At 40.6% G+C, this 288,358-nt stretch overlaps 5 protein-coding genes, 1 long non-coding RNA gene and 1 pseudogene across 20 annotated transcripts; 6 read left to right on the plus strand and 1 right to left on the minus strand.

Annotated features, from left to right (window-relative positions):
* Positions 1-22,259: 22,259 nt before the first annotated feature.
* LOC109579056 (Fc receptor-like protein 2) lies at positions 22,260-41,058 on the minus strand. 7 transcript variants are annotated; one of them, XR_011565251.1, is made up of 9 exons: positions 40,923-41,058; positions 39,445-39,465; positions 34,910-35,170; positions 34,403-34,684; positions 32,314-32,601; positions 31,597-31,875; positions 26,975-27,295; positions 25,293-25,436; positions 22,260-24,709 (listed from the first exon to the last, which is right to left on the minus strand). XR_011565251.1 is itself a non-coding variant. In XM_070784065.1 (8 exons), the coding sequence occupies exons 1-8, from the start codon at positions 40,951-40,953 to the stop codon at positions 24,699-24,701; spliced, it is 1,494 nt and encodes a 497-aa protein (XP_070640166.1). In that variant the 5' UTR covers positions 40,954-41,058; the 3' UTR covers positions 22,261-24,698. The 7 variants fall into 7 exon arrangements, 5 of the variants coding, with proteins under 5 accessions (XP_070640166.1, XP_070640158.1, XP_070640163.1 ...); XR_011565249.1 differs by lacking the exon at positions 22,260-24,709 and adding an exon at positions 25,799-26,010 and having other exon boundaries at positions 25,170-25,718; XM_070784065.1 differs by lacking the exon at positions 25,293-25,436 and having other exon boundaries at positions 22,261-24,709.
* On the plus strand, positions 31,738-59,906 carry LOC139181180 (uncharacterized). The gene is made up of 3 exons (XR_011565256.1): positions 31,738-31,850; positions 56,488-56,621; positions 59,360-59,906. It is a non-coding gene; the product is annotated as an uncharacterized lncRNA (long non-coding RNA).
* Positions 59,907-81,810: 21,904 nt separating this feature from the next.
* Positions 81,811-82,719, plus strand: LOC109579086 (small ribosomal subunit protein uS8-like; annotated as a pseudogene).
* Positions 82,720-98,713: 15,994 nt separating this feature from the next.
* Positions 98,714-116,734, plus strand: LOC109556720 (CD5 antigen-like). 2 transcript variants are annotated; one of them, XM_070784111.1, is made up of 7 exons: positions 98,715-98,904; positions 103,184-103,210; positions 105,272-105,595; positions 111,013-111,336; positions 112,585-112,896; positions 114,030-114,350; positions 115,731-116,734. In XM_070784111.1, the coding sequence occupies exons 1-7, from the start codon at positions 98,877-98,879 to the stop codon at positions 115,748-115,750; spliced, it is 1,356 nt and encodes a 451-aa protein (XP_070640212.1). In that variant the 5' UTR covers positions 98,715-98,876; the 3' UTR covers positions 115,751-116,734. The 2 variants fall into 2 exon arrangements, with proteins under 2 accessions (XP_070640219.1, XP_070640212.1); XM_070784118.1 differs by lacking the exon at positions 103,184-103,210 and having other exon boundaries at positions 98,714-98,904.
* Positions 116,735-121,191: 4,457 nt separating this feature from the next.
* LOC109579077 (CD5 antigen-like) lies at positions 121,192-163,671 on the plus strand. Of its 4 annotated transcripts, XM_070784092.1 has the most exons (8): positions 121,192-121,348; positions 128,398-128,424; positions 133,283-133,606; positions 139,117-139,440; positions 143,769-144,092; positions 148,449-148,772; positions 156,541-156,864; positions 162,691-163,671. In XM_070784092.1, the coding sequence occupies exons 1-8, from the start codon at positions 121,321-121,323 to the stop codon at positions 162,708-162,710; spliced, it is 1,695 nt and encodes a 564-aa protein (XP_070640193.1). In that variant the 5' UTR covers positions 121,192-121,320; the 3' UTR covers positions 162,711-163,671. The 4 variants fall into 4 exon arrangements, with proteins under 4 accessions (XP_070640193.1, XP_070640203.1, XP_070640205.1 ...); XM_070784102.1 differs by lacking the exon at positions 139,117-139,440; XM_070784104.1 differs by lacking the exon at positions 133,283-133,606.
* An 8,362-nt stretch (positions 163,672-172,033) lies between these two features.
* FCRL1 (Fc receptor like 1) lies at positions 172,034-206,084 on the plus strand. 3 transcript variants are annotated; one of them, XR_011565266.1, is made up of 11 exons: positions 172,034-172,222; positions 192,879-192,899; positions 195,547-195,816; positions 197,967-198,254; positions 198,396-198,674; positions 199,014-199,130; positions 200,624-200,651; positions 201,923-202,005; positions 202,340-202,463; positions 203,046-203,077; positions 204,033-206,084. XR_011565266.1 is itself a non-coding variant. In XM_019988565.2 (11 exons), the coding sequence occupies exons 1-11, from the start codon at positions 172,192-172,194 to the stop codon at positions 204,102-204,104; spliced, it is 1,293 nt and encodes a 430-aa protein (XP_019844124.2). In that variant the 5' UTR covers positions 172,045-172,191; the 3' UTR covers positions 204,105-206,084. The 3 variants fall into 3 exon arrangements, 2 of the variants coding, with proteins under 2 accessions (XP_019844132.2, XP_019844124.2); XM_019988565.2 differs by lacking the exon at positions 202,340-202,463 and adding an exon at positions 202,216-202,287 and having other exon boundaries at positions 172,045-172,222; XM_019988573.2 differs by lacking the exons at positions 192,879-192,899; positions 202,340-202,463 and adding an exon at positions 202,216-202,287 and having other exon boundaries at positions 172,043-172,222.
* Positions 206,085-230,138: 24,054 nt separating this feature from the next.
* LOC109579097 (Fc receptor-like protein 3) lies at positions 230,139-274,298 on the plus strand. Of its 3 annotated transcripts, XM_070784082.1 has the most exons (15): positions 230,139-230,164; positions 231,537-231,670; positions 241,518-241,538; positions 242,617-242,859; positions 243,336-243,575; positions 243,814-244,098; positions 244,926-245,213; positions 245,738-246,013; positions 256,367-256,645; positions 257,016-257,135; positions 266,491-266,518; positions 269,058-269,155; positions 269,368-269,436; positions 273,633-273,664; positions 273,755-274,298. In XM_070784082.1, the coding sequence occupies exons 2-15, from the start codon at positions 231,574-231,576 to the stop codon at positions 273,896-273,898; spliced, it is 2,220 nt and encodes a 739-aa protein (XP_070640183.1). In that variant the 5' UTR covers positions 230,139-230,164; positions 231,537-231,573; the 3' UTR covers positions 273,899-274,298. The 3 variants fall into 3 exon arrangements, 2 of the variants coding, with proteins under 2 accessions (XP_070640183.1, XP_070640188.1); XR_011565257.1 differs by lacking the exon at positions 269,058-269,155 and having other exon boundaries at positions 273,755-273,855; XM_070784087.1 differs by lacking the exon at positions 245,738-246,013.
* The last annotated feature ends 14,060 nt before the right edge of the window (positions 274,299-288,358 follow it).

Raw genomic sequence — 288,358 nt, forward strand, 5'->3', positions numbered from 1 at the left:
GGTTACTACACTCACATTTTAGATGATTAATTCTTTAAATTATAGAGGTAATACAAAGTTGTTATGAAGCATCTGAATAGCATGGGACAAGTACAACTGAAAAGTCAAGGCCTCACTCCATTTATCTGTTCTGTTTGCAGAGGTATCCACTTTCATTTTCTTTTGTGTTTCTCTAGAATTCTTTTGTGGTTGTAGAAGAAAAGCTATATATAGAGTTTTATTGAATGGGCTGAACTTGAAACAAGAAACAGCTTCATTTTTCTCTTAGCTCTGCTGCTGCTATCCATCACATTATATAGAAGCTCTCTGACTTGCCCCTGGAGCTGACACAATAGCTTTCTGACCACTTTCAGGCATGAAAAAATAGTCTAGTTTAGCTCAATTTAAAACTTAAGTGTCACATCCAGTTCAAAGCTTCTCCTTTCCCCAATCATTGACTTGACCTGTGGCTTGGAAACCTGCAGTGAAAAAGAGGGCATTCATTCTCCTTCCGTCTCCTCCTCCTCCTAGGGCCAGAGGAAGAGCGATAAAGTTCTTTTCACCCAGTGACTACTCTTTGTAGTCCTTTCTTGGCTGTTACGGTTGCTCTACCTTCTCCACTATGGCAGAAAGTTGCTGGGAGGCCTGTCCCAGGGGCCTCCTCACTGTCCAGTCTCCTGCTGGCTGACTCCTTGTGAGCCTCACTTAGGTCATGCTCCTACAGGTATAAAGCAGAGCCTCTTACTGGTGGACTCCCTTCACCCCAGTGGGCAATCTTCTTGGATGGAATCGCATCAAAGTGGTTCTACTATGGTTACTGTTCACAGCTTCCACTAGGCTCATTGGAAATTCATCAAAACCAGCCTTGACTCATTGAATGGCGGAAGTGCAGCTTGCCAAACCACTGACCCCCTCTCCTCTTCCTTCTGTCATGTCCAGCTCCAGCCAGTGGTTCTTAGGCAGCAGTCATTTGCCCAGAACTCTCACACGACCTAGGTAACTCTCTTACCTTGGTCCTGCTGTGGTGCACCTAGGTAAGCATATGAGAAGCTGCAATTCAGTAGGTTTTCAGTGAGGCAGTGAGCAACCAGCCTCCCTTTCCTGTAGGCACTTCTGATCTTGTGAATTATTCTTCCAGGGTTTCACCTATTGGCTTGTTTGAGAGGAAAAGAAAAGCACCATAAAACTGTACTCATATGAGCAACCTAAACTTCCCTTTACGTTTCTAGTCCTTTCTCTGGCTGGGGTGGGGAGGTGGGGGAGAAGGGGAAGGCGGGTGGTCAGCAGCTGGGTGAAGGTTGAAGGACAAGTTTTGCCATGCTTCCACAAGTTCAGCAAGTTGGGTTTGGCACTTCCCTTTAGAATGTAGTCTTCAGCTTTGGGACTTGAGATGAAATTTGAAAACAGTCCATATAATCTAATTAATCAGAGGGGATTATTCTACGTATATTATTCTACTGTTTGCTTTTCCTGCTAAGCAGTATACAGTATCCTGAGCATATTTTCAGTCATTACATGTAGATCTACTTCTTTTTTCTTTTCATTGCACTTTATTTTTCCTCACACATTTCTCTTCTTTTCTTCTGTCATGTGTGCAACCATTTCATAAACCAGTATTTTTAGAACTGCCTAGTGTAGCAAGCAATATTTCTTCATTTTTAATAAAGGTTTTGCATTTTTCAACTGTCGTGGAGGGGCTTAAGAAAAGTTGGAGAATTTGAATATGCCTGTATTCCTTAGGGATATTTGATTTTATCCAAAGTAGCACAGATCTTTAGAAACAGTTTAATATGTCATTGTCATGATGTACAATGATATATTTAATCGGTTCTCTGCTGGTGCACATTTAACTGTTTCTAGTTCTTCCCTAATGTAGACAATGTTAAACTGAACTTGTCTGTCTTACAGTCTCATGCACTAACTCATTGGCTTTAAGTAAGACATCATAATCCTTTTCCACAAAACACTTTTTAAGAAGCTACTTTGTAGCTAGAAGGCAGAGAGAAAGGGTAGAATCAGGACATATGGATTCCTGGAAAATGACCCTTAAATGATGTTAATCCTGTTAACTTTCCTTTTCAGCAAGAATTCTGCAAGAATGGGCTCTGTATCCAGGCCAAGGACCACTCACTGATCTGAAGTCCAAATGAGAAAGTGCCATTGAGCACTCAGTGCCTGGCATTCAGCAGGAGCTCACTAAATGTCTGTTTACCCTGGAGCATATGAATTGTGCATGCATGCTAAGTTGCTTTAGTCATGTCTGACTGTTTGCAACCCCATGGACTGTAGCCTACCAGGCTCCTCTGTCCATGGGATTCTCCAGGCAAGAATACTGGAGTGGGTTGCCATTTCCTTCTCCAGGGGATCTTCCTGACCCAGGGATCGAACCTGAGTCCCCTGCAGCTCCTGAATTGCAGGTGGATTCTTTGCCACTGACCCATTGGGGAATCCAGCATATGAACCGTCCCTGTATAATGACAGGCAGCTCAGAAACAGCTGTGCACATAAACACAATTCAGACAGATTGACTTAATTGTACCTTGTAAATCAGGCTTAGTTTCAGCATCATACTGGTCCCTTAGTCAGGTCTTCACAGCTCAGCACCTCTGGATCATGGGTCAGGGTCATGCTGGTCTGGGTCAGCACCACAGCTCAGCATGAGGGTCATGGGACCTCATGAAGAACCATTGGCCCAGAGTGTAAATCCTTAGGGCACAAGGGAGGAGGTGCCCACACAAAATGTGACCAGACTATTACTTTTGGGGGCAAGCCCTAGACTAAGTCACATTTAAAGAAATAGCATTTGGTAGAAAAATGCAATTGAAAGTATCTCAAATGTTTCATCAGAAGACACATGTTCATACAACGTGGTCTTCTTTACACATTCCTCTTAGCTTCAGCACCTCTCCTTCACCAGGCAGTGGGTCTAGAATCAACTCTTTCCTCTCTTTTCCACTCTCCGTATCCCAGAGTTCCCCGAGCACTTCTCTGCCCTTCTAGGCATCTCCCTATTACGGAGTTCTCCCTTCCTGACCACACACACACACACACACCCCTCCAGACTTGCAGACATTTTTACTACACCCTATTCCCTGGGAAATATAACTCACTCTGCCTGTACAGACAATTGCGGCTTTTCTCCCAGCCATCAGCACCTTTGGGGATCCCAGGGAGTACAATTTTCCACTGCTTTACACGATGAAGTGTGCATAGTAAAGGTGCTCCCCCTGGCTGTCTGGACCCTCACATCCTCACCTCATCTTCCTCTGTCTATGTGGCAGACACTCTCGTTCGACCTTTCCTCCAAATCCTGTTGAGAAAGAAGCAGAGACACATCCAGGGAAATATTTCTGAGCATGTTGAAATCAGAGCACAAGTGCTCTGATTTGTGGAGGCTTGGGAACATGCATTAGTGTCTCTGTCTCAGGATCAACAGCACCCCTGCAGTGCTCATGGCTGGAGCCACCTGGGGAGAGTGTAGCACTGGTTCAAAAGTGGTTCAGTTCAGTTCATTTGCTCAGTCGTGTCCGACTCTTTGCGACCCCATGAATTGCAGCACGCCAGGCCTCCCTGTCTATCACCAACTCCCAGAGTTCACCCAGATTCACGTCCATTCAGTCCGTGATGCCATCCAGCCATCTCATGCTCTGTCATCCCCTTCTCCTCCTGCCCCCAATCCTTCCCAGCATCAGGGTCTTTTCCAATGAGTCAACTCTTCGCATGAGGTGACCAAAGCATTGGAGATTCAGCTTTAGCATCAGTCCTTCCAATGAACACCCAGGACTGATCTCCTTTAGGATGGACTGGTTGGACCTCCTTGCAGTCCAAGGGACTCTCAAGAGTCTTCTCCAACACCACAGTTCAAAAGCATCAATTCTTCGGCACTCAGACTTCTTCACAGTCCAACTCTCACATCCATACATGACCACTGGAAAAACCATAGCCTTGACTAGACGGACCTTTGTTGGCAAAGTAATGTCTCTGCTTTTGAATATGCTACCTAGGTTGGTCATGGGTAGTGGATCCTAAAGGTGTACACTTTGGGGCAGGCTCTCTCTTAAAGGGAGATCTAAGCAGTGTATCTTTGAGGCTGTCACAGGGCTCCTGTCAATATTTTCCAGGAAGGCCAGGAATACTGCCCATCCTAGGAGTGCACGATGTACAAAAGAGCATAGCTCCTGAGGCTGGCAGCAGACTGAGCAGGTCCATTCACAGGAGATCCCGGAAGCTTTTCTTTGGCAGAACTGAGTGGGCAAGCATGAGCAGGTCCTCTCCAGGGACAGTGATATCCAACTTCAGGTGATCTGACGTGTGTGCTTGGGTGGGCTCTCATGGTAGCCCAGAGAAGAGGCAACTTATTATAATTATTATTTTTTTCTAAAATTATGTATTTAGAGCTGGCTGGGGTCTTTGTTGCTGCACGTGGACTTTCTCTATTGCAGCGAGCAGGGGCCACTCTTCCTTGTGGTGCTCAGGCTGCCTCTTGCGGGGGCTTCTCTTGTCGCAAAGCATGGGCTCCAGGGCGTGGGGGCTCAGTAGTTGCGGCACATGCACTTGGTTGCCGTGCAGCATGTGGAGTCTCCCCGTGTCCCCTGCACTGGCAGGTGGATTCCTGACCAGTTCTGACCATGCATATTGGAGGACTGTGGGAAAGTAATTCAGTAACTTCATGACACATAAGAGTTGAGTGGATGATATCTAATGTTTTCCATAAATCTCTCAGTTGATTTCATTTCCTTCTACTGAATCCCTATCCAGGATAGAGTAAAAAAAAAAAACCCAGATGCTGGAAATCCAAGGGGCAACTTATCTTTTGAGCAAATGTTTCATCTCTTCCATCATTAGTTACTGAATAGCAATGAAGCAACCTTTATGTTAGTTACAGGTAATGGAGCAGAGAATAATTTGCCTACAGTTTAACGAGGCAAAAATAACTAATTAATTATTTTTTACTTGGCGTATTAACTACAGTTAAAGATCTTGATAAGCACAACCAGGATTTGTGAACAGTATATGGATCAGATACTACAGGGAAGTGGAAAGAAGAGAGATGTTTTCTCATATGGGCTTCATTTGCTCCCTCCTTGGAAATGAAGTCAAGAAAGTGGAAGTTGTAGAGTCTTGGAGGGCTCCAGAGGAGAGACTTCCAGGACACAACCTCTGGTCTGGCCCACTGATGCCCATAAGTGTGGGATTTGGGAAGGCAGCATTGTGATGGGCAGATGGAGTTGGGGTGCCAGAGACATTTGGCTCTTTTTTTACTCTATGCTGGATAGGGATTCAGTAGAAGGAAATGAAATCACCTGAGAGATTTATGGAAAACATTAGATATCATCCACCCATCTCTTCTGTGTCATGAAATCACTGAACTACTTTCCCACAGTTCTCCAATATGGATGCTCAGAACTGGATCACTCAAAGGCCATGCATCCAATGCTTTTTCAGGGAGTCTACCCCTCTGGTATCCAAAAGTCTCCTTCACCTGCTCTTATCCTGTATGGCCAATGCTGTATCCAGACCATGGCTGTTGGGTAGATGCTTATCTATGTTTGTCAATTTCTCTCCCGTTGTCCCTTGGATTCCTTTTTTATATGATTTAAAAAAAATTGACAAAGGAAAAATATAAAATGAATGACAACAATATCACTTGTCATTCTTCTTGTCCTTAGGACCTCAGCAGGGGCTGGAGTGGCTAGGAGATCCCTCCAATCCTCACCCAGTGGTGACACTTCACCACATCTCTCCTCCCCGTTAGGTTCAGTTCTGGAATTTAGGCCCAGAGGAGATCATCCTCATTGCCACACGCTGGATGTAGCCCCACTGGAGCAGGGGGCTTGAAATAGGCAAGGCTCCCCAGGGAGCCATTCCAGGCTGGATGCGGGTCTCTGTGGCAGCAAGGAAAGCACAGGATTCACTGAGACCGTATGTGAAAACAGGAGAGGAGCTGGTAAGAAAATAGGGCTCAGAGAGAGAATCTCAGAAAACCAACCGTTAGGAAAATCAGAGGCCCTACGTTAATAACAAAGTGATGCAATCTGTGTGGGATTTTTCAACGAGGACTCCATAGTCGGGGAGGAGCAGGAAGGGACAGAAGATGGCCAAGGGGAGCCTCAGCAGGAGGAGCGGACAGGCAACCAGATGCAGGGCTAAAGAACGCTCATTATTCAGTAACCTCAATTCTCCATCTGGCTTAGTTTTAAGATTAATCTGAATGTAGCAGCAGGGGGTGATGTGTCGGGGGCTAGGTCTGGAACCGGCTGAATCTTTATCACAGCTCACAGCAACACCGAAGGGACAGACGCAGCAAGAGCTCGTCCGTGTCAGCAGAGGGCGCTCTTTCCTAACAGACGGGCCTGACTCTGGAAGATCGCCCTGAAGGAGGAAGGCTCAGCCAGAGGAAGAAGCCAATTAGCCATTTCTCTCAGCCAGAGGGGGATCCCGGGTCCCTTATTCAGAGCTGGGACAGTGGCCACCTATGTGGTGCAACCGGCGGGACTACCCGATGCGGGAGTAGTCATAGACTTGGGCTTTTGTCTGTTGCTGAAGCATTTATTTTATAAATAGGTATTGAGTGTCATCCATGTGTTAGCTGTGAATACAGAATAGATGGATGAAGAGGTGATATTTTATGGTGAATAAAAGAGTGGGGTCTGAAATACGGTGCCTGGGTTAGAGACACAGGTCTGCCACTTCCTGTGTGATCCTGGGTAACGTACTTAATCTCTCTGGGCTGAGTTGTCTTCTCTAAAATGGCAAAGCCGAGAAGAGTGCTGACTCAGGGCTATTCTGGGGGTTAAATAAACTAACACAGATAAATTCTTTGAACACTGCCTGGCACACATAAGCTCCTGTTAAATGCTGGCTATTAGTCTTGTTCTCGTGAGGCTCACACTCTAGTGAGTCTGTCAAAAAATATTTATAGAGCACTCTACCGTATTTCAGGGACTCTGTCAGGTGCTGGGGATGGTGTGGAGAAGACAAATTTGATAGTACCTATACAGAACTTATAATCTAAATGGTTAAAAAAAAAAGACCTCTTATACATAAAACGTTTGAAATAGTTGGAAGGCTTCTAAATGCTAGAAAGAAGTATGGGGTGTTACAGAGCTGCTGCCACCCGTGAGCTTGGGCAGGTCACCTCCTCTCTCTAGCCCTCAGTTTTCTTCATCTAGAAAGGGAAGGGATCAGCTGGATCAAAGGGCCTGGCTGGTGGCAGACTGGCTGCCATCATGGTGATACTGTCCTCAAGTCCACCTGGCAGCTCAAAGCATCCATCGTGGGGAGGCTCCACTGCCTCCTTGCACATACCAGCAGCCGCTGTGGTCTCCCATGATGCTTTTAGGGTGAGCATTGTCCTTCCACCCACATAGATGAGAATCCATGATCAAGCTGATCTCTAAGATTTGTTCTTTTCTTTAAAAAAATAATTTATTATTGGAGTATAGTTGCTTTACAGTATTGTGGGTGGCTACTGTACAGGAAAGGGAATCAGCTATATGTACACACGTGTATCCTCTCTTATCTGAATTTCCTTCCCATTTTAGCACAACACAGAACACTGAGTGGGCCCTGTTCTGTACGTACAGTAGGGTCTCATTAGTTCTCTCTTTTATACATAGCACCGATCGTGTGTATATGTCAATCCCAATCTCCCAATTCACCCCCCACCACCCCGCCCCCTTGGTATCCATGTTTGTTCCCTAGCTCTGTGTCTCTATTTCTGCTTTGTATGGAAAGATTCTTTCTAACTTCAATATTCAGATTCTATGAAAACGTCTTCCCTTTTGACTTTGCTAGCAGGTCTGGAATCCCTTTGTTCTTTCTCTGTCAAAATGCAGTTGTTACTCATGCAGGGTGTTATCTTTTGCTGTGATTTCAGTTGTGATGTCAGTTGCCTGTAGCCACAGGTTTTGTGGACATATGCACCATGAGTAGTGATGTCCTGGAGGACATCATAATAGAGGGCCTCTGGGTCCTGGCTCTTGGAGCTCAGCTGAAAGTGATGCTGGCTGTCTGCTTCTGAGTGACAGCTGAACGATCAGCTGGGGTAGAAAGCCTTGAATGGACAAGGGCAGCTCTGGTTGTGATTTTCAGAGTTTCTGGTTGATCTGTCCCTTGTCTTGAAAATCACAGTGTTGTCTGTATTGTCTGAACCGTCCTCATGAAGCAGCACAAAGCTCTGCAATGACGTTTGTGTGAATAGAAGTTGGGCAGGATGATGGCCTTTTTGGAGTGCTGGCAGTTACAGAGGACATCTAGTATCCCCCTTTCACTCACGCAGGTTATGTATGAGCTTCTTGGAGGGGCCAGTTCTCTCCAAGATGTCTCATACATCTGATAGATTAATTGTTTTGATCAAGTACAGGATACACGGGTAAAATCTGCTGGGGTTGCTGGTTGTTGTCAGTTATGAAAAGGAGACCATGGTGCCCACTTTTTGTTGACCCATCCCAAAGCAGCCTTGATGTTCAGATTAGATGCCCAACTGCCTAGCAAATCAGCAAATCTTCTGTTTTTTAAAAATTGAAGTATAGTTGCTTTACAGTGTTGTGCCAGCGTAAATCAATGAACCTTCTGAGAGTGCACTGTGCTGGTGCCTTCTGCCCATGGTGGAAGGTGGGTTAAGGTATAACGACAGCGATCAGGGCCGATGGACTCTACGGTTCTGGCCTGAGCTTGGGAAAAGTGTGTCTTCCATGTTCTCAGGAGCCTCATCAGCCTATCTGCTCTTTGGACTCTCCATATACCTACCAATGGGGTAATGGTAAAATAGGACTCACAGGGCTTCTTCCTTTTTTAAAAGATACTTTAGTTTTCATTTTTAATTAATTTTTATTGGAGTGTAATTGCTTTACAATGGTGTGTTAGTTTCTACTGTACAGCAAAATGAATCAGCTATATATATATATATATATATATATATATCTCCCCTCCCTTGTGGACTTCTGTAATAATGCAGGGAATTCTGCTTAATGAACTGTGGTAACCTGAATGGGAACAAACAGTGTTTTCTATCCTCTTACCAAACTTCAGAGGTTTCACCAACAAACAGTCCCTTACTGGAGCATTCGTTGCCTTTTATAAAGTCAAATTCAAACTTGCCTGTCCAACGTCTCTGTGTCATTTTGCTGACTGACCTCTGTGTTTGTCAGCTCAGGATGTCATGTAGAATACCACAGACTGGGTAGCTTAAACAATAGAAATTAATTTTGTCACAGTTCTGGAGGCTGGAAGTCCAGCAGGGTTGGTTTCTTCTGAGGTCTTTCTTCCTGACTTGCAGGTGTCACCTTCTCACGCATCCTCACAAGGCCTTTCGTCTGTGCAAACACACTCCTGGGGCCTATTCTAAGGACACCAGTCATATTGGACTCAGGTCTCACACTTATGACCTCATTTAACTTCAGTTACCTCTTTAAAAGAGACCCAATCTCCAAATACAATCACACTGGGATTAGGGCTTCAATATATGAATGGGGAGGGACACACAATTCCGTCCATAACAACCATAAGCTCTCTGGGACTTTTTATATTTCCTTTTTTTTTTTCCTCTTGCTAATCCAAAGTGGTACTATCCTTTTCCTCATTTCCCATCTATTGAACTTTTACTTGCCCAATTTATTTTTAGAGATAAAACATTTTTAATTTTTATTCTTTATTTATTTTATTTTTTGACTATACCACATAGCATTCGAGATCTTAGTTCCCTGACCAGAAATCGAACCCACACCCGCTGCCATGACACACTGAGTCTTAACCACTGGGCCACCAGGGAAGTCCCTTATTGACTCAGTTTAAAGCTCCTCTACCAGCTGGGGAGACAGATCTTAGTGTGAACCCTAGCCCACCATCTCTAACTAAAAGATTTTGAACAGTATATCTATGTCTTGCTTTATAAAATAGAAAGAACATAATCTTCTTTACAGGGCTGTTCTGATGGTTAAAAGTGATAATGCTAGTAAAGTTACTCAACTCAGCAGGAGCATTCAATAGGCCTCTAAGAGAACTAGTCTTAGTAATTTTATACAACTTTAATAAAATTCACCATCTGTAATGAAAGATTCTACTTATGTCAGAATACTGGCATTAAGGAGGCATCTTTACATGTATGTGTCTGATGGTAGATTGTGAAATTCCCTCAGATTGAAGAACTGTGTCTGACTCATCTTTCTCTCTCTATACCTTGCTGCTGCTGCTAAGTCACTTCAGTCATGTCCGACTCTGTGCGACCCCACAGACGGCAGCCCACCAGGCCCTGCCATCCCTGGGATTGTCCAGGCAAGAACACTGGAGTGGGTTGCCATTTCCTCCTCCAATGCATGAAAGTGAAAAGTGAAAGTGAAGTCGCTCAGTCGTGTCCGACCCTTCGCGACCCCATGGACTGCAGCCTACCAGGCTCCTCCATCCATGGGATTTTCCAGGCAAGAGTACTGGAGTGGGGTGCCATTGCCTTCTCCGCTCTAGGCCATGCATATCATAGTATTAATACTATGATAGAAATTTCATAACAACAGCTCCAAAGAGTTTGCAGTTGGTAAGTCAGTTCTGAACACTACAGTAGAAGTTTAGCACTGAAAACCTTGCTTTCCCTTTGAGTGTCTATTCAGCTCAATTTGCTTGCAAAGTCACAAGGAACAGGAATCTGTTGAAGAATGTCTTTCGCATTCTCTCCTTTTGATAGGGAGAAGGTAGGTCTGTTCAGGGCAGCTCCAGCATCTGAGAACAGAAGCCACTGGTAGTTATGGCCAGCCTGACACACACACGGGCAGCTTAAGTTAATATGACCTCTGCAAAAACTGAGAAACAAGGTGCCTTTGCAGGAGAAGTTTCCTCTACTCAGCCTCTGGTTGCTTATTTTGTCATCCATGCTAGGAAAAAGAAAGAGAGAGAGGTGTTTTGAGATTGATTTTTCTAGGCTTGCTCACTGAAACCAACTCTGTGAGAGAGTAGAAGTTCTCGGGGAGATTGAGGGGTGTGGGTTAGATATCTGATCATTTGGAAGGCAGAGTTTCAATCAGCTTCCACCTCAACACACCAAAGTGTCCTTTTGTGCAGAGTGGAAGTGTCGGTGATCAGTTATGTGAGTCAAGGGTGGAAGTCCATGTCCCCCATAGGGACTGTGTTCTGTGGGTTGGAGGGGTTCAATAGCCCACTCTGCAGTTTCCCTGGGGCTTGGAGCTCACAGGTCTGAGCTAGTAGGGACTACACACAGACTCCCTGATCTAAGAGGGAACCTCAGACTCTGTGCTGGTGGGAACACTTTTCTAGGAGTGACAATGATACAGGAAATAGGGGATAACTGTGATGAAGAGAAACTGACAAGAGTCTAGTCTCAAAGATAATGACAAATGCTGTCCTTATTGATTGGAGGTAAGGAACAGGGAAGGAAAGGAATGCAGAGAAGGCCACCAGAGGAAGTGAGAGAATGTTGAAATCTATGACAGAAATAGGACATGAGGAAGGGAACTAATTCTGCAGAAGAGACTTTTGATTCTAGATGTCTTAAGTTGGTGGTGCTAAGTGGTAAAGAGGGCTTCCCTGGTGGCTCAGACGGTAAACAATCTGCCCACAGTGAGGGAGACCTGGGTTCGATCCCTGGGTTGGGAAGATCCCCTGGAGGAGGGCATGGCAACCCACTCTAGTATTCTTGCCTAGAGAATCTCCATGGACAGAAGAGCCTGGTGGGCTACAGTCCATGGGGTCACAGAGTCAGACATGACTGAGTGAGTAAGCACAGCACAGCACAGCATAGTGGTAAAGAACCCTCCTGCCAATGCAGGAGACTTAAGAGATGTGGGTTCTATCCCTGGGTTGGGAAGATCTCCTGGAGTGGGGCAACCCACTCCAGTATTCATGCCTGGAGAATACCATGGACAGAAGAGTCTGGTGGGCTACAGTCCATAGAGTAGCACAGAGTTGGACATGATTGAGAAGGAAATGGCAACCCACTACAGTGTTCTTGCCTGGAGAATCCCAGGCACGGTGGGCTGCCGTCTATGGGGTCACACAGAGTTGGACACAACTGAAGCGACTTAGCAGCAGCAGCAGCAGCAGAAGTGACTTAACATGCCTTAGGTTGAGATGACTGAAATGCCTGAACAAAATTTCTGGTGGTGGAACAGTCCTGTAAACATGGAGCTCAGCAGAGAAGTTAAGGGATATAGATAAATTCTTTGCATAGAAGCTGTAGTTAAAGCTCTGATAGTGATGGGATTCTTGAGAGCAGAAAGGCTAGAGGGAAGAAGCAGCCCCTAAGAAACAACCTGTTAAAAGGACAAAGAAATCCACAAAAGAGACAGAAAACTCGAGGCTGGGGTAAGACTAAGCCCTGAGAGACTTTAAGGGAGTTGGGGAGAGATTTGCTAGAAAGATGAGGTCACAAACTAAGTCAGTCACTGCAGAGAAGGAAAGAAAGGGGAGTACTTTCAGCCTATTGTGGGCTTTCCTGGTATCTCAGCTGGTAAAGAATCTGCCTGCAATGCAGGAGACTCTGGTTTGATTCCAGGGTTGGGAAGATCCCCTGGAGAAGGGATAGGCTACCCACTCCAGTATTCTTGGGCTTCCCTGGTGGTTCTGATGGCAAAGAATCTGCCTGCAAAGCGGGAGACCTGGGTTCAGTCCCTGGGTTGGGAAGATCCCTTGGAGGAGGGCATGGCAGTCCACTCCAGTATTCTTGCCTGGAGAATCCCCATGGACCAGAGGAGTCTGGCAGGCACGTCCATGGGGTTGCATGGGGTCGCAAAGAGTCAGACATGACTGAAAGACTAACACAGCACAGCACATCAGCCTACTGTGGTTAGATATGAGGTGGTTATGGGTAAGCTTTAAATTGAATGAATAGGAAATTAAGTTGAGAGGAGACTTTTCATAGGTTGAGTCTTACACTCCAGAAATTCATGTGTTGAAGGCCTAGCCCCTATATCTCAGAATGTGACTGTATTTAGAGATAGGACCTTTACAGAGGCAATTAAGTTAAAATGAGATTAGTAGGGTGGGCTGCAATCCCAGTGTGACTGGTGTCATTAGCGGACACTTGGACACAGACACAAACAGAGAGAAGACCAGATGAAGACACCTGAGGACCATGGCCATCTGCAAACTGAGGAAAGGAGCCGCAGAAGAAATCAACCCTGCCAACACTTTGATCTTGGACTTCCAGCCTCCAGAATTGTGAGAAAGTACTTTCCTATTGTTTAAGCCACCCGATCTGTGGTACTTTGTTATGGCAGTTGTAGTAAATGAGTACAAGACCAAATATCATTTACCCATCACTGTCTTTTCTGGATCCAAAGAAAATCAGAATATCAGCAGCATGGAAGTTGACCACAGTGAATGCAGGCACAGTCCCTCTCGGGGCCAGCAATTAATGTGGGGACCTATAAGATCTCAAAGGAGTAGTTTTCAGTTTGTCTGAATATTAGAATCACCTGGAGAATAAAGTGAATTAAAAAAATCTTAATTCCCAGACATCATGTCAGACTCTTAAAGAATTTGGATGGGGGATCCAGGCATCCATTCCTTTTAAAGCTCCTTAGAGACTCCAATGTGCAGTCAAGATGGCACCAATGATCTTGTGAGATATGCATCCACCACAGGTCAGGGAAACAGACAGCGTCTGAAACTCCCTCAGGCAGAGGAGGCCCAGCCATGCTGGGAAGTCCACAGGGCCCGGGAACTCTGTGAGACACAGAAGACTCTTGGGTTGGCCTGAGGACTGTACTTGGAAGACCCAAGGTGTGAGTAACACTTTTAGGTGATACAGGACACACTCCTTCTTTGTTCCCCAGAATGTAGTGAACTGTTTTTTTTTTTTTTTTCAAAGAAATATTTATTTATTTGGTTGCACCAGGTCTTAGTTGCAGCATCCGAGATCTATTTTTTTCGGGACTTGGGATTGCTGATTTTTGTTGTGGCATGCAAGACTTTTAGTTGCAGCCTGATGTGGGATCTAGTTCCCTGACCAGAGATCGAACCAAGGCCCCCTACCTTGGGAGCTCAGAGTCTTGGCCACTGGACCACCACTGAAGTCCCAGTGAAGCCTTGAGAAGTTATCAGGAGGAAAAGCTGACAGGTGTGGATTGAGCAACAAATATATTATTTAATCTTTCCTCCAGCCTCTAGGAGAATCAATAATTGGTGGAAAAGGAGAACCAGTGCTTAGTTAGGTCAGTTTGCATCTTCACATTCATGTTCAACTCATTTAACAAAATAGGAATTGACATGCCTATGTTACAGAAGAGGAAGTTGAAAGGCTCAGCAGATAATTTTCCTAAAACACACATAACTGGTAGAGTTGGATTTTGACTCCAAGTCTATCTGACTAAAAAATTTTATGATATTGCCATCATATTATGCTTCCTCCCCAGTTAGGAGGAGTGGGCTAGGATGGGAAGTGTGGTATAGACTTGTATTGTGTTCTTAAGCAGGAATTACATTTCCCAGAATTGCCCTCCCCGTGGGGACCATATGAGATATTTTGCAAGGTTTGCAAGGTGGAAAGAAAACAGTAGCTCTATTTTTTTTTCTTTAAAAAGTTTTTAAAATAAATAAAATTTTAAAATTAACTTTATTGGAGTATAGCTACTTTGCAATTTCATGTTAGTGGTAGCTGTATTCTTTGTTCACTTGGCAGGACATAGCAGCATATGAGGCTCTACTGTGGTTCTCTCTTTAGTAGCTCACTTTGCTGGTGTGGGGTAGCTGCCTGCAGCACAGCTCCTACCAGATCTTCTCCTTCTGTCCTCTGACTCCTGGGCCTAGTTCATGTTTAGCTTAGCAATGAAGGGTACGGACTTCTCCTGAAGGGTCCCCTCATCATCAAAGTGAGTGGCTTGCGATTCTGAGAGACTAATGCACGTCCCAGCTCATCCTCATAGGTTTCACTCACTGTGCAGGTTCAAGATTGTCCTTACTCCTCCTAAAATGCCTGCTCTGTGGACTTCAGGCTACCACACCAGACACAGAAGGCTGTTTAACCAAACCATAGTTTCACCAGATCCCCAAATTTGTGTAATCCCAAGTCCCTACAATAAAATTCTTTTTTAAAATTAAACTTTTCATTGTGAAAAATTTAAAACATACAGGATATACAGTTAACACTTATATTTTCATCACTTTGATTTAATTAATTAAATTTTTTTATTCTGTGTAGTGTCTAGTGGTTCTGTTTCTTTACTGAGGCCAAATGATGCAGGAACCATGCTGCCTAAAGCTTTTTGAGAGCTCAAAGTAGAATCACTATACTTAGAAATCTTGTCCTGGGATACCCCTTGCCTGGGCAACCTGTCAGAGGTACTGCCACACGCTCTCAAATCAGACAGTAGCTTTGGGCCACAAGGGTAGAAATTATATGTCGGATCAGTGGCCTGTGGCTCATGGCCCAGGAACAGCCAACCAGTGGCAAAGAGTGTCTCTGCCTCACTGCACTGGGTCCTTCGGGCCTTTGTCAGCCCCACAGCTATATTCCCTGATGCTGTGGGTCAGAGAGAGGTTGAAGGACAGTCCTTCTCCAAAATGGGCTGAGATGTTCCCCAGGGTGACATCGTCATGATAAAACTGATACAAGATTGTGGGAGAACCTCTTCCCTTAGGCCTGGCAGTGAAGCTCCAGTGTGTCTCCTGTGTTATCCTGAATCCCAGGAGCTCTGATGGTTATGGCAGAGTGAGACTCTGGAGATGACAGAGACAAAGGAGAGAAAAGAGAAAAGGCCTCGCTGTTTCCACAAATACCTGCTCCAATCTCTCTGTCTACTTGAGGGGGTTAGAGTAGGTAAACAGTTCATTCTTCTTTTTTTTTTTTTCCCCTTCAATATTTATTTGTCTTGGCTGTACCCAGTCTTAGTTGCAGCATGTGGGCATGTGGGATCTAGTTCTCTGACCAGAGATCGAACCATGGCCCCCTGCTTTGGGAATGAGGAGTCTTAGCCACTGGACCACCAGGGAAGTCATAACAATTCATTCTTAATATTCCACAACCCCAGAGTCCTGATCTTACATTCAGAGGAATCACCCCTAGAGCTCTTATCGGACAGCATTCTTCTGTGCAACCATTCTAATGTCGCATTTCTTTGAATTCCACATGGTGATCTTCCCAGCGCCCTTCAATACTTTATCACCATCACCACAAGTAACATCAGTAGCACCTAGGAGCTAGCTAGATATCTCATAGGCTCTGCCATGTAAACTAGCTACATGTGTCTCTGGTTCCTCCTTGAAATGTTCTCATGACCCCTCTAGTTACAATAACTTTAGTTTGGAAAGCATCGGTTGACATGAATTAATGGAAATGTACTTCTCATACTGACATTTACCCACCCCTTAAAAACATGGTCATGACCATTCCCAGCTGCACAGAATCACTGTCTCTCACAACAATTCACTCCCTGGAAATACAGAGTGCTCCTTCTCAGACCATCTCTCTGCCTGCTGGACACCAGGAGAATTCAGTGTTCTCTTACACTGAGAAGATATGAACAAGCATCTCTCAAGCTCTTACGCCTGCTCTGGGTAGAGGATGGAATGGGACTCAGTGATCACTCTAGACTTGGGGCTCAGTAGGTGAACACAAGGTATCACAGATTGATTTTCCGGGGAAGCAGACCCAGATATGGAAATTAACATATAGGAAATTTATAAGGAAGTGATCTCAGGATCAAAAATTGCCAGAGGGAGCAAGCTTGTATAAAGGGAGAAGCTGAAGCTGGCTCCCCTTTAAAAAAATCGGGGATATAGTTGCTTTACAATATTGTGTTAGTTTCTGCTGTACAACGAAGTGAATCAGCTATTTATATACACTTATCTCCTCCCTCTCCACCTCCCATTCCACTGATTTAGGTTATCACCTGAGCTCTCTGTGCTAAACCACAGCTTTCCACTAGCTATCTATTTTTTTAAAAAATATATTTTTAATTGAAGGATAATTGCTTTACAACGTTGTGTTGGTTTCTGCCGTATAACAACACAAATAAGTCATAACTATATATATCACCTCCCTTTTGAACCTCCCCACATCCCACCCCTATGAGTCATCAGAGTGCCAGGCTGGGCTCCCTGTGTTATATAGCAGCTTCCCACTAGCTATCTATTTTCCACATGGTAGTGTATATATGTCAATCCCAATCTCTCAGTTCATCTCACCCCTTCCTTTTAAAGCAATCTCCATAGAGGTCTCTGCCAACTCCCTTAAATAGCTTGGACTAGTACATCATGAGAAACACTGGGCTGGAAGAAGCACAAGCTGGAATCAAGATTGCTGGGAGAAATATCAATAACCTCAGATATGCAGATGACACACCACCTTTATGGCAGAAAGTGAAGAGGAACTAAAAAGCCTCTTGATGAAAGTGAAAGAGGAGAGTGAAAAAGTTGGCTTAAAGTTCAATATTCAGAAACTAAGATCATAGCATCTGGTCCCATCATTTCATGGGAAATAGATGGGGAAACAGTGGAAACAGTGTCAGACTTTATTTTTGGGGGCTCCAAAATCACTGCAGATGGTGATTGCAGCCATGAAATTAAAAGACGCTTACTCCTTGGAAGGAAAGTTATGACCAATCTAGATGGCATATTCAAAAGCAGAGACATTACTTTGCCAACAAAGGTCCGTCTAGTCAAGGCTATGGTTTTTCCCGTGGTCATGTATGGATGTGAGAGTTGGACTGTGAAGAAGGCTGAGCGCCGAAAAATGGATGCTTTTGAACTGTGGTGTTGAAGAAGACTCTTGAGAGTCCCTTGGACTGCAAGGAGATCCAACCAGTCCATTCTGAAGGAGATCAGCCCTGGGATTTCTTTGGAGGGAATGGTGCTGAAGCTGAAACTCCAGTACTCTGGCCACCTCATGCGACGAGTTGACTCATTGGAAAAGACTCTGATGCTGGGAGGGATTGGGGGCAGGAGGAGAAGGGGAGGACAGAGGATGAGATGGCTGGATGGCATCACCAACTCGACGGACGTGAGTTTGAGTGAACTCTGGGAGTTGGTGATGGACAGGGAGGCCTGGCGTGCTGGGATTCATGGGGTCGCAGAGTCGGACACGACTGAGCGACTGAACTGAGGGTGTTCTCTCAAAGTGGCCTTAAGCTGGAGTGAAGGGGCCTTGCTTCTACACCCCAGTGTTGATTGGCCATTGGATACATTACTATGGCAAAGAAAAGTGATCTTGAATACAGCGGCCGAGGCACTTTCCCAAGAGGGCTGATGACTGCAGGCTATCTTCCAGTGGCATTCTCAGCAACTGAGGGAGTGAGTCTTCTATTCCTGACAGAGGATCTAGGTAGCGCATCACAGCATCGGTCACACAAAATCAGAGTCGATTTTAAACATGTGTCTATTACCTCCTTGCTTAGGAACACGTGATCTCCTGATACAAGAATTCATTTCAGGAACTCTGATTTCCCTAGGAGGTCAGAGTGGGCAGTGACAGTGACATTGCTGGGTATGTGTCTGGGGGCTTATTGGGTAGACCTGAGGGGGGAGGGTACTGAAGGACATTGATCTTCATTTGAAGGACTTTCCCAAAGATCATAAAACCCTCTTTCTTCTCACATTTCCACACTTATCTCAAGCCCAAGTGTCTCATGATCTCACTTTCCCTCTGCTCCAGTCTACACTCTCTCTTCTGTAATGTTCCAGTTTTGTGAGTGATAGCTCTCAGTTGTTTTCCAGCTTAGTGCTGAAAGGGCTCACTCCTTGTTACCCCCACAGCCTTTGTGGCCAGCTGATGGGTACCGCAACCTCATAATTACAGTAAACACGTGGTGCTTTGATTGGAAGGAGCAAGTATACAGGGATACAGAGGAATTATAAACTTTGAGATTATTGGAATATCATGATAACTTTCCCAACTTTATGCACCAATGGGAAACAGAGGACACCAAGATGGCTGACAGGAGCTATCTGCTTTCTGTTTTTAAATTTTTATTTATTTATTTTTGGCTGTGCTGGCTTTGGTTGCTGCACATGATTTTCTCTAGTTGTCATGAGTAGGGGCTACTCGTCATTGCCATGCATGGGCTTCTAGGGGATATATACATATCCTCTCCCTTTTGAGCCTCCCTCCCACCCATCCCTCCCACCCTTCTGGGTCATCACAGAGTGCCAGGTTGGCACTTTCATCAAGAGGCTCTTTAGTTCCTCTTTGCTTTCTGCCATAAGGGCGGTATCATCTGCATATCTGGTTATTGATATTTCTCCTGGAAATCTTGATTATAGCTTGTACTTCATCCAGCCCAGCATTTCTCATGATGTAATCTGCATATAAGTTAAATAAGCAGAGTGACAATATACAGCCTTGACATATTCCTTTCCCAATTTGGAACCAGTCCATTGCTCCATGTCCGGTTCTAACTGTTGCTTCTTGACCTGCATACAGATTTCTCAGGAGGCAAATCAGGTGGTCTAGTATCCCCATCTCTTAAAGAATTTTCCACAGTTTGTTGTGATCCACACAGTCAAAGGCTTTGGTGTAGTCAATGAAGTAGATGTTTTTCTGGAATTCTCTTGTTTTTTCTATGATTCAGGGGATGTTGGCAATTTGATCTCTGGTTATTCTGGCTTTTCTAAACCTAGCTTGAACATCTGAAAGTTCTCAGTTCATGTACTGCTGAAGCCTTGCTTAGAGAATTTTGAGCATTACTTTGCTAGTGTGTGAGATGAGTGCAATTGTGCAGTAGTTTGAGCATTCTTTGGCATTGCCTTTATTTGGGATTGGAATGAAAACTGACCTTTTCCAGTCCTGTGGCCACTGCTGAGTTTCCAAATTTGCTGGGATATTGGGTGCAGCACTTTAACAGCATCTTTTAGGACTTGAAGTAGCTCAACTGGAATTTCATCACTCCCACTAGCTTTGCTCGTAGTGATGCTTCCTAAGGCTCACTTGACTTAGGACTCCAGGATGTCTGGCTCTAGGTGAGTGATCACACTATTGTGGTTATCTGGGTCATGAAGATCTTTTTTTGTATAGTTCTTCTGTGTATTCTTGCCACCTCTTCATATATATATATACATATATATATGTATATATATATATATATATGTGTGTGTGTCAGTCCTCACATATGTGTCTGTGTATTCTTGCCACCTCTTCATATATATATATATATATATATATATATATATATATATATGTATATATATATGTGTGTCAGTCCTCATCTCCCAGTTTATCTCACCTCCTCCTTTAGAAGCAATCTCCACAGAGGTCTCAGCCAACTCCCCTAGATAACTTGGACTGGGGTGTTCTCTCAAAGTGGTCCTGAGGTGGAGTGAAGGGGCCCTGCTTCTATACCCCAGTGGTGATCAGCCACTGGATACACTACTATGGGAAAGGAAAGCGATCTTGAATACAATGGAGCACGGGCTCTAGAGTCGGCAGATGGGCTCTAGGGTGCATGGGCTTCAGTAGTTGCAGCACTCAGGCTCTAGAGCATAGGCTCAAGTTGCTCTGTGGCATGTGGGATCTTCCTGGATCAGGGGCGTCTCCTGCACTGTCAGGCAAATTCTTTACCACTGAGCCGCCAGGGAAGCCCAGGACCTATCTGCTTTCAAGCAGAATCCTATTTCCAAGATTAAAACAGAAAAAGAATATACAGATATATTAACCCCCCTCTTCTCAGCTCCAGTCTGGCAGACTGGTCCCTCTGACACTGATTACATGAGTCTGGAATTATTGGTGTTCTTCCTATAGCCTGTGACATTCTCATTCTCTCTCTGACATCACTACACCAGAGTCTTTTTTTCCCTCTATCCCCAGAATGTGAAGCTCCTGGGTCTTGCTTCAGCCTTTTACCCGAGCTCTGCCATTTTTTCAGAAGCTGGAGTGAAGTTGGGTTTCTTACAGCTAGAAGAATCTGGTGCTTTAACTACTCCATAGACTGTGTGTGTATGTGTGTGGTGCACATGTGCACGCTCAGTTGTATCCAACTCTTTGGGACCCCATGGACTGTAGTCTGTCAGGCTCCTTTGTCCATGGAATTTTCCGGGCAAGAATACTGGAGTGAGTTGCCATTTCCTTCTCCAAGGGATCTTCCTGACCCAGGGATCAAACACACGTCTCTTGTGTCTCCTGCATTGGCAGGCAGTTTCTTTACCACTGAGCCACCCGGGAAGCCGATAGATAACTAGTATCTGAATATATATCTATACCTATATAACTGCACCACTTTGCTGTACACCTGAAACTAACACATCATAAATCTACTATACTTCAATTAAAAAATGGGCAAGCAGTTATTTCTTAGAAGAAGCCTAAAAGGCTAACAAGAGCATGATAATTAGAAAAATGGAAACAAAAGTGCCAGTAAGATCTCTCTTTATGCCCACTTAGTTGGCAAAATTTAAAGGGTTAATTAATTGGCTAATTAATTAACTCATGCCAAAGACTGCTTAGTTTCAGGGTGGCTCAGTTAATAAAGCAACTGCCTGCAATGCAGGAGACCCAGTTTCAATCCCTGGGTCATGAAAATACCCTGGAAAAGGGAATGGCAACCCACTCTAGTATTCTTGCCTGGAGAATTCCAAGGACAGAGAAGCCTGGCAGGATACAGTCCATGGGGTTGCAAGGAGTTGGACATGACTGAGCAACTAACACTTTCACTTTTCAAAGGTTGCTTGGGATGTTAGATTAGGGGATGGTCTTGCACTTCTGGGGGCAGTAGCAATTTGGGGGACCACCTGGCATTACTTGTTGCATTAATCTCACTCTCAGATATATATTCAGAGAAATTCTCACACATGTCCTTGGTGGAACATGACAAAGGAAGTTAGTCAGTGTCTGCAGTTAGTGACAAGATGGGGATAATCTAGGTGTCTGTCACTGGGGGATTAGATACGGACAGTGTTGTGGAATAATGTGCAGAAGTTAGGAGCAATGAACTAGATGTACACACAGTAACATGCATAAATTAAAAAAAATAGCGCCAAGAGAAAAATGGAGAAACAGCATAGGCAAACAAAAAAATTAGGCTCACCACAAATAATGCACGTAAGTGAAGGTAACACATCAAAAGCATTAGAATGGTTGGAGACCAAGAAATGAGAAGAGCACCTAAAGATACAGGCCTATGAGTAAAGAAAGCTAGAGAAAATAGGTATGGTCCCACTATGGGAGTGAGCCATGAGCTGAGGAGTGTGATCAACTCAGCATCCGAGGTTGCAAAACAAAGAGGAAGGAAAGCAAAAGGAAACAAAAAAATGAAGAAAGTAATAAGAGAAAATGTAGAGTGAAAAGGCAAACAGTTAATAAAATAAATTTTGTATCCAGTACAAAACCAAAACTCAACTATATGTTACATTAACACAACATTATAAATCAACTGTACTTGAATAAGATTAAGTTAAAGCAAAAAACAAACAAACAAAAACCAAACAAAAAGCCCTATATGTTATATATAAGGGATATATCTAAAGGAAAGTCACTCAGAAAGTTAGAAGTGCAAGATTGGACAAAGACATATCAAGGCAGACAACATTGAAAGAAAGTGGAAAAGGCTAAGATATATGAGAAAGCTCTAAGCCTCATAAATCTTTGGAAGTAAATATCATGTCATCAAAATATCAATACTTGACACATGGACTGCAGGAAATGGAAGGAGAAATAAATTTAATGACAATGACAACAACAAATGACAACTGTAGACCCACAGTAGATCAAGCAGGTTAAAAAGTAAGGGTGCATATGAATCAAATAATATGATTAATAAGGAATTCATAATAAATATACATTGACTCCAGTAACAGGGAATTCACTTTCTTTTAAGTACTCACAGATGATCTACCAAAATTGACCGTATTTTAGGTCACAAAGAAAACCTTAAAAAATTATAAATGCAATCAATTATTTTTAAAAATCACAAAATTAAGGGAAAATCCTTTCACCAGGCAAGTAAAAAATTTCCTATTTTAAAACATTTTTGAGGTCAAGGAGAAAATAAAACTGATATTACAGACTTGATAACAATTATGACCAAAACACTACCTATCAAAACTTAAGAGACATGATTAAAACAGGTCTTTAAACAATTGGAAAAAGTACCAACAAGGAAAAATAAAAATAAATTAACTAGGCATAAATTAACTAAGGACTTAGAAAAATATCACCCAAACCAATGAAGATAAAAGCAGACATTAATGAATAAATCAAACAGAAAACCCAAGCAGAATATATGAATACACTCAAAAGCTTTTCTATTAAAAAACAGATAAACCACTGAATAGGCTAATCAAGAAAGAAGGGACAATGAATTAAACATACATCTTTTGAAAACCTATATTAAATGGATGACTTTCTAGGAAAATATAAATTACCATTTTTTTTTCAAGAAGAGAAGGTTAAATAAACAGAAAAATAATAGTGAAAAAAATTGAGAACATTATTGGAGAGCCACATCTCCAAACATATCAAGCCAGATGGTTTCACTCACTAATATCTTTTAGTCTTCAAGAAGATAGATTTAGTAGTATTTACATTTTTTTTTAGCAATCACAGAGAAAGAAATATTTCAAAATAATAAACCAACACAGCATTCATCCAAGCTTTTCAAAGTGTAAAAAACTACATACATATCCTCATTATGAATACCTATGCAAAAATCTTACATAAGATAAAATAATCTTACAAAAATCTTACATTTGATAAGATATCAAATGTAATTCAGCAGGATATTAATATACATCACAACCAGGTAAGGCTGTGATAATTATTCATTATAAGGAGAACTGTTGACAAATAAATATATCTTTTCAGTTTTCTTCTTCCCATATCCACTCAGATTCAAAATTTAGTTATTAATTTCTAAAAGAAATCACTCAAATATTTTTTGAGATCTAGGCAACCAACTCTAGTATTCTTGCCTGGAGAATCCCATGGATAGAGGAGCCTGCCAGGCTACAGTCCATGCAGTCGCAGAGAGTCAGACATGACTGAGTGACTAACACTTTCACTTTCAGGCATTACTGAATTTTGGGGGACTCATAGGATGGGTTACATCATGGAGCATGTGGCTTTTTCCTTTTCTTCAGTTTTCACACCCAAATCTTTTTTTTTTTTTTAATTTTAAATTTTATTTTATTTTTAAACTTTACAAATTGTATGTTTTGCCAAATATCAAAATGAATCTGCCACAGGTATACATGTGTTCCCCATCCTGAACTCTCCTCCCTCCTCCCTCCCCATACCATCCCTCTGGGTCGTCCCAGTGCACTAGCCCCAAGCATCCAGTATCGTGCATCAAACCTGGACTGGCAACTCGTTTCATACATGATATTATACATGTTTCAATGCCATTCTCCCAAATCTTCCCACCTTCTCCCTCTCCAACAGAGTCCATAAGACTGTTCTATACATCAGTGTCTCTTTTGCTGTCTCGTACACAGGGTTATTGTTACCATCTTTCTAAATTCCATATATATGCGTTAGTATACTGTATTGATGTTTTTCCTTCTGGCTTACTTCACTCTGTATAATAGGCTCCAGTTTCATCCACCTCATTAGAACTGATTCAAATGTATTCTTTTTAATGGCTGAGTAATACTCCATTGTGTATATATACCACAGCTTTCTTATCCATTCATCTGCTGATGGACATCTAGGTTGCTTCCATGTCCTGGCTATTATAAATAGTGCTGCGATGAACATTGGGGTACACGTGTCTCTTTCCCTTCTGGTTTCCTCAGTGTTCACACCCAAATCTAATCAAGATACTCAGCAGAACAAAAGACCTCACGAATCAAGATTTTCCTGAGGACAGATCAAGATGGCGGAAATAGTCAAACATGAAGCTCACCTTTTCCCACATTACATCAAAAATGTATCTACTTGTGGAATGATTCTCACAGAATATATACTGAATGCTGGCAGAAAACCTCAGACTTTCAAAAGGTCAAGAACATCTCTAAGTAACCCGGTAGGACAATATTCTCCTGAGAGATTAGCTTTTGTGAACACACACACACACACACACACACACACACACACATATGTATAGTTGTTGTGAAAACACACACACAGGAAATTAGTGTTAATGGAATGTTACTATTGCATTTTTAAATTTAATGAATAGTATAAAATAATATGTAGCTTGCAGTAAAATAAACTAAAATATACATATTCATTCATATATATTTATAAAACATTTTAGAATTATCAGAATATTAGAATATTAACAGGAGTTACTTCTGAGTGTTAAAATGTTGGCTGATTTTTCTTTTTTGTATACTATTCTTTTTATAATGTTTTTTTTTTTTTTAATTAAAAAATATTTAAAAAATAAATTAGAGCTACTTTCTTCCCAAGTCACTTGGAAACAAAATCAAATACCCACATTTTCTTTTGTCTGTTTTACATGCACATATTTTGTAGCAGATGTAGGGCCCACTTCAATCAGTTCCTTGCTTGTTTCATCCCAGGAGCTGCTATATCTGCTTAAGGAGACAGTATTGGGATCCCCAGGCAGTTCTGGAAGAGACTGGAAAAGCCAGGACCAGGCCAAGGTGTCAGTATAGAGGGAGACATTCTCTGAGCTTGACTTCTTGGGAGCTGGGTTTTGCCCCAGATGTAGGCACAGTTGATGCTTTGGCTCAGAAGAACAATTTAGAATCCTGCTGAGGGGTCAAGCAAGCCACAGGTAAAGCATTAAGGTCTGTCCAGAGCCACTGGGTCACCCAGGGCTGGGAGGTCAAAAAAGTAGAGATTTTGAGGTCTGCGGGCCTCCAGTCTCCATATCTTCAAAAAGAACTAGGCTTGAATGCTGTAGAGAAAAGGGAATAGGTGGTAAGGAGAGGAAGAGCCAAAAAGGGCTCTGGACAAAAAGGCCCCGGACAAACTCACGGGGTCTTCCTGGAGAGGTGAGGTCCAGGATATGGAGGAGGGCCAACTCAGTTCCAGACCTCTCCTTTCATGGAGACCATCCAAAATCAGCAAGTGGTAGAAGGCCCTGGAGACTTCTTCCCAGATTTTGCTCTTCACCACAGATCTTTATGAATGCTGAGTGTTTGATCTCTTCCCAGCTCTGTAACTGGACCAGGTATTATTCCATTTTCCTGACAGAGACCATGAGCTTCAGAGAAGTTTGATGCTTATAGGGCTGATAAGTGGGGGAGGCAGGACTCAAGCTCTGTATTAGTTGACACCAAATCCTGGATCCTTTCCAGTTTCCAAAGCTGATTCCATTTCCCTGAATGAGCCACAGGCCTTTAGATATTCCTAAAACTGGACATTGGCTCAATAGTTCTAAAAGCTTCTCACCACCTCTGGAAGGATGCCCCAGAAGTTGGGGTGCTCCACCAGAGACATGATCTGGGGCTGGGCCTGAGGTAGCAGTCCCACTGGCTTCTGCTCTAGTCACAGGCTCGACAGAATCTTTGGGAAATGCAGTGGACTTTATTTTACTTCTACCATCAATTTGTGGCCTGATTTCCTTGAAGACCCAGAGTCTTTCTGACATGCCTCGCATTCCCCACTCCCTGTCTCATTAGAATCCAGGGAAGGAAAAAGCACTTGCATCTTCCCTACCAAGCACTCCTCTTATTTGGGGATTTGTTTTGATGAGTAGAGGCATTTCAGGGAGAGAGTACAGTAGAGCTGATGGGATTAGATTAGAACACAGAACAATCTAATCCCATCAGCTCTAATCAATCTATATTGCTTAGAACAATATAAGCAGTGTGACCTCGATTAAAATCACTCAAACTGTAATTTTATGGTTTCATAATTATTCTCCTGGCATTACAGCCAAACTCATGGCCATGAAAATGCCAATATCTTGTCTTTCAAAGTGGCAGATACAGGCTACTAACAGAATGTATAGGAGAGTCCTTTATAATTCTTGACTGCCTAATATGAACTAATGGTGTTCTCCTGACCACATGCTAATGTAGAATGACTGAGTGGTTCTGAAGGCAGCAGGAGCAACAGTGACTAGCAAGATGAGCTGGAGGCAGCATAGAGAAGAGCCTTGAAGTAGAGTAAGACGGTTCCCATTCACCAGGCCCCGCCATCACCTACCTTCACACACTGCGCCTGCATCTTCATCGTGCCCACAGTCAAAGGTCTCAACCTGCTCACATTCAGCCAGTGTTTCTTCTGTCCCATTGCACAGGGCTACCTGAATAAATACAGGCTGGTCCTCTTCTGCCACTGGCAGATACAACATGCCTGCAGGTGTGTGCTTTGCTGCTCCACAGCCCAGCTCCCGGCACACCACGGCCACATCCTTCATGTCCCAGCCGTCATCACACACAGTGCCCCAGCGACCTTCCTTTTCCACCTCCACTCGCCCTTCACAATGGTGGGGACCATTCATTAAGCGTATTTTAGGTGGAAATTCTGCGAACAGAAGGGGTCAGAGCACACTCAGAAATGTCCTCTTAGGGCAGCTTCCAGTGTTAAGAGAGGTTGTTTGATAGTGGTGGTGGTATGTGGTATGAGGCAGAGGACTTGGTAAATCAGGAATCACCAAGCTTTGCTCTATCCCATGCCATTACCATCTCCTAAAACATCCCACCCCACCTAAGGCCCCCACTCAAAGTCATCTGGGAAAAGGCCTTTCTTTCTGAAAACAAGGGAATACAGGCAGATAGAAACTTATGGCTTGATTTTTATGAGCTCAAAAAGATCTTAGAAAAAGTGGAGTCCAGAATCAGGTCTTTCCTAAAAATGGACATTGAGACTTGGAATAAAGAAAGGCCTAGAATAGGTCAATTGAGTTACTCAGTTTTCTTTTGCTCCACTCTGTTGCTGACTTCACCAGTCACAGGCCATATTCTCTGTAGAGGAAAAGGATGAAGACATCACATGCACTGGTTAATCTCTATTTATTTGTTTTTTTTGTTGTTGTTGTTGTTTTATTTTTTGCTTCTTAAACTGGAGTAATTGTTTTTAATTTATTTATTTAAATTGAAGGATAATTACAATATTGTGTTGGTTTCTGCTATACATCAATATGGATCAACTGTAGGTATACAAATGTCCCCTCCCTCTTAAGTCTGCCTCCTACCTCTCACCCTGTCCCACCCCTCTAGGTTGTCACAGAACCCCAGTTTGTGTTCCCTGAGTCATATAGCAAATTCCCATCAGCTATTTATTTCACATACATTAGTGTATATGTTTCCATGCTACTCTCTCCATTCGTCCCACCTTCTCCTTCTTACCTGCCCCTGCCCCGTGTCTAGTCTGTGTCTAAACTGGAGTAATGTTTAAAGAGACTCTTTTCTCAGGTACATGAACACCAATGTTCACTGCAGCATTATTTACAAAAGCCAAGACATGGAAGCAACCTAAATGTCCATTGACAGATGAATGGATAAAGAAGATGTGGTTACATACATACAATGGAATATCACTCAGCCATAACAAAGGTTGGAATAATGTCATTTGTAGCAACATGGATGGACTTAGAGATTATCATACTAAGAAAGACAGATATCATATAGTGTCACTTATACATGGAATTTCAAAAAAAAAAAGCTACAAATGAACTTATCTACAAAACAGAAATAGAATCACAGACATAGTAAACAAACTTTTGGTTACCAAATGGGAAAGTGGTGGAGGCATGAATTAGGGGGTGGGAATTAACATATTCACACTGCTATACATGAAATAGATAACCAACAAGGGCCTACAGTAAAGCACAGAGAACTCTACTCAATATTTTGTAATAACGTGTAAGGGAAAAGAATCTTAAAAGGAATATAAACAGAATCACTGTGTTGTATGCCTGAAACTAAAATGACCTTGTAAATCAACTATACTTCAATTAAAAAAAATTTAGGGACTTCCCTTACAGTACAGTGGTTAAGACTCTGTGCTTCCACTGCCGGGGATGTGGGTTCAATCTCTGGTCAGGTAACTAAGATCCTGCACATCACGTGACTCAGCCAAATTTCTTTTTTTAATTAAAAATTTTTTAAAATAATTAAAAAGAAACTCTTTTATTTGGGATATGTAGCAGAAAGGAGGGATATAAGACTGAAGATGTCAGTGGTCAGCTCTGCCTGTCTGAGAAGTTAGTGGAGAAATGCAGAGGAAAGAGGGGAGGCAGAGACAGAACCCTTTGCTAGACACACATTAAGCCATGTCCATTCCTGACCCCTTCCACCAACTTTACTATTTTTTTCTGGCCCAAGCCTGTTTGTATGGGATTCCTGTCATTTGAAACAAAAATGCCCCATTTTACACAGTCAATTACCAAGTTCATGACAAAGCCCCTATAAAAAGCTAAGTTTCTAAGAATTATAAGTAATAATGTGAATATGATTCTCAAAAATTAATGGCTTGAAAAGAGCAAACATATGTAAGACTCTATAGAAACTGAATACATCAAACAACTTGCTTAATTTAATAGAAAAATAAAAACTGAACTTTGCATATCCTAAATAGAAAATTCACATTCTTTTCAAATTCCATTTATAGCATTTAGAAAAAATGTTAACTGCATGTTATTTCAAAAGACATTATTAGTAAATCCCCAAGTGATACAGGCCATATTCTTTGATAAAATTTAATACAGAGATAAAAAAAAGTTTTCAGAAAAGAAATTTATAAGAATCTTAAAAAGTGTATAAATGAACTTATCTACAAAACAGAAAGAGAGTTACAGATGTAGAAAATAAGTTTATGGTTACCATGGGGTAAGTGAGGGAGGGATAAATTGGAAGATTGGGATTGACATATACACACTATTATATATAAAATAGATAACTAATAAGATCTACTGTTTAGCACAAGGAATTTGACTCAATACTTTGTAATAACCTATATGTGAAAATAATCTAAAAAACAGTGGATACATGTACATGTATAACTGGTTGGGGCTTCCCAGGTGGCAAAGTGGTAAAGAACCTGCCTGCCAATGCAGGAGATGCAAGGGACGCAGGTTTGATCCCTCAGTCAGGAAGATGCCCTGGAGGAGGTAATAGGAACCCATTCTGGTATTCTTGCCTGGAGAATCCCCATGGACAGAGGAGCCTGGTGAGCTACAGTCCATAGGGTGGCAAAGAGTAGGACACAACTGAAATGACTTAGCACGCATGCATGCACAAGTGGTTCACTTTGCCTTATACCTGAAACTAACATGACATTGCATATCAACTATACTCCAATAAAAATTAAAAAAAGAAACTAATAAAAGAGGATAAAAATATATTCATAAGAAATTATTAAGTTTCAGGCTATAAAATTAAGTGAAACACAAATTTTCCATACTTTGGAAATTAAATGAAAATATTATACATCAAAATCTGTAGGATGAGATGAAAGTGGTACTTACAAGAAACTATATAGTTTTAAATTCACTTATTAGGAAACAAAGATGAAAAATGAATAAGCATTTGCTTAAGAAATTAAAGAACCACATAAAATAAACGGAAAAGAAAGAAAGATATACTGAAGATAAAGGAGAAACAAATGAATCAGAAAACCAAAACTCAAATATATTTGAATAAAAAAACTAAGCCTGGTTCTTTAAAAAGAGCAATAACATCGACAAGCATATGGCAAATATGATTAAGAAAAAGAGATCACACAAACTGGAAATGAGAAGAGAGCATAAATGAATATATAAAGGCTGTTTCAAAATTAGATGAGAATACTATAGACAACATTCTGTGATAAATTTAGGTATAATCGTCCAGATTATTTTAACAAGGAATAGAAAATTTGAAGACTAATAAAAAGGATTTAAGAAGCTCAGAATGTTGTTTGGGCTAGTTCCAAAGACTTTGCAAATAGATAATTCCAATACTGTTTCAAACTGCTGCAGAGCATAGAAAATATGGAAAACATCTGAAAACATTCTTATGTGGCAAACCTATCCCTGAAACCAAAATTAGTGCAAAAAAGAAAACTCATAAATAAAGATGCAACATTTGAAATAAATATAATGACTGAGAAGGGTTTATAGCAGGAATTCAATGATTATTTCATATTAAGAAACTTATTAAGGCACTTCTCCACAATAATAAATTAAAGGGAAAAATATTATATATACAGCCATCATTTTTAAATAGTGGCAAGGAGCAGTTTTTCAATTCTGTAATTCTTGCCTAAAGTTTCATCTTTGCACCTACTCGCTGTGTGACGGTGGGTAAGTTACTTATTCCAAATATCATTTCCTCATTTGTAAAATGAGAGTTGTCAATGGACATTAAATGAGATAATCCTAGTAAAGTTTTGAATCCTGCTGCTGCTGCTGCTAAGTCGCTTCAGTCGTGTCCGACTCTGTGCGACCCCATAGACGGCAGCCCAGTAGAATCTGGTTTGTTCATGGGGATTTCACTGTTTCCTTGACAAGGTTTGGTTGTAGCTCCTTGCTCGCCGAGAGCTCTGAATATGCAATCATCTTTGTCTCCTCTCTCCATGCTTCACTTACCCCACTCCCAGGGCTGACTTGATCCTAGTGCAGCATCTATTTCATACCTATCTGATGATGTAAGTGAAAGGGAAACCGGAAGGCCAGCGATGCTGCTGTTCAGACCAGCGAGAAGGAGAGACAGGGAAAGCTGACAGCTTCTTTTGTCGAACTCCGATTCCTCGAGGGAGAGGAAAACCCATGGAAAGGACACACAAGCCACCGTTTGGCATAACGGCAATCAGTGTTCTGGAAGGAGGCTTTGGACTTGTCCTACCTGCCACGTGGAGTACCGCCACGTTACTGCGCTGGGCCCCCAGGCCGTTGTTGGCCTCACAAGCATAGGTCCCAGAATGCCTTGCGGTCACAGCTAGGTTGAAGGAAGCTCCGCCTCCAAAAGGCGCCGAGGTGTGCCCCAGGGGAACATTTTCATGATAAAACCTGTACAGAATGGGGGGAGATGCTCTCTTGTCCTCACAGCGAAGCTCCACCACATCCCCAGTCAAGGCCTGGGCCCCAGGAACACTGAAGGTGAGGACAGGACGTGACACTGGAACTGATAAAGGGCGGTTCATCAGAGAAGGTCTCTTGTGCGGGCCCAGACTTATAACCCACTCTCTCTATTCTCACGGTATCCACACAGTACCTCTCAAGCCCTGGGGTTTCTTCCCACTATGGCACCTTCTGATCTAACGCTGCAGAGACGGTTCCCTATGGCGCTTTGACAATTTCCGGGGAGGAATTCTGGAGACCATACGTCTGACCGAGCCTCATAGCCTTCTTCCTGTCTCCCCTTGCCATAGTCCTTCGGCTCTTCTGCCCCTGTTGTCACTGCTACCGCTGCCACCATCGTTGCAATAACAATCCTAGCATGTTAATGGTTTCCTAACCTCTTCACGGCCCTGATTCTTATCCTTGGAACATCCTCACTGTCACAGAAGGAAACCAATTGCAGTTGGGACTCTCCGGCTAATTAGGAGAACTAGCTACTTACTTCTCACAGTGACGTTCACTGCCTCGCTCTGGATGAGGCCGTAGCCGTTGTCAGCTGTGCAGTAGTAGCGCCCGGCATGGCTCTCCCGGATAACGGGGATCTCCAGCTCTGCTCTCTGGGAGCGCTGACTTTTCTGCCCCAGACTCTCTCTTGTGCCTTCTCTGTGCCAAGAGAACCTGGTTTTCCCGGTGCCTTTGGCCACAGAGCAGACAAGGACGAGCGTCTCCCCTTTAACCACCTGGTCCCTCTGGGGCTGTGTCTCCAGAAGCACTCCAGACACCGGGATTCCTGTGTGAACACAGGACGACAGGTGAGGGCATGATGGGAGGAGGATGGGGCTGGGATGTTGGACAGGGGCACTTTTTATGGGACTTGAAGATACACTCCTCTGCAGGTGCAGAAGGGTGAGGGCCTGGAGGGGAGGCTGGTACCACCTGCTGAGCATTATGGCGGGCGGAGCTGGTGGGATGTTTAGGTAGAGAAGTATTTTTTTTTATCAGGGAGGGTACATGCTGAAGGCCCTCAGGTAGGATCACCCTGCTCCTGAATGCTGTGAAAATTCCAACTTGCACTTCCTCTACACTCATTAGCCTTTGCTAATGACCACAGCCCTTAGTGATCTTCCTCCTTCCTCATTTCCAGATAAACTCAGGACAGCAGGAGTGATGGGAAGGGGACTGACAGGGGAGTCCCCACCCACTTCCACCACTTATTCATTGCATGATCTTCATAGATTAGTTAATCTCTCTGATCCTCAGTTTTCTCAAAAGTAAAGTGTGGATAATCATACTAACTTCATAGTGTTCTCATGAAGATGAAACAGCATGCATGTACAAAGAACCTGTTACACTGAAGATGTCCCACAAATGGTGGCTCTTACTGGTACTACTCTCCACTGATGTGGTTGAGATACCAGGGTGCCTGGGTTCAGATTCCAGCTGTGCCGCTTATTTGCTGGGTTCCCTTGGGGCAGGCCACCAAACAGCTCTGTGCTTTCAGTTCCTCATGTGTAAAGTGAGGATGACATAATATCCACTTTATAATTTTCACCTACTTCACAGGGTTACTCTGAGGACTAAATATAAAACTGCTCTGATCAGTGCCTTCCTAGTACTTGATAAACTTTCTACAAGTCTTTCCCTCTGCAAATATTTCTGAGCATCAGAGGGGTTCTGAATTGGATATAACAGCTTGGTTTCAGGTTAATATTTATTAAACTTTTAATAAATGCTGAGGATTCTTATTGATATTTCTCACATCATCATTATCATCATCATCACTTTGTTCCTTCATTGCTCTAGCTGGCTTAAATGTGCCTCCTAGTTGGGGGTCATTCTCTGCAGACAGAGACCATGATTTATCTCTTGGTTCACTGAGCATTCCTCAGTGCTAAGCATACATAAATGCTCCAGAGAGATTATTATTGTTTTTTAAACTACTTCTTTACTTTTTAAAAAAAATTATTTTTTAAACTATTTAAAAATACATATGTAAATTATACATATGTATTTTAAATTTATTTATTTGGCTGAACTGGATCTTATTGCAGCTTGTGAGATCTTTTAGTTGTGGGGTGGCTCAGATAATAAAGCATCTACCTTCAATGCAGAAGACCCGAGTTTGATCCCTGAGTCAGGAAGATCCCCTGGAGAAGGCACTGGCAACCCACTCCAGTATTCTTGCCTGGAGAATTCCGTGGACAGAGGAGCCAAGTGGGATACAATTTATCAATTTGCAAAGAGTTGGACACGACTAATCGACTAACACTTCCACTTTCTATGGGATCTAGTTCTCTGACCAGGGATTGAACCTGGACCTCTTGCATTGGGATCATGGAGTCTTAACTGCTGGACCACCAGAGAAATCATATATATATATATATATATATATGTTTTTTCTGGTAGGGAGAGCAGAACTGTTGGGAGATGATGCCATGGTAGCAGTTAATAAAGCAGAGCCTGATTGAGTCATTGTAGTCCCCCAACCACAGGCATAGAGGCAGCACAGTTGAAATGAAGAACACAGATCTGAATGGGAACTACAGTTCTTCTCTGCCCACCCAACCTAGCAGCCCAGTACCAATGCTCACTTTGCACTTGTATATAGGACTGCTGACTCTGCTTTGAGACACTGTGAGATACTGTCCTTGCCTCACACCAGTAATATCCTGAGTCTTCTTTCCATATTTCTGAGATCCAAAACTCTGGTGAGTCCCAGTCTGACCTCAGGGTGTAGCCACCCCTGTAGAAGGAGTAGCGAAGTTGGGTCTCTGATCTGTCAGCAGGGAGCTGGGTACCACAGGACAGGGTTACTGAGGCTCCCTCAGTGGGTTGCAAGGGTCTGGTTGTCAGTTGAGGTGCTGGAAACAGCTCTGGAGGGAAGAATTAAACAGAGGCCACCAGTCAGTGAGGTATAGAGTTCCTGTGGAGAAGTGCCTTTTCAGCCCCAGTGAGCAGGAAACAGGCCCAGACTCCAGGACATACCGCCACCCACCATTTCTCCCTTCCTGGGTGGTCTTCTCTGCTCTGCACCTTGCTCCTTCCACACAGGCCCTACTCCTTCCCAGTCTCGTCCACTTAAACAGTGAGACCCTCACCTCGGACAGTGAGCCACGCAGATCTTGTTTGTTCTGTGTCATCTATAAATAAGAACACTTTCCTTTTTGCCTTACAGTAATAGGAGCCGCTGTCACTGGGTCTTGCATTTGAAATGATATAGGTGTTATAATAAGCGGGTAGCCAAGCTCCATCTTTGTAGAACGTCAGTCTCTTTATTTTATTATTGTCTCTGCCAGAGCACCTCACCACCACCTGGTCTCCTTCATAGGCATAGTATGGCATATCGATACTCAGCCAGTCTGCAAAAGATGCAAAAATTTCTATGATTCCAAGGCTCCCCACTCCCATCCCAGCCCTCTAACTTCTGTTCATAAGGTGGAGGGATAGTGCAAACTCATGTACAAGAAGCTGGGCAGCCATAGGTCCCTTGGGACCTACTGGGTCTCTTGGCTTCTGTGCTCAGCAAAGGTGAGCTCTGTTTCACTTAGTGACATATTTTGTCTTCCAAACATCCTAATAGCTTTATGTCTATTAAAAATATTTTGATCCCTTTTTTTTTCCCCTGGGTGCCAATACTTTTCTGGAATAAATATGGATTTAAAACAGTTCCACTTAACATCCCCTAATATCCATTCAAGGTGACCTCATATCCCTGTGGCAGCCATAATTAACCTTTGCTTTTGTCATTCCTTAGAGGCTCAGCCCAGGAGTACAATTCAAAAAGCTTCCCTTTGTCATTCTCCTTGGATGAAACAATCTGGGCCACTGAGATATCAGCACTGGGATCTACAGCTTCAATATTCATAATTCCCCACTTGGATGCTTTTTTCAGAGGCATCTGGATGATCCCTAAGAGAAGAGAAGTGGGCTCCTCTACTTGTTCAGATCATTGCCTCCCCACGAAAGAGAGTGGTCACTAGAGAGCGCACGAACAGCCTGGTGTTTTGGATCTGCCCCAGGAGGGAAAGCAAACCATACAGTGGAGAGGAGCAAGAAACTATTGCCTGAAAGTTTGTGCAGAAAGAAGGGGGAGTCAACCACCACAGTGCTCTGCGATTCAACCCTGCAGCCTTAGGCTTCTTTGGGGGAAAATTTTTTGGTTGACAGTGGAACTAGAAATTCAGGTTTAAAAATCAATTTGGGATTGTAGTTCATTTCAGTTGCTCAGTCGTATCCAACTCTTTGAGCCCTTGGATTGCAGCACTCCAGGCCTCCCTGTCCATCACCACCTGGAGTTTATTCAAACTCATGTCCATTGAGTTGGTGATGCCATCCAACCATCTCATCCTCTGTCATCCCTTTCTCCTCCTGCCTTCAATCTTTCCCAGCATCAGGGTCTTTTCAAATGAGTCAGTTCTTCACATCAGGTGGCCAAAGTATTGGAGTTTCAGCTTCAACATCAGCCCTTCTAATGAATATTCAGGACTGATTTCCTTTAGGATGGACTGGTTGGATCTCCTCTCAGTCCAAGGGATTCTCAAAAGTCTTCTCCAACACCACAGTTCAAAAGCATCAATTCTTTGGCATAGTACATTGGGATATTGTAGTACATTGGGATAAATTGCAGGGAAAATATTTGTTGTTCTGATGTAAAGTCTAATGCCCGGTCTGAACTTTGGATCATTCCCCTTCAGTGTAAAGACAGGCAGTGCCATACATGAAGGAACAGAGTGGGAAAAGAGACTGCCCTTGAGAGGGTTTTCTTAGGCTGTCTGCCCAGCTCACCCCTTCAGCCATGAGTTGATGGTAGAGGGAAGGAGTGCTAGGTCTCAGTGTCTTGTCTCGTGATGTCAAGATCGACACTTGATCGTGATGTCAAAGTGGGATTAATGAAAACTCCAATTCAAAAAGATCCTTGCACCCCAATTGTTCACAGTAGCACTGTTTGCAATGGAAGCAGCCTAAATGTTCATTGACAGATGAATGGATAAAGAACATGTATATGCATATTAATATGGATGTACACGCACAATGAACACTGTAGCTGTTGTTGTTCAGTCGCTATGTTGCGTCTGACTCTTTGGAACCCCATGGAATGTAGCACACCAGACTTCCCTGTCCTCCACTATAAGTGGAATACTACTCAGTCATAAAAGAGTGAAATAATGCCACTTGCAGCAATGTGGATGGACCCAGAGATCATCATACTAAGTGAAATAAGTCAGACAGAGAAAGGCAAATACTATAGAGCACCTATATGTGGAATCTAAAATATGATACAAATGGACTTATTTATAAAACAGAAACAGACACAGACATAGAAAGCAAATTTATGGTTATCAAAGGCGAAAGGGGGAAAAGGATAAATTAGGAGTTTGGGATTAGTAGATACAAACCATTATATATAAAATAAACAACATGTGTTTACTGTATAGCACAGGGAAACATATTCAATATCTTGTAATAACTTATAATGAAAAAGAATGTATATGTATAACTGAATCACTCTTCTGAAAACCAGAATCTAACAAATTTGTAAGCCAACTATACTTCAATTAAAAAAAAATGCGAAGTGGGATTCATAAGGAGGTGGAGAGAAAGCTTTCATATTATGATAAACATTTTCTCATCTTTTAAATTTTCTGTTTTTGTTGTATTTTACAACATTCACAGTCAGTATAGGGATCTCTATTTATATAATTGGAGAAGTAAAAGGTGACCTATCCCAGTGTTCTTGCCTGGGAAATCCCTTGGACAGAGGAGCCTGGTGGACTAGTCCACAGGGTTGCAAGAGTAGGACACAACTTAGGGACTAAACCACCACCACCACCATATATATAATACATTAAAGGTACATGCTTAAAATTTTTTCTTGATAGAACAAAATGATCAAATAAGTTCAGAGATGATTACTCCATATTTTTTTAGCTACTTCAAAAGCCCCACCATTAGGCTAGGAGGTTGGAGTGGATGGTGGGAGTCATAAGTATTGATAAAGAGAAAGAAGTCTTAATGCCTTCTGGAGACCAAAAGTTTTCTTCCTCAACATTGGGCAAGGTTTTGCTTCTCTGATAGCTCAGTTGCTAAAGAATCCACCTGCAACACAGGAGACTTCGGTTTGATTCCTGGGTCAGGAAGATCCATTGGAGAAGGGATAGGCTACCCACTCCAGTATTCTTGGGCTTTTCTTGTGGCTCAGCTGGTAAAGAATCCACCTGCAATGCAGGAGACTTCGGTTCGATCCCTGGGTTGGAAAGATCCCCTGGAGAAGGGAAAGGTTACCCACTCCAGTATTCTGGCCTGGAGAATTCCATGGACTGTATAGTCAATGGGGTTGCAAAGAGTCGGACATGACTGAGTGACTTTCACTTTCACTTCACTTTCAGTGAAGATTACAGAAATTAAAACTTAATTAAAGAAATATTTGAAAAATAAGATTTATGTGACCAACTTGGTAATATTGACAACAGCTGGAGTTAGATAAGAAATGTGACTACAGGTTACACAGAGTCTGGGACAAAGATTGGACCCTTTTCCCTGTTTACTTACAGACCCATTCCTTTGAGGCCTTCCCAGATGGCGCTAGTGGTAAAGAACCTGCCTGCCAGTGCAAGAGACATAAGCAACTTGGGTTCAATCCCTGGGTCAGGAAGATTCCCTGGAGGAGGGCATGGCAACCCTCTCCAATATTCTTGCCTGGAGAATCCCATGGACAAAGGAGCTTGGTGGGCTACAGTCCATAGGGTCACACAGAGTCAGACACAACTGCAGTGACTTAGCATGCATGCATGCCATTCCTTTGAGGAAGGTACAATTGTACATATGTGCACATTATACTATAATTTCACGGAGTTCCGTGGATCCTATGAAGCTGATTCAGAGTCCCTCTAATGTGTTAAGAACACTTTTGCTTAAAATAACAAAATATAATGTATATCATCAGATATAAAAGTACTAGATTTATAAGTATCACTTTCCATCCCTATAGCAGGATAAATACTCTCTCAAAGGAATCATTAAAGAAGGAAGTGTAACTTTCCAGGTTAATATAAAGGCAAACTTTCTTTTTCATTACATTAGAATTTTAATTTAAAAAAAGAAAGAAAAACAAGTTAGACATGGGTAGTTTGCAATCCAAATATAAGATTGAGGGAAGTTCTTGTTTTTTTTTTTTGCACAGCATCTTCCTAGCCCACTGGTTTTCTATTATAAATATTTTCCATCACTGTCTCTAGTGCTTCTGGTGGAGGCGACTGAACTCCTGTGGATGAAACCAGGAGAACATTTTCCCAATACTACATTGCATGATTTGCTTTCTCTTCATAAATTAAATTCTTTCCTGTCCCAGGGCTTAATAGTAAAGGGAGAGGAATTCATTGCCTTGGAGTGTCAGGGTAGGGTCTTTTGCCCATCAAGCAGGCAGGTAGCAAAGATGAATGTGACATCGGAGCATTCCTGCCCCCGCTGGGACCAGGGTGAGACACTGGCCTTGTGTTCTCTTCACCCCAGTCCAAGCCCTGATCTCCAAAACCCTCACCTAAGAGGCTGGGGGAAGTGGTATCTTCCTTGCATAGCAGAGTAACTATGGTTCCTAGAGATCTAAAAGAACAACACCACCAAAAGAGTAACTCACCTGACTGCACGCTGATAGGAGCTGTGGGGGAATAGAGTCAGAGAGGTTACTATAAGACCAGAATAACCATCTTTTTAAAAAAAGGTTATAACTCTCTAAAAATATTTCCAACAATTCTCTTTTCCCCTTTCCTCTATCCCTTCTTCCCTCTACCCCTACTCTCCCTTCCCTTCCATCCTCCTTCCCTCAGTTCCTCTATTTTCCCTTCTATCTCCCCTTCCTACCTTCACAACATTCCTATAGAACTAACTACATTCCTAACAAACCGAATGTTTGTTTTGTAACACAAAACACTCTGTAAACACAAACCATCTCCTTTACCAGAAGTTGGTTATTTTGCAAGTAAATTCTCAGTTTCATGACTTACTATCTCCTCTCCCACCTTCTCTTTTTAAGACTGATTTTTGTTTGTTTTGTTTTATTTTGAGATACATTGCCTGCCTGGTGGCAACACACAAACCAGGAAGGGTCGGGAAGGAAATGGAGGTGTCCTCTTGACACTGTTTCCCTTTTCCCCTATTTAGATCTAGTACTGTATTTGCATCCATATACAAGAGTCATGGCTTCAGTGGCTCAGAGGTAAAGAGTGCCTGCAATGCAAGAGACACAGGAAATGGTGGTTTAGTTCCTGGATGGGGAAGATTCCCTGGAGGAGGGCATGGCAATCCACTCCCAGTATTCTTTCCTGGAGAATCCCATGGACAGAGGAGCCCGTGGGCTACAGTCCATGGGTTCTCAAAGAGTCGGACATGAATCGACTGAGCATGCATGCATACACACGAGTCATATTAATCAGCAAAAAACACAATTTCATCTCTGGGTAGCAAGTATTGAAGCCTCTCCAAAACCTAAGTCTAGGAAAGTTGGAGTTTAACCAAAAATGTGGTAATTTGAAGTGGAAGTGGGGTTGGCGGCAGAGGAGGATTGAAATGGGCTAGAAATAAAATTTATCCTAACAGAAAATTCCTTTGATGTCCTTTTAAGAAGCTTTCCAATTTTGTTAGAGATCAAAGTAGAAATGGTTATTAAACAAAAGGAGAAGGCATTAGTATTTGGAAAAGAAACTCACAGTCCTTTGTTTTTCCTGGGAACCCTGCTCATCAGTACTCATTTGCATATTACCTATTATTGGTCCTGAGTTAGAAACTAAAGCCCATTGCTACTAATCCTAGCAGCAGCAGAAGAGTTTCTGGGTGCCCAGGTACAGGTGATTCTGCCGTGTGTATGTGTTAGTCACTCAGTGGGGTCCAACTCTTTGCTACCCCATGAACTGTAGCCCATAGACTCCTCTGTCCATGGGATTCTCTAGGCAAGAATACTGGAGTGGGTAGCCATTCCCTTCTCCAGGGAATCTTCCTGACCCAGGGATCGAACCCAGGTCTCCTGCATTGGCAGGCAGATTCTTTACCCTCTGAGCCATGAGGGAAGCCCGGTTCTTCCCCGGCTGTCCCCAAATCCTGCTGCAGCATCCTACCCACCAAGGACCAGAAGCAAAGGCCACAGGAACATGAGGCTGGAGGTGAGAAGTTCTCCCAGTGACTGGTGCAGCTCAGGTCCCAGAGCAGAATCCACAGTCTATCCCCATGGACTGGGAAGCCAGGATTGGGCACTGTGGTTCAGGTTTTATTTTATAGAAATAAAAAAAAACGGAAGTAGGAAATCTCTCTGTTTGACAATCAGCATTGTCCTCACCCCTGACCACACATATGCTGAGAAAGTAAATGTTGTTCTTCTGTTTTTTTTTTTTTTTTTTTTTTTTGAGAGGAGTGGAGGCTGTGCTGGGTCTTGGTTGTGGTGTGTGGGCTCTAGAACACTCGGACTCAGTAGTTTCTGTGTGCGGCCTGAGTCACCCTGCAGTATTCGGGATCGTAGTTCCCTGACCAGGTATCAAACCCATGTCTCCTGCATTGAAAGGCAGATTCTTAACCACTGGACTACCAGGGAAGTTTCTAAATATTCTTCTTTACAGACTTGCTCAGATATGTGTGTTTTGATTAGAAATGCTCCTTAAAATGTAAGATGCCTTCACCATGTAGCTAAGGTCCCTCTAGAGAAGCTGTCTAACTTGTTTTGACTCTGCAGTGACTGTTGATTTAATTCTGGGACTGCTAAAATTCATATTACCTGCATGGTCTTTTTGAAAGCGAAATCCCTTTTACCACTCAGAATGCATGGTCTGTTATTCAATTTCTAATACTGTGACACCATGCTAACACCACATGGATGCTGCTCTTTGGAGATCTGCTTTACCACATGAAGAAATAATAAGCATTTGTTAAAAATGATGGTGGATTAGAATGGTATTAAATGGTATTATATAGTCCAGGAACTCAGGAAGATACAAATTCTGCCCAACCCAAGTCATCTCTGCCCATGAGATGTTCCAGACAGATACAAGCAGAATTGAAAAAGTAATACACTCTGTGGCATTAACCTTGAGGTGTTAGCCCCAAATTACTTTACAGTAATTTGGGCTTTAACACCCACAGGACAGGTCACATCTGTCTCCTCACATTCCAAAGGTCAAGTATCAATTTTGGAAGAGAGCTCTTGTATCAGGCTGGAAATAGACTCAAACTAGTCTTAAAAGAAGAGGCTTTAATGAAAGGACTGACTTATAGAGATGTGGACAGGGTTGAAATAACAAACTAAAGATGATGAGTCACCCCAAGGCCAATCACAGTGGGACACTGTTACAGCCCTTGTACTGAAGATGCAAGGGGAGGAAGGAGCCCAATGAGAACTGGAATCACCAAGGAGGGGCCACCAGGCAGAGGTGTGACTGTGGAGGATGCAGCTACTGCTGGAGATGAGGCACTGAGGCTGAGGGGAGAGGGGATGCCCTGACCTCTCCCTGCTGCCCTGTCTTCACTTAGCATTCTCTCTTCTATTGATAGAGTCCAACTGTAAGTCAGTGGGGCTGACTGATGTAGTGTGCAGGGGTCAGCAAGCCAGGGTGCAGAGCAGCCAAGAAGGGCTGACAATGAATCCAGGGTGGGATGAAAGTGGTTCAAGTGGAGAATAATTTGTAGAGACCTAAATGGAAGTGGGGGGGGGGGGGGATTATACCAGCATTAGAAGCTCCTTCCCAGCAAAAACCTTTCTTTTTCCATGTTCCCCACTTGATGCTATCAGTGTATTGTTGAGTGTATTGTTGAGATGAGACCGAAAAGACATTTAGGTGGGGGCAAAACCTAAATATTATTATCTTGTAAGCCATACCAGGAAGGAATATTGACAATGGAATAAACAAGGCAAATGAACACTTCTTCACTAGGACTTTGTTGGTTCCTCCAAATGGCCCTCACACACAGAAGGCAAGGATAGATGAAGAAAGAGGCAGACCACTCCAGATTGGTAGGTGGCAGGTTTAATAAGCAAGGGAACTTACGAGGTTTGTTTTGAGTGGCCACAAGTGAGTGATTTTTGCACTCACCTATGACCTGCCTCTTGAGAAACCTGAAGGTCAGGAAGCAACAGTTAGAACTGGACATGAAACAACAGACTGGTTCCAAATAGGAAAAGGAGTACATCAAGGCTGTATACCATCAGCCTGCTTATTTAACTTATATGCAGAGTACATCATGAGAAACGCTGACTGGAAGAAGCACAAGCTGGAATCCAGATTGCCAGGAGAAATATCAATAACCTTAGATATGCAGATGACACCACTCTTATGGCATAAAGTAAAGAGGAACTAAAAAGCCTCTTGATGAAAGTGAAAGAGGAGAGTGAAAAAGTTGGCTTAAAGCTCAACATTCAGAAAATGAAGATCATTCCATCTGGTCCCATCACTTCATGGCAAATAGATGGGGAAACAGTGGAAACAGTGTCAGGCTTTATTTTGGGGGGCTCCAAAATCACTGCAGATGGTGATTGCAGCCATGAAATTAAAGGACACTTACTCCTTGGAAAGAAAGTTATCTACCCACCTAGATAGCATATTAAAAAGCAGAGATATTACTTTGCCAACAAAGGTCCGTCTAGTCAAGGCTATGGTTTTTCCAGTAGTCACGTATGGATGTGAGAGTTAGACTGTGAAGAAAGCTAAGTGCCGAAGAACTGATGCTTTGGAACTGTGGTGTTGGAGAAGACTCTTGAGAGTCCCTTGGACTGCATGGAGATCCAACCAGTCCGTCCTAAAGGAGACCAGTCCTGGGTGTTCATTGGAAGGACTGATGCTGAAACTCCAGTACTTTGGCCACCTCATGCGAAGAGTTGACTCATTGGTAAAGACCCTGATGCTGGGAGGGATTGGGGGCAGGAAGAAAAGGGGACGACAGAAGATGAGATGGCTGGATGGCATCACCGACTCGATGCACATGAGTTTGGGTGAACTCTGGGAACTGGTGATGGACAGGGAGGCCTGGTGTGCTGCGATTCATGGGTTGCAAAGAGTCGAACACGACTGAGCGACTGAACTGAACTGAACCACATTTTAAGAGTTTATTTAGAGGCTTTAGCTGGGTTCAGACATGTACGCTGTCCATATGATCTCAGTAATGCACTGCTATCTCAAGGCTGTGTCCTTGAAAATGGCTCCCACTGTGGGAACACAGAGAAGAGTGATGAGCCTACAATTGTCTGAGTCCAGTTCTTGGGTCATTGACAGTCGTGTGCTCTGATTACTTCCATTAACATTTTACCTTTGGAGATTGACTCTTACAATCTCATACAGCCTTTCTTGCACAGTGTGCCCTGAGTAGTCAGCAAGGGGTATCACCAGCTTGGAGGTGGCGTGTTTGGCCATTATCTGGCTGCACCAGAGTCAGATACCATGGCAGTAATAGAGAAAACACAAATCAAGATAATGATTACTAACACAAGTAACAGTTTTTTCCACTAACAGGCCTATGATCGAAGTCGTGAATTTACTAATTCCCCCAGGGTAGGGTCAGATCACTCAGAGTGTTTACTTGTGTTTTTATATGGTTTAAAGATGATGACATTAGCATATCAGCTATGAACATACAACACTGTGGATCATGGCACAAATTTCGCCTTGCGAGGCAATAATAATGTCCAAGACCATTTTATTTTGGAGGGCAGCTTTTCTCTTCTATTGAGAGCATTTCAGGGTTCAGTAAGGACAGGCTTTGCTGGCTGTCATTTAAGACTTGTTGGGTGAAGTTTGTAAGGACTTATATATATGCTATAATGTCCTCCAGACCAATGGAGGGAACAGACAGTGGCCACATGATTACAAAATGGAAAACAGAACCTGGCCATCTGACCTTGAGGAGAATGAAATTGGTATCTAGGAACTTGACTTGGTTGTGCGCTGGGGGAGGTGGTAGTCAGGCCTGAGGAGATGGTCTGAGGGCAAAATACATGGGAACAGAACTCTTGCCTTCTCTCCTTTCTCAATAGGGTATATCCCATTCCAGGTATAATGTGTTTCAACAAGTCCTATCTGTAGTGGGACAATAGGCTCCCAGTGGAGACTGAGTAGTTCCCCAAGGCTGTGAAGTAACTCATTCATCCTGGTGGGACTGAGACAGAAAGACAGGAGTACAGCCATTTTTCAAAAAGACCAGGGAATGCCTTGACCCAAACAGACCTAGAAACTAAAGAACAAAGGCTCTGGGGACTCAAGTCCTAGAGACAAAAAGCTAGGTTCGCAGGAATAAAAAAATTAGCTTTATTTCTGTTGTACTAATAAGTATACTTAGCTGCCATAAAACAGGAAGTTCAACTATAGATTTTAACCTTATCTGTTCCTGTACTTTCTTGCAGTAAAGTCTCATGTATTTCTTTCCTCTCATAGAAGTGTTGCTCCCTATTCCTGAAAGCCACCCTGGCATCACCTGCTTCAGATCAAAGAAATCTGATGATTTCTGGAAAACGCCAGTGTTCATGAGACAGATTCTCCCTTTTGTTATAAAAGGAGCTTGCCCTTTTTACTGGGGGAGCTGGTTCTTTTATCTTTCTTCTGCCTTCTCTATTCTGCATAAGTTATCTCTTTTAAGAAAAAGCTTTGCATGCCTAGGAATCTTATGGAGACCATATTTATTTCTATGATATTGCTGTCCAAGATTTTGGAAAGGGCCCAGTAACAGATGTTCCATGGAAAATTCCAGTAGACAATTCCTTGCCCAGGTGTCATGGGGCTTGGTGTTCTCAGCAGCATAGCTCATTGATCCGGTGTCTGTTTCCCATGATTTCCATACCTTCAGAGTATTTGGTGCCTCAGCAGGGCTCCTCAGTCTAGTGTATGGGGCAGCAGGCCCTGCTGGTTGAGCATTCAAATGTATTAAAGCCTGGGACATGACTTTAGTCTTCCTGGCCGAGGTGGTTTTACCTGTTAGTAATTTAATCTGCTGTTTTAATATTCTCTCTCTCTCTTTTTAAATTAACCTGCAACTTGCAGGTGATAGGGGAGATGGAACCTCCATTAAATGTCAGGTTCTTTTTCTCAATCTTCCATATCATGACTTTTGAAATGTACCCTAAATGTCTGTTTGATAAGTGTACCTGTATATGGTGCTGTTTCTTCAGTCTTCTAATGGTAGTAGCCTGGTTTGCTTGGCAATAGAAAAGAGCTTGAGTTAAGCCAGACACAGTTTACCAAACAAACAAGGCATATTTAGAATCTTTGCTCAGAGGGAGGGGGGCAATATGACCAATTTGTCAGTCCCTCACCAGTTGGGAATTCTGGGGGATGGCTCAAGACTACTTTGGCAGTTGTCTTGGATATTTTTTAGAGCACACAAAACATGCTGTTACTGTATTAGCCAAGTTGCTGTATTTTAAAGGCAACCTGGCATCTTTGGCATTATGCCACCCTACCCAGACATTGTGGTGGGCACCCTTTTTTATGCACTCAATCTGCTGTATCTACAGAAGGGGCAGTTGCTAGGGCTTGTACCTAAGCTAGGGCATCAGCTTCCTAATCATCAGGGGGTGTCAGCCTCTTATGAGTTGGGATGTGGAAGACAGTGAGGATGGCCTAGGCTCTTGTGAACCCAAACGTCTTTCCCTTTCCACATCCCCTGACCAACAAGGGCATATTCATGATCATCCATCCCTGGGCTCTCCGTTGTTCAAACCAAGGGTTAATCCCTATAGAAAAGCCTGCTGCTGCTGCTGCTGCTGCTGCTAAGTCGCTTCAGTCGTGTCTGACTCGGGGCAACCCCATAGACGGCAGCCCATCAGGCTCCACCATCCCTGGGATTCTCCAGGCAAGAACACTGGAGTGGGTTGCCATTTCCTTCTCCAATGCATGAAAGTGAAAAGTGAAAGTGAAGTCGCTCAGTCGTGTCTGACTCTTAGCGACCCTATGGACTGCAGCCTACCAGGCTCCTCCATCCATGGGATTTTCCAGGCAAGATTACTGGAGTGGGATGCCATTGCCTTCTCCAATAGAAAAGCCTAATGTCAGTAATAGGGGTTAATGGCCCGGGTTCATGAGTAATCACCAGCCAAACTGCTCAAGCCTAGCCCATTGGCTGCTGTGGTTTGTGTCTGTTTCCAGGCAGTTGAGTAACAGGCATGTTGGGATTTTTTTCATTCTCTCTTTATAGGCTGCAGGGGCTACCACAGACATAGACAGTGTGGTATTTGGAGAATCTATAGTGACTAGTTTTCCTTTCAGTCCCAAAGAAGGGCAATGCCAAAGAACATTCAAACTACCACACAACTGTACTCATCTCACACGTGCAAAGTAATGTTCAAAATTCTCCAAGCCAGACTTCAACAGTATGTGAACTGTGAACTTCCAGATGTTCAAGCTGGGTTTAGAAAAGCTAGAGGAACCAGAGATCAAATTGCCAACATCCATTGGATCCTAGAAAAAGCAGGAGAATTCCAGAAAAGCATCTGCTTCTGCTTCATTGACTACACCAAAGCCTTTGACCATGTGAATCACAAAACTGGAAAATTCTTCAAGAGATGGGAATACCAGACCATCTCACCTGCCTTCTGAGAAATCTGTATACAGGTCAGGAAGCAACAGTTGGAACTGGACATGGAACAACAGATGGGTTTCTAATTGGGAAAGGAGTACATCAAGGATGTATATTGTCACCCTGCTTATTTAACTTCTATGCAGAGTACATTATGAGAAACGCTGGGCTGGAAGAAGCACAAGCTGGAATCAAGATTACTGGGAGAAATATCAATAACCTCAGATATGCAGGTGACACCACCCTTATGGCAGAAAGAAAAGAGGAACTAAAAATTCTCTTGATGAAGGTGAAAGAAGAGAGTGAAAAAGCTAATTTAAAACTCAACATTCAAAGAACAAAGATCATGGCATCTGGTCCCATCATTTTATGGTAAATAGATGGCGAAACAATGGAAATAATGACAGATTTTATTTTCTTGGGTTCCCAAATCACTGCAGATGGTGACTGCAGTCATAAAATTAAAAGATGCTTGCTCCTTGGAAGAAAAGTTATGACAGACCTAGACCGCATATTAAAAAGCAGAGACATTACTTTGCCAACAAAAGTCCATCTAGTCAAGGCTATGGTTTTTCTAGTAGTCATGTATGGATGTGAGAGTTGGACCATAAAGAAAGCTGAGTGTCAAAGAATTGATGCTTTTGAACTGTGGTGTTGGAGAAGACTCTTGAGAGTCCCTTGGACTGCAAGGAGATCCAACCAGTCAATCTTAAAGGAAATCAGTCCTGAATATTCATTGGAAGGACTGATATTGAAGATGAAACTCCAATACTTTGGCCACCTAATGTGAAGAACTGACTCATTTGTAAAGACCCTGATGCTGGGAAAGATTGAGGGCAGGAGGAGAAGGGGATGACAGAGGATGAGATGGTTGGATGGCATCACTGACTCAATGGACATGAGTTTGGGTAGACTCTGGAAGTTGGTGATGGACAGGGAGGGCTGGCGTGCTGCAGTTCATGGGGTCGCAAAGAGTCAGACACGACTGAGAGACTGAAATGAACTGAACTGAATATCCACCACAAGGCCTGGTATCACCTGCATTTTTAGAGACAGTGGACTGGCAGGTAGGGTGCTCCTTGGCTGAAAATAAGCTCCGCATGTGTGTGTGCAAGCGCTTAGTTGTGTCCGACTCTGTGCTACCTCACCAGAGCTCTGTAGCCCACCAGGTTCCTCTGTCCATGGAATTTTCCAAGCAAGAGTACTGAAGAGTGTTGTTGTTTACTACTCCAGAGGATCTTCCTGAACCAGGGATTGAACTCATGTCTCTTGCGTGTCCTGCATTGGCAGGTGGATTCTTTACCATTGCACCACCCAGAAAATAGGCTGCTGCTTAGCTGAAGTGCAGGTTTGAGTCATGGCAGAGGTGGGTTGATGAAACATATTTTTAATCCACCCCTTGATAGGAAGGGAAGTTCTTACTGTGTTCCTTTGTGAGCTGCTGTACCTTGAAGATTGCTATGTACACTGCTAGGAGCTGTTGCTCTGAGGGAGTCAGTCTGGTTCTTGCCCCTTCCAGAGTCCTAGGGTCACTCTCTCCTGTTGTCTCTGCCACAGCTTCCAGAGTCAGAGATACATCTAACTGTTTCAGTAGCCTTGTTTGGGAGATGGCCAGAGCTTTAATTTGTTTCAATTAGTATTTTTGCCCGGAGAAGGCAATGGCACCCCACTCCAGTACTCTTGCCTGGAAAATCCCATGGGTGGAAGAGCCTGGTAGGCTGCAGTCCATGGGGTCGTGAAGAGTAGGACACGACTGAGCGACTTGACTTTCACTTTTCACTTTCATGCATTGGAGAAGGAAATGGCAACCCACTCCAGTGTTCTTGCCTGGAGAATCCCAGGGACGGGGGAGCCTGGTTGGCTGCCGTCTAGGGGTCGCACAGAGTGAGACACGACTGAAGTGACTTAGCAGCAGCAACAGCAGCAGCAGCAACAGCAGCAGCAGCAGCAGCAGTATTTTTGCCTTCTCAAAGATGGCTTGCTGGGACTTCCATGGTGGTCCAGTGGCTAGGACTCCAAGCTCCCAAAGCAGGGGGTCTGGGTTGGATCCCTGGTCAGAGAACTAGATCCCACATGCTGCAACTAAAGATCCCTTATGCCACAACTAAGACCCAGTGGAGCCAAACAAATAACTGAAAACTCTTTTTAGAAAGGTAGCTTTCTGTTCTGACCTCCAGCTCCCCATGTGCTTTCTCTTTACTCTGCAGTATAAGTGACAGAGACACTGGCCAGAGGGGAGTAAAAACTTTCCCAAAACCCCAAATCTCTGCAAAAATTTGCATTTCTTTTACATTCTTAGAGGTTTGATAGGGTTGCATCTTATCAATAATAGCTCCTGGACAGTATGCTTGTTAACAGAGCAAACAACTCCTCAGAACATTGTGATAGTGCCTGGGCATTGAATTTTTTGCAGCTTTACTGCTAGCCTCTGTCTTGAAGATGTTTCAGCAAAATTTTCAGGGTGTCCTGCAGCATATGTATGTCTTCACATGTGTTAACATTACATCATTAATATAATGGGCCCATTTTATTGACATGAGGAAGAAAAGGAGGGATGGATCTAGGGTTATCAGTCCATGACATGATGTGGGGAAGTGCAGGTAACCTTGGGGAAGTACTTGAAAAGTCCGTTGTTGTCCCTTCCACGTGAAGGCAATTTGGTTGCATTGTACATGACATGTGGGGTTTAGCTCCCCTACCAGGGATCAATCCGGCACCCCCTGCCAGAGTGGAGTCACTGGAAGCGCAGAATCTTAACCACTGGACCACCAGGGAAATCCTGTATAAAATAATTTTGGCATTATTCTTCAGAGATAGAAAAATATCACATATACGTAACATATAGTCATAGATAAATGTAACCATACACAGAAATTTAAACATAGACCCCACATTTTTTATTCAGAAACTTTAGCCATGAATCAGGTGCCCACTTATATGACAAATGCTTTTTATTAGTACTTTGGGGAAAGACTTTTAAGATTGATGAATAATCTCATGGAGGCTGTGAATTATATTTTGGGCAAGGGAGCTTCTATAGCAGTCTGTATTTCAAAAATTCTGTCCACCTCTTTTTTTTGTCTTTGGATTGTGTTGGGCAGTGTTTTAGTTATCTCCTGAGGTATTTACATTAATGTTCAAAAGATAAGATAATATTTACAACTTCAAGTGGATAGAGAAAGAATGAAAGTTTTCCTCCTATATATTTTGGACTATATTTGTTTATTATCAGAAGTCTAGGATACTTGTTATTTAAAATTTTCCTTTGTATGAGGGCTCAGATGGCAAGAGGAGCTCCATCCATTTTATTGTCAATCATCATAATATCCTCCCCTTTGTTCTGATCACTTTCACAGAGATTTTTACCTCTTAGCATCCTAATCAGGCTTTGTCATGAGCACTCGGACCTTACTGTGGCAACGTGTGCCCTCCTAGCTTTGTAAAGCAGCATGCTAAGGTCTCTAGCTGATTATTCTCTTCTTCTGCCCTGTCTGCCAGCCCCAGGTTAGCAGGGCAGTGGGCAGTAGCACAACTTTTCCTAACTTCAGCTCGCATCCCAGCTTCCTAACTCAGGCTTTCTAACTCTAGTTGGGCATTGGTGGGCACAGAACTGCCCAAGTAGCGGCCATTCTACTGCAGCAGCCATTCATTTCTCTTCTTTGCCACAGTGTACTCACTATGTGTAGTTTCTCAAATGTGTTAAAGCAGCTGGCATTTTCTGGGGACCCCTCTACTCAGTTGGCAGTCCACACAACACCTAACACAGGAGCCACCCTTCCACACATAGAGGTCGTTGGCCAACTCAGGATTTCCCCCATGGATGTCTGTTTCCCAAGGCCACTTTGATGTCCTGGCTGGCTCATCAATTGCTGGTACACAAACTGGCCCCCATGCACAGAGGGCAAGGAGAGACAGAAGAAAGAGGCAGACCACTCCAGATTGCTAGGCAGCAGGTTTAACAAGCAAGAGAACTTACTCATATGGCTTATCTTGGGTGGCTACAAGATGAGTAAACTTCTGCACCTTCCCCCAAATCTTTTTTTTTTTTTTTTAAATAAACACACCATAAATGGGTTCAGTCTGTATACTGTCCAGATGCTATCAACAGCACATTGTTCTGTCAAGGCTACGTCCTTGAAAAAACAGCTCTCATTCTAACGACAGTGGGAAGGAAGGAACTTCAAAGACAGAGGAGGGCGTGAAGAGCTTCTGATTGCCCAGGGCCAGGTCTTGGCTCAACTGCTGGTCACTTTCTTTTGATACTTCCTTCAATACAATTTCGGATCCAGATTCCCAAATGTAGCTCTTTTTAGCCTGAAGTCTTTGCGAATTTACAGCTCCTTTTCCATAAGTCAGTCAATCTTTAGAACACAGATGTGTGCATAAGAGTTGAAGCAAGCCAGAGCTTCTCTAAGCTACCGGGTACAGGCCTTTCTTTGCTAAATTTGTTTATGTTTGCAGCCTGTAGGTATAAGGAGGCTGGAGCAGGCAGCATCTGAAGGCACAGACTCCAGGCCTGCTTTGTTGAATATAGGGGAGAAGAGAGGTTAACAAAGAAATTCTGTCCATATAGATACATACACGTTCTACTTTATGATGTCTTTGACATTTCAGCCTCCAGGAGGCTGGCAAATAATTGTTCTGGGTAAGCTTTCATTCAGAAGTAGGTATATGAAGGTGGGTTAAGTCAAAGCAATGTTTGAGAAAGAACAAGATTATGTGACAAAGATAGGAATGAATGACAGAATTAGAGGCAGAGAAGAAACATGCCACCGGAATATTCCAACCATGAATCAAGGATTTAATAGTAAGACATGACAGTTAAGCAGCAGATGAACTACAAACTTGATGGATGTTCATTATTACATATACTTCTTTGAGATCTTGCTATAATATACATACAACTTATCCTCTCAAATGTACAAAGACACAAAGGTACAAGCCTTTTCAGACAATTTGGGAGCCTCAAAACTTTCATAAAAGATCCAGGAACATCAGATTAAGAGCCACTAGCCTACTGCTATGCAGCACAAAGGCTTGGCAAAAGAAAGATGGACTGTTATACAAAGGACTAGTTCCTGAAAAATACAGTTTTCTCAGTGGGTGGTAAAAGCTGCTCTTCTCTTTGTGAATTAGAATTTTGAGACATGAAAGGAAACCTGGTTTGCTTTTGCCAGGTTTGCTTTATCCAAATAAGAGAACATAGGACTTCTAAGGTTTCAGAGTTGCCATGGTTCCTGTTCTCCAGAGCATCCTTCATCCTTCCTGTTGAGGACGCCCAGATGGGAAAAAGAGATTTTGAAGCATCTCTTAGCTGCATATCCTCCAGCTCTACATGCATCCTTTTCTCTATAGATGTCTTGATCCTCCCAGGTTGGATGAAGAAAGCCTCACTTAAAACCAAGAGAATAGGCAAATGTCAGAGGCAGTGACTAGTATGTTCTCACAACAGTCATAATTAGAGAACAGGAAAGCTCATGTCTGTAACCTTTGGCAAAAGGTTCTGGACAGTCAATGGCCACGGAAAGAGGCATCTGATAGCTCTCTGTCTTATGGTACCACAGTACCCAGAGGTTTATAAGAACTAAGAGGAGGGGGAACTCATGAAAATGTATGAACCCTGGGAGTTGAAGCTTGTGCAATTGGTATGCAAGTGTTAGTATTTCAGTCATGTCTGACTCTGAGATCCCATGGACTGTAGCCCACCAGGCCCCTCTGTCTATGGGATTCTCAAGGCACGAAAACTGGAGTGGGTTGCCCTTTCCTTCTCCAGAGGATCGTCCCAATCCAGGGATCAAACCTAGGTCTCCTGCATTGTAGGCTGATTTGTTACCGCCTGAGCCACCAGGGCAATTAGTACAGGCAGAACTTTTCAAAAGTTAAATCTTGCAACACTCTGAGAAATTTTGTAAATGTTTACTTGTCTTGCCTCTATGTCTCTAGTATGGAGGAGATTGCCAGGAAAATGAAGAGTCATGAAGGCAGTAAGTCAATTCTCTTGACACTGAACCTTGTTCGGCCGGTCTGTCATACCTACTATAGCAGAGGGACTGTGGATCTTCAAGGAAAATATCCAATTAAATGTGAAGTAATCTGCTTTCATGTTCTAGGGAACTTTGAGAGGGAAGTAATCTTTCCCAGAATCTTTAGGAATACTGTAGGCAACAAACTTTATGTCTGATATGTGCAGTCTCTAATGGTGCATTCCCTACAATGGTCTCTTGTCTTCCACCTAACCCATATTCCTGATGCTAATATAGAAATATTTTCAAAGTCTTTCTTTTTCCTTTGGAGTGCTGTCTCAAGGTCTAGTCCAGCCTGTAAAGGGTCAGCCTGGAATCTGTGGTACATTTGACCAGTAGTTGAGTGCCATGATGTATTCTAGGTTATAGTCTAGATTTGACCATTAGCCTGAAATAAACATGGAGAGAGACATGTGCACTCAGTGACTATGACAGGGTCATATTTATAGTAATATTCAATTTCCTCAACATTCTGATGTTCTTGCACTAATAGAAATTGCTGTCTTTCTCCAGGACTGAGGATGATCAGGAGAGGGTACAGGGACACAGACAAATGCTCTGAGTCTGGTTCCAGAAGCAGATGTCATATTCATATTGTCCAAGATCATGCTGAACTACGGGGTATCAAAGCCCCAGTTCTAAGAGTAGAGATACCAAAATCAAATTTAAACTGATGTTCAGGCCCCAACTAGAAATCCAAAAATTATGAAAGAAAAAAATCTCATTGGTTAAGGCAAAAGATATAGTAAAAATAGTAAATTAATCACATATAAAGCTAGTAGGAAGATGAAAAAAGTCATAAAATCATCTATATCCATAATGAGTGGTTAAGAGATACACAAAATAAAAAGATGTAGAATATGATGTCAAAAACAGTAAATGTGTGTGTGGCAGGAAGTAAAAATGCAGGGTTGTTAAAATTCATTTGAACTTAAGAGATCAGCAACTTAAAGTAATTATATTGCTATATATAAACTTCATGGTAACCACAAACCAAAGATCTATTATGATACTCAAATAAACAAGAGAAAGGAAGCCAAACATAACACTAAAGACAGTCATTAAACCACAAACAAACAAAAACCCACAAAAACAATCCCAAAACATTAACGGAGTAGCAATAGGTACATAGCATGTGTTTTAAATTTTTATTTCTACCTGTTTGCTGTCAGTATATAGAAATGCAGTTGGCTTTTCACATTGACCTTGTATCCATTGTACAGAACTCATTTATTAAATGTAGGAGGTTTTTTTGTTTGCTTGTTTTTGCTTTTTTTGTTTTGGTATATTCTTGGGGTTTTCCTTCCCAGATGGCTTCCCAGGCAGCTCAGTGGTAAAGAATCTTCCTGCCAAGTAGGAGACCTGGGTTTGATCCCTGGTTTTGGAAGATCCCCTGGAGAAAGGAAAGGCTGTGCACTCCAGTATTCTGGCCTGGAGAATTCCATGGACTATATAGCCCATGGGTGGCAAAGAATCGGACATGACTGAGCAACTTTCACTTGGGGATTTTCTATAGACAATCATGACATTCACAAATAGAGACAGTTTTTGTTTTGTTTTTTTCCCTTTCCAGTTTGCATGTTTTCCCACCTTGTCTTATTGCAGTGGTTAGGGCTTCCAGTATTCTTGAATGAGAGTGATGTTTTTGTTCCCAGTCTTGGGAGAGAAATACTGTCTTTTACTGGAGGGATTTGTAGATGCTCTTTATGATGCCAAGTCAAGTATGTTGTTTAATTTCAATTTGTTTATAAATATTTTGTTCTTTCTTTTCTGTTATTGATTTCTAGTTTTATTCTATTATGGTTGGAAAACCTATCATGTGTGATTTAGTCATTTCTGATTTGTTATGGTTTAATAACCTAGGAAATAGGCTATATGGTGAATGTTACATGAGTGTTTGGGAAATCTGTGCATTCTGTTGTTGGATGGAGAATTCTATAAATGCTACTGAGATCCTGTTTATTGGTGGTGTCAACTAGTTCTTCTTTATCTTTGTTTTCTGTCTAATAGTTCCATCAGTTGCTAAGAGTGGATCGTTCAATTCTTCAAGTTATTGTGGATTAATTCTTATTTAAAAAAAAAACAAATTTATTTACTTTTCACTGTGTTGGGTCTGTGTTGTTGTGCACAGGCTTTCTCTAGTTGCAGTGAGAAGAAGGTTTCTCATTGTGGTGGCTTCTCTTATCGCAGAGCACAGGCTCTAGGCTCAGTAATTGCTGTGCTTGGGCTTAGCTGCCCCACAGCATGTGGGATCTTCCCAGACCATGGATCAAACCTGTGTCCCCTGCATTGGCAGATGGATTCTTAACTGGACAACCAAGGAAGTCTCTCATGGTTTTAATATTTATTGATATTTATTTATTCATTTATTCATCTCGATGCTCTTAAAATGCTCTTTCACATGTCATAGGCTTATACCTTTTACTGCTCTTTTAAAATTTCTCTGACCATCCTTATAGGTTTATGTCTTCATATGAACTTTAGAATGAGATTGTCTAGTACAAAAGACAAAATAATGTTTTCATTTTTATTGGAATTACATTAAACTTACATATAAATTATAAATGAGTAACTGCATAAATAATATATGAAAAGTATAAATAATTAAAATACATAAATAATTAAAATTACTATATTGAGACCCTGAGAATAGGGTTTGCATTATTATTTACATCTTATGTTACCTTACTCATTAGATTTGAAGATTTCTTTACATGTGTTCTGCTATTTTTTTGCTTGGCTTATTCCTAGGTATATTATTGTTACTTTTTCTATTTTTTTTAAAAGATTAAATTGAGGCTTTATTATATTTGCTTAGTTAATTGAATTAAAATTATGAAATATATATTTTGATTAGCAAAAGAGTATTACATTTTTGTATATTTTAATTTCTTATATTTCATTTGTTTTGAATTTTGTATTTTATGTCTGTTTAATATTTGATATCTAAGTTTTGAGCTCTTTTTTTTCAACATTATGCAATAAACTCTATCAATTTTATACTCCTGTTTCCATTTTGGTCCATCATGCCTTTAAAATTTAATGTCAATTGAAACACATTTGAACATGAATTTTGACGTACACTTCCTCTTTCTGATTAATCATCAATTCTTTAGTGATTCAATAACAGCATCAACTCAGTCATCAAATGTGTACTGAGAACCTGCTCACATCTGGAGTCAACTTACAGAGCATGAAAAGATGTCCTCAACCTCCTCACAACGACTTTGGAGGGATACCATTTCTCTATGTAAGATTCTTTTTTTTTTTTAAATTTATTTATTTTAATTAGAGGCTAATTACTTTACAATATTGTATTGGTTTTGCCATTCATCAACATGAATCCACCACGGGTGTACATGTGTTCCTAATCCTGAATTCCCCTCCCACCTCCCTCCCCATACTATCCCTCTGGGTCATCCCAGTGCACCAGCCCCAAGCATCCTGTATCCTGCATCAAACCTGGACTGGCGATTCGTTTCTTATATGGTATTATACATGTTTCAATGTCATTCTCCCAAATCATCTCCCCCCTCCCTCTCCCACAGAGTCCAAAAGACTGTTCTATACATCTGTGTCTCTTTTGCTGTCTCACATACAGGGTTATCATTACTATCTTTCTAAATTCCATATATATGCATTAGTATACTGTATTGGTATTTTTCTTTCTGGCTTACTTCACTCTGTATAATCGGCTCCAGTTTCAACCACCTTATGAGAACTGAGTCAAATGTATTCTTTTTAATGGCTGAGTAATACTCCATTGTGTATATGTACCACAGCTCTCTTATCCATTCGTCTGCTGATGGACATCTAGGTTTCTTCCATGTCCTGGCTATTATAAACAGTGTTCATCGTAGCACTGTTTATAATAGCCAGGACATGGAAGAAACCTAGATGTACTTTTTCTATTTGTGAATGGGATCTTTCATTCCATTAAAAAAAAAATCTGGCTTCCCTGAGTCTTTGTTGTGGCACACGGCTCTTCATTGTTGTGTGCAGTCTTTCTCTACTCATGGCACAGGGACTTCTCTTGTTGCAGAACATGGGCTCTAGAGCATAGGCTCTCTAGTTGTGGCACATGGGCTTAGTTGCCCTGTGGCATCTTAGTTCCCCAAATAGGGATTGAACCCACATCCCTTGCAGTGAAAGGTGAATAACCAATGGAACATCAGGGAAGTAATTCTATTTTTTCATGAATGGTAGGCCTGAACCATTTTAAGGCTCTTGAATCATAGTGTCAAATTACTTAATAGAACAAATATTTGTTTAATTACATGTTCATTATCAAACAACTGAACTTGGATTGAGAATAATTACATTAGTTTTCTTTTAAAATACTCTCAGTGATTTTTCATCTCAAATCAAAGAGTACAAAGGCTTTCGCAGTGTTCTTAGCCCCTACCAACATGATCTAGTGATCCAGATATACTTTTCTGACCTCATCTCCTAATGCTTTTCCCTCATGCTCTCAACTTTAGCCACAGGAGACTTCTTGTTATTCTGTGAAACTACTCAACACACTGTTGTCTCACGGTCTTTGCACTGGCTATTCCCTCTTCTTAGAACATTACCCCGTAGATAACCCATCCCTTAATTTTCTCACTTCTCTGCTTATAGGGCACCTTATCAGTGAGGCCTTGACTGATGAACTCACAAGGAATTGCAACTCTCTCCTCCATCTTGGTCTTTTAAAAATAAAATGTATCAATATATGAAATACTATATGTTATATTTGTTTACGTTTTCTTTTCTGACTAGAATGTAAGCTCAACAAGGGCAAAGACTGTCTTTTGTTTCCTGTTGTATCAGTCAGTTCAGTCCCTCAGTCATGTCCAACTTGTTGTGACCCCATGGACTGCAGTACACCAGGTTTCCCTGTCCATCACCAACTTCCAGAGCTTGCTCAAACTCATGTCCACTGAGTCGGTGATGCCATCCAACCATCTTATTCTCTGTCATCCCCTTCTCCTCCTGCCTTGTATCATACATGCTTAATAGTACTTCTTAAGTATAAATATTCAGCATCTGTGGAGAGAATGAATAATATCAATGTATGAAAGGGGCAGACTTTATTTTTTGGGGGCTCCAAAATCACTGCAGATGGTGACTACAGCCATGAAATTAAAAGACGCTTACTCCTTGGACAGCAAGTTATGATCAAGCTAGACAGCATGTTAAAAAGCAGAGGCATTACTTTGCCAACAAAGGTCTGTCTAGTCAATGCTATGGTTTTCCCAGTAGTCATGTATGGATGTGACAGTTGGACTGTGAAGAAAGCTGAGCGCCGAAGAATTGAAGCTTTTGAACTGTGGTGTTGGAGAAGACTCCCGAGAGTCCCTTGGACTGCAAGCAAGCAGATCCAACCAGTCAATCCTAAAGGAAATCAGTGCTGAATATTCATTGGAAGGCCTGATGTTGAAGCTGAAACTCCAATACTTTGGCCACCTGATGTTTGAAGAACTGACTCATTTGAAAAGACCTTGATGCTGGGAAAGACTGAAGGCAGGAGGAGAAGGGGACGACAGAGGATGAGATGGTTGGATGGCATCGCTGACTCAATGGACATGGGTTTGGGTGGACTCCAGGAGTTGGTGATGGACAGGGAGGCCTGGTGGGCTACGGTTCATGGGGTTGCAAAGAGTCAGACACCACTGAGTGACTGAACGGAACTGATGCTGGGAAAGATTGAAGGCAGGAGGAGAAGGGGACGACAGAGGATGAGATGGTCGGATGGCATCACTGACTCAATGGACATGAGTTTGGGTAGACTCTGGAAGTTGGTGATGAACAAGGAGGGCTGGCGTGCTGCAGTTCATGGGGTCGCAAAGAGTCGGACACGACTGAGCGACTTAACTGAGTGAAAGTTTAGTTTTATTGCACTCTCAGTTTACTGACTTGGAAAGGAATTATACTTCAGCTTATCTCAAACTCCATATGTTACTTCAGATGGCCTATACAGGGTGTCTGCTTTTTTCTTTTTACCAGGATGGTGTTCTGTGCCTAGAAAGGAGAAGAAAGTACAGTGCATATGAACTGCTGGCAGAGAACAGAGTAGCAAGGGCGGAGTAAATTGGACTGGAGCCACAGATGTCAGGAGGCACTGCTGAAATAACTTCCTTTTCTCTACCCCCCAGGAAGCAAATATCTCGATACAGAATGAGTGCACGACTTCTGTGTTTCTGAATAAAGCTGCTATAGCTTCCCAGAAGGAAGAAGGGCATTTCTCATTTGAGAGAGGGCCGTGTGAAGGGGGAAGCTCAGGGACCCTGCAACCCCTCCACTTGTTCCCTCTGTGAACTGGAACAGAAAGTAGTCATGGTGATGTTGGAGCCAGGGTTGTTGTTGGGTCAGGACTGATAAATTACCAAAGCTGTCATCTAGAGACAGAAACTGTGGTTGTATCTTAGGATATACTTTTCATCAGGCAATTATCACTGCTTTCCCTTCATGGAAAAATATGGATTAAAAATTTGATGTTGAATACAGTGTCTTTATGTTTGCAAATTTTTAACTTAAAACATCTAAACTACTGCACTCAATCCAAATTAAAATATCCAAAATATATCAAGCTTAGATGGTTGCAAAACAATGTTCATCGTTGAGGTATTAATTAAAATAAAAATAATGAAGCTAATTTTAGAGAATTGGTTAGTTTAATTATTTTACATTCAGAAAAATGAAATGTGTTGCTGTGTGTGAAGTAAAAGTATTTTTTTGATGTAAAGATACCTGTTTTTTTTGTAACTAAACAAACAAAACAAAAGTAGGTTATAAAGCAGCATTATAGTCTGATCCTATTACATGTCTTTGAAGAAATTATTGTTTAATTTCAACTATGTTAGTTAGTTTAGAGATTACAAACAAAATTTTTCTTAGGAAGAAAACAGCTCTTTTATTAGAGAAAAATCCTTTAGTGTGTTCCTTGATTATGTTAAGAAATGCATTGCATTAAAACATATACATTACCATATGTAAAATAGATAACCAGTGGGAATTTGCTGTGTGATGCAGGGAGCTCAAATCTGGTGCTCTGTGACAACCTAGAGAGGTGGAAGGGGTGGGAGATAGGAGGGAGGTTCAAGAGGGAGGGGACATATGTATACCCACGACTAATTCATGTTGGTGTATGGCAGAAACCAACACAATATTGTAAAGCAATTAGCCTCTAATTAAAAATAGATTAAAAGAAGCCCCAAACAACAAAAACAACAAAAAAGAAATGTATCACCTCCCCCACTCCCACCCTTAGCACCTCATCCAGATGGTAGTAGGAAAGACAATGAATAGTTGAAATTCTTCTGAACGTTATAATACAGAGTTAAGCAGTATGGAAAACAATTTTCAATTTTCAAAAATATCCAGCTGTTTATTTCATTGTTGGGTTAGAGAGTCAGAGATTATTCTTTCAGACTGGAACTTCCTTATATAGTGGCCGTCCTCTGTAGTCATATGACAAACACAGTATATACCCAATATTTCACAGGCATTCACATCATTTGAAATTTTGGGTCCTCAAAACTGCCTATAAGATGGGCAGAAGAAAACACTATTACCATTTGGTAAATGAAAAGATCAGATTCAAGAGTTTCAATGACATACCCCAAACCTCAGAGCTGGTAACTATTACAGAATGTTTGTGCATGTTTTAGATTTAGTAACTCAAATTTATTAGTATCAGAGCTGAGCACATATAGCTTAATTATTTCTCATTGGCTAATCTCACAGAAGACACATTTACAAATCCCCAAATCAATTTTTAAAAGTTTTGAGTATTGAATATATCATTTTGGATTTATAACACTTGGTTGAATTATTATAGCTTAGTCCCAAGATAACAGAAAGATAGAATTCATTCATTTATTAATTTATTCATTCAAAAATCTGAATATTTAATGACTACCTACTTTATGCTGAATTTTGTGATGGATGCTGACTCTGTGGTTCAGATGGGAAGAAGAGCCACAAACTCAAGACCATTTGAATGTTAATATACAAAAATCAGTCAGTTCAGTTCGGTTGCTCAGTCATGTCTGACTCTTTGCAACCCCACGAATCGCAGCACGCCAGGCCTCCCTGTCCATCACCAAATCCCGGAGTTCACCCAAACTCATGTCCATCGAGTTGGTGATGCCATCCAGCCATCTCATCCTCTGCCGTCCCCTTCTCCTCCTGCCCCCAATCCCTCCCAGCATCAGAGTCTTTTCCAATGAGTCAACTCTGTATGAGGTGGCCAAAGTATTGGGGTTTCAGCTTTAGCATCAGTCCTTCAAATGAAAACCCAGGACTGATCTCCTTCAGAATGGACTGGTTGGATCTCCTTGCAGTCCAAGGGACTCTCAAGAGTCTTCTCCAATACCACAGTTCAAAAGCATCAATTCTTTGGTGCTCAGCTTTCTTCACAGTCCAACCCTCATATCCATACATGACCACAGGAAAAACCATAGCCTTGACTAGATGGACTTTTGTTGGCAAATAATGTCTATGCTTTTCAATATGCTATCTAGGTTGGTCATGACTTTCCTTCCAGAGTAAGCATTGGAGCCCCCCCAAATAAAGTCTGACACTGTTTCCCCATCTATTTCCCATGAAGTGATGGGACCAGATGCCATGATCTTAGTTTTCTGAATGTTGAGCTTTGAGCCAACTTTTTCACTCTCCTCTTTCACTTTCATCAAGAAACTTTTTAATTCCTCTTCACTTTCTGCCATAAGGGTGGTGTCATCTGCATATCTGAGGTTATTGATATTTCTCCTGGCAATCTTGATTCCAGCTTGTGCTTCTTCCAGCCCAGCATTTCTCATGATGTACTCTGCATATAAGTTAAATAAGCAGGGTGACAATGTACAGCCTTGACGTACTCCTTTTCCTATTGGGAGCCAGTCTGTTGTTCCATGTCCAGTTCTAACTGTTGCTTCCTGATCTGCATATAGGTTTCTCAAGAGGCAGGTCAGGTGGTCTGGTATTCTCATCTCTTTCAGAATTTTCCACAGTTTCTTGTGATCCACACAGTCAAAGGCTTTGGCATAGTCAATAAAGCAGAAATAGATGTTTTTCTGGAACTCTCTTGCTTTTTCCATGATCCAGCGGATGTTGGCAATTTGATCTCTGGTTCCTCTGCCTTTTCTAAAACCAGCTTGAACATCTGGAATTTCACAGTTCACGTATTGCTGAAGCCTGGCTTGGAGAATTTTGAGCATTACTTTACTAGTGTATGAGATGAGTGCAACTGTGCAGTAGTTTGAGCATTCTTTGGCATTTCCTTTCTTTGGGATTGGAATGAAAACTGACCTTTTCCAGTCCTGTGGCCACTGCTGAGTTTTCCAAATTTGCTGGCATATTGAGTGCAGCACTTTCACAGCATCATCTTTCAGGATTTGAACTAGCTCAAGTGAAATTCCATCACCTCCACTAGCTTTGTTCATAGTGATGCTTTCTAAGGCCCACTTGACTTCACATTCCAGGATGTCTGGCTCTAGGTGAATGATCACACCATCATGATTATCTTGGTCATGAAGATCTTTTTTGTATAGTTCTTCTGTGTATTCTTGCCACCTCTTTTTAATATCTTCTGCTTCTGTAGGTCCATACCATCTCTGTCCTTTATTGAACCCATCTTTGCATGAAATGTTCCCCTGGTATCTCTAATTTTCTTGAAGAGATCTCTTGTCTTTCCCATTCTGTTGTTTTCCTCTATTTCTTTGCATTGATCGCTGAGGAAGGCATTCTTATCTCTCCTTGCTATTCTTTGGAACTCTGCATTCAGATGCTTATATCTTTTCTTTTCTCCTTTGATTTTCGCTCTCTTCTTTTCACAGCTATTTGTAAGGTCCCCCCCCCCAGACAGCCATTTTGCTTTTTTGCATTTGTTTTCCATGGGGGTGGTCTTGATTCCTGTCTCCTGTACAATGTCATGAACTTCCGTCCATAGTTCATCAGGCACTCTATCTATCAGATCTAGTCCCTTAAATCTATTTCTCACTTCCACTGTATAATCATAAGGGATTTGATTTAGGCAGAAAGTGAATAGGAACTAAAAAGCCTCTTGATGAAAGTGAAAGTGGAGAGTGAAAAAGTTGGCTTAAAGCTCAACATTCAGAAAATGACAATCATGGCATCCGGTCCTATCACTTCATGGGAAATAGATGGGGAAACAGTGGAAACAGTGTCAGACTTTATTTTTTTGGGGCTCCAAAATCACTGCAGATGGTGACTGCAGCCATGAAATTAAAAGATGCTTACTCCTTGGAAGGAAAGTTATGACCAACGTAGATAGCATATTCAAAAGCAGAGACATTACTTTGCCAACAAAGATTCGTCTAGTCAAGGCTATGTTTTTTCAGTGGTCATGTATGGATGTGAGAGTTGGATTGTGAAGAAGGCTGAGTGCCGAAGAATTGATGCCTTTGAACTGTGGTGTTGGAGAAGACTCTTGAGAGTCCCTTGGACTGCAAGGAGATCCAACCAGTCCATTTTGAAGGAGATCAGCCCTGGGATTTCTTTGGAAGGAATGATGCTAAAGCTGAAACTCCAGTACTTTGGCCACCTCATGTGAAGAGTTGACTCACTGGAAAAGACTCTGATGCTGGGAGGGATTGGGGGCAGGAGGAGAAGGGGACGACAGAGGATGAGATGGCTGGATGGCATCACTGACTCGATGGACATGAGTCTCAGTGAACTCTGGGATTTGGTGATGGACAGGGAGGCCTGGCGTGCTGCGACTCATGGGGTCACAAAGAGTCGGACATGACTGAGTGACTGAACTGAACTGAACTGAATGGTCTAGTGGTTTTCCCTACTTTCTTCAATTTAAGTCTGAATTTAGCAATAAGGAGTTCATGATCTGAGCCGTAGTCAGCTTCCGGTCTTGTTGTTGCTGACTGTACAGAGCTTCTCCATCTTTGGCTGCAAAGAATATAACAATCTGATTTCAGTGTTGACCATCTGGTGATGTCTATGTGTAGAGTCTTCTCTTATGTTGTTGGAAGAGGGCATTTGCTATGACCAGTGTTCTCTTGGCAAAGCTCTTTTAGCCTTTGCCCTACTTCATTCCGTATTCCAAGGCCAAATTTGCCTGTTACCCCAGGTGTTTCTTGACTTCCTACCTTTGCATTCCAGTCCCCTATAATTAAAAGGGCATCTTTTTTGGGTGTTAGTTCTAAAAGGTCTTGTAGGTCTTCATAGAACCGTTCAACTTCAACTTCTTCAGCATTACTGGTTGGGGCATAGGCTTGGATTACTGTGATATTGAATGGTTTGCCTTGGAAACGAACAGAGATCATTCTGTAGTTTTTGAGATTGCATCCAAGTACTGCATATAGGACTCTTTTGTTGACTATGATGGCCACTCCGTTTCTTCTAAGGGATTCCTGCCCACAGTAGTAGGTGTAATGGTCATCGGAGTATACAAAAATTTATGACCTTATTCCTATGATGCTTAGAGTGTAAGGCAGGAAGACAGATATTGAAAATTGTGATAAAGTGATTAAAGAAACATTATAGGGTGTTAGGAACAAATCTGATAGTGTAAACATTTGTGCTGGGCTTACAGTTTTCAGGGTTCTTGATTGCAAGTGACAAAAATCCAACTCAAGTTGGCTAAGATAAAAAGAGAGAAAACGTAAGAAAGGGTGTAATGGCTGTTTTAGCTTGAGTTTTCTAGAAAAATGGAACTGGAGGAAAGGATTAAATTGTTGACACTATCTGGGCAGTGAGAACTGAAGTGGACAAGGGCTCGGAAGAAGGGCATGAGAGCAGTGGAGATCTGAGACCTGGCAGTGGTCTAGTTCTAGTGAGATTCTGTGTCTGATTGGAGCAAATGATATCCCCTAAATGTATTAAGGAGGTTCATCCACCTCTCTACAACTGACTAAGATTCATTCCTTTTTATGGCTGAGTGGTATTCCATTGTATGTATGTACTACATCTTCTTTATCCATTCATCTGTCAATGGACATTTAGGCTGCTTCCGTGTCTTGGCTATTGTAAATAGTGCTACAGTGAACACTCGGGGTACATGTGTCTTTTTGAATTGTAGTTTTCTCAGGGTATATATACCCAATAGTGGAATTGCTGGGTCATATGGTAGTTCTGAGGTTTAAGAGAGAGGGGATATATGTATGTAATTATGACTGATTCACATTGTTGTATGGCAGAAACCAACACAACATTGTAAAGCAATTATCCTCAAATTTAAAAAAAAATGGTTGAGAAGTATTGCTAGTTGATCCTGATATTTTACTTAATATTCGATATTGTGGTTTCCAATATTATAGCTCACTGACCGCCACCTTGTTATTCTTTAGGCTGCTTTTTGGGAACTGGAAACTGTCAAGTCTTATCAAAACAAATCTATAAATGATTCTTCTGGACTCCTGTTGAGAAGAACAAGGCCATGGCATATTCCTTCTATTATATGTTGAATCTTGTTTGCTTACATCTCACAGCATGGGAGCACTTTATTTTTATTCAAATTCTGGGCCTGGATCCTGTATAGGCAGCTCCTATTATTATTTCGATTGTGAATCAGGTAGAGTGTTTATGACACCCTCTGTTACCTCCCTTCACAGTGCATGGCTTCAAACATCTTTATACATTTTGATGTTTGCTTTCCTCTTGGGGGCATATTTCTGAAATGGAATTACTGAATCAGAAAGAATTTGAATGGATCTTTTCACATATTGTAAAATGACTTTCCTGAAAAACTACAATTTTCCAATGCCACTCATAATATACTCATTTCCAAACAATCTACTATCACTGCAAAGTATCTTTATGTTGATTTCTGTTCATTTAACTGTATTGTGCCTGGAAAGATATTGAAATATAAATATCATGCCCTTCCTCTGGTTCCTATTTCTATGGAGAATTCATTGCTTACTTTGCTCAGTGTCCAGGCCTGATCAAGGTAACAGGAACTGGGAGAAGCTGAGAAGGGAGTGATGGATTTCCAGAGAAAGAAAACAGTAGAAAAAAAAAAATTCTGAGCAAAAGAGAGCAGAAGGCTAAAGATAGGAGAAGAGGAGATGAAAGAGGAGAGCTAGGGAAAACAGAGTGTTGAAAGAGATTTTTGAAAAGTTTTGGAAGGAATAGCTGTTACGCTGAGTGCAATTTTGAGGAAGAAAGATACAGAAAAAAAATATGGAAGAAAAGTTCGCTTTGTGTTGTGCAGTGAAATTTCTTTTTAACTGCAGTTGGAAAAGAGATAACCTTCACCATGACACCCACACTCTTTGGCTTATGGCACAGATAAGTAGAAATATATCCCCATCAAGTTATAATGGTCTCCAGAATACACCCTCAAATCTAAAAGGATACTGTAGAGAAAATTGTAGTACCTTGATAATACTTATTGAGGAAGTAAAGCAGTCTAGATCTGGGTATATTAGAAGGCTCACCAGAATCTCAGTGTTCAGTGAGTTCTTTCATATGAAGTCTTTATGACCCATGGACTATTGCCTGCTAGGCTCCTTTGTCCATGGAGTTCTCCAGGCAAGAACACTGGAGTGGTAACTATTCCCTTCTCCAGGGGATCTTCCTGACCCAGGGATCAAACTGGGCTCTCCTTCTGTATAGATGGCAGATTCTTTACCATCTGAGCTACCAGGGAAGCCCTCATATGAAGTCTAAGCAACTTACATTACAGGTCAGACTTTTTTTTTAACCCAACTTTCTTCTAAACACAATTTTCTAATAAATTAGGGTCTTTCCTAGAAGGAGAAGGGTTTTGGTAGCCCTTTGCCCTTCTCCGCCATGTAAGACAAAGCCTTCTGGGGACTGAATGGCTGTTGTGGGCACCATTAAGCAAATATTCAGTTCAGTTCAGTTGCTCAGTCATGTCCGACTAATTGTGACCCCATGAATCACAGCACGCCAGGCCTCCCTGTCCATCACCAACTCCCAGAGCTTGCTCAGACTCACGTCCATCGAGTCAGTGATGCCATCCAGCCATCTCATCTTCTGTCGTCCCCTTCTCCTCCTGCCCCCAGTCCCTCCCAGCATCAGAGTAGAAACACGATTAAAGGATGTGTGCTACCATAAACAAGAGAAACTCATGGTGGAGGAATACATTATGTAGTGGTAAAAGCAAGACCCTGAAGTTTACAGGCTGACCAGTCTGCAATCTGCAATACTGCACACTGAGTGAGATTTCTGCAAGGCCCAACAGATGCTTGAAATGCCTCCCATGAGTGGCACAAACTTGGCAACAAATCCAGGGTGGCCCAGGATTTGGGAAGCTAAAGGTACCTTGTTGTTGTTATTTGGTTGCTAAGTTGTGTCCCACTCTTTGCGACCCCATGGACTGAGGCACCAGGCTTCCCTGCCCTTCACTATCTCCTGGAGTTTGCTCAGACTCATGTCTGTTGAGTCAGTGATGCTATCCAAACATCTTATTCTCTGTTACTCCCTTCTCTTGCCCTCAATCTTTCCCAGCATCAGGATCTTTCCAAAAGACACTGATGCTTTTCCATTTCCTACTTACTGTTCGTGGGGTCCTGGGCAAGCATACTGGAGCGGTTTGCCATTCCCTCCTCCCGTGGACCACGTTTTGTCAGAACTCTCCACTGTGACCTGTCTGTCTCGGGTGGCCCTGCACTACATGACTTATAGCTTCATTGAGTTACTCTAAGCCCCTTCGCCACTGTAGGCTGTGATCCATGAAGAGGAAAGGTGCTTACCGGAGCACTGATCTAAGTTTTGGAGAACAGTGACACCTGGTGGCACTCATGAAGAAAAACAAGCAGAACATTTCCTCACCAAGAGGCACAATGCTGTCGGACATTCCCGGTAACGTATTTTCTTCAAGACTGTTACAAATCTCCAAAATATAAAATTTTCTAAGATGGATTTTGACAGACAAATCTGGGCTGAGCCAGACAGAACCACCCCTAAAGACGGTTAGAGAAGAAGGAGAAGCCATGAGAGCACAGTAAGAGCAGCATAATATTAAAGATAAGGATGAACTGTGAAATTGAAAGGACTGTTAAGAGACTCAGTGAGATTTTTAAAACCTCTTTAAAAAGATCACATTAATTTTCCAGAGTAGAAAATTTGTGGGGGCAAAAACTAAAATGTTGAGTTTTCAGCATTTCCCTCATCCTTGCCTTTTGTGAAAAATTCCTTGTTTGCACTGCTCTGTTGAGCTGGTCAATATAATCCAAGGAGGACTTACCTGCTAGTATAGTGGACAGGAATCTGCCTGCCAATGCAGGGAACATGGGTTCGATTCCTGGTCCAGGAAGATTCCGCATGCCACAGAGCAACTAATCCGTGTGCCACAACTGCTGGGGCCTGAGCGCCGCAACTACGGAGCCCGTGTGCTGCAACCACTGAAGCCCATGTGCCCAGAGCCCTTCTGCAGCAAGAGAAGCTGCTGGCTGAGAAGCCCATGCACCACGATGAAAAGTAGCCCCTGCATAGCAACAAAGACTCAGCGCAGCCAAAAAAATAAATAAATAATTTAAGAGAATAATCCAAGGACAGTGTTAATGTGAATTTTGGAATTTATTGAAAGTGGTTTGAGGACTCATAAAATACTTTGTATATATTTACAATTAGATATTTTTAATGCATTGAGTAACAGCAACAATAAAAGCCCGTACAACAGAAGAAAAATAACAGAAAGAAAAAAGTTACTTTATAATGTAACTTTATATTAATGAAAATTTAGCAAGTATTTTTAAGGGGATTTTTTATAGCTTAGTTAATTAAATTTCCTAGAAATTTTCAACCACATTTATAAATTTAATGTACTATTTTCTATTCTTTCCTAGTAAGTTGTCAGTCTAACAAAGCTTCTCATATATGTAAGTAATCACAAATCAAATAAATGGCTCTTAAAAGTACGGTGATTATAATGTTCTCCTCAATGATGTTTACAAACAGTAAAATTCTCTTATAACTTTCAACTTAAAGCATCAATTCTATGAGACAAATTTTCCCTTAATCATCTAGTGGCTTGGCTTATTTAATTGGTCTTCCAGAAGGTCTGACCAAGGAATTAGATGGTTGTGCTATGGTTTCTCTTAATCCAGAGCATTATCAAGCTGGGCTGGTCGGATCCCATGCTGCCACTTACCATGCTTGCCCTATGTTTACCTGAAGAAACTTTCTATTAGAGGTTTGGTGCTCTGACACACTTAGTTATGATACTTGTTTCTCTAACAGTTCCCTGGTTCCCCTGCATCGAGTCCATCTGGCAAGTTGGTTGCTGGATGTATTCCACTAGGTATTCTTATAAATTCAGACCTAAGGTTTATGTTCTTGCTGAATTTGGCTGTTCTATGGATTCTGTTCTTTATGATATAAAACAGAAAAATGACAGCTTATATAGATTATTAAATGAAGAGAAAAATTAGGACCACAATGAAAAAACACACGAGTCATCACTTTCAGATTATCAGATTAAACCCATAGAATATTAGAAAAAAGGTGCTGTCTTCAAGAAAATATGCCAGTTATTTGTAGTATTTGAAGCTGTTTCCTAAGATTATAATGAAAATATTTTCTTAAGTAGAAAATGTTTAGAGAATTAGGTGCTAAACACATATTAAAACTCAAATAAATACTGATTTTTTTTTCTCATTACCCCCAATTCAAAATCATTTACTTATTACACATTAAAAAAATTGAAACCTCATAGCTAAGTTATTAGGCATTCAATATCCATATTATCTTTTCACATATTATAAATATTTAAAACACAAAATATTTAAAGATCATTTTTCAACATAGTAGAGAAATATTAATAATATGTTTTTGAACTTTACCACGTCAATTCTTAGTTCTTTTTTTACTGGAATAAAGCCCTTTAAAGAAACAATTTAACATTTTGATATAATTTACAGTGACTAAATATTAGGGATTTGATTAATTGCTATCACAGAAACCTAAGTGATGATGGTTTAAAAATGTTAGAAATTTGTTTTTCTTTCATCTAAAAGCAAAAATTGAGTCTTTTCAAAGAGGTTCACAAAATTTAATTGAATCATGCAGAGTCCCTACCACTTCAAGTTCTACGCTTCACTCATGATATTATCTTCCTCCTGTTGAATTTGACATTAAATTTTTTCCAATGTTTTGGGTTCCTTGTGGCTTTCTTTTCTGTTATGCTTAGCACATAGATTCCACCCTAACAGTTGTCTCAAGGTTGTAGCAACAATGTTCCCATTTGAAGTGGGCAGAAAGAACAGAAAGCCTTCCCTGTTGAGTCAGCCTCATCCTCTCTGAGTTTTCCCAGAAGCACCACCCAACAACTTCTGCCTGCATACCATTGCCCAAAATGCAGTCATATGACTACCTTTATCTGCAAAGGGAGTGGATGCAGAATCTGGATGATCGCATGGTCACATTATTGCCTCCTGTTGTTACTCAATAAGGAGAGAGTGACTGGTGAGCATCCTGCAGTCTCTGCCACACCCTGTCAATCACCTTGGCTTTATGGTGCAGGTGAACTGATATTGCATATGGAACAAAGATTTTGTTTGAGGTGTGGGGTCTTGAGCTGCAGACCTCTAGGTTAAGTTTTCTCAAAACCATGAAAAATAAGTCAAACCTTGTTTTGCACATTCCATGCCAATAAATATTTCAAATCTATGCCTATAAATGGGATAGTGTTGTAGCTCACTGTCCTTGAATTTATCCCGACAAAATTTCAAGTCTAATTTGAGCTTATGCTCACCCCTCAGCCTCTGGTTCCCCATCAGATCTCTTTGCCATTAGATTTGATTCATCTAATTTCATTCCAAGTTCTCTTCATAGTTTTAACTGGCAGGAATATAATTTTAATTGATATTTTCATAGCACAGGATTATAATCAGCATATTTTACATGTCAGCTTCTGAACCTAAAGCCATAGTTACTAGGGTCTTTCTAAGGAAAAGAGGAGACTTGAAAACACACAAAGGTAAGATATAGAAAAAAGCTCAAGAAGGTAGGATGAGGGGCAAGAGAAGTAAGGAGATTGGAAAAGGCGGTTGGGAAAGAGATCAGGAAACTGGAGATCTAGGAAAAATAAAAAAATTTTGGGGTAGTCAGATGATGTGATTAATGCACTTGGTGGAGAGACATCTCTAAAGGGGAACTTTGGAAAGTTTTACTGTGTGTTGTTATGTCGCAATATCCATCATGCCTTATCACTCCCCATTCTTGCCACCTCCTTAAGAGACTGTCTATAAAGGTCTGTATTATTGTTTAATATTTTGGAGAGTTAAATTTCTGTATTTTTTGAAAGTGCCTAATTGCCAAAATGGATTTTGAGAGATATTAGGGACCCAGTTTATTGGGGTTCACTAGTGTCCTGACTTTTAGTACCCAACATCTGTTCTAGGAGTTTAGTGAGGACACAATTGTGGGGTAGATTCCATAAATCTCCAGATAAGTTGTGGGAAATCTAATACTCATGGCTGATTCATGGCCAGAGATATAGGCATTAGTAATATGATAGAAATTCTCTATTTTACCAAAACATGGAAGTAGGTTAAGGATGACTGGGTGGACATCAAGAAACAAAAAGTCCCTGTCAACAAACATTTATTGAACATGTATTTTATTTGAGATGTTATTCTATACACAGAACAAGAATGAACAAGATAGAGAGAGTTTCTTCTCCTAAAGAGCCTGAGGCAGAACACCAAGTCTCCTGCCAGGGCTGTACTTAAGACAAGGAAGTAAGGACATGGGACGTTTCTCTCAGACTTAGAGAAGTATGGATGCCTTAAGAGATGCCAACAAGGAGAGGGATGATCTTGCCTGTAGGCCAGATGCATGACCAGATGTCTGCTCGGATAGAAAGGAACTTCTGAGGACCAGATATCCAACATACGCCTTTCTGCAGTGTGTCCCCCACACAGCTGATCCTGAAATTACTCTCAGAGATAAGTGGAAAGGGGAAATATTGGATTGAGTGAGAAAATTCTGATACATCTGAAATTAATCTGAGTTGGCAAAATGAAGACTATTTATTTGGCTGGTAATAGGCAGAATGGAGATTAGGGATAGAAATGAAATTATTAAAAAATATGAGAAAACTACCATTGTTGTACATTTTAGTTTGGGGCTTATTCTAATTTTATTCCATACATCCAGTTACAATCTAACTGAACAGATTAGAAATCACTTTGGTGTTAGTATGTTTTAAGGTAATTAAGATTAGCATTTGGATTGTCATCAAAATATATTCTAAAAGATATTAATGACCAGGATCATTAGAAAGTTTTCCACATGATTTTGAATTAAGTAAGTCTAGTATTAAAATAAATTCACTTTTATGTTGCTGACAATTTAAGGATTACTGAAGTAAGAATGGAGTTTCAGTTATTCAGTGAGATTTGCGTAAGCTCTAGTAATACAGTGAGGATTACATTTGGGGGAGTTTTAGAGATAGAGTTATAACCAAGTGTAGTGTGCTGCTGCTAAGTCGCTTCAGTCGTGTCCAACTCTGTGCGACCCCACAGATGGCAGCCCACCAGGCTTCCCTGTCCCTGGGATTCTTCAGGCAAGAATACTGGAGTGGGTTGCCATTTCCTTCTCCAATGCATGAAAGTGAAAAGTGAAAGTGAAGTCGCTCAGTCATGTCCGACTCTAGCGACCCCATGGTCTGCAGTCTACCAGGCTCCTCCATCCATGGGATTTTCCAGGCAAGAGTACTGGAGTGGGGTGCCATTGCCTTCTCCGAGAGTTATAACCAAGTGTAGTGTAGGAAGTGTCAATTATATCCTTGCTTTAGGACTGATATCTTGAGATTTGAGTATATATGAGATGGTTGGATAGCATCACTGACTCGATGAACGTGAGTTTGAGTAAGCTCCAGGAGTTGGTGATGGACAGGGAAGCCTGGTGTGCTGCAGTCCATGGGGTTGCAAAGAGTCGTACACAACTGAGCGACTGAACTGAACTGAATATATATGAAACACTTGCCTCCAATTTAAGGGTAGGAATGATGAGTGAGTGCCAGGTTTGAGCTCCATCAGGGTTTGAATCAAGAGAAAAAGAGTCTAAGACTTTCCTGGTAGCACAGTGGATAAGAATTCGCCTGCCAATGCAGGTGATAAGAGTTCAGTTCCTGGCCCAGGAAGATTCCACATTCCTTGGAGCAGCTAAATCCATGTGCCAAACTACTCAGGCCTGCACACTCTAGGGCCTGTAAGCCACAACTAATGAGCCGCTATGCCAGAACTACTGAAGTCCACAGACCTAGAGCCTGTGCTCTGCAATAAGAGAAGCCACCACAGTGAGAAGCCTATGCACTGTAACTAGAGAGTAGCCCCTGCTTGCTGCAACTAGAGAAAGACTGCATGCAGCAACAAAGACCCAGCACAGCCAAAAATAAGAAAATAAAATAAATACAAAATAAATATAGCAGTGTGTATATGAAAAAAAGTAAAAAAGTGCAGATGCAGATGTTTACTTTGTTGTCTTCTTGAGGATGTTAAAAGGCAGGATGTCACATAATTAAATACCCAATAAGTTGGAATCAAGTCAAGAGAGCAACTCAAGTTGCCTACTATGGGTTCAGGCTTAGAAGATCAGGAAATGGACTGATAAAAAATGGAAAAAGAAACAAGACATGGGATAAAGGACCTCAATAAGAAAGAGTTGGAGGAGAGGAAAGAGTTTCAGGAACTGGAAACTGTGTCAGAGGTTTGGGTGGTGGCATTTAATATTTTAGAGAAGAAGTAGTTCTGAGGAATGACAAGGTTCAAGGCATAAGACTGGAAGAGAGAAAAGGGGGAATTTCAGAAGATGAGTTTAGGGAACTGAGATGAGGTTATCAGTAAGACGCTTGTCCAGATGGGGAGAGGATGAGATTCAGGGGGTGGGGAAGCCAAAGCTGGGCAGAGATAGACAGTTGTCTGGAGAATATTGATATCTGACACATATCAGAGGCTGTAAGGTACTCTTTGGAGGAACTCCAATGAGGCATGAGCTTCAGTGTTTGTTTGGCATCAAAGTGAAGCTTCCTGCACTTGCCTCAGCCTCTTTGAGTAGACCCCAAAGTTCCAGTCTACAAGGGCTCTCCCTGGCCCACACTTGGGATGAGATGATATTATTTTTCCCTATTAACTATTTTTACTTACGTTATTTTATTGCTCTTCTGCCAGTAACCTAAAGGGGATGGGAGTCTTACAGTCTCCACAGAACCCTTCCTTTCACCAGAATTTCTATGGACTGTTACTATGCTGTGGGCTTCATAAAAGTAGAGAACCATCTGGATTGCTCACCATTACATTCTCAGTGTTTGGTGTGCAACTGGTTATTGTATCAGTAGTTAAATGAATATTTAAACATAAAGTATACAAACGATTGTATTGGCTGCCAAAACCCATCACTGAGCCTTTAGACTCACCAAAATTCCATCTTTTGACTCTACTCCTTGTTCACATTGTCTTGTGTGGGCTGAGGGATAGTGGCTGTAGGATTTCCAAGAAGGGTAACTAGCAGGAAATACATGCTCTGTCAATCTGGGCTTTGCATACATAGTCAAAGGGAGATCTAAAGAGCTAATAGGATAGCAGACCATTCAGGAGAATCATAGGCATAGTTATGGAATACAGGGATACCTCATTTCATAGTGCTTCCCTTTACTGCACTTTGTAGATACCACACTTATTACAAACTGCAGGTCTGTGGAAACCCTGAGTGGAGCAAGACTATCCATGCCATTTTTCCAACAGCATTTGCTCACTTCATGTCTCTGTGTCACATTTTGGTAATTCTCATAATATTTCAAGATTTTCAACTGTTAGTATATTTATTATGATCTGTGATCACTGATTTTTGATGTTACTGTTAAAGTTGTTTTAGGGTTCCCATATAAGACTGTGAACATTCAATGAATGTTGTGTGTGTTCTGACTGCTCCATCGAATAATGTTGCCCCCTATCTCTTTTCCTCTTTTTGGGCCTCCTTATTCCTTGAGACGCACAACATTGAAATTAGGTCAATTAATAATCTTACAATGCTGTCAAGTGAAAGGAAGAGTCTTATATCTCTCAGTTTAATCTTAATCTTTAGTTTTATAGCTCTCAGAAATGAGGAAGGTATGTCTAAAGCCAAGGAAAGCATGTCTAAAATGAAGAAAGGCTGAAAACTAGGCCTTTTTGCAGAAGTTAGCAGGGTTGTGAATGCAGAAGAAAGCTTCTTAAGGAAAACAGTGTTACTCCAGTGAACACACAAATGATAAGAAAGTGAAACATATTCTCCACATTACTGCTGATACGGAGAGAGTTTCAGTGGTCTGGCAGAACGTTGAACCAGCTACAATATTCCCTTAAGCCAAAGCCTAATCCAGAGCAAGGCCCTAACTGTATTCAATTCTCTAAGGCTAAGAGAGGTGAGAAAGCCGCAGACACAGTCTGAAAGCTGGCAGAAGTTGGTTCATTAGGTTTAAGGAAAGAAGCCATCTCAATAACATAATGTATAAGGTGAAGTAGCAAATGCTATTATAGCAACTGCAGCAAGTTATCCAGAAGATCTAGCTAAAATAATTAATGAAGGTAGCTACATCAAATAACAGATTATTTTTTAATGTTAAAAGAATGACCATATTTTAAAAATTGAAGTTTAATTGATTTACAGTGTTGCAGGGAAAAAAGTTTTTGTTGTTTACCTGTTTCATGTATAGTAGTGTGTATCTGTTAATCCCCAAATCTTAATTTATCCCTTCCCCTGCCCCACTATTCCCTTTGGTAACCATAGTTTGTTTTCTGTGAGCCTATGTCTGTTTTGTAAATAAGTTTATTTGTATCATTTTTTTAGGTTCCAAACATCATAATATATGATATCAATCATATATTTGTCTTTTTCTGTCCGACTTACTTCACTTGGTATGATAATCTCTAGATCCATCCATGTTGCTGCAAATAGCATTATTTCATTCTTTTTTTTGGTTGAGAAATATTCCATTATATATATATATATATATATACACACACACACACACACACACATACACACACACACACACACACAGAAAGACAGAGATAGAGAGAGAAAAGACATATATACCATACCTTGTTTATCTTTTCATCTGCTGGTGGACATTTAGGTTGCTTCCATGTTTTAGCCTTTGTAAATAGTGCTGCTATGAACTTTGGGGTGCAGGTTTCTTTTTGAATTAGTTTTATCCAGATACATGCCCAGAGTGGGATTGCTGGATCATATAGTCTTGAGGTTAGTTGCGTCCGACTCTTTGTGACTCCCTGGACTTACCCGGTAGGCTTCTCTGTTTATGGGATTTCCCAGGTAAGAATAGTGGGGTGAGTTGCCATTTCCTTCTCCAGGGGATATTCCTGCCTCAGGGATCGAACCCAAATCTCCTGCTTGGTAGGCAGAAGATTCTTTACCACTGAGCCACCAGGGAAGCTCCTTCTCCCTCCTTTTTAAGCACAGTTAGTGGATCATATGGTAACTTTATTTTTAGTCAAACAACCGATTTTTGATGTAGATGAAACAGCCTTATATTAAAAGAAGATGCCATCAAGGAATTTCATAACTAGAGAGGAGAAGTCAGTGCCTGGCTTCAGAATGTCAAAGAACAGGCTGACTCTCTTGTTAGAGGCTAATGTAACAGGAGATTTTAAGTTGAAACCAATGCTCATTTACCATTCCAAAATCCTAGGGCCTTTAAGAGAATTGTGATGAATCTATTCTTCCTATGTTCAGTAAATAAAACAACAAAACCTGAATGACAGCATATCTGTTTACAACATGGTTTACTGACTGTTTTAAGTCCACTGTTGAGACTTACTGTTCAGAAAAAAAAGAGTTATTTCCAAACATTATTGCATATTGGCAATACACCTGGTCAATCAAGAGCTCTCATGGAAATGTACATTAAGATTAACATTGTTTTCATGCCTGCTAATACAACATCCATTCTGCATCCCATGGATTTAGGAGTAGTTTTTACTTTCAAGTCTTATTCTTTAAGAAATACATTTTGGAAGGCTATAACTGCCGTAGATAGTTATTTCTTTTATGGATCTTGGCAAAGTAAATTGAAAACATTCTGGAAAGAATTCATTCTAGATACTATTAAACATTCATGATTCAAAGGAGGAGGTCACAGTATCAACACTAGTAGGAGTCTGGAGGAAGCTGATTCCAACTTTCATGGATGACTTAGAGGAATACAAGACTTCTGCAGAGGAAGTAATGGTAGATATGAAAGAGCAAGGGAACTAGAATTGGAAGTGGAGCCTGAAGATATGACTGAACTGCCATAATCTCATGATAAAAGTTGAGGTGGCTGCTTATTGGTGAACAAAGAAAGTGTTGTCTTCAGATGATATCTACTCCTGATTCTGTGAAGATTATTGGAATGACAACACAGGATTTAGAATATTACACAAACTTAACTGATAAAGCAGTAATAGTATCTCCAATTTTGAAAGAAGTGCTATTGTGAGTAAAATGCTATCGAACAGCATTGTGTGCTACAGAGAAGCCCTTTGTGAAGTCAGTCAATTGGGAGAACTTCACTGTTGTCTTATTTTAAGAAATTTGCACAACCACTGCAACCTTCAGCTATCACCATCCTGATCAGTCGGCACCATCATCGAAGGAAGATCCTCCACCAGCAAAAAGATTATGACTTGCTGAAGTCACAAATTAGGTATTTTAAATTAAAGTCTGTACATTTGAAAGACATAATGCTGTTGTGCACTTAATAGAATAAATTGTAGTGTAAATATAACTTATATACACTAGAAAGCTAAAAATTCCTGTGACTTTGCTTTATTGCAATGTCCGTTTACAGCAGTGTCTAGAGCCAAACCAACAGTATCTCCGAGGTATGCCTGTAGATCATTCAGCCAGGAAGACTCCTTCCAGTCACTTTTTGCTGAGACAAGGATTTTCAATGTGCACCTGTGTTATACAGGATTGGCTTTAGAGCTGGGAGGTAATGAAGCCACAAGATAAGTCACTGGGGTGTGCTTCCTGGACGAGAGAAGGTGAAGACTGATATTCTGAGATGATTGTCAGAATGACTGGGGCTCTGTCAGGCTGCCTTTCTATAGTAATTGATCTACAAATTAGGATCCTGGTGGGATTGGCTGTGTATGTCTGTGCTGCTGTGCTATGCTTAGTCGCTCAGTTGTGTCCTATCCTTTGTGACCCCAGGCTCCCCTGTCCATGGGATTCTCCAGGCAAGAATACTGGAGTGGGTTGCCATGCCTTCCTGCAGGGTATCTTCCCAACCTGTAGGGTCGAACCCACGTCTCCTGCATTGCAGGCAGATTCTTTACCATTTGAGCCACCAAGGAAACCCAAGAATACTGGAGTGGGTAGCATATCCCTTCTCCCTTCTTCCTGATCCAGGAATTGAACTGGAGTCTCCTGCATTGTAGGCAGACTCTTTGCCAGCTGAGCTATCAGGGAAGCCCATATACATCTGTAAACACCTGTAAATATAATAACATGATTGATTCCTTCTGTTGCTCTCGTTTGTTTACCTGCCTCCCTTCGCCATAGTGACCAGGATGAAGAGGAGCTCAGAATAAGAAATAGATTCAGGACTTGGGATTCAGGGAACTTTAGCACAGTCTTCAGGTATTTAAAAAACTATTTTGTGGTACTCCTGAGGGGATAACAAGACTTATGTATGGACACTTCCTGAAAGCATTTATTTTTAACTCATCATGAGAAAAATCTGAAGACAAAGTAAGTTGTTTCAGAGGACTTATAACTGCAGGTGTTTTTTCATGTGGTATCTTAATCAATTCCATTACTTATGGTTAGATGATTATTATTAATTATTTTCTTGTCACCAAATCTCAAAATTGCAAAAACATTCTAAAAATGGTCAGAAAAAAGATCCTAAGGCTTTCTTAAAATATCAGCGTTGCCTCTGTCAGGCTGAGGGCCCTTGTGCATGCTAAGGGACAGGCAGGACACCTGGGCTGTGGCCTCCCTCAGGACATGACAAAGTCTTAATGGCCTCTCACTCCCCAGGTACCTGAAGTGAGAAATCCAAGAGAGAGGAGAATGGGTGATGGCAGCCAAAAGAGTAGAGTGCACAGGGAGGAAACCCAGTAAACTTGACTCTCCTGTTGCATCCTTCCTGGCTGTCCATGTCCTGCTGGTAAAGACTGGCCCTGGCTGTCCTTATGGCCTTGGTGTGCTGTCTGCCCAGGGTACTTAAACCTGCTTTTCTGGGCTTTCCTGGAATTGTACTTACAAAAGGGAATCACAGTGCAGAGGCCAAGAAGGTGTGCTCTGGAGGCCAGTGGACTTTGTTACAATTCCAACTCAATGACTTACTTAAAAGCCATATGATCTTGATTAAGATATTTTTGCCTTTTGGAAATAGTTGTTTTTCCTTCTTTCACTCAAGTATAGTTGCTGTACCATATAAGTTACAGGTGTACAATACAGTGCTTCACAGTTTTTAAAGGTTATACTCCATTTATAGTTATTAGACAACATTTACTATATTCCCCATGCTGTACAATATATTCTTGTAGCTTATTTTATACCTAAGGGTTTGTACCTCTTAATCCCCAGCTCCTATATTGTTCCTCTGCCCTCCCCTGTCCCCACTGGTAATCAATAATTTGTTCTATGTAATTGAGTCTGCTTCTTTTTTTGTTATGTTCACTAGTTTGTTGTACTTTTGGATTCCACATATAAGTGATATTATACAGTGTTTGTCTTTCTCTGTCTGACTAGTTTCACTTAGCACAGTGCCCTCCAAATCTATTCATGTTGCTGCAAATGGCCACATGTTGTTCCTTTTCATGACTGAGTGATGTTCCATTGTACAGATATACCACATCTTTTTCAGCCATTCATTTGTTGATGGACACAGTTGTTTCCATGTCTTGGTAATTGTAAATAATGCTGTTATGAATATTGGGGTGTGTGTATTTTTTCGAATTAGTGTTTTTGATTTTTTTTGTTTTTGGTATATACCCAGGAGTGGAATTGCTGAATCATATGATAATTCTATTTTTAGTTTTTTGAGGAAACTCCCTACTGTTTTCCACCGTGGTTGCACCAGTTTGCATTCTCACCAACAGTGTTTGAGGGTTCTCTTTTCTTCATATCCTTGCTAACATTTGTTATTTGTGTTCTTTTTGATGATAGTCGTTCTGATAGGTGTGAGGTGATATTTCATTGTGTTTTTGATTTATACTTCCCTCATGATTAGTGATATTGATTGTCTTTTAATATACTTGTTGGTTTTTTGCATGTCTTTGAAGAAATGTCTATTCAAGTCTTTAGCCTATATTTTGATTGGGTTATTAGGCTTTGTTTTTTACTACTAAATTGTAGGACATTCTTATATATTTTGGAGATAACCCCTTATCAAATATATGGTTTGCAAATTTTCTCTGTCATTCCAGAGGTTGCTTTTAAATTTGGTTGATTGTTTTCTTTGCTGTACTGAAGTTTTCCAGTTCGAGGTAGTTCCATTTGTTTATTTTTTGATTTTGTTGCTTGTGCTTTTGGTGTCATACCCATGAAATCATTACCAAGACAAATGTCATGAAGATTTTCCCCTGTGTTTTCCTTTAGGGGTTTTACAGTTTTGGGTGTTTAAATCTTTTAACTCATTTTGAATTTATAAGCATCCAATTCATCTCTCTCTTTTTCTTGCTTTCTTTTTTTTTTAATGTAGATATTCAATTTTCCCAAAATCATTTATTGAAAGGACTCTCCTTTCCCTATTGTGTATTCTTGGCATCCTCATTGAAATCAGTTGACTGTATATGTGAGAACTTACTTCTGGACTCTCTATGCTGTTCCATTGATCTACATGTCTGTCTTCATGGAAATACTATGCTGTTATACTTACTATAGCTTTGTAATATATTTTTCAATTAGGATGTGTGATGCCTCCAGTTTTATTCTTCTTTCTCAAAATTGCTTTGGCTATTTGTGTTTTTTTTTTGTGTTCCCACATGAAATTCAGAATTGTTTTTTTTCTAATTCTATTTCTGAAAAATGCCATTGGAATTTTGCTAGTAATTGCATTGAATCTGTAGATCACCTTGAGTAGTAAGGACATTTTAACTCTATCGTCTTTCAGTTCATGAACATGATGAGTTATCTTTCCATTTGTTTACATCTTGTTTCACCAATACTTTTTGGCTTTCTGTAGACAAGTTTTTCATCTTTTAAAAGTTTAATTCCATGTTTTTTATTTCTTTTGTTGCTATTTTAAGTTGGATTGTTTTCCTAATTGCATTTTCAGATAGTTTATTCTTAGAGTACAGAAATGCAACTGATTTTTGTATGTTGACTTTGTATACTACAACTGTGCTGAATTGGTGTATTAGTTTTAACATGCATATTGATCACTGATATATCTTCAGTGTCCACAGCAGTACTTGTGGGCATTTAGTAGATAATAAATAAACATTTGTGGAATTAATTTATTATTTCAGATATAAATTATAAGTCTATCTGTAAAATGAATTTTCCTAAAAGAAATTGTTGGGGTAAATATATATCTTAAAATGAATATTAGCTCTTTCTGCCATCTTTCCATGACACCAGAATGGTGTGCATGAATGTCCTGGCTAATGCTCTCAAGAGTATCAGCAATGCCAAAAAGAGAGGCAAACACCAGGTCCTTTATTAGGCCATGCTCCAAAGTCATCAATCAGCTTTCTAACTGTGATGATGAAGCATGGTTACATTGGCAAATTTGAAATCATTGATGATCACAGGGCTGGGAAAACTGTTGTGAACCTCACAAGCAGGCTAAATAAGTGTGGAGTGATCAGTTCCAGATATGATGTGCAACTCAAAGATCTAGAAAAATGGCAGAATAACCTGCTTGCATCCTGTCAGTTTGGTTTCATTGTACTGACAACCTTAGCTGGCATGATGGACTGTGAAGAAGCAAGACAAAAACACACAGGAGGGAAAATCCTTGGATTCTTTTTCTAGGGATGTAATACATGCAAATAAAATGCCTCAGAGGGCAAAATAAAAGGAATACTAGAATCATCAATGGAGCTGTTTCAATGTATGGAAATACGCTTTCCTCCCACAGCCTTAGCAAAAGATTATTATCTTTGCAAATCTGATAGTATTTCAGTGTATTTTAATTCACATTTTCCCTAATATGAATAAAGCTGAGTGCCATAGATGTTTTTATTTTTTAAATTGTCTCTCAATATTTGTTGCTCCCCCTACCCTGTTTAGACCCGATTTTATTCTTTCCAGGTCTCCACAAAATTTTCCAATCTGATTAATTGAGCAATCCTTCTTTCCCCCATTAATATTACCTTGTTACCATGTACTAAATTCTCATGTATTTGATTATTTATCTTGTAATTAGTGACGTTTATAAATCAACACAGTTCAGTTTTAGTGATGAGCACCTACAAAAACTTCTTTAGATTGAAGTCTTATTAGAAAAGAATAAGATGAACACATTTTGAATGTTTAGTTTGATGTATTATGACAACTGTATTTACTTAATTATTATCTCCCCTCCAACATAGAACATATCCATCACCCCAAGAAGCCCCCATAAATCACTTTCTGATCAGTGTGCAATGCCTACCTTAAACCAATCTCTTTCTGATTTACCACTTCTAATTACTTTTGCCTGATACTGGATATCATACAAACAGAATCATACATTATCTCCTCTTTTGTTCTTTTTTTTTTTTAATTGACACAATATTTTTGAGAATAAATGAATAAATTTTGCCTATATTACTACATTGTGTGTTTTAATTGCTTAGTATTTTACCACTATATGAACATATCATAATTTACTTCTTCATCCTATTGACAAACATTTGGGTTGTTTCTAGTTTTTGGCTATTATGAATAGGTCATTAAAAACATTCTTGTACAAGTCTTTTTGAGGACATATATTTTTATGGAATATAGGAGAAATATCTAGGAATGTAAATTCTGGATCACCAGGTAGATGTGTTTTTAAATTTAGAAACTGCTGAACAGTCCTTTGAAGTAATTACACCAGTTTATACTATCACTAGCAATGTGTGCGAGTCTCAGTTGCTTCACATTCTTACCACCATTTAATGTTATCAGTTTTTAAAAACTATGAGCATTCTGATAAGCATTTCATTATGCACTTTACTGCGGTCTGAGTTTACTAGATGATTAACGAATAGTCTTAAGCATATTTTCATGTCTATATTGATCATTTGTATATTTTCTTTTGTCAAAGCATGCTTAAAGATTTTGCTCAGTTTTAATTGGATTGCTCATTTTAATTTTTTTGTAAAAATTCTTCATAAGTTTAGGTACATTTTCCCCCTATTCTGCCCTCTCTAGTTTTTCTTAATTGTGTCTTTTTGCAAGCAAAAAATTAACTCTGACAAGGTCTTATTTATAAGATTTTTAAATAAGCAGAGCATTTTGTGTCCTAAGAAGTCTCTTAGCAGATCTTAGATCATGAAGATATTTTCCTGAGTTTTCTTTCAGAAGTTGGACAGACTGTATTTTCTGTTTAGAAGCGTGGCATATCTCATTTTTATTTCTTTATAGAGAATAGACATCTTAACAGTGTTAAGCCTACACTTCTACTTTCTAATTCTATTTCTTAGTCTTTAATTTCTCTTAGCAATACTCTGTAGCTTTCGGTATACAGGTATTGTATGTATGATGTATGTATTTCATTAGATCATTTACTAGGTACTTAATGTATTTTGATGTTATTGTAAACGGTGTTGTTAAAAAAATTTTCTTTTTCCTTTTTGTTGTGCTGAGCCACTTGTGGAATCTTAGTTCCATGACCAGGCATTGAACCTGGACCCACAGTGGTGAAAGTGCTGAGTTCTAACCACTGGACCTAACCACTCTGTGAAATTTTATTTTCTGTTTTTTGGTTCTCAGTATATTGAAGAGCAGCTGACTTTGTATTTTGACCTTGAATCCCCAGTATTGCTAAATTGTTAGTTCTAATAGGTTATATAGGTTTATTATGGACACAATCATATTGTTAAAAAGTAACAAGAGTTTTACTGATTTATTCTTTAAAATGTGCATGCCTTTTATCATTTTTGTCATATTGCACAAAGGCTAGGACAATGGTACAATGTAGAATATAAGTGGTGAGGGTAGACTGTTAGAACAGCCTTCTTTACTTCTTCAAAGTTATTGTTTATTGGCTTAAGGAACTTTTCTTTCATTTCTAGTTTACTGAGATTTTTGTATGATTTGAATCAGGTATTCAGATTAAATGGAGCTATTGAGAGGGTTCCACTCTCTTGGTCTTAGTCTCTTAGAATCTGTGGGAATAAAGAGTACTTGAATTATGTTCCCTGAACCCCATATGGGTCATTCATGTGAGAGATTTGACTGGAGGAGAGAAGTGAACAGATCTTGGCAGAGAGAAGCTTCAAAAGCTTTGCTGTTTGTATTAGTTATCTTTTTTTTTTTTTTTTAATGAGAAAACTAAGGTCCAAAGAGATCCTCTAACTTGTTCAAGATCATACATGTTAGCATAATAGCTGTTAATACTTGATATGGCTTTAGAAGAAGCAGTGTAAAGGCAAGATTTTAATGCACAGAGAAAAGTCAAAAGTGGGCATTTGTGGTCGCTACCTGACAAATCTACACAAAAGTGCACCCTGACCCAGAACTTTCCCTCCATGTTAGGATCATTACTTTGGGCCAGTTCCTGCAAATCTGGGGAAGACCCACCTCAGTTATGTGCTGTAACAGGGTCTGTGGAACAGGTACCACAATGTGCTAGAAGAAATCAGGATCCAGTGTTATACTGGCAGCTCTGCCATTGCTGCACTGTGTGACCCCTGCCACTGGTATTTCACGTCTATGGCTTTCAGTTTCCATTTGAATAGAAGGGGCTTGAATTAAACCAGGAAGGAGACCTTAATGGATGGTTTATTTACAGGCTCAAAGCCACCATATGGCCCCCCTCAAAGAAGTAAAACAATAATGTATAAGCCATGGGAAGAGCTCTCTGACTCAAAAATCTCTTCTATTCTTCCCTTCTTTCTTTGCCTACTTCAAAAATATCAACAGTGCTTTCTTACCTACAAGGCTAAACTTGGTCATTTTTGTACAGAAGGATAAAACCCCCGGACCTCTTGGTTTCTAAGTTTCCTTCCAGCTCCAATATTCAGATGATCTTCTCTTTGGTCCTTAGGTTTGAAATTCTTTCATCTAATTAAGGTCTGTTAGTCACTACACCAAGTTTGCTTATCAATGGGTAATAAAATGACCTATATGAGTTAATTCATATAGAACTCCTAGAAAAGTGTCTGGCATTTGTTAAGGGCTCTGCAACTGTTGCAGGAAGGGGGACCCCTTCCAGGACCCAAGAGTGGGCTCTTGTCTAACACTTGGAAATGAGATGTCCAATGAGACACATGAGCTGACAAAGCAAAAGACTTTGCTGGGAAGGGATGTCCAATGGGATCATATGATTAACTGCATAATAGAGGGTATAAAAAAGCAACTGCTGGGCCTTGAAGTCCAATGAATGATTTGCTCCAATTGGTGTATTTGGTTTTCAATAATAGGGATATGGCCCAAAAGGCTGAATGCAGAGAAATATGCAAAAGACCCAAATGATTGCAATGCCTTTGTCCCTCAAAGACCACCAATTAGGAGGCTGCCCTCTGGTCCTGGCAGACCACAAGGCCCATGGGTACCCGTACAAGGCCAGTGTATCTTGTATGGACAAAAGGGGCACTGGAGGAAGGATTGTGATTGATGTGTCCTTTGCAAACAGCCAGGGCATTGGCAGAGGGAATGCCCCAGATGCCAGGGAGCAATAGGGGCCCCTCAGCCATCGATAGTTTTGCAATCAAAAGAAGACTAATGGTGCCTGAGGCTTAAAGTGGCTCTGCCTAGAAATATTATCTACAAAACTAATGTCTAGCTTCAAGCCATCATTGATGTGGCTGGCCATTTGATAGAACTTCTTATAGACACTGGTGCAGCCTTCTCAGTCTTAACCCAAAGGATTGGAAACCTTAGCAATCATAAGGAATATGTAATAGGGTTGTCAGAAAGAAACGGGCAGTTTTCTGGAGCCCATTTTGTGCAATTCTAATGGTCAGTTTTTACATTTGCTTCTGTTTGTGCCTCATTGTCCCATCCCTTTAATGGGAAGAGATTTATTAACTAAGTTAGAGGCCACTGTTTCTCGAGGGGCAAAGGAACCACCCTCCTTTCCAAATAGTTCTTACAGAAAGCAGAAAGGGACAGATTGAATTTGAAGTTGAGATATACCTTAGTATACCCTGGAATATGTAATATCAAGGTTCCAGGCCTGGTCAAAGGTATCCAGCCAACGGTTACTAAACAAGATTCTTTAAAAAAAAAAAAAAAAAAAAGCTGTAGTTCACCATGGGGAACATCAGTCTCAGATTCCCAGGTCTAAATTGAAAAAAATTGCTGAGCTGACCAAGAAGCAATGAAAGCAGCTCAAATACCAACAGATAAAATACAGGCAGTTTTAATAGCCCCAGACTTGATAGAGGAAATGCCACAGCCTTGCTATACCAAGGAGATTGGGGTAAAAATAGGAGGTTAATAAGTCAAGAGAGAAGCCATAGGATTATTTGGTATGCTATGTTAAACATAATCATTTGTAATTCTGATTATTGTAACCAATCTTTATTGATTACATTAGCCATGTCTTTTAAGTCTTTTGTCATTTATAGATATTTTTGTACCCTGGTGCTAGTTCAAATAGTGCTTTATCATCAAGAAGATTCATAAGAAGGCTAAGGAAACAGTTACAACAGTTTCACATCAAGATGATGGCTCTGTGGGGATTCCAGCCCATATGGATTAAAACAAGGAGCTGCCCTGCCCTTGGGACCCCTGGATCAGGTATTAGAGATTTTTACCCCTTGACAGGCAGGGTTAATGCCCCTACTCAGCCTTGAAGCAATTTCAGAAAATGAACCATCCTCCTTCGGCTTCTCATAAGAATGTGGGAGTAAAATCTCTCAGGTGGGGATTGAAACAGGAGGTAAGGGGGCAGGGTACAACTTTTCAAAGAATGACATAGCCCAGGGATACAACATAAAAGGATTAGAATCAAATGGGTCCAAGATGGCAGACAAATCAATTTAGACTAGACCTTGATCCTCAATCAGCAAGCTAAATGACACATGCAGAGGTGCCATGACAGTTCCAAGGCACAATCAAAAGACAAAAAGTGGGCAGTGCCCCAACTTCTGGAGATCTCCACCCCTTCCTCAAAATAGTTGGAATAATTCTCCCACTCATTAGCCTATGAAATTACCCAGCCCATAAAAGCTAACCACACCACATTTTGGGGCTGCCAGAGTTGCCTCTGAGATGGCCTAAATTCTGTCTTTGGAGTGTGTTTCTCTCTAAAAAATCCACTTAGTAGCTATCACTTTGTCTCTCACTGAATTCTTCCTGCAATGAGACATTAAGAACCTGAACTTCATTCGGTCCTCAAACTGGGTACTGTGGATTTTGGCTGGGTTTGAGTCCCAACCATATGGATTAGAGTCCCAAGCAGGGTTTTAGCTAGTTTTGAGTCCCAGACACATGGGTTAGAGTCCCAAACTGGGTTTTGGCTGGGTTTGAATTCCAGCCATGTGGGTTCAAGTCCCAGTTGAAGGTAAACAGTTTCACAGCTGTAGGTTATTTCCATTAATATTTCTTTCACAGTGGCAGAAATTTATGGAGAGTTGTCCAAGTGTTGCACAAATTTATAGAATTGCTCAAGTGTTGCACAACATCTGGGGAAAAGATCCAAGGGAAAGAAGTCTTGTGGTGTGGGTGGGGACATGGTCAGTTCTTAGAAACAGTCTTCTCGGGGTTCACAGTTGGATCCTGCCCTGGGTGTGGTTCTTATTAATACATTGATATTTTTCACTTTGAGTGAGACTTGAACCTTAAATGGACTTTGGTAGTTCCAGTTGTTAATATCAGAGCCTCCGAGATTGGATAAAACTTTTCAGATCTGAACCCCCATTGTTTGCTGAATAACCCTAAGGCAGGCAGCAGGGAGGCTTTGTACAGTTTTCCATACAAATGAGGCAAAAACAACTACCCTTTGTTACCAGCTGCAAGCTGCAACAAAAACATCTCCATTATCTCCCTTGGATCTACAAGTCACATCATGCCCTAATGGGGTGAAAATGTATTGAATTTCTTTGGGTAGAAATTTCTCCCAAGATTTCCCTATTAGCCAGTTGCTTTGCTTAATTGCAGAAACATGTAAATCTTGTTGCTAATTTCTGTTATCCAATAGAGAAGACAGTGTTCACTGTAGGCTTATTCTCACCAAACCACACTGACTTTCAGATCAAGCACAATTTTTTTCTTATGAATCAGCAAGGGTCAGAACTCAAAATTAAGATGTGATTGGTTATGAAGATAAAAAAGAAAGTTTAAATTCTTTCACATCTGAGTTGTGGCATGAAAGCTTAATCCATCCTTCACATATGTCTGATATTGAAATGTAAAGTACCCAATATCAGACCATTCGTGTTTTCAAAACAAACATTCATTGGCATAAACCAGAGTTTTCGTTGTGAATGGGAGTCACATTATGACCAGCATGCCCTTTGTACCCTGTCCTTTTCTCCCCTGTGACCCGGATAGTGTTTTGGTCACCAGTATTTTGGTCACCTGATGCAAATAGCCAACTCATTGGAAAAGCCCCCAATGCTGGGTAGGATTGAGGGCAGAAGGAGAAGAGGGCATCAGAGGATGAGATGGCTGGATGGCATCACCAATGCAATGGACATGAACTTGGGCAAGCTCCAGGAGATGGTGAGGGACAGCGAGGCCTGGCATGCTGCAGTCCATGGAGTTGCAAAGAGTTGGACATAACTGAGTGACTGAACAGCAACAACCTGGACAGTAGTCATCTCTGCCACAAACTTTTTTCTCCTAATGCCCAATTTTACAGTACTCATCTCTTCTTATTTCCAAAGTGAACCTCTCTTCACAAAGCATTATTGAGTTGTTAAAGTTCAGTTTATTAGGTTTCTTCTTTTTCAGAAATTAATTTTATTATTTTTAGTAACTTACCCTTTATTGAATCTTTTTGCTTTTCACCATTAAAAGAAATCTGTAGGACGTCGTCTAAAATTTCCAATCATTTTTAGGTATCAATAAGTAGTCATCAACTCAAATAAAGAAAAGAAGAAATGAAAGAAAATGATGGGGAATTCCCTGGAAGTCCAGGGAATACAGAGTCTTAGCCATTGTACCACCAGCGAAGTCCCTGTGTCATTTTGTTTCCGAGTTGTATCACATTTATTGATTTGTGTAATGCTGTGCTATCTTGCACCCCAAGAATAACTGCCACTTGATTGTGGTTTATGATCCTCTAATATGCTGTTGAATTCTGTTTGCTAGTATATATTGTTGAGGATTTTTGCATCTATGTTTTTCTGGGTTAAGTGTGTACTTGTGTACTCAGTCATGTCTGGGATATTGGCTGGTAATTTTCTTTACTTTTAGTTTCCTTGTCTGTCTTTAGTCCAAGGGTAAAGTGAAGTCACTCAGTTGTGTCAGACTCTTTGTGACCCCATGGACTGTAGCCTACCCGGCTCCTCTGTCCATGGGATTTTCCAGCAAGAGTACTGGAGTGAGTTACCTTTTCCTTCTCTAGGGGATCTTCCATGCTGGTATTATAAAATGAATTTGAAAGGGTTCCTTCCTCTTTGATCTTTTGGAAGAGTTTGGGGAGGATTGGTATTAATTCATCCTTAAATGTTTGGAAGCATTTTCCTATAAATCCATCTGGTCCTCAATTTTTCTACTTGTGGAGTTTTGATTACTGAGTCAATCTTTTCCACTGTTGAATTTTTAAAGTTTTCTGTTTCTTCACGATTCAGTCTTTATACCTTGTGTGTTTCAGGAATTTATCCATTTCTTCTGGGTTTCCTAAACCATGCATGCATACTAAGTCTCTTCAGTCGTGTCCAACTCTGTGCAATCCTATGGACTGCAGCCTGCCAGGCTCCTCTGTCCATGGGATTCGCCAGGCAAGAATCCTGGCGTGGGTTCCCAGGCCTTACTCTGGGGGATCTTCCTAACCCAGGGACCGAACCCACTTCTCTCACGTCTACCTGCACTGGCCGGCAGGTTCTTTACCACTAGCTCCAATCCATTGTCATGCTATTGTTCATAGTAGTTTCTTATGATCCTTAGTATTTCTGTGATATTAATTGTAATGTCTTCTCTTTCATTTGTGTTTTTATTTATTTGAATCCTCTCTTTTCCTAGTCTAGCTAAAGTTTTGTCAGGTTTTGTTAACCTTTTTATAAAGCTAGCTCTTAGTTTCATTGATCTTTTCTATTACCTCGCTAATCTCTATTTCATTGATTTTTTTTTTTTTCGTGATCTTTGTTATTCACTTCCTTCTACTAACTTTGGGCTTAATTTGTTCTTTTTCCAGTTTTTTAAGTCCTAATATATGTTCTATCCTGGAGAACAATCTATATGCACTTGAGAAGAAAATATTTTTTTTTTCCTCTTTTAGGTTTGGTTTATTTGGTCTAATGTGTAGCTTCATTCAATATTTCCATATTGTTTTTCTTTATTGATGATTATCTGCGGTTGAAAGTGGGGTATTGAAGTTTATTATTATTATTAATTATCATTGGCTGTGCTGTGCTGCATAGGGGATCTTAGTTCAGACCTGTGCCCCCTGCAGTGGAAGTGCAGAATGCTAACCACTGGACTCCTGGGGAATTCCTATTATTGTTTTGCTGTCTAATCCTCCCTTTGTATCTGTTGATATTTACACTATGTATTTAGGTGCTCTGATGTTGGCTGCATAGATATTTACAATTTCTATATACTTAAAAAATTTATTGTTTTATTGAAGCATCGTAATGAGGCAGCATAGTGCAGTGACATCCAGTAACCCCTGGGAAACTTCCCAATCTGGAGCTGGTTCATCAGACAGCTCCTCTTGCTCTCTTCTCATGGGTCACATCAGTTCAGTTCAGTTCAGTTGCTCAGTCGTGTCCGACTCTTTGCAACCCCATGAATCACAGCACATCAGGCCTCCCTGTCCATCACCAACTCCAGAAGTTCACTCAAACTCACATCCATCGAGTCTGTGATGCCATCCAGCCATCTCATCCTCTGTCGTCCCCTTCTCCTCCTGCCCCCAATCCCTCCCAGCATCAGGGTCTTTTCCAATGAGTCACATACTGACCTTTTATTCCTACATTACCAGAATAGGGGCTTTTTAAACATGGGAATATCTTTCAGAAGGACTAGGTTTAGGATCAGGGATGTCCAGCCAACTTTGGAGCACAGAAAAACTAATGAAGGCACTAAGAAATGAGCTGGCTTATCTGAGGAATCACTGTATAAGCTACTTGCTTTGCTGTCATTTTTGATTTCCCATTTTAAAAAGGAACATGAAAGTGGATTAAGCAAGATTAAACTAGTTAAATATTTATTCAATAAAAGGCAGAAATGAAAATTGATCATTCTAGCAAAAACAGTATAAATACTCTTTAACAGAACTACCCAAAAGGGTCAAAGTAACTTGTTTAAGGTCATATGGCTATTAAGTGACTGAGTTGGAATTGTAACAAGGTTAGCTTCCCTCCAAAGCACAAGCATTTAGCCTTCACAATGTAATGCCTGTTTGTAAGTAGAGCTGTAGGAAAGTCCAGAAAAGCAGGTTTAAGTACCCTGGGCAGACAGCACACCAAGGCCATAAGGACAGCCAGGGCCAGTCTTCTACCAGCAGGACATGGACAGCCAGGAAGGATGCACACAGGAAAGTCAAGTTTACTGGGTTTCCTCCCTGTGCACTCTACTCTTTTGGCTGCCATCACCCATTCTCCTCTCTCTTGGATTTCTCACTTCAGGTACCTGGGGAGTTAGAGGCCATTAAGACTTTGTCATGTCCTGAGGGAGGCCACAGCTCAGGTGCCCTGCCTGTCCCTTAGCATGCACAAGGGCTCTCAGCCTGACAGAGGCAATGCTGATATTTTAAGAAAGACTTAGGATCTTTTTTCTGACCGTTTTTAGAATGTTTTTGCAATTTTGAGACTTGGTGACAAGATAATAATAATCATCTATGCTATGTTAAGTCACTTCAGTCGTGTCTGACTCTGTGCGACCCCATAGACAGCAGCCCACCAGGCTCCCCCATCCCTGGGATTCTCCAGGCAAGAACACTGGAGTGGGCTGCCATTTCCTTCTCCAATGCATGAAAGTGAAAAATGAAAGTGAAGTCGCTCAGTCATGTCTGACTCTTAGCGACCCCATGGATCGCAGCCTAACAGGCTCCTCCGTCCATGGGATTTTCCAAGCAAGAGTACTGGAGTGGGGTGCCATTGCCTTCTCCTAATAATCATCTAACCATAAGTAATGGAATCTATTAAGATACCACATGAAAAAACACCTGCAATTATACGTCCTCTGAAACAACTTACTTTGTCTTCAGATTTTCTCATGATGAGTTGAAAATAAATGCTTTTAGGAAGTGTCCATATGTAAGTCTTTTTATCTCTTCAGGATACGTAAAATAATTTTCTTCTAAATACCTGAAGACTGTGCTAAAGTTCCCTGAATCCCAAGTCCTGGATCTTCCTTATTCTGAGCTCCTCTTCATCCTGGTCACTATGGGGAAGGGAGGCAGGTAAACAAATGAGAGCAACAGAAGGAATCAATGGTGTCATTATATTTGCAGGTGTTTACAGATTTACATATATTTACAGGAAAGAGCAGCCAATCCTACCAGGATCCTGTTTTCTAGATCCCCGCCCCCCCCCCCCCAAAAAAATATATGACCTGCCTTACTATAGAAAGGGAGCTTGAAAGAGCCCCAGTCATTCCGACAATCATCTCAGAATGTCAGTCTTCACCTTTTCTCACCCAGGAAGCAGACCACAGTGGCTCTCACTTGTGGGTTCAGTCCCACCCAGCTCTAAAGGTAATTCTGTGTAAGATCAGATCAGATCAGATCAGTTGCTCAGTCGTGTCCGACTCTTTGAGACCCCATGAATCGCAGCACGCCAGGCCTCCCTGTCCATCACCAACTCCTGGAGTTCACTCAGACTCATGTCCATAGAGTCAGTGATGCCATCCAGCCATCTCATCCTCTGTCGTCCCCTTCTCCTCTTGCCCCCAATCCCTCCCAGCATCAGAGTCTTTTTCAATGAGTCAACTCTTTGCATGAGGTGGCCAAAGTACTGGAGTTTCAGCTTTAGCATCATTCCTTCCAAAGAAATCCCAGGGCTGATCTGATCTCCTTTAGAATGGACTGGTTGGATCTCCTTGCAGTCCAAGGGACTCTCAAGAGTCTTCTCCAACACCACAGTTCAAAAGCATCAGTTCTTTGGCACTCAGCCTTCTTCACAGTCCAACTCTCACATCCATACATGATAGGTGCATGTTAAAAACCTTGTCCCAGCAAAAGTGACGGGAATGAGTCTTTCTGGAAAAATAGCCTATCCCATTATTATGGTTGTGGGTGCCTGGTTGACTTAGTAGCCTATTAGCTGTTCAGATTGTCTTTTCATAATACAAACCCCAGATAGACAGAATACTTATTTCCTGCCAGGCTTTTCTCTTAGAGACCCTAAAGCCCCTGTCTCCCAGCCCATGTAAGACAGCGTGGACATGATGGACAAGAGATGATGTTTCTTATGATTCTAAAGGCTCACTGGTCTTCTTTGGTTGCCACTATAATCATTTATTCATTCAGAGTCAACAAGCATTTATTGCATGTCAAACATTGGGAATTCCTGGGCAACAGCTCAGGTGATTTCCTGTTCTCATAGAGACCACTAATAATTGACAGACTCAGTTATATTTCAGAGGGATTTCACCTTGATGCTGCTGCTGCTAAGTCGCTTCAGTAGTGTCCGACTCAGCCCACCAGGCTCCCCCGTCCCTGGGATTCTCCAGGCAAGAACACTGGAGTGGGTTGCCATTTCCTTCTCCAGTGCATAAAAGTGAAAAGTGAAAGTGAAGTCACTCAGTCGTGTCTGACTCTTAGCGACCCCATGGACTGCGGCCCACCAGGGTCCTCGGTCCATGGGATTTTCCAGGCAAGAGTACTGGAGTGGGGTGCCATTGCCTTCTCCACACCTTGATGCTAAACCAGCTGAACTTGGAGCTTATCCTTCACTAGAGTACTCAGAGAGAGTCTTCTGTACTCTTATGTTGTTATATACTGATGTTCTCCAGATAATTATCTACTTCCACACAGGCTTACCACTCCCTGCATCCCACTCCATCTCCCTCACCTGGGTAGACCTCACATTGATAATCCATTCTCAATTCGCTAAACTCCTCAGCTTCTGAAACTTCTACTTTCACTCTCTTTCAGTCTCCTGACTTGAAACTTGTCATTGTCCGGAACTATTTCTCCTCTAAAACCATAAATACCACTCTCCAAATCTCTGAAAACTTTCCATGCCTTGAACTTTCTAACATTTTCCTTTCCCCAGCCCTCCTTAGTGAGATCCTCTCTCCTACCACTTATTTTTGTTTTCACTTTTTATCAGCCCATTTCCTGATATCTAAGTCCTGCGGGCCACTTGAGTTGCTTCCTCATTTCAAACTCCCTGACTGTGTCAGACTCCCAACATACTTTTCTTATACAACTCCAACTCTGAATCAGGCAGGCTGATAATCTCTCACGGACCCTCTGATGGCTGCTTGAAAGGACCTTGCAGCAGGGCATATTGATGCTGCTTAACAAATGCAAGCTTTCAGTCCAATACTTGTCTTTACCAGGGCCCCCTTTCCTCTCAGGTGATTACATTAGACCCTTACCAACTTTCAGAAGCTTCCTGTCCAACCAACCTCTCTGGCTCCTGCTAAGCAACTCATCCTCCATTTCACCCCCAAAACACTAGCAGATGTAGTGTCTAGATTCTACCTACTATTGCTGATATTTATCTTTATTTTCACCTCTGTCACATTTTTTCCTTTCAGAAGTCTGAAAATCATCTTAAATGATCATTTACTCCTCAAAGAGCAAAGTCTTCTTGTAGATTTTATAATTAACTCTCTCTCATATCCATCCCCTCCCCTGGACTCCCCTTACCATCCTGTTGGTTTAGACTCTCTTCTGTACTTTCTGGACTGGTGCAGTGGTTTCTTCATGAATCTTCCTGGCTCCAGACATTCCCCATCCCAATTCCTCCTCCACATTGCAGTCAGAATGAATGTTCCAAAATGCATGCTGCTGTGTTGTGCTAAGTCACTTCAGGAGTGTCCAGCTCTTTGGGACTCAATGGACTGTAGCCTGCCAGGTTCCTTTGCCCATGGGGTTTTCCAGGTAAGAGTACTGGAGTGGGTTGCCACTCCCTCCTTCAAGGGATCTTCCTAACCCAGGGACTGAACCTACATCTCTTATGTCTCTTGCATTGGCAGGTGAGTTCTTTACCACTAGCACAACCTGGGAAGCCCTCTAAAATGCATATGGTCCTTCATTTTCTGTGTGTGTGTGTCAGCATAGTGCTCTTTCTGGCCAAGGCCAAAAAAGCTTCCTTTTTCTTTCCTCATGTTCTTGACTCTGTTAATAAAATGCTAGAGTCTGGAGAAAACTTTCATCTTTATTTTTCTCTCCTTTTCTTTCACTTAATTTTCTGTGTGAGTTGGGGAGAAATATATCTCGGTCTTGAAGCTTGAGCTCTCGGGTGGATTTGTCTGCCCTCAGGATATATGAAGTCTTTTCTCCTTCATGTGTGATCAGTAGGGCAGGTGTGACTCCTGAAGGATAAAGATAAATGCATAGGGTCTTGGATCCCAGTTGCAACCTAATGTAGATTCCTCAACAGTAAAGCTAATATTCTGAGCCTTTTCTGAATTCTATGTCTGTTACTGCATCATTTCAGAATCTGCAGAAGGTAGAATGTAAGTAATAAGCATTTACAAAGCTATTTATAACTTTTCATCATCCGGATCCCACTAATACTTTTATATCATCTAGTGTTTTTAAAATTGAACATCAGTGTCTCCTGACATCTGACCACCACACAGTCTGTGATTCAGTCATTCCATAGTAGTTCTTATTGCTTAAACAGGTAATGCTGTTTCATTTGTACAAAAAAGTCTTTTCTCATTCTGATTCTCCATTCTATTTATTCTTTAATTCCTGTTCAACTGTCATCATTTCTGTGAAGTCTATTATTAGCCCCAAGGAAAGGTGATCATTTCTTTAATTGTGTTCCCAAAGTTTCTTATACTTTCCTTTCTTATAGCTGTGTTTACATGCTATTACAATTAGTTCAGTTCAGTTCAGTTCAGTTGCTCAGTTGTGTCTGACCCTCTGGGCCCCGTGGATTGCAGTGCACCAGGTTTCCCTGTCCAACTCCCAGAGCTTGCTCAAACTCATGTCCATCGAGTCAGTGAAGACATCCAACCATCTCATCCTCTGTCATCCTCTTCTCCTGCCTTCAGTCTTTCCCAGCATCAGGGTCTTTCCAATAAGTCAGTTCTTCACATCAGGTGGCCAAAGTATTGGAGTTTCAGCTTCAGCATCAGTCCTTCCAATGAATATTCAGGACTGATTTCCTTTAGGATGCACTGGTTTGATCTTCTTGAAGTCCAAGGACTCTCTAGAGTCTTCTCTAGCACCACAGTTTTAAAGCATGAATTCTTTGGGACTCAGCCTTCTTTATGGTCCAACTCTCACATCTGTACATGTCTACTGGAAAAGCCATAGCTTTGACTATAAGAACCTTTGTTGGCAAAGTGATGTCTCTGTTCTTCAATATGCAGTCTACGTTTGTCACAGCTTTTCTTCCAAGGAGCAGTTCAGTTCAGTTCACCCGCTAAGTCATGTCTGACTCTTTGCAACCCCATGAGCTGCAGCATACCAGGCCTCCCTGTACATCACCAACTCCCGGAGCCCACCCAAACTCATGTCCATTGAGTCGGTGGTGTCATCCAACCATCTCATCCTGTTCTCCTCCTGCCCTCAATCTTTCCCAGCATCAAGGTCTTTTCAAATGAGCCAGTTCTTCGCATCAGGTGGCCAAAATATTGGAGTTTCAGCTTCAACATCAGACCTTCAAATGAACACCCAGGACTGATCTCCTTTAGGATGGACTGGTTGGATCTCCTAACAGTCCAAGGGACTCTCAAGAGTCTTCTCCAACACCACAGTTCAAAAGCAATAATTCTTCAGTGCTCAGCTTTCTTTATAGTCCAACTCTCACATCCATACATGACTACTGGAAAAACCATAGCCTTGACCAGACAGACCTTTGTCGGCAAAGTAATGTCTCTGCTTTTAAATATGCTGTCTAGGTTGATCATAACCTTCCTTCCAAGGAGCATGCATCTTAATTTCATGGCTTCAGTTACCACCCACAGTGGGTGCCCAAGAAAATAAAGTCTGTCACTGTTTCCCCATCTATTTGTCATGAAGTGATGGGGCCAGATGCTATGATATTAGTTTTTTTAAAGTTGAATTTCAAGCCAGCTTTTTCACTCTCCTTGTTCACCCTCATCAAGAGGCTGTTTAGTTTTTTCTTTTCACTATTATTATTATTGAAGTATAGTTGATTTACAATGTTGTGTTAGTTTCAACTGTATAGCAAAGTGATTCAGTTATAAACACACGTATATTTTCAGATTCTTTTCCCTTATAGGGTACTACAAATATTGAATATACCTCCCTGTCCTATACTAACTGTTCCTCCTTGACCTGCATACAAGATTCTCAGGAGACAGGTAAGGTGGTCTGGGTCTCGCACTTCAGAATTTTCCAGTTTGTTGTGATCCACGCAAAGGTTTTAGTGTAGTCAATGAAGCAGAAGTAAATGTTTTTCTGGAACTCCCTGTCCATCATATCTTAGACTTAAGAACAACCTGATTTCGTTATGACAAGAACCTGCTTCCATTCAGTTTCCAAAGATGGGCATAATTCAGGACAAGCACAGAAGAGCAGATCCATGTACTAGGCCCTCTACTTAGCACTGGAGAAGCTGGTTTGAGAGAAATAAATCAAGCCATATTTGCAAAGATTGGCATCTTGACTCTGGATTGCCATCGTGACTCTGGATTACGGTGGCTTCAAGGGCAACTTTGGAATTGTTCTATGATCTTTGGCCTCTAGATTTTCCAGTCACCTCCATCTGGAAGGAAAGAATTGAAATTGGCTTATTAACCCCCACAAACCATACATGAGAATCAAGCATTGCTTGATCTTCTAATGTGAAATGGCCCTTATTCTTGGTACTTGCCTTTCCTTATGGGAGTTGTTTTCCTTGTTTACATAATGAGGGGACTAAAGCAGAGCTCCATGGAGCTGGGATTACAGCAGAACCAAAGCATAGCAGCTTTGGATTTTTGTTTGTTTTCTTCATCTTTCTGCCAATTCCGGCCACCTCCCTTCCTCTGGGGCATGCTGAATTCAGCAAGTCCAGCTCTATCAGTCCTGACCTCTGAGCCCATTGGTTTCTAGTCATCTGATAAAGCCTCTGCTGCAGACAAGACTTGCCTCCTTCCCTCCTCACTGCACACTTGCAACCAAAGCTGCATATTCCTGTTGTGGGGCCTCCTTCCAGCCTTCTATTTCAGTTCACTATCTTCAGCCATCTGGGACATGGCTCTGTTTTTCTTCTTGATCTTTGGTGAGTATTTCTGCTCCTTTGGGTCCAGGCTTCAGAGTACTATGGAACTGCCCATCTGGTACAGATCTAGGTATCTTTCAGGGAAAGGCTCTTCCCTACACTCCTCCTTTCTCTATATCTGGTAATTATTCTAAATCCCCAAAGCCACTTAATCTATGCTGCTGCTACTGCTAAGTCGCTTCAGTCGTGTCCGACTCTGTGCAACCCCAGAGACGGCAGCCCACCAGGCTCCCCCGTCCCTGGGATTCTCCAGGCAAGAACACTGGAGTGGGTTGCCATTGCCTTCTCCAATGCATGAAAGTGAAAAGTAAAAGTGAAGTCTCTCAGTCGTGTCTGACTCCTAGCGACCCCATGGACTGCAGCCCACCAGGCTCCTCCGTCCATGGGATTTGCCAGGCAAGAGTACTGGAGTGGGTTGCCATTGCCTTCTTGGAATCTATACTCAATTTATAATCCATCTTGATTACTAGAAAACTTTATATTTCCCTATATTCACACTATTTATTCAGTAATAGTTTATACTATTGCTTTTTCACACAAATTTTCCTAAATGCACTATTTATAAAAAGACAAATAAATGGACCATGGGTAATAGCAAGAAAAGGAAGTAGAACTGCAGAACAAACACCTTTCATTGATCATATTGATTCCTCTCAAATGTATTTCATGTGTTTCCCTAGTTTTTCCCAGTTTCTTGTTGCTCAGATTAATTTAGAGTATTTTGGGATTTTGGAATCAAAGAGATCTGGATTTCAGTTTTTGCTCTTTGATTTCTTAGCTGTCTGAATTTTAAAGTTATCATAGCCCTCAGAAATCTCATTTTCATCTATGAAGTAATGTTATGTTCCTCAGAGGTTTGTTAGGAGCCTTTCCACAAGATAAAAGAGCCTGCTAGGTCCCTTCCCTAATCAGTCACATCCATTTTAATTTTCCTGATGATCCAGTATACCATTGAAACCTACCGGCCTCTCAGTTGGGCATTTGTGTGTTCTATGCACAGTGCTGGTCACAGTCCTAAACGCCCATACACCCCTTATGTTACCTAGCAGATAGTCCCCCACCTCCTGTTGTGAAGTTACTATTGAATCTCTTAGGCTTATCTTCAGTTGCACCTCCTTCATGAAGTCTTTCTGATCTGTGATACTCATGGTGATCAACCCCACTACAGAGTTCTCAAGTCACCTCTGGGCTTGGTCACTTTCACACCTATCAGGCTCCTCACATTCAGTTTCCTTTGCATATATACATGCTTTCTGTTCTTTTTTAGACTTGTAGAGTGCTATGCATGATATAACCTTGACTTTTAGGCAATTGCAGACAAAGTCTTTTTGAATCATGTTGTTATCAACCAATTATTTTTTTTTCTTTTTTTTTGTTTTAATTTTATTTTATTTTTAAACTTTACAATATTGTATTAGTTTTGCCAAATATCGAAATGAATCCGCCACAGGTATACCCGCATTCCCCATCCTGAACCCTCCACCCTCCTCCCTCCCCTCCCCTCCCTCTGGGTCGTCCCAGTGCACCAGCCCCAAGCATCCAGTACTGTGCATCGAACCTGGACTGGCGACTCGTTTCATACATGATATTATACATGTTTCAATGCTATTCTCCCAAATCTCCCCACCCTCTCCCTCTCCCACAGAGTCCATAAGACTGATCTATACATCGGTGCCTCTTTTGCTGTCTCGTACACAGGGTTATTGTTACCATCTTTCTAAATTCCATATATATGTGTTAGTATACTGTATTGGTGTTTTTCTTTCTGGCTTACTTCACTCTGTATAATAGGTTCCAGTTTCATCCATCTCATTAGAACTGATTCAAATGTATTCTTTTTAATGGCTGAGTAATACTCCATTGTGTATATGTACCATAGCTTTCTTATCCATTCATCTGCTGATGGGCATCTAGGTTGCTTCCATGTCCTGGCTGTTATAAACAGTGCTGCGATGAACATTGGGGTACATGTGTCTCTTTCCCTTCTGGTTTCCTCAGTGTGTATGCCCAGCAGTGGATCATAAGGCAAAGCAAATATTTGGAAGAAAATATTCCAGGACAAGTCAATGAAATAGATGGATTTGCCTAAAAAGCTCTAGGCTGGAAGTCCAATGATACTAACTTCTTCAGAAAGATCCTATAAGATGGGGTGGTGTTGGGGGATGATGAGTTTTGAAGTTCAAAATACTGGGTTTCAGAGACCACTGATAGTCACAGCACTCTCTGTATAGCATTTGCTATTGTTCAGTAGCTAAGTCGTGTCTGTCTCTTTGCAACCCCCTGGACTGCAGCATGTCAGACTTCCCTGTCCTTCACCATCTCTCAAAGTTTGCATTGGGATGGAGCCTAATGAGTAGATGAGTCTGATTACAAAGAGATCTTGTAGGAAGAAACTCTGATCATTCAAAGATGTGCTGATACTTAAACCTGGAAGTTTGGGAATTAGCATAGAACTGCTTTCTGCATTCTTAACCAGGTTCAGCAAACTACAGCCTGCAAACTAAGAATGGATATTACATTTTTAAACTGTGGGAAAAGTCAAAAGAATAATATTTTGTGACACATGAGAATGACACAAAATCTAAATTTAATTGTTCATAAATAAAGGTTTATTGGAACACAGCCAGGCTTATTCATTTACATGTATATGGTTGCACTGACAGAGCTGATTGGTTATAACAGAGACTGTGTAGCCCATGAAGCCTAAAATATTTGCTATTTGGCCTTTCACACAAAAGTTTGCTGACCATTGTCTAAATGCAGTGTCAGTGAACACAGAAAAATACTGCCATTTTCCTTTATGTGAAAGGTTGCTGCTATGAACTGTGAATGATGCTGGGATTCTTGGCCTCTGGAGGAGAGGCATTCAACCTGGGGCCAGTGATGAGGCTGGGTTGCCAGAGCTTTTTGTGTAATCAAGTTTTATTAAAGTATAAAATAGATAGAGAAAGCTTCTGACATAGACATCTGAAGGGGAACACTTCCATGAATAAAATATACTGATGTTTTGAGCCATTATGGGTTCTGAGTCTTTGGTGAACAGACTTGAAGAAACATAAATAAGGTAAATACATTAACATAGCTTAAGAAAAACATTTCCATAAGAAAAATGCATTGGTTAGCTCAAGGTTTGAGAAAAGTTAAGTTCAGGTGGAACCAGGTGTTGTCATGGCAACACAGAATTTTAAAAGAACCCTCCTTTTAATTTTGTATAGAGAAGGAAAACAAACAAACAAACATTTGACATTTGTAGTTTATTTCTTCCACTTGGGGACCCCTAGCCTTCCTGCTTGTTACCCTCTCATATGCCTTTCAAGACATCTTTATCCTCCCCAACCGTGCATCTGTTGTGGAATCCGGAGTTGCAAAGCATACCTCAGAGGACACTCAAGAGAGTGGAGTACAGTTTATTATGCCAGCGGGTCCAAGGGGAATAGTTCCCAACAAGGACCCTGATGTTTCTGAGAGGCCCAGTTTTATACACCCCCCCCACCTGACCCCTGCCACCGCTATGTGACTGGTTACATGTTAGCAACCTCTTTGTTGTATATGATTGAGTTTTACAACAAATAGGTGCTAGGAGAACAAACAATTAAGGTTAAGGGGGGTGGGGGGGCAATGATTATACATCAAGGTGGATATCTCCATGGTTAATCTAACCGGGGCAGTCTGACCTCAACTACAATCTCCGTTTGTCATCCGTAGGGAGGGAAGTCTCCAGCAGACCTGGTTTTCACTAGCAAAGGTTTTCTCACTCTTGGGCAGGGTTCAGTCCCAGTTCACATCCAGTCTTTAAGATGGATGACAGGCTTCCAGATGGAGTCTCTCTTGCTTCTCTCACAGTGGCCCCAACACATCTTCCCAGAAACCTCCAACATGTTTTCCTGTTGGACTCAGATACTACATCACCACACTTCTAGTTTAGGTGGTCATCACCGATCAATCTAATAGATTAAAATCGAAAATCAAATCTATCCATGCCTGGGGTAGAGCCAACATCAGATGGAAAGGGAACATGATAAGTCTAATAAGCCATGGTAGAATGGATCTTTTTGGCTCTTAGTTTCCATGTGTTTTTTTAGCCTGGTCATTCTAGGAGAAGAAGAAGGATAAGGAGAAGGTCTCAACAAGGTCTAACCTTGGAGGCTGTGTATTTACCTCTGTCTCACAAAGTTCAACAAAACTTTCTAGAGAGTTGTGTTTTTGAACAAAGCTTTGGCAATTGACTACTTGATCTCATTCACTTCTTTCTCTCTTTCTTTCTTTTTTATTTGCTCAGCCTTTAGCACTGGACCTGGACTTCTAGGTAAGAATTTTGGGGTCCTAAGAGGGTGGACTTTCAGCTCTGGAGAGTGGAAATTTTGATTTCCTGTGGCCAGGGAGAGTGGCTGTGGTTCAAAAGAGCCCCAGTAGATTTTCTTTCTGGTTTCCCAACCCACCAGTCTTATATGGGTAGATTTCCACTTCCAAAACTTAGAGAAAATTTGAATGGTTTATACTGCAAAGGGATTCCTTTCCATTTGGCCTGTGTGACCCAAGATGTTAGCCCAGCTCTAGCTCCATTATGTAACAAAGCAGATGGTTTTCTTTCAGGCTCAGAAGACACCTCACCTCCTGGGAAATAAACTTTCTTCTGCCCTTCTATATTCTACTACTTCCTGGTCTCTCTGCCAACTTTAATGTTATCATTGAACTAGAAATGCACCAGCCTCTGTGCACCTCATGGTTTCATCAGCAGAGTGCAGGCTGGATTTCAGTGGCCACTGCCCACCTTTTCAAGGAGACTTTCAGCAGAGCACAAACAGTTCAACTGAGGAGAGAATGGGGAAGCACAAAGAGAATTAGTCTGTGGAAGAGGAAGCCTCTGGTGGTCCAAAAATCAAGGGGACTGGTTAAGGATTACGAGTTTCTTTGACATTGTCTCTTCAACCTATTCTTTCTCTTGATAGTAGAGGCTTTATGAAAGAGGGGCAGCTGCAAACTCTGCTATGAATGTGGAGGATCTTACACCCTGCTTGATCAATTTGCTTCCTTAAAGAAATGCTGCTTCTGGGTCCCAGTCCAATACTCCAGATGACCTGGTTTTTCTTCTCTGGCCTCCAGAGTTATGCCTTGCTGCAAGTGCCAGGAGACAGCTGCTCTCTTTATATCCAGGGAGGGAGGACCCACCCTGGGTCCTTGTCTCTCAAGCCCTCAGCTAATAAAGTAGGCTAAAACACTGTCTAGGACACAACTGCCCTGATGAGCTCCTTTGTTCTTCTCTCTAACTTTTAAATCTTCTCAGCCCTTCTTTTCCCTTTAGCTGCACTTCTTTGATGTATATTCTCTTTCTCTCTCTTAAACACATTTCTTCTCTCCTACAATGTGATCTAGTCCTCTACTCCGTGGAAAAGGAAAACTTATTTAAAACCAAAATTTGAGGGCTTCCCTGGTGGTCCAGCAGTTAAGATGCCATGCTTCCAATGCAGGGTGTTGGATTTGATCCCTGGTTGAGGAAGTAAGATCCCACATGCCATGTGGCATGGCCAAATAAAAAATAAACCCAGAATTTTATAACTCAGAATAAAATAAAATAGCCTGTGCATGATCCTGATATCGAATATTTGCTAGAGCAAACAGTAATGCCTATCCTAACTCTAATCATACTTACAATGATCCAGAAGTTATTTCTAGATGACTTTTCTTGAATTATATACACATGCCTTAAACTTCAGAGTGCAACAATGGTAACTTTTCTTAGTTTTTTATAGTTCAATTTTAATTTTTGTCTCTAACCTCCATTCCTCATGTAATTTCCCTCAAGAAATTATAGAAAAGAGGAGAGAAACAAGAACAAATTAATAAATCAAATAGAAATTTCTCAATGCAGCTTAAAATCAACCAGGTCAGATGTCTTTCACCCAACTACTTCTTCTGGGGTTGATGCCATGTTCTAGGGAGTTTGTGCAGAGTTGAGACAAAGTAGTAGAAATTTGGGTCCTAAGAAATTGTATTACATTCACAGAGGTGTCTGAGTTGTTCCACGTAGCCCATGTTGTCATATACTGCTCATAGTCTGATAGACCACAGGCCACAAATACAGAGTCAAAGGTAGGGATATTAAACCTGTTTTTCCAAGTTTCACCAAGGGCCAAAAAAAAAAAAAAAAGTTTAAATAATAATAATAATAAAAGAGTGTAGTAGAACCAGAACTCAGAGATGGTGTCCTGGAGCTCCTGTTCCTTGTCTTCCCTTTTGACCACTACTTTCTCACCCTTCAATTCTCCACATCCTGAAAATGGTAGTAGAATTCCAAGAAGACTGCATACATACCTGAGTACTCCCTGGGCCACTCCTAATCTCCAGCCAATATCTCATTTCTTTGCAGAGTCTCCTCCCAAAGTGCGACTGGTGAGAGGTCCCCATCGCTGTGAAGGGCGGGTGGAAGTGGAACGGAATGGCGAGTGGGGCACTGTGTGTGATGATGGCTGGAACTTGAAAGATGTGGAAGTGGTGTGCCGGGAGCTGGGCTGTGGAGCAGCCAAGGGGACACCAAGTGGTAATTTGTATAAGCCACTGGCAAATGAAAAACAAAAAATCTTCATCCAAGACGTCAACTGCAATGGGACGGAGGATGAATTGATTGAATGTGACCTGGTGGAAGACGTTTTTGATTGCTCCCACAGCGAGGATGCAGGGGCAATATGTGAGAGTGAGTATGGCAGGACTCAAAGACTATATGCCAACTGCCCATACCCCGCATGACCAGTCTTTGTCCTCTTTATCTTTATTCTCCACCATGAACTAATGGTTAACTGATTCCTGTCCTTCACTTCCCACTCTTTCTCAACTGTGGACCCTGGAGACAAACATATCCTCATCTAGAACTGTTACTCCTCCTTGGTTGAGCAGTGGCACTAGTGATAAAGAACCCACCTGCCAATGCAGAGACTTAGAGACGTGGGTTCAGTCCCTGGGTGGGGAAGATCCCCTGGAGGAGGGCACAGCAACCCATTCCACTATTCTTGCCTGGAGAATCCAATGGACAGAGAAGTCTGGTGGGCTACAGTCCATAGGGTCACACAGTGTTGGACACGACTGAAGTGACTTAGCATGCACACTTGGTTGACCTAATGATTTTGTCTTAGTTTCAATCTTAGTTTTTCTTTGTTTCAAGAAAACAAAGAACCTGAACCTGATTCCAAGAACCTGATATCCAAGAACCTGATTCTCTTTTTCACACACACAAACATGCACAGATCTAATAACCACTAAACATTTGTATCTAAAGCTCAGTTGGAATTATGGGGAAGAAATGAGCTCCCAAAATATAATGTAAGTTTTTCAGTTCTCAAGGAGACTATCATCTAGTTAGGTAGACAGGAGATGCTCATAGGAAACCAACACACAACAACTGTGTATATATATATGTATGAATGAGTGCATGCTCAGTCGCTTCAGTTGTGTCTGACTCTTTGTGACTCTATGGACTGTAGTCTGCCAGTCTCCTCTGTCCATGGGATGCTCCAGGCAAGAATACTGAAGTGGGTTGCCATGCCCTCCTCCAGGAGATATTTTCCACCCAGGGATTGAACCCAGGTGGATTCTGAACTCACTGAGCCACCTGGGAATCCTATATATATATATATATATACACATATTCATATACAACAATTATATATATAGTATATATTATATTAATATATATGTATATAATAGACTAGTCCCTTAGCCAAATCACAGTCTAATTGAAAAGGACATAGACACACAGAAAGTTATTAATGCATAGAAAGCAAATATATGAAAGGAATAAAGGAATACAACAACAATTACATATATATATATATATATAGGCATTAGAAATTTGGGCCCTGAGCAATTGTAGTTCATTCTTATAGGTATCTGAGTCATTCATTGTAGCCCATATTTTCATATACTGTTCATAGTCTGATAAACCACAAGCCACAAGTCCAAATGTTGTCCCTCCAGGTACAACAGTCCTCTCCCTGAAGGCTTGGCAAACTTAGATCTTCTTTATCACTATATCTCTCTGGGCTGAGAGGACTTGATGGGATTGCTTCAAGCCTATTAAATAGAATCCTCTTGAGGACAGCAATGCTAACTATCTTGATAATCACTGTTCTCTGTGTTCATAAAACAGTACTTGGAATGTAGTATCCAAAAGTTTGTTTCCTGATAGGCTTGTCCCTTGTCTCCCTACACAGTCCTCTGTACTTCATGTCTAAGTTTTGATTTCCTCAGAATTTACCTGGACCTGGAGAAGGAAGTGGCAACCCACTCCAGTATTCTTGCCTGGAGAATCCCATGGACAAGAGGGCCTGGCAGACTACAGTCCACGGGGTTGCAATAGTCAGACACGACTTAGCGACTAAACCACCACCCCCACCACATGCAGGTGACATCACCCTTATGGCAGAAAGCAAAAAGAAACTGGGGAAACTCTTGATGAAAGTGAAAGAGGAGAGTGAAAAAGCTGGCTTAAAACTCAACATTCAGAAAACTAAGACCATGGCATCTGGTCCTATCACTTTATGGCAAATAGACAGGGAAACAATGGAAAGAGTGACAGACTTTATTTTCTTGGGCTCCAAAATCACTACAAATGGTGACTGCAGCCATGAAATTATAAGATGTTTGCTCCTTGGAAGAAAAGCCATGACCAACCTAAACAACATATTAAAAAGCACAGACATTACTTTGCCAACAAAGGTCCAACTAGTCATAGCTATGGTTTTTCCAGTAGTCATGTATGGATGTGAGGGCTGGACCATAAAGAAGGCTGAGCGCCAAAGAATTGATGCTTTTGAACTGTGGTGTTGGAGAAGACTCTTGAGAGTCCCTTGACTGCAAGGAGATCAAACCAGTCAATCTTACAGGAAATCAGTCCTGAAAATTCATTGGAAGGACTAATGCTGAAGCTGAAGCTCCAATACTTTGGCTATCTGATGCAAAGAACTGACTCCTTGGAAAAGACCCTGATGCTGGGAAAAACTGAAAGCAGGAAGAGAAGGGGATGTCAGAGGATGAGATAATTGGATGGCATCACTGACTCGAAGGACATGAGTTTGAACAAGCTCTGGGAATTGGTGATGGACAGGGAAGCCTGGCATCCTGCAGTCCATGGGGTCACAAAGAATCAGACATGACTAAGCTACTGAAGTTAACTGAACTGAACTGGGAGGTACTCTGGGTAATATAGAGACTTGAATAATATCTGCTTCTTGACATTCAAAGATTCTTAATTTAGCAGGTAACACACACATATGTAAATGACTTAAATACAGCACAAATTGCTGTTTAAAAAATAAACTAAATGCATAAGGAAGTTAAAAAAAAAAAAAAAAAGAATTTACCTGGAGACTCTGTGAAGCCCATCTCCCACTCCAAACACGTACAGTCTTCTAGACCCAGTTTTAGGGCTCTGAGACTTCGAGGCTCTGACTCTTCCCTTACTCAGCACTCTCTGTATTTCTTCTGAGCTAGGTTCTTGGACATGGGAAAATGTCATGGGAAGTAGCAAGGATGGTTGGGAGTGGATCACTGATACTGAGAGAGAGAGTCAGGTTGTTTAGCCCAAATTTTATCTAGACATCTCCATACTTTCAGTGCAGGGGAAATAGGTTCAATCTGTAGTCAAAAAACCACAATCCCACAGTGGCTAGAATGAAAAGCACATTACAGAAAGTTAATCAGGATGAAAAATCACAGGGTTATGTCCCAGATTAAGGGACAAGATAAAGCCCCAGAAAAACAACTAAAGGAAGTAGAGATAGGCAACCTTCCAGTAAAAGAATTCAGAATAATCATGGTGAAGATAATGATAGTAAAGATCATAGGATCTCAGAAATAGAATGGAGAAGATGGAAAAAATGTTTGCCAAAGACCTGTAAGAACTAAAAAACCAACAGAGATGAACCATACACTAGAAGGAATCAGTAGCAGAATAACTGAGGCAGAAGAACAGATAAGTGACCTGGAGGACTTCATGGTGAAAATCGCTGCCACAGAACAGAATATAGAAAAAAGAATGAAAACAATGAATACCAGACTGAGAGGCCTCTGAGACAACAGTAAACACTCCAGCATTTGCATTATAGGGGTCCCAGAAGGAGAAGAGAGAAAGGACCGAAGAAAATATTTGAAAAGTAGATGAAAATTTCCCTAACATGGAAAAGAAATAGTTAAACAAGTCCAGGAAGTGCAGAGTCCCAGGCAGGATAAATTCAAGGAGGAACACACTGAGACACACACATAGTAATCAAACTGACAAACGTTAAAGACAAAGATAAAATATTAAAAGCAACAAGGGGAAAATGACAAATAACATATAAGGGAACTCCCATGAGGTTGTAAGCTGATTTCTCAACAGAAACTCTACAAGCCAGAAGAGAATGGTATGATATATTTAAGTGAAGAAAGAAAAACCTGCAACTAAGAATACATTACCCAGCAAGACTCTTATTCAGATTTGATGGAGAAATCAAAAGCTTTCCAAACAAGCAAAAGTTAAGTGAATTCAGCACCACCAAACCAGCTTTACAACAAATGCTAAAGAAACTTCTCTAGGCAGGAAACACAAGAGAAGGAAAAGACATACACAAAATAAACCTAAAACAATTAAGAAAATGGTAACAGGATCATACATATGGAAAATTAACTTAAATGTAAATGAATTAAATACACCAACCACAGGACTTAGACTGACTGGGTGGATGAGAACATGTGCATGTATGCACTTACACTTATCATAGCACTCTACTTAACTCCCCAAATTATATGTAATTTTTTTATATTGCTAGGTTAATCATGTTTCTATAATGCCTTGCAATTGTAGTTATCTTTTATTTTTTGTCTGGCTATTGATTGTGAAACTAAAACATCTTTTGTTATTGTCATTATGTAATTAGTGGCTTTTTAATACCATTGGCCATTTTTCTGGTCAACAGAAAAATAAAAGAATTCCATATCACTAAAACTACCTTTTAATAGAAAAACCTGTAGTCACTTTTCAAAATCCAGATGCATATTAGAATTATCTTGGAAATTTTTGAAAAATGCAAATTCTGAGGGACTGCTTTTTATTTCCAAAGCTCCAGTTGCATTTCTAATGAGCCACCATGTTTAAAAACAACTGGATATATGATGACCTTTTACTTTTATCTGGTCTGTTTCAATTTTTCTATTTCATGTTCAGTGCTTCATGTTTTAGTTTCATTTAGTTTATGTTTTCCAGTTTCTCCATCATTTTTTTTTTTGATGTTCTCTCTCAAGCCTTTATCAAGCACAGTAGAAAAGCCTTGGTATACATATATATATAGTTTGTATAATATATATATTTTAGAAAATATATAATTTTTTGCTTAGCTAAAACACTTATGACTTTTTGCCTTCACTTGTTTGACCTAGTATGAATAGAATGCTAGATTTCTAATTTATATTCACTCAAAACTTTGATATAGTTCCACATATTTTGGCCTCTAGGATCACTGCTGGTAATCTAGAAAGTTTATTATCTTAGATTTAAAAAAAAAAATGAATGAGGCTTGAAAGTTCTAATCCAATTCTGAGAATATAAAGGAATACTATGTTGTTAAAACAAACAAACAGGGAGCTAACTTGTGATACAGTATTATTAGCTGAAATACAGATTTTGTTCAAATTTCACACAAAATGCATATATATATATGCTATACTTTATTTGGCAGAAAGGTAATTATAAGACAAACTAAAATTTTATGCAACGTATTTATGATCATTATAGCATGGTGCATCTTAATTCCTGTTAGAAAATATACTTTTGAAATAATCATATGAAGCCCTTATTTGTACCAAATCCAAAGGTAGGGATATTAAGCCTGTTTTTCCAAGTTTTGCAAAGGGCCAAATGAAAATACAGTTTAAATAATAATAATAATAATACAAGAGTGTAGCAGAACCAGAACTCAGAGATGGAGTCCTGGAGCTCCTCTTCCTTGTCTTCCCTTTTGACCCCCACTTTCTCACCCTTCAGTTTTCCACATCCTGAAAGTGGTAGAAGAATTTCAAAACACTGCATACATACTCTCTGGGCCACTCCTAATCTCCAACCAATATCTCATTTCTTTGCAGAGTCTCCTCCCAAAGTGCGACTGGTGAGAGGTCCCCATCGCTGTGAAGGGCGGGTGGAAGTGGAACGGAATGGCGAGTGGGGCACTGTGTGTGACAATGGCTGGAACATGAAAGACGTGGAAGTGGTGTGCCGGGAGCTGGGCTGTGGAGCAGCCAAGGGGACACCAAGTCGTAATTTGTATAAGCCACTGGCAGATGAAAAACAAAAAATCTTCATCCAAGACGTCAACTGCAATGGGACGGAGGATGAATTGATTGAATGTGACCGGGTGGAAGACGTTTTTGATTGCTCCCACAGCGAGGATGCAGGGGCAATATGTGAGAGTGAGTATGGCAGGACTCAAAGACTATATGCCAACTGCCCATACCCCGCATGACCACTCTTTGTCCTCTTTATCTTTATTCTCCACCATGAACTAATGGTTAACTGATTCCTGTCCTTTACTTCTCACCGTTTCTCAACTGTGGACCCTGGAGACAAACATATCCTCATCTAGAACTGTTACTCCTCCTTGGTTGAGCAGTGGCACTAGTGATAAAGAACCCACCTGCCAATGCAGAGACTTAAGAGATGTGGGTTCAGTCCCTGGGTGGGGAAGATCCCCTGGAGGAGGGCACAGCAACCCACTCCAGTATTCTTGCCTGGAGCATCCAAGGGACAAAGGAGTTCGGTGGGCTACAGTCCATAGGGTCACACAGAGTTGGACATGACTGAAGTGACTTAGCACGCATTTGATTGACCTAATGATTTTGTCTTAGTTTCAATCTTAGTTTTTCTTAGTTTCAATCTATCCAAGAACCTGATTCTCTTCTTCACACACACAAATATGCACAGATCTAATAACCACTAAACATATGTATCTAAAGCTCAGATGGAGTTATGGGGAAGAAATGAGCTCCCAAAATATAATGTAAGTTTATCAGTTCTCAAGGAGTCTATCATCTAGTTAGGTAGACAGGATATGCTCATAGGAAACCAACACACAAGAATTGTGTATATATACATATGCATGAGTGCATGCTCAGTCACTTCAGTTGTGTCTGAGTCTTTGTAACCCTATGGCCTGTAGCCCGCCAGACTCCTCTGTCCATTGGATGCTCCAGGCAAGAATACTGGAGTGGGTTGCCGTGCCCTCCTCCAGGACATCTTTTCCACTCAGGAATTGAACCCAGACAGGTTTCCTGAGTCTCCTGCATTGCAGGTGGATTCTGTACCCACCGAGCCACCTGGGAAGCCAATACATACACACACACACACATATACAACAATTGTATACATATAATTGCTATATTTCTTTATTCCATTCATATATTTGCTGTCTATGCATTAATAATTTTCTGCGTGTCTATCTACTTTTCCATTAGACTGTGATTTGCCTAAGGGACTAGTCTATGTTTCTCTTTGTTATCCCACAGTTTGTTATTAGACAAACAGTCACCAAATGTTTGTGCCCGATGCTGACGTCTCATTCTTATTTCTGAGAAAGATTCAGAGTTAGGAGCCCCCTTATGTGGGAAGGCTATGTTCTTGCAGGGAGCAGAAACTTAATCTTTCTTTTCCCACAATTCCAGGGACTGTGAGGCTGGTTGATGGCCCTGGGCGCTGCAAGGGGCGCTTGGAGGTGAAGCACCAAAAGCAATGGGGCACCGTGTGCAAAGCAGGCTGGAATCTCTCAGCTGCGAAGGTGGTGTGCCGGCAACTGGGGTGTGGGAAGGCCACACTGATCAAAAGATGTTGTAACAAGGATACCCAGGGCCAAGGACTCATCTGGCTGAGCAATGTATCATGCTCAGGACAGGAAGAAGACCTTCAACACTGCCTTTCTGGGCTTGAGGGGTATAATAACTGCACCCATGATGAGGATACATGGGTTGAATGTGAAGGTAATACCTATAAGTCCAGTGACTAGGTTTATTCATGAATTTGATTAAATAGAGTTCTATTTAATCAGTGTTTATAAAGAACTACTCTGGTAGCTCAGCTGGTAAAGAATCTGACTACAATACAGGGGACCCTGGTTTGATTCCTGGGTCTGGAAGATCCCCTGGAGATGGATAGGTTACCTACTTTAGAATTCTTGGGCTTCCCTGGTGTGTCAGATGGTAAAGAATCTGCCCACAATGTGGAAGACCTGGGTTCAATCCCTGGGTTGGGAAGATCCCCTGGAGGAGGTCAGGGCAACCAAGTCCATTATTCTTGCCTGGAGAATCCTCATGGACAGAGGAGCAGAGTCAAACAGGACTGAGTGACTAAGCTTAGCACTCATGGAGCAAATAACCATGGCAAAGCTATTTAATTGTGCTGCTCATCAATTCTCTAGTTTTTAAAATGTAGCTAATGATACTTGCCTTTGTACATGAAAATGCTTTAAACAGTATTAAGTGCTGCTCCTGCTGCTGCTGCTGCTGCGTCGCTTCAGTCGTGTCTGACTCTGTGCGACCCCATAGACAGCAGCCAACCAGGCTTCCCCTCTCTGGGATTCTCCAGGCAAGAACACTGGAGTGGGTTGCCATTTCCTTCTCCAATGCATGAAAGTGAAAAGTGAAAGTGAAGTCACTCAGTCATGTCCAACTCTAGCGACCCCATGAACTGCAGCCCACCAGGCTCCTCTGTCCATGGGATTTTCTAAGCAAAAGTACTGGAGTGGGGTGCCATTGCCTTCTCCAGTATTAAGTGCTAGATTAATATAAAATATAATTATATTGAATTGTATATAATAGGGATAGGACACACAATTCCATGTACTTGTTGAACTCTTCAATTAAAAAAAAAACTACTAGAAAGTCATTCATAAGTATTAGACTTTTATAAACTAGATGGGAAAGTAAAAGGTCTTATTTAAGAAATAGACCTGGGGCACATGGATTGGAAACTAGAACAAGGGCTATTATCACAGAAATGCAGGCAGGTAGAGAGCTTCAGAAGTGCTGATGGGATTTGAATGAGGATGTAGATGATGTTTTTTTTTTTTTTTTTTTCTTCTTTCCATGCCCCACTCCATCCCCTGACCCTGCAGATCCCTTTAAATTGAGGCTGGTAAATGGAGACACCAGCTGCTCTGGAAGACTGGAGGTGCTGCATAAGGGCATATGGGGCTCTGTCTGTGATGACGGCTGGGCGAAAAAGGAGGAGCAGGTGGTGTGCCAGCAACTGGGCTGTGGAAAGCCAATCTTTGTACCTGCCAAAGCACGGAAAAAGTTTGTCCCTGGAAATGGGCGCATCTGGCTAGATGATGTCCATTGCAAAGGGGAAGAGCAGTCCCTGGAGCAGTGTCAGCATAGGTCCTGGGGGTATCATGACTGCAACCACAAGGAAGATGTGGTTGTATTCTGCTTGGGTAAGCTCCGTAGATTGAACCCTTGGGGACTGGCATGGAGGGAGGTGAAGAAGCGGGTGGTGGGGTGTGAACTCTGAGGATAAGTGTTATTCTACTACTGCTGCGCAGCTGCCCATAATAGTTAGCTACTTTGTGTTACTTCAAGGGATTACTTGAGACTCCTAGTCATGGATAGAATGATAATAATAGTTTAAAAATCCCATACCATACAGTTATTGCATGTGAGAACAAAAGAGGTTTTGAAAATTATTGAATTGACACCTTTATATTAAATCTGAAGAGAGTAAGAGTCAGAGAAAAGAAGCAACTTTCCAAAATCATAAAAATTGTTTTCAAATGATGGAGCAGAACTAAAATGACCAGTCTCGGCTCAGCCCAGGATTAGTTGACTTAGAGGACCCCAGGTCTCAAACTGTAAGTTAGAACTGTAGGAGATGGTCCCACTTCCTTCTACCTATTGTCACTACCCAGATTTTAAATTGATCTGTGGGAATGGGGCTGGGGGAGGGGGCTCTTTGTGAATATCCATGAGAGTGTCTTTTCAGAGAAGCCAGGGTTCCAGCTGTAAATTGTAGACCTCCCTCTACTGTTGGGCTTCCCTTGTGGCTCAGCTAGTAAAGAATCTGCCTGCAATGTGGGAGACCTGGGTTTGATCCCGGGATGGCAAGATCCCTTGGAGAAGGGAAAGGCTACCCACTCCAGTATTCTGGCCTATGGAATTCCATGGACAGTATAGTCCATGGGGTCTCAAAGTGTTGGACATGACTGAGCAACTTTAACTTTCACTTCACAGGAGAGTAAAGGCAGAAAACTTGTCCCCATATGAGTCAGGAAATGCAAAGCATAGCCCTTGGGTGGCTGACTCAAGAGAGTCACAACTCTGAAGCCCAGCTTTGTAATAGTGTGGGATGTGGCATGCAGGGCTGCCTGGTTACCTACTCAGGGAATTGTGTAAGAGCTGAGAGATGATCAAAAATATGAAGAGCAGCTAGTGCCCAGAAAAGGAGGGCTTTAGTGATGGAAGTCTAGTGTTTGAGTCTTGAGCCTGCCATTCTGAGGCTAGTTAATCTTAGCTAGTCAAAAGGAGATACTTGTTCCATTTCTCTGGAAAAGCTTTGTGATTGTGGAGGGTGAGAAGTGCTAATATAAGTGAATATGGTTTGTGACTCACATGGGAGCTGGTTGAATATGTCTAGGGCACTGAACTAGATTCTGACGTGGTTCACATCAGTGTGAGATAGGTATGTGATTAGGATCTGGGAGGGCCTCCCTTTCCTATTCTGGGAACCAGTCTTCTTTCTTGACCTCTTTGAGTTTGAATGAAATAATCCCTTCTTGACATGTCCTCATCCTTACTGTACATTCTTCTTCTCTTTACAGAAGGGCAGCCTGACATTTGATGTTTGGCCTGACTCCTGCAGGGCCTGAGTGTCCTTTGCTTTCTCCTGGCCTCAAATGGCTTAGTGCAAGTGCTGGGCCTGCAGGCTCAGCTCCCACTCCCTCAGCCCCTCAGCAAGAATCTGAACACTCTGCTCTCAGAGCCAAGTACCCCCATCACCTCCTGGAGATATGAGTTGTTGAATTCTCTCTTGCCAAGGAAGATGACCTCCCAGTCACCTGCTCTTCACTGCTGACCCTCTGGCATTGATTCTGGCCCCTCCTGCTTCTTTTTAACTAGCCTGGGATCCCCAGGTCTGTTCATTTGACCACTACAGGACATTTCTAAGACCAAACCTACATGTCTGTAAAGAACATGAAAGGAAGGAGACAACAAAAGGAACATTTGAAGGGGAATATGGGTAAATAATGAGATGAAACTTGAGGGAAAGCTCTTTGAATGCTTTTTCTCAAGCCTTCAACACTTTTTCTTAACCTTCAACAATTAACATCTCACTATTCTCCTGTGGTCTGATAGAAACAGACACATTCTTTCAAGAGCAGAGCAGTATCCTGTAATCCTAGACCTTTCATGACACTTGGAAAAGAAGTATCACACCCTCTGAATGCCCATAATAAAATACCTTTGTTGACTATCCATATACAACTTGCCAACATGGTGTGCATTTAACAAGAAGAATCCCACAAATGTATTTTAATTTCCCCAGGAAAAATGTATGGACCTGTGACTAGAAGGGAAAGGAAGAGATGCAGAAAGAATTTGGGGGAATCCATCGTTGTGCCTCATGCCAATTGGATGATATCATTTTAATTTTGTCAACTCAGATTTTAGGGTCTGTAAGTCTGATGCAAGACAGAATGATACTAAGGAGAGAATCATGGCTTGGTTCTACAAACTGACAACTTCAGGCTCTGAGACTGAGTTGAGTACCTGTTATGTGTCTGCATTTATGCTTGCTAATAAAGTAGATGTTAAACAGGCTCAAGAGTTGCCTCTCTGTGTGGTATGCTCTTTCTACCCAAGGGGAAAGCAGGTGCGTCAGTTTACAGGGGTGGCCTTACAGGTAGGATTAGCTAGAAGAGAACCTGCTGGCAGATGCAGTCATGTGTGTAATACAGCTCTCTCCTCTGGATGGAGAACTTTCTATTTCCTATCATGGGAAAAATAGAGAAACTTAGCTTCATAAAAGAGAAGATGACCTAACAGACACTTTGGTATCGATCGTGTCTACTCAAAGAGATTTTGCCTCTGTTTGATCAGTTATCTCAGGTCTTCCTGATTTTCCTCACAGATTAGTATCATGTTCCCTAAACCATGTAATATCAATTGGGTTGGCCAAAAGTTCATTTGGGTTTTCCCATAACATCTTATGGACAAATCTGAATGAACTTTTTGACCAACCCAGCAGAATCTAGAGACCTGCTGAACTGCCTTGATTGAGTCATTGAAAAGCTCTTTTATCCTAAGTAGAGTAGAACAAGGTTGGAATTTCACAAAAGAAACTTTGATTTCCTTTTAATTTTACATTAAAAGTTCTTTAGTAAAATTCTAGCCAGTAAGACACCTGAGAACCAGTCAGATAAAAGCAACAGCTGTTGGAGGAGGCCAACTGATCCAAAAAAGCAAGAAGGCAAGACATGACAAGCCTAAAAGGTAGACTTAGAGGTCTAATAAGAATGTGTCATTAAAGAGGAAATTGAGAAGCTGAAGGACAAGGTTGACACTAGCCTGCTAGCACAGTCCAGGAGAAAAGTGTCTCCTGACCCGAGAATATGGCTGTTTATCTTGATTTCCAAAGTGGACATGTATAAAAATAGTGTATCAGAGCCTGAAGAAATTAGCATAGTGACAACGACTGAGTGCTCGTGAACAGTCATGTGTGTTTCTTCTTCCTGGACATGCCGCGAGTCCATCCCAGGTTTGTCTTACTAGAAGGTACCCCAGCCAGATTTCTACCCCTGCCCTGGCAAGGCAATGGAGTAAAGTGAACCCTTGCATTCAATGAAAATGTTACCCCTTGAGTATTTTAGGAGTTTCCAGTTGGCATATGCATTATTCCCGAAGAATCTGTCCTGTAACTGGCATCTCCTGACCCTTGCCCCATTCCAGATTCTAGCAACTCCCAAACTGCTCCACATGCACATGCTCACTACACATTCCTACAGGAGTCCTGGGCAGCAGTGGGCCTCCAGGCCTGTGGAGCTGGAGCCACACACCAAGCATCTATTTAATCTCCAGTAGGGAGGGAGACACTTTTCTCCTGGACTGGAAATTTACCCTGAGGCTGCAGCTGCAAATTGGCCACACTCAGTCCCCATTTGGACTTGTTTACTGGTGGTCCCAGGCTCCTCCAGCCACCAGGGCTGCCAGGGGTCCTTTTATCTAGGTGGGACCATTCTCACAGCGGAAATGATGCCACTTCACATCAAGGCAGCTAACAACAGTCTGCCTTCTCCATGCTGTTTCTGTTCCTAACTGACTTGTTAGAGAAGACCCCAAGGTTCTCAGTTCAGTTTAGTGGCTCTCACTTGTGGGTTCAGTCCCACCCAGCTCTAAAGGCAATTCTATATAAGATAGGTGCACATTAAAATCCTTGTCCCAGCACAAGTGCCAGGACTGAGTCTTTCTGGAAAAATAGCCTATCCCATTATTATGGTTGTGGGTGGCTGATTGACTTAGTATCCTATTAGCTGTTCAGATTGTCTTTTCATAATGCAAACCCCAGATAGACAGAATACTTACTTCCTGCCAGGTTTTTCTCTTAGAGACCCTAAAGCCCCACTCTGAGTACTCTAGTGAAGACTCAGAGAGGGTCCCTCCTTCAAGGGATCTTTGCTACCCAGGGATTGAATGTACATCTCTTATGTTTCCGGCATTGACAGGTGAGTTCTTTACCACTAGCACAACCTGGAAAGCCTTCTAAACTGCATATGCTCCTTCATTTTGTGTGTCTGTGTGTGTGTCCTTAGCATAATGCTCTTTCTGGCCAAAACAGCTTCCTTTCTCTTTCTTCATGTTCTTGACTCTGTTAATAAAATACTATAGTCTGGAAAAAACTTTCATCTTTATTTTTCTCTCCTTTTCTTTCACTTAATTTTCCATATGAGTTGGGGAGAAATATGTCTCAGTCTTGAAGCTTGAGCTCTCTGGTCGATTTGTCTGCCCACAGGATATATGAAGTCTTTTCTCCTTCATGTGTGATCAGTAGGGCACGTGTGACTCCTGAAGGATAAAGATAAATGTATAGGTTCTTGGATCCCAGTTGCAACCTAATGTAGATTCCAGTAAAGCTAATATTCTGAGCCTTTTCTGAATTCTGTGTCTGTTACTGCATCATTTCAGAATCTGCAGAAGGTAGAATGTGAGTAATAAGCATTTACAAAGCTATTTATAACTTTTCACCATCCGGATCCTACTAATACTTTTATATCATCTAGTGTTTTTTAAAATTCAACATCAGTGTCTCCTGACATCTGACCACCACACAGTCTGTGATTCAGTCATTCCATAATAGTTCTTATTGTGTAAACAGGTAATGCTGTTTCATTTGTCTACATATGGACAACAAAGTCTTTTCTCATTCTGATTCTCCATTCTATTTATTCTTTAATTCCTGTTCAACTGTCATCATCTCTCTGAAGTCTATTATTAGCTCCAAATAAAGGTGATCATTTCTTCAATTGTGTTCCCAAAGTTTCTTATACTTTCCTTTCTTATAGCTGTGTTTACATGCTATTACAATTAGTTCAGTTCAGTTCAGTCGCTCAGTTGTGTCTGACCCTCTGCAACCCCATGGATTGCAGCACGTCAGTTTTCAGTGTCCATCACCAACTTCCAGAGCTTGCTCAAACTCATGTCCATCGAGTCAGTGATGACATCCAACCATCTCATCCTCTGTCATCCTCTTCTCCTCCTGCCTTCAATCTTTCCCAGCACCAGGGTCTTTTCCAATGAGTCAGCTCTTTGCATCAGGTGGCCAAAGTATTGGAGTTCTAGCTTCAGCATCAGTCCTTCCAATGAATATTCAGGACTGATTTCCTTCAGGATGTACTGGTTTGAACTTCTTGCAGTCCAAGGGACTCTCAAGAGTCTTCTCTAGCACCACAGTTTTAAAGCATGAATTCTTTGGGACTTCTTTATGGTCCAACTCTCACATCTGTACATGACTGTTGGAAAAACCATAGCTTTAACTATAAGAACCTTTGTTGGCAAAGTGATGTCTCTGCTCTTCAATATGTTGTCTAGGTTTGTCACAGTTTTTCTTCCAAGGAGCAAGCATCTTTTAATTTCATGGCTTCAGTCACCACCCAAAGTGGTTTTGGAGCCCAAGAAAATAAAGTCTTTCACTGTTTCCACTGTTTCCCCATCTATTTGTCATGAAGTGATGGGACCAGATGCTATGATATTGGATTTTTTTTAAAGCTGTATTTCAAGCCAGCTTTTTCACTCTCCTTGTTCACCCTCATCAAGAGGCTGTTTAGTTTTTTCTTTCCACCATTATTATTATTGAAGTATAGTTGATTTACAATGTTGTGTTAGTTTCAACTGTATAGCAAAGTGATTCAGTTATAAACACATGTATATTTTCAGATTCTTTTCCCTTATAGGGTACTACAAATATTGAATATACCTCCCTGTCCTATACTAACTGTTCCTTCTTGACCTGCATACAAGATTCTCAGGAGACAGGTAAGGTGGTCTGGGTCTCGCACTTCAGAATTTTCCAGTTTGTTGTGATCCACACATAGGTTTTAGTGTAGTCAGTGAAGCAGAAGTAAATGTTTTTCTGGAACTCCCTGTCCATCATATCTTAGACTTAAGAACAACCTGATTTCATTACGACAAGAACCTGCTTCCATTCAGTTTCCAAAGATGGGCATAATCCAGGACAAGCACAGAAGAGCAGATCCGTGTACTAGGCCCTCTACTTAGCACTGGAGAAGCTGGTTTGAGAGAAATAAATTAAACCATATTTGCAAAGATTGGCACCTTGACTCTGGATTGCCATCCTGACTCTGAATTATGGTGACTTCAAGGGCAACTTTGGAATTGTTCTATGATCTTTGGCCTCTATATTTTCCAGTCACTTCCATCTGGAAGGAAAGAATTGAAATTGGCTTATTAACCCCCACAAACCATACATGAGGATCAAGCATTGCTTGATCTTCTAATGTGAAATGGCCCTTATTCTTGGTACTTGCCTTTCCTTATGGGAGTTGTGTTCCTTGTTTACATAGTGAAGGGACTAAAGCAGAGCTCGATGGAGCTGGGATTACAGCAGACCCAAAGGTAGCAGCTTTGGCTGTTTTGTTTGTTTGTTTTCTTTTGTTTTCATCACCTTTCTGCCAATTCCAGCCACCTCCCTTCCTTTGGGACATGCTGAATTCAGCAAATCCAGCTCTGTCAGTCCTGACCTTTGAGCCCATTGATTTTTGGTTGACTGATAAAGGCTCTGGTACAGACAGGACCTTTCCCTCCTCACAGCACACTTGCAACCAAAGCTGCATATTCCTGTTGTGGGGCCTCCTTCCAGCCTTACATTTCAGTTCACTATCTTCAGCCATCTGGGACATGGCTCTGTTTTTCTTCTTGATCTTTGGTGAGTATTTCTGCTCCTTAAGGTCCAGGCTTCAGAATACTCTGGAACTTTGATTGGGGGAAGCCTTTCCTTGCCCATCTGGTACAGATCTAGGTATCTTTCAAGGAAAGTCTCTACTCTCCTTTCTCTATATCTGGTAATTATTCCAAAGCCTTTTGATCTATACTCAATTCATAATCCACCTTGATTACCAGAAAACTTTCTATTTCCCTATATTCACATGATCAATTCAATGATAATTTATACTATAGCTTTTTCACACAAATTTTCCTAAATGCACTATTTATAAAAAAACAAATAAATGGACCATGGGTAATAGCAAGAAAAGGAAGTAGAACTGCAGGACAAACACCTTTCTTTGATCATATTGATTCCTCTCAAATCATGTGTTTCCCTAGTTTTTTCCCAGTTTCTTATTGCTCAGATTAATTTAAAGTCAGTTGAGATTTTGGAATCAAAGCGATCTGGATTTCAATCTTTGCTCTTTGATTTCTTAGCTGTCTGAATTTTAAGGTTACCACATCCTTCCAAAATTTCATTCTCATATCTATGAGGTAATGTTATGTTCCTCAGAGGTTTGTTAGGAGCCTTTCCACAAGATAAAAGAGCCTGCTAGGTCCCTTCCCTAATCAGTTACATCCATTTTAATTTTCCTGATGATCCAGTATACCACTGAAACCTACTGGCCTCTCAGTTGGGCATTTGTGTGTTCTATGCACAGTGCTGGTCACAGTCCTAAATGCCCATACACCCCTTATGTTACCTAGCAGATAGTCCCCCACCTCCTGTTGTGAAGTTACTATTGAATCTCTTAGGCTTATCTTTAGTTGCACCTCCTTCATGAAGTCTTTCTGATCTGTGATACTCATGGTGATCAACCCCACTACAGAGTTCTCAAGTCACCTCTGGGCTCTGTCACTTTCACACCTATCAGGCTCCTCACATTCAGTTTCCTTTGCATATATACATGCTTTCTGTTCTTTATTAGACTTGTAGAGTGCTATGCATGATATAACCTTGAGTTTTAGGCAATTGCAGACAAAGTCTTTTTGAATCATGTTGTTATCAACCGATTATTTGCAAAGCAAATATTTGGAAGAAAATATTCCAGGATAAGTAAATGAAATACATGGATTTGCCTAAAAAGCTCTAGGCTGGAAGTCCAATGAAACTAACTCCTTCAGTAAGATCCTATAAGATGGGGTGGTGTTGGGGGATGATGAGTTTTGAAGTTCAAAATACTGGGTTTCAGAGACCACTGACAGTCATAGGACTCTCTCTATAGCATTTGCTGTTGTTCAGTAGCTAAGTCGTGTCTGTTTCTTTGCGACCCCCTGGACTGCAGCATGTCAGACTTCCCTGTCCTTCACCATCTCTCAAAGTTTGCATTGGGATGGAGCCTAATGAGTAGATGAGTCTGATTACAAAGAGACCTTGTAAGAAGAAACTCTGATCATTCAAAGATGTGCTGATACTTAAACCTGGAAGTTTGGGAATTAACATAGAACTGCTTTCTGGACTCTTAACCAGGTTCAGCAAACTACAGCCTGCAAACTAAGAATGGATATTACATTTTTAAACTGTGGGAAAAGTCAAAAGAATAATATTTTGTGACACATGAGAATGACATGAAATCTAAATTTAATCATTCATAAATAAAGGTTTATTGGAACACAGCCAGGCTTATTCATTTACATGTATATGGTTGCATTGACAGAGCTGATTGGTTATAACAGAGACTGTGTAGCCCATGAAGCCTAAAATATTTGCTATTTGGCCTTTCACACAAAAGTTTGCTCACCATTGTCTAAATGCAGTGTCAGTGAACACAGAAAAATACTGCCATTTTCCTCTATGTGAAAGGTTGCTGCTATGAACTGTGAATGATGCTGGGATTCTTGGCCTCTGGAGGAGAAGCATTCAACCTGGGGCCAGTGATGAGGCTGGGTTGCCAGAGCTTTTTGTGTAATCAAGTTTTATTAAAGTATAAAATAGATAGAGAAAGCTTCTGACATATACATCAGAAGGGGGCAGAAAGAATATCCCCTTGATAGTTTTGAGCAAGGAGTTATATACCTATTATCAAGCTGCTAATTAGAGAGAGAGAGAGAAAAAAAAAAAAGAAGCCTCAAAGCTGAGAGTGACACCAGGCCCTTCACCCACAACATGCATTTTGAGATAGCATTGACACAAGGTGAGTCATCCCGGGCCATAGAACAATTGACATTAATCTTGAAGAAAGGCAGATTTCCAAGCAAATACATAGTTTCATTAACATAGCTTAAGAGAACATTTCCATGAGTAAAACACAGATGTGTTGAGCCACTATGTGTTCTGAGGAGAATTGACTTGAAGAAAGGTAAATATATTAACATAGCTTAAGAAAAACATTTCCATAAGAAAAATGCACTGGTTAGCTCAAAATTTGAGAAAAGTTAAGTTCAAGTGGAACCAGGTGTTGCCATGGCAACACAGAATTTTTTAAAAAGCCCTCCTTTTAATTTTGTATCAGTTCAGTTCAATTGCTCAGTCGTGTCTGACTCTTTGCCACCCCACGAATCGCAGCACACCTGCGATGACCTGTGGACCTGCCTCCCTGTCCATCACCAACTCCCGGAGTTCACTGAAACTCACGTCCATCGAGTCGGTGATGACATCCAGCCATCTCATCCTCTGTCGTCCCCTTTTCCTCCTACCCCCAATTCTCCCAGAATCAGAGTCTTTTCCAGTAAGTCAACTCTTCGCATGAGGTGGCCAAAGTACTGGAGTTTCAGCTTCAGCATCATTCCTTCCAAAGAAATCCCAGGGCTCATCTCCTTCAGAATGGACTGGTTGGATCTCCTTGCAGTCGAAGGGACTCTCAAGAGTCTTCTCCAACACCACAGTTCAAAAGCATCAGTTCTTCAGCTCTCAGCTTTCTCCACAGTTCAGCTCTCACATCCATACATGACCACTGGAAAAAACATAGTCCTGACTAGATGGACCTTTGTTGGCAAATAATGTCTCTGCTTTTGAATATGCTATCTAGGTTGGTAATAACTTCCCTTTCAAGGAGTAAGCGTCATTTAATTTAATGGCTGCAGTCACCATCTGCAATGATTTTGGAGCCCCCAAAAATAAAGTCTGACACTGTTTCCACTGTTTCCCCATCTATTTCCCTAGAAGTGATGGGACCAGATGCCATGATCTTCGTGTTCTGAATGTTGAGCTTTAAGCCAACTTTTTCACTCTCCTCTTTCACTTTCATCAAGAGGCTTTTTAGTTCCTCTTCACTTTCTGCCATAAGGGTGGTGTCATCTGCATATCTGAGGTTATTGAGATTTCTCCTGGCCATTTTGATTCCAGCTTGTGCTTCTTCCAGCCCAGCATTTCTCATGATACTCTGCATAGAAGTTAAATAAGCAGGGTGACAGTATACAGCCTTGATGTACTCCTTTTCCTATTTGGAACCAGTCTGTTGTTCCATGTCCAGTTCTAACTGTTGCTTCCTGACCTACATATAGGTTTCTCAAGAGGCAGGTCAGGTGGTCTGGTATTCCCATCTCTTTCAGAATTTTCCACAGTTTCTTGTGATCCACACAGTCTAATGCTTTGGCATAGACAATAAAGCAGAAATAGATGTTTTTCTGGAACTCTCTTGCTTTTTCCGTGATCCAGCGGATGTTGGCAATTTGATCTCTGGTTCCTCTGCCTTTTCTAAAACCAGATTGAACATCTGGAAGTTCATGGTTCACGTATTGCTGAAGCCTGGCTTGGAGAATTTTGAGCATTACTTTACTAGCGTGTGAGATGAGTGCAATTGTGCGGCAGTTTGAACATTCTTTGGCATTTCCTTTCTTTGGGATTGGAATGAAAACTGACCTTTTCCAGTCCTGTGGCCACTGCTGAGTTTTCCAAATTTGCTGGCATATTGAGTGCAGCACTTTCACAGCATCATCTTTCAGGATTTGAAATAGCTCAACTGAAATTCCATCACCTCCACTAGCTTTGTAGTGATGCTTTCTAAGGCCCTCTTGACTTCACATTCCAGGATGTCTGGCTGTAGGTGAATGATGATACCATCGTGATTATCTTGGTCATGAAGATCTTTTTTGTACAGTTCTTCTGTGTGTTCTTGCCACCTCTTCTTAATATCTTCTACTTCTATTAGGTTCATACTATTTCTGTCCTTTATTGAGCCCATCTTGAAATGTTTCCTTGGTATCTCTAATTTTCTTGAAGAGATCTCTAGCCTTTCCCATTCTGTTGTTTTCCTCTATTTCCTTGCACTGATCACTGAGGAAGGCTTTCTTATCTCTTTTTGCTATTCTTTGGTACTCTGCATTCAAATGCTTATATCTTTCCTTTTTTCCTTTGCTTTTCACTTCTCTTCTTTTCACAGCTATTTTTAAGGGCTCCTCAGACAGCCATTTGCTTTTTTGCATTTCTTTCCCATGGGGATGGTCTCGATCCCTGTGTCCTGTACAATGTCACAAACCTCCGTCTATAGTTCATCAGGCACTCTTTCAGATCTAGTCCCTTAAGTCTATTTCTCACTTCCACTGTATAATCATAAGGGATTTGATTTAGGTCATACCTGAATAGTCTAGTGCTTTTCCCTACCTTCTTGAATTTAAGTCTGAATTTGGCAATAAGGAGCTCATGATCTGAGCCACAGTCAGCTTCTGGTCTTATTTTTGCTGACTATATAGAGCTTCTCCATCTTTGGCTGCAAAGAATATAATCAATCTGATTTCGGTGTTGACCATCTGGTGATGTCCATGTGTAGAGTCTTCTCTTGTGTTGTTGGAAGAGTGTGTTTGCTATGACCAGTGCGTTCTCTTGGCAAAACTCTATTACCTTTTGCCCTGCTTCATTCCGTATTCCAAGGCCAAATTTACCTGTTACCCCAGGTGTTTCTTGACTTCCTACTTTTGCATTCCAGTCCTCTATAATGAAAAGGACTTTTTTTTTTTTTTTTTTTTGGGTGTTAGTTCTAAAAAGGTCTTGTAGGTCTTCATAGAACCATTCAATTTCAGCTTCTTCAGCATTACTGGTTGGGGCATAGACTTGGATTACTGTGATATTGAATGGTTTGCCTTGGAAACGAACAGAGATCATTCTGTTGTTTTTGAGATTGCATACAAGTATTGCATTTTGGACTCTTTTGTTGACCATGGTGGCTACAAGATTTGTTCTAAGTTATTCCTGCCCACAGTAGTAGATATAATGGTCATCTGAGTTAACTTCACCTATTCCAGTCCATTTCAGTTTGCTGATTCCTATAATGTTGACGTTCACTTTTGCCATCTCCTGTTTGACCACTTCCAATTTGCCTTGATTCATGGACCTACATTCCAGGTTCCTATGCAATATTGCTCTTTACAGCAGTGGACCTTGCTTCTATCACTAGTCACATCCACAACTGGGTATTGTTTTTGCTTTGGCTCCATCCCTTCATTCTTTCTGGAGTGATTTCCCCACTGATCTCTTGTAGCATATTGGGCACCTACTGACCTGGGGAGTTCCTCTTTCAGTATCCTATCATTTTGCCTTTTCATACTGTTCATGGGGTTTTCAAGGCAAGAATACTGAAGTGGTTTGCCATTCCCTTCTCCAGTGGACCACATTCTGTCAGACCTCTCCACCATGACCCACCTGTCTTGGGTGGCCTCACTGGGCATGGCTTAGTTTCATTGAGTTAGACAAGGCTGTGGTCCTAGTGTGATTAGATTGACTAGTTTTCTGTGATTATGGTTTCAGTATGTCTGCTCTCTGATGCCCTCTTGCAACACCTACCATCTTACTTGGGTTTCTCTTACCTTGGACGTGGAGTATCTCTTCACGTTTGCTCCAGCAAAGTGCAGCCTCTGCTCCTTAACTTGGATGAAGGATATCTCCTCACTGCCACCCTTCCTGACCTTGAATGTGGAGTAGCTCCTCTAGGCCCTCCTGCGCCTGCGCAGCCACCACTCTTTGGAAGTGGGGACTGCTCCTCTCGGCCGCCGCCCCTGACCTTGGGCGTGGAGTAGAGAAGGAAAAAAAAAAACAAAAACATTTGACACCTGTAGTTTGTTTCTTCCACTTGGAGACCCCTAGCCTTCCTGTCTGTTACCCTCTCATATGCTTTTTAAGACATCTTTATCCTCCTCAACCGTGCATCTCTTGTGGAATCCGGAGTCGCAAAACATACCTCGGAGGAAACTCAAGACAGTGGAGTACAGTTTATTATGCCAGCGGGTCCAAGGGGAATAGTTCCCAACAAGGACCCTGATGTTTCTGAGAGGCCCAGTTTTATACCCCCGCCCCCACCCCGCTATGTGACTGGTTACATGTTAGCAACCTCTTTGTTGTATATGACTGAGTTTTACAACAAATGGGTCTTAGGAGAACAAACCATTAAGGTTAAGGGTGGGGGGGGGGCAATGATTATACATCAAGGGGGATATCTCCATGGTTAATCTAACCGGGGCAGTCTGACCTCAACTACAATCTCCATTTGTCATCTGTAGGGAGGAAAGTCTCCAGCAGACCTGGTTTGCACTAGCAACGGTTTTCTCACTCTTGGGCAGGGTTCAGTCCTAGTTCACATCCAGTCTTTAAGATGGATGACAGGCTTCCAGATGGAGTCTCTCTTGCTTCTCTCACAGTGGCCCCAACACATCTTCCCAGAAATCTCCAACATGTTTTCCTATTGGACTCAGATACTACATCACCACACTTCTAGTTTACGATCAATCTAATAGATTAAAACCGAAAATCAAATCTATCCATGCCTGGGGTAGAGCCAACATCAGATGGAAAGGGAACATGATAGATCTAGTTAGCCATGCAGAGTGGGTCTTTTTGGCCCTTAGTCAGCGTCCTTGTGCTTTTTTAGGCTAGTCATTCTAGGAGGAGAAGGAGGAGGTCTTAACAAGGTCTAACCTTGGAGGCTGTGTAATTACCTCTCTGTCTCACAAAGTTCAACAAAACTTTCCAGAGAGTTGTGTTTTTGAACAAAGCTTTGGCAGTTGACTACTTGATCTCATTCACTTCTCTCTGTCTTTCTCTCTTTTTTATTTTCTCAGGCTTTTGCACTGGACCTGGACTTCTGGGTAAGATTTTTTGGGGTCCTAAGAGGGTGGGCTTTCAGCTCCGGAGAGTGGAAATTTTGAATTCCTGGGGCCAGGGAGAGAGGCTGTGGTTCAAAAGAGCACTAGTAGATTTTCTTTCTGGTTTCCCAACCCACCTACTCAGTCTTGTATGGGTAGTTTTGCACTTCCAAAACTTAGAGAAAATTTGAGTGGTTTATACTGCAAAGGGATTCCTCTCCATTTGGCCTGTGTGACCCAAGATGTTAGCCCAGCTCTAGCTCCATTATGTAACAAAGCAGATGGCTTTCTTTCAGGCTCAGAAGACACCTCACCTCCTGGGAAATAAACTTTCTTCTGCCCTTCTGTATTCTACTACTTCCTGGTCTCTCTGCCAACTTTAATGGTCTCACTGAACTAGAAATGCACCAGCCTCTGTGCACCTCATGGTTTCATCAGCAGAGTGCAGGCTGGATTTCACTGCCCACCTCTTCAAGGGGTCTTTCAGCAGAGCACAAACGGTTCGACTGAGGAGAGAATGGGGAAGCACAAAGAGAATTAGTCTGTGGAAGAGGAAGCCTCTGATGGTCCAAAAATCAAGGGGACTGGTTGAGGATTATGAGTTCCTTTGACACTATCTCTTCAGCTATTCTTTCTCTTGATAGTAGAGGCTTTATGAAAGAGGGGCAGCTGCAAACTCTGCTATGAATGTGGAGGATCTTACACCCTGCTGGATCAGTTTGCTTCCTTAAAGAAATGCTGCTTCTGGGTCCCAGTCCAATACACAGATGATCTGGTTTTTCTTCTCTGGCCTCCAGAGTTATGCCTTGCTGCAAGTGCCAGGAGATGGCTGCTCTCTTTATACCCAGGGAGGGAGGACCCACCCTGGGTCCTTGTCTCTCAAGCCCTCAGCTAATAAAGTAGGCTAAAACACTGTCTAGGACACAACTGCCCTGATGGGCTCCTTTGTTCTTCTCTCTAACTTTTAAATCTTCTCAGCCCTTCTTTTCCCTTTAGCTCATTTCTTTGATACATATTCTCTTTCTCTCTCTTAAACATATTTCTTTTCTCCTACAATGTGATCTAGTCCTCCACCTCATGGAAAAGGAAAATTTATTTAAAACCAGAATTTGAGGGCTTCCCTGGTGGTCCAGCAGTTAAGATGCCACGCTTCTAATGCAGGGTGTTGGATTTGATCCCTGGTTGAGGAAGTAAGATCCCACATGCCACGTGGCATGGCCAAATAAAAAGTAAATCCCAAATTTTATAACTCAAAGTAAAATAAAATAGCCTGCATATGATCCTGATATCTAATATTTGCTAGAGCATACAATAATGCCTATCTAAACTCTAATCTTAGTTATAATGATCCATGAATTATTCCAGATGGCTTTTCTTGAATTATATATATATATATGCCTTAAACTTCAGAGTGCAACAATAGGAACTTTTCTTAGTTTTTTATAGTTCCATTTTAATTTTTGTCTCTCACCTCCAGTCCTCATGTTATTTCCTTCAAGAAAGTATTGACGAAGAGGAGAGAAACAAAACGAAATGAATAAACCAAATATAAACTTCACAATGCAGTTTAAAATCAACCAGATCAGACATCTTTCACCCAACTACATCTGGGGTTGATGCCAAGTTCTAGGGGGTTTGTGCAGAGTTGAGACAAAGTAGGCAGTAGAAATTTGGGTCCTGAGAAATTGTATTTCATTTATACAGGTGTCTGAGTTGTTCCATGTAGCCCATGTTGTCATATACTGTTCATTGTCTGATAGACCACTGACAGGCAACAAATATAGATGTTGTCCCTCCAGGTACAACAGAGCTCTCCCTGGAGACTTGGCAAACTTAGATCTTCTTTATCACTATATCTTTCTGGAGCTGAGAGGACTTGATGGGATTGTTTCAAGCCTATTAAATAGAATTTTCTTGAGGATAGCAGTGCTAGCTATCTTAATCATCACTGTTCTGTGTGTTCATAAAACAGTACTTGGAATGTAGTATCCAGAAATTTGTTTCCTGATAAGCTCTTCCCTTGTCTCCCTACACAGTCCTCTATACTCCATGTCTAAGACTTGGTTTCCTCAGAACTTATCTGGAGACTCTGTGAAGCCCATCTCCCACTCCCAACACATACAGTCTTCTAGACCTAGTTTTAGGGCTCTGAGACTTTGAGGCTCTGACACTTCCCTTATTCAGCACTCTCTGTATTTCTTCTGAGCTAGGTTCTTGGACATGGAAAATGTCATGAGAAGGAGCAAGGGTGGTTGGGAGTGGATCATTGATACTGAGAGAGAGAGTCAGGTTGTTTAGCCCAAATTATATCTAGACATCTCCATACTTTCAGTGCAGGGGAAATAGGTTCAATCTCTGGTCAAAGAGCCACAATCCCACAGTGGCTAGAATGAAAACCACATTACAGAAAGTTAATCAGGATGAAAAATCACAGGGTTATGTCCCAGATTAAGGGACAAGATAAAGCCCCAGAAAAACAACTAAATGAAGCAGAGATAGGCAACCTTCCAGTAATAGAATTCAGAATAATGATAGTAAAGATAATGATAGTAAAGATCATAGGATCTCAGAAATAGAATGGAGAAAATGGAGGAGATGTTTACCAAAGACCTGTAAGAACTAAAAAACCAACAGAAATGAACCATACACTAGAAGGAATCATTAGAAGAATAACTGAGGCAGAAGAACAGATAAGTGACCTGGAGGACTGCATGGTGAAAATCACTGCCACAGAACAGAATATAGAAAAAAGAATGAAAACAATGAAGACCAGACTAAGAGGCCTCTGGGACAACAGTAAACACACCGGCATTTGCATTATAGGGGCCCCAGAAGGAGAAGAGAGAGAGAAAGGACCCAAGAAAATATTCGAATAATAGATGAAAATTTCCCTAACATGGAAAAGAAATAGTTAAACAAGTCCAGGAAGTGCAGAGTCCCAGGCAGGATAAATTCAAGGAGGAACACAATGAGACACACACATAGTAATCAAACTGACAAACGTTAAAGACAAAGATAAAATATTAAAAGCAACAAGGGGAAAATGACAAATAACATATAAGGGAACTCCCATGAGGTTGTAAGCTGATTTCTCAACAGTAACTCTACAAGCCAGAAGAGAATGGTATGATATATTTAAAGTGAAGAAAGAAAAACCTGCAACCAAGAATACATTACCCGGCAAGACTCTCATTCAGATTTGATGGAGAAATCAAAAGCTTTCCAAACAAGCAAAAGTTAAGAGAGCTCAGCAACACCAAACCAGCTTTACACAAATGCTAAGGAAACTTCTCTAGGCAGGAAACACAAGAGAAGGAAAAGACATACACAAAATAAACCTAAAACAATTAAGAAAATGGTAACAGGATCATACATATAGAAAATTAACTTAAATGTAAATGAATTAAATACACCAACAGGACTTAGACTGACTGGGTGGATGAGAACATGTGCATGTATGCACTTACACTTAACACAGCACTTTAAGTAACTCCCCAAATTCTATGTAATTATTTTATATTGCTAGGTTAATCATGTTTCTGTAATGTCTTGCAATTGTAGTTATCTTTTATTTTTCTCTGGTTATTGATTGTGAAACTAATAAACATCTTTTACTATTGAGATCATGTAACTAGTAGCCGCTTAATACCATTGGCCATTTTTTCTGGTCAACAGAGAAATAAAAGAATTCCGTATCACTAAATCTACCATTTAATAGAAAAACCTGTAGTCACTTTTCAAAATCCAGATGCTTATTAGAATTATCCTGGAAATTTTTGAAAAATGCAAATGCTGAGGGACTGCTTTTTATCTACAAAGATCCGGATGTATTTCTAATGAGCCACCATGTTTAAAAACAACTGGATATATGATGACCTTTTACTTTTATCTAGTCTGTTTCAATTTTTCTATTTCATGTTCAGTGTTTCATGTTTTAGTTTCATTTTGTTTATGTTTTCCAGTTTCTTAGTCTTTTTTTTTTTTTATGTTCTCTCTCAAGCCTTTATCAAGCATAGTAGAAAACCTTTTGTATACATATAAATATATATATAGTTTGTATAATATATATATTTTAGAAAATATATGATTTTTTTGCCTAGCTAAAACACTTATAACATTTTGCCTTCACTTGTTTGACCTAGTATGAATAGAATGCTATATTTCTAATTTATATTCATTCAAAACCTTGACTTAGTTCCACATATTTTGGCCTCTAGGATCACTGCTGGTAATCTAGAAAGTTTCTTATCTCAGATTTAAAAAAAACTGAATATGGCTTGAAAGTTCTAATCCAATTCTGAGAATATAAAGGAATACTATGATGTTCCAAACAAACAGGGAGCTAACTTGTGATACAGTATTATAAACTGAAATACAGAGTTTGTTCAAATTTCAGACATAAATGCATGTATACACATATATATGCTATACTTTGTTTGGCTGGAAGGGAATTACAAGACAAACTAAAATTTTATGCAACGTATTTATTGATATGATCATTATAGCATGGTGCATCTTAATTCCTGTTAGAAAATATACTTTTGAAATAATCATATGAAGCACTTATTTGTACCAAATCCAAAGGTAGGGATATTAAGCCTGTTTTTCCAAGTTTCACCAAGGGCCAAGTAAAATTACAGATTAAATTGTAATAATAATAATACAAGAGTGTAGCAGAACCAGAACTCAGAGATGGAGTCCTGGAGCTCCTGTTCCTTGTCTTCCCTTTTGACCCCCATTTTCTCACCCTTGAGTTCTCCACATCCTGACAGTGGTAGAAGAATTCCAAGAAGACTGCATACATGCCTGAGTGCTCTCTGGGCCACTCCTAATCTCCAGCCAATACCTCATTTCTTTACAGAGTCTTCACCTAAAGTGCGACTGGTGAGAGGTCCCCATCGCTGTGAAGGGCGGGTGGAAGTGGAACGGAATGGCGAGTGGGGCACTGTGTGTGACGACGGCTGGAATATGAAAGATGCGGAAGTGGTGTGCCGGGAGCTGGGCTGTGGAGCAGCCAAAGGGACACCAAGTGGTAATTTGTATAAGCCACTGGCAGATGAAAAACAAAAAATCTTCATCCAAGACGTCAACTGCAATGGGACGGAGGATGAATTGATTGAATGTGACCGGGTGGAAGACGTTTTTGATTGCTCCCACAGCGAGGATGCAGGGGCAATGTGTGAGAGTGAGTATGGCAGGACTCAAAGACTATATGCCAACTGCCCATACCCTACATGACCACTCTTTGTCCTCTTTATCTTTATTCTCCCCCATGAACTAATGATTAACTGATTCCTTGTCCTTCACTTCTCACCGTTTCTCAGTTGTGGACCCTGGAGACAAACATATCCTCATCTAGAACTGTTACTCCTCCTTGGTTGAGCAGTGGCACTAGTGATAAAGAACCCACCTGCCAATGCAGAGACTTAAGACATGTGCGTTCAATCCCTGGGTGGGGAAGATACCTTGGAGGAGGGCACAACAACCCACTCCAGTATTCTTTCTGGAGAATCCAGTGGATAGAGAAGTCTGGTGGGCTACAGTCCATAGGTTCACACAGAGTCGGACATTACTGAAGCAACTTAGCACTCACACTTGGTTGACCTAATGATTTTCTCTTAGTTTCAATCTATCCAAGAACCTGATTCTCTTCTTCACGCACACAAATATGCACAGATCTAATAACCACTAAACATTTGTATCTAAAGGTCAGATATAGTTATGGGGAAGAAATGAGCTCCGAAAATATAATGTAATTTTATCAGTTCTCAAGGAGTCTCTCATCTAGTTAGGTAGACAGGAGATGCTCACAGGAAACCAACACACAACAACTGTGTATATATATGTATTCATGAGTGCATGCTCATCGCTTCAGTTGTATCTGACTCTTTGTGACCCTATTTACTGTAGTCTGCCCATCTCCTGTGTCCATGGGATGCTCTGTGAAAGAATATTGGAGTAGGTTGCCGTGCCCTTCTCCAGGGGATCTTTTCCACCCAGGGATTGAACCCAAGTGGATTCTGTACCCACTGCACCACCTGGGAAGCCTATATCTATACACATATTCTTATAAAAATTATATATAGATTATATATATACACACACACGTATGTCCCTTAGCCAAATCACAGTCTAATGAAAAGGAGATAAACACACAGAAAATTATTAATGCATGCAGCTACTACTGCTAAGTCACTTCAGTCATGTCCGACTCTGTGCGACCCCATAGCACAGAGCCCACCAGGCTCCCCCGTCCCTGGGATTCTCCAGGCAGGAACACTGGAGTGGGTTGCCATTTGCTTCTCCAATACATGAGAGTGAAAAGTGAAAGGGAAGTTGCTCAGTTGTGTCCGACTCTTAGCAACCCCCTGGACTGCAGCCTACCAGGCTCCTCCATCCATGGGATTTTCCAGGCAAGAGTACCGGAGTGGGGTGCCATTGCCTTCTCCATATTAATGCATAGAAAGCAAATATATGAAAGGAATAAAGGAATACAACAACAACTATATATCTATCTATCTATCTATCTATCTATATATATCTGCTGCTGCTGCTGCTAAGTCGCTTCAGTCGTATCTGACTCTGTGCGACCCCAGAGATGGCAGCCCACCAGGCTCCCCCATCCCTGGATTCTCTGGGGAAGAATACTGGAGTGGGTTGCCATTTCCTTCTCCAATGCATGAAGGTGAAAAGAGAAAGTGAAGTCATCCAGTCGTGTCCGACTTTAGCGACCCCATGGACTGCAGCCTACCAGGCTCCTCCGCCCATGGGATTTTCCAGGCAAGAGTACTGGAGTGGGGTTCCATTCCCTTCTCCGATATATATATATATATATATATATATATATATATATATATATATATAGGCAGTAGAAATTTGGGTCCTCAGAAATTGTATTTCATTCATATAGGTATCTGAGTCATTCCATGTAGCTCATGTTGTCATATACTGTTCATAGTCTGATAGACCACAAGCCAAGAGTCCAAATGTTGTCCCTCCAGGTACAACAGAGCTCTCCCTGGAGGCTTGGCAAACTTAGATCTTCTTTATCACTATATCTCTCCTGGGTTGAGGGGACTTGATGGGATTTCTTCCAGCCTATTAAATAGAATCTTCCTGAGGGCAGCAATGCTAACTAACTATCTTGATCATCACTGTTCTCTGTGTTCATAAAACAGTACTTGGAATGTAATATCCAGAAGTTTCCTGATAGGTTTGTCCCTTGTCTCCCTACGCAGTCATCTATACTCCATGTCTAGGTCTTGGTTTCCTCAGAATTTACCTGGAGACTCTGTGAAGCCCATCTCCCACTCTCAACACATAGAATCTTCTAGACCCAGTTTTAGGGCTCTGAGACTTTGAGGCTCTGATTCTTCCCTTACTCAGCACTCTCTGTATTTCTTCTGAGCTAGGTTCTTGGACATGGGAAAATGTCATGAGAAGGAGCAAGGATGGTTGGGAGTGGATCATTGATACTGAGAGAGAGAGTCAGGTTGTTTAGCCCAAATTATATTTAGACATCTCCATGCTTTCAGTACAGGGGAAATAGGTTCAATCTCTGGTCAAAGAGCCACAATCCCACAGTGGCTAGAATGAAAACTGTCACACAAGTGTATGTTCCTCGGTTGTTTGTCTCATCACAACAACGATTTGGAGTGACGGACATTAAAGCTCTCAGGGCGTCACAGCTCTCGGGTCTTGGACAAACCATATTATAGCTCTTAGGCAAATCAGTGTTACAGCTCTATTTTATTTAGAAGATAGCAGGAGAATCCATCCTCGAAGTGTGAGGGCATGCCAACACAAAGACTCGAAGAAAAGAGAGTGGAGGAGTGGGCGGGGAGGGAGGGAGGGAGGGAGGGAGAGAGAGACAGAGAGAGACAGAGAGAGAGAGAACACACAAGCGGGAGAGAGAGAGAGTTCATGAGAAAGAGCTTTGGCTCCTCCTTTTATGTTTTTTTCCTCCACCTGGGCCTGCCCTGTGCAAATTGGACTTAGCCAGGAGTGCTGTTTGTTCTGCCTGAAGTCTTCATTCTGGTCCTCGGACCTTCCTTTGACCTTCCTTGTCTTTTAGCCACCACCATTTTGGACTCCTTTTCCCTGTTTTACCTATGTATAACACAGCTCTCCAAGACCTGAGAGCTGTGACACACTGAGGGCTTTAATGTCTGTCGCTCCAAATCTTTGTTGTGACGAGACAAAGAACCGAGAAACATACACTCGTGTGACAAAAACCACATTACAGAAAGTTAATTGGGATGAAAAATCACAGGGTTATGTCCCAGATTAAGGGACAAGATAAAGCCCCAGAAAAACAACTAAATGAAGCAGAGATCGGCAGCCTTCCAGTAAAAGAATTCAGAATAATGATAGTGAAGATAATGATAGTAAAGATCATAGGATCTCAGAAATAGAATGGAGAAGATGGAAGAGATGTTTACCAAAGACCTGTAAGAACTAGAAAACCAACAGAGATGAACCATACACTAGAAGCAATCAGTAGCAGAATAACTGAGGCAGAAGAACAGATAAGTGACCTGGAGGACTGCGTGGTGAAAATCACTGCCACAGAACAGAATATAGAAAAAAGAATGAAAACAATGAAGACCAGACTAAGAGGCCTCTGGGACAACAGTAAACACACCGGCATTTGCATTATAGGGGCCCCAGAAGGAGAAGAGAGAGAGAAAGGACCCAAGAAAATATTTGAAAAGTAGATGAAAATTTCCCTAACGTGGAAAAGAAGTAGTTAAACAAGTCCAGGAAGTGCAGAATCCCAGGCAGGATAAATTCAAGGAGGAACACAATGAGACACACACATAGTAATCAAACTGACAAACGTTAAAGACAAAGATAAAATATTAAAAGCAACAAGGGAAAAATGACAAATAACATATAAGGGAACTCCCATGAGGTTGTAAGCTGATTTCTCAACAGTAACTCTACAAGCCAGAAGAGAATGGTATGATATATTTAAAGTGAAGAAAGAAAAACCTGCAACCAAGAAAACATTACCCATCAAGACTCCCATTCAGATTTGATGGAGAAATCAAAAGCTTTCCAAACAAGTAAAAGTTAAGAGAGCTCAGCACCTCCAAACCAGCTTTACACAAATGCTAAAGAAACTTCTCTAGGCAGGAAACACAAGAGAAGGAAAAGACACACACAAAATAAACCTAAAACAATTAAGAAAATGGTAACAGGATCATACATATGGAAAATTAACTTAAATGTAAGTGAATTAAATACACCAACCACAGGACTTAGACTGACTGGGTGGATGAGAACATGTGCATGTATGCACTTACACTTATCACAGCACTCTATGTAACTCCCCAAATTGTATGTAATTATTTTGTATTGCTAGGATAATCATGTTTCCATTATGGCTTGTAATTGTCGTTATCTTTTATTTTTTGTCTGGCTATTGATTGTGAAACTAACAAACATCTTTTACTATTGAGATCATGTAACTAGTAGCTGCTTAATACCATTGGCCATTTTTCTGGTCAATAGAGAAATGAAAGAATTCTGTATCACTAAAACTACCATTTAATAGAAAACCTGTAGTCATTTTTCAAAATCCAGATGCATATTAGAATTATCTTGGAAATTTTTGAAAAATGCAAATTCTGAGGGACTGCTTTTAATCTCCAAAACTCCGGATGTATTTCTAATGAGCCACCATGTTTAAAAACAACTGGATATATAATGACCTTTTACTTTTATCTGGTCTGTTTCAATTTTTCTATTTCATGTTCAGTGTTTCATGTTTTAGTTTCATTTAGTTTATGTTTTCCAGTTTCTCAGTCTTTTTTTTGATGTTCTCTCTCAAGCCTTTATCAAGCATAGTAGAAACCTTTTGTATACATATATATATATATATAGTTTGTATAATACATACATTTTAGAAATTTTATGGTTTTTTGCTTAGCTAAAACACTTATGACATTTTGACTTCACTTGTTTGACCTAGTATGAACAGAGCGCTAGATTTCTAATTTATATTCACTCAAAACCTTGACTCAGATCCACATATTTTGGCCTCTAGAATTACTGCTGGTAATCTACTAAGTTTATTATCTTAGATTAAAAAAAAAAACAAAAAACTGAATGAGACTTGAAAGTTCTAATCCAGTTCTGAGAATATAAAGGAAAAACCTTTATATTAAAAACAAACAAACAAACAGGGAGCTAACTTGTGATACAGTATTATTAACTGAAATACAGAGTTTGTTTAAATTTCAGACAAAATGCATGTATGTATTCTATACTTTGTTTGGCTGAAAGGGAATTACAAGACAAACTAAAATTTTATGCAACGTATTTATTGATATGATCATTATAGCATGGTGCATCTTAATTCCTGTTAGAAAGTATACTTTTGAAATAATCATATGAAGCACTTATTTGTACCAAATCCAAAGGTAGGGATATTAAGCCTGTTTTTCCAAGTTTCACCAAGGGCCAAGTAAAATTACAGATTAAATTGTAATAATAATAATACAAGAGTGTAGCAGAACCAGAACTCAGAGATGGAGTCCTGGAGCTCCTCTTCCTTGTCTTCCCTTTTGACTCCCACTTTCTCACCCTTCAGTTTTCCACATCCTGAAAGTGGTAGAAGAATTCCAAAACACTGCATACGTACTCTCTGGGCCACTCCTAATCTCGAACCAATATCTCATTTCTTTGCAGAGTCTCCTCCCAAAGTGCGACTGGTGAGAGGTCCCCATCGCTGTGAAGGGCGGGTGGAAGTGGAACGGAATGGCGAGTGGGGCACTGTGTGTGACAACGGCTGGAACATGAAAGACGTGGAAGTGGTGTGCCAGGAGCTGGGCTGTGGAGCAGCCAAGGGGACACCAAGTGGTAATTTGTATAAGCCACTGGCAGATGAAAAACAAAAAATCTTCATCCAAGACATCAACTGCAATGGGACAGAAGATGAATTGATTGAATGTGACCAGGTGGAAGATGTTTTTGATTGCTCCCACAGCGAGGATGCAGGGGCAATATGTGAGAGTGAGTATGGCAGGACTCAAGGACTATATGCCAACTGCCCATACCCCGCATGACCACTCTTTGTCCTCTTTATCTTTATTCTCCCCCATGAACTAATGATTAACTGATTCCTTTTCCTTCACTTCCCACCCTTTCTCAACTGTGGACCCTGGAGACAAACATATCCTCATCTAGAACTGTTACTCCTCCTTGGTTGAGCAGTGGCACTAGTGATAAAGAACCCACCTGCCAATGCAGAGACTTAAGAGATGTGGGTTCAGTCCCTGGGTGGGGAAGATCCCCTGGAGGAGGGTACAGCAACCCATTCCACTATTCTTGCCTGGAGAATCCAATGGACAGAGGAGTCTGGTGGGCTACAGTCCATAGGGTCACACAGCATTGGACACGACTGAAGCGACTTAGCATGCACACTTGGTTGACCTAATGATTTTGTCTTAGTTTCAATCTTAGTTTTTCTTTGTTTCAATCTATCCAAGAACCGGATTCTCTTCTTCACACACACAAATATGCACAGATCTAATAACCACTAAACATTTGTATCTAAAGCTCAGTTGGAATTATGGGGAAGAAATGAGCTCCCAAAATATAATGTAAGGTTTTCAGTTCTCAAGGAGTCTATCATCTAGTTAGGTAGACAGGAGATGCTCATAGGAAACCAACACACAACTGTGTATATATATGTATGCATGAGTGCATGCTCAGTCGCTTCAGTTGTGTCTGACTCTTTGTGACTCTATGGACTGTAGTCTGTCAGTCTCCTCTGTCCATGGGATGCTCCAGGCAAGAATACTGAAGTGGGTTGCCATGCCCTCCTCCAGGAGATATTTTCCACCCAGGGATTGAACCCAGGTGGATTCTGAACTCATTGAGCCACCTGGGAATCCTATATATATATATACACATATTCATATACAACAATTATATATATAGTATATATTATATTAATATATATGTATATAATAGACTAGTCCCTTAGCCAAATCACAGTCTAATTGAAAAGGACATAGACACACAGAAAGTTATTAATGCATAGAAAGCAAATATATGAAAGGAATAAAGGAATACAACAACAATTATATATATATACACACACACATATATATATATATGTATATGTATATAGGCATTAGAAATTTGGGTCCTCAGAAATTGTATTTCATTCATATAGGTATCTGAGTCGTCCCATGTAGCCCATGTTGTCATATACTGCTCATAGTCTGATAGACTACAAGTCAAGAGTCCAAATACTGTCCCTCCAAGTACAACAGAGCTCTCCCTGGAGGCTTGGCAAACTTAGATCTTCTTTATCACTATATCTCTCCTGGGCTGAGGGGACTTGATGGGATTGCTTCCAGCCTATTAAATAGAATCTTCTTGAGGACAGCAATGCCAGCTATCTTGATCATCACTGTTCTCTGTGTTCATAACATAGTACTTGGAATGTAGTATCCAGAAGTTTCTGGATAGGCTTGTCCCTTGTCTCCCTATGCAATCTTTACACTCCATGAATAAGTCTTGGTTTCCTCAGAACTTATCTGGAGACTCTGTGAAGCCCATCTCCCACTCCCAACACTTAGAATCTTCTAGACCCAGTTTTAGGGCTCTGAGACTTTGAGGCTCTGACTCTTCCCTTACTCAGCACTCTCTGTATTTCTTCTGAGCTAGGTTCTTGGACATGGGAAAATGTCATGAGAGGGAGCAAGGATGGTTGGGAGTGGATCATTGATACTGAGAGAGAGAGTCAAGTTGTTTAGCCCAAATTATATCTAGACATCTCTACGCTTTCAGTGCAGGGGAAATAGGTTCAATCTCTGGTCAAAGAGCCACAATCCCACAGTGGCTAGAATGAAAACTACATTACAGAAAGTTAATCAGGATGAAAAATCACAGGGTTATGTCCCAGATTAAGGGACAAGATAAAGCCCCAGAAAAACAACTAAATGAAGCAGAGATCGGCAGCCTTCCAGTAAAAGAATTCAGAATAATGATAGTAAAGATAATGATAGTAAAGATCATAGGATCTCAGAAATAGAATGGAGAAGATGGAAGAGATGTTTACCAAAGACCTGTAAGAACTAGAAAACCAACAGAGATGAACCATACACTAGAAGCAATCAGTAGCAGAATAACTGAGGCAGAAGAACAGATAAGTGACCTGGAGGACTGCGTGGTGAAAATCACTGCCACAGAACAGAATATAGAAAAAAGAATGAAAACAATGAAGACCAGACTAAGAGGCCTCTGGGACAACAGTAAACACACCGGCATTTGCATTATAGGGGTCCCAGAAGGAGAAGAGAGAGAGAAAGGACCCAAGAAAATATTTGAAAAGTAGATGAAAATTTCCCTAACATGGAAAAGAAATAGTTAAACAAGTCCAGGAAATGCAGAATCCCAGGCAGGATAAATTCAAGGAGGAACACAATGAGACACACACATAGTAATCAAACTGACAAACGTTAAAGACAAAGATAAAATATTAAAAGCAACAAGGGAAAAATGACAAATAACATATAAGGGAACTCCCATGAGGTTGTAAGCTGATTTCTCAACAGTAACTCTACAAGCCAGAAGAGAATGGTATGATATATTTAAAGTGAAGAAAGAAAAACCTGCAACCAAGAATGCATTACCCATCAAGACTCCCAATCAGATTTGATGGAGAAATCAAAAGCTTTCCAAACAAGTAAAAGTTAAGAGAGCTCAGCACCTCCAAACCATCTTTACACAAATGCTAAAGAAACTTCTCTAGGCAGGAAACACAAGAGAAGGAAAAGACACACACAAAATAAACCTAAAATAATTAAGAAAATGGTAATAGGATCATACATATGGAAAATTAACTTAAATGTAAATGAATTAAATACACCAACCACAGGACTTAGACTGACTGGGTGGATGAGAACATGTGCATGTATGCACTTACACTTATCACAGTACTCTACTTAACTCCCCAAATTGTATGTAATTATTTTGTATTGCTAGGATAATCATGTTTCCACTATGGCTTGCAATTGTCATTATCTTCTATTTTTTGTCTGGCTATTGATTGTGAAACTAATAAACATCTTTTACTATTGAGATCATGTAACTAGTAGCCACTTAATATCATTAGCCATTTTTCTGGTCAACAGAGAAATGAAAGAATTCTGTATCACTAAAACTAACATTTAATAGAAAACCTGTAGTCATTTTTCAAAATCCAGAGGCATATTAGAATTATCTTGGAAATTTTTGAAAAGTGCAAATACTGAGGGACTGCTTTTTATCTCCAAAGCTCTGGATGTATTTCTAATGAGCCACCATGTTTAAAAATAATTGGATATATAATGACCTTTTACTTTTATCTGGTCTGTTTCAATTTTTCTATTTCATGTTCAGTGCTTCATGTTTTAGTTTTCATTTAGTTTATGCTTTCCAGTTTCTTGGTCTTTTTTTTGATGTTCTCTCTCAAGCCTTTATCAAGCATAGTAGAAAACCTTTTGTATACATGTATATATATATATATAGATTGTATAATACATATATTTTAGAAAACATATGATTTTTTGCTTAGCTAAAACACTTATGACATTTTGACTTCACTTGTTTTATCTAGTATGAATAGAATGCTAGATTTTTAATTTATATTCACTCAAAACCTTGACTCAGATCCACATATTTTGGCTACTAGGATTACTACTGGTAATCTGGAAAGTTTCTTATCTTAGATTAAAAAAAAACTGAATATGGCTTGAAAGTTCTAATCCAGTTCTGAGAATATAAAGGAATACTATGTTGTTACGAAAAACCAAACAAACAGGGAGCTAACTTGTGATACAGTATTATTAACTGAAATACAGATTTTGTTCAAATTTCAGACAAAATGCATGTATGTATTCTATACTTTGTTTGGCTGGAAGGGAATTACAAGACAAACTAAAATTTTATGCAGCATATTTATTGATATGATCATTATAGCATGGTGCATCTTAATTCCTGTTAGAAAGTATACTTTTGAAATAGTTATATGAAGCACTTGTTTGTACCAAATCCAAAGGTAGGGATATTAAGCCTGTTTTTCCAAGTTTCACCAAGGGCCAAGTAAAATTACAGATTAAATTGTAATAATAATAATAATAATAATAATACAAGAGTGTAGCAGAACCAGAACTCAGAGATGGAGTCCTGGAGCTCCTCTTCCTTGTCTTCCCTTTTGACTCCCACTTTCTCACCCTTCAGTTTTCCACATCCTGAAAGTGGTAGAAGAATTCCAAGAAGACTGCATACATGCCTGAGTGCTCTCTGGGCCACTCCTAATCTCCAACCAATATCTCATTTCTTTGCAGAGTCTTCTCCCAAAGTGCGACTGGTGAGAGGTCCCCATCGTTGTGAAGGGCGGGTGGAAGTGGAACGGAATGGCGAGTGGGGCACTGTGTGTGATGACAGCTGGAACATGAAAGACGCGGAAGTGGTGTGCCGGGAGCTGGGCTGTGGAGCAGCCAAGGGGACACCAAGTGGTAATTTGTATAAGCCATTGGCAGATGAAAAACAAAAAATCTTCATCCAAGATGTCAACTGCAGTGGGACGGAAGATAAATTGATTGAATGTGACTGGGTGGAAGACGTTTTTGATTGCTCCCACAGTGAGGATGCAGGGGCAATGTGTGAGAGTGAGTATGGCAGGACTCAAAGACTATATGCCAACTGCCCATACCCCGCATGACCACTCTTTGTCCTCTTTATCTTTATTCTCCAGCATGAATTAATGGTTAACTGATTCCTTGTCCTTCAATTCTCACCGTTTCTCAACTGTGAACCCTGGAGACAAATATATCCTCATCTAGAACTGTTACTCCTCCTTGGTTGAGCAGTGGCACTAGTGATAAAGAACCCACCTGCCAATGCAGAGACTTAGAGACGTGGGTGCAATCCCTGGGTGGGGAAGATCCCCTGGAGGAGGGCACAGCAACCCACTCCAGTATTCTTGCCTGGAGAATCCAATGGACAGAGGAGTCTGGCGGGCTACAGGCCATAGGGTCACACAGAGTCAGAGATTACTGAAGCAACTTAGCACGCACACTTGGTTGAACCAATGATTTTGTCTTAGTTTCAATCTTAGTTTTTCTTTGTTTCAATCTATCCAAGAACCTGATTCTCTTCTTCACACGCACAAACATGCGCAGATCTAATAACCACTAAACATTTGTATCGAAAGCTCAGATGAAGTTATGGGGAAGAAATGAGCTCCCAAAATATAATGCAATTTTATCAGATCTCAAGGAGTTTATCATTAGTTAGGTAGACAGGAGATGCTCATAGGAAACGAACACACAACAACTGTGTATATATATGTATGCATGAGTGCATGCTCAGTCTCTTCAGCTGTATCTGACTCTTTGTGACCCTATGGACTGTAGTCTGCCAATCTCCTGTGTCCATGGGATGCTCCATGCAAGAATACTGGAGTAGGTTACCGTGCCCTTCTCCTGGGGATCTTTTCCACCCAGGGATTGAACCCAGGTGGATTCCGTACCCACTGAGCCACCTGGGAAGCCTATATCTATACACATATTCATATACAAAATTATATATAGATTATATTAACATATATATATATATATACACATACATGCATATACTAGTCCCTTAGCCAAATCACAGTCTAATGGAAAAGGAGATAAACACACAGAAAATTATTAATGCATAGAAAGCAAATATATGACAGAAATACAACAACTACTATATATATAAATATATAAATATATATATATATATATATATATATATATATATATATGTATATATATGCAGTAGAAATTTGGGTCCTCAGAATTGTGTTTCATTCATATAGGTATCTGAGTCGTCCCATGTAGCCCATGTTGTCATACACTGTTCATAGTCTGATAGACCAAAAGCCAAGTGTCCAAATGTTGTCCCTCCAGGTATAGCACCGCTCTCCCTGGAGGCTTGGCAAACTTAGATCTTCTTTATCACTATATCTCTCTGGGGCTGAGAGGACTTGATGGGATTGCTTCAAGCCTATTAAATAGAATCTTCTTGAGGACAGCGATGCCAGCTATCTTGATCATCACTGTTCTCTATGTTCATAAAACAGTACTTGGAATGTAGTGTCCAGAAATTTGATTCCTGATAAGCTTTTCCCTTGTCTCCCTACGCAGTCCTCTATACTCCATGAATAAGTCTTGGTTTCCTCAGAACTTATCTGGAGACTCTGTGAAGCCCATCTCCCACTCCCAACACTTAGAATCTTCTAGACCCAGTTTTAGGGCTCTGAGACTTTGAGGCTCTGACTCTTCCCTTACTCAGCACTCTCTGTATTTCTTCTGAGCTAGGTTCTTGGACATGGGAAAATGTCATGAGAGGGAGCAAGGATGGTTGGGAGTGGATCATTGATACTGAGAGAGAGAGTCAAGTTGTTTAGCCCAAATTATATCTAGACATCTCTATGCTTTCAGTGCAGGGGAAATAGGTTCAATCTCTGGTCAAAGAGCCACAATCCCACAGTGGCTAGAATGAAAACTACATTACAGAAAGTTAATCAGGATGAAAAATCACAGGGTTATGTCCCAGATTAAGGGACAAGATAAAGCCCCAGAAAAACAACTAAATGAAGCAGAGATCGGCAGCCTTCCAGTAAAAGAATTCAGAATAATGATAGTAAAGATAATGATAGTAAAGATCATAGGATCTCAGAAATAGAATGGAGAAGATGGAAGAGATGTTTACCAAAGACCTGTAAGAACTAGAAAACCAACAGAGATGAACCATACACTAGAAGCAATCAGTAGCAGAATAACTGAGGCAGAAGAACAGATAAGTGACCTGGAGGACTGCGTGGTGAAAATCACTGCCACAGAACAGAATATAGAAAAAAGAATGAAAACAATGAAGACCAGACTAAGAGGCCTCTGGGACAACAGTAAACACACCGGCATTTGCATTATAGGGGTCCCAGAAGGAGAAGAGAGAGAGAAAGGACCCAAGAAAATATTTGAAAAGTAGATGAAAATTTCCCTAACATGGAAAAGAAATAGTTAAACAAGTCCAGGAAATGCAGAATCCCAGGCAGGATAAATTCAAGGAGGAACACAATGAGACACACACATAGTAATCAAACTGACAAACGTTAAAGACAAAGATAAAATATTAAAAGCAACAAGGGAAAAATGACAAATAACATATAAGGGAACTCCCATGAGGTTGTAAGCTGATTTCTCAACAGTAACTCTACAAGCCAGAAGAGAATGGTATGATATATTTAAAGTGAAGAAAGAAAAACCTGCAACCAAGAATGCATTACCCATCAAGACTCCCAATCAGATTTGATGGAGAAATCAAAAGCTTTCCAAACAAGTAAAAGTTAAGAGAGCTCAGCACCTCCAAACCATCTTTACACAAATGCTAAAGAAACTTCTCTAGGCAGGAAACACAAGAGAAGGAAAAGACACACACAAAATAAACCTAAAATAATTAAGAAAATGGTAATAGGATCATACATATGGAAAATTAACTTAAATGTAAATGAATTAAATACACCAACCACAGGACTTAGACTGACTGGGTGGATGAGAACATGTGCATGTATGCACTTACACTTATCACAGTACTCTACTTAACTCCCCAAATTGTATGTAATTATTTTGTATTGCTAGGATAATCATGTTTCCACTATGGCTTGCAATTGTCATTATCTTCTATTTTTTGTCTGGCTATTGATTGTGAAACTAATAAACATCTTTTACTATTGAGATCATGTAACTAGTAGCCACTTAATACCATTAGCCATTTTTCTGGTCAACAGAGAAATGAAAGAATTCTGTATCACTAAAACTACCATTTAATAGAAAACCTGTAGTCATTTTTCAAAATCCAGATGCATATTAGAATTATCTTGGAAATTTTTGAAAAGTGCAAATACTGAGGGACTGCTTTTTATCTCCAAAGCTCTGGATGTATTTCTAATGAGCCACCATGTTTAAAAATAATTGGATATATAATGACCTTTTACTTTTATCTGGTCTGTTTCAATTTTTCTATTTCATGTTCAGTGCTTCATGTTTTAGTTTTCATTTAGTTTATGCTTTCCAGTTTCTTGGTCTTTTTTTTGATGTTCTCTCTCAAGCCTTTATCAAGCATAGTAGAAAACCTTTTGTATACATGTATATATATATATATAGATTGTATAATACATATATTTTAGAAAACATATGATTTTTTGCTTAGCTAAAACACATGACATTTTGACTTCACTTGTTTTATCTAGTATGAATAGAATGCTAGATTTTTAATTTATATTCACTCAAAACCTTGACTCAGATCCACATATTTTGGCTACTAGGATTACTACTGGTAATCTGGAAAGTTTCTTATCTTAGATTAAAAAAAAACTGAATATGGCTTGAAAGTTCTAATCCAGTTCTGAGAATATAAAGGAATACTATGTTGTTACGAAAAACCAAACAAACAGGGAGCTAACTTGTGATACAGTATTATTAACTGAAATACAGATTTTGTTCAAATTTCAGACAAAATGCATGTATGTATTCTATACTTTGTTTGGCTGGAAGGGAATTACAAGACAAACTAAAATTTTATGCAGCATATTTATTGATATGATCATTATAGCATGGTGCATCTTAATTCCTGTTAGAAAGTATACTTTTGAAATAGTTATATGAAGCACTTGTTTGTACCAAATCCAAAGGTAGGGATATTAAGCCTGTTTTTCCAAGTTTCACCAAGGGCCAAGTAAAATTACAGATTAAATTGTAATAATAATAATAATAATAATAATAATAATAATAATACAAGAGAGTAGCAGAACCAGAACTCAGAGATGGAGTCCTGGAGCTCCTCTTCCTTGTCTTCCCTTTTGACTCCCACTTTCTCACCCTTCAGTTTTCCACATCCTGAAAGTGGTAGAAGAATTCCAAGAAGACTGCATACATGCCTGAGTGCTCTCTGGGCCACTCCTAATCTCCAACCAATATCTCATTTCTTTGCAGAGTCTTCTCCCAAAGTGCGACTGGTGAGAGGTCCCCATCGTTGTGAAGGGCGGGTGGAAGTGGAACGGAATGGCGAGTGGGGCACTGTGTGTGACGACAGCTGGAACATGAAAGACGCGGAAGTGGTGTGCCGGGAGCTGGGCTGTGGAGCAGCCAAGGGGACACCAAGTGGTAATTTGTATAAGCCATTGGCAGATGAAAAACAAAAAATCTTCATCCAAGATGTCAACTGCAGTGGGACGGAAGATAAATTGATTGAATGTGACTGGGTGGAAGACGTTTTTGATTGCTCCCACAGTGAGGATGCAGGGGCAATGTGTGAGAGTGAGTATGGCAGGACTCAAAGACTATATGCCAACTGCCCATACCCCGCATGACCACTCTTTGTCCTCTTTATCTTTATTCTCCAGCATGAATTAATGGTTAACTGATTCCTTGTCCTTCAATTCTCACCGTTTCTCAACTGTGAACCCTGGAGACAAATATATCCTCATCTAGAACTGTTACTCCTCCTTGGTTGAGCAGTGGCACTAGTGATAAAGAACCCACCTGCCAATGCAGAGACTTAGAGACGTGGGTGCAATCCCTGGGTGGGGAAGATCCCCTGGAGGAGGGCACAGCAACCCACTCCAGTATTCTTGCCTGGAGAATCCAATGGACAGAGGAGTCTGGCGGGCTACAGGCCATAGGGTCACACAGAGTCAGAGATTACTGAAGCAACTTAGCACGCACACTTGGTTGAACCAATGATTTTGTCTTAGTTTCAATCTTAGTTTTTCTTTGTTTCAATCTATCCAAGAACCTGATTCTCTTCTTCACACGCACAAACATGCGCAGATCTAATAACCACTAAACATTTGTATCGAAAGCTCAGATGAAGTTATGGGGAAGAAATGAGCTCCCAAAATATAATGCAATTTTATCAGATCTCAAGGAGTTTATCATTAGTTAGGTAGACAGGAGATGCTCATAGGAAACGAACACACAACAACTGTGTATATATATGTATGCATGAGTGCATGCTCAGTCTCTTCAGCTGTATCTGACTCTTTGTGACCCTATGGACTGTAGTCTGCCAATCTCCTGTGTCCATGGGATGCTCCATGCAAGAATACTGGAGTAGGTTACCGTGCCCTTCTCCTGGGGATCTTTTCCACCCAGGGATTGAACCCAGGTGGATTCCGTACCCACTGAGCCACCTGGGAAGCCTATATCTATACACATATTCATATACAAAATTATATATAGATTATATTAACATATATATATATATATACACATACATGCATATACTAGTCCCTTAGCCAAATCACAGTCTAATGGAAAAGGAGATAAACACACAGAAAATTATTAATGCATAGAAAGCAAATATATGACAGAAATACAACAACTACTATATATATAAATATATAAATATATATATATATATATATATATATATATATATATATATGTATATATATGCAGTAGAAATTTGGGTCCTCAGAATTGTGTTTCATTCATATAGGTATCTGAGTCGTCCCATGTAGCCCATGTTGTCATACACTGTTCATAGTCTGATAGACCAAAAGCCAAGTGTCCAAATGTTGTCCCTCCAGGTATAGCACCGCTCTCCCTGGAGGCTTGGCAAACTTAGATCTTCTTTATCACTATATCTCTCTGGGGCTGAGAGGACTTGATGGGATTGCTTCAAGCCTATTAAATAGAATCTTCTTGAGGACAGCAATGCCAGCTATCTTGATCATCACTGTTCTCTATGTTCATAAAACAGTACTTGGAATGTAGTGTCCAGAAATTTGATTCCTGATAAGCTTTTCCCTTGTCTCCCTACGCAGTCCTCTATACTCCATGAATAAGTCTTGGTTTCCTCAGAACTTATCTGGAGACTCTGTGAAGCCCATCTCCCACTCCCAACACTTAGAATCTTCTACACCCAGTTTTAGGGCTCTGAGACTTTGAGGCTCTGACTCTTCCCTTACTCAGCACTCTCTGTATTTCTTCTGAGCTAGGTTCTTGGACATGGGAAAATGTCATGGGAAGTAGCAAGGATGATTGGGAGTGGATCATTGATACTGAGAGAGAGAGTCAGGTTGTTTAGCCCAAATTATATCTAGACATCTCCATGCTTTCAGTGCGGGGGGAACAGGTTCAATCTCTGGTCAAAGAGCCACAATCCCACAGTGGCTAGAATGAAAACCACATTACAGAAAGTTAACCAGGATGAAAAATCACAGGGTTATGTCCCAGATTAAGGGACAAGATAAAGCCCCAGAAAAACAACTAAATGAAGCAGAGATCAGCAGCCTTCCAGTAAAAGAATTCAGAATAATGATAGTAAAGATAATGATAGTAAAGATCATAGGATCTCAGAAATAGAATGGAGAAGATGGAAGAGATGTTTACCAAAGACCTGTAAGAACTAGAAAACCAACAGAGATGAACCATACACTAGAAGCAATCAGTAGCAGAATAACTGAGGCAGAAGAACAGATAAGTGACCTGGAGGACTGCGTGGTGAAAATCACTGCCACAGAACAGAATATAGAAAAAAGAATGAAAACAATGAAGACCAGACTAAGAGGCCTCTGGGACAACAGTAAACACACCGGCATTTGCATTATAGGGGCCTCAGAAGGAGAAGAGAGAGAGAAAGGACCCAAGAAAATATTTGAAAAGTAGATGAAAATTTCCCTAACATGGAAAAGAAATAGTTAAAAAAGTCCAGGAAGTGCAGAATCCCAGGCAGGATAAATTCAAGGAGGAACACAATGAGACACACACATAGTAATCAAACTGACAAACGTTAAAGACAAAGATAAAATATTAAAAGCAACAAGGGAAAAATGACAAATAACATATAAGGGAACTCCCATGAGGTTGTAAGCTGATTTCTCAACAGTAACTCTACAAGCCAGAAGAGAATGGTATGATATATTTAAAGTGAAGAAAGAAAAACCTGCAACCAAGAAAACATTACCCATCAAGACTCCCAATCAGATTTGATGGAGAAATCAAAAGCTTTCCAAACAAGTAAAAGTTAAGAGAGCTCAGCACTTCCAAACCAGCTTTACATAAATGCTAAAGAAACTTCTCTAGGCAGGAAACACAAGAGAAGGAAAAGACATACACAAAATAAACCTAAAACAATTAAGAAAATGGTAATAGGATCATACATATGGAAAATTAACTTAAATGTAAATGAATTAATACACCAACCACAAGGCTTAGACTGACTGGGTGGATGAGAACATGTGCATGTATGCACTTACACTTATCACAGTACTCTACTTTAGTCCCCAAATTGTATGTAATTATTTTATATTGCTAGGATAATCATGTTTCCACTATGGCTTGCAATTGTCATTATCTTCTATTTTTTGTCTGGCTATTGATTGTGAAACTAATAAACATCTTTTACTATTGAGATCATGTAACTAGTAGTCGCTTAATACCATTGGCCATTTTTCTGGTCAATAGAGAAATGAAAGAATTCCATATCATTAAGATCAGATCAGTCGTTCAGTCGTGTCTGACTCTTTGCAACCCCATGAATCACAGCATGCCAGGCCTCCCTGTCCATCACCAATTCCCAGAGTTCACCCAGACTCACGTCCATCGAGTCAGTGATGCCATCGAGCCATCTCATTCTCTGTCATCCGCATCTCCTCCTGCCCCCAATCCCTCCCAGCATCAGAGTCTTTTCCAATGAGTCAACTCTTCGCGTGAGGTGGCCCAAGTACTGGAGTTTCAGTTTTAGCATCATTCCTTCCAAAGAAATCCCAGGGCTGATCTCCTTCAGAATGGACTGGTTGGATCTCCTTGCAGTCCAAGGGACTCTCAAGAGTCTTCTCCAACACCACAGTTCAAAAGCATCAATTCTTCGGTGCTCAGCCTTCTTCACAGTCCAACTCTCGCATCCACACATGACCACAGGAGAAACCATAGCCTTGACTAGACGAACCTTTGTTGGCAAAGGAATGTCTCTGCTTTTGAACATGCTATCTAGGTTGGTCATAACTTTCCTTCCAAGGAGTAAGCATCTTTTAATTTCATGGCTGCAGTCACCATCTGCAGTGATTTTGGAGCCCGGAAAAATAAACTCTGACACTGTTTCCACTGTTTCTCCATCTATTTCCCATGAAGTGATGGGACTGGATGCCATGATCTTCTTTTTTTTGAATGTTGAGCTTTAAGCCAACTTTTTCACTTTCCTCTTTCACTTTCATCAAGAGGCTTTTGAGTTCCTCTTCACTTTCTGCCATAAGGGTGGTGTCATTTGCATATCTGAGGTTATTGATATTTCTCTCGGCGATCTTGATTCCAGCTTGTGTTTCTTCCAGCCCAGAGTTTCTCATGATGTACTCTGCATATAAGTTAAATAAGCAGGGTGACAATATACAGCTTTGACGAACTCCTTTTCCTATTTGGAACCAGTCTGTTGTTCCATGTCCAGTTCTAACTGTTGCTTCCTGATCTGCATATACGGTTCTCAAGAGGCAGATCAGGTGGTCTGGTATTCCCATCTCTTTCAGAATTTTCCACTATTTATTGTGATCCACACAGTCAAAGGCTTTGGCATAGACAATAAAGCAGAAATAGATGTTTTTCTGGAACTCTTTTGCTTTTTATAAGATCCAGAGGATGTTGGCAATTTGATCTCTGGTTCCTCTGCCTTTTCTAAAACCAGCTTGAACATCAGGAAGTTCACGGTTCACATATTGCTGAGGCCTGGCTTGGACAATTTTGAGCATTACTTTACTAGCATGTGAGATGAGTGCAATTGTGAGGTAGTTTGAACATTCTTTGGCATTGCCTTTCTTTGGGATTGGAATGAAAACTGACCTTTTCCAGTCCTGTGGCCACTGCTGAGTTTTCCAAATTTGCTGGCATATTGAGTGCAGCACTTTCACAGCATCATCTTTCAGGTTTTGAAACAGCTCGACTGGAATTCCATCCCCTCCACTAGCTTTGTTCATAGTAATGCTTCTAAGGCCCACTTGACTTCATATTCCAGGATGTCTGGCTCTAGGTCAGTGATCACACCATCGTGATTATCTGGGTCATGAAGATCTTTTTTGTACAGTTCTTCTGTGTATTCTTGCCATTTCTTCTTAATATCTTCTGCTTCTGTTAGGTCCATAGCATTTCTGTCCTTTATCGAGCTCATCTTTGCATGAAATGTTCCTTTGGTGTCTCTGATTTTCTTGAAGAGTTCTCTAGTCTTTCCCATTCTGTTGTTTTCCTCTATTTCTTTGCATTGATCGCTGAAGAAGGCTTTCTTTTCTCTTCTTGCTATTCTTTGGAACTCTGCATTCAGATGTTTATATCTTTCCTTTTCTCCTTTGCTTTTCACTTCTCTTCTTTTCACAGCTATTTGTAAGGCCTTCCCAGACAGCCATTTTGCTTTTTTGCATTTCTTTTCAATGGGAATGGTCTTGATCTCTGTCTCCTGTACAATGTCACGAACCTCATTCCACAGTTCATCAGGCACTCTATCCATCAGATCTAGTCCCTTAAATCTATTTCTCACTTCCACTGTATAATCATAAGGGATTTGATTTAGGTCATACCTGAATGGTCTAGTGCTTTTCCCTACTTTCTTCAATTTGAGTTTGAATTTGGCAATAAGGAGTTCATGCTCTGAGCCACAGTCAGCTCCTGGTCTTGTGTTTGCTGACTGTATAGAACTTCTCCATCTTTGGCTGCAAAGAATATAATCAATCTGATTTCGGTGTTGACCATCTGTTGATGTCCATGTGTAGAGTCTTCTCTTGTGTTGTTGGAAGAGGGTGCTTGTTATGACCAGTGCATTTCCTTGACAAAACTCTATTAGTCTTTGCCCTGCTTCATTCCGTATTCCAAGGCCAAATTTGCCTGTTACTCCAGGTGTTTCTTGACTTCCTACTTTTGCATTTCAGTCCCCTATAATGAAAAGGACATCTTTTTTGGGTGTTAGTTCTAAAAGGTCTTGTAGGTCTTCATAGAACTGTTCAACTTCAGCTTCTTCAGCATTACTGGTTGGGGCATAGACTTGGATTACTGTGATATTGAATGGTTTGCTTTGGAAATGAACAGAGATCATTCTGTCGTTTTTGAGATTGCATCCAAGTTCTGCATTTTGGACTCTTTTGTTGACCATGATGGCCACTCCATTTCTTCTGAGGGATTCCTGCCTACAGTAGTAGATATAATGGTCATCTGAATTAAATTCACCCATCCAGTCCATTTCAGTTCGCTGATTCCTAGAATGTCGACATTCACTCTTGCCATCTCTTGTTTGACCACTTCCAATTTGCCTTGATTCATGGACCTGACATTCCAGGTTCCTATGCAATATTGCTTTTTATAGCATCCGACCTTGCTTCTATTACCAGTCACATCCTCAGCTGGGTATTGTTTTTGCTTTGGCTCCATCCCTTCATTCTTTCTGGAGTTATTTCTCCACTGATCTCCAGTAGCATATTGGGCACCTACTGACCTGGGGAGTCCCTCTTCCAGTATCCTATCATTTTGTCTGTTCATACTGTTCATGGGGTTCTCAAGGCAAGAATACTGAAGTGGTTTGCCATTCCCTTCTCCAGTGGACCACATTCTGTCAGACCTCTCCACCATGACCCGCCCCTCTTGGGTTGCCCCACAGGCATGGCTTAGTTTCATTGAGTTAGACAAGGCTGTGGTCCTAGTGTGATTAGATTGACTAGATTTCTGTGAGTATGGTTTCAGTGTGTTTGCCCTCTGATGCCCTCTCGCAACACCTACTGTCTTACTTGGGTTTCTCTTACCTTGGGCGTGGGGTATTTCTTCACGGCTGCCCCAGCAAAGCGCAGCCATTGCTCCTTACCTTGGACGACGGGTATTTCCTCACTGCCGCCCTTCCTGACCTTCAAAGTGGGATAGCTCCCCTAGGCCCACTGCCATTTAATAGAAAAACCTGTAGTCACTTTTCAAAATCCAGATGCATATTAGAATTATCTTGGAAATTTTTGAAAAGTGCAAATGCTGAGGGACTGCTTTTTATTTCCAAAGCCCCGGATATATTTCTAATGAGCCACCATGTTTAAAAACAACCGGATGTATGATGACCTTTTACTTTTATCTGGTCTGTTTCAATTTTTCTATTTCATGTTCAGTGCTTCATGTTTTAGTTTTCATTTAATTTATGTTTTCCAGTTTCTCAGTCTTTTTTTTTTTTTTTTGATGTTCTCTCTCAAGCCTTTATCAAGCATAGTAGAAAACCTTTTGTATACATACATATATATATATATATATATAGATTGTATAATACATATATTTTAGAAAATTTATGGTTTTTTGCTTAGCTAAAACACTTATGACATTTTGACTTCACTTGTTTGACCTAGTGTGAACAGAATGCTAAATTTCTAATTTATATTCACTCAAAACCTTGATTCAGGTCCACATATTTTGGCATCTAGGATTACTTCTGGTAATCTAGAAAGTTTCTTATCTTAGATTAAAAAAAAAACTGAATATGGCTTGAAAGTTCTAATCCAGTTCTGAGAATATAAAGGAATACTATGTTGTTAAGAAAAACCAAACAAACAGGGAGCTAACTTGTGATACAGTATTATTAACTGAAATACAGATTTTGTTCAGATTTCAGACAAAATACATGTATGTATGCTATACTTTGTTTGGCTGGAAGGGAATTACAAGACAAACTAAAATTTTATGCAGCGTATTTATTGATATGATCATTATAGCATGGTGCATCTTAATTCCTGTTAGAAAGTATACTTTTGAAATAGTCATATGAAGCACTTGTTTGTACCAAATCCAAAGGTAGGGATATTAAGCCTGTTTTTCCAAGTTTCACCAAGGGCCAAGTAAAATTACAGATTAAATTGTAATAATAATAATAATAATAATAATACAAGAGAGTAGCAGAACCAGAACTCAGAGATGGAGTCCTGGAGCTCCTCTTCCTTGTCTTCCCTTTTGACCCCCACTTTCTCACCCTTCAGTTTTCCACATCCTGAAAGTGGTAGAAGAATTCCAAGAAGACTGCATACATGCCTGAGTGCTCTCTGGGCCACTCCTAATCTCCAACCAATATCTCATTTCTTTGCAGAGTCTCCTCCCAAAGTGCGACTGGTGAGAGGTCCCCATCGTTGTGAAGGGCGGGTGGAAGTGGAACGGAATGGCGAGTGGGGCACTGTGTGTGACGACAGCTGGAACATGAAAGACGCGGAAGTGGTGTGCCGGGAGCTGGGCTGTGGAGCAGCCAAGGGGACACCAAGTGGTAATTTGTATAAGCCATTGGCAGATGAAAAACAAAAAATCTTCATCCAAGATGTCAACTGCAGTGGGACGGAAGATAAATTGATTGAATGTGACCGGGTGGAAGACGTTTTTGATTGCTCCCACAGTGAGGATGCAGGGGCAATGTGTGAGAGTGAGTATGGCAGGACTCAAAGACTATATGCCAACTGCCCATATCCCGCATGACCACTCTTTGTCCTCTTTATCTTTATTCTCCAGCATGAATTAATGGTTAACTGATTCCTTGTCCTTCAGTTCTCACGTTTCTCAACTGTGAACCCTGGAGACATATATATCCTCATCTAGAACTGTTACTCCTCCTTGGTTGAGCAGTGGCACTAGTGATAAAGAACCCACCTGCCAATGCAGAGACTTAGAGACGTGGGTGCAATCCCTGGGTGGGGAAGATCCCCTGGAGGAGGGCACAGCAACCCACTCCAGTATTCTTGCCTGGAGAATCCTCATGGACAGAGGAGCAGAGTCAAACAGGACTGAGTGACTACGCTCAGCGGTCATGGAGCAAATAACCATGGCAAAGCTATTTAATTGTGCTGCTCATCAATTCTCTTGTTTTTAAAATGCAGCTAATGATACTTACCTTTGTATATGAACATGCTTCAAGCAGTATTAAGTGCTAGATTATTATAAAGTATTATATTGAATTCTATATAATAGGGATAGGACACACAGTTCCATGTACTTGTTGAAGTCTTCAATTAAAAAAAAAAGCTACTAGAAAGCCATTCATAAGTATTAGACTTTTATAAACTAGATGGGAAAGTAAAAGGTCTTAGTTAAGGGAACAGACCTGGCACATGGATTGGAAACTAGAGGAAGGGCTATGATCACAGAAACAGAAGCAGGTAGAGAGCTACAGAAGTGTTGATGGGATTTGAAGGTTCAAAGTCAGGAGGGGCGGCCTTGTCTAAGGTAAGGAGCAGTGGCTGTGCTTTGTTGAAGCAGCTGTGAAGAGATGCCCCACGTCCAAGATAAGAGAAACCCAAGTAGATGGTAGGTGTTGTGAGAGGGCATCAGATGGCAGACACACTGAAACCACAATCACAGAAAACTAGCCAATCTGATCACATGGACCACAGCCTTGTCTAACTCAATGAAACCAAGCCATGCCGTGTGGGGCCACCCAAGACAGACAGGTCATGGTGGACAGGTCTGACAGAATGTGGTCCACTGGAGAAGGGAATGGCAAACCACTTCAGTATTCTTGCCTTGAGAACCCCATGAACAGTATGAAAAGGCAAAATGATAGGATACTGGAAAAGGGACTCTCCAGATCCCAATATGCTACAAGGGATCAGTGGGGATATCACTCCAGAAAGATTGAAGGAATGGAGCCAAAGCAAAAACAATATCCAGTTGTGGACGTGACTGGTGATAGAAGCAAGGTCTGATGCTGTAAAGACAATATTGCATAGGAACCTGGAATGTCAGGTCCTTGAATCAAGTCAAATTGGAAGGGGCCAAACAGGAGATAGCAAGAGTGAATGTCAACATTCTAGGAATCATGGAACTAAAGTGGACTGGAATGGGTGAATTTAACTCAGATGACCATTATATCTACTACTATGGGCAGGAATCCCTTAGAAGAAATGGTGTAGCCATCATGGTCAACAAAAGAGTCTGAAATGCAGTACTTGGATGCAATCTCAAAAATGACAGTATGATTGTTTGTTTCCAAGCCAAACCATTCAATATAATGGTGATCCAAGTCTATGCCCCAACCAGTAACGCTTAAGAAGCTGAAGTTGAACAGTTCTATGAAGACCTACAAGACCTTTTAGAACTAACACACAAAAAAGATGTCCTTTTCATTATAGGGGACTGAAATGCAAAAGTAGGAAGTCAAGAAACACCTGGAGTAACAGTCAAATTTGGCCTTGGAGTACAGAATGAAGCAGGGCAAAGGATAATAGAGTTTTGCTAAGAGAATGCACTGATGATAGCAAACACCCTCTTCCAACAACATAAGAGAAGACACCACAAATGGACATCATAGATGTTCAACACTGAAATCAGATTGATTATATTCTCTGCAGTCAAAGTTGGAGAAGCTCTATACAGTCAGCAAACACAAGACCAGGAGCTGACTGTGGCTCAGATCATGAACTCGTTATCGCCAAATTCAGACTTAAATTGAAGAAAGTAGGGAAAACCACTAGACCATTCAGGTATGACCTAAATCAAATCCCTTATGATTATACAGTGGAGGTGAGAAATAGATTTAAGGGACTAGATCTGAAAGAGTGCCTGATGAACTATAGACGGAAGTTTGTGACATTGTACAGGAGACAGGGATCAAGACCATCCCCATGGAAAAGAAATGCAAAAAAGCAGAATGGCTGTCTGAGGGGGCCTTACAAATAGCTGTGAAAAGAAGAGAAGTGAAAAGCAAAGGAGAAAAGGAAAAATATTCCAATTTGAATGCAGAGTTCCAAAGAATAGCAAGGAGAGATAAGAAACCTTCCTCACTGATCAATGCAAGGAAATAGAGGAAAACAACAGAATGGGAAAGACTAGAGAACTCTTCAAGAAAATTAGAGATACCAAGGAAACATTTCATGCAAAGATGGGCTCGATAAAGGACAGAAATGCTATGGACTTAACAGAAGCAGAAGATATTAAGAAGAGGTGGCAAGAATACACAGAAGAACTGTACAAAAAAGATCTTCATGACCCAGGTAATCACGATGGTGTGATCACTGACCTAGAGCCAGACATCCTGGAATGTGAAGTCAAGTGGGCCTTAGAAAGCATTACTATGAACAAAGCGAGTGGAGGGGATGGAATTCCAGTTGAACTATTTCAAAACCTGAAAGATGATGCTGTGAAAGTGCTGCACTCAATATGCCAGCAAATTTGGAAAACTCAGCAGTGGCCACAGGACTGGAAAAGGTCAGTTTTACTGCCGCACAATTGCACTCATCTCACATGCTAGTAAAGTAATGCTCAAAATTCTCCAAACCAGACTTTGGGAATACATGAATGTGAACTTCCAGATGTTCAATCTGGTTTTAGAAAAGGCAGAGGAACCAGAGATCAAATTGCCAACATCTGCTGGATCATCGAAAAAGCAAGAGAGTTCCAGAAAAACATCTATTTCTGCTTTATTGACTATGCCAAAGCATTAGACTGTGTGGATCACAATAAACTGTGGAAAATTCTGAAAGAGATGGGAATTCCAGACCACCTGACCTGCCTCTTGAGAAACCTATATGCAGGTCAGGAAGCAACAATTAGAACTGGACATGACACAACAGACTGTCTCCCAATAGGAAAAGGAGTATGTCACGGCTGTATGTTGTCACCCTGCTTATTTAACTTCTATGCAGAGTACATCATGAGAAATGCTGGGCTGGAAGAAGCACAAGCTGGAATCAAGATTGCCGGGAGAAATATAAATAACCTCAGATATGCAGATGACACGACCTTTGTAACAGAAAGTGAAGAGGAACTCAAAAGCCTCTTGATGAAAGTGAAAGAGGAGAGTGAAATAGTTGGCTCAAAGCTCAACATTCAGAAAACTAAGATCATGGCATCTGGTCCCATCACTTCATGGGAAATAGATGGGGGAACATTGGAAACAGTGTCAGACTTTATATTTTTGGCTCCAAAATCATTGCAGATGGTGACTGCAGCCATGAAATTAAAAGATGCTTACTCCTTGGAAGGAAAGCAATGACCAACCTAGATAGCATATTAAAAAGCAGAGACATTACTTTGCCAACAAAGGTCCATCTAGTCAAGGCTATGGTTTTTCCAGTGGTCATGTATGCATGTGAGAGCTGAACGGTGAAGAAAGCTGAGCACCGAAGAATTGATGCTTTTTAACTCTGGTTTTGGAGAAGACTCTTGAGAGTCCCTTGGACTGCATGGAGATCTCCATCCTAAAGGAGATCAGTCCTGGGTGTTCATTGGAAGGACTGATGCTGAGGCTGAACCTCCAATACTTTGGCCACCTCATATGAAGAGTTGACTAATTGGAAAAGACTCTAATGCTGAGAGGGATTGGGGGCAGGAGGAGAAGGGGACGGCAGAGGATGAGATGGCTGGATGGCATCACCGATCGATGGACATGAATTTTGGTGAACTCTGGGAGTTGGTGATGGACAGGGAGGCCTGGCGTGCTACGATTCATGGGGTCAAAAAGAGTCGGACATGATTGAGCGACTGGATTGAACTGAACTAAACTGTAGACGATTTTTTTTCTTCTTTCCATTCCCCACTCCATGCCCTGCCTCGGCAGATCCCTTAAATAGAGGCCGGTAAACGGAGACACCAGCTGCTCTGGGGTGCTGCACAGGGGCATATGGGGCTCTGTCTGTGATGATGGCTGGGGGACAAAGGAGGAGCATGTGGTGTGCGGGCAACTGGACTGTGGAAAGCCAATCTTTGTATCTGTCAAAGCACGGAGAAAGTTTGTCCCTGGAGACGGGCATATCCGGCTAGATGATGTCCATTGCAAAGGGCAAGAGCAGTCCCTGGAGCAGTGTCAGCATAGGTTCTGGGGGGTATCATGACTGCAACCACAAGGAAGATATAGTCGTATTCTGCTTGGGTAAGCCTTGTAGATTGGGCAGTCCCCATGGGGACTGGCATGGATGAAGGTGAAGAAGCTGGTGGTGGGGTGTGAACTCTGAGGGTAAGGGTTATTCTACTAGTGCTGCACAGCTGCCCATAATAGTCACCTACTTTATGTTACTTCAAGGAATTATTGAGAATCCTAGTCATGGATAGAATGATAATAATAGTTTAAAAATCCCATACCATACAGTTATTGCATGTGAGAACAAAAGAGGTTTTGAAAATTATTCAATTGACACCATTTTTAAATCTGAAGAGAGTAAGAGTCAGAGAAAAGAAGCAACTTTCCAAAATCATAAAAATTGTCTTCAAACGATGGAGCAGAACTAAAATGACCAGTCTTGGCTCAGCTCAGGATTAGTTGACTTAGAGGACCCCAGGTCTCAAACTGTAAGTTAAAACTGTAGGAGATGGTCCCACCTCTTTCTACCTATTGTCACTACCCAGATTTTAAATTAATCTGTGGGAACGGGGCTAGGGGAGGGGTCTCTTTGTGAATATCCATGAGAGTGTCTTTTCAGAGAAGCCAGGATTCCAGCTGTAAATTGTAGACCTCCCTCTACTGTTGGGCTTCCCTTGTGGCTCAGCTAGTAAAGAATCTGCCTGCAATGTGGGAGACCTGGGTTTGATCCCAGGATGGGAAGATCCCCTGGAGAAGGGAAAGGCTACCCCACTCTAGTATTCTGGCCTATGGAATTCTATGGACAGTATAGGCCATGGGGTCTCAAGGAGTTGGACACGACTGAGCGACTTTAACTTTCACTTCACAGGAGAGTAAAGGCAGAAATCTTGTCCCCATATGAGTCAGGAAATGCAAAGCATAGCCCTTGGGTGGCTGACCCAAGAGAGTCACAACTCTGATGCCCCAAGCTTTGTAATTAGTGTGGGATGTGACGTGCAGGGCTGCCTGGTTACCTACTCAGGGAATTGTGTAAGAGCTGAGAGATGATCAAAAATATGAAGAGCAGCTAGTGCCCAGAAATGGAGGGCTTTAGTCATGGAAGACTAGTGTTTGAATCTTGAGCCTGCCATTATGAGGCTAGTTAATTTTAGCTAGTAAAAAGGAGATACTTGCTCCATTTCTCTCGAAGAGCTTTGTGATTGTGGAGGGTGAGAAGTGCTAATATAAGTGAATATGGTTTGTGATTCACATGGGAGCTGGTTGAATACATCTGGGGCACTGAACTAGATTCTGACGTGGTTCACATCAGTGTGAGATAGGTATGTGATTAGGATCTGGGAGGGTCTCTCTTTCCTATTCTGGGAACCACTCTTCTTTCTTGACCTTTTTGAGCTTGAATGAGATAATCCCTTCTTGACTTGTCCCCATCCTTACTGTACATTCTTCTTCTCTTTACAGAAGGGCAGCCTGACATTTGATGTTTGGCCTGACTCCGGCAGGGCCTGAGTGTCCTTTGCTTTCTCCTGGCCTCAAATGGCTTAGTGCAAGTGCTGGGCCTGCAGGCCTCAGCCCCTAAGCAAGAATCTGAATACTCTGCTCTCAGAGCCAAGCACCCCCATCACCTCCTGGAGATATGAGTTGTTGAATTCTCTCTTGCCAAGGAAGATGACCTCCCAGTCACCTGCTCTTCACTGCTGACCCTCTGGCATTGATTCTGGCCCCTCCTGCTTCTTTTTAACCAGCCTGGGATCCCCAGGTCTGTTCATTTGACCACTACAGGACATTTCTAAGGCCAAACCTACATGTCTGTAAAGAACATGAAAGGAAGGAGACAACAAAAGGAACATTTGAAGGGGAATATGGGTAAATAATGAGATGAAACTTGAGGGAAAGCTCTTTGAATGCTTTTTCTCAAGCCTTCAACACTTTTTCTTAACCTTCAACAATTAACATCTCACTATTCTCCTGTGGTCTGATAGAAACAGACACATTCTTTCAAGAGCAGAGCAGTATCCTGTAATCCTAGACCTTTTCATGACACTTGGAAAAGAAATATCACACCCTCTGAATGCCCATAATAAAATACCTTTGTTGACTATCCATATACAACTTGCCAACATGGTGTGCATTTAACAAGAAGAATCCCACAAATGTATTTTAATTTCCCCAGGAAAAATGTATGGACCTGAGACTAGAAGGAAAAGGAAGAGATGCAGAAAGAATTTGGGGGAATCCATCATTGTGCCTCATGCCAATCGGATGATATCATTTTGTCAACTCAGATTTTAGGGTCTGTAAGTCTGATGCAAGACAGAATGATACTAAGGAGAGAATCATGGCTTGGTTCTACAAACTAAAAACCTCAGGCTCTGAGACTGAGTTGAGTACCTGTTATGTGTCTGCGTTTATGCTTGCTAATAAAGTAGATGTTAAACAGTCTCAAGAGTTGCCTCTCTGTGTGGTATGCTCTTTCTACCCAAGGGGAAAGCAGGTGCATCAGTTTACAGGGGTGGCCTTACAGGTAGGATTAGCTAGAAGAGAACCTGCTGGCAGATGCAGTCATGTGTGTAATATAGTTCTCTCCTCTGGATGGAGAACTTTCTCCCTATTTCCTATCATGGGAAAAATAGAGAAACTTAGCTTAACAAAAGAGAAGAAGATGACCTAATAGACACTTTGATATTGATCGTGTCTACTCAAAGAGATTTTGCCTCTGTTTGATCAGTTATCTCAGGTCTTCCTGATTTTCCTCACAGATTAGTATCATGGTCCCTAAACCATGTAATATCAATTGGGTTGGCCAAAAGTTCATTTGGGTTTTCCCATAACATCTTATGGACAAATCTGAATGAACTTTTTGACCAACCCAGCAGAATCTAGAGACCTGCTGAACTGCCTTGACTGAGTCATTGAAAAGCTCTTTTATCCTAAGTAGAGTAGAACAAGGTTGGAATTTCACAAAAGAAACTTTGATTTCCTTTTAATTTTACATTAAAAGTTCTTTAGTAAAATTCTAGCCAATAATACACCTGAGAACCAATCAGATAAAAGCAACAGCTGTTGGAGGAGGCCAACTGATCCAAAAAAGCAAGAAGGCAAGACATGACAAGCCTAAAAGGTAGACTTAGAGGTCTAATAAGAATGTGTCATTAAAGAGGAAATTGAGAAGCTGAAGGACAAGGTTGACACTAGCCTGCTAGCACAGTCCAGGAGAAAAGTGTCTCCTGACCCAAGAATATGGCTGTTTATCTTGATTTCCAAAGTGGACATGTGTAAAAATAGTGTATCAGAGCCTGAAGAAATTAGCATAGTGACAATGACTGAGTGCTCGTGAACAGTCATGTGTGTTTCTTCTTCCTGGACATGCCGCGAGTCCATCCCAGGTTTGTCTTACTAGAAGGTACCCCAGCCAGATTCCTGCCCCTGCCCTGGCAAGGCAATGGAGTAAAGTGGAGCTCTGCATTCAATGAAAATGTTACCCCTTGAGTATTTTAGGAGTTGCCAGTTGGCATATGCATTATTCCCGCAGAACCTGTCCTGTAACTGGCATCTCCCGACCCTTGCTCCATTCCAGATTCTAGCAATGCCCAAACTTCTCAGCTCACACATGCTCACTACATATTCCTACAGGAGTCCTGAGCAGCAGTGGGCCTCCAGGCCCCGTGGAGCTGGAACCAAACACAAGCACCTACATAATCTCCAGTAGGGAGGGAGACACTTTTCTCCTGGACTGGAAATTTACCCTGAGGCTGCAGCTGCAAATTGGCCACACTCAGTCCCCATTTGGACTTGTTTCCTGGTGGTCCCAGGCTCCTCCAGCCACCAGGGCTGCCAGGGGTCCTTTTATCTAGGTGGGGCTATTCTCACAGCGGAAATGATGCCACTTCACATCAAGGCAGGTAACAACAGTCTGCCTTCTCCATGCTGTTTCTGTTCCTAACTGACTTGTTAGAGAAGACCCCAAAGTTCTAGGGGAGGGCTGATTGAGAAGATTAAAAGGAGCCTGGGTCTTTGAATGATTATGTGAATCTCTGAATGACTCATACTCTGCTGACTGTGTTGTGAATAAAAAATAAACTTTATTTGTATTAAGTCAGTGAGATGTTGGGGTGGTTTTTACAACAGTTTAGTCTGATTAACAAAGTGATAAATAGTGTTTAAAAAAATCGGTTGCATTCCTTTAAAGATAGCCAGAAAAAATTTTTTTTCTAAATATCATGCATTTTATTTTTACTTAATTTTTAGTTGAGTATAGTTGCTTTATAATGTTGTTAGTCTCTGCTGTACAGCAAAGTGAATCAGCTATATGTATACATATATCCCATTTTTTGGATTTCCTTCCCATTTGGTTCACCACAGTGCACTGAGTTCCCTGTGCGTACAGTAGTATCTTATTAGTTATCTGTTTTATACGTAGTGCTGTATATACAACAATTCCAATCTCATAATTCATCCCATCCCCTTGTTCTTACCTTGGTGTCTCTATGTTTGTTCTCTACACCTGTGTCTCTATTTCTGCTTTTCAAATAACTTTATCTGTACCATGTTTCTAGATTCCACATGTAAGCACTATTATATGATATTTGTTTTTCTCTTTCTGACTTGCTTCACTCTGTGTGACAGTCTCTAGGCCCTTCCATGTCTCTGCAAATGGCAAAATTTCATTCTCCCCTACCCCAAATTTCTAATGATCATGGGGTTTCCTCAAAGCCTCTAGATATCTAGTATTCCATGCTAATTACGAAACATGAAATTTGGCCCACTCATTTTATTTTTACTATAAATTAACTATAATTAATTAATGTATTTTTATTTTGGTAGTCTTCTGAGTCCCCCTTTTTTCTAGAAACTATGCAAGGTGCTCATGGAGAATTCTTTGCCAACATTTTAAAGTATATATCTTAAGACTTTATTTTTTTTAAGAACAATTGTAGGATCACAACAAAACAGAATGGAAGGTACAAAGATTTCCCATACACCTTTTGCCCTCACACATGCATAACTTTCCCCATTCTCTGCATTCCCAATAGAGTAGTATATTTGTTAAAAACAGTGAAAATACAGTGAAATATCATTATCACCCAAATCCCATACTTTGCATTAAGACTCTTTTGATGTTGTTCTATGGGTTTGGGTACATTTATAAACATGTATTTCCCACTATAGTATCATACTGAACAGTTTCATTACCTAAAAATCCTCATTTATCCCTCACTTTCTTCCCACCCCTAGCAACTACTGATCCTTTTACTGAAAAGCTTTAACTTTTCAAGAAAGTCATATCATTGGAATTGTACAGTATATATGCTTCTCAGATTGATTTTTCACTTAGTGATATCTATTAATGTTTCTTGATAGCTTATTTCTTTTTAGTACTAATATTCCATTGTCTGCATGTGCCACTTTTTTGTATACATTTATCTACTGAATCCCATGTTGGTGCTTCCAAGTTTTGACAATCGTGAATATAGCTGCTATAAACATCTGTGTGCAGATTTTTGTGTGGCCATAAGTTTTAAACTCTTTCGGGTAAGTACTAAGGAGCATTTTACAACAATATAAGCATGATCTCTTTTTGTTTCCAAGGCAAACCATTCAATGTCACAGTAATCCAAGCCTATGCCCTAACCAGTAATGGTGAAGAAGCTGAAATTGGATGGTTCTATGAAGACCTACACAAAGCAAGTGGAGGTGATGGAATTCCAGTTGATCTATTTCAAATCCTGAAAGATGATGCTCTGAAAGTGCTGCACTCAATATGCCAGCAAATTTGGAAAACTCAGCAGTGGCCACAGGGAAAAGGTAAGTTTTCATTCCAATCCCAAAGAAAGGCAATGCCAAAGAATGCTCAAACTACTGCACAATTGCACTCATCTCACAGGCTAGTAAAGTAATGCTCAAAATTCTACAAGCCAGGCTTCAGCAATACATGAACCGTAAACTTCCAGATGTTCAAGCTGATTTGAGAAAAGGCAGAGGAACCAGAGATCAAATTGCCAACATCTGCTGGATCATCGAAAAAGCAAGAGAGTTCCAGGAAAACATCTATTTCTGCTTTATTGACTATGCCAAAGCCTTTGACTGTATGGATCACAAGAAACAGTGGAAAATTCTGAAAGAGATGGGTATACCAGACCACCTGACCTGCCTCTTGAGAAACCTATATGCAGGTCAGGAAGCAACAGTTAGAACTGGACATGGAACAACAGATTGGCTCCCAATAGGAAAAGGAGTATGTCAAGGCTGTATATTGTCACCCTGCTTATTTAACTTATATGCAGAGTACATCATGAGAAATGCTGGGCTGGAAGAATCACAAGCTGGATTCAAGATTGCTGGGAGAAATTTCAATAACCTCAGACATGCAGATGACACGACCTTTATAACAGAAAGTGAAGAGGAACTAAAAAGCCTCTTGATGAAAGTGAAAGAGGAGAGTGAAATAGTTGGCTCAAAGCTCAACATTCAGAAAACTAAGATCATGGCATCTGGTCCCATCATTTCATGGGAAATAGATGGGGAAACAGTGGAAACAGTGTCAGACTTTACTTTTGGGGGCTCCAAAATCACTGCAGATGGAGACTGCAGCCATGAAATCAAGATGCTTACTCCTTGGAAGGAAAGCAATGACCAACCTAGATAGCATATTCAAAAGCAGAGACATTACTTTGCCAACAAAGGTCCGTCTAGTCAAGGCTATGGTTTTTCCTGTGGTCATGTATGGATGTGAGAGTTGGACTGTGAAGAAAGCTGAGCACCGAAGAATTGATGCTTTTGAAGTGTGGTGTTGGAGAAGACTCTTGAGAGTCCCTTGGACTGCAAGGAGATCTAACGAGTCCATTCTAAAGGAGATCAGTCCTGGGTGTTCATTGGAAGGACTAATGCTAAAGCTGAAACTCCAATACTTTGGCCACCTCATGTGAAGAGTTGACTCATTGGAAAAGACTCTGACGCTGGGAGGGATTGGGGGCAGGATGAGAAGGGGATGACAGAGGATGAGATGGCTGGAAGGCATCACCGACTCAATGGATATGAGTTTAAGTGAACTCCAGGATTTGGTGATGGACAGGGAGGCTTGGTGTGCTGCAATTCATGGGGTCGCAAAGAGTTGGACACGACTGAGTGACTGAACTAAACTAAACTGAAGCTTTCAAAATCCAAAATGTAATTTATACTCACAGTGGATCTCAGTTTGGAGTATCTATATTTCAAATGCTCTAAAGACATTCGTTGTTAGTTTCTACCCTGTTTGATAGCACGTGTAGACTCTCCGCTGTTTCCTCTATACTTGTGACTATTTCAGTCCTCACTAGTCACACTTCACTGTGTTTTGTTTATATATCTCTCTTCTCTTATTATACTGTGGGTTTCTGACACTTAAGAAACACGCCTTAAAATTTTTTTTCTGTAAATCCAGCTTGCTGTATGGTTCATGGCACATGTTGCCATTTTCAGAGACCAATAAGTAACACCCCTTTCTTACTCACTCCAGTTTGAAACAAACTGAGAGTAGCAGGAGTCATGTAGAGGGGAATGAAACTTCAGCTTTCTAACCAATAAAAATTATCTGGAGGGAGTGGCTTCAGTTATGTGACCTCAGTGCGTTCTCTGTTAACTCACTACTGTACTAAGTAAGTTTACCATCCCAGCCACAGGCAGTCTGGACAGCCATGGGCCTCTGCAACAGGGACAGACTCTTTTGTATGGATGGTGGCAGATTAGAGCATGATGAAGCCTTCTAACTCAAAGAGAAAGCCCAGGTGGCACCAGGGCAGGCATGCTCAATAGTTTCTCCTTTATTTGTCAATCAAATATTAATAAGTCACATCTCCTTGATACTATTCTTCTTGAATTATGAAGAGAAAAATCTCTCCTTTTTATGAAAACTGAGGAATAGAGGAATAACAGTCCAGAGCAGAGATCCAATAAATAAATGAGTAATATTAACTTGAAGACAAAGTCAAAGTGATAATGTATATTTGTAGTACCCGGCCACAAATCTGTTGTGTGACTGTATTAGCTTTCACTGTGCTAATAAACCATATCAGTATCTCACGACTTACAGTGTAAGCTTTTATTTCTTGCCCTGACTGAGGGTTTCCCTGATAACTCAGTTGGTAAAGAATCTGCCTGCAATGCAGGAGACCCCGGTTTGATTCCTGGGTTGGGAAGATCTCCTGGAGAAGGGAAAGGCTACCCACTCCAGTATTCTGGGCTGGAGAATTCCATGGACTGTCCATGGGGTCACAGAGTTGGACATGACTGAGCAACTTGCACTTTCAGACTAACCAAAGGCTGCAGGTAGTTGGGTTTTCCTGTGTTCCTCTGCCCTCAGCATGGTTTGGCTTTGGTTACGGGCTGGATTCAGGTTTTCTCTGTCATCTCATTCTAGGAAACAGATTGAAGCAGCAGTCAAGCCAAACCATGGAACTGCAATTAAGTATCTGGATGCAGCAAATACCTTGTACATTTAAGTTCCTTTGGCCAATGCGTGCCCCATAGCCAAGCCCAAAGCCAGTGAATTAGGGACATCCACTCCTCCCAAAGGATACTTGAGCAAGTCACCTGACAATGAGAAAGCACATACAGTTCTCTTACAGGTAGGGAGCCAAAGGAGGCAGTAATCCAGTCTACTACAATGACTTGTAACAAGTTTCTTCTCCTCTATGGACCACATTTTCTTCATCCATAATATACAGAATGAAATTTTCTTTTTTTTTGCTGCATATCTGGGCCCCATAGCTCAGCCAAGTTGGTTAAAATTAACCAACACAGCTTCCCCTGCAGAAACTGGTATTTGTTAGATATGACTCATCAGAACTGCAGACCTCTACTCTGCATCGTGATGTGGTACTTCACTCTCTAAACTCTTGCATTTGAGTTCAAATCACCTCTGTGCCCTCATTACTGCTCTATGGAGCAAAAGATGCTGATTTTCCAATAGTAGCATCCTTTTGGGTAAATTCTTATTCTGCTGTTGGAGCCCCAGTGACAGCACTCATTTTCATATTCCTCTGCTTTCTTAGCAGTGTGCCCTTTCACCCAGTGCCTCCTTAATCTGCTCATACCCCCACTGACCTCATTAGAATCTTTGTGGGTGGGCTCATGGTTTTTCATTTCATCATAGTATTACATAACTTAAATGTATGTTCCACTTCTCAGTAGATATGTATGGGTTAATGTTATAAAAATAAACATGTTAGAACTTAATAAATAATGCCATTTTTAAACCCATGGAGAAGAAAGGTACAGATATTTTCTTCTGAAGAAAATAGGAAGGCACACGTATGAGCTCAGGAAAGAGGTGTGAAACAGCACAGAGTACGCAGAAACATAGCCTTATGCTCTGAGTTCAGAGGGCTCCACATTGCTCATTGAACTTTATGCCTTGTTCTGAAACTTTAAACTAGGTGAATTCATCCCTACACAGGCTTTCCCAAATAAATAAACAAAGCTGTGGCACACCTGTCTTGTTTGTGGCAATTTCCTGGGGGCCTTTAGTCTAGTCCCAACATAGCTCCTCTTGCCTCCAGCTTTGCACATCATTGACCATTTGTTTCTTTCTTTTTCTGTCAGGGTCCTCTGTCCATGGGATTCTCCAGGCAAGAATACTGGAGTGAGTTGCCATGCCCTTCTCCAGGGGATCTTCCCAACCCAGGGATTGAACCTAGTCTCCTGCAATGCAGGCAGATTCTTTACCATCTGAGCCACCAGTGAAGCCCAAATATATGCCTGCTGCTGCTGCTGCTAAGTCACTTCAGTCGTGTCTGACTCTGTGACCCCATAGATGGCAGCCCACCAGGCTCCCCCTTCCCTGGGATTCTCCAGGCAAGAACACTGGAATGGGTTGCCATTTCCTTCTCCAATGCCTACTCTTTTACAAATTCATTTCTATTTAGGTTATTATTTAGGTTATTATTAGACCATTTGTTTCTTTTCTTAATCTTCCTCTTTGCACTCGATACCTGGACTTGGATGTCATTACTGAAAAGCATCTTCCCATATCCCCTAATACCTTAGCTTCCACACATTCTTACTTCTACATACTCAAAGATTGAAGAAATGTTGAAAATTAAGATGGCTTATTCCCTTCTAATGCACAGTCTGAGTTACATACAGTCTTCAAGTGTGGAGAACTGGTAGCCCCAAGGTGTTAAGGGAAGAAATGGGAGAGATTACAAATATCCTAATTTTGGGAGAGGGGAGGAACCATATTACAAATGCCAGGGTTAGTGATAATGGTGAACTTACGTCAAATGCCCAGAAGATAATTTGCATATGCATAGTTCCTGAATTTCACTTATAAATGTTTCTTAGTTTGTAATTTCCCATGATTTTATTTTTCAGTTGTTTTCATGCCCAGTGGTTGATTTCATGTTTCAATCAACACATGATGATTGTTTCAATCATGTGCAACTACTGTCACACATTACCCACAACCTGGGTGACAGCCCATTCGTCCCTGCCTTAGTGACACTTGTGTGTGTAGGGTGACTACAGTTGAGGCTGCTGCAAGGCAAAAGGATGTGCTGATTAGATATGGTTGAGAAGACACACTTACCAAAGGTGACAAACATGCCATTTGAATTTCAGCAGGACCACTGCCTGATGAGACGCCCATCAGTCAGAATCTGCCTTTGGGAAATTTACTTTAAGCTACCTGAGTTCTTAAAGAAGGTGCTGATGTATTAATATGCACTGTCTTCAAAATTTGGAAATAGAACCAAGCTATAAACAGGAGTGTATTTAATCTTCTTGACCTCCAGAGCAGACGAAATAGAGTGGCTCTCAGGAGACTCTTGTTCCTTCTATTTCTGTACATGTGTGCTTCCGATCATGTGACTTCTGATCCTGACTTCCTCAAACTTCTGACAAGCCACATCCTCTTGACTCTAAGATGAATTCTTTTTTGATGAGACAGTACCTTCAGTTCCATGTCCACTGCCCAACCTGGTCCTCATGTTCCTGAGGCTTCTGCTGTTGATCTGTGGTGAGTAGGACAACTCAGAGAAAGGTGTGGGATTCTATCCCCTAGCGCCCTGCCTTCTGAAGATTTGGGGTTTCTCAGGACTGAGTTTCTGCCCAGTGATAGTCAGGTGTGCTCAGAGCTTTACTCCCCACTGAGGGCTCAGAGCTGGGCAGAAAGTTATAGATAATGGAGAGCCAGATTTTGGAAGAAAACTGCCATTTTATTTTTTTATCTCATAGCAAGTGTTCACTTTCTGTCTTTCTTTCCTCTATTGATTCTGACTTTGTTCTTGATGGTTTTGATAGCCACAAAGATAATTCATACAACAAATTGGCCTCTTAGTCTCTTTCCCTTCTTATCATTAAAATGATTTCTCTATTTTCTTCCTGTGTTGTGTGTTAGTAACTCAGTTGTCTCTGACTTTGCAATCCCATGGACTGTAGCCTGCTAGGCTCCTCTGTCCATGGAATTCTTTCTCTGGGCAAGAATACTGGAGTGGGTAATTATTCCCTTCTCCAGGGAATCTTCCTGATCCAAGAATCACCTGGGTCTCCCACATTGCAGGGAGATTCTTTACTATCTGATCCATCAGGGAAGCCCCCATCCTTCCTTGGCTTCCCCTATTTCTACCATCAAACCCCAAAACTTGTGATTACCAACAACTGTCCCACTTCCAAAGTCTGATTTCAGCATCCACCTTCCCATCCAATTACAGCATATTTCCAGCTCACTTTGTCTAATGCTCCATATTCAACGTGCCTTCCACTCCCCAGTCTTACTTTTCCATTGTAAATTAGTACACTCTGTGTCCTCACTTCACAGATTTCATCACAATACTCTCAAATACATAATCACCTCTCTTACCCATAGTGCGCTTCTGACTAACATTCTTTTCTGCATGCTTTACACCTGTGCCTGAGCAACTGAATGTGACCCGAAACAAAAGGCACAATCTTGCTGCTTTTATTTTTTTCTAAACATAGTACACCAATCTTAGGTGGCTATCAGAGGTGCCACACAATCCTATTCTTTTGGAGTCAAAGCTCTTCCATTCTTGATGACCACTTCCTCATACTCCCTCCTTTCTCCTCAAACTTTTCTCTTGTTGCTCTTAATTTAGAACACTGAGGAAAAGAAAAGCAATCAAAAGGAAATTTCTTCATCTTCCCACTGCAGTATCTATCAACCTGCCACCTCTGTGTTTACATACTGTGCCTTTTCTCCCCCTATTATGGATATATTTTCCCTCATCCTATTGAAGGCAGGACTCTCCACTTGTGCATTGGGCCCAGACTCCCTGGCTCCATCATCAAAATGTTTCTCCATCCTGGGCTCTTCCTATAAATATACAAATATGTTATAATACCTTCTATTTTAAAATCATAGAAATGTGACCTCCATTTGCTTCACGATTCAATGTATCCCTTTATAGTTTTCAGTGAGTTGCTATCTTTACCTGGCATCCTCCCATACTTTCTTTTTAAAATTCGTTGTTAATTTTCTTTGTAGTAAGATTCAGTTTTTGATGCACTTTGATTTTTTTTTATAATCTAAACTTTTTAATTTTTAAAATGAATTAATTTATTTATTTTACTTTATAATATTGTATTGGTTTTGCCATACATTGACTTGAATCTGCCATGAGTGTACATGTGTTCCCCATCCTGAACCCCTCTTCCACTTCCCTCCCAATCCCATCATTCTGGGTCATCCCAGTGCACTAGCCCCAAACACCCTGTATCATGCATCAAACTTGGACTGGCGATTCGTTTCACATATGATATTTTACATGTTTCAATGCCATTCTCCCATATCATCCCGCCCTCGCCCTCTTCCACAGAGTCCAAAAGACTGTTCAAAACATCTGTGTCTCTTTTGCTGTCTCGTATACAGGGTTATCATTACCTTCTTTCTAAATTCCACATATATGCGTTCCGTTCAGTTCAGTTCAGTCGCTCCATCGTGTCTGACTCTTTGCAAATCCATGAATTGCAGCACGCCAGGCCTCCCTGTCCATCACCATCTCCCGGAGTTCACTCAAACTAATGTCCATCAAGTCGGTGATGCCATCCAGCCATCTCATCCTCTGTCGTCCCCTTCTCCTCCTGCCCCCAATCCCCCCCAGCATGAGTCTTTTCCAGTGAGTCAACCCTCCACATGAGGTGGCCAAAGTACTGAAGTTTCAGCTTTAGCATCAGTCCTTCCAAAGAACACCCGGGACTGATCTGCTTTAGAATAGACTCGTTAGATCTCCTTGCAGTCCAAGGGACTCTCAAGAGTCTTCTCCAACACCACAGTTCAAAAGCATCAATTCTTCAGCATTCAGCTTTCTTCACAGTCCAACTCTCACATCCATACATGACCACTGGAAAAACCATAGCCTTGACTAGACGGAACTTTGTTGGCAAAGTAATGTCTCTGCTTTTGAATATGCTATCTAGGTTGGTCATAACTTTCCTTCCAAGGAGTAAGCGTCTTTTAATTTCATGGCTGCAGTCACCATCTGGTGATTTTGGAGCCCCAAAAAATGAAGTCTGACACTCTTTCCACTGTTTCCCTATCTATTTGCCATGAAGTGATGGGACCAGACACCATGATCTTCGTTTTCTGAATGTTGAGCTTTAAGCCAACTTTTTCACTTTCCTCTTTCACTTTCATCAAGAGGCTTTTTAGTTCCTCTTGACTTTCTGCCATAAGGGTGGTGTCATCTGCATATCTTTTAGTATACTGTATTGGTGTTTTTCTTTCTGACTTACTTCAGTCTGTATAATAGGCTCCAGTTTCATCCACCTCATTAGAACTGATTCAAATGTATTCTTTTTAATGGCTGAGTAATATTCCATTGTGTATATGTACCACAGCTTTCTTATTCATTCATCTGCTGATGGACATCTAGGTTGCTTCCATGTCTTGGCTATTATAAACAGTGCTGCGATGAACATTGGAGTACATGTGTCTCTTTCGATTCTGGTTTCCTCAGTGTGTATGCCCAGCAGTGGGATTGCTGGGTCATATGGCAGTTCTATTTCCAGTTTTTTTTTTTTTTTTTTTTTTAAGGAATCTCCACACTGTTCTCCATAGTGGCTGTACTAGTTGGTGCATTCCCATTGTGTAAGAGGGTTACCTTTTCTCCACACCCTCTCCAGCACTTATTGCTTGTAGACTTTTGGATCACAGCCATTCTGACTGGTGTGAAATGGTACCTCATTGTGGTTTTGATCTGCATTTCTCTGATAATGAGTGATGTTGAACATCTTTTCATGTGTTTGTTAGCTATCTGAATTCTTTGGAGAAATGTCTGTTTAGTTCTTTGGTCCATTTTTTGATTGGGTCGTTTATTTTTCTGGAATTGAGCTGCAGGAATTGCTTGTATATTTTTTCAGATTAAGTCCTTGTCCATTGCTTCATTTGCTATTATTTTCTCCCATTCTGAAGGCTTTTTTCTTTTCTCCATTGTATATTCTTGCCTCCTTTGTCAAAGATAAGGTGTCTACAGGTGTGTGGATTTATCTCTGGGCTTTCTATTTTGTTCCATTGATCTATATTTCTGTCTTTGTGCCAGTACCATACTGTCTTGATGACTATGTCTTTGTAGTAGAGACTGAAGTCAGGCAGGTTGATTCCTCCAGTTCCATTCTTCTTTCTCAAGATAGCTTTGGCCATTCGAGGTTTTTTATATTTCCATACAAATTGTGAAATTATTTGTTCTAGCTCTGTGAAAAATACCGTTGGTAGCTTGATACGGAGTGCATTGAATCTATAGATTGCTTTGGGTAGTATACTCATTTTCACTATATTGATTCTTCTGATCCATGAACATGGTATATTTCTCCATCTATTAGTGTCCTCTTTGATTTCTTTCACCAGTGTTTTATAGTTTTCTATAAATAGGTCTTTTGTTTCTTTAGGTAGATATATTCCTAAGTATTTTATTTTTTCATTGCAATGGTGAATGGAATTGTTTCCTTAATTTCTCTTTCTGTTTTCTCATTGTTAGTGTATGGGAATTCAAGGGATTTCTGTGTGTTAATTTTATATCCTGCAACTTTACTGTATTCATTGATTAGCTCTAGTAATTTTCTGGTGGAGTCGTTAGGGTTTTCTATGTAGAGGATCATACCATCTGCAAACAGTGAGAGTTTTATTTATTTTCCAATAAGGATTTCTTTTATTTCTTTTTCTGCTCTGATTGCTGTGGCCAAAACTTCCAAAACTATGTTAAATAGTCGTGGTGAGAGTGGGCACCCTTGTCTTGTCCTGTCTTTAGGGGAAATGCTTTCAATTTTTCACCATTGAGGATAATGTTTGCTGTGGGTTTGTCATATATAGTTTTTATTATGTTGAGGTATATTCCTTCTATTCCTGCTTTCTGGAGGGTTTTTTTTTTTTATCATAAATGGATGTTGAATTTTGCCAAAGTATTTCTCTGCATCTATTGAGATATCATATGGTTTTTATTTTTCAATTAGTTATTGTGGTGTATTACATTGATTTATTTGCAGATATTGAAGAATCCTTGGATCTCTGGGATAAAGCCCACTTGGTCATGATGTATGATCTTCTTAATATGTTGTTGGATTCTGTTTGCTAGAATTTTGTTAAGGATTTTTGCATCTATGTTCATTAGTGATATTGGCCTGTAGTTTTCTTTCTTTTTTTTTTTTTTTGTGGCATCTTGTCAGGTTTTGGTATTAGGGTGATGGTGGCCTTATAGAATGAGTTTGGAAGTTTACCTTCCTCTGCAATTTTCTGGAAGAGTTTGAGCAAGATAGGTGTTAGTTCTTCTCTGAATTTTTGGTAGAATTCAGTTGTGAAGCCGTCTGGTCCTGGGCTTTTGTTTGCTGGAAGATTTCTGGTTACAGTTTCAATTTCTGTGCTTGTGATGGATCTGTTAAGATTTTCTATTTCTTCCTGGTTCAGTTTTGGAAAGTTGTACTTTTCTAAGAATTTGTCCATTTCTTCCAAGTTGTCCATTTTACTTGCATATATTGCTGAAAATTGTCTCTTATGATCCTTTGTATTTCTGTGTTGTCTGTTGTGATCTCTCCATTTTCATTTCTAATTTTGTTGATTTAATTTTTCTCCCTTTGTTTCCTGATGAGTCTGGCTAATGGTTTGTCAATTTTATTTATCTTCTCAAAGAACCAGCTTTTGGTTTTGTTGATTTTTGCTATGGTCTCTTTCATTTCTTTTACATTTATTTCTGCCCTAATTTTTAATATTTCTTTCCTTCTACTAACCCTGGGGTTCTTCATTTCTTCCTTTTCTAGTTGCTTTAGGTGTAGAGTTAGGTTATTTATTTGACTTTTTTCTTGTTTCTTGAGGTATACCTGTATTGCTATGAACTTTCCCCTTAGGACTGCTTTTAAAGTGTCCCACAGGTTTTAAGTTGTTGTGTTTTCATTTCCATTAGTTTCTATGCAAATTTTGATTTCTTTTTTGATTTCTTCTGTGATTTGTTGGTTATTCAGCAGCGTGTTGTTCATCCTCCATATGTTGGAATTCTTAATAGTTTTTCTCCTGTAATTGAGATCTAATCTTACTGCATTGTGGTCAGAAAAGGTGCTTGGAATGATTTCTATTTTTTTGAATTTACCAAGGCTAGATTTATGGCCCAGGATGTGATCTATCCTGGAGAAGGTTCCATGTGCACTTGAGAAAATGGTGAAATCCATTGTTTTGGGATGAAATGTCCTATAGATATCAATTAGGTCTAACTGGTCTATTGTATCGTTTAACGTTTGTGTTTCCTTGTTAATTTTCTGTTTAGTTGATCTATCCATAGGTGTGAGTGGGGTATTAAAGTCTCCCACTATTATTGTGTTATTGTTAATTTCTCCTTTCATATTTGTTAGCAGTTGTCTTACATATTGCGGTGCTCCCGTGTTGGGTACATATATGTTTATAATTGTTATATCTTCTTCTTGGATTGATCCTTTGATCATTATGTAGTGACCATCTTTGTCTCCTTTCACAGCCTTTGTTTTAAAGTCTATTTTATCTGATATAAGTATTGCTACTCCTGCTTTCTTTTGGTCCCTATTTGCATGGAAAATCTTTTTCCAGCCCTTCACTTTTAGTCTGTATGTGTTCCCTGTTTTGAGGTGGGTCTCTTGTAGACAACATATGTAGGGGTCTTGTTTTTGTGTCCATTCGGCCAGTCTTTGTCTTTTGGTTGGGGCATTCAACCCGTTTACATTTAAGGTAATTACTGATAAGTATGATCCCGTTGCCATTTGCTTTATTGTTTTGGGTTCGAGTTTATACACCGTTTTTGTGTTTCCTGTCTAGAGAATATCCTTTAGTATTTGTTGGAGAGCTGGTTTGGTGGTGCTGAATTCTCTCAGCTTTTGCTTGTCTGAGAAGCTTCTGATTTCTCCTTCATATTTGAATGAGATCCTTGCTGGGTACAGTAATCTGGGCTGTAGGTTATTTTCTTTCATCACTTTAAGTATGTCTTGCCATTCTCTCCTGGCTTGAAGAGTTTCTATCGAAAGATCAGCTGTTATCCTTATGGGAATTCCCTTGTGTGTTATTTGTTGTTTTTCCCTTGCTGCTTTTAATATTTGTTCTTTGTGTTTGATCTTTGCTAATTTGATTAATATGTGTCTTGGGGTGTTGCGCCTTGGGTTTATCCTGTTTGGGACTCTCTGGGTTTCTTGGACTTGGGTGATTATTTCCTTCCCCATTTTAGGGAAGTTTTCAACTATTATCTCTTCAAGTATTTTCTCATGGTCTATCTTTTTGTCTTCTTCTTCTGGGACCCCTATGATTCAAATGTTGTGGCATTTAATATTATCCTGGAGGTCTCTGAGATTGTCCTCATTTCTTTTAATTCGTTTTTCTTTTATCCTCTCTGATTCATTTATTTCTACCATTCTATCTTCTAATTCACTAATTCTATCTTCTGCCTCTGTTATTCTACTATTTGTTGCCTCCAGAGTGTTTTTAATTTCATTTATTGCATTATTCATTTTATATTGACTCTCTTTTATTTCTTCTAGGTCCTTGTTAAACCTTTCTTGCATCTTCTCAATCTTTGTCTCCAAGCTATTTATCTGTGATTCCATTTTGATTTCAAGATTTTGGATCAATTTCACTATCATTATTCGGAATTCTTTATCAGGTAGATTCCCTATCTCTTCCTCTTTTGTTTGGTTGGTGGGCATTTATCCTGTTCCTTTATCTGCTGGGTATTCCTCTGTCTCTTCATCTTGTTTAAATTGGTGAGTTTGGGGTGTCCTTTCTGTATTCTGGCAGTTTGTGGAGTTCTCTTTATTGTGGCATTTCCTCGCTCTGTGTGGGTTTGTACAGGTGGCTTGTCAAGGTTTCTTGGTTAAGGAAGCTTGTGTCAGTGTTCTGGTGGGTGGAGCTGTATTTCTTCTCTATGGAGTGCAATGAAATGTCCAGTAATGAGTTATGGGATGTCTATGGTTTTGGGGTGACTTTGGGCTGCCTGTATTTGGAGCTCAGGGCTGTGTTCCTTGCTGCTGGAGAATTTGCTTGGTATGTCTTGCCCTGAAACTTGTTTCACCCAGAGAGGTTTACAGCATTATATGGAGAAGAGAAGAGTGAGGAGGGAGTTAGAGGTGACCCGAATGAGATAAGGTGGAATCAATAGAGGAGAGAGTGGGCTATTCAGTAATCTCTTCCTTATGTGGACTCCACAACTGGACCGCTCAGAGTTGTTCACAGAGTTATACAGAGAAGAGAAGAAGGAGGAAGGTGGCAGAGGTGGCCAGGAGGATAAATGGGGGGAATGAAAAGGAGGGAGACAGATCCAGCCAGTAATCAGTTCCCTAAGTGTTCTCCACCGTCTGGAAGACACAGAAATTCACAGAGTTGGGTAGAGTAGAGAGGGGTTAGGGAGGAGACACCAGCGACCTAGTGGAGAAAAAGGAGAGTCCAAAGGGAAAGAGAGTAGTTAAGCCAGTAATCTCGCTCCCTAGTGAAAAATGGGTAGTGAAGATTGGGTTCTTAAAGGTACAAAATTGGTAACAAATACATAAAAGCGAAAATTAAAAATCTAGAGTAGAGTTTGGAATTTCAAAAATACGATGTTAAAGAAAAGAAGGAAAAGAAAGAGAGAAAAAAGGAACAAACAAAAACAAACAAGGTCGCAAAAATTATAAAGAAAATATAGGTACAAAATTGATAACTAATACCAAAAAGCAAAAGTTAAAAATCTAGAGTAGAGTTTGGAATTTCAAAAATACAATGTTAAAAAAAGAAGAAGAAAAAGAAAGAGAGAGAGAGAGAAAAAAAAAAAGAACAAACAAAGTCGCAGAAATTATAAAAAAAAAAAAAATACAGGTACAAAATTGATAACAAATACCAAAAAGCATAAATTAAAAATCTAGAGTAGAGTTTGGAATTTCAGGTATACAATGTTATTTAAAAGAAGAAGAGAAAGAAACAGAGGAAAAAGAAAAAGAAAAAATTAAAAAGGGTCACAGAAATTATATAAAAACAAAAACAAAAAAAACTATAGGTACAAAATTGATAACAAATACTAAAAAGCTAAAATTAAAAATCTAGAGTAGAGTTTGGAATTTCAAAAATACAATGTTAAAGAAAAGAAGGGGAAAAAAAGATCAAAAAATTATAAAATATATATATATATATGAAGTTTGCTTTAAAAAAAATAGGGTCTTCTTTTTTTTTTTGCAAAGTAATCGGTTATAAAAGTGGAAATTAAAGGAATAATAGAGGACTTAAAAAATTTTTTTTAATTAAAAAAATAATTGAAAAAAAAAAAGAAAGAATGATCGTACAAATAGTAAAAATATATCTAGGACTTTCTCCGGTTTTGTTGTTGAGTATTGTGGGTTCAGTTCATTTTTGGCTAGTTCCTTGGTCCGCCTCATATTTCTCAAGATCTATAGGCCCCTTCCTATGTAGATGGTAGTAACCACAGGGTTTTAATCTATTGCCTGTAGCTTCCAAGGCTGTTATAGCTTCTTCTGTTTGCTGGTCTCTTCAGTGTCTGGTTTTCACCCTGACACAAAGGGGACGGTGGAGGACACTTTTTTTTTTTTTTTAGGCTCACTTGTTCAGTCGCGCTGAGGGGAGGTAGGGAGGGATGCTGCAAACAAATAACACTGACGTGTGCTTGCAGTGCCTCAGCCACACTGGGTCTGCCCCCCGTTCACGGCGCGTGTAGCCTCTCTGCCCACGCTGCTCAGGCTCTAGGTTGCTCCACTGGGAACCATCCGCGGCCGGCCCTGGGCTGCCTGTACTTCCCAGGTCCAAGCCGCTCAGGTTCAGGCACTTGGGTAGTCCTCAGAGGCACAGACTCTCGGTTGGGCCTGCGTTTTGTGCCCTTCCCAGATCCGAGCAGCTCAGGTGATGAGGTGTTTTGCGCGCACGATTGCTGCGACTTATCGCCTCCCCGCCACTCGGTTATCTAGTTGTGCACCGGCACACCTTCTCAGGCAGATGTTGACCGTCCAGACCCCAAGAAGTTTTAGTTAGCAAAGAAGCCTGTTTACAGTTTTATGGATAATGTCTCTCTGGGGCTGCGATTGTCCCCTTCCGGCTCTGGCTGCCTGTCACCGGAGGGGGATGGTCTGCCGCCGGCTATCTCTGTTCAGTCCTTTGTTCCGTGCATGGGCCTGGCGGTGTCATAGGTTAGGGCTGGCTTTTCGCGTGGTAGATATCCCACAGTCTGGTTTGCTAGCCCAGATTATTTCGCTCAGATAGCACTCAGGGTATTCAGGCCAGATTCTTGCGATGCAGCCCGCACGGCGCCTCCCTGCCCAGCCCCCGCTTGCTAATGGCGGATGCAGGCGTCTGCACTGCTTCTCCGCTGGGGGAGTTACCGTAGGGCTCGCAATGTGTGGGTTTTAATTATTTATTTTTCCTCCCTGTTATGTTGCCCTCTGTGCGTCCAAGGCTCGGCACAGATTCGGCAGTGAGAAGGTTTCCTGGTATTTGGAAACTTCTTTCTGTTTAAGACTCCCTTCCTGGGACGGAACTCTGTCCCTCCCTCTTTTGTCCCTTTTTTTGTCTTTTATATTTTTTCCTACCTCCTTTCCAAGACTTGGGTTGCTTTTCTGGGTGCCTGATGACCTCTGCCGGCATTCAGAAGTTGTTTTGTGGAATTTACTCGGCGCTTAAATGTTTTTTTGATGAATTTGTGGGGGAGAAAGTGTTCTTCCCGTCCTACTCCTCCGCCATCTTCTTTTCTTGTTTCTTGAGGTAAGCCTGTATTGCTATGAACCTTCCCCTTAGTACTACTTTTACAGTGTCCCATAGGTTTTGGGTTGTTGTGTTTTCATTTTCATTCGTTTCTATGCATATTTTGATTTATTTTTTGATTTCCTCTGTGATTTGTTGGTTATTCAGCAGCGTGTTGTTCAGCCTCTATTAGTTGGGATTTTTAATAATTTTTCTCCTGTAATGACATCTAATCTTACTGCATTGTGGTCAGAAAAGATGCTTGGAATGATTTCAATTTTTTGAATTTACCAAGGCTAGGTTTATGGCCCAGGGTGTGATCTATCTTGGAGAAGGTTCCATGTGTGCTTGAGAAAAACGTGAAATTCATTGTTTTGGGGTGAAATGTCCTTAGATATCAATTAGGTCTAACTGGTCTACTGTATCATTTAAAGTTTGTGTTTCCTTGTTAATTTTCTGTTTAGTTGATCTATCCATAGGTGTGAGTGGGGTATTAAAATCTTCCACTATTATTGTGTTATTGTTAATTTCCCCTTTCATACTTGTTAGCATTTGTCTTACATATTGTGGTGCTCTTATGTTGGGTGCATATTTATTTATGATTGTTATATCTTCTTCTTGGATTGATCCTTTGATCATTATGTAGTGTCCATCTTTGTTTCTTTTCACAGCCTTTGTTTTAAAGTCTGTTTTATCTGATACAAGTATTGCTACTCCTGCTTTCTTTTGGTCTCTATTTGCATGGAATATCTTTTTCCAGCCCTTCGCTTTCAGTCTGTATGTGTCCTTTGTTTCAAGGTGAGTCTCTTGTAGACAACATATATAGGGGTCTTATTTTTGTATCCATTCAGCAAGTCTTTGTCTTTTGGTTGGGGCATTTAACCCATTTACATTTAAGGTAATTATTGATAAATATGATCCCATTGCCATTTACTTTATTGTTTTGAGTTCGAGTTTATACACCCTTTCTGTGCTTCCTGTCTAAAGAAGATCCTTTAGCATTTGTTGGAGAGCTGGTTTGGTGGTGCCAAATTCTCTCAGCTTTTGCTTGTCTGTAAAGCTTTTGATTTATCCTTCATATTTGAATGAAATCCTTGCTGGGTACAGTAATCTGGGCTGTAGGTTATTTTCTTTCATCACTTTAAGTATATCCTGCCATTCCCTTCTGGCCTGAGGAGTTTCTATTGAAAGATCAGCTGTTATCCTTATGGGAATCCCCTTGTGTGTTATTTATTGTTTTTCCCTTGCTGCTTTTAATATTTGTTCTTCGTGTTTGATCTTTGTTAGTTTGATTAATATGTGTCTCGTGGTGTTTTGCCTCGGGTTTATCCTGTTTGGGACTCTCTGAGTTTCTTGGACTTGGGTGACTATTTCCTTCCCCATTTTAGGGAAGTTTTCAACTATTATCTCCTCAAGTATCTTCTCATGGTCTTTCTTTTTGTCTTCTTCTTCTGGGACTCCTTTGATTCGAATGTCGGGGTGTTTAACATTGTCCCAGAGGTCTCTGAGGCTGTCCTCATTTCTTTTAATTCTTTTTTCTTTTATCCTCTCTGTTTCATTTATTATTCTATCTTCTACCTCACTTATCCTATCTTCTGCCTGTGTTGTCCTACTGTTGGTTCCCTCCAGAGTGTTTTTGATCTCAATTATTGCATTATTCATTATATATTGACTCTTTTATATTTCTTCTAGGTCTTTGTTAAACCTTTCTTGAATCTTCTCGATCCTTGTCTCCAGGCTATTTATCTCTAATTCCAATTTGTTTTCAAGATTTTGGATCATTTTCACTATCATTATTTGGAATTGTTTATCAGGTAGATTCCCAATCTCTTCCTCTTTTGTTTGGTTTGGTGGGCATTTATCCTGTTCCTTTACCTGCTGGGTATTTCTCTGCCTTTTCATCTTGTTTATATTGCTGTGTTTGGGGTGGCCTTTCTGTATTCTGGCAGTTGGTGGTTCCTCTTTATTGTGGAGGTTTCTTGCTGTGAGGGGGAGGGGGTTGGACTGGTGGCTTGTCAAGGTTTTCTGGTTAGGGAAGCTAGTGTCAGTGTTCTGGTGGGTGGGGCTGGATTTCTTCTTTCTGGAGTGCAATGAAATGCCCAGTAATAAGTTTTGAGATATCAATGGGTTTAGTATGACTTTGGTCAGCCTGTATATTGAGGCTCAGGATTATGTTCCTGGAGAATTTGCGTGGTATGTCTTGCTCTGGAGCTTGGGTAGTGCTTGGTTTCAGTGTAGTTATGGAGGTGTTTGATGAGCTCCTATTGATTAATGTTCCCTGGAGTCAGGAGTTCTCTGGTGTTCTCAGGATTTGGACTTAAGCCTCCTGCCTCTGGTTTTCAGTCTTATTCTTACAGTAGCCTCAAGACTTCTCCATCTATACAGCACTGATGATAAAACATCTAGGTTAATGATGTATAAAGTTTCGCCACAGTGAGGGACACACGGAGAGGTACACAGAGTTACATGGAGAAGAGAAAAGGGAGGAGGGAGATAAAGGTGACCAGGAGGAGAAGAGGGGGAATCAAGGGGTAGAGAGCAAGCTAGCCACTAATCACTTCCCTATGTGCTCTCCACAGTCTGGATCCCTCAGAGATGTTCACGGAGTTACAGAGAAGAGAAGAGGGAGGAAGGAGACAGAGGTGGCCAGGAGGATAAAGGGGGGAATCAGAAGGAGAGAGACAGATCCAGCCAGTAATCAGTTCCCTAAGTGTTCTCCACAGCCTGGAACACACAAAGAGATTCACCCCATTGGATAGAGAAGAAAAGGTGGAGGAGGGAGATAGAGGTGACTTGGTAGAGAAAAAGGAGAGTCAAAAGGGGGAGAGAGCAATCAGGCCAGTGATCTCATTCCCAAGTAAAACTGGGTCCTAAAGATTGGGTTTTTAAAGGTACAAAGTTGATAACAAACACCAAAAAGCAAAGATTAAAAATCTTGAGTAGAGGTTAGATTCTCAAAAATACAATATTAAAAAATACAAAAACAAAAACCAAACAAACAAAGAAAACACAAAGTCACAGAATTATATATATATATATATGTATATATATGAAGTTTGCTTTAAAAATAGGGTCTTTCTCTTTTTTTTTTTTTTTTTTGCAGGGTAATAGTAGGTTATAAAAATGAAAATTAAAGGAGTAATGGGGACTTAAAAATAACAAAAAAAAATAAAATAAAAAATTTTTAATTTAAAAAATGATTATAGTTAAAATATATCTAAGACTTTCTCTGGAGCTGTTGCGGACAGTGTGGGGTCAGTTAATTTTCAGATAGTTCCTTGGTTCGGCTTGTACTCCTTATGGTCTATAGGCCCCTTCTTATGTAGTCGGTGCTAACTACAGGACTTCCACCTGTCACTTCCAAAGCGGTTCCCTCTGTTTATGTTAGCTTCTTCTGTTTGCTGGTCTCTTCAGTGTCTAATTTCAGCCCTGACACAAGTGGAACGGTGGTAGTCACTTTTTTTTAGGCTTGCTTGTTCAGTCGTGTTTTGGGGAGGGAGGAACACTGCAAACAAATATCACTGGCGTGTGTTCACAGTGATTCTGCCACACTGGGTTTGCCCCCACTCACAGCGTGTGTGCTTTCCCAGTCTACACTGCTCAGACTCTAGGTTGCTCTGCTGGGAACTGTCTGATGTGGGCCCTGGTTTGCATGCACTTCCCAGGTCGAAGCCGCTCAGGTTCAGGTTCTAGGGTACTCTACAATGGTGCAGACTTGGTTGGGCCTGCGTTTTGCGCCCGTCCCAGGTCCAAGCAGCTCATGTTGCCAGGTCCTTGGCGCGAGTAGTCGCCCCCAGTTGAAGGCTGAGACTTATCCCCTTCCCCTTCCCAGCCGCTCGGTTTTTTTGAGTGTACAACGGGCATGCCTTCTCTCTTCTGGTAAGCTGATTCTGGCTGCGACCCTCCCGGCGGATGTCGACAGTCCAGAATCCCAAGAAGTCTTGGTTAGCAATGAAGTCTGCCTGCAGTTTGGTATAGGATGCTTCTTTGGGACCGCAATTGCCCCCTTCCGGCTCTGGCTACCCTTGCCTGCCTGTCTCTGGTGGGGGATGGGCCGGTCTGCAGCCGGATAGCTCTGCTCAGTCCTTTGTTTTGTGAGCGTGCCTGGCGGTGGTTAGGGCTTTTCGTGGGATTGTGGGATAGCAACCACAGTCTGGGTTGCTATCTCAAGCTAGTTCCCTCAGATTGCCCTCAGGGCATTCAGGCCTGGTCCCTATCCTAAGCAATGCCCCCTGGTCCTCCCTGTCTCTCCCTCGCTTGCTAGTGGGGGATGCGAGCGTCTGGGCTGTTGCACTGCTGGGAGTTGCTGTTGGGCACATAATCTATGGGTTTTAATTATTTATTTATTTTTCCTCCCTGTTATTTTGCCCTCTGAGATTCCAAAGCTCACCACAGACCCACAGGAGAGAGTGTTTCCTGGTGTTTGGAAACTTCTCTCTTTTTTAAGACTCCCTTCCCAGGGCGGATCTCTGTCCCTACCTCTTTTGTCTCTCTTTTTAACTTTTATATTTTGTCCTGCCTCCTTTTGAAGACAACGGGCTGCTTTTCTGGGCACCAGATGTCCTCTGCCAGCATTCAGAACTTGTTCTGTAGAATTTGCTTGGCGCTCAAATGTTCTTTTGATGAATTTGTGGGGGAGAAAGCGGTCTCCCTATCCTATTCGTCTGCCATCTTAGGACCGCCTCTCTGGACTTTGATTTTTGACAAAGGTTTGGAGTCATGTAACTATCACCACAATCAATGTACAGAATATTTCTATCATGTAAAAAATTCCCTCAAGTCCTCAATCCTTTTAGAGTGAACTCTTCCTAACCCTTGGATATTGTTAAACAGTTTTAGGTCCTTATAGTTCTTCCTTATCCTTTCTTGATTCCACTTGAATCAATCTTTGCCTCTACCACTCCACTAAAACTGCTCTGATTAATATCATCAACCACCTCTATGTTGCTTCACCCAGTATTCAATGTTTATTTCTCATTTTATTCAACATCTCAGACCATAGTTGACCATTCCAACTTCTGGAAATATTTTCCCACTTGGCTTCTTAATATTATATTCTGTTTGTTTTCTTTCTAACCTAATACCAGATGCTTTACTGATCTCAAAATGTTTGACTTTCCTAAGATTGGCATATAGACTTTTCTCCATCCATACTCATTTCCCCAAGTTATATACTTTAGTCATTTTATGCACCATTTTAAACATCTTTAAATTGTTACTTATCCAACATTGATCTCACTTTTGAACACCTTGCATATATTCAACTGCTATCCAACTGTCTAATATGTATTTTAATCTCAACATGTCCAAATAGATCCTTTGATTTACATGAACCACCACTACCACCATGGAACTTAACCTATTTCTCTCTACCATTCTTCCATTTTTGTAACCATCACCACCGTTCTTCCTAGTAATCTCCTCAGTTCAGTTCATTTCAGTCGCTCAGTCGTGTCCAACTCTTTGCAACCCCATGAATTGCAGCACGCCAGGCCTCCCTGTCCATCACCAACTCCTGGAGTTCACTTAAACTTATGTCCATTGAGTCGGTGATGCCTTCCAACCATCTCATCCTCTGTCGTCCCCTTCTTCTCCTGCCCCCAATCCCTCCCAGCATCAGAGTCTTTTCCAATGAGTCAACTCTTCACATGAGGTAGCCAAAGTATTGGAGTTTCAGCTTTAGCATCAGTCCTTCCAATGAACATCCAAGACTGATCTCCTTTAGAATGGACTGGTTGGATCTCCTGGCAGTCCAAGGGACTCTCAAGAGTCTTCTCCAACACCACAGTTCAAAAGCATCAATTCTTTGGTGCTCAGCTTTCTTCACAGTCCAACTCTCACAGCCATACGTGACCACTGGAAAAACCATAGCTTTGACTAGATGGACCTTTGTTGGCAAAGTAATGTCTCTGCTTCTAAATATGCTATCTAGGTTGGTCATAACTTTCCTTCCAAGGAGTAAGCGTCTTTTAATTTCATGGCTGCAGTCTCCATCTGCAGTGATTTTGGAGCCCCCCAAAATAAAGTCTGACACTGTTTCCACTGTTTCCCTATCTATTTCCCATGAAGTGATGGGACCAGATGCCATGATCTTAGTTTTCTGAATGTTGAGCTTTGAGCCAACTTTTTCACTCTCCTCTTTCACTTTCATCAAGAGGCTTTTTAGTTCCTCTTGACTTTCTGCCATAAGGGTGGTGTCATCTGCATATCTGAGGTTAATGATATTTCTCCCGGCAATCTTGATTCCAGCTTGTGTTTCTTCCAGTCCAGCATTTCTCATGATGTACTCTGCATAGAAGTTAAATAAGCAGGGTGACAATATACAGCCTTGACGTACTCCTTTTCCTATTGGGAGCCAGTCTGTTCCATGTCCAGTTCTAACTGTTGCTTCCTGATCTGCATATAGGTTTCTCAAGAGGCAGGTCAGGTGGTCTGGTATTCTCATCTCTTTCAGAATTTTCCACAGTTTCTTGTGATCCACACAGTCAAAGGCTTTGGCATAGACAATAAAGCAGAAATAGATGTTTTTCTGGAACTCTCTTGCTTTTTAATGAGCCAGCGGATGCTGGCAATTTGATCTCTGGTTCCTCTGCCTTTTCTAAAACCAGCTTGAACATCTGGAAGTTCATGGTTCATGTATTGCTGAAGCCTGGCTTGGAGAATTTTGAGCATTACTTTACTAGCATGTGAGATGAGTGCAATTGTGCAGTAGTTTGAACATTCTTTGGCCTTGCCTTTCTTTGGGATTGGAATGAAAACTGACCTTTTCCAGTCCTGTGGCCACTACTGAGTTTTCCAAATTTGCTGGCATATTGAGTGCAGCACTTTCACAGCATCATCTTTCAGGATTTTAAATAGTTCAATTGGAAATTCCATCACCTCCACTAGCTTTGTTCATAGTGATGCTTTCTAAGGCCCACTTGACTTCACATTCCAGGATGTCTGGCTCTAGGTCAGTGATCACACCATCGTGATTATCTGGGTCATGAAGATCTTTTTTGTACAGTTCTTCTGTGTATTCTTGCCACCTCTTCTTAATATCTTCTGTTTCTGTTAGGTCCATACCATTTCTGTCCTTTATCGAGCCCATCTTTGCATGAAATATTCCCTTGGTATCTCTAATTTTCTTGAAGAGATCTCTTGTCTTTCCCATTCTGTTGTTTTCCTCTATATCTGTCCTTGCTATTCTTTGGTACTCTGCATTCAGATGCTTATATCTTTCCTTTTTTCGTTTGCTTTTTGCTTCTCTTCTTTTCACAGCTATTTGTAAGCACCACCCCCCAGACAGCCATTTTGCTTTGTTTGCATTTTCCATGGGGATGGTCTTGATCCCTGTCTCCTGTACAATGTCATGAACCTCCTTCCATAGTTCATCAGGCACTCTATCTACCAGATCTAGTCCCTTAAATCTATTTCTCACTTCCACTGTATAATCATAAGGGATTCGACTTAGGTCATACCTGAATGGTCTAGTGGTTTCCCCTACTTTCTTCAATTTAAGTCTGAATTTGGCAATAAGGAGTTCATGATCTGAGCCACAGTCAGCTTCCGGTCTTGTTTTGGCTGACTGTATAGAGCTTCTCTATCTTTGGCTGCAAAGAATATAATCAATCTGATTTCAGTGTTGATCATCTGGTGATGTCCATGTGTAGATTCTTCTCTTATGTTGTTGGAAGAGGGTGTTTGTTATGACCAGTGTGTTCTCTTGGCAAAACTCTATTAATCTTTGCCCTGCTTCATTCCGTATTGCAAGGCCAAATTTGCCTGTTAGTCCAGTTGTTTCTTGACTTCCTACTTTTGCATTCCAGTCCCCTATAATGAAAAGGACATCTTTTTTGTGTGTTAGTTCTAAAAGGTCTTGTAGGTCTTCATATAACCATTCAACTTCAGCTTCTTCAGCATTACTGGTTGGGGCATAGGCTTGGATTACTCTGATATTGAATCACCTAGATACACTTAATTCCTCTTTCTTCTATACTTTGTATTCAATCCACAAGTAATTCCTATTGATTCTACCTCCAAACTTATACTGAAATTTGTCCCCTTCACAGCCCAACCAGTACTGCCTAACCCAAGCCACCATCCTCATTCTTCCAGACTAAATTCCCACTGATTTTCATCCTGTTTTTCTTGCAAGTCTGTAGTTTTGCTACAGTGGAAGAGTGATTTTACAAATAGATATCAAGTCAGAACTGTTCACGGTCCCGAATTACATCATGAACAAAATCGAAAGCTATGACCAAGTCCACCAAGCCTTCTGTGACTGGCTCTGGCTTACTTCTCACACAAAAATATCAACCACTCTCTCCCTCAACTAGACAGTTCCAGGTGCACCTGTCTTCTCATTCTGCCTTGAACAAGCTCATTTCCTCTTGAGGTCTTTTTGTTTACTGTTTCTCTGCCAGGAATGTTTTTTCCCCCAATATTCAGAAGGTCTGCTCTCTAATTTCACTCATGTTTCTACTCAATTGACATCTATATAAATAGTCAAGACCATCCCAAGATACTCTGAAACTCATTTTTCTGTTTTATTTTTCATATAACACTGACCATTCTCTGAGATCATGTTGCATATTTATTTTTTTTATTGAAGGATAATTGCTTTATAGAATTTTGTTGTTTCTGTCAAACTTCAACATTAATCAGCCCATATTTATTTTATAATTGAATCTCATCCACTATAATATAAATTTCTTAATGGAAAAGATTGTCGTTCAAGGTCACTCCTGCAACCTAAGTGCAATGTACAAGGCCTGACATACAGTAAGCACTCAAAATTATTTGTTGTATTGATGAGTAAATAAAATGTAATTTTTATGCTCAGTTCAGTTCAGTTCAGTCGCTCAGTCATGTCCGACTCTTTGTGACCCCATGAATCGCAGCATGCCAGGCCTCCCTGTCCATCACCAACTCCTGGAGTTCACTCAGACTCACATCCATCTAGTCGGTGATGCCATCCAGCCATTTCATCCTCTGTCATCCCCTTCTCCTCTTGCCCCCAATCCCTCCCAGCATCAGAGTCTTTTCCAGTGAGTCAACTCTTCACATGAGGTGGCCAAAGTACTGGAGTTTCAGCTTGAGCATCATTCCTTCCAAAGAAATCCCAGGGCTGATCTCCTTCAGAATGGACTGGTTGGATCTCCTTGCAGTCCAAGGGACTCTCAAGAGTCTTCTCCAACACCACAGTTCAAAAGCACCAATTCTTCGGCGTTCAGCTTTCTTCACAGTCCAACTCTCACATGCATACATGACCACTGCAAAAACCAAAGCCTTGACTAGACGGACCTTTGTTGGCAAAGTAATGTCTCTGCTTTTCAATATGCTATCTAGGTTGGTCATAACTTCTTCCAAGGAGTAAGCGTCTTTTAATTTCATGGATGCAGTCACCATCTGCAATGATCAGACCGGATGCCATGCTCTTTATTTTCTGAATGTTGAGCTTTAGCCAACTTTTTTACTGTCCACTTTCACTTTCATCAAGAGGCTTTGGAGTTCCTCTTGACTTTCTGCCATAAGGGTGGTGTCATCTGCATATCTGAGGTTATTGATATTTCTATGCTAGCTCTCATTGATTACCTTCTTGTACCTGAGGAATTAATTTTTCAAATAAACATTTAATCTAAAACTGTAGGCATCTCAGAGTAAACTGGGCCAAAATAGATAGTAATAGTGAGATAAAATTTACTGAATGCTAGATGAATTCCAGACATTCTTTTAAGCATTTTGTGGATATCAACTCATTTAACCTTCACATAACTCTGTGAGGTAGGTTTATTATTATCTCTATTTTACAGGAAACTAAAGCACAGAGAGGTAAAATGTTTTTCCCAGAGTCACACAGCTCATAGGAGGAAGAGCCAGGATTCAAATCAACATCACCTAACTACAAAGCCTACATTTACCCCAGAATTTTCCATTTTTAACCATATGCTATATATGGTAAATTCTTGAGAGATAAGAGAATCTTTGGAGAAATCTGAATTCTTTCTCTGGGCTTAACCCTCCTCTGCTCTGAAGTTGTCAAATAAAGGGGCATTATGTCTTACGTATGACCCCATCCATTCTCCTTGCTGATGAGTCAGCAAGTCTTTAGAGCTGGATCATCAGACTTCTGAGAGATGAGGTGAGGATGATGCACTTGAGGATGGAAGTCACTAAGTAGTTACAGAACAAAAACACCATCTCATAATCACAGATGAGAGAAACTATTGGAAATTTTGATCACAAAACAGAACTGTGTATCATTTTGTAGGCAGGTGATTGAAGTGGAATAGGGGAAAAGGAATAGAGAGAAAGGAGGAAGGAAGCAGGGCAGGGAAGGGATAGAAAAATAAAGTGATAAGGAGGGAAAAAGAGAAGGACAGAGAGAAAAAGGAGAGAGGAAGGGCACAAGGAAAGGAAGGTGAGCTGTTGGGCAAATCCTCGGGGGAGTTAAACTTTAGGTATGTTTGGGATTTGCCACCCCGTACTGACGGATCTCTGCTGAATTCTCTCCCAGCTCCACTCTGCGAATCAACCGGTGAGTCTCACTTCCTTTTCTTCTTCATGATCTGTGGGTATCTTGCTACTTGAGCTAGTGCAAGAGGTCTGTGGATGGTTGTCTGATATCTGGTATACAGACGACAGCAGCTCCCTTGGGCCCAGATTGCTTTTGTTTGCACCAGTCTCTGCACATGTCATGTATGTACTCAGCTGATAGAGCAGGTCTTGCTCTGATCTTCTTTAGACAGTCTTTTTTACGGGGACATCTCAGTTTAGGGAGGGTGATGCTGTTTGCACAAGGAAGTCGGGGAGTGCTGAAGACTGATATCGCAAGAATCTCTGCTTTCTGCTGAAAGAGCTCCAAAGCCCCTGTGTATTCCCTAGCTGGGTTCACCACTAGAGGACTGAAGAAAATGCCAAAATCATACCTCCACAGAGAACAACATTATAGCCAATGCTCGAGGCACATACAAATTGTAGACTACTGCCTTCTTCTTATTTCCAGCCCTCCTCTGCAGCCATAATTGTTATCTCAGTGTGATTTCTCTCTCAGACTCTGGTTGATGCAAGCTTATTTCATTACTTTGCTCCCAATTCAGTCTTACTTTTACCAGGCAAGGAGGGAAGGAAATTTCCCTGCAGAAGAAATCTTCCACTGAAGTATGAAGCTGAAGTCCCAATACTTTGACCACTTGATGTGAACAGCTGACTCATTGGAAAAGACCCTGATGCTGGGAAAGATTGAAAGCATAAGGAGTAGAGGGTGACAGAGGATGAGATGGTTGGATGGCATCACCGATTCAATGGACGTGAACTTGGGCAAACTCTAGAAGATGGTGAGGGACAGGGAAGCCTGGCATACTGCAGTCCATGGGATACAAAGAGTTGGACTTGAGTTGGTGACTGAACACCACCAACAACAACATATTGAAGACTGCTCTCTTGTGCAGGTTTAAAAGGGGTTATCCTGCTACTCCAACACAGGCTTAATGTGCAACTAGGAAACACAGGAATTCCATGACCAGAAATACTCAGTTACTCACCTGATGTTTGTCCAAGACTAATTCACACCTTGTGTTGATGCCATGATGCCTTGCACCTGGCTCTACTTTTACTCCACAAGTGTGTGTGACTCATTTTAGCCTCAGTAGAAATTTTAAGTCACATCCAGGATAAAGAATCAAAGCTTTGGCCACCAGGAATTTGCCAGGTAGTCTCTGTAAATGAGAATTTTCTGAAACAAACTGAACTGCAAGACTGACCTTTGGACCTGTGCAAACTGCCCTGTCCAGTGTCCTACCACATCTTTATCCCAGACCCATTCAAAAGAGTGGGTTACAGTTGCCTTTTTAAAATTCCCTTTCCTGCCCTGCTCCCGAGACTGTGTTGCTCCTCAGTCCTCTGGGGACTACAATTTTCCAAGGAGAGAAAATGACTAAATGCACAGGGTATTCCATGCCTCAGCACAGGCAAACATTTTGGTACCATGAAACTGAAAGTTGCTCAGTCGTGACTGTTTGTGACCCCATGGACTAGATAGTCCATGGAATTCTCCAGGCCAGAATACTGGAGAGAGTGGCCTATCCCTTCTCCAGCAGATCTTCCCAACCCAGGAATTGAATTGGGGTCTCCTGCATTGCAGGCGAATTCTTTACCAACAGAGCTATCATGGTACCACGGTTGAATTGAATTGTTAAAAGTCCAAGGGTAAAGCATTCCGATAGGAAGCCTTGGAGATTATAGACACTGGACCAGGAATCACCCCTCAGTGATCTAGAACACCTAGCATTTTTACCTGATAAGGAGACAAAGATGCTTTTCTTAGGGATATTCTTAAAACTTCTCAAAGAACAGAGTCTCTGAAGGTTGGATAAACAAATGCTAAGAGCAAATGCTATCAGGGCTTTTGATATTTCATGAACTGCTGCAACTGGGATAGATAAGGACGTAAGATGAAAGCAGAATACAACTTTACTCATCTTTAATTCATCCAGAAAAGAGCCCCTATGGCCAAAAAAGGATACATGGCTTCTGTAGGGGTTTGTATAGAGGTCCCAGAGCAAGGGATCTGGGCCACATGGGTGTGTGGGTGCAGACTATTTCTTGGCAAGTGCATGCTTGTTCCTTCCATTAGGAATAGCAATAAAAGGGGCAGGAAAAAATAGTTAAAAAATCAAGTTCATCTGAGTATTTCCCAAACTGACTGATCTTCCACGTGTCATATTCTACCTCTGAAAGAGATAATGTGGGTCTGAGACATCAGAGAAAGAGGAACAGAAGAAAATGACAAGTACGGCTTATCACAAGGATAAATGAAGTATATTTCCCTAAAACTTCAAGCTTCGCCTTCTCCAGTGCCAACTCTAGTGTCAGTCATTGGTATCCCTGCGTTGTCTCCAAGAGTAATTTCAGTTCATGGATAGAAACTTCAAAAAGTAAGAGCCAGGTCAAAGGGAAGGGTTTGCCTTGTGGAAGGAAGTGGCACTGTGTAGGGGCAGGATGTGAACAGTTGTGTGTGAGCAGTTGGAAGCCCATGGGCCATGTCCAGGCGGGGTGGTAATGTGAGAAGTGATCTGTGTGTCCAATGAGCTGGTTCTTTAAGTCTTGCTGAGAACACAAAGTGCCTCTGATCAGGATCTCTGAGCTCCATTGCCCTAGAATATGTGTTTATTTCTTCCCTCTAGAACTGTTTCTGATAGTCAGCCCCTCTCGGCCCATAGAGGGGAACACAATGACCCTGACTTGTAAGACCCAGCCCCCTCCACAGAAGTTGGATGCCAAGCTCCAGTTCCTCTTCTACAAAGATGGTCGAGCCCTAGGGCCGGCCTTGGATAGCCTCCCAGAATTCCGGATTCCTGTCGTGCGGAAGGAAGACTCAGGGTCCTACTGGTGTCAAGCAAAGATAACATCTATCAAAGCCAAATTGAGCCGAAGAGTCCAGATAGAAGTTCACAGTGAGTGCCAGTGGGGACCACTGCTGGGGTGGGCCAAGACGGGCAGAGACATTAGTCTGGTCTTCCCTGACTATTGTGTTCTGCTCCTGCATGCATGGATGCTGTTTGAGGCATGCACCTAAACTTCTCTTCATCAGAGTCATTAAAAAAAATTTTTTTTTAGTTGATAATTTCTTAAACTTTTGGCTACATCCCACAGCATGTGGTGCCTTAGCTCCCCAACAAAGGATTGAACTCATCCCCTCTGCACTGAAAGTCAGAGTCTTAACCACTGGACTCCCAGGGACATCTCTTTAACTTTTTAAAATAACAGTTTTATTGAGATATAAGTCACATAGTGCAAAATCCACCCATTTGAAGTGCACGATTAATTTTTAGGACATTCACAGTTAGGCAGCCTTCACCATGATCAACTTTAGACCATTTCCATCATCCCCAAAACAAATCCCTTATTCATTATCAGTCAGTCCCCATTTCCCCCTCCTCTCTCCCTAGCTCTATGCAGCCACCCATGTATTTTCTATCTCCATGGATTTTCCTATTCTGAACATGTCATATAAATGGAATCATATAACATGTTGTCCTTTGGCTACTTTCACTTAGGCAATATTTTCAAGATTCCTTGATGTTTAGATGTATCAATATTTCATTCCCTTTTATAGCTGAATAACATTTCATTGTATGAATATACTGCATTTTATTTATCAATTTATTAGTTGATGGACATTTCGGTTATTTCCACTTTTGACTTATGGATAATCTGCACAAATTTTTGTATAGGTATATGCTTTCAGTTCTCTTATATTAGAACTAGGAGTTGAAGTGCTGGGTTACATAGTAACCAAACTGCCAGACTGACTTCCAAAGTGGCTGAATCATTCACTCCACCAGAACTATATGAGAATCTTAATTTTTCCACATCATAAGGGATATTTTAATAGATGACACCATAAATGTCAAAGTGAGGCATGTGAAGTTACAGTATCTCTTAATTTACTGACAATAAACTCAAATAACTTTCAACTTTTAAGACTTGATTGATTCAACCTAAAAAAATAGTATTTAAAATAGATGTTTAGAAAACATCTTAATATTTATTTTATCAGAGTTCTTAAGCAGTCTTCCCTTATTCCTGCTATTCCTGTTTAAGCAAACAAGAGAATGTTTAGAAAGACCTTACTGTATTTCATCATTGTGCTGGAGGGTGTGGAGGAGAAAGCTGCATAATACATAGTTCCTGACTGTGAGAAGCTGACACTCGGTTGGCATCCAAAACAATGAGGGTGGTCATGTTGTACAGGTTGACTATTGATAGAAACTGTAGAGAAGGGATAAGTCTGACTGAGGTGGTAAGAGGAAGCTTTGAAGAAAAGGCCAAGGGGGAAAGGCTTATGGAAGAAAAGTTGAGGTCTGATTTTGAAAGATAAAAGGGAATTGAAGGTGTTTTGTGATTCTGAACCATATTTATCCCATATCAGGGTGGACATTTCTGACATCCTCTCCCACTCTCAAACAAAGAGGTATCCATGCTACCATAAACAAATGTTAATACCTCCCGAAAGCTGAGCTTTCCCAAACTTGCTCAAAACTCAACACTGTGGACCTGGATCTCTACAAAAGCCACTGGATAGTTCATATGCCACAGGCCCTGTTCTAGTGCTTCCCACATGTTGTTTAATTAAAGCCTGCAACTGTAGGAGGTAGCTACCATTATCATCTCCATTTTACAGGTGGAAAATTGAGTCTCAGAGAACTTAAGTAATTCAAACAAGCAAGCACACACAAGAAGAGTTGGAACCAACATTCCAACCCAGGCAGTTTGCTTTGTAACATAGACTTTTAACCACTATACTACTGTGCCTTTAAAAATGGGAGTTTGAGAGATCACGGTTCTGGTAATTACACCATTCTAGGCAGGGAGAAGACACTGCATCCTCCATAGGAATATTATGGTGTCTTTCTTACCCTGCCATCTTCAACCCAACCAGTGCCAATTCCAAATCAGCAGGACTCCTTACCTGTCCCTCATCCCACCTTTACATAAATTTTTGACTTGACCAGAGGCCTTTGCTTCCAGGACTGTCACAAGTACCCTGTCCCTGAAACCTTTCCTACTCAGGGCCTTCCTGTGTCATCTTGTATTCATGTAGGAGTCCCCATCGGTAATGTGAGCTTGGAGATACAACCTCCAGGTGGACACCTGATAGAGGGAGAGAAGCTGGTTCTTGTGTGTTTGGTCACTGAGGGCACAGGAGATATCACCTTCTTCTGGTTCAGAGGAGCCCGGGGTTTAAGTCTGAAAATGAAGACCCAGCATTCACTGATGGCAACGTTTGAGATCCCTGCAGTGAGAGAGAGTGACTCTGACCAGTATTACTGTGCAGCTGACAATGGCTATGGGCCCAGCTTCAGTGAGCTGGTGAGCATCACTGTCAGAAGTAAGTTCCACTGCCCTTCAGCTCAGCCAGTGTGTTCCTCTGGGGCACCCTGAGAAAGTTCACTGGGGTTGAGCCTCTGTGGGCAGGGCTTGGGAGTGTGGCATCATCAGAGACCTCCTGTGACAGTCTACTATCTCTCAGTTCCAGTGTCTCGCCCTGTCCTCACCCTCAGGGCTCCTGCAGCCCAGCTGGTGGTGGGGCACATAGTGGAACTTCACTGTGAAGCCCAGAGAGGCTCTCCCCCGATCCTGTACCAGTTTTATCATGAAGATGGTGCCCTGGGGAACAGCTCAGCTCCCTTTGGAGGAGGAGTGTCCTTCAACCTCTCTCTGACTGCAGAAGATTCTGGAAACTACTACTGCGAGGCCAACAATGGCCAGGTGGCCCAGCGCAGTGAGGTGGTACCACTCAACATCACAGGTATAGCTTGAGTTGTGGAGCTGTCTTGGTCAGTGTTTCTTCTCAGCATCCTGGGAGAGTTTTGCTGGCCCCACAATGTCTCCAGTGGGTATGCTACCAAAGATGAGGCTTTGCAGGTAGTCCTGTCCTGGGAGATGTATGCAAGGGACCATGAGGACATCAAGGCTGGTTCCTCTCTTCTCCTCTCATCAATGTGACAAGTTGCATGTCCCTGGGTGTATAAATAAATCCCACCTGCCCCAGGAAGAGCAGGAATGGCCTCAATCCATGCTCAAAATATCTTCACCCCAAACCCAAGCCCTTCTCCTTGGCAGCTCATGTACAGGTCTCTTCCTTCAGTGCCTATGGAAGACAGAAATGAAGTTCTTACTTCAGGAGTCATTGAGTTGGTGCTTGGCATCCTTGCTCCCACCACTTTGGCCCTATTATTTTGCTGCTGGCTCAAGAGAAAAATAGGTTAGTATTTATAGAGATTGGTATTTTGTTACTGTGATCTTTGTTTTCACTGAAGTAAGGCTAGATTTGTGACATCTATACTATTAAGGATGAATATATTCCATTAGCTACCTTGCCTACTTATCTGCTCACAGGCTCTCCCCTCAACTTTCCAGCACATGGGTCAGTATCTATTAAAGTAGTGAAAGTTTTTAGTAAAACCCTTCAACCCCACATGTTATCAGTTGAGGTTAAGCCGATACCTTGAACTTCAGTGGTTTAATGTTTATACACAAATGTAACTATTTAAAATAACTAATCAGCCACTGGAAGAGAAATACAATGAACAGTTCCAGTTACACTGACTATCTCCCAGTTAAAGTCAATGCACTAATTCTTATTTGCCTTAGAATACTGTCACACATGTTTTTTTCTCCCTGACATGCTCAACCACGCATTCACACAGTCTGTTCATTGCTGTCTTTGTCACTTTTCAGTTTAAATGTCATTTTCTCCAAGAGGCTTCACCTGGCCACACAGCCTACAATTCTGTTTTAGGTGGCTCAGTCAGTAAAGAATCTGCCTGCAATGCAGGAGACCTGGATTCGATCTCTGGGTTGGGAAGATCTTCTGGAGGAGGGCATGGCAACCCACTCTGATATTCTAGCCTGGCGAATCCCCATGGACAGAAGAGCCTGAAAGGCTGCAGTCCATGAGGTCATGGTTGTACACAATTGAGTTACTAAGCAAATCATAGCACACGTTCTTGATCAGAGTACCAATAGCTTCACACTTCATTTCAACTGATAATTACATATTTATTTGCATGTTTAATCTCAGGTTTCATGTTCTTCATAGAGCAAGTTGGAGATGGGGCAAGAGAAGATGTGAGATTCTCACTTAAATTCCAAGATTTTCAGGCATATTTGGAGACCTCACCCCAACTATAATGTGTCTATGGTAGTGCAGTTTGTTATGATAGGATTAGGTTGAAGAGTGAGTGTTAGTTGCTCAGTTGTATCCAACTCTTTGCAACCTCATGGACTGTAGCCCACCAGACTCCTCTGTTCATGGAATTCTCCAGGCAAGAATACTGGAGTGGGTAGTCATTCCCTTCTTCAGGAGATCTTCCCAACACAGGGATTGAACTTGGGTCTCTTGCATTGCAGGCAGATTCTTTACTGTCTGAGCCACCAGGGGAGCACTTTCAGGATTAGATTGTATGGTTGTAAAGCCAAAACCAAAAAATGTTATAGGTGTGGTACAGAGGCTTAGACTCAAGTCCAAAGTTGATATTAACTGCCTTTGGGCAACTCATTTGACTATTCTGGACCTAAAGCGCTTCAACTGCAGTATGAAGGATCTGCCCAAATAATTGCCAGGATGTACTCTGGGCACAAAAGAGCACCTTGCAATGGGCATGCTAGAATAAGACAAGTCCTTGCACAAGGACTGTATGAAAACACTGAGAGAGTTCCTCCACTGACATGTATGTTCATTTGTTTGACTTGTAGGAAGACGACCAGCCAAGGATGCAGTCAGGTGAGACCTCTGTTTGCTCTCTGTGCACTGATTATATATAGATAAAGCTATTAAAGATTTTTTGGAATTGTTCTCTCTTGTGAGCTTTTCTCCATGTTTTATCATACCTAAAACTGCTACTCCAGAGTTCTTCCACTGGTAATTTCATTTGCTATTCCTCTTCTTTTATATATTAGCTAATTAATGTAAATCCTGTCATCATTTGTCCTAATTTATCTCTTTCACTAAATCTGCAGAATAAGAAAGCTCTACTATATTGACCAGTTTCATACATTTATTCGATCAATTAACCAATATCTGAGAGTATGTAAATCATTTTGTTGAGTTCTAGAAATCATGAACACATGTAAAGATTTTGAGAGCTTTGAAATATCTCAGAGTAGTTTAGATATACACACATTTCCAGAATACAGGCCAGAGAACAATCAACATACTGAAAAACTTTTGATGATGTTTCTTAGAAGATTAAAGGAGGAAGATATTTTTAAAATTTTATTTTTGATTTTATTTTATTGAAGTATAGTTGATTTGTGTTACTTTCAGGTGTATAGCACAATTATTCAGCTATTTTAATATATTCTTTTTCAGATTCTTTCCCCTTATACGCTATTACAAAACACTGAGTATATTTCCCTGTGCTATACAGTAGGCCCTTGTTGATTTAGAGGGGGAAAAGATTTTTAAAATACTTTCATTGGGAAATATCAGTATTTATTTGATACATTTTTATAGCATGTTATTATTTCTGCCAGTAAAAGCCAGATTTTTTTCCACAACAAAATAGCTGAAATTACTAATTTCATCTATTTGTAATTCTAATTACAAGTCAGATTTACTGAAAATTTTCAGTTATACATGCATATGCAAGACCATTATCTTTTCCTTCCTCAAGCTGCTTGTTCTATGTAGCAACTGGTTCCATCTGGAGTAAATAACTATTCTTTCATTCAATATTTACTGAGAACCTATTATGCAAATAGCACTATCCTGGGTGTGGGCGATACCACAGAGAGCTGTCAGATAAGAACCTTACACTCCTGGAATATGTACTCTAGGGATGCTCTGCAATGCCCTGCTCACTGCAAGCATAGAGCTGTGGCTTGTACCAGACAGCTGTGCTGATTGCTGATTTCCACACAAATTAGCATTCTCTCAGGACATTTCCTCCTTCAGGCTTCTCTCCTACACTGTTTTACTCATGGTCCCAGATAGTTATGTCTGGAACATCTGGGATTCTATCCAATAGATAACGTATGTTTCTGTGTTTGCAGGAGCATTCCCAGCCCTGTACCCCAAGAATCCACCTACTTCAACTCACAAGCCCCAGAGCAACTACACTTTGACTATGAAAATGGTGAGGCTTCCCAAATGACCTGGGCCAAAGTAGGCAGAGGGGGCTGGTGATGTCTCTGAACCGAACCTGACTCTGCTGTGTCCCTGCCACCTCTACAAATCAGTGACTCCTCTGTCCTCATGGCTGTGATAGGTGGTAGGTACAGAGTGAATTAAATGTCAAGAAGAAGGGACTGTGTCATATAATGAGGCTTCCTTCTTTCTCTTTCAGTGAATATTGTAAGTGGGGATGAGGTTTATTCTTTGGTGTACTGTGTGCAACAGGAACAGCCATCAGCAGCAGGTGAGACATGAGAGAGTGAATTTGTCTCTGATTTTGCCTTTCCTGGAGCCAGGAGGATAATCGGTGACTGTGTATGGCAACATAGCAGCTGGCACTGCTGCTTCTATCCTTGGAGTTGAATATGAGTATTGCTATGCCTATTTGAAGATTGGCCTGTGGACTGGAAGCTGCCTTGAGTAGGTCCTAGTAATGATGCTAACTTGTGTATCTCACCCCCTGTCTGTTGGCAGCGTTGGAAATGGTACCAACTCTGTATTCTCTATAGCACCCCAAAGTGGTTGCCTAGTTGTGGCTGTAGTCCCACCCTGTGCTTGATGCACACAGAAATACTGAGAGGTATTGATGCCAGGGGAGCTTCCCTGGTGCTCAGTGGTAAAGAATCCACCTGCCAATGCAGGAGCTGCAGGTTCAATCCCTGGGTCAGGAAGATCCCCTGGAACAGAAAATGACAATCCACTCCAGTGTTCTTGCCTGGGAAATCCCATGCACAGAGGAGGCTGGTGGGCTACAGTCCATGGGGTTGCAAAAGAATCAGACACAACTTAGCAATTAAACAGCAACAGCAAATGCTAGGAGGGACCATCTGGCCCTCACACTCACATGTGCCAATTTTCCTAGCCATATTTGTGATGGCAGAAAAGTAAGACAGAAAATATTAATGGATGCAAGTTACAGGATATAGGAGAGGAAGAAGTCTTCATTAACATTAATTTAAGGAAGGACTCTAAAGGGAATCTCACATATATTTGTCTTCACAGAAGAACCCCTGGGGACACATCCTGGGGATAAGGTGAGTTAGAATCCTTGTTCTTTCTTCCTTGCTCTTTCACTCCTTCTTCTGGGGACTGGGTCTCAAACTTCTAAAACTATGGCCACTTGGAAAAAACAAAAGATCTCATCATCTATCTCCTATTTTATCTCCCCACATAATGGGGATAAAAACATCCAATTATAACAGTAAAGCATCTTTTTACAAGATAATTCTAGAGGCTCTTATATGCATATTTTTTAGCAATGGATGTATGAAGGTTTGTAGCTAAACTGTAGTGCATGCTTAGTCTAAAAGTTCTATTGGTTTGAAAATCTTTATTCTGAAATACTGTTTTACCATGCATACATCACTTTGTGCTGTAAGGCTAGCTAAACAACATGTCAAAAACTAAATTGATATTGAATAAAATGAAACTAAAAGTGATTTTTGTCATTGAAAAATTGGTAATTTCTAAACCTTGATCAATTCAAGACTTCACTAATAATACACAATTGCTTTCAGAAAATTGTAGAAACTCCAACTTTGCATGTATGCAAATAGAGGAGGTGCTTTGTAATTTTGTCTTGTGTGGTGTGGCAGCCAATCGTCTCTGAACAGAATTCAAGTCCTTGATAAACTCTAGCGACAGGCTAAGTTTAGTTTATGGATACATAATTCTGATGCACTTAAACAATTATAGCCTATGGAATGGCCTAATACAAACCCATAAAAATGAAAGAAGGTTTTGCATACGTAGTTCAGTTTACAGCTCATCAAGACCATGTCTGTAGCCTAACAATGTGACGCAAGCCCTTTGAAAATGCCTAGGGCCACAGTCTTCCAGAAAGGTCTGTGTTCTGTCTCGAGTGGTGCACCATGGTAGGGTGTGTCCAGGCAGATCAGAAAGAGAACCTGCGAAAATATGTTCTATTTGTTTTCCCTGCTCAAGTTCTACCCATGTTCTATCCTGCTCAAGTTCTACTTTTGCTTCTAGGACTCCTCAGCCATATATTCCAGGCTGAAGAAGGCAGATCTTACAGATATGGACTATGATGATGTTATGTAGAGTTACAGAAGATTCTGCTCTTGGAAAACCATCCATGACTCCAAACCTCAAAACTATTATGTCCTTCAGAGATCCTGGGAGAATTAGCATTCCAGTACACCTCATCCAGGTGCTTTCCTCCATAAAACTATTTCTGCATCTACTGTGAAGTGCAGTTTGCTCAAGCTTTGAAGAGATCATCTGGAAGAACCCACCTGAACTCAGGAGTGGGAAAAACTTTGTTATTAGAGCTTGATTCCTATTAGTTCTTTCAGGTACAGGTCAAACTCTGCTCTAAATTCTTTTTATAAGTGGAAACAGGATGGGAATAAAAGAACTTGAGATCTTGGAGATAGTGAGACAGTGAAGCCTAGAGTGCATGAACCCAAGGTTAGTGATTTTGTGGGACTGCTCCATACAGAGAGCTGCATCCATATTCTTTTTTGGCAAGTGCTTTCTCTGAGCAGACAGTACAGAGCTCTAAGCCATGTTTCTTACAGTGATCATCCTGTTCCTCCATAAAATATGTGACTCAATGAATTTTTGAGTCACTATTACCAAACTAGAATTAAATCAAAGTTACATAAAATTCTGTTGTGGTTGCATTCAGTTTTAATGACATATTTTATATGCACAAGCTAATCTAGATGCTGCCATATTTATAATGAGATATAATCTTTGTAAGTTTCACTACATCCACGGTTCTATATTTGTTGCAGCTTCTAGAAGTTTTAGGAATATATTTTCTTCCTTAATTCACACATTTTTTGAAAATGTGATAATATGGTTTGAAGTCCATATTTTAATTTTAAAACAATCATAAGCTAACACATAAACTAAAACATTTAAAAACTATATAATGTAAAAGTTAAAGTCTTCCCTATAAGTTAACACCACAAGTGGTACCCGTTGTTAAAAGCTTAGCATTGTTAAAATCTTAACTCTGCAGATATTTTTCTTTTTTTTTGTAGAAACACTTCTACATACATGTGAATATATTTAGAAGTACGTATATTTAATAAAATATCATGAAATTTTAAAGTCTGTACTATTTTAAAAGGCTGTGTAGTATCCTACGATATGATAAATCATAACACATTTTTCTTTTTCATTTTAGTAAAATATAAATAACATAAAATTTATCATTTAATCATTTTTGAGCTACCAGTCTTTATTTTCTACTTGTCAAATTCTTTATTTTTTTCCTCATTTGTGTTTCTTCTATTTTTCTTTTTTTATTGAGATAACATTGGTTTATAATATTGTATACATTTTATATGTATATTTATCAGAGAAGGCAATGGCACTCCACTCCAGTACTCTTGCCTGGAAAATCCCATGGATGGAGGAGCCTGGTAGGCTGTAATCCATGGGGTCGCTAAGAGTTGGACACGACTGAGCGACTGCACTTTCACTTTTCACTTTCATGCATTGGAGAAGGAAATGGCAACCCACTCCAGTGTTCTTGCCTGGAGAATCCCAGGGACGGGAGAGCCTGGTGGGCTGCCGTCTATGGGGTCACACAGAGTCGGACACGACTGAAGTGACTTAGCAGCAGTAGCAGCAGCATGTATATTTATAATTTGACTTACATTTACACTACAGTGTGCTGACCATCAAGAGTTTACTTTAAATCTATTACTATATAATTAGTTCCCTTACCCACTTTGCTATCTTCACCCCCCTTCACCTTTGGTAACTGCTAATTTGTTCTTTGTATCTATGTGATTGTTTTTGTCTTGTTTTGTGAATAGTGTAAGATAGGAGTCCAGTTTCATTATTTTGAATATGAATATCCAGCTTTCCCAACATCATTTATTGAAGAAACTGTCCCTTCTTCACTGAGTATTCTTCATTCTGCTGTAAACTATTAGTCGACCATACATGCATGAGTTTATTTATGGGCTCTCAATTCTGTTTCCTTTGTCTATGTGTCTGTTTTTATGTCAATACCATACTGTTTTTATTACAATAGCTTTGAAATATAGTTTAAAATCTGGATATGTGATGTCTTCAGCTTTGTTCTTCTTTCTCAATATTGCTTTGGTTATTTGATGACTCTTGTAGCACCATATAAATTTTAGAATTCTTTGTTATATTTCTGTGAAATGAGTGTCATTAGGATATTGATAGGAATTACATTAAATTTAGAGATGGCTTTGGATAGTTAACAATATTAATTATTTAAATCTATGAACAAAGGAAATATTCACATTTATTTGTGTCTTCTATGTCTTACATCAAGGTTGTACAGTTTTAAATACATAGATCTTTCACCCCTTTGGTTAAATTTATTCTTAAATATTTCACTGCTTTTAATGCTATTCTTTTCAGATAATGTATAGTTAATGCATAGAAATGCAACTGATTTTTGTCTTTATTTTTTATTTTGAAATTTAACTGTATTTTATTATTTCTAGCAATTTTTTTTTGGTGGAGTTTCAGGGTTTTCTATATATAAATCATGTCATCTGCAAACACAAATTTCCTTCTTTTCTGATTTGGATGCCTTTTATTTATTTTTTGTTTTCCAGTAGCTTTGGCTAGGACTTTTAGTATTAAGCAGAATAGGAGTGGTAGGAGTGGGCACTCTTGCTTGTTCCTGGTGTTAGAGGAAAAGTTTCAACCTTCCACATTTAAGTATGACATTAGCTGTGGATTTGTCATTTATGGCCTTTATTATATGGAGGTGCATTCCTTCTGTATACAATTTTGAAAGTTGTTATCATTTTGGCATTTTGTCAAAGCCTTTTCTGTGTCTACTGAGATAATTTTATAACTTTAATTTTTCATCTATTGTTGAGGTCCTTTAATGGGCCAGAACCTGGTGGTCCAGAGTTGACGATAAGAAAGTAAAAGAGAGAAATAAAGAGGCTGATATTCCTTGGTTTATGCAGAAAGCCAATAAAGCCTTTGACACAAGGCTTGCACTGCTACACATAGGCACCAAGCGCCCTCTCAAGGGGGTGAAGGCACAGTGCGCCTTCACCAGAGGGTCTTAGAAGCCCGGGTAAGAAAATGAGCTCAGTGAGCCTCTGTGCTCCAGAGAATTAGCCTGAGAGAGAGAGAAAGAAAGAGGGAGAAAGAAAGACATGGGGACCCAAGATCTGATGGAGCAAAGGTGTTTTATTCAACATTGTGTGGGTATTTATACTGTCTTACAAGGTAACTATTTTCAGCAGAGATAAAAATCAAAATTCCACACTTACAAAACATTATAAGGCAATCCATATCAAAGACAGAGGGTTGTAAATAATCACTTTTATCATATGGTTCATAAAAAGGAAGAGGGTCATAAATAGTTACTTATCACCATATGGAAAAACTAATGAAGGAAATGCATGCATTCCTAAGCCCCCAGGAGTAGTTTGCTGCTGCTGCTGCTGCTACTGCTGCTGCCAAGTCGCCTCAGTCGTGTCCGACTCTGTGCGACCCCAGAGATGGCAGCCCACCAGGCTCCCCCGTCCCTGGGATTCTCCAAGCAAGAACACTGGAGTGGGTTGCCATTTCCTTCTCCAACGCATCAAAGTGGAAAATGAAAGTGAAGTCGCTCAGTAATGTCCGACTCATAGTGACCCCATTGACTGTAGCCCACCAGGCTCCTCCATCCATGGGATTTTTCCAGGCAAGAGTACTGGAGTGGGGTGCCATTGAAGCCACTTAATTTCTGAATATTCACGAATTAATAAGGGACAGAGGATTCATGACAGATCCCAAACAGAACACAGGAAGCTTCCTGTTAAATGCTTCCTTGCTGCTGCTACGGCTGGTAAGTCACTTCAGTCGTGTCCAACTCTGTGCAATCCCATAGATGGAAGCCAACCAGGCTCCCCCATCCCTGGGATTCTCCAGGCAAGAGTACTGGAGTGGGTTGCCATTTCCTTCTCGAATGCATGAAAGTGAAAAGTGAAAGTGAAGTCATTCAGCCATGTCTGACTCTTAGCAACCCCATGGGTTGCAGCCTACCAGGCTCTGCCGCCCATGGGGTTTTGTTGCTGCACCACACCAGGCTTCCCTGTCCTCCACTATCTAGTGGAGTTTGCTCAAGTTCATGTCCATTGAGCCAGAAATGCTATCTAACCATCTCATCCTCTGCCACCCTCTGCTCCTTCTGCCTTCAATCTTTCCCAGCATCAGAGTCTTTTCCAATGAATCTGCTCTTCACATCAGGTGGCCAAAATATTGGAGCTTCAGCTTCAGTATCAGTCCTTCCAATGAATATCCAGGGTTGATTTCCTTTAAGATTGATTGGTTTGATCTCCTTGCAGTCCAAGGAGCTCTCAAGAGTCTTCTCTAGCACCACGATTTGAAAGCATTTATTCAAATGCATGTTTCTAGGAATCTATCAATTATTTTTCTATGTTGTCCAATTTGTTGTAATATAATTGTTTATAGTAGTTTCCTATGGTCCCTTGTATTTCTGTGTTATTAGTTGTAATGTCTCTTTTTCACTTACAATTTTATTTACTTGAATCCTCTTTTTCTTGTTTCATAGATTTGTCAATTTTGTTTACCTATTCAAATAACCAGGTTTCTTATTGTCTTCTACTGTTTTCCTATTCTCTATTTTATTTATTTTTGCATGATCTTTATTATTTCCTTACTTCTGCTAACTTTGAACTTAATTTGTTCTTGTTTTTCTAGTTCTTTGAGGTATAATGCTAGGCTGTTCAATGAGGTCTTTCTTTCTTTCTTTCTTTTTTTAATTTAGGACTTTATAGGCATAACCTTTACTCATTAAACTGTTTTTGCTACATTCCCAAGTAATGGTGTGTTATGTTTTTATTTTATTTTTCCTAAAGATATTTTGTTGACTTCCCTTTTGTTTTCTTCTTTGCTCCATTGGTTGTTCATAAGCATGTTGTTTAATTTCCATGTATTTGTAAAATTTCAGCTTTCCTCCTGTGATTGATTTCTAGTTTCTTATCATTACAGTAGGAAAAAAAAAACTTGATATAATTTATTTCTCCTAAAATTTGTTGAGAACTTGTATTGTGGCCTAACATATTATCTAGCTTAGAAAATGTTCCATGTGTGCTTGAAAACGGTGTATATTCTTTTGCTCTTGGATGGAGTGTTCTATATATGTCTGTCAGGTCTATTAAGTCTATAATGTTGTTCCAGTTTGCTCTTTCCTTATTGATTCTCTGGATGATCTATTCATTGTAGACCCTGGGTAGTTAAGTCCCCAGTTATTGCATTGGTGCTTATTTCTCCTTTAGTTCTGTTTGTATTTGCTTTATGTATTTATTTGGGTACATAAATACAATTGTTATATCTTCTTGGTAAATTGACCCAGAAGGCAATGGCACCCCACTGCAGTACTCTTGCCTAGAAAATCCCATGGATGGAGGAGCTTGGTAGACTGCAGTCCAAGGGATCGCTAAGAGTCGGACATGACTGAGTGACTTCCCTTTCACTTTTCACTTTCATGCATTGGAGAAGGAAATGGCAACCCACTTCAGTGTTCTTGCCTGGAGAATCCCAGGGATGGGGGAGCCTCGTGGGCTGCTGTCTATGGGGTCGCAGAGTTGGACACTACTGAAGCGACTTAGCAGCAGCAGCTGCAGACTATAAAATGACCTTCTTTGTCTTTCAGTTCATCCCACCCTTTCCGTCCCCCACTGTGTCCAAAAGTTATAGCTTTTGACTTAAAGTCTATTTTGTCTGCTATAAATATAGCTTCTTTATTTTGGTTTCATTTACTCAGAATTTGTTTTTTCATTCTTTTATTTTGTTCTGTGTGTATCTTTATAATTGATGTGTCTCTCTTCTGAGCAGCATAGAGTTAAGCCTTGTTTTATTATCCATTCAGCCACTTGATTGAAGAATTGAATTTAAATTTAAATAATTACAGATGTGTAAGAACTTACAAATGCCATCCCTTGTGGCTCATGGACAGACATCTCGATGGATTCTGTGATGCAGTTAGTAACATTTATGTCCCTCTGGTCCCCTCTGAGAGTCCTTTCTGATACTTTCTGAGTTGCTCCCCACCACTGTCACACAGCACACCTAAATATTCCCCTTCAGTCTATCCAACATCTGAATTTTTGCTTCAATAGTGTGTTGAAAATTCTCTGCTGGACTCCTGGATGTCCACAAGGCTCTCTTGTTCTTTGGTGATTGTCTAAGTTGGTGGTCTTAAAGGAAAGACAGAAGAAAATTCTTATTCTGCTATGATGATAGTATCACTCTGGTCCAGTTTCTTTCTTCATGAATTTTTACTTTCTAGTTCTTTTTGCTATAGACTGTGAGTTCATTTTTCCAAAAGGTACAAATGCAGAACTGTGAGGTGAATGAACTGAGAGCCTGTGATAGATAGTGAAGTAAGTCAGAAAGAGAAAAACAAATATCTTATATTAACACATATATATAATCTAGAAAAATGGTATTGATGAACTTATTTGCAGGGTAGGAATGGAGACACAGATGTAAAGAACAAGGTTTTGTCTCCTGATTCAATATGGACTTTAAGTGTGAAGCCCATAAAAATTATTTAGTGTAATATTTTCTCCCCCACTCCTCCCCAGGGGAACAGTAATGTAATTTACATGTTTAGCACTCTGTTTTCACTTCCTTTTTAAAATCTATAATATGGGAATTTCCCTTCTTACCTGTTTGGCTATGCATTTTAAAAATTAGGTAAAATTTATCCATCCCTGAATGAATGTATGAATGCTTTTTCTGACTGGGGATTATACCTATGTGCACTGGGAAACAGTTGCTAGGAGAGCATGTTAGAAGAGTGAGCAAAAACCTCTAAAGGGAAATCGAGATTGAAAGCCAGGATATAATTTGGATCTTAGTGCTTATTTATTTTTCTGTCACAAACTGATATTTAGCTACCAGGAAGACATCCATAGAAAGCTGCTGTAGGTGATGCTATTAAGGGATGGGATAGTCAATGACCCATGGTCCACAGTTCTCGGTAATTGTCCTTCCCACATGGAAAGTCATAACCCATTCATCTTCTGGGAAATCCACAAACATACAATTAAAATAGAAAGTAAAAAGCTTCAAAATGAATTGTCTGATTCTTGGGGGCCCCTCTGCACCTGCCATCCCCAGGAAGTCTAGGCCACTAACTAGGTGGTATTTTTACACATAGAGGAAGGGCAGCTCTCTGTTGCAGATGCTACTCAGATATCTGTCAAGAGCCTCAGTAAGTCATCCTGTGCCTCTGTCTCCCCTCAGACTCCAAGTCTAGGCTTACCTCTACTCCCCACCACAAGAATGGCAATGCCTTCTGTAGAAGGGGTTTGTAGCAACTTTTATTAATATTGAGGAAACTGGTACTCTTTGTAAAGAGGAAAAATTTGAGCTCTGTAAAACTTCAGTCTCTTAAAAAATCATTATCTGAAGCCAAAACTTACTTCTGCCCTTCTCTAATTGAGCAAATATGGGGATAACTCTTTTAGAAGCTGGATCTCTGGAGCATTCTTTCTTTCTTTTTCTTTCTTTCTATTTCTTTTTTTTAAGTATTTGGTTGTGCTAAGTCTTAGTTGTGGTACACAGGATCTTTAGTTGCAGCATGTGGGGTCTAGTTCCCTGACCAAGGATTTGAACCCAGGCCCTCTACATTGGGAGTGCTGAGTCTTACCCACTGGACCATCAGTGGGAAAATCCCTAGAGTATCTCCATCTTTACATCTGCCAAGGAGGTAACAGAGAACAACTTCCAGGCATTCTTAGTCTGAATTCTGTGTCATGCTATTTGGCCTGTATAGGGCCCCAGTAGATTTATAGAAATTAGTTAATTGAATTATAGAGAATCTGCTGGGCAGGGGGGCCTGTTTCTGCCTAAATAATAGCTACCAATTCTTCTCCAGGAAGTCTTCAACAAACATTACTTTCTGTGCATGCATGAGAAGTAGCTTCAGTCGTGTCCGACTCTATGCGATCTTATGGACTATAGCCTGCCAGGTTCCTCTGTCCATGGGATTCTCCAGACAAGAATACTGGAGTGGGTTGTCATTTCCTGACCATTTCCATATCTCCAAAAGTATGTATTTATTAGCGTGGACATAAAATTCCTAAGTCAAGACCTATCAAGAGACACATATCATGTCGTTCAAAATAATTATAGTAACTATTAAAATTACTACCACAACTACTACCACACAATGACGATGACCTTGCCAATGACTACTTCTATAGCCAAGTGTACTTCATATATATATATATATATATATATTATGTATATATATATATATTTTTTTTTTTTCCTGTGATCAAGTATGGATGTGAGAGTTGGACTGTGAAGAAGGCTGAGTGCCAAAGAATTGATGCTTTTGAACTGTGGTGTTGGAGAAGACTCTTGAGAGTCCCTTGGACTTCAAGGAGATCCAACCAGTCCATTCTGAAGGAGATCAGCCCTGGGATTTCTTTGGAAGGAATGATGCTCAAGCTGAAACTCCAGTACTTTGGCCACCTCATGAGAAGAGTTGACTCATTGGAAAAGACTCTGGTGCTGGGAGGGATTAGGGGCAAGAGGAGAAGGGGATGACAGAGGATGAGATGGCTGGATGGCATCACTGACTCGATGGACGTGAGTCTGAGTGAACTCCGAGAGTTGGTGATGGACAGGGAGGCCTGGCGTGCTGCGATTCATGGGGTGGGGTCGGAAAGAGTCGGACATGACTGAGCGACTGATCTGATATATATATATATATATATATATATATATATATATATATATATAAAACGACATTTAATCTGTCAGAGTGACCTTGGAGCCCCACATTCAACCAGATACATCCAGAGATCTCTGAAGTTCACCAGCCTAGAGAAGTTTACCTTTTCTATCTTAACTATCCTAGTAGCCAACTTCCTCAAATGGGAGATGTTATGTTTTTCCCTTCTTAGTTGTATTTCATGACAGTACTCTTGGTTTCAATTCTGGCATACTCCATCTTGGTTTGGCACTGTACTTTGTATCCTATTCAAGATATTGAATAGAATTTGCAGAGATTGCTTTTGCTCTGCATCTGAGAAAATATCTTTCTGTACATTACCACCTGTGGAATCTCCAAGTCAAGCATCTACGTGGTTGCACCAAGAAACGTTTCTATCTATGCATAAATCTGCTTTCCTCTGGTACCTGTGACTCCAACTTGCTGGTGGCTAATTATCTCTGCACAAGGGATTTTTTAAAATCTCTCACTTTGGTTCGGAGAAGGCAATGGCAACCCACTCCAGTACTTTTGCCTGGAAAATGCCATGGACAGAGGAGCCTGGTAGGCTGCAGTCCATGGGGTCGCTAGGAGTCGGACACGACTGAGAGACCTCAATTTCATTTTCCACTTTCATGCATTGGAGAAGGAAATGGCAACCCACTCCAGTGTTCTTGCCTGGAGAATCCCAGGGACGGGAGAGCCTGGTGGGCTGCCGTCTATGGGGGTCTCACAGGGTCGGACACGACTGAAGCGACTTAGCAGCAGCAGCAGCAGCAGCAGCTCACTTTGGTTAACCTCCCCCCTCCCACCACACACAATTTCACTTTCGCTGTTACAGTCTTAAGCATTAAGTTACCCTTTCTCCCACTGTACTACTTAGCTTCCTAATCTGGCTGCAGTTTCCAAGTTTAGGTGTGCTTTCAGTCTGTGTCTTTCCACATGCAAATGTCTGCCATCTGTCAGATACAAAACAGCATCCAGGAACTTTCTTGATGGTCCAGTGACTAAGCCTCCACACTCCCTATGCAGGGGGCCTAGGTTTGGTCCTTAGTTGGGGAACTAAATCCCACATGCTGCAACTAAGAGTTCACAAGCCATAACTAAAAGATTCTGCATGCTGCAACTAAGATCTGATGCAGCCAAATAAGTAAATACATGTTTAAAAAAATCAGCACCAAGATGGAGCATGTCAATCATCTCAGAGGACTTGTTGCCACCATTGTGGTCCATCCACCTCACTATGACAATGACCATCTCTAACAACTCATTATTTCTCCTTTCCACCTACAGCACTCACCTTCACACAAACCGTGAATTTTATCCCACAGCATTTGTGGTAGCACCTTAGGAAATATTAATTTCCAAATAAACAGGCTACATTTCTATATAGGACATATTGGAATTAATGAAAGGTTGTGAATATTTTTACACATGGACATCACCAAATGGTCAACACCAAAATCAGATTGATTATATTCTTTGCAGCCAAGTTAAAAAAAAAAAAATTGAACACTGATTATATTCTTTGCAGCCAAAGATGGAGAAGCTCTATACAGTCAACAAAAACAAGACCAGGAGCTGACTGTGGCTCAGATTATGAACTCCTTATTACCAAATTCAGGCTTAAATTGAAGAAAGTAGGGAAAACCACTAGATCATTCAGGTATGATCTAAATCAAATCGCTTATGATTATACAGTAGAAGTGAGAAATAGATTTAAGGGCCTAGATCTGATAGATAGAGTGTCTGATGAACTATGGAATGAGGTTCGTGACATTGTACAGGAGACAGGGATCAAGACCATCCCCCTGGAAAACAAATGCAAAAAAGCAAAATGGCTGTCTGGGGAGGCCTTACAAATAGCTGTGAAAAGAAGAGAAGGGAAAAGCAAAGGAGAAAAGGAAAGATATAAGCATCTGAATGCAGAGTTCCAAAGAATAGCAAGGAGAGATTAGAAAGCCTTCCTCAGTGATCAATGCAAAGAAATAGAGGAAAACAACAGAATGGGAAAGACTAGAGATCTCTTCAAGAAAATTAGAGATACCAAGGAAATCTTTCATGCAAAGATGGGCTCGATAAAGGACAGAAATGGTATGGACCTAACAGAAGCAGAAGATATTAAGAAGAGGTGGCAAGAATACACAGAAGAACTGTACAAAAAAGATCTTCACGACCCAGATAATGACGATGGTGTGATCACTCATCTAGAGCCAGACATCCTGGAATGTGAAGTCAAGTGGGCCTTAGAAAGCATCACTATGAACAAAGCTAGTGGAGGTGATGGAATTCCAGTTGAGCTATTTCAAAACCTGAAAGATGATGCTGTGAAAGTGCTGCACTCAATATGCCAGCAAATTTGGAAAACTCAGCAGTGGCCACAGGACTGGAAAAGGTCAGTTTTCATTCCAATCCCAAAGAAAGGCAATGCCAAAGAATGCTCAAACTACTGCACAATTGCACTCATCTCACATGCTAGTAAAGTAATGCTTAAAATTCTCCAAGCCTAGCTTCAGCAATACGTGAACCATGAACTTCCAGATGTTCAAGCTGGTTTTAGAAAAGGCAGAGGAACCAGAGATCAAATTGCCAACATCTGCTGGATCATCGAAAAAGCAAGAGAGTTCCAGAAAAACATCTATTTCTGCTTTATTGACTATTCCAAAGTCTTTGACTGTGTGGATCACAATAAACTGTGGAAAATTCTGAAAGAGATGGGAATACCAGACCACCTGACCTGCCTCTTGAGAAACCTATATGCAGGTCAGGAAGCAACAGTTAGACCTGGACATGGGACAACAGACTGGTTCCAAATAGGAAAAGGAGTATGTCAAGGCTGTATATAGCCACCCTGCTTATTTAACTTATATGCAGAGTACATCATGAGAAACGCTGGACTGGAAGAAACACAAGCTGGAATCAAGATTGCCGGGAGAAATATCAATAACCTCAGATATGCAGATGACACCGCCCTTATGGCAGAAAGTGAAGAGGAACTCAAAAGCCTCTTGATGAAAGTGAAAGTGGAGAGTGAAAAAGTTGGCTTAAAGCTCAACATTCAGAAAACTAAGATCATGGCATCTGGTCCCATCACTAATGGGAAATAGATGGGGAAACAGTGGAAACAGTGTCAGACTTTAATTTTTTGGGCTCCAAAATCACTGTAGATGGTGACTGCAGCCATGAAATTAAAAGACGCTGACTCCTTGGAAGGAAAGTTATGACCATCCTAGATAGCATATTCCAAAGCAGAGACATTATTTTGCCAACAAAGTTTCATCTAGTCAAGGCTATGGTTTTTCCTGTGGTCATGTATGGATGTGAGAGTTGGACTGTGAAGAAGGCTGAGCACTGAAGAATTGATGCTTTTGAACTGTGGTGTTGGAGAAGACTCTTGAGAGTCCCTTGGACTGCCAGGAGATCCAACCAGTCCATTCTGAAGGAGATCAGCCCTGGGATTTCTTTGGAAGGAATGATGCTCAAGCTGAAACTCCAGTACTTTGGCCACCTCATGAGAAGAGTTGACTCATTGGAAAAGACTCTGATGCTGGGAGGGATTGGGGGCAAGAGGAGAAGGGGATGACAGAGGATGAGATGGCTGGATGGCATCACCAACTCGATGGATGTGAGTCTGAGTGAACTCCAGGAGTTGGTGATGGACAGGAAGTCCTGGTATGCTGCGATTCATGGGTTCGCAAAGAGTCGGACATGACTGAGTGACTGAACTGAACTGTGAATATTTTGAAAAACTTCCTCAAATGTTGATGAAAACTTATACCTACCACTAACTCCTCCACCATGTTTTACTTTCTCCTCTCTCTACTCTGTTCCCTAATTTGCTTCCACCCATCAAAATGGTCAAGAAGAGGAGGAATTATAGGCCAACTAGGAATACTTCTAGCAGGTAAGGACTTGATGATCGGTTCTGGTCTCAGGGAAAGAAAACTTATCCTATTTGAAACACAAAGAAACCATTTACACAGATAGTTAAAGTAGCATTGGATGGCTTCCCTGATAGCTCACTTGGTAAAGAATCCGCCTGCAATGCAGATTCGATTCCTGGGTTAGGAAGATCTGCTGGAGAAGGGATAGGCTTCCCACTCCAGAATTCTTGGGCTTCCCTTGTGGCTCAGCTGGTAAAGAATCTGCCTGCAATGTGGGAGATCTGTGTTCGATCCCTGGGTTGGGAAGATCCCTTGGAGAAGGGAAAGGTTACCCACTCCAGTATTCTGACCTAGAGAATTCCATGGACTCTGTGGTCCATGGGGTCACAAAGAGTCGGACACTACTGAACAACTTTCACTTTCTTTTCACTTTCCCCTTAGCAATATATCACAAACATCTTTTATTCCTATAAAATATTCTTCAGAAGAATAATTTTAATGGCAGCTTGGTAGTCTGTGTATAATTTATTTTCAAACTGCCTTTGTTGGGTGTTTTTAGCATTTTCTTTTTACATGATTATAATGGTTCATAACATCACATATATACATCAGCATTTTCCAAAATAAAACTATGTTTACAGTGAATGATATTAAATCTCACTATCAGTCAGTCTCCAGGTTACAAACATCTATGATTTTGTGATTTAAAGTTTCATGTTGCATAAGGTCCAAAAACACGACTTGCATCTGCCTGGACACCCTAGCAGACTGTTCTATATAACATTTATGAGGACTACATATTATCAGGATGAGAATGACAGTAGGCTTTAACATGATACATGCTTTGTAGGGTATAGCCATATTAAGACCAGTCTGTGGTACAAAAAGTAGTATGATTTAGAAATAGGGAAGGGGACAATGTTCACAATGATATAGAGAAAGTGCTTTGAATCTTAGTGAAAATCTCATTCTACAAACTTAGAAAAATCTCACCTAAGACTTAGGAAAATCTCATCTAAGAAACCTGAGCCATTTTAACAATGGCCCTTCTATCTTAAGGGAAGATTGAGAGACAATACTTCATAGTAAGACATCAAAGTGTTTAAAAGGCAGGCTATGGAACTGAACTGCCTGGGTTTGACTCCCAGTTGTTACTACTAGAAATTGACCATGTTGATCTTGATGGCTCTTTTTCTGGTGCCTCAGTTGCCTCTATTGCATGAAGGGTAGAGCTCGATTTTACAAGTTTGCTGCTACTGCTGCTAAGTCGTTTCAATCGTGTCCGACTCTGCAACCCCATAGACGGCAGCCCACCAGGCTCCCCAGTCCCTGGGATTCGCCAGGCAAGAACACTGGAGTGGGTTGCCATTTCCTTCTCCAATGCATGAAAGGGAAAAGTGAAAGTGAAGTCGCTCAGTTGAGTATTAAAAATAACTTGGTGAACATAAAGCTCTTTGAATGTATTCAGCTTATTAATAACCATATATAAGTGTTAGCTATCATCAGCGTTAAGGTGTGGAATTTCTCTGCCATTGAGAGGATCATCTTTAATTCTCTTGGCATCTACAGAAAAGAAGATAGTGGTGAGACATTGAAGAGCTCTTCTACTTCCTTTTTTTGCTAATTGTGAAAAACTTACTTTGAAAAGTAGTTTTCATTTCCTGACCGTGGAATTCAGCAGGTGGTTATGGGGACATCTCAAATAGCTGAACCAGGCCTTCACACTGTTATGATCATTGCTGATAATCTTTTGTGCGTTAACATGAATTTAGAACTGAAGTGGAAGCAGGATGAGATCTCCAGCTCCTGAAAGATCTAAGGATTTCTCAGAGCTCAGAGACCAATAGAAATGTTTGGGTCTCTGCTTCCAGCTTAGACTTCAAAGGCAGATGCAAAACAGTGGCCCCAGGAAAATCCTGTTGCAATACATCCTAATTCTAAATGCTCAGGGCAGGCCCCTTTACCATTTGTTGACCACGAATGGAGTGAATGAATGAATCTGTTTTATCTTAAATCTCAGAGAGTAATATGTTCTCATAAATAAAATTCTCATAACTTCAAAATTTCATAATGCTTAATACCTCTCCTTGAAAAGTATTTAGATAGTTATCAACAAGATTTTGGCTTAAAAGATGTATTGGGACCTTTAGCTAATGTTCCTTTGCTTAATCATGGGCAATGGGAGAGAAGAGGGCTGCTGCTGCGAAGCAAGATTCCTTTTTTCTACATTCAGTAGGCACTAAATTTGGTAAGTCCCCTACATATGAACCTTCAAGCTGTGAACTTTCAAAGGTGTGAATGTGTTAGGGGAAGCACACTGATTGAAACCGCCCACCCTGGCCAGGCACCATAGTACCCATTTGCATGAGCTGTTTTATGACAGGAGATCCTAATAAGGAATATGGAACTAATAAGCCACCACCAACTGGAACAGTTCGGGAAAGGTCAAAAGAAGACACTGCATGTCCGTCCACTTCCCAGAATCCCTCTCTCTAGCATCCATCTTGGCTGAGCGATGCATGCGCCACCAGGAAAGACTGAATTAGAATGATTGGTGGCCAAAGACCACCTGGAAACTAATCCCATCACCATAAAACCTGAGACTGCGAGCCACATGGTAGAGCTGTTCTCCTGGCTTCCCTTACCCTACTGCTTTCCACCCGGGTGCCCTTCCCAATAAAATCTCTTGCTTTGTCAGCATGTGTCTCCTCGGACAATTCTTTTCTGAAGAGCCCAGTTTCGGGGCCTGGAAAGGGTCCCCTTTCCTGCAACAATGTGCTTGCCCTCCATCTCCTATTGCTGATAATTCTTCAGAATGACCATGTGTCTGTCATTGCTCCTTTGACTCTCTATCAGGAGTCAGCAAACTTTCTCTGTAAAAGACCAGAGAGTAAATAGTTTAGGCTTTTCAGGTCTCTGTTGTAACTTTGTAAACTCTGTCATTATAGCAGAAAAGCCACTATGGACCATGTGTAAATGAATGGGCACAACTTTGTCTCAATTACACTTGATTTACCAGAACATGCAGCTGATCAGCTCACAAGGCACTGTCTGCTGGTTCTGACAGTCATTATGCAATTCTGAATTTCTTCATATGTGTGATTCTTTTTTAACATTGTATGAATAAAGATAATTTCATCTTACTGCTTGATTTAAAACTGTGCTAAACAAAAGAGGTAAATGAAGACAATGTTTTATTCTATACACAGAAAATCCACATGAGCCAAGAGTAAATCTGAGGAGCTGGAGAATTGTTTCCTTGCTTATCCAATGATAACCACCAAGTGGGAGGGTCTTTGTGGGCTCTAAGGAATTGTACTGGGATAAACAAATTCCTGTCTCACCTTTAACTGTGAGACATTAATGGAACAGGAATGTATAGGGACATTTACAGAAGTTTTAGCTTTCAGCTTCCTCAGGAGCAAGACTCATCTCTTGCATTCACTCTATCCTTTGAATAATTCTTAGTGACCTACTCAAAGGTTCAGTTAGGCAACTATACCCCAAGCCTGTGAAGTTGCTCATCATGAGCCCTTTCAATAGCATTTCAAACCATGACTTAGAATATTTCCTTCCTATCTTGGAAAGCATTATCCCTGGGAATTTTTTCCAGCTTCTAGGTGAAGACTCTAGTAATGGTTTAAAGATTGGCTTCATTGTAAGCCCCAAGGCCAAGTCCCCATGGGATCTAGTCTCCATCTATAAAGGAGAGAAAAATTCTTGAATTAACCTATTGTTACTACAATGCACATTTTCTGCTCTTCTGATTTTATGAAACAGATTGTCCCTCAATATTCAACAGGTAAGTCTGATTTTCCACCTGTATTAGTCAGTAAAAAACCACAAGTTTTTCTTAAAAATTAAAATTCTAAATTCCATAAGTTTCTTGTGGCATTTGGCTCTGGATTTACAGTGATACTTCAGGAGGTATGACATCTCTTAGATGACTGACCTTCCCTTCCTTACACTGTACATCCAAATTCTGGTAATCATGGTGTAATTGGACAGTGGTAGGGATAATATTTTCATTTGAGGTATAGCTTAGTTCCTCACCTTGGGATCAAAATCCTCAACTATAATCCTAAAATATATTGCAGATGTGACAAACACAAAACATAGTTTGGTACCATAAATAAGTGAAGACACAGGGTGGAAATTAGATAATCCATGACCAATCTAAGAAGAGCAGCCCTTGGGGAGGACATTTGTATTTGGTAATGAAAAAAAATTTTTTTTCCACAATTATCAGTCACTTAAGAACTAAACCTTGGATTTAAACTCATATCTTCCTCATTATAGATTCAATGAATGGACAAAAAATTTTTGGAAACATTTAAGAAGAAAGTTCTGAGAATTGAAATTACTGGATCTTATTCTAGTAACCAGCTTATTCTGCAGTTATCCAGGCCACTTTGTGGTTTCATCTAGCTAGTTAAGAAGAAGGAACAGAACATGAATTTATAATATGGCATAGAGCCTTGAAAGATTGGAAGAAAGCATAAGCTATGGGAAAGCAAATGCCCACAAGGACAATGGTCCCCTGTGTGATGTCACCAATGCAGAAAGCTAAGAAGTAGGAGCTTTAGCAGAATACACTTTTGCCATGTAAAAAGTTATTCCCTGCAATGGACTGACTGTTTTAGTCAGTTATCCACTCATGTGTTAAAACCATCTTCCCACAGTGATAGTATTTGGAGGTAGTATTTTTGTGAGGTAAATAGATTATAAGGGTAGAGTCTTCATGAATGGGATTAGTCCCCTTATAAGAAGAGGTCAAAACTGGCTAGTTTTCTTCCTGCTGTATGAGAAAACAAGTCAGCAGTCTGCAACCTGGATAAGGGGCCTCAGCAGAACTAGACCATGCTGGCACCAAGATAGGGCTTTCAGGCTCTAGAACTGTGAGAAATATTTGTGTTATTGATAGGCCCCCCTGGTTTATGATGGGGGCTTCCCTGGTGGGAAGTTAAGGCTATTTACTCTGGCAACTTGGTGGCTCAGACAGTAAAGAATCTGCCTGAAATGCAGGAGACCTGGGTTCGAACCATGGGTTGGGAAGATTCCCTGGAGAAAGGAATGACAACCCACTCCAGTATTATGGTTTATGATATTTTGTTAAGTGCTAAGGAAGTTGTTCAGTCATGTCCGACTCTTTGCAACCCCATGGACTGTAGCCTACCAGGATTCTCTATGCGATTTTCCAGGCAAGAATACTGGAATGGGTTGGCATTTCCTTCTCCAGGAGATCTTCCCAATCCAGGCATTGAACCCGAGTCTTCCGCATTGTAGGCAGATGCTTTACCATCTGAGCCAACAGGGAAGTCAGCCCAAATTGACTAAGATATTCTCTCAGGAAAAATAAGATGCATGTCTGTCTGCCTAATGGGTTGCAACTACCATTTTGTCTAAAGGTGAAGAGATTGTGCCTAGTACCATCTCACTGCCTAAGAGTAAGGGAGTAGGTTAGACATTAGATTCTCTGCAGAAATGAGAAGTCCAGTCCCCACCCCTCCCCTCTCTTTCAGACTGTCTCACCTTCTTGTCTCCTTCTTCTGTCTTTGAATGAAACAGTGTGATTCTGGTACTCCAGAGAGAAAAGGCCTGGAAAACAAAGACTGCAACTTATGACAAAACTAGAAAAATTTTGTCCACAAACAAAAGAAAAGAGGTATTTTGTGAATAACTCACAAGAGTTATCTTGTGAAAGGAGTTATTTTTCACAAATGAAGTCTTAAGCTTTCCTGTCCAAAATTGGCAGTTGTGAGTGACAGTGGCAAATATTACTGTACTGTTACTCAGAGAAAATTCTAAAGAAAGAAATAGTAAAAAATAGTAGAGGGACTTCCCTGGTGGTCCAATGGTTAAGAGTCTGAGCTCCCAATTCAGGGGGTCCAGGTTCGAATCCTGATCAGGGAATAGATGCCACAAACTTGAACTAAGAGTTTACGAGCTGTAACAAAGGTTGAAGATCTCATTGCATGCCACAACTCAGACCTGGCACAACCAAAATAATAATAATAATAGCAAAGATTACTGTCTTTGGTAAAATCATCACTCCTGTGAAAGCTGGGCTGGACAGGAGACAGTGGTAGCAGAGCAGGTGAGAACCTCCTAGTGGAAACCTAACCATACATCAAATACGAATTGAAGTCCTTGTGGTGTGACCATACAAGGGAGACATGGTAGATGATATATGTCTTGTTATGAATATCCTCTTTGCTGGGATTGCTTTTCACTAGGTCCTTTTCAGCAGGAACCGTAAGTCGCACTCTTCTGAAAACCATTGTGATCCCTCTTTTCAGAACTGTTTCCATGTCTTAGGCTGACATTTAGCTCCTCTGGGCCCACTGATGGGGGCCCAGTGACCCTGACGTCTCTTGAGAGACCTAGTCTTTTTTGCAGAGCCCAGATGCCCAACTCTAATTTGCTTCTTAAGAGCCAGCAGGACCCTGGGATCAGACTAGAGCAGCTCCTCAGAGCTCCAGATATCCACCATACTGAATGAAGACTCAGGATCTTACTGGTGGCAGGCAGAGACAGTGATTCACAGTGTCAGAAGTCGGAGCCTCCAATCCTAAATTCATGAGCAGAATAAGTATCAGTGGAGCTGAGCATGGGGGAAAACATGAACACTGTAGCTTCAGCATGGGTTGCTAGTCTTCTGTTTCTTTGTGCAATTTCTGTCCTTGTGGAAAGTAGGAGTTGGACTAGAGACACTGCAAATTGCTGTTGGCATTTCATAAGAATAACAAATGCACCAAGCTCCTTATAATCTTTCTCTTTTTCATGAAAGTAATATCATCAATCAAATCGTCATTGATCACTCATTGTGTGCCCTGGCATTTAGCAGTGGGCTGGGGACTTTAAAAGGCAAGGCTTCTACTCTCCAAACGGCTCCATGTGCTGAACTGCAACACATATTTAGCTAAATGAAGTATCAGAGAAAGGAGAAACCAAAGTGAACAGGAGTGGTCAGAGGATGGGTGATGATTTGTGTTGTCCCTTAGAATTGGGAATAATAGATTAAGTATTATTATTAGGAACAGTGTCTTTTTCAAGGTAGAATTGAGGCTACCAGTGACCCTCTTCATTCTATGTGAAAAGTGTATCTGCACAGTGACTCATCTAAAAAAATGTTTCTTCTCTCATGGAGTGGATTCATCACAGTTATTTAATGATTGCCCCCCAAGAAATTAGCTAAGATCTGGGTCAGGTCATGCAAGCATCAGTATCCACATACTTCAAGGATAATTACCATGGATTCCATACCATTGTGTACTTATTATATGTTACATAGGCAATACCCATATTACGCCTCCTTGCATTAGAGAGTGAATAAGTCTACCTTCTGGTCCCAGAGTTTTTCATAGTCAAGGTTCTCACATGTCATTTTCTATTCAGATAAAAGTCCCAATCTGTGATGTAAGCTAAGATACTCAGGTCCCTAAAGGACAAGAGATTAAAGGAGGAGATCTCGTTCTGTTCTGCTCAGGGGCTGAAGATATAGGAAACATTACATTTTCCTAGCACAGAGAGGCCACAGGAACCCATTTGGGACAGGAGTCCAGCATTCTCCATCAGCAGACCTAGAGATCCCAGCTGTGAAGGGCCGCCATGCTGGCCAGTATGACTGTGGAGCTGACAATGGCCACAATCCCACCCAGAGCAAGGTGATGAATATCCCTGTGAGAAGGAAGTTTCACGCTCTTTCATCTCAGATAGAAATCCCCAAACCAAGAGCCAGGAGTCATGAGGAAATCCCAGGAGATCCCAGAGATCAGTGCTGTGGAGAACCAACAACAATTTGAGGATGGGTTTCCTTTACAAGTTAAACTGCTGACATCTTTCTTTCTTTTCATGGAATAAAACACAAAGGGGGCTGGCTTGGCATTAGAAACAAATAAGATGAGAAGGACAAATGATCATGTCTCCAGACAATATCCAGAATTATATTTCCCCAAACTTCTAATGATACTGTTGCAGAAACAGCTTCTGATAATGCTAGTGGGAATGAGGGAATGGAAGGAATTCATAATGACTGAGAGCCAGGCTCTTTGCTGAGATCCTGGTATGGGAATTTGTGAATCTAATGTATCACCAATCCTCTCTGATAGCCCCACTTTGGGTCTGTTAATTCCATCATCTTGTCCTGTCCTCACCCTCGGGGTTCCCAGGACCCAGACTGTCCTGGGGGATGTGGTGGAACTTTGCTGTAAGATTTGAAGCTACTCCCACATCCTCCCAGTCCTGTACTGGCTTTATCATGAGGACATCAATCTGGGGAACAACTTAGCACCCTCTGGAGGAGGAGCATTTCTCAATCTCTCCCTGACCACCAAACATTCTGGAAACTACTATAAGGCTGACGGAGCCCTGGGGGTCCAGCTCAGTGAACTGGTGCCACTCTTTGTCTCAGGTGGGTTGATGGTCCCTGGATATGGAAAGCGAAAGTGAAAGTTGCTCAGTCATGTCCGACTCTTTGCGACCCCATGGACTATACAGTCAATGGAATTCTCCAGGCCAGAATATTGGAGTGGGTAGCCTTTCCCTTCTCCAGGGGACCTTCCCAACCAGGGATGGAACTCAGGTCTCCCACATTGCAGGCAGATTCTTTATCAGCTGAGCCACAAGGGAAGCCCAAGAATACTGGAGTGGATAGCCTACTCTTCTCCAGTGGATCCTCCCAACCCAGGAATTGAACCAGGGTCTCCTGCATTGTAGGTGGATTCTTTACCAACTGAGCTATCAGGGAATCCCAGATACAAGGATAGTATTATAATCAATGACTTTTTATTGGTAACACATGGGAATTTAAGAAAAGAGGTGGAAGTATCTAGGTGATGTTGGCTAAGTGGGAGGAGTTGGAGAAAATGAGCTCATTCCAAGTTTGACTGCTTTTGTTCTCTCTGCACTAACCCGAGAAGTACACACTATATTTAGATAAAATTACATGAATTTATATTTACCATTCCTGCATAGTACCGGCAAGGATTCCAGGGCTCATCACCGATATAGATTGGATTTGAAAAAAAAAAAGAGAGAAAGAAAAAATAAAACCTTCCAAAATTTGCTCAATTATTTTTATGCTTCACAATTTTCTAAGGTTCCATGCAGTGGGCAATGTTGCTATATTACTAATTTTGCAATATGTCATTTTCCCCTGCATGTAGTCACTTGAGACTAAAATCATTAACACATTCCTCCATGCTTGACTTTTAAATAAAAAGTCCAATTATTAAATGTAATTTAACAATTTCAATAGACAAAATTAGTTTATACTCAATGGAGTAGGATATAATAAGGAGTTATATTTAAATAAATTAAAACAACTTAGTACAATATTTTCCCTTTTACTTATCCATTTCTTTTCAGTTACCCTCCTCATTACAAGAACAGAGACTCCTTTATGTATTCATGAATTTATTTTACAGATCATAAGTGGCCATCTACACGTACATAGCTGGTGGTTGATGCTGGGTATGGGTTGGGACCTCAACCAGAACAGTCAATTAGAGAGTGAATGTAAATGTGATCTGGATTCTCAGGTACTGTGGTGGCCTCAGGGTAGGCCTTTTTGTGTGTTGGCTTAGGCTTCCAAAAAAAAAAAAAAAACGTGTGATAGTGAATCTACAACATCTCATCAACTAATTAAAAAATTACCAGTATCACTTCCACCACAATTTCACTGGAAATGCAGGAGATGCCAATTTGATCTCTGGGTGGGGAGGATCCCCTGGAGGAGGACATGGAAACCCACACCAGTATTCTTGCCTGAAAAATCCCATGGACAGAGGAGCCTGGCAGACCACAGTCTATGGAGTCAAAAAGAGTCAGATATGACTGGGCAGTTGAGCACAGTACCCAACAAGGGCTTCCCAGGTGGCTCAGTGGTAAAAAATCTGCCTGCCAATGCAGGAGACATGGGTTCAATCCCTGGGTCAGGAATATCCCCTGGAGAACAAAATGGCAACCCACTACAGTCTTCTTGCCTGGAAAATACCATGGACAGAGGAGTCTGGTGGGCTGCAGTCCATGGGGTTGAAAGAATCGGACACAACTTACTGACTAAACAATAACAACAACAGTGTCCAACAAACTTGTCTGGATGCAAAGAGAGGGAGTATAGACTCCACTTCTAAATAAAGGAACTGTCAAAAATTTTAGAACCATATGTATATTTTAAATTGAAGTATAGTTGGTTTACAATACTGCATTAATTTCAGGTGTACTACACAGTGATTTGTCTTTGTTTTGCAGATTATATTCCATTATAAATTATTACCAGATATTGAATATAATTTCCATATTATACAGTAAACTCATTGCTTAACTATTTCATATATAATAGTTTGTATATGTTAATCCCATACTCCTAGTTTATCCTTCCCTCCCTCTCTTTCTTGTTTGGTATAGATTACTTTGTATTATTTTTTAGATTAGATGTATAAGTGATATAATTTGTCTTGGTCAGACATTTCACTAAGTGTAGTATTCTCCAGATCCATCCATGTCACTGCAAATGGCAGTATTTTATTCTTTTTTATATTACATCCATATTTTAAACATTTCCACACACTCACCAACATGAATTCCAGTCCATGCCTCCCAACCACACAGCTGAGTCATGCAGTTGTGTATGACTCTTTGTGACCCCAAGGACTGCAGCACACCAGGCTTCCCTATCCATCACCAACTCCTGGAGCTTGCTCAAACTCATGTCCATTGAGTCAGTAATGCCATCCAATCATCTCATCCTCCGTCATCCCCTACTCCTCTTGCCTTCAATCTTTCCCAGCATCAGGGTCTTTTCTAATGAGTCAGTTCTCCGCGTCAGGTGGCCAAAGTATTGGAGTTTCAGCTTCAGCATCAGTCCTTCCAATGAATATTCAGGACTGATTTCCTTTAGGATGGACTGGTTTCATTTCCTTGCAATCCAAGGGACTCTTGAGAGTCTTCTTCAAAAACATCAATTCTTCAGCACTCGGCTTTCTTTGTGATCCAACTCTCACATCCATACATGACTACTGGAAAAACCATAGCTTTGACTAGATGGACCTTTGTCGGCAAAGTAATGTCTTTGCTTTTTCACATGCTGTCTAGGTTGGTCATAGCTTTTCTCTCAAGGATCAAGCATCTTTTAATTTCATGGCTGCAGTCACCATTTGCAATGATTTTGGAGCCCAAGAAAATAAAGTCTGTCACTGTTTCCATTGTTTCCCCATCTGTTTGCCATGAAGTGATGGGGCCAGATGGCATGATCTTCATTTTTTGAATGTTGAGTTTTAAGCCAGCTTTTTTACTCTCCTCTTTCACACTCATCAAGAGGCTCTTTAGTTCCTCTTTGCTTTCTGTCATAAGGGTGGTGTCATCTGCATATCTGAGGTTATTGATATTTCTCTCAGCAATCTTGATTCCAGCTTGTGATTCACCAAGCCCAGCATTTCAGATGATGTACTCTGCATATAAGTTAAATAAGCAGGATGACAATAAACAGCCTTGACATACTCCTTTCTTTGTTTGGAACCAGTCCAGTGTTCCAGGTTCTAACTGTTGCTTCTTGACCTGCTTACTAGAAGTATAAAAGTAGGCACCTTTTATTAACCAACACTTTCATAAAGGTGTGTTTTTAGCATTTTCAGCATAAGTATATCTCTTTGTAGTATATTAGTTGTAAGTCCAAGAGTCTAAAGAATTTCTTCAAATGATATACCATACTGATCCTCACTAATATCTACTAGCCAAAAATTATTACCAGTGACCAAGCTCTAGAGCCCTGCTGCATAACTGTTGCATCCATTGTCAAAAACAATGTGTCATATACTTAAAAATTCATTAAGAAGATAGACATCATGTAACGTGTTTCTTCTATAATAGAAAAAGAAAGGAAGGGAGGAAGACAGGAAGAAGGAAAGAAGAGAAGGGAAGAAGGAAAATAAAGCAAGCATGATGGAGAACACACCAGACTCTTTTCAGCTCCTGTGATACTATAGTTTAAGGAGAGAAAGGAACATCATACATGTTGAGTCCTGCCCCAGGCCACAGGTGAGATGTCTTGCAAGGCCACAGAAACAGAACCCAAGGTCATCTCTGAAGCTGACTGAGACCCACTGTAACTGTTCCCAAAAGCTCTTGATTATCAGTAGCAAGCTTCCTGACTCCTAGTTAGGCAAAGATGTCCACTCCAGGAAACACCCTATAGTCTCCCAACCAATCACGTAATGCCAACCTTCCAGCAGGAATTTTCTTTTACTTGAGGCCATAAGAATTAGCTATTAACCCATAAAAACTGTCTGCTCTCCCTGGTCTTTCAGTAGGTCGGCCCCCTGTGCTCACAGTGCCCAACTTTATCTCTGCTCTTTATTCTTAATAAACTGACTCCTTTCTGCAGTACTCTGTGGCTGGAAATTCTTTTCCAACCTGCACTTGGACTGCCTCAACAATGCAATCACATATATACATACAGAAAAACAAAATTTGGTAACTGTCATGGGGGGGAAGCATAGAAAGACATTTGTTTAAAGAGAACTTCTTTCCCTTGTAGCCTCAGGATGGCCTCCTCAAAGAAGGGAAACTTGATCAGAGATTTCTCTGTTTCTAAGATAAAAATGTCTTTGAATGGCCATAACTTTCTATCCTACTGAGAACCGTCTGTCTCTCTGTGTAGAGCATGCTTTCCCAGGAGAGGTGATATCAACCTCAAGGCAGCAAAAATTGGTCCTTGTAGAGGTGAAAAAAAAATCTTATTTTTTATGTATAAAGCATATATAATAAATACATAAAGATATACAGCATATCTGTGCTATTGCTTCATACAGTAGGGAGGTGGTTAGGGGAAAAAAAAAAAAATCTAAATAGACCCTTTGGGATGTGCTAATGAAATAAATGTCAAGAAATCCTGGTCTAGAGTTTTTCATAGTTTCTTTAAAAAATAATTATTAAATGCCTCCCTGCAAGAGAGAATTGGTAGAGGCACAGGGGATACAATGTTGGGTAAGATAAGCATGGGCCTTTAAATGTTAGCTCAGGAAAAGAAATAAAAGCAAGCAAGAAAACAGAAGAAACAATTACAAATTATGATAAATGCTGTGGAAAAAGGGTACAGAGGCCTGAGATAGGAAATAAGCAGCTGAGACCTCTTCAATTGAAAGGTTAGAGCTCTGGCTTTGAAAACAGAAGTTCTGCAGAATGAGGCCTAACACGTGGTCTTTCCTTTGTAAGGCAGAAGCCTAACTTAAGCTTTGTTTGCTGAGGCATCCACTTCTAAGAACTGCTTTGAATACACATGTTTCCAGCCACTGGATAAGAAGGCAGCATGAAAGCCCATCCCCCAATCCCAGACTTCCTAGTTTTAGAGACATTGATTGATTTTCATAACTGACAATCTGGGCTTGGTTTCCCCCCCACCCCCCTCTCTTCTTGTGCTCCACCCTCCCCTCCCCACCCTCCTCTGGTCAATAAAAGCAGAACCCCAGGCCTTTGACCTCATAGTGTAGCCTCAGGCGAGCCATATTGCTTTCCCGGATTCTGTGAGTAATAAACTTTTCTTTTTCAAACTTTCTTCGTGCTTATTGCTGAGGGTTGTCAACTGCAAACTGGCACTTGCCATCTACCTCTACGAGGATCAAATCGTGTGCTGCTGCAGCTGCCAATTTTCAACACCCTCTGAAAGGAGTTCAGGGTGGAGATCAGAAATGAGGCACTCTGTGCTCAATGCGGGTGGGACTGGCCGGACAGGTCTTCAGATAGTTAGGTATTTTCAAGAGCCGATTTTATGAGCCTAATTCTTGTATCTGCTCTCATCTAGAAAAGCACATGGCGATGACTATTCCTTATGACCAGCGGAAAGCTTCATGTGACTAGTAGAAACCTTCTGTGAAAATATATGCTTGATTGTAGATATCCCCCCTTCACCAAAATCACATATATACTGACCTTTCCCCACTGCCTCTTTGGAGAAGTTTCTCAGAGCTATCTGACATGCTGACTCCTGGGCTGCAGTCCTTATTTTGCCCCCCAGTAAAGCTGAACTCAATTTTCATACTGTGCTTTTTTTCAAGTCGACAGGGTGTCTTGAGATCATAATCAGAACCACAAGTTTCTGCGCAGCCACACCACTGGTTATATAGGCTGAGTGTGCATGTGCTAAGTCCCTTCAGTTGTGTCTGACCCTTTGAGACCCCATGGACTGCAGCCATCAGGCTCCTCTGTCCATGGGATTCGACACTCCATGGAGTGGGTTATCATGCCCTCCTCCAGGAGATCTTCCTGACAGAGGGACTCAACCTGTGTCTCTTATGTCTCTTGCATTGGCAGGCGTGTTTTTTACCACCAGTGCCACCTGGGAAGCCCAGTTATAGGCTGAGGTCGGCACAAAACCGTTTCTTATTTAATGCGTGTTCATTTACCTCCTAATTTGCCTAGATCTAGGAGGAATTTAGGGACAGACCCTTTAGCTAGTCTGTGAATTTAAAAAAAAGTCCTCTTCAAAAACTTCATGCCAATGTGTATTAGGTCAAAAGATTTTCATGTCTGCTTTGACACTTTGATTCTTTGTGAGTCACACTACAAATCATAGTGGGACATCACAATCTATATTAGGAGCCTCATGCAGAACCAAAAGTTGTATGAATTCAAGGTAATGAAGGGTTTTCCATTTAAAAAAATGGAAAAAAAAGTTATTTAAATACTAGCAAATCCATAGCATGACCAAAGAACCCAGCACAACCTTGGAGACAATTCTCCTAAGAGCTGAGCTGTTGAAAGATGACTGTCAACATCTGAAAATGCACAGCTTCCGGGGTTGAAATACAAACAACATTTTAAAAGGTAGCTGTGTTAATTTTTCAGAACCCAAGGTGAAATATGATTCTTTCACTTCCCCTTTTCTGAATCTTGCAGATCTCCTCTGAGTATCTCCCTTCTGTCTTCTTTGTGGATGGGAAATAAGCCCAGCTTTGGTGAGACAGATTTGCCCTGCCCTCAGCCACACCAGTTCCCCATGCTTCTGTGGCTTCTGCTGCTGCTGATCCTGCGTGAGTAGATGGGTTGGACTGGACAGTGGCCTCTGTTCCTAATACCAGCCAGGGAAAAACCAAGGAGCTTCTGCCTCTGCTCCCACTCAGGGTTCAGAGACATATAGCAAGTGTCAAGCAAAAGAAAAATGTACAATGTAAATGTGAATTAAGGTTTATTCGGGAACCTTACTGAGGACCATCAACCAGGAGACAGTCTCTCAGATAGATCTGAGGAACTGCTCTGAAGAAGTAAGGCAGAAGCCAGGATATATATCAACTTTTTTCTGGGAAAAACATGTAGTCAAGCATCAAAAGATCACTGCTAATCACAAAGAACGGGAATCTCAAGTTAGCAATTTAAATGCTTTTCGATGTATGGGAAGATGAAAAAGCCGAGTCATTTGAATTTTTTTTTTTTCTTAGTATGCATCTTAACTATCTAAGGATGAGTAAATCCAAAGCACAGAATGTTCTCTGTTTTTTTTTTTTTTTCATCCTGAATTGTCCTCGGAGCCTACTGCCAGTGGGCAACCGCAGCAGCTAATGGCTTGATCCTTGTAGAACTGGAATAGCAAGCAACAGTTTTTTCCTTACAGTGCTCTTTGTTGGTCATAAATTTGACCAAGGTTTGGGAGGCATTTCATGATAGATTTATCCCATGGTGCTAAGAATACTTATTCCTAATTAAGGCAAAGATCTCCATGATAGGGCATTCATGTACTATATCTGGATTAGGCCCTGTTAGTAACTTATAGTTCTCTGGATCATCTATTTTACTAATCTATTATGATCCAGGAAATGTTTTTCTCTTGTTACTTTTTCCCATGTCTAGAGTTGCACGATTACAATTATTCTGTATAGAGTTATATGTGTAATCATTGCTTCAAGACTTTTAGCCATCATTAATTTTGTTGGAGGCTTCATTACACACATTAGGTAGGTAATTCAAGAGACAACAATTTTACAAAATAGACAGAATATAAGTAATAGTGCTAGGAACATTAACAGGGTCAGACTAGAGCAGAAAGAGATACAAAGCATCTCTTTGTAGTTTGAAAACAGCAAAGAGAGAACAGATTAAAATGATTTGTATAACGAGGTATAACCTGAATCACAATAAGCCATAAAGTCCAGAGGGGGCCCAGCTGGAAAAGCCAAATTCTGGAGGATCAGGTAGAGAGAAAAAGATTAATGTTTCATATTTGTTTACAAAGGTATACATTATCAATTGGTTGTAAGTCATAGTGTTAAAGGAAAGGTTTTCTAGAAAACTAAGGATTAAAAGTCAGCAATACTTCAGAAAAAGATATAAATTATAGGGACTTACCTGGCAGTCCAGTGGTTAGAAGTCAACACTTCTAATGCAAGGGGTGCAGGTTCGATCCCTGTGGGCTGCAGTCCATGGGGTCGCTAAGAGTCGAACAGGACTGAGCGACTTCACTTTCACTTTCATGCATTGGAGAAGGAAATGGCAACCCACTCCAGTACTCTTGCCTGGAAAGTCCAATGGACGGAGGAGCCTGGTGTGCTGCAGTCCATGGGGTCACTAAGAGTCGAACGCGACTGAGCGACTTCACTATCACTTTTCACTTTCAAGCATTGGAGAAGGAAATGGCAACCCACTCCAGTGTTCTTGCCTGGAGAATCCCAGGGACGGGGGAGCCTGGTGGGCTGCCCTCTCTGGGGTCGCACAGAGTCGGACACGACTGAAGCGACTTAGCAGCAACAGCAGCATATTAGCTATTTCAGTCCCATAAATTGATTCTTATTGATCTGGATGAAATTATCATTTTTTTTGTTTGTTTTGTAATTTCTTACCCAGTTCAGTGGTATGATCTAAAAGTCTCAGAAAACTTGTTTGTTAAAAAGTCCTTTTTGTGAATCTTCTTAAAGATCTTCATTTTGTAAAACCATCAGAGTAAAACAATGACTGTCTATAAGAGGCAACAGATTTTAAATGGCATGGTTAAATATCGGATTGCAATGTAACTGACAAAGAATATACAATATTTTGCGACATACAATATTTTGAGATAATAGAAAGATGACTAATAACATTATACCAGGATATATCAAATTTTTAGAAATTTCATAGAATTTTTGGAATCTCTATGTTAATGACATATATCCATATAATAAAACCTAAGAAGTTTTATCACCACTTATTTGGAAAAGACCCTGATGCTGGGAGGGATTGGGGGCAGGAGGAGAAGGGGACGACAGAGGATGAGACGGCTGGTTGGCATCACTGACTCAATGGACATGAGTTTGCGTAAACTCCGGGAGTTGGTGATAGACAGGGAGGCCTAGCGCTGCGATTCATGGGGTCGCAAAGAGTCGGACACGACTGAGCGACTGAACTGAACTGAACTGATTTGACAATATTTCCCATGTATTAATAATTTAACATACCCAACAAACCTAATTAGTTTAATACCTCTCTTTACTTTGAAACATCTCAAAGTTAGCTAGAAGTCTAAAGAACTTCATGTGGAATTTGACTTGAGAAGTTCATCAAAGATATTAAAAGGTTTTTAAAATATTTGGTTAAGTAGAACCATAGGTCACTGTGAAACAATTCTTATTCACCCAACTAAAGTGATAATAAAAGATTTTAAAGGCATATACAGACAGAAAGTTACAACAAATTACTTAGAAGGTAAAGAAACTTTACAATCCATTAACAAAAGCAGATCAATATTCCAAAAAAAACTGTTCTCTGAACATAAAAAAAAAAATTCTAGCTTTGTACCAGCTTACTTTTAATATTTAAATTTATTTACTCAAATTTTATTTTAATCTTAGCCAGTCCTGAGCATGCACAAAACTCTTTGAAGCTCGTTTCCCACAAACCTTCTATAACTTTCTTTTTTGCTTTCAGATTTTGCCCAGGGATTTTTCTTTCTTTCTTTCTCTCTGGAATAAAATGACTGTTTTTTCCCATAACAAAATGAATGTCCATTCTTTAATCCTTTTCCTTTTACACAAAGATATTGCCTTTAATAATTTTAGTACTTTAGATTATATATAAATTAGAATTCTTAACTTTTAAGTACCTTAATTTCTAGTAGACACTAAGAAGTAAGAAATGATGAACTGTCTCTTACATTAGCATTCTGTAGATTGGAAAACATAAATATTATTTATGATTCCTAAAAATTTGTGTTTTTTATAGGATATTTTTTAGTGTGGCACCAAAATTTTTATTAATAGTTCCAAGTATCTTTAGTTTCTCTGTAAAATGAAGCCTATATTTAGTAATTAATATTTCATTATTTTATTTGCAAATGATCTGATATTTAATAAATTTTCCTCATTTGAATTCACTTAGAAAAATTCTAAAGTTTTAAGAAATCAAAAATCTGGAAAAAATATTTTCAAGTAGATGTACCATAAAACACAATTATTTCTTAAGTGTTCACCTCAAAGTTCTTACCCCATTTGTAAATATTAAATTAATCTGTTTTCAACAGTTCTATTTAGCTTACCCATGAAAACTTTATGAGACATGAGACCAATTCACCCATCATCCCAAGCTATTTTTCTTGCTGATAAATTTTATAACAGAGATAATATGATCTTATTTGAATTTTAGTAAACCTAAGTGTAATAAAAGTAAGACATATCTGTATTAATTAAACAAACTTGAATATAATACCAAATATTAATTTAATATCAAATATTTCCCAGATTGTGTGAATTTTAAATTCACTTGGGTAAGTTTCTAAAACATTTAAAAATATTTAATTTGTAAGTATCTACTTCTAAGTCTATTAGATAGAGATTTGTTATAAATTTAATTTTGATAATATTATCTGAAGGTAAAGATATATCATCTGTATAACATACTTAATTCAGTTCAGTCGCTCAATTGTGTCTGACTCTTTGCGACCCCATGGACTGCTGCACGCCAGGCTCCGCTGACCATCACCAACTCCCGGAGCTTTCTCAAACTCATGTCCATCAAGTCGGTGATGCCATTCAATCGTCTCATCCTCTGTTGTCCCCTTCTCCTCCGGCCTTCAATCTTTTGCAACATCAGGGTCTTTTCCAGGGAGTCAGTTCTTCATATCAGGTAGCCAAAATATTGGAGCTTCAGCTTCAACATCAGTCATTCCAATGAATATTCAGGACTGATTCCCTTTAGGATGGACTGGTTGGATCTCCTTGCAGTTGAAGGGACTCTCAAGCGTCTTCTCCAACACTATAGTTCAAAAGCATCAATTCTTCAGTGCTCAGCTTTCTTTATACTCCAACTCTCACACCCATACACAACTACTGGAAAAACCATAACTTTGACTAGAGTGACCTTTGTTGGTAAAGAAATGTCTCTGCTTTCTAATACTCTGTCTAGGTTGACCATAGCTTTACTTCCAGGGAGCAAGAGTTTTTTAATTTCATGGCTGCAGTTACCATCTACAGTGATTTTGGAGCCCCCCAAAATAAAGTCTCTCACTGTTTCTATTGTTTCCCATCTATTTGCCATGAAATGATGGGACCAGATGCCACGATCTTAGTTTTCTGAATGTTTTTTTTTTTTTTTTCCACTCTTCTCTTTCACTTTCCCCAAGAGGCTCTTTAGTTCTTCATTTTCTGCCGTAAGGGTGGTGTCATCTGAGTATCTGAGGTTATTGATATTTCTCCCAGCAATCTTGATTCCATCCTGTGCTTCATCCAGCCTGGCATTTCATATGATGCGTTCTGCATACAAGTTAAATAAGCAGGGTGACAATATACAGCCTTGATGTACACCCGATTTGGAACCAGTCTGTTGTTGCATGTCCAGTTCTAACCAGACATGCTCACAGATGTGTAAAGACATAACTGAGATTGCATAGCTTCATTTTAAAACTTTGTCATGAGGTATTACAATACAAATGTACCAATTTATAAATAACAATTGTTGTAAAAATTTTTTGCTCAGATGATGAAGGCTTTTTACTATTTGTGGAAAAGCCTTTGAGATTTGTATCTGTCCTTGATAAATCCTTAAGAAGGCCATTAATTAGATTTTGGGTGAGAGAAACTTTCCAGCAGCTTGAGTTATTTTGTTTGTTTTTGTTTTAGACAGGTAAAAAGTGGATTTATTTAGAGAGACACATATTCCACAGACAGAACACAGTCCATCTGAAAAGGCAAGGAAGGCAGTCCTGAAAGAAAGACACTCTACAGAGTGTGGGCCATCTCAGGAGGCAAGAGTGCCAGCAGTTTGAGTCTTAAAAGGTCTCTTTTTTCCTTTTTTCCCCTCTTCAGCTTCAGATTCAACCTGATTGATTTAATTAGGCTCAGTCTCAGGTCACTGTTGAGTTGTATTTTCTGATTTGTAGCCATTTGAGGGACAAAGACAGTTGCTTTTAATTCCCCAAAGAACTGGTCTGCTGCCTAAATGATTTTATTTTTATTTTTTTTGCCCAAATGATTTTAAAAAGTTGATTTGCCCAGCTATATCCAGCTATATTTTCTTTAATTTACTTTTTTTTAATATATCAACAAGATGATATTCAGCTAAACTGGAAGTCAAGAGTTCTATATTCTAGAACTTTAAGATTCAATTTATTATGTCTTCGAAAGTGTATACAAGATATTCAATAAGGACACTCTTTATGAGTTGACAAGTTAAACATAGCAATCTATCTTAGAGAAATAAAAAAATTGTTGCTTTTATTAGTCCCTGAATATTAGCCCCAGTTTTTACTTTATACTGTGTGGGCTCAGGTAACTCTATTGGTTTCTTTTAGTATGTTTAACTAATACTGCCCAAGGGGCAGATGTATATGCTCCATCTTATAATACAAGGCAAGGGAAGCATTGCTCAGAGATGTAATGTCTATCCCACAGTACAATTAGGTGAAAGAGATGTAACCATCTCATTGAAAGCTCATGCAAATACTCCAGTTTTTATAAGATTTCATTTCAGTTGTATAACTCTTATACCTTTAACTTTACCCTCCCTCCATCAGGACCCCATCAACAAGTTTTGGTCTTAAAAGGAGTCCTGAAACTTTCCTTTTTATCACCCTGGCCATTTAATCCATTTGTGTGTAAAAGGTTTTTGGGTCCCCAGTGAGGGGTCAAGCCCAGGGACACAGGCCCTTTTGTCAGTTTTAACTTGATTAATTGATCTCACTGTTGTCCCAAGTAAATGCTAGTCAGGTATCTCAGTGTAATTTTCTTCCAGCCTTTAAATTTTGTTTCAAAACAGGGATAAGTAGAGTGAATTACACTGTTGCAGGGACCAACTGGGGTGTCCCTTTGGTCTATCCAACCTCAGGTAGTGTTAACTCAAAACCTTTGTTTTAATCCCATCAGCATCTATTTTATTTATCTCATTTCCTAATAACCATCTAAAGATTTCCATCCTGTTGAGATAAGCCCTTTTAAAATTTCCACCTTGTTAGAAGTCTCTTGACTTTCCCCTCAGTTTCTTATTTCTCTGTTAATCTACCTAACTTACATTAATTAAGCTAATTTTTTGTTAGCATCTTTAAGGCTCACTGAAGGGAAGCTGAGACCACAAATAAAGCTTCCCCAAACAGTTTTTGTTTGTTCCTCTAAACTAAGGGAGTTTTTAAGATTAGCTGTTACATATGTGTAGTATTTTTCATAGGCAACAATAGAATAGCTCTTTAATTTCAGAGCTCTCTAAAAATTTACCAGTTTAGAAGTTTCTCCTTAAATTCTTTAAATAAGAATCCATTGTCTGGTCGTTGATGAATAGTATCTTGTGAGCATGCTGAGTTGCTTCAGTTGTGTCTGACTGTTTGTGACCCTCTGGACTGTAGCCCACCAGTCGTCTCTGTCCATGGGATTTTTCAGGCAAGAATACTGGAGTGGGTTGCCATGCCCTCCTCCAGGGGAATCTTCCCAACCTAGGAATTGAATCCTCATCTCTTACGTGTCCTGCATTGGTAGGTTGGTTCTTTACCACTAGAGCCACCGGAGAAGCCCTGAATAGTATCTAAATACTGACTCAAACCCATAAGACACAAGAGGCATTCTCAGAAGAGAATGCAAAGGATGCAGCTTTCATAAGATACAGAAAGTTTATTCCCCCAAACAGCCTAAGAAATTAATGCCTTTGTTGCACGGGTAGACACAGCAAAGATTGAAATGACAAAGGCCCTTTATGGGCTAGGATTCTTTGTTTTTTCTTTCTTTTAATTGGAGGCTAATTACTTTACAATATTGTGGTGGTTTTTGCCATACATTCACATGAATCAGCCACGAGTGTACATGTGTTCCTGTACCCTCCCTCCCACCTCTCTCCCCATCCCATCCCTCAGGGTCATCCCAGTGCACCAGCCCTGAGCACCCTGTCTCATGTATCAAACCTGGACTGGCAGTCTATTTTACATATGATAATACACATGCTATATATATTTCATTGCTATTCTCTCAAATCACCCCACCCTTGCCTTCTCCCACAGAGTCTAAAAGTCTGTTCTTTACATCTGTGTCTCTTTTGCTGTCTTGCATATGGGGTGATCGTTACCATCTTTCTAAATTCCGTATATATGCGTTAATATACTGTATTGGTGTTTTTCTTTCTGACTTACCTCGCTCTGTATAATAGGCTCCAGTTTCATCCACCTCATTACAACTGATTCAAATGCATTATTTTAAATAGCTGAGTAATATTCCATCGTGTATATGTACCACAGCTTTCTTATCCATTTGTCTGCTGATAGACATCTAGGTTGCTTCCATGTCCTGGCTATTGTAAACAGTGCTGTGATGAACATTGGGGTACATGTGTCTCTTTCAATTCTGGTTTCCTTGGTGTGTATGCCTAGCAGTGGGATTGCTCAGTTGTGTGGCAGTTCTATTTCCAGTTTTTAAAGGAATCTCCACACTGTTCTCCATAGTGGCTGTACTAGTTTGCATTCCCACCAACAGTGTAAGAGGGTTCCCTTTTCTCCGCACTCTTTCCAGCATTTATTGTTTGTAGACTTTTGGATAGCAGCCATTCTGACTGGTGTGAAATGGTACCTCACTGTGGTTTTGATTTGCATTTCTCTGATAATGAGTGATGTTGAGCATCTTTTCATGTGGGCTAGTATTGTTTATAACAAATTTTCCCAAGAGCTGGCATAGCCAGACAAAATGACTGCTTGAAATCGCAGTTGATTCAATTGCCTGCCAAATGTACACCATATGTGTACCTTCCCATGACAGAGACTTCTCCCTCAAAACACAGAATAAAATGCCTCAGAAGTCCAGATATAACATTTACTTCTCAAAGGCACAAAGAGAGAAATTCAAGTTCCTCCTGGAAGGGCTTTATTACAACCTTTAAGGTCAGAATTTTGAAAACATGTTTTATCAGGCTGACTTTCTTCTAATCAGTCTTGAAATGTCAAAATAAGCCTATCTTGGCCACTTTAGGACAAGATTTCCTTTGATTTCCAATTAAGCAAGTACCTATAAGAATAAATTCCATAGGGACATAAACAAGGCTGGAGTGTTAGTTGGGGGCTGACTTTCTGATGCCCCTCATTTCACCCAGTCTAGAACGCTCAGTGTCTTTCAACCAGGCTCTCCCAGTACCTTTAAACTGGGGTTGGGGGAGGCAGAGGCTAGATCCCTGTCATATATCAAAGAATAAAACTCAGGACCATCAACCAATAATTGGGAGATCCGAGAGCCAGGAGGGACTCATCCAAGTTTGTCTAAGTTCGCAGAGGAGAAGAATGGTCACAAGAGTCCTTGCTGGTATCAGGGCTCCGGATCTTTGTAGAGTTAAGGCAAAGGAATGAAGTCTGCTCTGGATCCCTTTGTGATCACCAATACCATTGAATGAAAGAGAAGCTCACAATGTAAAATTTGAGTCAAGTTTTATTTGCAACCTTACTGAGGACTATAGTCCAAAAGACAGCCTCTCAGCTCCAAGGAACTGGTCTGAAGAAGTAAGGCAGGAGCCAGAACATACACATGAACTTTTTCGGTGGGAAAAACATGTAGTCAACCATCAAAAGGTTACTGCTAATCACATGGAAGAGAAATCTCAATGATTTTAGTGCTTTCCTCTGTATGGGAAGACTTAAGAATCTGGGGTCACTTGAAAATTTCCCTTAGATATGCATCCTATCTAAGGAGCCAATATATCCAAAGCACAGAATGTCTCCTGTCTTTCTTTATCCTGAACTTCCTGCAGAGTACACTGTGGGCAATTGTGGTGGCTAATAGCTTGATCCTTGTACAAACTGGAATGGCAGGCAACATTTTTTTCTTTACACAAGAGATGGAAAATGAGCAGAGTTGGGTTGCAGGAGAACTAAAAGACTCTGCATACAACCAGCATGGCAAATCAATTATATTATCCTTGGTTCCTCAACCAATTTTTTTTTTTTTCATTTTGTAGGAAGTTTGGATGTTTCTTTCTGTCAAACCCTCCCTATATCCCTCACATAAATAATTATTTTCAAAATTTAGGTGCATAAGGGAAGATCTACTAAGAAATATGGTTCCCTTCTTGAGACTTGATGCCATAATTTAACCAGAGATCAAAAAAGGAGGAGGAACAATGTCCAAGAAATGAGAGGAGAATAAATCATTTCTACAAGCCCTTCTCTACATTGCTGAGTTCAGGCTAGAGAAGAGAGGGAAGGAATGAACTATGAAGCTGCTAAGAGATGAGCCAAGGTTGTGGATACAAGTCATTCATATTTATAAAGCAAATTACAGGCTATTCTTTTTTTGTTTGTTTGAGGACTATGGGAATCATAGAATGGGGGCAAAGAAATGGGAAGGAAAAACTAAAAGAGTGGTGGTGGCTGTGTTATTGGAACATTTCTCAGATTGTCTAAGTGAAAAGATTTGAAAAATTGTGCTCTGTGCTAATCTTTAAATCTTGGCTCCCTCACAGCTCCTGGAAGAGATCAATCAGGTCAGTTTTCCCTTTTCTCTGTTCCTCCCGGTCTCTGGGCATTGGTCCTCCCAGCCAGCACTACCTGTCCCCATAAATGAGGCCTGTGGTAATGCGCCAGCATCAGTGGTGTTGCTACTCTGAGGTCACACCTGTTGCGATAGTGGGTGAGCAAACCCTCCTCTGATCTCTCCTGGCTTCAGTTCTTTCCCTATTACTGAATGCCATAGTGTAGAAGGGAAGAAAATGTTTGCAGAAGGAATGACAGAGGCAGGAAACTGATGTTTAAAGATCCTCGGATTTAATCTCCTGTATTCCCTAAGACCCCGCCCTCTGTATGTCCAAGCCGGTGCCACAATCAAAGAACACAGAAATAGCTCCTGTTCACAGAGGGAAATGCTATGGCCAAATCTTTATATATCTCCAAAAGAAACTCATGTCACTGAACTGTTTCAATTTATGGTCCCGTTGGTCATTTGCAATTATATACATATATATGATTATGCAAGCAGTCCATGCCCCTTTGTTTAATCTTTTTTCATGTGTCGTGTATCAATTGCTGATTATGTTCACCTTAGGTGGAGAGTTGAAAAACATTGCCCTCCCCATAGAATCTAAAATTAAGCAAGGTTTAAAAGAATTGTAAGTGAAAAAAATCTTGCTCATTAAATATTAACAACCAAGGAGGAACTGGTTTTTCAGTCTAGAAACTGCTTCTGAGGTATATACATCCCAGGCTCACTTTTCCCTTGACAAGAATGTGTAGGACAAGAGCTTTCAGAATCAGCCCACTTACAGGCCCTCAAATATAGCTCAGTCTTCATCCATCTATAAATTATATCTCCTGAACTTTTCTGAGCCCATTCCAGGAACCTATACCCCCATCACCACTAGGCAAAAAAAAAAAAAAAAAAAAAAGAACAGATTCTGTATGAGGTATTTTTCTCCAAGTTAATATGGAGGTATTGCTCCATTTCCAATCCTGTCCCTAATAGGAATTAGTCCAGAAAAACTCGTAGTTGCAGCTGGGCCTTTCCCTATGTTCCACCCACTTCCCATTCACCTTCACCTGCCTTTGTCTTCCCTATTTCGTCTTCAGGAGTAACTCCAAAAGCTTTCCTTCTCCTCAACCCTCCATGGTCCACAAACTTCCACAAAGATGAAGTGACTCTCACGTGCAGGGATTCCCTTTCTCCAGCTCAAGGAGACATATATTGGTATTATAATGAGAATTTGTTGAATAAAAAGTCTGAAGAGATCCAAATACACAAGACTGGATATTACAAATGCAAGACCCAAAGATCTTCTCTCAGTGACCCCGTACATGTGGATTTTTCATTTGGTGAGAAAGGAAAGGGGGTGGTCTCTGAAACTAAACCCCTGGGCAGTATGTCTAAGGGCTGGGGAACTGATGGGAGCTGAGATAAGATTGTAAATAGGCATGAGGATATTTGATGTACTGACCCCAGGGGGGAAATAAGGAGATAGGGCAGCGACAGAATGCTGTCTTGTCCATCTTTTCCATACAGAGAAGTATAAGTCAGAAATCACCAGGTAAAACAGATTCAAGTCAGAAGAAAGATGAGGTATAAAATTCCTCTTTTAACCATATACATGGGGATTGCCTAAGGACATTTTCTGGAAATGAGTTCATTATCCTAGGATAAGGGAGAACTGGGTTTGGGGACCATGTAGAAATGTTGATGGAGGGTATTTTCAGGTGTACAGGATCATAGCTCTTTCTTCATGCGCAGAAATGAGAGTTTGAAGAAAGAAGCATCAGGGAATACACTGAGTGCATTCCTCTACTCTTTGCAGACAAGCTGATCCTTCAGGCTCCACACTCTGTCTTTGAAGGAGATGAGGTTGTTCTCAGATGCCAGGCAAGAGAAGAAGCAAAAGAAAAAAGATTTTACAGAAATGAAATACAAATTCAATCAAACTTCACTCTACAGTCAGTCTCCATGAACAATGACAAATATCATTGTACTGCTCTTGTGAGAGGCTTTTGGACATGGAATAAAGAAATTTCAAAACATCTAATGATTCAAGTTCAAGGTAACAGCTGCCCTTCTGTGGGTAATAGGACTCAGCAGAGAAATGGTGTGTGACGATTTAGGGAGTGGCTCATCATCGGGGATTTCATGAAGTGCTTCCTGTCCTAGGAGGGAGATGGGAGGTGATTCCACTTGCTTGGGTCCTTGTGTTCTACTGGCTGATGCTGAGTGCTCATATGCGTCTTTCCAGGATCCCTGAGCTGCGCTACCCTGAGAACTGTGTTTGTTCTTCTCTCTAGAGCTGTTTTCCCCTCCTATGCTGATAGCCAGCCCCTCCTCACCCACAGAGGGAAGCCCGGTGACCCTGAAATGTGAGACGTGGCTCCCTCCACAGAGGTCACACATTCAGCTTCAATTCTGCTTCTTCAGAGAAGACAAGGCTTTGGGGAAATGCTGGAGCAGCTCTCCAGAGCTCAAATTACCCACTGTGTGGAGTGAAGATGCAGAGTCTTACTGGTGCCAGGCAGAGTCAGTGACTCCACCTATCAGAAAAAGAAGCTTGAGATCCCAGTTATATGTGCAGAGTGAGTATTTATGGAGTTGCTCTTCCAGAGTCAGAGCTGGGGAGATGAAAGCAGAGCAATGACATTTCCTGCTCCCTGGGACAGTGAACATAACCAAGAGGAGGTTTCTGCTATCCTGATATCCTTCTCACTTCAGGTTCAACACTGGCCTAATGTCCCTAGAACATTCTCTTCCATCTAACTCAGTTAATAGCAATTGTTGATCAATTGCTGGGTCCCCAGCCCTTTGGGGGTGACAGAGCCATACAGCATATGTTCTCTCAAGAGCCACAGATAGTTAGAAGCACAGATGACCACATGCAGTCTTTAGAGGTCCCTATGCTTCTTCCATTTGTTGATCTAAACATATTCCAAAATAAAAGAGGAAATTAAACATGAACTGGTGTAATCAGAAAAATACATGGGAAGATGGGGGTGAGAATGGAGAAGAGTCTTGAAGGATAGGAGAGGGGTTTGAATTTTAGGATAGAAGTAATATTCTCAGGGTTCTGTTTCTTTTGAACAGAAGTAAGACTACTCATTTTGTGGTCATTGGTGCAACAAAGATTCCTTAAGTATAGGTGTCCATAAAATGTGACTGCTATCAATATTAGGTTTAAGATCAAGAACCCGTCACTGCATTCTCCAAGGATGGGAACTGTTGTGTGTGGTGGGAGGGGTATTTGCTACCTTTATAATAACACACACACTTAATTCCCTGTTGCTCACTTTGGCCCCCTGCTTATTGTGTCTGCTGCTATTGACTTATTCATGGCAGAACCAGCCTTCTCCTTGATCCTGAAGTTTCTGCCATGAGAATCTTCATGTGTCATCTTGTGTCCTCCCAGGAATCCCTGTGTCTGATGTAACTCTAGAGATCCAGCCCCCTGAGGGGCAGCTTACTGAAGGAGAAAACCTGCTCCTTATCTGCTCAGTAGCCAAGGGTACAGGGACTGTCACATTCTCCTGGCACAGAGAGGGCACAGTAAGAAGTTTGGGAAGAAAGACCCAGCGTTCCTTGTCGGCAGTGCTGCAGATACTCACTGTGAAGGAGAGCGATGCTGGGAGATACTACTGTGCAGCTGACAACATTCACGGTCCCATCCTCAGTAAACTGATCAGAGTCACACTGAGAAGTAAGTTCTCAATTCTTTCTATTCAGCCTCAGTTCACAAGTCAGGGTTTAGCTTGTCAATTAGCCATGAAGCTCTTTGGAAGGAGGCAAAGGAATAGAGGTGTAAAGATTTAGAAGCTAATGAATGGCAAAGATGACAAAAGTTGAAGACATGTCTTATGGAGCAAACTGAAAACAGTAGTAGTGATGAAAGCAAAATCATCTAAGATTACTCTTCATGGTTCAAGCGATATATCCATATTTAGGCTTCCCTGGTAGCTCAGTTGGTAAAGAATCTGCCTGCAATGCAGGAGACCACGGTTTGATCCCTGGGTTGGGAAGATCCCCTGGAGAAGGAACTGGCAATGCTCTCCAGTATTATTGCCTAAAAAAATCCCACAGATAAAGGAGCCTGTCAGGCTACAGTCCATGGGGTCATAAGAGTTAGACACAACTTAGCGACTAAACCACCACCAGGCTTCTTGAGTGTGGTTATGAGTCTGGCACAGCATCAGAGTCCTCTGACACCTCTTTTGTATCTTTCAGTTCCAGTATCTCGCCCTGTCTTCACCCTCACATCTCCTAGGATGCAGGCTATGGTGGGGGATGTGGTGGAGCTTCACTGTGAGTCCCAAAGGGGCTCTCCCCCTATCTTGTACCGATTCTATCATGAGAATGTCACCCTTGGAAGCAGCTCAGTTCCCTCTGGAAGAGCAGTCTTCAAATTTTCTCTGACTGCAGACCATTCTGGCAACTACTCCTGTGAGGCTGACAATAGCCTGGGGGTCCAGCGCAGTGACAGGGTGATTCTCAGTGTCACAGGTGAGTAGGATATGCCCACAGCAGTTACAAACAAGAACAGAGTATGTCCTCTCCTTTAGGCCACCTGCTGGTGCGGCATTCCATCAGACTCCTTGTTCTTCTGCCTCTACCTGAGAGTCCTGGGATTCCTTCCTCTGACTATACATTCAGGAACTTAGGCCATTCCTAATGTTTTTCCTACATTTATTGAGATGATCATATGATTTGTCTTCTTCACTTTATTAATATGGCATATCATGTTGACTGATTTGCAAATGTTGAACCATCCTTGCAAACATGGAATAAGTCCCACTTGATCATAGTGTATGATCCTTTTAAAGTATTGTTGTGTTTGGTTTACTAATAGTTTGTTGATTTTTTGTGTCTATGTTATCTGAGATAATGGTCTATAATTTTCTTTGTCTGGTTTTGGTATCAGAATGCTGGCTTTGTAAAATGTCAGGAAGTATTCCTTTCTCTTCAGTTTTTAAAAAAACTATTTTGAGAAGAATAGGATTTAAATCACCTTTGACTATTTGCTAGAATTTGACCTGTGAAGTCATCTGATCCTGTGCTTTTTTATTCTTGGGAGTTTTTGATGCTTGTTTTTCTCTTTACTAGTGATTAGTCATTCAAATTTCACTTTTTGTGATTCAGTCTTGGAAGGTTGTATGATTCTAAGAATTTGTCCATTTATTCTAGGTTGCCCAATTTGTTGGCACATAACTGTTCATAATATTCTTATATAATCCTCTGTATTTTGGGGCATCCATTGTTATAGCTCCTCTTTTGCTTCTGATTTTATTTATCAAAGCTTTGTCTCATTTTTCTTAGTGAATGTAGCAAAAGGTTTGTCAATTTTTATCTAGCTTTTAAAAGAAGTAGGTCTTAGTTTTTGTCAATCTTTTGTATTTTGCTTTTAGCATATATTTCATTTATCTTCTCATCTTTATTGTTTCTTTCCTCATACTGACTCTGGGCTTCATTTGTTATTTTCCTAGTTCCTTTATGTGCAAAGTTAGATTTTTTTATGTCATATTTTCATTGTCACTTGTCTTCATTGTTTCATTTATCCTTTGCTGTCTTGTTTGACCCAATAGTTGTTTCTCAGCAAATTGTTTAGTCTTCACATATTTGTGATTTTCCAGATTTCTTTTTGTGGTTGATCTCCAATTTCATACCATTGTAATCAAGAAAGATGGTTGATATGATTTCAATCTTAAAGTCATTGAGACTTGTTTTGTGTTCCAATACATGGTCAATCCTTGAGAAATTTTCATGAGCAGCTAAGTATGTGTATTGTACTACATTTGAATGGAATGTTCTATATAAATTTATCAAGACTGCCTGGTCTAATGTTTCTTTTAAGGCTGCTATTTCCTTGTTGACTTTTTGCCTGTATGATCTATTCATTAATGTAGGTGAGGTGTTGTAGTTCCCTACTATTATTGTGTTGTTCTCCGTTTCTCCCTTTAGGTCTGTTAATAATTGCTTTGTATATTTGGGTGCTGCTATGTTAGCTACATATGTGTTTATCACTGTTCTATCTTCTGGGTGAATTGTCCCTTTTACCATTACGTAATATCCATTTTTGTCCTTTGTTACCTTTCCTGGTTTGAGGCTTATTTCACTTAATATGAGTGTGGCTACACCCACTTTAATTTGGTTGCCATATGCATGGAGTATCATCTTCTAGTACTCTGTCCCGCCACTCTAGGTCTTTTGATTGGTGAATTCAATCCATTTACATTTAAGGTGGTTATTGATAAAGGAAAACTTTAGTGCTGTCCATTTTATTTTGTAGTGCTGTTCTTTTTATTTTCTGGTTGCTCTATCTCCTTTTTTTTCCTCTTAAGTTTTGCATGTCATCTTGGTTTTGTGGCTTTCTATGAAATTTTTCTCAATTTCCTCTTTTTTATTTTTTTTGTATCTCTGTTTTAGATTTATGTTATGTGGTTACCTTGAGGTCTACATAAAAGCTCTCATAGATAAAGTAGTCCATTTTCTGTATTCTGGCCTGGAGAATCCCATGGACAGAGGCGCCTTGGTGGGCTACAGTCCATAGAGTCACAAAAGTCGGACACAACTGAAGCACACACTGCCGAGAGCATTTTATTTTCATTTAATGATATGAGTTTTATTCTTTCCCTCTTCCCCTCTTATGCTTTTGTTGTCTCAAATTATCTCTTTTTATGCTGTGAGATTGCTACCAAATTGAAGTAGCAATAGTTTTTTTTTTTTGCTTCCTCCTTTTACCTTTATGCTATAATAAAGTATTTAAAGCCTATTCTGAGTTGCAATTTTCTGATTCTATATATAACTTTCCTCAAAGTATTGTGTATTTTTGCCTTTTTGTTTTTAGTAGAGAGCTTCTTTAAACATTTATTGTAAGCAGAGCCAGTGTTGATGAATTTCCTCAGCTTTCATTTGTTTTGGAAGATCTTTGTTTTTCCTTCACATCTGAATAATAACTTTGCTAGAAAAAATAGTCTTGAATGACACTTTTTATTTTTTAGTATTTTGAGAATGTCACTCGATTCCTTCTTGTCCTGTAGAGTTTCTGTTGAGACACCTGATCAAAGGTTCATGGGGATTCTCATGTAGGTACAATCCTTTTTTCCTCCTGGCTGCCTTAAAAATCCTTTCTTTGTCATTGACTTTTGACGATTTTAATATAATATGTCTTGTGCAAGGTCTTTTTGCATTGAGATAATTAGGTGTTAGCTTCATGAATTTGTATATTCAATTTCTTTCCCAGATTTGGGAAGTTCTCAGCTATTATTCCTTTAAATATACTCTCTCAGTTATTATTTGTTTAAATATAACTGAGAGACTTCCCCTTTCCCTGTCTTCTCCTGGGACACCCCTTTATCTAATGTTGCCTTTCCTAAAAGAGTCATATAGCTTCTGGAGAATTCCCTCATTTTTAAATTATCTTACTTCTCTCTCCTCATATACTTGTAGCATTTCTAAATTTCTATCATCAAGACTGCTAATTCTCTCTTTCATAAAGTCTAATCTATTTCCAAAGCTTTCCAAGGCATCATTCTTAACATTTACTGAGTTCTTCAGTTCCAAAATTTTTGTTTGGCTCTTTTTAAGAGTTTTAATGTCTCTGGTATTTTTTCTGTTTACTAGTTTTATTTCTGAGCTCTTTAGTCTGGCTTTCTGATTTTTCTTGCAGCTTGCTGAGTTTCTTCATGACAGCCATTTTGAATTCTTTCTCAGTTAGGTCATAATATTTTATGACAGTAAGTTTGGTTTTTGGAAAATTGCCATTTTCTTTTTGTGGTACAGTATTAACTGTGATTCTTCATGGTACTTGAATTTCCCTCCGCTGGTGCATTTGATGTAGTGTTAGAGGCCTTTCTTTTGTCTTCCAGTAGGTGGTGCTATGGCATAAGTTTTTGTTTTCTCACACCTAGGCTTGCTGCTGCTACTGCTGCTAAGCCGCTTCAGTCGTGTCCGACTCTGTGCGACCCCATAGACGGCAGCCCATCAGGCTCCCCCGTCCCTGGGATTCTCCAGGCAAGAACATTGGAGTGGGTTGCCATTTCCTTCTCCAATGCATGAAAGTGAAAAGTGATAGTGAAGTCGCTCAGTCCTGTTCGACTCAGCGACCCCATGAACTGCAGCCCACCAGGCTCCTCCGTCCATGGGATTTCCCAGGCAAGAGCACTGGAGTGGGGTGCCATTGCCTTCTCCACACCTAGGCTTACTCTGATTATATTTGGGAGTAGTCACTTTCCATACTCGGAGAAGGAATTTCCTAGGAATAATTTCCATTATTAGGGAAATTCAGACCAAAAAAAGCTACAATGAAATACCACCTCATACTCATTAGGATGGATACTATAAAAAATAACAGAAAATAACAAGTATTGGCCAGGATGTGGAGAAATTGGAATCCTTGTGTGATCGTTCTGAGTGATCACACCATCATGGTTATTTGGGTCGTGAAGATCTTTTTTGTACAGTTCTTCTGTGTATTCTTGCCACCTCTTCTTAATATCTTCTGCTTCTGTTAGGTCCATACCATTTCTGTCCTTTATTGTGCCTGTCTTTGCTTGAAATGTTACCTTGGTATCTCTAATTTTCTTGAAGAGATCTCTAGTCTTTCCCATTCTATTGTTTTCCTCTATTTCTTTGCATTGATCACTGAAAACGGCTTTCTTATCTCTCCTTGCTATTCTTTGGAAGTGTACATTCAGATGGGTATATCTTTCCTTTTTTCTTTTGCGAAAGCTTCTCTTCTTTTCTCAGCTATTTGTAAGGCCTCCTCAGACAATCATTTTGCCTTCTGCATTTCTTTCTCTTGGGGATGGTTTAGATCCCTGTCTCCTGTACAATGTCACAAACCTCCATCCATAGTTCTTCAGGCACCCTATCAGATCTAATCCCTTGAATCTATTTCTCACTTCCACTGTATAATCATAAGGGGTTTGATTTAGGTCATACCTGAATGGTCTAGTGGTTTTCCCTACTTTCTTCAATTTAAATCTGAATTTGGCAATAAGGAGTTCATGAACTGAGCCACAGTCAGTTCCCAGTCTTGTTTTTACTGACTGTATAAAGCTTCTCCATCTTCGGCTGCAAAGAATATAATCAATCTGATTTCGGTGTTGACCATCTGGTGATGTCCATGAGTATGGTTGTCTCTTGTGTTGTTGGAAGAGGGTGTGTGCTATGACCAGTTTGTTCTCTTGGAAAAACTCAGTTAGCCTTTGCCCTGCTTAATTTTGTACTCCAAGGCCAAACTTGCCTGTTACTCCAAGTACCTCTTGACTTCCTACTTTTGCATTCCAGTCCCCTATGATGAAAAAGACATCTTTTTTGGCTGTTAGTTCTAGAATGTCTTGTAGGTCTTCATAGAACCATTCAACTTCAGCTTCTTCGGCATTAGTGGTTGAGCATAGACTTGGATTTTTGTGATATTTAATGGTTGGGCTTCCCTGATAGCTCAGTTGGTAAAGAATCCACCTGCAATGCAGGAGACACCAGTTGGATTCCTGGATTGGGAAGATCCCCTGGAGAAGGGAAAGGCTACCCACTAGAGTATTCTGGCCTGGAAAATTCCTTGGACTGTATAGTCTATGGGGTCGCAAAAAGTCAGACATGACTGAGTGACTTTAACTTGCCTTGGAAATGAACAGAGATCATTCGGTCATTTTTGAGATTGCATCCAAGTACTGCATTTCAGACTCTTGTTGACTATGAAGGCTATTCCATTTCTTCTAAGGGATTCTAGCCCAAAGTAGTAGATATAATGGTCATCTGAATTAAATTCAACCATGCTGGTCCATTTTAGTTCACTGATTCCTAACTGTCAGTGTTCACTCTTGCCATCTCCTGTTTGACCACTTCCAATTTACCTTGATTCATGGACCTAACATTCCAGGTTCCTATGCAATATTGTTCTTTACAGCATAGGACTTTACTTCCATCACCAGTCACATCCACAACTGGGTGTTGTTTTTGCTTTCGAGCCATCTCTTCATTCTTTCTGGAGTTATTTCTCCACTCTTCTTCAGTAGTATTTTGGGCACCTACAGACCTAGGGAGTTCATCTTTCAGTGTCATATCTTTTTGCCTTTTCATACTGTTCATGGGGTTCTCAAGGCCAGAATACTGAAGTGATTTGCCATTCCTTTCTCCAGTGGACCACATTTTGTCAGAACTCTCCACCATGACCTTGTCTGTCTTGGCTTTACACAGCATGGCTCATAGTTTCATTGAGTTAGACAGGCTGTGTTCCATGTGATCAGATTGGCTAGTTTTCTGTGATTGTGGTTTTCATTCTGTCTGCCCTCTGATGAATGAGGAAAAGAGGCTTATGGGAGCTTCTTGATGGGACAGACTGACTGTGGGGGAAACTGGTCTTATTCTGATGGGTGGGGCCATGATCAGTAAATCTTTAATCTTACTTTCTGTAGATGGGCAGAGCTGTGTTCCCTCCCTGTTGTTTGGCCTGAGGCCAAACTGTCCACCCACACCTCCACCACAGACTCCTGGACACTCACAGGCAAGCCTGGCTCAGTCTCTTGTGGGGACACTGCTCCTTTCTCCTGGGTCCTGGCTTGCTTGCACAAGGTTTTGTTTGTGCCCTCCAAGGGCCTGTTTCTCCAGTCTGTGGAAGTTCTGTAATCAAATCCCACTGGCCTCCAAAGTCAAATTCCCTGGGGGTTCTCAGTCCCTTTGCAGGATATGCAGGTTGGGAAATCTGTTGTGGGTCCTAGAACTTTCTTAACAGTGAAGAATTTCTTTGGTATAATTGTTCTGCAGTTTGTGGGTCATCTGCTCAGCAGCTCTATGGTGGGGCTAATGGCGACCTCCTTCAAGAGGACTTATGCCATATGCTGCATGACCCGAGTCTGCTGCAGCCAGCCAGAGTCCCTGTCCCTGCAGCAGACAACTGCTGACCCGTGCCTCCACAGGAGATACTCAAACACTCAAAGGCAGCTCTGGCTCAGTCTCTGTGAGGTTTCTGGGTCCTGGTGCACACAAGATTTTGTTTGAGCCTTCTGAGCATCTCTGCCGGCTATGGAGTTTGATTCTAAATGTTACGTAATTTTGGTGGGAATGTAAGATGATAAAATCATTATTGATACCACTATGGAAGTTCCTAAGAAAATTAAAAATAGAGCTACCATATGACACATAAATTCCACTTGTGAATTGTTGTTTAGTCTCTAAGTCGTGTCTGACTCTTTATGACCCCATAGACTGCATCACATCAGCCTTCTCTGACCTTCACTATCTCCTTGAGTTTGCTCAAACCCAAGTCCATTGTGGCAGTGATGCCATGCAACCATCTCATCCTCTGTCACCCTCTTCTCCTCTTGCCCTTAGTCTTCCCCAGCATCACGGTCTTTTCCAATGAGTCAGCTCTTCTTATCAGGTGGCCAAAGTATTGGAGCTTCAGCTTCAGCATCAGTCCTTCCAATGAATATTCAGGACTGATTTCCTTTAGGATTAACTGGTTTGATCTCCTTGCTGTCCAAAAGTCTTCTCCAGCACCACAGTTTGAAAGAATCAGTTCTTAGGCACTCAGCCTTCTTTATGGTCCAGCTCTCACATCTGTACATCACTACTGGAAAAACCATAGCTTTGACTATATGGACCTTTGTTGGCAAAATGATGTCTCTGCTTTTGAACACATTGTCTAGGCTTGTCATTGTTATTCTTCCAAGGAGAAAGCATCTTTTAATTTCGTAGATGCAATCACTGTCTGAAGTGATTTCAGAGCCCAAGAAAATGAAATCTGAGACTGTTTCCTCATTTTCCCCATGTATTTGCCATAAAGTGATGGCAATGGATGCCATGATCTTAGTTTTTTGAATGTTGAGTTTTAAGCCAACTTTTTTACTCTCCTCTTTCACCTTCATTAAGAGGCTCTTTAGTTCCTCTTCACTTTCTGCCATTAAAGTGGTATCATTTGCATATCTGAAGTTGTTGATATCTCTTCCAGGAAACTTGATTGCAGCTTGAGGTTCATCTAGCCCAGCACATCACATGATGTCCGCTGCATATGAGTTAAATAAGCAGTGTGATAATATACAGCCTCAAGGTACACCTTTCCCAATTTTTAACCAGTCCATTATTCCATGTTCAGTTCTAACTGCTGCTTCTTGTCTTGCATACAGGTTTCTCAGGAGGCAGGTAATGTGGACTGGTATTTCATCTCATTAAGAATATTTCACAATTTGCTGTGATCCACACAGTCAAAGGCTTTAGCATAGTCAATGAAACAGAAGATTTTTTTTTTAATTCCCTTTCTTTTTCTATGATCCAGTGTATGCTGGGAGTTTGATCTCTGGTTTCTCTGCCTTTTCTAAAGAAGTTCCTGGTTTACATACTGCTGAAGCCTGGCTTGAAGGATTTTGAGCAAAATCTTGCTAGCATGTGAAATGAGTGCAATTGTACAGTAATGTGAACATTCTTTGGCCTTGCCTTCCTTTGGGATTGGAATGAAAACTGACCTTTTCCAGTTCTGTGGCCACTGCTGAGTTTTCCAAATTTGCTGGCATAATGAATGCAGTGTGTTAACAGCATCATCTTTTAAGATTTGAAATAGCTCAGCCAGAATTCCATCATTGCCACTAGCTTTGTTTGTAGTGATGCTTCCTAATATCCTCTTGACTTCACACTTCAGGATGTCTGGCTCTACATGAGTGATCACTCCATCATGGTTATCTGGGTCATTAAGACCTTTTTTGTATAGTTCTTTTGTGTATTCTTGCTACATTTTCTAAATCTCTTCCGCTTTTGTTAAGTCATTGCCATTTTCGTCCTTTATTGTGCCTATCTTTGTATGAAATATTCCCTTGGTAGCTCCAGTTTTCTTAAAGAGTTCTCTAGTCTCCCCCATTCTATTGTTCTGGATACTGCCCCCCCCCAAAAAAAAACAAGAGAAAAAATTGAAAATATATTCTCACAAAGACATTTGTATACTCATGTATAGAACATTATTCATTATAGCTAAAACATGAAAACAACCCAAGTGTCCATTAAAAGATAAATGGGTAATCAAGATGTGGTATACACATGACATGGAATTTGTTCAGACTTATAAAGAAATAAAATTCAGATACATGCAGCAACATGGAAGAATCTTGAGGTCATTATGGTAAGTGAGATAAACCAGTCAAAAGTAGACAAATACTATATGATCCCACTTATATAATATATTCAGAGTAATCAAAATCATAGAAACAGAAAGTAGGCTGGTGTTTGTCAGGGGCTGGGGAGAAAGAGCATAGGGACTTATTGTTTAATGGGTATGTAATTTCAGTTTTACAAGAAAAAAGTTATGGAAATTGATGATGGTGTTGGTTTCACAGTGTTATGAAAGTATTTATACCACTTCACTATACACTTAAAAGGTTAATGGTGGAATATTTTAAGGTATGTATGTATATTTTACAGCAATACAAATTGAATAAAAATATAAGAAGTGGTGACACGGGTGAAAAGGTACAGTGAGATGCACAAGCATATAAAGACTTACTCCTGAGACCCTTAGCATCTGGCCCAAGTCATTGTATATTGTAAAGGATATACAGAAGGCCAAAACCCAAGCCATCTGTTTGAATTTTATAAAAGCACGACTTGGCATTTCCACCCAGATGAGACCGCTAGTGCCATCTGCCTTACAGCCAGCAGATGGTGCATTTTTGAGTTGAATTATCCCCATTTAACTGATTGTCTCCATTACCTCTCTCCTTTACCCAATCTCAGATGCAAAGCTAAGCTCTAGATCCTTGCCAAACTTCTCTTGCCAATGAAGCACACAGTTTATATCTTAAGTCCTTGCACACAGATTGGTTTACCTGGGTTTCCTCACAACAGAATCAGCAATCTTACTGTTCACATTTCACATTAATTGATTATTGATAAATAATTCCATATATTAATTTAAAACATAATGATTTTCTGTTTTTCCTGGCTTCCTTATTTCTATAATCACAAATTAAAATGGAAATCTTTCTTGCTATTGCTGTATCTGGATATTTTGGGGCCAGATATAAATTAATTTACTTATCCACTTATTCACCAATTATTGATAATCTATTACATGCCAAGGCAAAATTCTAGCAGTTGGAAATACAAAAATGAACAAAGAGTTAAGTCCTTGTTCTTATGAAACTTACATTCTGTTGGGAGAATCAGATATATAACAATGATAAATGGATAGATACATAAATAACAGATTGATAGATGTTAGTGCGAATGCTAAGTAGAAAAATAAAGCAACGTAACTGAGTAGAGGATACTTCAAATAGGTGTGGATGTCTAGGTTTAAAGCTAAGTCTCAGGAATTAATAATGTGGAGCAACAAACCTTGCTTTTAGTAATTATTCCTCTTGCTTTTAGTAATTTAGTTTATTGAATGCTTTACATACATGATTCTTACTATTACCTCCACTTTAATAAGGAATAAACTGAGACTTGGAGAAAGTAAAATGTTTTAAAACATCAAGATCACAGGGCTAATAAAGGGCAGTGAAAGTGTTATTCACTCAGCTGAGTCCGGCCCTTTGTGACCCCATGGACTGTAGCCTGCCAGGTTCCTCTGTCCATGGAATTCTCCAGGTAAGAATACTGGAGTGGGTAACCATTCCCTTCTCCAGATCCAGGGATTGAACCTGGGTCTCCTGAACTGCTGGCAGATTCTTTACCATCAGAGCCACCAAGGAACTTGAGTTTAAATCCTGTCTCTGCCATTAATAAAGAGCAGAGATGGGATTTAAATTCAGGTTTTCCTGAATTCCAAGCCCATGCTCCCACTACTGAACTATGCTGGATATTTCCTTTATTAAATTATTTTGTACATACTTAACCAGGACGGCTCATAAGCTATGTTGCCTCTTTCAGTTCCAGTGTCTCATCCTCTCTTCACCTTCAGTCCTGCTGTGCCCCAGGCTGTGGCGGGAGATGTGTTAGAGCTTCGCTGTGAGGCTCAAAGAGGCTCTCCCCCAATCCTGTACTGGTTTTATTACAAGAATGTCACGCTGGGGAGCAGAGAGGCCCCCTTTGGAGGAGGAGCATCCTTCAACCTCACTCTGATGGCAGACCATTCCGGAAACTTCTCTTGTGGGGCTGACAATGGCCTAGGGATACAGCACAGTGAGATGGTGATACTAAGCATCATAGGTAGGTTGGTGGTACCTGGGCTACAGGTTACATTTATAGTCAATAAAATATTTCTCCAATAGACTGTACAAATCCTCCCAATGTCAAAGAGTTATTAACATGAAACCAAGGCTTGGGGCTTCTGGAGATTGGTACTGATTTCATGGGGACAGGGGAGGGAAAAGAAATAAATTTTAATGTTAGATTCTGGCAATCACTTTCCCTGTGCTATTATTTTGAAAATTACAAATTATACTGGAAATGATTCCAATTGAGAAATCAGAACCTGGCAAAAACCTGTCCTAATATATAGCTAGTCCCACACCTACATAGTTTTTGTCTGGATGAAATATGTTTGGCACTGAACTCAAGTACAGGTCTCTTCACTTAGGACCACCCAGTAACAAAACAACCCTTATCACTGAGGGAGTCACTGCAGGGCTACTGAGCATCCTTGGCCTTGCTGTTACTGCTGCTCTGGTGTGTCACTTCAGGACCCAAAGGAATTCAGGTAAGTGGCTATATCTCACTCTTTGATGTTGTGACTTTTGCCATTGCTATTATTATTTCGACTTGTGTAGTGCATCCTACAAAGGTTGATTATTCTTTTCCAAGTACTGATCACACAGATTGGCAGAGATAAAAAGGCATAACAAATTTCTTAATGAAGTTGTTAGTCCACGTGTTTCATTTGAGTTTTAAATCAGAGAGTAGAGTTTTGTTTCCATTCAAAAATTAGAAAGTTAAGTATTTACTGTTCCAACCTCAGTCCAAAGCTTAGTGAAAATAAAAAGAATGAAAGAGAAAGTCCTTCATCTGTAACAACAGAAATAAACAATAGCCATAGGTACAATCCATAAACTCATATATTTAAATACCATTTAAATATAGTGATATTTAGATAGAATTAAGATATTCTGAGAATGAACTTTAAAATTTCAGTTTCTGCTTGTTTGTGGCTACTATGTTAGTCGCTCAGCCATGTCCAACTCTTTGTGACCCTGTGGACTCTAGCCCGCCGGGCTCCTCTGTCTATGGGATTCTCCAGGCAAGAATACTGGAATGGATTACCAGTTCCTTCTCCCGGGTATCTTCCCAACCCAGGGATTGAATGGGTCTCCCACATTGCAGGCAGATTCTTTAACAACTGAGCCATCAAGGAAGCCCCTTGTTGCTAGTATATAGAAATTCAATTGATTTTTCTATGTTGGTCTCATATCCTACAACTTTGCTAAACACACTTATTAGTTCTAGTATTAGTTTTGTCGATTTCATCAGATTTTCTACATAGATGATCAAGTCATCTATGAATAAAGATAATTTTATGCCTTCCTTTCCAATCTCGATTCCTTTTATTTCTTTTTCCTTAGTGTACTGGCTAGAACCTCCTGTACAATGTTGAATAGAAGTGTTAAGAGAATACATGTCTTTGTCTTGTTCTTGAGCTTAGGGAGGGGAAAGTATTTGAACTTTCACCATTTACATATGATAATCTTAGCTGTGGATTTCTTGTAGCTACTGTTTATTAGGCTGAAGAAGTCCCTACTAATTGTAATTTACTGACAGTTTTTATAGAACAATGACAAATGCTTTTTCTACATTTAGAAAATCATATGATTTTATTTTCTAGTCTACTGATACAGAGTTTGGATTTTGAATGTTGAATGTTGAAACAGCTTTGCATTTCTGGGGTTAACCTCACTTGGTTATAATTTTTGAATTTGATTTGCTAAAATTTTGTTAAGAATGTTTGCACCTATGTTCATAAGGGATATTGGTTTAGTAGCTTCATTTCTTATCATTTCTTTTTCTGGCTGGGTGTCAAGGTAATATCCATTTAGTTATGACCTCCAGAATCCTTCATTCCTCTTTGTACATATATACATCCACATGGTATCATTTTCTCTCTGCCTAAAGGATTTCTTTTTAACATTTCTTGTAGTATGAATTTGTTGGTAAATTTGATTGATAGTGTTGAAGTCTTCGATATCTGTACTTTTTTTTCTCCTACTTTATTGATTATTGAGAGAATGATATTAAAATCTTCAACAATAATTGTAGGTTTTTGCATTTCTTCTTGCAATTCTATCAGATTTGCTTCATCTTGCAAACTCTTGAAACTCTATTATTAGGTGCACAAATATTTATCACTGTTATGTGTTTTTGATGAAATGACCACATTATCCCTTATGACTTTATGACCTTTTTATTCCTGGTGGTATCATTTAACCATGAAACACTATTTGATATTAATAAAAAATTAATTAATGTATTAACTATAGGGCTTCCCTGGTGGCTCAGATAGTAAAGAATATGCCTGTAATGCAGGAGACCCAGGTTTGATCCCTGGGTTGGGAAGACCCCCTGGAGAAAGGAATGGCTAGCAACTCCAGTATTCTGGCCTAGAGAATCCCATGGAAAGAGGAACCTATATTAATATATTGATATCAAATAATATTTCAAGGTAAATTATACTACCAGGAATAAAAAGCTATGTAATTAATGTTGGGCTTCCCAGGTGGCTCAGTGGTAAAGAATCTGACTGCCAAAGCAGGAGACACAAGAGACATGGGTTTGAGACGTGGGTTTGATCCCTGGGTTGGAAAGGTCCCCTGGAGGAGGAAATGGCAACTTGCTCCAGTATTGTTGCCTGGAGAAGCCCATGAACAGAGGAGCCTGGAGGGCTACAGTCCATGAGGTTACAAAGAGCTGGACACAACTGAGCATGTATGCATATAATTAATGTTAGCTTGATATTTCTTTTTTCCACTCTTTAAAATTTTAACCTATTTGTGCTTCTATATTTAAAGCATATTTTTATAGATAGCATATGGTTAATTCTGTTTTTTATCTAATATGACAGTCTCTTTCTACTTTCTAATTTTAAAAACATTGACCATTTACAGTAATATGATTGTCGATACAGTTAGGTCCCTATGTCTATTATTTTCCTATTTGCTCTCTGCTTGTCTCATTTGTTCTTTGTTTTCCATTTCCTTTTTTTGTCTCCCCTCTTGGGTATTTTTGTGATTCAATTTTATTTCCTTTGTTGGTTTATTAGCTATATAAGTCTTTGTTTTGTTATTTTAGTGGTTATTTTAAGTTATATGATATACATATCTAACTTATCAGTCTACTTACAAATGACACTGTATCACTGCATGTATAGCATAAGAATATTATCACTGTGTACTCCATTTCTCCTTTCCCTGGTACATTGTTATTACTCTTGTAAACAATCAGTTATTTTTTAAAGAAGCTTACATATAATTTAAAAATATTATACATTTACTCATACGGCTAACACTTCAATGTTCTTCATTCCTTTATCTGTATCCATATTTTCATCTGATATCATTTTTTTTTTCTGCAAAAAGATTTCTTGTAGGATGGGTCTTCTAGTGATTAATTATCTCCACTTCTGTATGACTATAAAAGTCTTTGTTTTGCATTCATTTGTGAGAAATATTTTTACTGGCATAGAATCCTAAGTTGAAAAAAAATTTTTTCTTTCAATATTTAAAAGATGTTGCTGTTCTGTCTTCCTGTGTGCATGGCTTCCGACAAGAAATCTGCCATCATCCTTGACTTGGTTCTTATGTGACTGCTTTAATTTTTCTCTCTGAATGCTTTTTGTGGATCAGAAATCTTGGGATGTATGGACTGTTTTATTCAGTGTTTTGGGTGCTTATAAGGTTTCAAGACTTTATATTTCGAACTACTAATCCTTTACTTTCTGTCTTTCTCTGTGGTATAACACGAACTCTCCTTTTCTATCAGGCCAAGTGATTCTGTTTTCCTTTTTTTTTTAAGGGCTCATACTGAAAATCAAGCAAATAAATAATTGGATCTCAGTTTAATGAAAACCATCTTAATGATGGTGGCTAAGCATGTCTTCTTACTTCTACTTTCAGGTCAATCAATGGTCCTTTACCCTTCTGCTTCTTTGCATAAAAAATGGCATCATTTCACATCATTTGTGACTGTTATTTATAGCCACCTAATATTTTTTCAAATAATATTATGTATACAATTTTTATGTAGCACTAACCCTGATCAGTTCAGTTCTGTTCAGTTGCTCAGTCATGTCCGACTCTGTGATCCCATGGACTGCAGCATGCCAGGCTTCCCTGCCCAACCCCAACTCCAGAGCTTACTCAAACTCATGTCCATTGAGTCGGTGATGCCATCCAACCATCTCATCCTCTGTCGTCCCCATCTCCTCCTGCCCTCAATCTTTCCCAGCATCAGGGTCATTGCAAATAAGTCAGTTCTCCGCATCAGTTGGCCAAAGTATTGGAGTTTCAGCTTTAGCATCAGTCCTTCCAGTGAATATTCAGAACTTATTTCCTTTAGGATGGACTGGTTGGATCTGCTTGCAGTCCAAAGGGCCCCTCAAGAGTCTTCTCCAACACCACAATTCAGAAGCATCAATTCTTTGATGTTCAGATTTCTTTACAGTCCATCTCTTACATCCATACATGACTACTGGAAAAACTATAGCTTTGACTAGATGGACCTTTGCCGGCAACATAATGTCTGCTTTTTAATATGATGTCTACGTCATAGCTTTTCTTCCAAGGAGCAAGCATCTTTTAATTTCATGGCTGCAGTCACCATCTACGGTGATTTTGGAGCCCCTCAAAATAAAGCCTCTCACTATTTCCACTGTTTCCCCATCTATTTCCCATGAAGTGATGGGACCAGATGCCATGATCTTAGTTTTCTGAATGTTGAGCTTTAAGCCAATTTTTTTCACTCTCCTCTTTCACTTTTATCAAGAGGCTTTTTAGTTCTTCTTCGCTTTCTGCCATAAGGGTGGTGTCATCTGCATATCTGAAGTTACTGATATTTCTCCTGGCAATCTTGATTCCAGCTTGTGCTTCATCCAGCTTGGCATTTCACATGATATACTTTGCATATAAGTTAAATAAGCGGGGTGACAATATACAGCATCAACGTACTCCTTTCCCAATTTGGGACCAGTCTGTCGTTCCATGTCCAGTTCTAACTGTTGTTTCCTGACCTGCATATAGATTTCTCAGGAGACCAGTAAGGTGGTCTGGTATTCCCATCTCTTTCAGAATTTTTCACAGTTTCTTGTGATCCACACAGTCAAAGGCTTTGGCATAGTCAATAAAGCAGACATAGATGTTTTTCTGGAACTCTTTTGCTTTTTTGATGATCCAACAGATGTTGGTAATTTGATCTCTGGTTCCCTTGCCTTTTCTAAATCCAGCTTGAATATCTGGAAGTTCACGGTTCACATACTGTTGAAGCTTGGCTTGGAGAATTTTGAGCATTACTTTGCTAGCATGTGATGAGTGCAATTGTGTGGTAGTTTGAACATTCTTTGGCATTGCCTTTCTTTGGGATTGGGATGAAAACTGACCTTTTCCAGTCCTGTGGCCACTGCTGAGTTTTCCAAATTTGCTGGCACATTGAATGCAGCACTTTTACAGCATCATCTTTTAGAATTTGAAATAGCTCAACTGGAATTTCATCACCTCCACTAGCTTTGTTAATAGTGATGCTTCCTAAGTCCCACTTGACTTCACATTCCAGGATGTCTGGATCTAGTCCAGTGATCACAACATTGTGGTTATCTGGATCATTAAAATCTTTTTTTTTTTTTTTTTTGTATAGTTCTTCTGTGTTCTTGCCAGCATCTTCTGCTTCTGTTAGGTCCATACAATTCCTGTCCTTTATGGTGCTCATCTTTGCCTGAAATGTTCCCTTGTTGTCTCTAATTTTCTTGAAGAGATCTCTAGTCTTTCCCATTGTATTGCTTTCCTCTCTTTCTTTGCATTGATCGCGGAGGAAGGCTTTCTTATCTCTCCTTGCTATTCTTTGGAACTCTGCATTCAAATTGGTGTATCTTTCCTTTTGTCTTTACCTTTCACTTCTCTTCTTTTCTGAGCTATTTGTAAGGCCTCCTCAGACAACCATTTTGCCTTTTTGCATGTCTTTTTCTTGGGGATGGTCTTGATCTCTGCCTCCTGTACCATATCACAAACCTCCGTGTCCATAGTTCTTCAGGCACCCCGCCTATCAGATCTAATCCCTTGAATCTATTTTTTATTTTCACTGTATAATTGTAAGGGATTTGTTTTAGGTCATACCTGAATGGTCTAGCGGTTTTCCCTACTTTCTTCAATTTATGTCTGAATTTTGCAATAAGGAGTTGTTTATCTGAACCACTGACAACTCCCAGTCTTGTTTTTTCTGACTGTATAGAGCTTCTCCATCTTCAGCTGCAAAGAATATAATCAATCTGATTTTGGTATTGGCCATTTGGTGATGTCCATGTGTAGAATCTTCTCTGGGTTGTTGGAAGAGAGCATTTACTATGACCAATGCAAGGAATCTAACCCTGATAGTACTCATCATAAAATCTACCATTCATTTGGAATCTATTATATGTGATTTTTTAATGTGTCCAGTTTTGTGTACATTTGACTTCAATTCAACCACTATTGCTAGAACTATATATTGAAGATGAAGAAATGAAGAATTCAAGAAGCTAGCAACCTTTCCAGATTCATATATATCTAGTAAGAGTCAGAGTTAGGGCATAACTGGGGTCTCCCTAGCCCTTAAGTCCATAGTCTCTCCATTACATTTTTTTTTTAAGTCACTCAGTCATGTCTTACTCTTTGAGACCCCATGGACTATATAGTCCATGGTATTCTCCAGGCCAGAATACTGGAGTGGGTAGCCTTTCCCTTCTCCAGGGGATCTTCCCAATCCAGGGATTGAACCCAGGTCTCCTGCATTGCAAGTGGACTCTTTACCAGCTGAGCCACAAGGGAAGCCCAAGAATACTGGAGTGGGTAGCCTATCCCTTCTCCAGGGGATCTTTCCAACCCAGGAATCGAACTGGGGTCTCCTGAATCACAGGTGAATTCTTTACCAACTGAGCTATGAGGGAAGCCCCCATTATGTCTTGGCGACTTGTAAAATGCTGGTTGCACCTCCTACTTTAAAAAGTTACTTTTCTATATCATTGCCTGTCTGGATTTCATTTATTAATCAGTAATATACTAGACATGCAGACACAGGAACTTCAGTATTGCAGTTGATAATACTAAAAAACAAAAACAGATTGCTGTCAGTACAACACCAAATATAGGAAAAATTACCAATCATTGTTTTATGTGGTCCATGAGGGCAGAGGCCCAGGAGGTTCTGTCCTCCAGATTTAGGGGAAATTGTTGTTTTAAATGTCAAACGTGACTAAGAAATTCTGACAGGCTACCAATCAGAGGGCCTCTGCCTATCACAACTCAAAATCTTGCCTACTGTACTTCCCTCCAAGCAAAGTCTTCCTTCTCATTATTGACCAGTCTTCTCAGGGAAGAGCTCAGGCCTTCCAAATTCCTCTAAAAATGAAGAATTCTGCTCCTTAAGCCTGACTGTTTCCTCCAAGTTACCAAAAGGAGTGGTATATTTATTAGCTCTATAACTGCTTGGATTAGCATTTTGGTAATGTAATGCCCTCTGAACCCCAGTCTCCTCAGCTCTGTGGTGGTCACAATAAAAGAATTTACATTATAGGCACTATGAGACAATCTATGTAAACTGCTGAACACGGTGCCTGGCCAAAATATCTTCAGTGAATATTAGCTTATATTATAAATAGCCACGTTTTGGGTCTGTTTTCCTTCAGGCAAATGAAGAGATAGTCTGACTCTCAGATGCACCCTAAATTTAGTTAACCTGTCTAAAAGTAAGAATACTGGTTGTTGATTGATGAGGTTACAATTCCAGAGGAGAGAGATACAGGCTAGGATTATGCTTACATGCACACCTGGTTCCCAAAGACAGGGTCTGAAGGCAGTAATCAGTCATTTTTTGTGGTATGTAAAGGTGGCTCAGTGGTAAAGAATCCACCTGCTAATGCAAGAGACACAGGAAACATGGGTTTGGTCCCTGGGTCGGGAAGATCCTCTAGAGAAGGAAGTGGCAACCCATTCCAGTATTCTTGCCTGGGAAATCCCGTGGACAGAGGAGCCTGGTGGGCTACAGTCCATGGAGTCTCAAAGAGCTGGACATGACTGAGTGACTGAGCACACACACAAGCCTGAATATGTCTACTTTGAGCAATAACCTGTGTTCTCTAAGCCCAGTGAGATGGATACAGTGTGCATGCGTGCTTAATTGCCCAGTTGTGTCTAACTCTACGGCCTTTATGGATTGACTATGTGACTGTTATGGAGCCTCAAGGACAGGTTCCTTTGTACATGGGGTGTTTCAGGCAAGAATACTGGAGTGAGTTGCCATCTCCTCCTCCAGAAGATCTTTCTGATTCAGGAATCAAACCCAAGTTTACTGCCTTGCAGGCAGATTCTTTACCCACTGATCCAACAGGGAAGCCCGAGACAGATATAGCTGCTGCTGCTGCTGCTAAGTCGCTTCAGTCAGGTCCGACTCTGTGCAACCCCATAGATGGCAGCCCACCAGGCTCCCCCATCCCTGGGATTCTCCAGGCAAGAATACTGGAGTGGGTTGCCATTTTCTTCTCCAATTCATGAAAGTGAAAAGTGAAAGTGAAGTCGCTCAGTCATGTCCAACTCTTCTAGACCCCATGGACTGCAGCCTTCCAGGCTCCTCTGTCCATGGGATTTTCCAGGCAAGAGTACTGGAGTGGGTTGCCCCTGCCTTCTCTAGACAGATATAGAGTCATAGGTAAAAGGCAAAGGACAGAGATAGGAAGCTTAGGAGGAGGGTTGTATTGGACAGGCCAGAAAGACTTCAATATTTCAGTGTTGATGGAAATATTGTATATATTTAAGGCTGATGGAATAGGCTTCTGGATTATGTTTACATTTAATCACTGATTAGGTAATTGTCTTCCCTGGTGTCTCAGATGGTAAAGCGTCTGCCTACAGGAGACCCAGGTTCAATCCCTGGGTCAGCAAGATCTTCTGGAGAAGGACATAGCAACCCACTCCAGTATTCCTTCCTGGAAAATCCCATGGACGGAGGAGCCTGGCAGGCTACAGTCCATGGGGTCGCAAAGAGTTGGACACAACTGAGGGACTTCAGTTCACTTTACTTCACTTCAGATAATTGTCAACTTGTTTTTTAGTCCTTGTAGTACATAATTTAATTTGTTCAGTTGTTTAACAAATCTTTATTAAATATTTTCAAACTTCTAAGCACAGGAAATACAAAAATAATTAAGACAAGTTTTGTACCTTCAAGTAACACACCCTTTCATGAAGCAGTGTTTGAGGCAAACGCAGAAATTGATAATTACAATGCAATATGGTAATTTTAATATAGCAGGGTTCTATGTGCATCAGGGGAAGCTCTGGAGGAGGAAGGATAAATTGGAATTAGGTGAAAGGAAAGGAAAGAAGGGATACGGAGAAAACAATATGCACCAAATGCTGTTGAAATGGGCTTGCAAGGTCGTAGATAAAGGAAGGTCTGACTACAAGAGTCTTGTAGTCCCATTGAATCACACTTGTGTAACGATTCAGTATTAATTTTAACCCCTCTCTAGGCCACAGTCTCCTTATCTCTACCTCATGGGGCTGCAGTCAGAATAGAGAAGTGGGAGTAGGGGTAGCACTTGGCCTAGAGTTAAACAGTAAGTTGTCTGTCTTCTGCTACTCAGTTACAAACTACGTAGAGTTCATTCTATTGACTGAATGAGAATAATTGTGATTCTGTGCAAACATCTCTTCAGATCCCACCTTCCTTCTCTATAACATGACCTACGGGGTGGAGCCAGATGTTCTCAAAGATTTGCCATAGCTGAAATCTAGGATGGATTTGATTTCTGGGAAAGGACATTCTAACATATAGCATTGTCCACACAGATCACTTATCATCAGTGTTCCTTTGTTGTTTTTCAGAAAGACTTTCCACCACTGGAACACCTAGGTAAGGTTTCTGCTTCTGGTGCTGCGAGCCTTTTCATGTTATTTATGTTTCCAGGATAGAACATGAAACTATGTGCATTTAAAAGTATTTTACTGGATTTCCTATTAAATTTTCAAATGCTTGGTGGGGAGGGATAAATTAGAACTGGATTGACACACACACATTACAATGTATATCAATAAGATAGATAACTAATAAGGACCTACTGTATAGCACAGGGAACTCTACTCAATATTCGGTAATGGCCTACATGGAAAAAGAAGCTAAAAAAGGGTGTGCTGCTGCTGCTGCTGCTAAGTCACTTCAGACTTTGTGTGACCCCATAGACGGCAGCCCACCAGGCTCCCCCATCCCTGGGATTCTCCAGGCAAGAACCCTGGAGTGGGTTACCATTTCCTTCTTCAATGCATGAAAGTTAAAAGTGAAAGTGAAGTCGCTCAGTCATGTCTGACTCTTAGCGACCCCAGGGACTGCAGCCCACCAGGCCCCTCTGTCCATGGGATTTTCCAGGCAAGAGTACTGGAGTGGGTTGCCATTGCCTTCTCCAAAAAAAAAAAAAAGGGTATATATATATATAATATACGTATATATATATATAATATATATGTGTGTGTGTATATATATATATGTATACATATATATATAATATATATTATATATATATGTATATACTTTATATATATATATAAAATAACAGATTCACTTTGCTGTACACCTGAAACTAACACAACACTGTAGATAATACCCCAATAAATTTTTTTTTTTTAGTTTCAAATTCTCATGACATAAATGTGGTACTGCAGATGGTGACTGCAGCCATGAAATTAAAAGACGCTTACTCCTTGGAAGGAAAGTTATGACCAACCTAGATAGCATATTAAAAAGCAGAGGCATTACTTTGCCAACAAATGTCCGTCTAGTCAAGGCTATGGTTTTTCCTGTAGTCATGTATGAATGCGAGAGTTGGACTATAAAGAAAGCTGAGCACCGAAGAATTGATGATTTTGAACTGTGGTGTTGGAGAAGACTCTTGAGAGTCCCTTGGACTGCAAGGAGATCCAACCAGTCCATCCTAAAGGAGATCAGTCCTGGGTGTTCATTGGAAGAGCTGATGTTGAAGCTGAAACTCCAGTACTTTGGCCACCTGATGCAAAGAGCTGACTCATTTGAAATGACCCTGATGCTGGGAAAGATTGAGGGCAGGAGGAGAAGGGGATGACAGAGAAGGAGATGGTTGGATGGCATCACCGACTCAATGAACATGAGTTTGGGTAAACTCCAGGAGTTGGTGATGGACAGGGAAGCCTGGTGTGCTGCAGTCCATGAGGTTGAAAGGAGTCAGACATGACTGAGCAACTGAACTGAACTGAACTGAAATGTGGTTAGGAAGACTCCTTTCAATCATAGTTATGAATGAGCATACTGATGCTTGGACTATAAAGAAGACTAAGTGCCTAAGAGTTGAAGCTTTTGAACTGTGGTATTGGAGAAGACTCTTGAGAGTCCCTTGGACTACAAGGAGATCAAGCCAGTCAATCCTAAAGGAAATCAACCCTAAGTATCCATTGGGAGGACTGGTGCTGAAGCTGAAGCTGAAGCTGAAGCTCCAATACTTTGGCTACCTGATGTGAAAAGCTGACTCATTAGAAAATACCTGAGGCTGGGAAAGACTGAAGGCAGGAGGAGAAGGGAATGACAGAGGATGAAATGGTTGGATGGCATCACCGACTCAATATACATGAGTTTGAGCAAATTCCAGTAGATGGTGAAGGGCGGGGAAGCCTGGCAGGCTGCAGTCCATGGGGTTGCAAAGAGTCAGACATGACTGAGCGACTGAACAACAAAATACTTACTTATACATGGAATTAATGTTATTTACTATCTATCCATCTGAATTTATCTTCTTCCTTAAGTGTGCTCCAGCAGAGAACTGACCACTTAATGACACCATCTTTCTTAAGGCTTTATTTATTTATTCCCTTATCATTCATTTTCCCACTCATATACTTATTCAGGAGACTATGATTGAATGCTGGCAGTGTTCAACTCACAGTGTTAACTTTGGAACAAAATGAAACTGGAAAAAAATACTTTTTCTGAAGAGCTTTCATAGTATTTTACAGGAAAGATAGATCATTATAATTTGAGGTATAAAACTGAAAGAGACCTTAAAAAAAACAAAGACCAATTTCTGAGAGGGACTGTAGAACCCTCTGTTAATTGATGCTTAAGCATTTCAACTTTTGAAAATAATTTTAAAAATAGGTAAATACAAGTGTTTATTCTATCAAAGGGATCTTGAACTGTGTAGTCTTTGCCCTCTGACCTTGCCTCAGCTGGTCTTCTCTGTAATGTTGCCCTGGCTATATCTTGCACCATACTTCTGACATTTTCTCAAAAGAGCCATGCAGATTCTTAGAGTAAGCAGCCATGATATTTTACATAACCATGCTGGGCTCTTCCTGCATATTGATTTTCCTGAAATTCGATATAATCCACAAATACATTTCTCTTTTTTTCTTTCATCCCCTTGTCATAGTTACAGTCCCAGGGAGTTTAAGGAACCTTCCAGAACCTCCAACACAAATCCCCAAGAGCCACTGGACCCAGTGGAACCGCAGCCAGTGTACAACAATGGTAATGATTTCCTAAGGGACAGAGAGCTCTAGGAATGAATCAGGGAGGGAATAGAGATTGAGCAATAGTCCATGGTTCAGTTGTATTCAATTTTAAAATGACATTTCTGGCCCTATGTCAGGGATAGTAAGTGGTTATAAACTTGATGACCAGAAGAAGAGTCTGTAGTGTGAGGTCTTGACTACAGCCGACTGTAATCTGTTCTTTCACAGTGAATCCTGGAGATAGCGACCTGGTTTATTCTGAGATCTGGAGCACCCAACATACAAATGAAAATTCAGGTAAGACAAATTTGAAATAAGTAGAGGTAAGGTGGCAGTGTTTTATCAGATCCAGCAAGGGAGTTTTGATCAAAGAGTCATCTCAAATATGAATCCAACATGAAAGGCATTAACTATTCTTCTTATATTACAAATCCTATAATCATATCTATTCCTTCTTACTTGTGTACACTGCCACCATTACCCCAAAAATTCATTAAGGACAGATACTGTATTTCTTTGCTAATATGTCAATAGCATCTGGTGTTATGCTTAGAAAACTATAGGCCCCCTCAAATAGTTTTTTTTTTTAGTAAATGAACATAATTACTAAATTAAGCCTTTTATTATCTAATGAGTAAAGAATTGTAATTCTTTTAACTGGTCTCTTTATTTCCAATATTGTTCTCCTTCCAACCTTGGGTTTGATCCCTGACTTCCTGGATTGGGAAGATTCCCTGGAGAAGGGAAAGGCTACCCACTACAGTATTCTGGCCTGGAGAATTTCATGGAATGTATAGTCCATGGGCTTGCAAAGAGTCAGACATGACTGAGTGACTTTAACTTTCCAACCTTCTAACAATCTGTTTCCAGCATGATCCCTCTGAGATGCACAACTGATCACATCATTGTCTAGATTAACTGTCCTCAATGATTCTTCATTTTAAAGCGTGATCTTTGCCTCCCTCCATGCATTTGTCCTTCCTCTAAGCTCTGCCTTATGTCCTTGCTTTAGCCATGTTAAACTCTCAGCATTTCCTTGATCAAACTGAGCTATTTTGTGCTTCTTATCTGTCTTGTAATGTTCTTGCCTCTAGTTGGCCTATAACCCTTAGTCACATTTCTAGGCATAATTCAATTATCACTACCAAACTCACAATGATTCCCACCAGTCCTCTCTATCTCCAAACCTGAGAGGAACTGATTACTCTTTGGGGCAGCAGCATAGTTTAATATGCATTTTTATCTTGGTGTTTATAATACTTGTTGAATTTGTCTTCATCTCTATTTTTCTCCTTAATGGTAAGATTCCTGATCATATGCACTGAGTTGGTGTCATTTTTGCCTCCTTATAGATTATTTACTGAGTACTTACTGGGTGGTTAAGTAAATAAAAGAAATCCAAATAGTCTCTTGGAAGGATAGGAGAAATACACACACTGAATTTTCTAGTGTTAACGTTGCAAATCTTTGGCTTACTGGAAATTTTCTTTGTGATCTTAGAGTCCCAAGCTGCCATTGGAGAAGCCTCCTCCAATTTCTCTGTGCAAAGTGAAATGAATCATATTTACTTCCTTCTCCCAAATGACCAATATAGACATTGTTGTTGTTGCTTAGTTGCTAAGTTGTGTCCAACTCTTTGCAACCCCATGGACTGAGGCAGACAAGATTTCCCTGCCCTTCACTATCTCCCTGAGTTTGCTCAAACTCATGTCCATTGAGTTGGTGATGCCATCCAACCATCTCATCCTCAGTTGCCCCCTTCTCCTCCTGTCCTCAATTCTTCCCAGCATTGGGGTCTTTTCCAATGAGTCAGCTCTTCTCATCAGATGGCCAAAGTTTTGCAGCTTCATCTTCAGCATCAGTCCTTCCAATGAATATTCAGGACTGATTTCCTTTAGGATTGACTGATTTGATCTCCTTGCTGTCTAAGGACTCTCAAGAGTCTTTTCCAGTACCACAGTTTGAAAGCATCTATTCTTCAGTGTCCAGAGAAGAATTGCTTTATGGTCCAACTTTCACATCTATACATGACTGCTGAAAAAAACCATAGCTTGACTAAATGGACCTTTGTTGGCAAAGTGAAGTCTTTGCTTTTTAATATACTTATCTAGGTTCGTCACAGATTTTCTTCCAGGGAGCAAGCATCTTTTAATTTCATAGCTGCAGTCACCATCCCCAGTGATTTTGGAGCCCAAGAAAATGAAATCTGTGCCTGCTTCCACTTTTCCTCTTTCTATTTGCCATGAAGTGATGGGACCAGATGCCATGATCTTCAATTTTTGAATGTTGAGTTTTAAGCCAGCTTTTTCACTTTGCTCTTTCACCTTCATTAAGAGGCTTTCAGTTCCTCTTCACTTTCTGCCACGAAATGGTATCACCTGCATGTCTGAGGTTGTTGGTATTTCTCCCAGCAATCTTGATTCCATTTTGTGAGTTATCCAGCCCAGCATTTTGTATGATGTACTCTGCATGTAAGTTAAATAAGCAGACTGACAATATACAAACTTCATGTATTCCTTTTCCAATTTTGAACCAGTCCACTGTTCCATGTATAGTTCTAACTGTTGCTTCTTGTCCTGCATACAGGTCTCTCAGCAGGCAGGTAATGTGGTCTGGTATTCCCGTCTCTTTAAGCATATTCCACAGTTTATTGTGATCCACACAGTCAAAGGCTTTAGCATAGTCTATGAAACAGAAGTAGATGTTTTGTTGGAATTACATTGCTTTTTCTATGATCCAGCGTATGTTGGCAATTTGATGTCTGGTTCCTCTGCCTTTTCTAAATCCAGCTTGTACATCTGGAAGTTCTTGGTTCACTTACTGCTGAAGTCTGGATTGAAGGATTTTGAGCAAATCTTGCTAGCATGTGAAATGAGTGCAATTATATAGTAATTTGAACATTCTTTGGCATTGCCTTTCTTTGACATTGGAACAAAAACTCACCTTTTCCAGGCCTGTGGCCACTACTAAGTTTTCCAAATTTGCTGGTATATTGAGTGCAGTGCTTTAACAGCATCATCTTTTAGGATTTGAAATAGCTCAACTGGAATTCCATCACCTGCACTAGGCTTGTTTGTAGCAATTTTTCCTAAGGCTCACTTGACTTTGCACTCCAGAATGTCTGGCTCTAGGTGAGTGATCATACCATCTTGGTTATCTGGGGGCATTAAGAGCTTTTTCCTACAGTTCTGTGTATTCTGTGTAGTGCCTCCTCTTCTTAATCTCTTCTGCTTCTGTTAAATCCTTGCCATTTTTGTCCTTTATTGCACCTGTCTTGGCATGAAATGTTCCCTTGGTATCTCCAATTTTCTTAAAGAGATTGCTAGTCTTCCCCATTCTCTTGTTTCCCTCTATTTCTTTACATTGTTCACTTTAGATGGCTTTCTTATCTCTCCTTGCTATTCTCTGAAACTCTGCATTCAGTTGAGTATATCTGTCCCTTTCTCCTTTGCTTTTATTTCTCTTTTTTTCTTAACTATTTGTAAGGCCTCCTCGGACAACCACCTTGCCGCTTGCATTTCTTTTTCTTGGGTATGGTTTTCATTACTGTCTCCTGTACAGTGTTATGAACCTCCATCCATAGTTTTTCAGGCAGTCTGTCTACCAGATCTAGTCCCTTGAATCTATTCATCACCTTCATTGTGTAATCACAGGGATTTGATTTAGGTCATACATGAATGGCCTAGTGGTTATCCCTGCTGCTGCTGCTAAGTCATGTCAGTAGTGTCTGACTCTGTGCAACCCCATAGATGGCAGCCCACCAGGCTCCCCTGTCCCTTGGATTCTCCAGGCAAGAACACTGGAGTGGGTTGCCATTTCCTTCTCCAATGCATGAAAGTGAAAAGTGAAGGTGAAGTTGCTTAGTTGTGTACGAACCTCAGCGACCCCCTGGACTGCAGCCTTCCAGGCTCCTCCATCCATAGGATTTTCCAGGCAAGAGTACTGGAGAGGGGTGTCATTGCCTTCTCCGAGTGGTTTTCCCTGCTTTCTTCAATTTGAGCCTGAATTTTGCAATAAGCAGCTGATGATATGAGCCACAGTCAGCTCCAGGTTTTATTTTTGAAGACTGTATAGTGCATCTCCATCTTCAGCTGCAAAGAATATAATCAATTTGATTTCCATAATAACCATCTGGTGATGTCCATGTATAGAGTCATCTCTTGTGTTGTTGGAAGCCATAGAGGTGCTGAATAGAGGTGGGGAGGTGGAAATAGCAGGGCTTCTCTGCTGTAGTTGTGATGAGCAGTGGAGAAAGAAAGATATTGTCAGGAAAGTCATTCTGGACATTTTAAGGGCAAAGGAAGGGCTTTATTGTGTGTGTGTGTTAGGATAGGATACTTGGTATGTGAGGGCTTGAAAGAATTCATCAGAGGAGACAGTTAGGAAATAAGTCAGCAGAGGAAAAATTGGTTTAGAATGTGTTGTGAGTATATTGTAAGTTACAATATATTACCCACAGTTTAATAGTTTTCTTTCCTCTTCCAATTCAACAGCAAATTCACCAAGGAAACATTGGGAAGATAAGGTGAGTCACATTTCCTGGCTTGCTTCCCCCTCTACTCTTCCTTACTTATATTTTGGTACTAACTGTTTGTGCTTTTTCCCTTTCCACTAGGAACCCACAGTCATCTATTCAGATTTGAAGAAGGCATATCCGGATGACTCCACAGAGCAAGCCAGCATTGTAGATAGTGACCTTGAAGATGCTGTAGAAAACTATGAGAATGTTCCATGCATATTATCAGCCTTAGACCGCTAACTCTGCACCCACAGTGGCTCACAGAGACCCTGTGAAGCAGTCTGTCACTCTCTCGGTTATCTCCATCCATACTTCTTTCTCTACAGTGCTCAGCATCCCAAAAGACTGGACAATGGGGCATGTGAGACTGTGTGAAAGTTCTGCCAACTTCCTCTGTGCCCAAGTCTGTGTGTTCTCTAGGAACACAGTGAGCAGCATTTGAGTAAATTCTGCAATCTTTTCACAGTAGGGACACTTGTGAAGGCAAGGCAGGTAGGCCTTCAGGTCCTGGGCCTGTTAAAGAAGAGGGAAAAGCAGTCTAGCCAGGATCACAAGAATGCAATCATCGAAAGCTGATCTGAGAGGGATCAAAATCTTCTAGGGTACTGTCTCTACATAAACAGTTTGCTTGTTCTAAACATCTTGTTTCCCTTTCCAATTTTGTTGTTAGTGTCATTGATGATGTTCTGGTGCACATGCTTTGTTCCAGCTACCCACACTGCAAATGACCAAAAAGCTTCATTCTGTCCACTGATATACTATTTCTTCATGAAATATACACCAGTGTTAAGATTTTCAAAAACAACCCATTCTGTTTAATGGGCTGCTGCTGATGCTGCTAAGTCACTTCAGTCCTGTCCAACTCTGTGCGACCCCACAGACAGCAGCCCACCAGGCTCCTCTGTCCCTGGGGTTCTCCAGGCAAGAATACTGGAGTGGGTTGCCATTTCCTTCTCCAGTTTAATGGGCAAGAACTTCCAAACTGTCTGACTAAACAGTATTATGGACCAATTGTATTCTCTCAAAGTTCAGTGTGACCATTCTTGGAGATAGGACCTTTTAGGAGGTAATTACAGTTAAATGAGATTTTAAGGGTGGCCCCTAACTGAAGTGGACAGGTGTCTTTGCAAGAAGAAGAGGAGACAACAGAGCCCTCTCTGTCTTTCTTCATGCACAGAGGAAAGGCCATGTGGAGACAAACAAGAAGGCAGGCATCTATAAAGCCAGAGGTGGCAGGAAGACAGATTTCAGCAGAAGCCAAGTTTGCCAGCACCTTGATCTTGGGCTTCTATGGGCAACTATGATCAAATAAATTTTTGATGTTTAAGCCACCAAGTCTGTGGTATTTTGTTGTGACAGCCAGAGCAGACTAGCACAGATTTATACATAGATAGATGATAAATGATTGAGGATGATAATCATGATAGATAGATAGATAATAGTTAGTTAGATACATAGATAAGATAGTTGCTGGTGTGTGACAGTGTTTGTACATCGCAGCCCACACAGAATTTGTAGTCTTCAAGATACTTCCTCTCTCATAAGACCAAATATTCCTCCTACCAGTAGCAGCTCAATTTTACTGTTTAATTATTCAACATCCACTATTTGATGTCTACAGAAGCATCAACATCAGTCTTGGAAAGTCATTAGAGCCAGTGATTCACATGACTCAGATGAAAAAGCTTAGTGTCAATCAGGAGCCCTCTTGAGCTGAGCTGGCAGTGTATGTAGACATGGAAGGTGATTAGCGGGCTCAAAGGAGGACAGCCTTTGCATTGCTCAGTGACTCCTAATCAGTTCCTCAATTGACTGACAGGCTTTGGCTGTCTACCAGTGAAGAATAAAACATCTTTTTAAGTATGTCAAAAAAAATGACAGAATCACTTTTATTCATGAGTTCTGCTGAGGCAGAAAAGGAATAAATCAAATTGTTAGCCTCTATTACCTAGTGTTATACTGAATTTTTTTTATCTCTGAAAACAAAAAATCAGAACTTAAGAAAAGAAGCTAGAAGGTCATTGAGGACTGATGTACCTCAACTGATACAATTTATGGGCATTGTTGATTTTACACCAGCCATTGTTGATAACTGTAAATAAATAATGCAACTGCACTTTGTAAACTTGAAACCAAGTTTACAAGCATAAAAGTATTGTGTGTTTCAAATTTTATATTTATCCGCCCCACCCCCCCTGCCCTGTGTCAGAAGCTTAGACGTCAGAAAGTATAAGATATATCAAAATACAATCTGACTTGAGGATTTATCCTCAACTAATGAATTCAACTAGCAGGATCATTGGGCTTCCCTTGTGACTCAGCTGGTAAACAATCCACCTGCAATTTGGGAGACCTGGTTTCGATCCCTGGGTTGGAAAGAGCCCCTGGAGAAGGGGACCTTTGCATTCATCCAGGATGCAAAGTGAAGCGGGCCTTAGGAAGTATCACTATGAACAAAGGTAGTGGAGGTGATGGAATTCCAGCTGAGCTATTTCAAATCCTAAAAGACGATGCTGCTAAAGTGCTGCACTCAATATGCCAGCAAATTTGGAAAATTCAGCAGTGGCCACAGGACTGGAAAAAGATTAGTTTTCATTCCAGTCTCAAAGAAAGGCAATGCCAAAGAGTGATCAAACTACCACACAATTGCACTCATCTCACACACTAGTAAAGTAAAGCTCAAAATTCTCCAAGCTGGGTTTCAGCAGTACATGAGCTGTGAACTTCCAGATGTTCAAGCTGGATTTAGACAAGGCAGAGGAGCCAGAGATCAAATTGCCAACATCAGCTGGTGCATTAAAAAAGCAAGAGAGTTTCAGAAAAACATCTATTTCTGCTTTATTAACTATGCCAAAGCCTTTGACCATGTGGATCACAACAAGCTGTGGAAAATTCTTAAAGAGATGGGAATACCAGACCACCTGACCTGCCTCCTGAGAAATCTGTACGAAGGTCAAGAAGCAACAGTTAGAACTGGACATGGAACAACAGACTAGTTCCAAATTGGGAAAGGTGTATGTCAAGGCTGTATATTGTCACCCTGTTTAATTAACACATGCAGAGTACATCATATGAAATGCCAGGCTGGATGAAGCACAAGCTAGAATCAAGATTGCTGGGAGAAATATCAATAACCTAAGATATGCAGATGACTCCACCTTTATGGCAGAAAGTGAAGAGGAATTAAAGAGCCTCTTGATGAAAGTGAAAGAGTAGAATAAAAACCTGGCTTAAAGCTCAACGTTCAGAAAACTAAGATCATGGCATCCAGTTCTATCACTTAAGGGCAAATAGATGAAAAAGGGAAACAATGGGAACAGTGAGAGACTTCATTTGGGGCTCCAAAATCACTGCAGATGGTGACTGTAGCCATGAAATTAGAAGACATTTGTTCCTTGAAAGAAAAGCTATGACCAGCTAGACAGCATGTTAAAAAGCAGAGACATTACTTTGCTGACAAAAATCTGTCTAGTCAAAGCTATGGTTTTTCCAGTAGTCATGTACGGATGTGAGAGTTGGACTATAAGGAAAGCTGAGCACTGAAGAATTGATGTTTTGACCTGTGGTGTTGGAGAAGACTCTTAAGAGTCCCTTGGACTGCAAGGAGATCCAACAAATCCATTCTAAAGGAAATCAGTTCTGAATACTCATTGGAAGGACTGATGCTGAAACTGCAATACTTGGGCCACCTGATGTGAAGAACTGACTCATTTGAAAAGACCCTGATGCTGGGAAAGATTGAGAGCAAGAGGAGAAGGGGACAACAGAGGATAAGATGGTTGGATGGCATCACCGACTTGATGGACATGAGTCTGAGTAAGCTCCAGGAGTAGGTGATGGATAGGGAAGCCTGGCATGCTGTAGTCCATGGGGTCTCAAAGAGTCGGACAGAGCTGAGCAACTAAACTGACTGACTTCAAGGTAATTTGCTGAGAGAAAAAATGATCACCTTCTTAAAGAGGAAATAAATATTTTTATTATGAAAGAGGGACTTAACATGTCTTGTTCTGTGTTAATAGGTACAATATGCAATCCATAATAATGTATGTCTGGCCTTTAGCGAAAGCAGGGAATCCAGGTCTGTGTCTGAGCCTAAATTTTGCTCCAAGTGTCTCCCCACTCTGAGTTCCAGAATGAATAAAAGTATACAGGGAAAAGGGAACATGCCACTAGATCCAGATGTGGAAGCCCATCTAAGTTAAGAGTGGTGACAAAAGCCAGGTTTTCTCTATTGACTTCATAGGGAAAAAAATTCCTGAGGGAGAAAGACATGGTTGAAGTAGCTTCCCACAGGTAGTAAAGAGTCATTCTCCAGGAATGCAAGCCAGAAGTGCAAGCAGCACCAAGGACAGCAATATCTAAGATGAAGAGAATCAGGAAATGCCAACCAGAAAGAGGGACACCAGAGGGGATCTAAGCCCATAGAATAGTTCCAAGTGTATGGAAGACCTTCCTCCCCTTATACAAGTCTTCAAGTGGAAGGCAGATAGAGTATCTATAAGTAGTCAGGGAGAGTCTAAGGACTATTTGGGAGAAGATTCATGAGGAAATTTTGTTTCCAACTAGTTGGTAAAGAATCTGCCTGCAATGCAGGTGACCCAGTTTCAGACCTTGGGCTGGGAAGGTCTTCTGGAGAAGGGAATGGCTATACACTTCAGTATTCTTGCCTAGAGAATCCTATGACAGAGGGGCCTAGCGGGCTACAGTCTATGAGGTTACAAAGAGTAGGACACCACTGAGTAACACTTTCACTTTTGGTCAAAAGGTAACAGTTGAGGCATTAGGATTAAAGACATTATTATAATTTCTTTCTTTACATTTATTTTATTTGTCTGTAAATAATTGAATAATTTATGCACAGTAAGTTGCACCTACTTAAAGTGTACAATTTGATGAATTTTGATAAATATATGCATTGGTGAAACCACTACCACAATCAAGATCCCAAATATCTCCTTTACCTCCAGAGTTTCCTTATTTCCTAAGCAATAGCTCTTTCCCTCCACCTTTATGTTATATAATCACTGATATGCTTTCTGTCACTGTAGATTGCAGTGTACTCTCTAAGGTTTTTACAGATAGAATCAGAGAGTACACACTCTTTTGTGCCTGGCTTCCTTTACCAAGCAGAAAGATTTTGAGATTCATTCACATTGTTTCATGTATTCATAGTGTATATATTTTATTGCTAAGTAAATATTCCATTATCCAGATATACCACTTTTGATTATCTATTTACCTCTTAATGGACATTTGGATTGTTTCCTTTGCTATGAAAATTCATGTACAGTTCTTTGTATGGACATATGTTTCCACTGCTTCTTTGTAAACACTTTGGAGTGTAATTGCAGGGTCACATAGATTGATGCTTAGCATTTTAGGAGGGTGCAACACTCTTTTCCAAAATGGCTGTACCATTTTAAACCCCCATAAGCAGTGCTTGATAGTTACAGTTGCTTGACATCCTTGCCAATACTTGGCATTTTCCACCTTTAATTTTGGTTGCTCTAAGGAGTGTGCTTTAAGGACCTCAACAGAGACTGAGACAGAACTGTGTCTGAACATCTCGTGTGGAGGTACAGGTCAGCAGTGGACTGCCACAGAGACGGGGGCTCTCGGTGCAGCATACTTGGGTATGGCATAAGCCCTCTTGGAGGAGGTAGCCATTAACCCCACCATACAGCTGCCAGAACTTACACAGGACTGGGAAATAGACTCTTGGAGAGCACAAACAGAACCTTGTGTGCACCAGGACCCAGGAGAAAGGAGCAGCGACCCCACAAGAGACTGACCTAGACTTGTGTGACTGTCCGGGAGTCTCCAGTGGAGGCATGAGTCAGTGGTGGCCTGCTGAGGGTTGGGGCACTGAGTGTAGAAGTACATGCATGGGATCTCTTGAAGGAGGTCACCATTCATTACCTCCACCATAGTTTGGCCCCAGGTAAATAACAGGGAGGGAACACAGCTCCACCCATAAATAGAAAATTGAATTAAAGATTTACTGAGCATGGCCCCACCCATCAAAATAATACCCATTTCCCCCTCAGTCAGTCTCTCCCATCAGGAAGCTCCCATAAGCCTTTTATCCTTCTTCATCAGAGGGCAGACAGACTGAAAACCACAATCACAGAAAACTAACCAATCTAATCACATGGACCACACCTTGTCTAACTCCATGAAACTATGGGCCATGCCTTGTAGGGCCACCAAGACAGACAGGTCATGATAGAGAGTTTTGACAAAATGTGGTCCACTGGAGAAGGGAATGGCAAACCACCTCAGTATTCTTGCCTTGAAAACCCCATGTACAGTATGAAAAGGCAAAAGGATAGGACACTGAAAGAGGAACTCCCCAGGTCTGTAGGTGTCCAATATGCTACTGGAGATCAGTGGAGAAATAACTCCAGAAAGAATGAAGAGACAGTCAAAGCAAAAACAACACCCAGTTGTGGATGTGACTGGTGATGGAAGTAAAGTCCAATGCTATAAAGAACAATATTGCATAGGAGCCTGGAATGCTAGGTCCATGAATCAAAGTAAATTGGAAGTGGTCAAACAGGAGATGGCAAGAGTGAACATCGACATTTTAGGAATCAGTGAACTAAAATGGACTGGAATGGGTGAATTTAACTCAGATGACCATTATGTCTACTACTTTGGGCAAGAATCCCTTAGAAGAAATGGAGTAGCCATCATAGTCAACAGAACAGTCCAAAATGCAGTACTTGGATGCAATCTCAAAAGCAACAGAATGATCTCTGCTCATTTCCAAGGCAAACAATTCAATATCACAGTAATCCAAGTCTATGCCCCCACCAGTAATGCTGAAGAAGTTGAAGTTGAACAGTTCAATGAAGACCTACAAGACCTTCTAGAACTAACACCCAAAAAAGATGTCCTCTTCATTATAGCGGACTGGAATGCAAAAGTAGGAAGTCAAGAAACACCTGGAATAACAGGCAAATTTGGCCTTGGATCAAGAATGAAGCAGGGCAAAGGCTAATAGGGTTTTGCCAAGAGAACGAACTGGTCATAGCAGATACCCTCTTCCAACAACACAAGAGAAGACTCTACACGTGGAGATCACCAGACGGTCAACACTGAAATCAGATTGATTATATTCTTTGCAGCCAAAAATGGAGAAGCTCTAAACAGTCAGCAAAAACAAGACCAGGAGCTGACTGTGGCTCAGATCATGAACTCCTAATTGCCAAATTCAGACTTAAATTGAAGAAAGTAGGGAAAACCACTAGACCATTCAGGTATCACCTAAATCAAATCCCTTACAATTATACAGTGGAAGTGAGAAATAGATTTAAGGGACTAGATCTGATAGATAGAGTGCCTGATGAATTATGGACAGAGTACGTGACATTAACAGGAAACAGAGATCAAGACCATCCCCAAGAAAAAGAAATGCAAAAAATGTAAAAAAGTCAGAGGAGGCCTTAAAAACAGCTGTGGAAAGAAGAGAAGCAAAGGAGAAAAGGAAAGATACACCCATTTGAATGCAGAGTACCAAAGAATAGAAAGGAGAGAAGAAAGCCTTCCTCAGTGGTCAGTGCAAAGAAATAGGGGAAAACAATAGAATGGGAAAGACTAGAGATCTCTTCAAGAAAATTAGGGAACATTTCATGCAAAGATGGGCACAATAAAGGACAGAAATGATATGGACCTAACAGAAGCAGAAGATATTAAGAAGAGGTGGCAAGAATACACAGAAGAACTGTACAAAAATGATCTTCATGACCCAGATAATCACGATGGTATGATCACTCACCTAGAGCCAGACATCCTGGAATGTGAAGTCAAGTGGGCCTCAGGAAGTATCACTTTGAACAAAGGTAGTGGAGGTGATGGAATTCCAGCTGAGCTATTTCAAATCCTAAAAATGATGCTGCTAAAGTGCTGCACTCCATATGCCAGCAAATTTGGAAAACTCAGCAGTGGCCATAGGACTGGAAAAGATCGGTTTTCATTCCAATACCAAAGAAAGGCAATGCTAAAGAGTGGTCAAACTACCACACAATTGCACTCATCTCACACGCTTGCAAAGTAATGCTCAAAATTCTCCAAGCCAAACTTCAACAATATGTGAACCATGGACTTCCAGATATTCAAGCTGGTTTTAGAAAAGGTAGAGGAACCAGAGATCAAATTGCCAACATCCGTTGGATCATCATAAAAGCAAGAGAGTTCCAGAAAACATCTATTTCTGCTTTATTGACTATTCCAAAGCCTTTGACTGTGTGGATCACAATAAACTGTGGAAAATTCTGAAAGAGATGGGAATACCAGACCACCTGACCTGCCTCTTGAGAAATTTGTATCCAGGTCAGGAAGCAACAGTTAGAACTAGACATGTAACAACAGACAGGTTCCAAATAGAAGAAGGAGTATGTCAAGGCTGTATATTGTCACCCTGCTTATTTAACATACATGCAGAGTAAATCATTAGAAATGCTGAGCTGGATGAAGCACAAGCTGGGATCAAGATTGCTGGGAGAAATCTCAATAACCTCAGATATGCAGCTGACACCACCCTCATGGCAGAAAGGGAAGAAGAACTGAAGAGCCTCTTGATGAAAGTGAAAGAAGAGAGTGAAAAAGTTGGCTTAAAGCTCAACATTCAGAAAACTAAGATCATGGCATCTGGTCCCATTACTTCATGGCAAATAGATGGGGAAACAGTAGAAACAGTGGCAGAGTTTATTTTCTTGGGCTCCAAAGTCACTGCAGATGGTGACTGTAGCCATGACATTTAAAGATGCTTACTTCTTGGAAGAAAAGCTATGACCAACCTAGACAGCATATTAAAAAGCAGAGACATTACTTTGTCAACTAAGATCCATCTAGTCAAGGCTGTGGTTTTTCCAGTAGTAATGTATGGATGTGAGAGTTGGACTATAAAGAAAGCTGAGTGCCGAAGAATTAATGCCTTTGAACTGTGGTGTTGGAGAAAACTCTTTAGAGTCCCTTGGACTGCAAGATCCAACCAGTCCATCCTTAAGCAAATCAGTCCTGAGTCTTCATTGAAAGGACTGATGCTGAAGCTGAAACTCCAATACTTGGGCCGCCTGATGCAGAGAACTGACTCATTTGAAAAGACCCTGATGCTGGAAAGATTGAGAGTGGGAGGAGAAGGGGATGACAGAGGATGAGATGGTTGGATGGTATCATGGACTCAATGGAGATGAGTATGAGTTGGTGATGGACAGGGAGGCCTGGTGTGCTGCAGTCCATGGGGTCGCAAAAAGTTGGACACGACTGAGCGACTGAACTAAATTGAAGGAGTGTGTAGTGTGGTATAGTGTTATTTCATTGTGATTTGATTTCCCCAATAATCAGTGATATTGACTATCTTCTCAATTCCCTATTAACAGTTTGTAGATCTTTTTTGAAGTGTCTATTCATACATTTTACCTTGTCTTTATTGGATTTTCTTATTATTGAGTTGAAAGAGTGTTTTTTTTTTTTTTTTAATTTCCTGGTCTAATTTATGTGTTGCAAATGTTTTCTCCATGTCTATAGCCTGCCCTTCATTTTCTTAATGGTGCCTTTGAAAAGAAGATTTTTTTTTGTTTTGTTTTGATAAATTTCAGTTAATCAACTTTCTCATTTTATTGGCAAGCTTTGTGCTTTTATACAAGAACATATACCTTGGAATCAAAAGATTCCTTCCTATTTCTTTTTCTAGAAATTTTATAGTTTTAACTCTTACATATAAGCCTAGGAGCCATTTAGTGAAAATTTTTTTGTGTATAGTATGAGGAAAAAATGTTCATTTTCTTCCTGCGAATATCCACGTGTTCCAGGACTATTTGCTGAGTAAGCTTTCTTTTGCCTCTTTATAATTTGAGTTCTTTGTCTTCTTATTACTGAGATACTGAATTCTTTATCTGGGATATGTACACCTTTGTCAGATACATGCTTAGCAAATATTTTCTCCTGATATGTGACTTGCCTTTACAGTTTCTTAACTGTATCTTCCAAAGAGCAATCATCTTAAATTTGATGAAAATTATTTATCAGTTTTTTTCTCTTATGATTCATATTTTGTTTATCCTGTTTTAAAACAATTTGCCTAACCAGATGTTATGAAGATTTTCTTCTATATTGTTTTTTAGAAATTTAATAGTTTTGGCACTTGTGTTTAAAAATATGATGCATTTCAGGTTAACTTTTGTATGCATAATTAAGTGAAAGTTGATGTTACTTTTTTTTCCCCACACAGATATCCAATTGTTTCACCATCATTTCCTGGTGGGAAAAAACCTAACTTTTTCTCATTGGATCACCTTGTCAACTCTGTCAACAATCAATTGACCACGTAATTGTGGGTCTACTTCTGCACTACTTTGTTTCATTGTTATCATATATCTACCTATCTGAAAGAGTTTGCATGAGACTGATTATTTTTCCTTAAAAATATTTAATAGAATACATCAGAAGAAGCTGTTTGAATCTGGATTTTTCTTTGTGAAAAAACTTTTTTTTTTATATGTAAGAAATTTAAGTTCTTAATACACAAAGGACTATTCACACTTTTTTTTTCTTTTGGTGTCTATTTTGGCAACGTGTATTTTTCAAGGACTTTGCCCATTTCATTTGATTGTCATACCACTTTATATAATATTTTATTATCTTTTTACTATCTGAAGTATTTGTAGTGCTAGGCTTTCATTCCTAATATTGTTGGTGTATCTATTTTCTTTTTTCCTTGATCTGTTTAGCAGGAAGTTTCTAAATTTTGTTGATCTTTTCAAAGAATCAGATTTTCTCTTTATTGATTGACTATTTTTTCTGCCTTCTATAGTGCTGACTCACTCTTTCATTATTATTTAATCCCTCTGCTTATTTTGTGTACAGTAGTGATCTTGGAGGGAGAAGAGTGAGTGGTCCTGAAGAGGGATCTTAGTTCCCTCCCCAGGAATTGAATCTAGGTGTCATATATGGATGTGAGTTGGACTGTGAAGAAAGCTGAGTGCCAAAGAATTGATGCTTGAACTGTGGTGTTGGGGAAGACTCTTGAGAGTCCCTTGGACTGCAAGGAGATACAACCAGTCCATTCTGAAGGAGATCAGTCCTGGGTGTTCATTGGAAGGACTGATGCTAAAGCTGAAACTCCAATACTTTGGCCACCTCATGCGAAGAGTTGACTCATTGGAAAAGACCCTGATGCTGGGAGGGATTGGGGGCAGGAGGAGAAGGGGATGACAGAGGATGAGATGGCTGGATGGCATCACTGACTCAGTGGACATGAGTTTGGGTGAACTCCGGGAGTTGGTGATGGACGGGGAGGCCTGGCGTGCTGTGATTCATGGGGTCACAAAGAGTCAGACACGACTGAGTGACTGAACTGAACTGAACTGAGTCTGGATGAAAACCACTAACCTAACCACTAGACCTCCATGGGCTACAGGCTAGAAACAAAGTGATTCTGATTCTTTGCCTGGCTTGAAAGCAAGACTGTTTCAAGGAGGTGAAAACTGTAAAAACAGGCACAAAGTTTATCATTATAGACACAGCAGAATGCATGAGAGAGCACTCAGAGAAGCACTTGATTTAAGTCAGAAGCTAGGCAGAAACACACGCTTGGAGAGGAGTGTGGGCATCCTGAATGAAGAGTGCAGTAAAGAAGTGATTTAAATCACTATATGTAGGACAGTTCTTCTGGGCCTTTGTTTACCTTTGGCCAATTATCTTGTTTCTTTCTTCACGCCTGACTAGACCTAGTGTTGCTGAAACTTGGCCCCTGTTTACTGGTGCCAAACAGAAATACAGAGACCGAGTTTTGGGTGAAGTAGAAAGGGGTAGCTTTTATTGCTTTGAGAGGCAAAAGGGGCCACAGTGGGCTAATGCCCTCAAGGTTGTGGAGCCACCCTATAGTGAGGGGGAGTTAGTGCTCAAGGAGCAGGGCATGATCAGCTCATGGACCATTCTTGGATTGGTTGGCATCAAGGTGAAGTTTCAAGCATCATCAACCCTCTGGTTTCAATCAGTCTATGTTCTTGTGGTCAGCAGTTTTCATCTGAAGGGTATCTGCTTCCTGTAAAACCAACTTAAGAATGCTTGTCAGGCCTTTATCTATATTTTTCAGGGAACTGTGAGTTCACGATTCTGCTATTTGGTGGATTTATAGTCTAATTTTTACCAGTTTCCCTTTCCCTGGTCATTAACTCTTGTGTCAGCCTTTTACTTTAAAAGACAAGGACACAGCGGTTTGTACACGGTTTCAATACTGATTTTTAATTTAATTGCACTGTTATTGGAGAACATTCTAGTATTTCAATCATTTCAGACCTATTTGGACTTGTTTTATGACCCAGTAGATAGTCTATCTAGGTGAATGTACCCTGTACACTTGAAAATAATATATATTCTGCAACTTTGAAGTCTCCTATAAATATCAATTAAGTTGAGGAAGTTCAGAGTGGTATTCAAATTTTCTGCATCTTTATTGAGTTTTTGTCTAATGTTCTTTCAAGAGTTGAGAAAAGAATGCTAAAATTTCCTACTACCATTGTGGATTTACCAATTTTTCCATTTTTACCATGAATTTTTGCGTCACATATTTTGAGGCTCTCATACTAGATGTATCCATTCAGTTCAGTTCAGTCACTCAGTCGTGTCCGACTCTTTGCAACCCCATGAATAGCAGCACGCCAGGCCTCCCTGTCCATCACCAACTCCTGGGGTTCACCCAGACTCATGTCCATCGAGTCGGTGATGCCATCCAGCCATCTCATCCTCTGTTGTCCCCTTCTCCTCCTGCCCCCAATCCCTCCCAGCATCAGGGTCTTTTCCAATGAGTCAACTCTTTGCATGAGGTGGCCAAAGAATTGGAGTTTCAGCCTTTATACACATTAATAATTATGGCTTCCTGAAATTATCTCTTTTACCATTATGAAATTCTATTTTATCTCTAATAATAATCTGTCTTGAGGTCTATTTTATCCAATATTAATGTAACTGCTCCAGTTCTCTTATGCTGATTGTTTGAATAATATATGTTTTTCTATCCGTATACTTTTGATCTATTTGTATCTTTATATTCCAAGTGTGTTTCTTGTAAGCAATGTATAGTTGGGCCTTATTTTTTAAATTATTCAGATAATCTCTTTCCTTTAATTAGTGTTTAGACCACTAATATTTCATACAATTATTGTTATAGTTGGATTTATTAATTTTATTTTTGTTTCTAATTTTTCTCTACTGTTTTTTGTTCCTTTATTTCCCCCTCTCCCTCTTTTGAATTATTTGTATATTTTTAGTATCTTATTTTAGTATGTTAAATATGGTAATTTTATCATCTTTTTAGCTATATGTCTGTATTATTTTTGGAGGCTGATCTAGAGATTACAATACACATTCTTAATCTTTCCTGATCCACTTGAAATTAGTTTTCAACTTCTCCATAGAAAATGTAGAAAGTCTGAAACCATATAGATATCTTTATATCTCTGGCTCTTGAATTCTTTAGGTATATTTGTCACAGGTACTGTATTTACATACATGTAAAAAATCACATAAGTGATGGTTGTAATTTATGTTTTAAGAAGCCACACGTATTCTAAATAGGTAGAAAATTGTAATCTTCTATTTTTCTACAAATATTTGCCACTTCAGTATTATTAACTTTTCCTGAAGATCCAAGTTTCTCTCTGATATCATTTTCCTTCAGGACTTAACATATTTCAACATTTTTTTATGCTCTTCTAAAACATGAGTTTAATAGTTATATAGTATTGCACCATATAGGTATACTCTAATGACCACTCTTCCATTTTGGATATTTGACTTTTTTTTTCTACTCTTATAAAAATTTTCAAATGTAATGACTTCTGTCTGCATCTCTGATTATTTTTTCACAATAAATTCTTATTAAGAAAAAGAGTATAAAGAATATTAAAGTTCTTAATTCAATACAAATTTATATTTTATTTTTCCAGAAATGTACATGAGTTCCAACTTTGGATAGTGTATTTTTTTTTTAACATATATGAAAGTAGAAGTTATATTTGATTGCTTACAGTTTATTTAGTCATTAACATAGTTGAATATCATTTCATGTGTTTGGGGTATTCTATTTTTTTTAAACCAATAGTGAGTTTGTGACAATATTTTTATATTTCTTTCTAGAAATTGAAATCTTCTTTTTCTAGTGAACCATGTGATTACTTTCAGGTGGGTTCTTTACCGCTAGAGCCCCCTGGGAGGCCCCATGAATTAATGATAGATAGTAATCCTTTATTATGTATGATGTAGATATTCATCGTGTGTCTTTTGCCTTATACTTTTGCCCATGGTATTTTAATATGCCAAAGTTATCTAGTAGAGTATAAAGATATATTCATTTATGAAAATGTCTCTTCTAGCCATGTGTAAAGAGACAGGACATCTGCTGAAACTTCTCTAAATTCTCTAAACATGAAACCAAAACCTGGCCTGAGGAGAAGAAATACCCATGCGTAATACAGAGGACAAGCCACTTCTTGAGTTGCATTTTTTAAGCAGAGTAGTGTCATGATGCTCAAAAATCTGAAAATTAGATTCCAGACAGAAATAATTAAAGCCAGGGATTCCTAACTGCAAACAACCTAACAGCAAGGGACAATTTCAGAATCATGGACTAAGGTTACTCTTTAAAAGAACCATACGCATGCTAAGTTGTTTCAGTCATATCCGACTCTTTATGAA

Source organism: Bos indicus, chromosome 3 (assembly GCF_029378745.1).
Source record: "Bos indicus isolate NIAB-ARS_2022 breed Sahiwal x Tharparkar chromosome 3, NIAB-ARS_B.indTharparkar_mat_pri_1.0, whole genome shotgun sequence".
NCBI classification, from domain to species: domain Eukaryota; kingdom Metazoa; phylum Chordata; class Mammalia; order Artiodactyla; family Bovidae; genus Bos; species Bos indicus.

What these genes read in the sequence shown, in the direction of transcription:
- LOC109579097 (XM_070784082.1), top strand. Translation starts at nt 231,574, where the DNA reads ATGGGAAATAAGCCCAGCTTTGGTGAGACAGATTTGCCCTGCCCTCAG. An exon ending in TCTAATGATTCAAGTTCAAG is followed by an intron (nt 243,576 to 243,813) that starts GTAACAGCTGCC and finishes TCTTCTCTCTAG; the next exon opens with AGCTGTTTTCCCCTCCTATG. An exon ending in TCCACCACTGGAACACCTAG is followed by an intron (nt 266,519 to 269,057) that starts GTAAGGTTTCTG and finishes CCCTTGTCATAG; the next exon opens with TTACAGTCCCAGGGAGTTTA.
- LOC109579056 (XM_070784044.1), bottom strand. Translation starts at nt 40,953, where the DNA reads ATGTTCCTGTGGCCTTTGCTTCTGGTCCTTG. An exon ending in GCCTTTGCTTCTGGTCCTTG is followed by an intron (nt 39,466 to 40,922) that starts GTGGGTAGGATG and finishes ATTCCCCCACAG; the next exon opens with CTCCTATCAGCGTGCAGTCA. An exon ending in TGCGTGGCTCACTGTCCGAG is followed by an intron (nt 34,685 to 34,909) that starts GTGAGGGTCTCA and finishes TCTTCCCTCCAG; the next exon opens with AGCTGTTTCCAGCACCTCAA.
- LOC109579077 (XM_070784092.1), top strand. Translation starts at nt 121,321, where the DNA reads ATGGCTCTGTTTTTCTTCTTGATCTTTG. An exon ending in TGCAGGGGCAATGTGTGAGA is followed by an intron (nt 133,607 to 139,116) that starts GTGAGTATGGCA and finishes ATTTCTTTGCAG; the next exon opens with AGTCTCCTCCCAAAGTGCGA. An exon ending in TGCAGGGGCAATATGTGAGA is followed by an intron (nt 139,441 to 143,768) that starts GTGAGTATGGCA and finishes ATTTCTTTGCAG; the next exon opens with AGTCTTCTCCCAAAGTGCGA.
- LOC109556720 (XM_070784111.1), top strand. Translation starts at nt 98,877, where the DNA reads ATGGCTCTGTTTTTCTTCTTGATCTTTG. An exon ending in TGCAGGGGCAATATGTGAGA is followed by an intron (nt 111,337 to 112,584) that starts GTGAGTATGGCA and finishes CCACAATTCCAG; the next exon opens with GGACTGTGAGGCTGGTTGAT. An exon ending in TACATGGGTTGAATGTGAAG is followed by an intron (nt 112,897 to 114,029) that starts GTAATACCTATA and finishes CTGACCCTGCAG; the next exon opens with ATCCCTTTAAATTGAGGCTG.
- FCRL1 (XM_019988565.2), top strand. Translation starts at nt 172,192, where the DNA reads ATGTTCCTGAGGCTTCTGCTGTTGATCTGTG. An exon ending in CTGGCTCAAGAGAAAAATAG is followed by an intron (nt 199,131 to 200,623) that starts GTTAGTATTTAT and finishes TTTGACTTGTAG; the next exon opens with GAAGACGACCAGCCAAGGAT. An exon ending in CCAGCCAAGGATGCAGTCAG is followed by an intron (nt 200,652 to 201,922) that starts GTGAGACCTCTG and finishes CTGTGTTTGCAG; the next exon opens with GAGCATTCCCAGCCCTGTAC.